The following is a 248,279-nucleotide window of genomic DNA, read 5'->3' on the forward strand; positions in this document are numbered from 1 at the left end:
GCCTGATGTCATGGTCCTCTTCGAGAATGAAGGACAAACAACAATAATAATTCACTCAACTTTCACCTGTGAATCCAAGCAACTCTATTTTGGCAGATGAGCTATACTAGGTGGAAGGTAACTGAAGGGTCTCAAACCCATCAGTGAGTTTGCGAGATGTCTACCCCAAGCATATGAAGTCTTCCCTGGTGGGATAGGTAGATGAGAATAATTTGTTCCAACAGTCATAAAGGAGGCTGACGCAGGTGTGGTGAAGCACTTCAAGTTTGGTTAGAATTTGAAGGTGACAAAGTCATTCACTGTATCCTAAACCATCACTTTTTGTCTTGCCATCAAATTTTGATTCTTTAGAAGAAAGAGTGAGATCAATGATTTTGCCTAAGTCTATCTCACTTTAATCCAATTTATGTGCTAACCAAAAGACATTATTCATGCCATTTTAGCATTTTTACTTGCATCAAAGTTTTGTGAAACAGTTAAGTGATGAAGCAGCAAAAGCAGATAGATACACAGGGAGTGTACTTGTAGTTGTAGCCCACACACAGGCAGCCTCCGTTACAGGGTTATCTTCTCACTGGACTGAAGCACCACTAGGATTCAGCAGCCCCCTGGGATTCTGAGCAACCTTTTTGAATGTTGTCAGTGCTCACCTTCTGATGTGAGGAAGGGACTAAAAAATGTGATCTTAAAATTGTCTGCTCACCCAACCTTGGTCTGCTTAGAATGGCAAGTGATGATCCTACCCTGTAATTGAAACACACAGGGAAAAAATGTACAAAAACCTCTGCAAAGATGATTCCAGTCACCATCACATAAAATGTGCACACACTTCGGGACAACATGAAATCCAGTAGACCTGAAAGACAAACAGTTCTTGTTGCATGAGAACTTAGCAAATATTCATATACAAATAGCAGTCCATACATAAATTACATAAATTAGCAGAGTAATAGCATAAAATACATAAATTAGCAGAGTAAATCAAGGCTGGCAAATGAAGTTCAGCTTACTTGGAGCTGTATACACATTGTTCTGGAATGGCTGCAGTGAAGGAGAGCACCATGAAACTGCCAAACCCTTGCCAGTCAAAATTAATCTAGTCAACAAGCTTATATGCTTAGCAAAAGGGGTAAACACCAGACTTATTGCAATGTGAGTGCCATTTGAGGAAAGATGCTGCGTTTCAGGCACCATCATCAGTGCTTATGCTCCCATCATGATGAACCCTGATGAGGTCAAAGAAAATTTTTATGAAGACCTGGATACTCTCATCATCAGCTTACTGAAAAAGGACAAGCTTATAATTCTAGGTGACTTTAATGCAAGAGATATAGACTACCAGACATGGCGAGATAGACTACAACATTGTAAGAAGAGACATACAGGATGTGAGAGTGACAAAGGCAATGTGTAATGCAGTGTGCTGGATTGATAATAGACTTGTCCTCTCCAACCAATTTGCATTCATCAAAAGTGACAGCCCCAAGTCAAAATAACTACAAGAAAAATTAATGTCAACAGATTAATGGGAATAGTTTGTTGCTAACTTGGGGAAAAAAAGCTGAACCAACACATGACAACAGTAGAGCAGAAAAGGAGTGAGCATCTTTCAGAATTTTGGTAAACAACATTACTTTTATTTAGATGAGTCAGAATATATCAACAATGCTTACCAAAAATCATAGGGAAATTCAGAAGTGCTAAAGGAAAAACGAGAACTCTATAGGGTTTATCAGCAGGATAGTTTATCCATTTCTAAGAAAGCACTGTTTAATTTCATCAAAAGTAAAGTTCAAGTGAAATTTGGAGAGATGCAAGATTCTTGACTCAGTGATAAGGTAAATGAAATTTAATTTATTATCATAGTAACAAACCAAAGTGTTTTTATGATGTTCTGAAGGCTATTTTGGGGTCAAAAACCTATGGTGCCCATCAACCACTCAGTGCTGGTAGAGCCACATTGATTAGTAAATAAGGACATGATCCTGGAGAAATGTACTGAACACTTCTATAGTGTTCTCAACAGATTGTCATCAATCAATGCTGAAGGTATTGATCATTTACCTCAAATTGAAGTCAGTTCCTCTCTAGCCAAACTTCCAACTGTAGAAAAGGCTTTGAATGCTATTTGGCTCCTCTTATGTGGCAAAGAGCTGTGATTTTCAAGGTATGGGGTCTACATCTCATACAAAAGCTGACTGAAACTTTCTGGGGTTTATGGCAAAGGGAGATTATCCCCCATGAATTCAAGGATGCCTCCATTGACCATCTTCATAAAGGTAAAGAGAATAGATGGCCCTATAACAATCACAGGATAGGGGGAAGAAGTGTTTTGCCTCTCTTCATCATTGTTGGCAATATTCTTGTCAGAGCTCTTTTTTAATATGCTGGAAGATGGCATCTACCTGAGAGCCAATATGACTTCAGAAAGGGTATAGAAATGGTCTATATAAATAAAAGGCTATTAAATTAAAAAAAAAAAAAAGAAATGGTCTATATAGTATTTGCTACCTGACAACTCCAGCAGAAATGCCAGAAGCAGAACAGAGATCTCACACAACATTCATTGACCTGACCAAGATCTTTGACACTGTCAGTGTAAGGTTTGTAGAAAATTATGACAGAACTCGAGTATCCAGAATTCATCATCGTTGTGCTTTGGTTTCAGGATGAGAGACTTGCAAAGGTTCTGGATAATGGACAATGCTCTTATACTTTTCCAGTCCCCAGTGGAATGAAGGAGGGGCCCTGTGCTTTCTCCCATGCTTTTTAACATGATGTTCTCAGCAATGTTCTCAGGCACCTTCAATGTAAATGGCCTCAAGATCAGCTAACGTATAGACAGACAGCAAATTGCTTAACTTGAAAAGGCTACAAACCAAGCCTAAAGTAGAGGAAATGTTGGTACGTGAATTTTTTTTGTTCACAGATGATTATGCACTCAATGTAGTATTTAAAGTCAAGATGCAACAAAGTATTGTTCAGTCCCCTGCTATTTGGAATAATTTTAGTCTAACAATTAATACCAAGAAAACATAAATTGCCTACCAGTCAGCACCACACCACCCACCTAACTCCTTCCTCTCCCCTGCTTTTTTTAACTTCCTTTTGTTTGTATGTTGTCTTCCCCTTTTAAAACGTTAGTTTCTTAAGGACTGAGACTATCTTTCTTTTTGCTTATATTTCAATTGTCAACCCTTAGCACAGTGCCAGCATATAGTAAGTGCTTAATAAATCTTGCTGACTGGCTTGTAAGAGGAATGGTTCAGTGGAGATAAGATAATAGCTACCATTCAAATATCTCCTTAAAGTTTAAACAGTAATTTAAATCTAATTCTTCCTATGATCCTCATAACAAGCCTGAGAGAAAAATAACGCAGTTATTATCTCCATTTTACATAAGAGGGAAACTCAGGCCCTCAGGCTAATCATGCTCATACAGCTAATAAGTATTAGTGGTTCATCAAAAATGGCAGTAATATAAAATATTTATACATATACATATGTATATTAAAACACAGCTAGTAAGTGCTAGTGGTTCATCAAAAAATGACAGTAATATATACATATATGTATTTTTTTAAGTTTATCCCTAATGCCAATTTAGCAATTTTCATAGAGGCTCTGAAGGAATGGATAAAGTGTGGTTGTTTTTGTTTCTTTTCCAGGGGACAGTGAGCTCTCTTGAGGTCATATGGAAGAAAAACCCCAAGAGAACTTTGGAATAAATTTTGCCTGACTTCTACTTAAACTAATTCTGGCTCTGCAGATTATAGGCTGCAATCAGAACTTAGAGGATGTGGTATTGTCAGGAAACCCAGCCTGAATTCTTTATAAATATAGATCTAAGAGCTAGCTTTGGGAAAGAGCCTTTCTGCAAGATAGACTGGATCCTGCTCTGTATGGAAAGAAATGGTAGGGGAGGCAGCCGATGAAGGCTCATAGGACACCAATTCAGGCAATGATGGGGTAAGAGCACTAGTGACCTGGGAGTGACAGGTTGTGATCAGAACTAGGGAGGAGTGAATATGGTACCTAGCAAGGGATGCAGTCATACTCCTTTAAATGTAGATACAGGCAAGAGTGACTAGCTCTTCAGTTCTAATCAATTCACAGCATCATACATAGAAAGAAAAACCCTGACCCATCCTACCAGAGATAAACTAATCCAAAGATTGGACACCCCACTTAATAAGTGGAAGGATTCCTATCAAACCACTTCCTGTAGCCCCAGCATATTCAAGAATCTCTTCTATAACACTAATGATAGTCATTCATTCTCTTCTTGACCACAGTGATGAGAAAATCGCTACCTCTCAAGCCAGTTACATTTTAGACAGTTCTAATTGTTAAGAACTTCTTTCTTATGTCAAAATAAAATCTACCTCCTTGTAACTTGTACCCATAGGTCCTAGATTCTGTCACACATGCACAAACACACAGTGTTGCCTTTTTTCTAAGCTAAATATCACAAGTTCTTTTAATTATTCCTTTATATGGTATTGAGTTCCCTCATCATCCTTATGGCTCTCATAGTGAGAGGGTTGTCATTTCAAATTTCCAAATCTTTTTTCATTTGAAGTAGTTTCTAGCCATGTCCTTCCCATAGTGATATCATACAATTGATTTTTAATCCAAGTACAAAACTTTCCATCTATCCCAAAGGATTAGATTTTGTTGGATTTGACTCATCGTCCCAGTCTGGTTAAGCTGGATCCTGATTCTGTTGATCTTTGTATTTGCTAGACCTCTTAGCATCATCAGCTAACTTGAGAAGTGCCTTCTTCAAAAGCATTTATTGAAGATGGTTTGTTTCACTGCAAGATAGAATCATGGAATCAATACTGTTTAAAAGACCTTAAAAATGGACCTGTATGTGCCAAAATGTTTGTGGCAGCCCTGTTTGTAGTGGCTAGAAACTGGAAGATGAATGGATGCCCATCAATTGGAGAATGGTTGGGTAAATTATGGCATATGAATGTTATGGAATATTATTGTTCTGTAAGAAATGGCCAGCAGGATGAATACAGAGAGGCTTGGAGAGACTTATATGAACTGATGCTAAGTGAAATGAGCAGAACCAGGGCATCATTATATACCTCAACAAAGATACTGTATGAAGATGTACTCTGATGGAAGTGGATTTCTTTGACAAAGAGAAGATCTAACTCAGTTTCAATTGATCAATGATGGACAGAAGCAGCTACACCCAAAGAAAGAACACTGGGAAATGAATGTAAACTGTTTGCATTTTTGTTTTTCTTCCTGGGTTATTTTTACCTTCTGAATCCAATTCTTCCTGTGCAACAAGAGAACTGTTCGGTTCTGCACACATATATTGTATCTAGTATATACTGTGACATATTTAACATATATAGGACTGCTTGCCATCTAGGGGAACGGCTGGAGGGAGAGAGGGGAAAAGTCGGAATAAAAGTGAGTGCAAGGGATAATGTTGTAAAAAATTACCCTGGCATATGTTCTGTCAATAAAAAGTTATAATTTTAAAAAATTAAATTAAATTAAATTAAATGAAGAAAAAAAGACCTTAAAAATTATTTAGTAGTCCAACCTACTCTTCTAGTCAAAAAAAGAAAATGAGGCTATCAGAGGGAGAGTAACTTTCCAAAGTCACATGGTTCATTCATAGAAAGATTTTCTATGAATTTTCTTTTGGTGACTTCCTTTTTTCCCAAATTTATTTTATTTGAAGAAGCAGGATAAGCAAAAAGAAAAATAGAACAGCAAAACAAAACAAAAATGAAAGAAAACAAAAGAAAATATTATCATGTGTCCAGCAGAACATCAGAGAGGATTCAAAATATATGATAACTATCAATTTAAGAAAGGATATATATATGTAGAACAAATTACATTCGTATCTGTCTTTTCTTTACTTCCTTGTAAAATGTTCTTTTGTTCTCTGCTTTGCACCTTATTTACTTTATTGTTTTTCCCTCTTTCAACACCCCCCTACTCTTGAGCAGGCTATAGTTAAGAAAGGATATATTTATGTATAGATACTTAGATATATTCATACATACATCACTCACATACACACATAGTCCACATACACAGGTCTTTCCTACCCATGCTGACTTTCATTAAATTCTGCTCCATATAGCCCTCTTTGTAGGGGCCAGAAACTAGAAGCTGAGTGAATGCTCATCAATTGGAGAATGGCTAAATAAATTGTAGTTTATGAATATTATGAAATATTATTGTTCCATAAGAAATGACCAGCAGGATGATTTCAGAAAGGCCTGGAGAGACTTACATGAACTGATGCTGAGTGAAACGATCAGGACTAGGAGATCATTATATACTTCAACAACAATATGATATAGTGATCAATTCTGATGGATGTAGCTCTCTTCAACAATGAGATGAACCAAATCAGTTCCAATAGAGCAGTAATGAACTGAACCAGCTACACCCAGAGAAAGACCTCTGGGAGATGACTATGAACCACTACATAGAATTCCCAATCCCTCTATTTTTGTCCACCTGCATTTTTGATTTCCTTCACAGGCTAATTGTACACTATTTCAAAGTCCAACTCTTTTTATACAGCAAAATAACTGTTTGTACATGTATACTTATATTGTATTTAACTTATACTTCAACATATTTAACATGTATTGGTCAACCTGCCATCTGGGGGAAGGGATGGGGGGAAGGAAGGGAAAAGTTGGAACAAAAGGTTTTGCAGTTGTCAGTGCTGACAAAATACCCATGCATATAGCTTATAAATAAAAAGCCATGATATAATTTTTTTAAAATTCTGCACCATAACTTGGCTTATTACATAATCTCTCCCCCCCACCCCAGGGATCTCTTCCTTGTCTTCTTCCCTCACCCTTTGCTTCCCCATACACCTATCCCTTCCCCTTTATTTCTTCATACATTTTAGAGAGTGCCATAATAGTATATATGTAGTGTTGCTTATTGAATCCATTCCTACTGTGAATAGGTTTTTAGAACTCCTCCCCCTTTGAATATCTCTGTTTCTATTCTTCCTCTTCACCTCATTTGTATAACATGATTACTATTTTTACCTTTACTCTGCCAATCTTTCTTTTGAGCTACCCTATTGTTGATGTAAATCTTAAACATCAAATGTACATTTCCCATGTAGAAAAAACATAAACAATTTGTCCATGTTTAAAAAGTTTGTCCATGTTGAACTCCTTTGATATTGGCTCTTATATGTTAAATTCTGTTAAATCTGGGTTTGGTTGATAGAAAATCTTGAAAATCTGTAAATTTATTAAATGTCCTTTTTTTTCTTATTGAAAATCATAGATAATTTTTGCTGGATATGCTAATTTTAGCCTCAGGCTAGTACTTTGTTACTGTGACTTCTTTAAATATCTTCACCCAAGGCCACAGCAACCTTGATGCTACCCTATTTTTTTTCCCCTCTCTAAGATCCAAGGCTGATTTTTCCTGAAAGTCTTAAGCTTTCTCTTTGCCATGGAAGAGGCTGACAAAGACCCCACTTTCCTGTCAAATGAAACAGTGGGGGCTCTGACTTCTGTGTCACTGGAGGCAGGACTTTGGGTGGCTCTCTTGTACTCCTATCTAGTCAGTTCCTTCTTATACCCAATTTTGATTGCACCCGCAGGCCCAGCTCTGCCAAATCACAGAGGATATAGCTTCATCTGAGTCAGAAACCATACCTGAGTTATTCTCTGCCTACACAATCCCTCTGCTGAATAATTTGCCTACAAAAGAAATAGCAGAAATTCAGAGTCCCAGTCCCTCACAACCGTGGCAAACCATACTGATAAATAGAGCAGTCATGGAGCCAAATAATGTGAATTGAGGAATATCAGGAAGATTCAAAACAGCAAAGCCCAGCTCACTCTTCTAATCAAAGAAAACACGGCATAAAGAATAACACAGTAAAAGCATTGAAAGAACTGGATTCACATCTTGAGCATGTCATTACATATGTGGCCAGCATTTAATCTCTTCTTCTGAGAGATATAAAAGAAAAGAGCTAACTTGGATGACACATGTCCCTGGATTTCCCTGCTGGCTTATCAGTAATGGCTGAAATTCTACCATCAGAGATTCATTTCTTTGAATTAAAAAATCATTATAATTCAAATATTCCCAAAGGAAAAAAATATAGCCTGCCATGAGAAATAATAGCTAACATTTCTTGGTCACTTTATGGTGTTTAAAATGCTTTCCTCTCAATCACTCTGTGAAGCAGATAGTACCTGTATTACTTTCCTAATATTACAGATGAAAAAACTGAGGCCCAGAGAAGTTAATTGGTTGGTTTAAGGCAATACAGAGTATAAGTCCTATGGATGAGATTTGAACCCAGGTTTCCTGCCAAAGTTGGGGTTTCACTCCTTCCCTGGCTCCACAATATACTTCTTTTTCCATCATTAAATCCTTGTAGTAAATGAGTTTGTCACATTCTTTCCTCTGTACCATTTGGCTGAGCACTCAGCATTGAGAAAATGATGGGGGAAGGAGAAATGATAGGAAGAAGGGAATGAGAATTAAAAACACTGTACGGATGGGCAGGCCTGTTTGGATCACTGCACCCATGCCTCTAAAGAGCTAGAAGCACAGAGAGGTACATGATGTCACTAGGATGGTAGGTAGGGCCTTTTGGGGCTTTACATTGCCCCCATCATTGGATTTTACTACAATCTAAGATCATAGAAGTTTAGTTAGAAAGAATCTTAAGCTGTTAGAGACCTTATCAGCAATCAATCAACAAGCATTCATTAAATATGTATTATAGTGTGCTTTCTAGAGTCCCCAAGTTGGGGTGCCAAAATATACTGTGCTTTGTGAGCCCCCACACTGGGGAGCCAAAACATGCTGACCAGACTAGCTTTCTCTCAAGGATCTTGGGACCAGCCCAAATCCTTGGTCTTAGTGGAGGAGTGATGAGGCAGGGACCCACGAAAATGGTCAGTGATGGAGTCCATTTATTTCAAGTTCTCTCAGCCCTAAATACCTTAGTACATTACTACAACACATTGAGCATGTGCTAACTATAGTACCCTGCTATTAATATGTAAATGCCTCTTTTACTGTAAGTATCTCTGCTTCAAGTAGAACACAGGTTGTTACATACTCCCTGACTTCTCAGGAAAGCTGAGACACCCCAAAGGGAGAGGAAAGCCAAACCAGACATGGTCAGCAGGTTCTCTCTGGGCTGAAGGGTCTTACACCTCACTGAGAGTTCCCCCATTATCTGTGGCTCTCTATAATGGATGATATTCTAAGTAATAGGGTCATAAATACAAAGAATGAAACATATCAGGAAAGAAACTCAGAACAGAAAATGGCAAAGATGTCAAAGTTATTAAAATATAAAATCTCATAAGTGAAAAAGATCTTAAAAGATAGAATGTAAGAGCTGGGAGAGACAGACCATACACATAGACTGCTAGAACTAAAAAGAATCTTGAAATTCAATTCAACAAATATTTGTTAAGCAATAGTGATAAAGCATGCAAAGCACTACACTAGGCTCTGGAGACAAAAAGGCAATGATTTGTATCCTAAAGAAACATACTTTTAATGAGGTTCTGGGTAACAAAGAGCAGTTGGCAGAGAAAGCCTGAAGTGCTGATAAGACTATAATAATCCCTGATGCAAACAGGGAAGGACAGTAATGGGATTCAGTTCAACTTTACAGTCCCATCTCCTGTGGATGTCTTGGGTAACCCCACCTTAGTATTTCCAATCAGAAAGCCAACTTAAAAGTTCAACAGTTAAATTTCCCTTATAAATCTCTCCATGTCATCTCCGATGAATCCCTTTGAGGAGAGAATATTGTTCACAGCAACAAGAAGATTATGTAATGATCTTGGCTAACTGATTCTAACACTCGTGAGTACTCCTCTGAATGCTCCCCTCCTCAGTCTGGATCCCACTAGGCATGGAAAGCATGAAGTAGCTCTAGAAGACGAGATCTCCCTCTCTTTGTCCCAAATGAATGTGGGGTACAACTACTTGAGAGGGGAAATGATGTAATATAGTTTCTAGGAGAGATAGCAATAATTTTAAGGTCCCCTAACCTTAAGGGGCTTCTATTGTAACAATCTGTCAGTGATTCTAAAGTGATTCCTATATGACCCAGACCTAAGAATACTATTGTTCTAACAATCTATCTGATTCTAAAGTCTTCTGGCCTCAGGATAGTCCCACAAATCAAACTCCTATGACAATAGTGAGTCAACCATTCCTCAGTTCTCTGCTGACTGTCAGATGGATAATCTGTTGAACCAAATTCCAGAGACTACTCCTTGGTTCTACCTCTGGGCCATAAAATTAGCATATCTATAAACATGAAGTACTAGATAAATGTGTCTCCTTGCTTCTGTTTCTTTGCTAAATTCTGTTGGAATTTAGGCCACTCCAATTGGTGTTACAATTACAATAAACTTTGCCCCTTGACTATGAAAAACAAAAGACTGTGTGATGATCAACTCTGATGGACATGACTGTTTTCAACAATGAAGTGATTCAAGCCAATTCCAATAGATTTGTGATGGAGAGAGCCATCTGCATCCAGAGAGAGGACAAAGGGGACTGAATGTGGATTACAACAGAGTATTTTCACCTTTGTTAATATTGTTGTTTGCTTGCTTGCTTGTTTTTTTTTCTTTCTCATTTTTCCCCCTTTTTATTTGATTTTTCTTGTGCAGCATGATAAATGTAGAAATATGATTAGAAGAACTGCATGTGATTGACCTCTATTAGATTATTTGCTATTTAGGGGAAGAAGAGTGAAGGAAGGAGAAAAATTTGGAACACAAGATTTTGCAAGGGTGAATGTTGAAAACTATCTTTGCACATATTTGGACAACTAAAAGGCTATTATTATTTAAAAAAGAAGAAGTGAATGCCTTAATCAAAGTTTATTAGAATAGGTCCAGGTCCTCATTATAATCTTCATTCTCTTTCACTACTTGTTAACCAACAAATGTTAACCAATTGCCACCCTCTAGAGTGCTCATTTTTCCAAGACTGTATATAAACCCCAACTTACCCCATGAAATTTTTTGGCATTCAAGAATGCCAGTGACCTTTTTCCTTAAAATACTAGCTTCTTTAATAAAGTGACTAATTACCAGAAATTATGTCTTTCAACCTTTTTAAATGTCACGAGGACAAAACTAGGATCAATAGGCAGGAAATCCAGAGAGGCAAATTTCAGGTCAGTATAAGGAAAAACTTCTTAATAGCAAGAGCTAACCAATTAATTTTTTTTTTAAATAAAATGGGCTGTTTTAGAAGGTAATGAATTCTCTGTCATTGCAGATGTCCAAGGAAAGATGAATTAAGCATTTATTGGCATATTGTACATGGGATTCATGTACAATTCATTCCATCAAGGGATGGAACTAGATCTCCCCTAAGGTTGTTTCCAAATAAGTTCTATAAAAAAGAGGAACAGCATTTGGCCTTCTTTGGAAATTTATACCTGATTCAGTCAAGTACTTTTTCATTGTGCATGTGTTGTGGAGCAGAACTCTGAACTTGAAACAAAGGATTCTTACAAGGTACTAAGTGGATTTGATGAGACAATGGTTATCTAGTTTAGCATGGTGCTTAATAGTTCTCTAAATTCAGTATGATTGATTTAATCTCACAACAAATAATGGTTTCCTAATGATAAAAAATGATTGGTTTATATTCAGTGAAAAGCATATAAGCTAGGAGCCTCAGCTAGATTCATTCAGAGGCAGAGAAGACAAAGGACTGGGGGTGGGAGCTCAAGCTCTCAGAACCAAGGAGAGAGATTCATTCAATCTTCAGTCAGGCTCCTGGTGGCAAGCTCTCCTCTGCATTTCTCCACTGAGACCAAGATTTCAGAAGGCCTCTAAGGAAGCTGCCCAGCCCCAGGCAAGGAGACATTAAAGGATTTGGACTTTAAGCACTAGCTACTCTTATGGTGATTGCTGAACTGAAAAGAAGGCTGCCCCCAGAGACCCCAAGAAAACTGAACCAAAGAACAATACATGCATGCTTACATTTCTATAGCACCAAAAGGATCAGGAACCTCTTCTCCCAACTCTGTAAGTCTAGTAGAATTTAGATAACAGAGGGAGTGAGGGATTTTTCAAGGGTCACATAGCTGTAAGTATCTGAAGGATTTGAATCTAGGACTTCCTGACTCTAAATCCAGTGCTCTATTTATTATAAGTTGCCACTAGGCAATCACTTGACATCTAAGTGGCTACAGGCCATTCTCAAAGGCCTGAGGGAGCTTAGAAAATACTTGGCAGTCCATAGGAAACACAGGTGATACACTGGAACTTCTTCCAACCGATGAAATGACTGATCCAAACAAAAAATAAATTATTCATAATAACAAAAGCCTTGACAAACTATTATAAGCTCTTTAAATGATAATTTATGATCAATTCAAAAAGCATTTATAAAATATCCTTTATATACCAAACACTATGCTAGGTATACAAAAACAAAAATGAAACAGCCCTGACCTTAAATTTACAATCTTCTCAGAGGAAACAGCGCACAATTGGATGAAGACCAAAAAGAAAAAAAAAAAAAGACTAAAAGTAACTGGGGAGAGAAAATGGCTAAGAGTGCTGACATCTAGAATCAGGGGAGTTCTCCCATAGGAACTGGTACTTGAGATGAATCTTGAAGGAACCTACAGATTCCAAGAGACAGAGGGGAGGAGACAGAGCATTTTACACAAACCAAACAATGTGGTCTAAAAATATAACAGTATGGGAAATGGAATATCACATAAAGGGAACAAGTAAGCCAGCTTTTCTGGACTATAAAGTGTGTGAAAGAGCATAATATGAATCTAGCCTACAAATACAAGTTGAAGGCAGATTGGGGGGGTTGTCTATAAATGATGAGCAGAAGAGTTAGTATTTTATCCTAGAGACAATAAGGAACCAAAGAAACTTCTTGAGCAGAAGAGTATCATAATCAAATATATTCTTCTCTTTCCTTTAGATCCTCCCAAGCCTATAAAGTAGGAAGTTCTAATATCATTATCCCCATTTCACAAATAGAAATACTAAGGATCAACTTTGAGTGAAGTGATATGCCAAGGTCAGCTAAAGCAGAAGAGCTAGGACTCTCAGAACAAGGTTAGTGACTCCAATCCCAGAGAGCATTCAAATACCAGATTAGCTTCCTCATTTAATACCTTAATGCAGGGGTCCTCAAACTTTTTAAGTAGGGGGCCAGTTCACTGTCCCTCAGACTGTTGGAGGGCCGGACTATAGTAAAAACAAAAACTTTGTTTTGTGGGCCTTTAAATAAAGAAACTTCCTGGGTGGGCCCTGGGTGAGGGCCCACAGGCCATAGTTTGAGGACCCCTGCCTTAATGTGTCACTCTCCCCTTGAGGATTATAATTTTAAAAGAAGAAATGTCTCCCTTCCCATCCCTACTTACACACACATATACACTTAAGACAGAGAGAAATTTCAGTTGATAGAAATCAGATCAGTAGACTGGGGGAGCACCTCATTCATTTCATCAATCATCATTGATGTCCCAGTCTGGGTCAGAGCAGGCTAGTTACTTGGTAATTTAGGCCTGCAACTGAAATGAAATGAGACACTCAAAATCCATCTCAGAGTAAATAGAAGGAAGTTTATGTGGTCATAGCAGGAAAAGGACAGGGAAGCAGGGAATATCTGATCATCCAAGATTAAGCATTGCTTAAATGATTACAGCTTCGAAGGGTTATTGGTCTGTGGCCACAAAGCTGAGAAAAGACATCTAGCACTTTTTTGTAGACAAGCAACCAGGAAGCTACATTAATGTAGCTTGGGACTAAGCTTTAGTCCCATGAGCCACTTAAATCTCAAAGGACCATTTAAATGTTTTTTGAGGAAAAAACAAATCTGATTTTAATTGGAATTGGAAAGGGGGGGGGGGGAATGGAGAAAATGAGGACATTGTTACCACCTTGGCTGACCATCGCGCCCTTTTCCGTCATCACTAACATAAACCTCAGAGACAAAGATCATTCTCATTGATTGCCATAAACCCAAATGCAATGACAACCTTCCTCTTCCAGGAACTTTATTAATCCATGACAATGGCATAATTCAATATGAGTTGGAAATATCTTTGTCAATGAAAAATGCTCAGGATATCTCGTCACAAAAGAAAACATCCGGGGTGGAAAGATCACCCCAACCCTTAATGGGCAGAGTTCATCTGTCACTATATGACCTTGTGCAAACAAATTACCATTGTTGCTCTCCAAGAGAGAAATTACCAAAATAGTATATAAAAAAGACAGGAAAATGGTGGTTTTAGAGTGAATAAGTGAGTTGGTAGTGAGAATGAAGGAATAAACTAAATGAGTGAATATAATGAAAAGCTTATGTGGAGTGCTTATAATTGGCCAACTTATTGGAAGTACCAATAAGCAAAAAGCAGGAAGACAGAAAAAAGCAAGAAAGTGCTTGTAATTTTTCTCTCATATGAAGGTTACATATTAAAAGAGATACACTGATACATAGTTAGTGGATTTATAAAGGGATATAATCATTCTGGAAAGCAATTTGGAAACATCTACCGAAGCAGGGTATATAAAACAGGAAGGTCACTGAATCACAAAATGGCATGATCTCATTTAACCATTCTTCCAATAACATTGTGAGAGGAAGGGAAGAGAATAAGGGTTTATAAAGAGCCCATTTTGTGTCAGGCATTGAGTTAAGCACTTTTTGCATATATTTTCTTGTTTGATTTTTGATATTTTGCACATATTATCTCTTTTGATCCTCATAGCAACCTTGTGCTTTTTTCATCCCCATTTTACAATTGAGACTGAGGCAAATAGGGGTTATGTGATTTGTACAAGGTCTCATTGCTAGTAAGTATCTAAAGGGACTTGAACTCAAATCTTATACTCACAAGGTCCAGTACTTTATCTAATGCACCATCTCTGGGCAGTTCTGGGTGAATTAAGTGATTTCTCCCTTGTGGCTTCCCTAGCTTCCTTTAAGTCCCAGCTAAAATCCCATTTTTTTGTGGAGCCTTTCCTAATAAACCTCCTTAATGCTAGCGTTCTATCTCACTCAATTAATTCTGATAGTCTGTATTTCTCTTGCTTGTACCCAGTTGTTTGGATGTTATTTCCACATTAGTCCATGAGTTTGAGAGCAGAGACTATCTTTTATTTTTCTTTTTATATCCAGAGATTAGCACAGTGCCGGGCACATATTAGACACCTAATACATGTTTATTAGCTGTCTGTGGAAAGGTTGATGATGACAGCAAGGGGAGAAAGAAAAGAAAAGGGGGAAAAAAAAAAAAAAAGTCAGACATGATATTCAAATACTTGTACTGACACCTCGTGGCATAAGTAGAGACTACACTTCACAGAGTTATTCCAAATAATGCTCTTAGGAGGCATCTGCTTTTGGTATTATTCCCCCATGAGTCTTTTTTCCTCCAGAGCCTACATCAGGAACAGGTGCATCTATATAGAGGATGCCATCAGTGACAACACCTGTTTCTTCTCCTTTTTCAAATATCTTGAGAATCATCAATGTCTTCAATATTATATCCTCTCTAGTACAAACTTCTATTATGCATAGTTATAAATCAATTGTTTTTCCTATCATGCCTTTCTTTAATGCCAATCCTACAGACGTGTGCATGTGTGAGAGCCCAAATATGTCGGCTCTACTAATGAAACTGGCCAAGAAAGTCTTAGAAATCTTTATAGATCTTTTCTGTTTTTCACTTGTTGCCTCTTTCTGGTTACATCCTTAGGTTTAATTGGGACTTTCAGCAACATTTCTATAAATTTTGTATTTTCCACTTCTTATCCCTGTTTTACAAAAACAATTCTACTGATAACTTTTCACCACTTTCCTCCGGAAGATTTCTTAAATGAAATCTTTTGCTGCCATATCTCTTTGATCATGAAGGACAGCTAAGGTGATTGAAAACTTCAATGCTTTTCTAATCAATTCATTGGAGTTACCTGAAAACAGCTGTTTCTTCTGCATTTTCCATATAATCTCTCATCTATTTTGTTTAAATGTCTCTTACCCTTGTTCAGTTTTGAACCTGTGAGTAAATTCAAACCTTTTGGTAGAAGGCAAAGAAAATGCAATTTTTAATAAATTAATTTGATACAAAAATTATTGACTAGTTCTTACACACTCCATCAGGAAATAAAAATTCTTTTGGGCAAGACAATGATAATGAGTATCATTGGGATGTGTTCTGATTCTCAGCTAATAACCTACCTTTGCCCCATCCTGCAGTTCAAAAGTGATTTTTGAGGTTTCCTCATCTATAAAATGGAAGCATTAATAGCACCTACCTCACCAGATTTTTTGAAGAAAGTGTTTTATAAGCTTAATGCATCTTAGAACCATTATACTGTAGACTATTGCAGTGTATTTAGTTCCTCTTTAAAAGCAGGCTCCTGTAGTAGAGAGACCTGAATTCAAATCCAACTTCTGATACTTACTAACCATGACTATGGGCATATCACTTGGGCATATCCCTAGGCTCTATCTACTAAATCATATAGAGGTTGCCATTTGTATTGATGGAGAGAGTTCCCACACTAGAAAGCTCCCACACTGACTTTATTATTATTATTATTAACCTTTACACATTGATCTGAGAGGAGCAAAATTTAAATCATTGCCAATTCACAACTTATCAAAAATGTAACAAGGAGTTTAAAAGATGCTTAATTTTCTAAAAGTCATGATCTCACATAGTTTGGGGATAGAAAAGAGAAAGGAGCCATCAAGTTGCCCAAAGAAGTTGAAACAACTCAAATTGGAAATTTAAAATTTCTCATATCAATAGGGAGAGCAGGCCCATGAGGAGTTGCTGTACTTCCAGCCTGGATAAAATGAGAGGAAAGAAGAAGAAGAAAGAAGGGGGGAGACGGGCAAGAAGGGAGAGAAGGGGAAGAAGTAGAAGAAGGGGGGAAAGGGAGGTAAATGGGGGAGGAGAAAAAGGAGAAGGAGAAAAAGAAGAAGAAGAAGAAGAAGAAAAAGATGAAGAAGACAAAGACAAAAGAAGACAAAGAAGAAGAAGAAGAAAGAGGAAGAAAGAGGAAGAAGAAGAAGAAGAAGAAGAAGAAGAAGAAGAAGAAGAAGAAGAAGAAGAAGAAGAAGAAGAAGAAGAAGAAGAAGAAGAAGAAGAAGAAGAAGAAGAAGAAGAAGAAGAAGAAGAAAATGAAGAAAATGAAGAAGAAGATTGTCTGGCCATTTGTTGGATTTGTTGTTGATTTGAAATCAGGAAAAAAAACTTTAAATTGGCCTCAGGCTTTTATTAGTTGAGTGATCCTGGACAAGTCAAGACCTCTCTCATTCTCAGTTTACTCATCTGTCCAAATATATCACTGTTTCTCAGGGTAAAGTACTATGAAAACTATATAAATATTAGCTGTTATTATTATTAGGAATTACTGCTTTAGGGGGAATTCTTATTCTATTATAAATTGTATTACATGGTTTCTAAGATCCTCTGAAGTACTATAAGTCTTTCCTAAAATCTCATAGTATCTTAGCTTTAACCCAGGAGACCTAACCTTTCAAGTCAATGGTCCATTAGATCTCATGGTAAGCTGAAAAAAAGCAGCAAGTTTGAAATCAGAGGAGAACCATGTTCAAATCACACTACCTGTGTAACTTTGGGCAAATTAATCACTTTCTCTAGATCTGTTTCTAAATCTGTAAGGGAGGTAGAAAGAGGGAATTGGCTTTAATGACCACTTTGGTCTCTTCCAGCTCTAAATGTACAATCCTTTTCTTCAAAGATCTAAACCATTTGTCTATTCATGACCCTTTAAACAATTTGAATGACAAGGCTCGGCCCAGGGCCCCCTTTACCTCCTTGTTTCGGAGGCTATAGATGAGGGGGTTGAGCATGGGTGTGACAATGGAGTAGAACACTGACACCACCTTGCTGAAGTTCATAGAGGAGGGCATCTTGGTTCGGACATACATGAAGAAAAGCGTCCCATAAAAAAGGCTCACAACAGTCAGGTGGGCAGCACAGGTGGAGAAAGCCTTCCGGCGTTCTGCTGCCGAGTGAATGTGCAGTAGAGTCCACACAATGTTACCATAGGACACAGCGATGACTGTGGAAGAAGCCAGAAGCACAGCCAGTGAGATCAGAAAGTCAGCTCTCTCCTTCAGCGTGACATCAGAGCAGGAGAGCGCCAGCAAGGGAGACGCATCACAGAAGAAGTGATCGATGACATTTGAGCTACAGAATGTGAGCTGGGACATCAGGTAGATGGGCACAATTGGGGTGAGGAAACCCAGAAGCCAGGAGGCAGCAGCCAGGCGGATACAGGTACCCCAGGAGACTACGGCCGCATACCGGAGAGGTTCACAGATGGCCACGTACCGGTCGTAGGCCATGGCAGCAAGCAGAAAACACTCTGTGGCACCAAGGAAGGTGAAGATGAAAAGCTGGGACAGACATCCAGAGTAGGAGATTCTCTTGCCTTCAGCTGTCCCAGTGAATCCTGACAGCATCTTGGGCACAGTGACTGAAGTATACCATATTTCTAGGCAAGAAAGGTGGGTTAGAAAGAAGTACATGGGCCTCTGGAGTCTATGGTCTAAGCTCACCACAAAGATAATGGCCAAGTTCTCTGCCATGGTGAACAGGTACATGGCGAGGAAAAGTATGAAGAAGAGATGGCGGGCTTCTTGGACACCAGAAAAGCCCACCATGACAAATTCAGTCACCAGGGTCCAGTTCCCCTTGTAAGGTTGCATCTGGGGGTGGAGATAATGTTGATGAGGCCAAAGCAGAGCTTTCTGTAAGCCTTCATAGTTCTCTATCCCTATGTTTATCTTAGAAGCAGCGAGGCAGGTAGGTGGAATCAAGATAACCTGAGTTTAAATCCAGCCTCAGACCTTCACTATCTATTTCATCCAAGTTACTTATCCTCTGTCCACCTTGGTTTCCTCAGCTATAAAATGAAGGTGCTAATTGCACTTACTTCACAAAGTTATTTTGTGAATTAAATGAGATAATAGTTGTAAGGCATTTAATACAATGCTTAGCATATATTAGGTGCTTAATAAGTGCTTATCCTACCTTCCCTTCCTGTTCTATCTAAGAGGCTCAAATTAGGGAAATTCTATGCTTTTCAAGATGCTGTCCAACAAGCACTAGCCCATCCAATCAGGAAATACATTTCTGATGAGTTCCCTAACCCCAAGGGGATGGTCTGATGACAAGGAGCCAAATTAAAAATGCTCACATGATAGAGATCATATGCAAGTATAGAATATATAGCATTATAAACCAATTGTACACCCAAAAAAAAAAAAAAAAGAAATATATGTGATATAAAAATAAAGCAAGCCATACCATATTTTAGCATTCTAGACAAAATGTATAGATTCTACCTCCAATCAGCTTCTGGTTATACATAGAGCCTCTTTTCCCTTGTCCAAGGAACCACCATATGTCAGCATGATTACTGCTCGGGTTATGCTGATATTTATGAAAGGACCCCTATCACTTTGATATCCTCAGTCTCTCTTTTGAGGTCCAGAGTTGAATCTACAATTACCTCCCTGGATAAACTCAGCATGTCCCAAAGCAAGTTGATTTTCTTTCCTTGTTAATTTACATCTCCTTTTTTCTTCAGAATTTTTTTCTGTGAGTGACCCCACTATTCACTTACTCTTTTATATTTGTAGTGTTGTAGTTGTGTTTGCCTATTTCTAGTCCATTTGTCTTATTTCCAACAAATGATCAGGTTGGATCCTTCTCTGGCACCACTCTTAATCATAGGGTCAAAGATTTAGAGCTCATCCATTCTAACACCATCATTTAAAAGTGTATTGTAAATGAAGTTTACATGCATACATACATACATATATGTATTGTAAATATTAATAAACACAAAATCAAAAAACACTTACTTATATAAAGCAGAACAGAAAATGACATTTGTAAGTAAAGCACAAATTTTTATCATATACAACTTTTTAAAGTATATAATAAATTCAGAATGCTATTTTCAAAGCTGGCCTATTGTTGCCCGTTGAATTACCTTCTATTCTTTTTTATATTATTAAAAAAATTCTTCAATGACTCCTTTTTCTTTTTCTTGTTTTGGGCAACACTATAGCTATTTTCCTTCTTCCCTCTTCAGACCTTACTCCTAATAAAAACAAAACAAAATCCTTGTAACCAATAAGTATAATTAAGCAAAACAAATCCATTCATTGGTCATGTGCAAAGATGTCTGTCTCCTTCTGCATGTTTCTGTTAAAAACTGGGTGATGTGCATACATTATCACTGGACATCTAGAATCTAGGTGAATCTTTGCATTGATCAAAATTTTGAAATCTTTCAAAGTTTCCAACCCCCCTCATTATGTGGATGAAGAATTAAAAGGAAAGGCATGTGCAACTATTGCATACAATCTCTCCATGGAGAGTCTGCTTCCTACTGCCTACAACCCTTCCCATATCTCTCTCACTCTTCAAACTCCAACCATCACTAGCTTTTGTCCTGTGGTTCTCCTCCCTTTCGTGGCTAAACTTATTAATGAGGATATAATTAGGTGCCTCCATGCTTTTTCTTCTCATTCCCTTTTATACTCTGTGCAGTCTGAGTTGCAGTCTCATCATTTAACTAAAACAGCTTTCTCCAAAATTATAAGGACCCCTTAATTGCCACATCTTGTGGCCTTTTTGACCCCATTGATCATGGTCTTCTGCTTTATACTCTTCTCTCAAGGTTTTCATGATAGTGCTCTCTCCTGGTTCTCCTCTGACCTAAGGTGAGCGCCTTCTCAGTCTCCTTTGCTGGATCTTTCCCCAAGTCATGCCCATTAACTCTGGGTATTCCCCAGTGCTCTGTCCTGGGCCCTCCTTTCTTCTCCCTTTATACTATTTCATTTGGTGATCTCATCATTTCCCATGGATTAAATTATCATCTCTATGTAGATGATTCTCAAGTTTATTTATCTAACCCTATTTTCTCTCTTGGCCTTCGGTATCAAATAACCCTAAACCTAAACCTTATGGCTACCTCAAATTCAATATGTCCAAAATAACTCTCAAGGAAAAGGTTGGATTAAATCTGGTTTTATGATCTTGGGATAATGTATCTAGTCCAACTCTCATTTTTGAGGTGAGGTCCAAAGAGGTAGCTTGCCCAAGATTATATGACCAATCTCTGTGAAGTAGGTAGGAATTACTAGTCCCATTTTATAGATGAAGAAATGGAGGCTCAGAAATACAAAATGGTAGATCACACACACACACACATATATATATATCTTTGCAAAGGCTAGACTGTGCTTTCTATGCATTATCTCATTTGAGTCTCACAATCCTAGGAGGTAAGTGCTCCAATATCCTTATTCCCATTTGACAGATGAGCAGACTGAGAGAGGAACTTACCCATAGTCACATACTATAAGTATGGGCTCATCTTCTTACTTTACAAGTATATTATTATTGTGTCCATCTCTGGAACTACATAAAACCCTAGATTTAGAATTGGGAGGAATTTCAAAGATCATCACATTTCTGAAATTACACTCCAAGTCTTCCTGTCTGACAGCCTATCTTTCTGAAATGACCTACCCAATGTCACACAGCTAGTCAATGGTAGGCCTTGGACCTTGGCTTTTGGAGTCTAAATCCTGTAACCTCTCCACTATCCCATGCTTCTTGGTAGGATCAACTCAGTGAATCTCTCTTTCTCCATTTCTATTGAATGATCCACCTTTTTCTACTCCTCTAATAATCAGAATTTCCTTATAATACCTGCAGATATGGAGGGTTTTTTTTCTGGTTCTTTCTCTCTACCACCACCCCATCTGCTGCGCCATGACCTCAATAATCTCCCAAACCTTCTAAACCCTGCAGGGAGGTTCAAAGCTCTAAGGCCAGCTGAAATGTTCAGGTACATTTTCCAAGGAAGGCAGTGAGTTATTTTTATCTCTTTTACCCCTTGCTATGAAAACTAATGGAAACAAAGGGAAGAGACCTACTTTACAGACCATATCCATAAGGGAGTTGAATGATGGAAAGGGTCCCCATTAGAAGAAGACAATAAAATCAATAACGATGCTAAAATGGAGTGTTTGAGGTAGAAAAGCAGATTTTAATTAGGAGGAATTATATTGGAGGAAGAAGGAAAGAACTCATTAGCAGAGCTATTGATGAGAAAGCAGGGGAGGGAATATTTGGGATGAACAAAGTAAAGAGAATCTTGCCTCCAGGCTCTGTGAGAGACTGAATCCAAGGTTAAATGAATTGGATAATGAACTGACTGAGCTCTGCTATTTAGCTCAGAAAATCAGCCCATGCTAAATTCAGGAAGAAGAGAAAAAGGTTGGGGAGCGAGTATGGGAGCAGTGAAGGGGGACAGAGCCTGCTCTTTGAGGTGGCACCCCCTCGGCTTCAGTGTGCCCTGACTCCAACAGGGCAGCTAAAAAATACCTTTTAAGCCCAGACCTTGATCTTCCAAGGGAGATTCTAGGCTAGGAGGAGAAAGAGGGGGTGAATGGAAACTAGTTCAGAGAAGGGGAAGAATAGTCACAGTTACCTGGCAGGTCATTTCTTCCAACCCTCTCATTTTACAGAGGAAGAAACTGAGGTTTAAAGAGATTAAATAATTTACCAAGTTCACCCATGGGCAGTCAGTGACAGAGGTGGAATTTGAACTCAGATCTTCATATTTCAAATCTAGCAATCCCTCAGACATATAACACTGATCTCCTTGGAGAATAAGATTTAGAGCTGGAAGGAAATCTCAGCCTTCTTGTTCAAGCCCTGCACTTTCACAGAGGAAGAAAGAGAGACCCAGAGAGGTTCAAAAGCTTATCAGTTGTCACACAGTAAGTCAGTAGAGATCAGAATTTGAATCTGTCATCATCTGAATCCAAATTCAGCATTCTTTGCACTTGCCTTTCCCACTTCTAGTCCAAACCCTTTATTCTTACAGAAAAATACCTGAGACTAGAAAGGGGAAAGTATTTAAGATGTACTAGCATGGCCACCAAACATCTTTGAAACTGACCATAGTCCAAACCAGGGCAAAGAATTCCGGACCCGAAGTCAAAGAAATTAGACTTAAATCCCAGCAACATACTCCCTGAGTGATCTTGAAAGTGCCATTTAATTCTTCTGAGTCTCAGTTTCCTTATCTGTAAAATGAAGAGGCTGGTGACCTCTGAGGTCCCTTGTAGTTTTAGAATGAGGCTTCTATAACCATCCTCCATTAGAATATAAACAATCCCCACTAGCTCTAAATCTATGCACTTCTAGCCAAGAAAGAGAAATCGGCTAAGCCATTTGGACAGAGCCTGTGGAGTAACTCAACTTTGGAAGGATCATGAATCTCCTTCCTGAATCTGGCCCTTGAGCTTTCTAGGCTCCAGAACACATTTTTCTCTCTACCTAACCTAATGTAATGAGACTCGAGGAACCAACCACACTAACAAGCTGTGCTGTTGGCAAGACAACAGGCGACCTAATAGCTCCTGGGGTCAGGAAGACTTGAATTCAAATCCACCCTCAAATACTTATTAACTGGGTGACTCTGGAAAAATCATTTAATCTCTACCTCAACTGCAAAATAGGTAACAATAGCACTTACCTCCTAAGGTTATTGTGAGGATCAAATGAGATATTTGTGAAGTGTTTTACAAACCCTAAAATGCTACAGGAATGCTAGATAGTATTATTAAGGAGCAGGATGAGTGAACTTCAACATACTAGGAATCAAAGGAGCAAGGTTCAAATCCTAGCTCGGTCAAAAGAAAATATATAGATTCCACAGTGGCATTTTCTGGAAGAAGGACATTACAGGCTCTGTCAAGGTCAACAACTTTATGGTTGCTGTGCTCTTGTTACATGAGATCTGGATTGAGTCCTGGATTTGGAGACAAATGACCTGAATTCAAATCTCAAGTCAGCCACTTAGATACCTGCTTGATTCTGGGCAAATTCCCTTCCCATCATAGAACTTCAGTTTTTTGTCTATAAAATGAGGAGCTTGATTTAAGTTGTTCCAAGCTCTAAAATCTATGACTCTATAATATCCTGTAGTAATAATATCATCCCTGCACACAATAGGAGCTTAATAAATTCTTGTTGAGAAAAGATTTTATTTATTTCTCAAAAGAAGGTAAATTGCCTGAAATAGCTTTTTTTTAATCTTGATAACTCTCGCATTTAACATGTCTTCTATACATTAGACAACTGATAATTGTCTATTGCATTAAAATAAAGCAAACCCTTTATCTGCCTGCTACTTCTCTTGGTTCCCATCCTAGAAATGGAAAAGAACTCACCATGTATAGATATTTCGAGCATGAAGATGTTGATACTTCAGGGTCATATTGTAGAACAGAGGCACCTCTACCCTGAAACCTCAGAATGGGTTTCTCAACCAAAAAGAGAAAGGGCAGGGAATGCCTTCCACACACAAAGTATTGGGGAGACAAGGGGTCTCGGAACTCCAAGTGACTTCCTATTATTTATCACCCTGCCCATGACTCCTGGGATGGAGCCTCCGAGGGGTACTAAGCAAGAAGATAATAAAGGAAAATGGGTCATGGAAAAAATAGGCCTCAGAGGGCAGGTGGAGAGGTGAGAAATTTTCCCAGGTGTGTCTAATTTTAAAGTAACTCTTAAAATTAAAGAAACTTTTACAAGACACTTTGTCAACCAAGTAGTCAATCAGCAAATATCACTAAGTATCTCTCATGTACCAGATATGATGCTAAGCTCTGAAGATAACCAAAATGTCTTCCCTCAAGAAGCTTAGGAAACAATGTGGATATGTACAAACAAAGAATAGAAACGGGTATGTAGGACAATGATTTCTTTACTTCCAGCTCCATTTCCAGTGGCTTCCTTCAAGACTCAGTCCAAATCCAACTTTCTGCAAAAGACTCCCCTAGTCCCATCAGCACCTCCCCTCTCCAGGTTGCTTGTGCTTTCCCTTCTGAGATCATCTCCCGTTTGCTGGATATATCTAGTATCCACCTAGTTTTTGCCCCACCTATTAGAATGTAAGCTCCTTGAGGACAGGGACTATTTTTTGCTTTTCTTTTTATCTGAAGCACTCACTACAAAGTAAGTGCTTAATAATTTCTCCTTGAAGTCTTCAAGCCTTAATCGGTTCTCTCAGTTATCAGTGTCCTATTTCCTAACCATCATTGTATATTTATTTTGAAAATTTCTGTGAACGTGTTGCCATTTCCCTAGTAGAACATGTGTTCCTCAGAGGTAAAGACTAACTCATTGTGTCCTTAACATTTCACAGTGAATTGTCAATGGATCATTTGATTATGAAAGAACATAGAGTAGAATCGCACCAAACAAGAAGATAAGCTGTATCTGTGAAAGACACCTTGGTGTGAATAAATCTTGGATTTATTAATTAATAAAATATTTATAATACTTAAACCAAGCAGGTTGGAGCAGAGATTTATTATGCAAACATATATATGTGTATATATCTATAAATATATACATATATACACATTTATACTTTTGTGATTGCACAGTTTATTGGATATTGTGAAAATGGAGGGAAAAATATTAAGACTCTGGAGTATTCTGGAGGTCCCAGAGATTCCAAGGGCCAAGGAAAGAATCTCATTATTCCCCCCTTTCACTCTACTCCTCATCTTCAGTCACTGGTCGTTCCATTTCCCAATGTTTATATCATCTGTACCCCTTTTCTCTATTTTCATTGCCCCACTTATCTAGACTATTGATGTAGCTTCTAAAGAATCTCCTCAACTCTATTATTTTCTTTTTCCAATTTCTTTTTCATTCATACTGATGTTTGTGTAATCTTTCTTGTGACTAGATCTGATTTTGCCCCTCCTAGATGAAAAACAAAAACCAAAACAACACTTTGATAATTCCCTGTGATACATTGAGTAATGATCAGTTCTCTTGAAGTCTTGAGTCCATCCTTAAGAGAGCCAGAAGTTCTAAGAGACAGGATTAAGGAAAAAGTCCTTGGAGTTATAGAGCAGGGCAATGGCATAGCCAGACCTTTACAATAGGAAAATCATTTTGACAACAGTTTAGAGAATGGACTGGAGGGACTTAAAAGATAGACTTGAAGTATGGCTCATTTCATAGGCCAGTTGAGAGAATATTAGATGGATGGATGGATGGGTGGAAGGAAGGAAGGAAGGAAGGAAGGAAGGAAGGAAGCAAAATGATCATGATACTCATGGGAACTGATGAGATCAGCAACAGAGATAGTATAGAAAGAAAAAAAAGACTCGGTAAACCAAGAGATCATTATATATACATCAACAACGATACTGTATGAAGATGTATTCTGATGGAAGTGGATTTCTTTGACAAAGAGACCTAATTCAGTTTCAATTGATCAAGGATGGACAGAAGCAGCTACACCCAAAGAAAGAACACTGGGAAATGAATGTAAACTGTTTGCATTTTTGTTTTTCTTCCTGGGTTATTTTTACCTTCTGAATCCAATTCTCCCTGTGGGACAAGAAAATTGTTTGGTTCTGCACACATACATTGTATCTAGGATATACTACGACATATTCAACATATATAGGACTGCCTGCCATCTAGGGGAGGGGGTGGAGGGTGGGAGGGAAAAATCGGAACAGAAGTGAGTGCAAGGGATAATGTTGTAAAAAAATTACCCTGGCATGGGTTCTGTCAATAAAAAGTTATTATAATTTTAAAAAATAAAAATAAAAGGGAAAAAAAAAAGACGCAGCTTGGGGAGGCACATAAATGGGAACAAGATGACAAAGCAATTTGCCACGAAAGGCAATTCCTGGGATCTTTTGCAGTAGGAGGTTGTAGTAATAATAATATTGGAAAATACTCATAGAGCACTTTAAGGTTTGCAGGTTATGTTTCTAGGTATTATCTAGGATCTTCGCAGCAACCTTGTGAAGCAAATATTATTATTATAATTATTACAACTTTTCAGGTCACCCAGCAAGTGAGTGAATAGATAAAATTCACACTCAGGTTTTCTTAACTCCAAATCCAGCACAGCCAACACAACACACAGATTTATTAGGAGATCATTGGCTACAGAAGCAGTGACCAAAAGAAGAAAGGTAGTATTTCTCTGTTCCTGAGGCATTGGAGTCCAGTGGCAGGACAAGTCAAGACAGGTGGCAATGGTGGATCTAGTAAATTCTGGATGTCTGACCTAGCTCTAAGCACTCCCCAGTGTTTGCTTTCTAGCCATTGGAGCAAAATGCTCTCATCCACCCATTCTGCTGAGAGAAGTCTTCACATACTTGAGATGGATGGAAAACCATGACCTTAGATCACTCAGATAAAAAATGCTAATTGCCACTGCTTAGGACCTGACCTTTACATATCGATTCATGTTTGTTTACTACTTACTTTCTTTCTCTTGGGACAGGTGTGAGACCTGAGAGAAAGTAAGGAATAAATAAATGTTGAATGGACATGTAAAAGTCATGCCCCAGGCAGCGGCAATTAGCATTTTTTTATCTGAGTAATCTAAAGTCATGTTTTCTTTTTTGATCCTCCTTCCAGTTACATCTTTCAATCTCCTCAGAATAACTTTTCTTAGTCAGGCCTAATTTAGTTCCCTCAAACTGATTTTGAAATGGAAAAAAATCTACATAGTTTCTCATAACAAACTCTTTGAACATCAAGGATAGGGGAGGTGACACATTTGGATTTTATCATCAAATCCTCAATTTGTCCTGTGAGGAAATGGAAAATTGGCATTGACAAAAAACATGAATGAAAAAAAGCTGGGGGAGGATTCTGGGAAGATGGCAGTTAGTTGGAAAATCTCAAGCTCTTTCAATTTCTCCCTCAAATAGAACAAATTTGCGCCTCAGGGAGAACATTGACTCTTGAAAAATTAAGAAGACTTGGGGCAGAACTGGGGTCCTTCTAATATAAGCCAAGAAGATTTGAAGAAAGAGATGGGCTAAGGATTAATCCATCTGAAGTGCAAACACCTCTGGGCTAGCTCTGGAAAAACACCAAATGGGGACTCCTTGGGCTAGCTGGGTGTGGCTGGAACCTCTGCAGGAACCACAGAGACTTTCACCTCTGGGACTGTTTGTCAAGTGGGGTTTGAGTCTGGAAAGACAAAGTGAACCTCAGCACTGATTGGAAATGCCAGGCCCAGCTTGCTGCCTAGAAGTGGCCTTGGCCAAGAAGAAATCAGCACATCAGAAGTAGAGAGGCAGGAGGGCAGGGATGCTGCTGGCTGTGGGCCCTTGTAGTAGGGTGGAGCTCTTGTTTTGGGGTTCCAGGGCAGAGGAGAGAGCTGAATGGAAGTTTGAGGCACTATGCCCCCACTCCACAATTTAAGGTCCTTACACTAATATTTCTTATTAAAAAAAACAAAAAAAAAAAAGAACCGGCAAAGAAGAAAGAACCCCACCATTGAAATAATATGAGAAAAGGGAAGAGCAGGGTTTATTTTCAGATGAAGGGGGAGGACACTGAAGTAAAAAAAGCTTCTACCCCAAAAAGTAAGGTGAAATGACTCCCTGCCCAGAGAGAATTTGTAGAAGAACTCAAAAAAGAATTCAAAAATCAACTGAGACATTGAAGAAAAACTAAAGAAAAAAAAATTTAAGCCATCTAAGAAAAAGAAGATTATGAAAAAAAAAAAAAAAGTTATGTAGAGGGCCAGTACTGAATAAGTCCAGGTACAGGAAAGAGTCTGGTCCAGGTATTACTTGAGACCTGCTTTCTGTAAGATGAACAATTCAAAGCATTGGGTCAACTCCCCCCTTAAAAAATGAATGAAAGACATATTTGAAATAAATTTAGAATAATGTTAATAGAGAATGCATGTGAAAGGAACAAGGCAGCTCAACTGTGCTATTTATGACTCTGTCTTGGTAAATACATTGTTATGATAATTTCTGCTATTTACAACTATTTTGACAAATACTTTGGTATTGATGACTTTTGATATTGATAAACATCACAACTATTTACAATTCTGTTGGTATCAATGAGCATTAAGGGGGATACTGAAATGTCAAAGTATGGTTTATGCATTAACTGTGAAATGTATATGGTGTCACCTGGAAGTAGCTGGTGTTAATGTAACACTAATTAAAGAGTATATAAACCCTGGCTCTCAGATTAATAAACAGAGATTACAAAGGGTACCTTCAACCCAGCCTTGGATATTCATTTCAGATTCAACCCCTTGGTTTTCACTGGAGCTGGATTCTGGCAAAGTTAACCAATTAGAAAAGGAAATACAGAATCTCAAAGATGAAAATAACTCTTTGAAAATTAGAATCGGGAGAAGCTATGAGAGACCAAGAAATGACAAAACATTATAAAGAATGAGAAAATAGAACAGAATGTGAAAAATCTCATTAACGTGTGGGGCAAAGACTCAAATATATCAAGATTTCTCAACATAAAAGCAGAAAATCATTTTATTACACCCTCATGAGAAAGAGCTTCTCACTTCCAAGAAGTAGTCAAGACAAGGAGAGGCAAGGTACAGTAAGCAAAAAATGATTATACACGGGCCTGGGGTAAATACTTCCTATAGGCTAGACTTTTGCCCTGATTAATCAGGCCAAATGACCTCACATTCTAAGTCATAAATAAGGAAAAACTTCTAACCCAACTACATCTTTAGGATTACTAAATCACTTATATGGGAGTTTTAATACTAAGGTGAGACTAAAGTCTCGCAAAGAAAAGTGATACATGATCCCATTCTTTGTAAACCACATGATTTCTGGAGAAAGAAACTTAGGCCTGGGGCATAGAGGACCTTCACTCAATTTTTAGAAGACTGTTTCCATCTTGTGAGATAGCTACAGTTCACTTTGTTGACATGTGAGAAATGAGGGTTGAGAGATCCCTTAGTTGGTGCTGTGGATTCTTTGCAAAAGAATTCACAATTCCAAAAGCAGGCAAAATTTGTGGCAAAAACGGGTTTATTACACTGAGAAAATAACTCAGTAGGCTCTTCCGAAAAGAAATTTAGTGGAGGTGTGCGGTTCAGACTTTGATTATATTGGGTTTTTGTGGCTCAGAGCTAAGGACCAATCTCCAGATGAATTTAAGGGACTAATTTTCAACTCAATAAAGAATAGTGATAATGTCCTAGGCCAAGATCTCCAATTGAATTGTAGGAGGAGATTACCAACTGGGAGTTTCCCCCATGAACAGGACGGTGGGGGCCCCTCCCAGAGGTCAGGAGGGGTTGAGTTTTTTAGGGTTTCTCCACCCCTCCCCAAAGATCAAGAGGACACAGTTTACATCAACTTCATTCATAAGAAAAATGCAGATCTAGAGAACAAATCAAGAAGAATCAGAAAATTGTGACCAAAAAGAGAACCTTGACACAATAATGCAGGAAATAATCCTAGAAAATTATCCTGGAATATGGTTCTTTTCAACAGTGAGGTGATTCAGGCCTTGTGAGGAGAGGGTCTTGTGAGAGAGAGAGCCATCTGACTGAGTGTGAATCACAACATAGCATTTTCATTTTTTTTTATTCCTGTTTACTTTTGTTTTCTTTCTCATTTTTTTCTTGTTTGATCTGATTCTTCTTGAATGGAACTGATTGAATGAAATTTTCTCAGTCTGAGATGGAGTCACATGATCCCTATGTGAGCTGGGAGATCAGGCCTTGGACTCTGGGTCCAAGAAGGACCCTGGGAAATCACATGATCTCTAAAGGTCAGAACCACAAGAAGTGACATGACCCACAGGAAGCAGACAACATTGGTCAAGAATGGTTATGTCCTTTTAGTCTATCCAATGAAAAGGCTCTGGTCTTTTGCTTTTTAAATCCCAGACAAGCTAGAAGCTGGTCAGGTTCCAGGAGGTAAGAGTTGTGTTTGGGCCTCTCCCTCCAGGGATTAAATAAATGCTTTCTCTTTGTACCTGAAGATGTCTCTGCTTAGTTAATTTGGGAAAGGGGTCTTGCACCCATCCCATACATTCTTGTATAGCATGATATGTGGAAATATGTATAGAAGAACTGCACATGTTTCACATATATTGGATTACTTGCCATCTAGGGGAAGGGGTGGAGGGAAGGGAGGGGAAAAAATTTGGAACACAAGGTTTGGCAAGGGTGAATGTTGAAAATTATCTGTGCATATATTTTGAAAATAAAAAGATTTAATTTAAAAAAAGAAAGAAAGAAAATTGTCCTGGACTGATAGAACATGAGGGGAAAGCAGAAATAGAAAAATCCCCCAATCACTACCTAAACAAGATCCTTTGTAGAAAATACATTGGAATAGTATTGCCAAATTTCAGAACCTCCAGATCAAAGAGTAAAGCTGAACAAGATCAAGTATATACAATGGAGATCATATTGGAAGCAGCATGATTTAGGGGACACTGGGGCAATAGATTCCCAAGAGAAAAAGAAATTAAATATTTGGAGCTTATTATATTGTTTTTAATTTAATAGCCTTTTATTTACAGGTTATATGCATGAGTAACTTTATAGCATTAACAATTGCCAAACCTCTTGTTCCAATTTTTCACCTCTTACCCCCCACCCCCAGATGGCAGGATGACCAGTAGATGTTAAATATATTAAAATATAAATTAGATACACAATAAGTATACATGACCAAAACGTTATTTTGCTGTACAAAAAGAATCAGACTCTGAAATATTGTACAATTAGCTTGTGAAGGAAATCAAAAATGCAGGTGTGCATAAATATAGGGATTGGGAATTCAATGTAATGGTTTTTAGTCATCTCCCAGAGTTCTTTTTCTGGGCATAGCTGGTTCAGTTCATTACTGCTCCATTGGAAATGATTTGGTTGATCTCGTTGCTGAGGATGGCCTGGTCCATCAGAACTGGTCATCATATAGTATTGTTGTTGAAGTATATAATGATCTCCTGGTCCTGCTCATTTCACTCAGCATCAGTTCGTGTAAGTCTCTCCAGGCCTTTCTGAAATCATCCTGTTGGTCATTTCTTACAGAACAGTAATATTCCATAATATTCATATACCACAATTTATTCAGCCATTCTCCAACTGATGGACATCCATTCAGTTTCCAGTTTTTAGCCACTACAAAAAGGGCTGCCACAAACATTCGTGCACATACAGGTCCCTTTCCCTTCTTTATAATCTCTTTGGGATATAATCCCAGTAGTAACACTGCTGGATCAAAGGGTATGCACAGTTTGATAACTTTTTGAGGATAGTTCCAAACTACTCTCCAAAATGGTTGGATTCGTTCACAACTCCAGCAACAATGCATCAATGTCCCAGTTTTCCCGCATCCCCTCCAACAATCATCATTATTTTTTCCTGTCATCTTAGCCAATCTGACAGGTGTGTAGTGGTATCTTAGAGTTGTCTTAATTTGCATTTCTCTGATTAATAATGACTTGGAGCATCTTTTCATATGACTAGAAATAGTTTCAATTTCTTCATCTGAGAATTGTCTGTTCATATCCTTTGACCATTTTTCAATTGGAGAATGGCTTGATTTTTTATAAATTAGAGTTAATTCTCTATATATTTTGGAAATGAGGCCTTTATCAGAACCTTTGACTGTAAAAATATTTTCCCAGTTTATTGCTTCCCTTCTAATCTTGTCTGCATTAGTTTTGTTTGTACAAAAACTTTTCAGTTTGGTATAATCGAAATTTTCTATTTTGTGATCAGTAATGATCTCTAGTTCTGCTTTGGTCATAAAGACCTTCCCCTTCCACAGGTCTGAGAGGTAAACTATCCTTGTTCCTCTAATTTATTAATAATTTCATTCTTTATGCCTAGGTCATGAACCCATTTTGACCTTATCTTGGTGTACGGCATTAAGTATGGATCAATGCCTAGTTTCTGCCATATTAGTTATTTGGAGCTTATTATAATCACATACATATACCTACAAGCACGTGCACATGCACATATGTACACACACAAAGGACCAAAAGAATATCTATTGTTATGAATTTACCTGGTCTATTCCCATCTAATAACCTATATAGATACTTTCCCAGTGCTCCAAAGTCTTTGAAAACAGCCAGGATTAAGAAGGGACTACATGAACTTTCAAAAATGAAATTCTATAGCAGACCGTAACTTTGCAGTCATGCAATTAACTGAACATATAAAGAATATAAGATCTCACTAAGTTGTTTTTGTTTGGGGGACTATAAAATCAGCATTTGATTCTGGAGACCAAAATGGTTCCTTAAAGGGTCTCTGTGAACAATGAGTCTGCTAAAATCATATAAGATTCTTTGAAAAATGTAATGACAAAGATTGCCTTGTTTAAAAGTTCTTTGATTTTAATTTCAAACAAGACATAAACAGGAAGATGATAAATGCTTGCCCAAGGCTTCAGTCAGTTAAAACTAAAGAATTACTTAGAGATGGTATAAAGAAGGCATGATTAGAAATAGTGCTATGCTGACTACATTGAGCCCTACTATATCTCAGAGCTTTTTAACTGACACATATAATCATTCAAAAGAATTTTATTGAACCATCCACCTTGGAAAAACCAAGTGGATGAAGAATGTCTTTTATCAAGACTATAAGATGCAATTATGTAGATAGCTCAGAAAGTTAATCCATATGTACCTATATCTTTAATAGATACTCTGCAGAGACAAGGACTTGGAACTGAATAAGGAGCAAAGTTGAATTATCTTTGGGAAACGTCATGGTTCTTAGAAACACGTTGGATACATATTGACTGAGAAATGATTGAACAGATAGTGGCATATGAACCTAATATAATATTATTGTGACTTAACATGCATTGGACTATCTGCCATCTAGGGGAAAGGGAAAAAGAGGGGGAAAGTGGGAACAGAAGGTTTTGCAAGGGTCAGCGTTAAAAAATTACCCGTGCGTATGTTTTGTAAATAAAAAGCTATAATATATAAAATTATTGTGCTACCAGAAATAATTATTAGAGAGTGCAGAGAAATGTGGAAAGACCTGTATAAAGTGAGAGCAAACAATGATGTAAAAGAACAGTTTACAGAGCAACAATAGTAATGGAATTCAAAATTGATCAATCCAATCCCAATCATGACTTCAAAAAACTAATGGTGGAGCATGCCTTTCCCCTCTTAGCAAAGAGATAATAGACTAGAAGTTCAGAAGAAGGGGGAAATAAGTATTTATTAAGCACCTGCTATGTGCCAAGCACTGTGCTGCACATTATCTCATTTGATTCTAGCAGTAACTCTGAGAGATAGGTGCCATTATTTGTCCTTTTAACAATTAAGGAAACTGTTGCAAACAGAGACTAACCAACTTATCCAGAATCACACATCTAGGAAATATTTGAGATCATATTTGAACTCAGTTCTTTTTGACTGAATCCAGTATTGTACCCTCTGTACCACCTAGCTGCCTTGAAGGAGGCAGACATTTCCAGACAGTCAATGATGTCAATTAATCAATAATGCTATTTATTTAGCATCTACTATTTGCCATATACTGTGCCATGCAAAGGGGATAAAAAGAAGCAAAAAAAAATTTTTTTTCTCTCTTCAAGAAGCTTACAATCTAATGAACTTGATTTGTTTTGTTCAATTATGCTTATTTGTCATTATGCTCCCTTGTCATAAGAGAAAGTTTCTTTTGGGAAGTAGAGAGGGAGAGTTAATATTAATAGAAGGAAAAGAAACCAATAAGGAAGGAAGAGAAAGAAAGGAGGAAGGAAGGAAAGAAGGAAGGAAGGAAGGAGATAAATAAAATGCATATATATATATATATATATAGACACATACATACACACAAAAAAAAAGGAAGTTCAGAAAAGGACACATAAGTAGGGCAAGTTTTTACTACTTTGTTAAATTTAATGTTTTAAAGATAATAAAAAATATTTATTTTTAACATACTTATTTATCAGTAAACAATTTCCTTAGATCACATCAAGTAGCAAAACTGAGATTTGAATCCAGACCTTCTGATGCCAGGTCTTTCCTAAGATTATGAGGCCATTCATTACCAACATATAGAGCTGAGTGGAATCCTAAAACCACAATCTGATATTTATGTTTTTATTCACCAATTTTGGTCTCTTTTCACTAGCACTGGAGAACTGAAAATTAAAAACAAATCCAAATAATTTCCATCGACCCTCCTTTTCCCTTCTACCAAGTCCCATCCCTACTAACAACAGTGGAGAATAGTGATTAGAGGATAGCTCTACAGTGAGAACAATCCAAGCTCAAAACCTGCCTACCTATGTCCTGCTAAACAATTGACTTGGTTTCTTCATCTGTAAAATTGTATTTTATTTTATATTATTTATATTATTTTATAATAAATATTATTATATATTTATCTTTTATTTTATTTAAATATTATATATGTTATTTGCATATGGTCTCTCCTATTAGATTGTGAACTCCTTGAAAGCAGAAACCATGTTTTTGCCTTTCTCTATATCCTTAGTACTTAATAAATGCTTATCGGCCTGACAATTTTTAAACATTTATATAATAGAAGTTTACATTTTTCATAATCCTCTTTTTGTTGCTGTTGTTTTTTAGACATTGAAACATTTGTGTTTATTGATGATGGCTAATTTTATAATTTAAAAAAATTTAAGAAATGGCATCATTTTTTTTCTTTTTTTTAGGCAATTGGGCTTAAGTGACAGAGGAATTACAAAAAAGAAATATCAGAGAAGAATATAAAAGATACTATTAAGAAAAGTATGACCTCTCAGATTGGCTAAGATGACAGAAGAAGATAGTGATAAATATTGAAGGGGATGTGGAAAAACTGGGACACTAATACATTGTTGGTAGAGTTATGAACTGATTCAACCATTCAGGGAAGCAATATGGAACTATGCCCAAAGAGTTATCAAACTGTGCATAGTCTTTGATCCAGCAGTTTTCTACTGAGTCTGTATCCCAAAGAGATAAAAAAAATGAAAAAGGACCCATATGTGTAAAAATATTTGTAACAACCCTTTTTGTAGTGGCAAAGAACTGGAAACTGAGTAACTGCCCATCAGTTGGGGAATGGCTAAATAATGTTATGGAATATTATTGTTTTATAAGAAATGATCAGGGGCAGTTAAGATGGCACGATGGATAGAACAACAGCCCTGAAGTCAGGAGAACCTGAGTTCAAATCTATTCTCAGACACTTAACATGTCCTAACTGTGTGACCCTTAAGTCACTTAACCCCAATTGCCAGAGTAAAAGAAAGAGAGAAAAAGAGAAAGAAAGAAAGAGAGAAAAAGAGAGAGACAAAATGATCAACAGAAAGACAAGAAACAATCAGCAGGATGATTTCCAACAGGCCTGGAGAGACTTACACGAACTGGTGCTAAGTGAAATGAATAGAACCAAAAGAACATTGTACACAGCAACAGCAAGATTGTATGATGATCAAATTTGATGGACATGGCTCTTTTCAACAATGAGATGATTTAGGCCAATTCCAAAAGACCTATGATAGAGAGATACATCTGCATCCAGAGAGAGGACTGTGGGAATTGAGTGTGGATCACAACATAGTATTTTCACTTTTTTTATTATTGTTTGCTTGCGTTTTGTTTTCTTTCTCATTTTCTTTTCTTTTTGATCTGATTTTTCTTGCATAATATAATTGTGGAAATATGTGTAGAAAATTTTCACATGTTTAATATTTATTGGATTACTTACTGTCTAAGGGAGGGAGTGAGGAGAAAAGAGGAAGAAAAAATTTAGCATACAAGGTTTTGCAAGGGTGAATGTTGAAAACTATCTATGCATATGTTTTGAAAATAAAAAGCTAAAAAGAAAAGAAAAGTATGACTAGGGAAAGAAAAAAAATGGGTCAATTGCATAGAAAATTCATTGGACAATCAATGGTTAATCCATGCTCCTCTACTATCCATTTAATGTCAAGAAACTAAAGGAAGATCCCTAGCATTTCAACTGGATTTCTTATAGAAATGGGTGGAAAGAAGTGGATGAGAGTCCCTTAGGAAAGACAGACAAACATTGGGTCTAATCTGGAATAGGTACCCACATTAGTGAAATGAGATCCATTGATATACGTCAAAGACTTGAATCATAAGATCATATAGACAGAACTGAAAAGGAACTTAGGACCCATCAGATCCAGTCCCCTCACTTTAAAGATGAGGTAAATTCATCTCAGAGAGGTCAACCAATATCACACAGATAGTCAATAGCCAAACCAGGATTTGAACCCATGCCCTTGATTCCAAAGACTTCATTTCTTACACTGCACTAAACTGCCAAGATCCATGACAGAGGGTTTCTCCAGTGGTGGAAGTGGGATGTAATGGGAAAAATTCCACTGAACACTCCATCTTCCACTAGCTCTTTGTGTCTCCTTAGACCTTCTTTGGTCTCGGTTTCCCCAAAACAAAGGAACAGGTAGATATTGAGCTAGATTTTCAAGGTCCCTTTTGGATCCAACCATCTATATTATAAAGTTCCATCCACAACTGACATTCTCCGTTTTAAGTTCTTAGATCTCTTTTAACTCTGACATTCTAACACTTTCCCTTACAGTTCTAACATTATATATCCTGAAGTGTCATGGGCTCTATGAGGTTCTGGTATTCTATGTTCTGTATTCTAAGCTTTCTAGTTCTGATAGTCTATATTTCTGACACTGTATACATTCTGGATTCTAAATCCTTCCAACATTTGATACCATTTAATACCAAACAACATTTGATACCATTGCTCTTTCGGCACGGAGTAGCAATATCAGCTGGTTATTTGGGAACTCACAGAAGATTGACTCTGAGCAGAGGAGATTATCATTCTGCTTTTATTGCCAATTATCATTATTAGTGAAACAAAGATGATTCAAGGAGGAAGTAACATACCCACACGGGAACCCGAGGCAAAGAACAGCCCTGCAGAAAGCTGTCTTTCTGGATCAGCAGGGAAAACCTCCTATGGATTGTTGCCATGGAAACAGAACCCCCAAACTCCCATGGATGCCATCATCACTGGGATGGAGCACATCCCCACTGCAAAAGCCAGAGAGGAATCAGTTGGGAATATCAGCATGCACTCACATTGCCACAGCTGAGCTATCCCACAACCAAGCAACTGTCATCTCCAGGGGCACCTGAACTGCCGCTTTAAATCTGTTAATCAGAGAGAAGAAGTTAGGAGAGACTATCAGAGCATAAAGTCCAGTTCCCCAGAGGTCCCCAAGAAAACTACTGCTCTTTGAATCAGAGGTCTTGAAACTTCCACTTCAAGGACCCTATGGGCTGAATAACACAGATACTTGTGGGCGCCCCCACACATATAATAACATATAGATTAATAGTATAAACATACAGACAGGGCCAGTATGTGGTAAGTGTATAATAAATGCTTGAATGATTGAGTGACACTTTCACAGATAGAAACACATACTTATACAAGCATCACCCCACTTGCCACTGTAAAAACACCACCCCCCCTCATTTTGGAAAAAGTGATGGCACTGAGACCCCCAAAAAGGATGTCATATGACAAGCATTTATTAAACAAAAACACAGGGCTAGTCTTGTTAAAAACAATGAAAAAGACATTATTGCCATAAGAGACTCACCTTCAAACTAGGTTTCTGGGATCCCTGATCTGACTTAAGTTGGAGTTTTAGACCTTTTTGGCCTTGGCTGATTGGGCAATTAGAGCAGAAGCTTTTCTGTGTCCTGGCCCCCTTGCACAGTGAGTCTAGTGAAGTCTCTGACCCCATCTCAGCATCATGTTTTTGTAGGCATGAATCTGAAATATATAGAATTACAAGGAAACCAGTTAGACAGAAAGGCAGTTATCAAAATATTTGTCAAATCTAGTTTCAAGCACCCTGGGTCAAGAATCACCAAATAAGAGAAATCATTGGAAATCATGGATTCAGTAGAACTGGAAGGGAATAAAGTACTAACTCTAGTTAGTCTGACAGCATTTTTTGACAGAGAAGAGAGGTCATATTTTTGGCTTGAACTCTACTCTAGAACCTATTGCTACTCTCAGACCCACTACATCACAGCCCATCATTTATCAGGGAAGTTCTCCACTTACCCAGCCCAAATAAACACCCACTTAATCTCTGTTTCCTTCTTGCTGTGCAGTCATTTCAGTTATGTCCAACTCTCCATGACATTTGGGGTTTTCTGAGCAAAGATACTGGAGTGGTTTGCCATTTCCTTCCCCAGTTTCATTTCTTTTTTGGAGGCAATTGGAATTGTGACATGCCAGGGTGACACAGATAGTAAGAGTCAAGTATCTGAGGTCAGATTTGACTAACTCTGAGGCCAGTGCTCCACCCACTGCACTGTCTAACTGCCCCTTCCAGTTTAGATCTTCATATCTTCTATATACTTTTTTATTGATAAATGATATAACAACTTGACTGGCCCAGTATGTATCTGGCTCCATGGTTCTCATTTGCCTCTCCATACTACCTATCTATGTTAGATAGAACACAGTTCTCTAAACTCAATTGGATTCTCACTATAGCAAGGTTACAGTGGCTACTTCTATCCCACTCACGACAGAAACTGTTGCAAACCTTTTTCTTCTTTCCTCAAACCTCCCACACTATGCTCTTCTCCCACCAACTCAACCTGCCTCAGCTTTGCTGAGGAAATGAAGATATCCTTAAATTCCCTTTTCTGTCCTTCTGTGCAACCCAATGACAATTCCCCATTCTCTTCTCCTTTATTGCAATTCCTCATAAACAGCCCAAGGCCAAACTCTCTTTATATACACTTTCCTTTCTTCTCCAGCACACTGCCCCCATTGTCATCCTGTCTCTCTCTAGTGTTCATTGAAAGAAATAAAGATTTTTTTTTGGTTAAACCTATTAATGTCATACATTTATTTGGGACCATTCCTCCAAATTCAATCCATTAAAAAACATTTATTAAACTCTTAGTGGGTACTAAGCACTGGGCTAAGGGATGGACATAAAAAGAAAAGGTGAAATATAGTCTCCGCCCTCAAGGAGCTTACATTCTAATGAGGACAGCATGCAAACAAATTTGTACTTACAAAATGGAATATAATCTCAAAGGGAAGAATTGGGAAAGGTCATATAAGACATAATTTGTCTTTATTAGAATTAGAAAATAAGAAATGTTAGCTCTTTTGTTCTTTTGTTAATCAACCTGATCATGGAAAAGTCTGACCCGAATATTATAGTATAATAGTTAGGTTCATTTCATAGGAACTCACAGAATGAAAGGAACTCCTCTTTGGGGTTATCCTTTGGATCTACTCAGTGACTTTGGAATCAGTTGCCCTTCTGTAAAATGAAGGGTGGGTCAACTACATTGTCAAGGCGTCCTCCAGCTCTGACATATATACAGAGGTCTATATGGGTTCTATGTAGGTTCCATTATATATTCTTTGTTCTTACTAACCCAGCTCTTACACCTCATGTTAAATAATCTAAGTGCCCCCCATTCCTGACATTGCATATTCTATGCTCTAGAGTCTTTCCCAGTGATGATATTGTCCTTTTATCATAACAGTGATGTTGTCTGGCTATCTGGGAACTCAAGAAAGGATTGACTGAACAGAGAATATTATCATTCTGCCACTATGGCCAGTTATCATTATTAGAGGAAATATATCACATTAAACTTGACTTAGACTGATCCTCAGATTTCCCTACCCGTGTATTTCCTTTTGAAAGTCTTCTTCCTTGCCTGATATTCACTGTTCCTCTTGGTTCTCTGCAAAGCTGCTGGTCAGCTTCATCAGAAGAGACAGATTCAAGAGGCAACTCAATGTAGGGGAAGGAGCACTGAACTTGCAGTTAACAGAACCTAAGGACAATCCAGACTCTACCTATCTGTGTGACCTTAGGCACATGACAACATCTCTGGGTTTCAGCTTCCTCCCTTGTAAAATGACCTGCTGGGACTAAATTCTCTCTCAGTTCCCTCTAACTCAAAATGCATGCTCCTCTGAGCCTCTTGATCTATTATGACCCTACTGACTAATGAAATCTTCATGACCGGAAAGAACGTCTTCTCTTCATCATTATAGCCTAGGAGTGGTCAATTCATGTTCATCTGCCACTCTCACTTCTAACACTCCATCAGATCCAAACACTAGGGTGTGTAGCCAGAGGCAGGGACCAAGGCCATCAGTGCAGCTAATTCAGCCATGCAGACAGATTGCATTAACATGGTCCCAACGAAAACAATAATTTCAACAACACACATACACATCAGCACATTAACTTACCTGCACTGACATTATCATGGAAAAAGTCCTTCTGGATTCTTTTATTATCTCAGTCACTCTTCCCACCATCTCCATCATACAAAGTATACTCCTTACACCTATATTCTGGTCACCATCTGCAGGATGACATTCCCAGAAGCCTCCTCTGCCTGTGTCTTCCACTTTATTTTATTCTTCTATACTTCAACATGTTCTCTGTATACATACAAGATAACTCGGTGTCCTCGCCTACCAAATGTCCTTTTGGTGTCTTCCACTACTTTAGCCTACAGCCTGATCAGCCAACTAACCAACAAGCACTTAGTTAAGTGCCAACTGTGTATCAAGTACTGTGACAGTTCTTGGAATAAAGTACAAAAAATAAAATAGTTGAAGGAGATTAATGGGGGAGACAACAAGTATATATATATATATATATATGTATATATGTATGTCAACATATATGTGTGTTGTTTAATCCACACATAGATGCATATGGAAGAGAGAAAGACAGAGAAAGAGAGAGATTTTGCATACATATAAAGTAAAAATAAAGAAACTACAAATTTATACTAGTTAAATACAAGCTAATTGGGAGAGAGAAAACACCAATTTCAGGGGATGAGAAGGGGATGAAGAAAGGCTCTATTTTGAAGATGATGTCTGCAGTGTGTCTTAAAGCAACAACTGAGTCAGGAAGACCTGAGAGTAAATTCAGCTTTCCATCTATGTGACCCTGGACAAGTTATTTATCTGACTCAGATTATTTTCCTTATCTGTAAGATGGAGCACTTTCCTCCCAAGGTTGTTATGAGGATCAAATGAAATCATATTTATAAAGAACATATAAAATATTATTATTAAAATAAAAAGGGAATATTGTGAGAGGGAAGTAAGGAGGGAAGGCTTTCCAGACATGGAGGATAGCTAGCACAAAGGCAGATTGATGTAGTGTTGTATAAGGACCAGAGAAGAGCAATTTGGCCGGATCACAAGAGGAAGAGGCACAAAGTGGCTGATGCATTTAGAAACATTGGAACATTCTCTTTCTCTGATGCAGTGGAAACAAAAGTAATTCTGTATTATTGCTTTTGAGTGCAAGAAGGAGTGTTATTAGCTAGGAGCTATGGAAAGAATAGGGCAGTTACGTGGCACCATAAATAGAATGCAAGGCCTGCAATCAAGAATATCTGAATTCAAATCTCATCTCAGATGCTTACTAGGAGTTTGATCTGAGCAAGTCACAATCCTATTTGTCTTAGTTTCCTCTTTTGTAATATGAACTGAAGAAGGAAATGACAAAGCACTTCAATATCTTTGTCAAGAAAACCCCAAAAGGGATCACAAAGAGTTGGACACGACTACAAACAACTAGACAGTCTAGCTTAATCCCTTTTCTATATACAATTTCTCATTTCCTAATTCCATGCACATACAGCCTTTCCCCTCTTCCAGGAATTCTCTTTCTCTTCAGCTCTACCTCTTGGAATTCCAAGTTCCCTTCAAGATTCAGCAAATATGCTTCACTTAACCCTGGTTCTCATCTGGGTTTCTACCATAAAAGGAAAAAACTTTTAGTTATCATGAACCATAAAGGTTAACAGATATTAAACTCAAGACAGTCTTTATTTAACCCAACAAAAGAAAGTGCAAAATTACCCACCAAAGCCCATAATCAAGAAATCCTCTCTAGTGGGCTTCTACTTCCTTAGGGACCTTTGTAATCCCCCAGATTTATGCTCTGGTTAGAATAATGGTTTTCTATTCTCTCCCCCATTTCCAGCCCCCTAAAAAGGGAAAGCAACTTGTGTTGCAAGAGAATCAAGCAACCTTTCCTTCAAGTGACTTCCATCCTCCCCAGGGATCTATACACTCCTTCAGACTTAAAATCCTTAACGTCTTTTACTATGGAAAAATAAAAGGAAAGCAATCAAGATTGAGAAAGAACTACCATCCCAATACTCAGTGATTCTCATCTTATACTGACCTATACAGTCACCTAGGCTTATACTTGAGTGCTTCATCTCAAGATGAGAGTATTCAGGGTCAATAAAGAATTGATTCCCCCTACCCTGGACCTGAGCAGTCCAAACAACTAACAATGTCAGTGAAAGGTAATGTTTGAGGTGATTCTGTAATATGTGGCTTTCTTTCTTACTATTCCTCCTTTTTGGCATCCCTCCTTCCTAATTCTTTTTACCCCTTCCTTTCTTCTACGTACTCTTAGATGCAATTATACTATTTCTTGACTGACTGTTCCTTGAATAAGCTTCCCATTCCACACATTTTCACCCACTGTCTCTCATTCCTTGAACACTCTTGCTTCTCATCTCATCCTCCTGGCTTTCTTCAAATCTCAGATAAAGGTACATTCTCAACATTCATTTTTTAAAAGACTTTGTGTCCCAATTTTTTTTCTTCCTCACTCACTTCCCCATTCCCCAAGATAGCAAACAATCTGATACAGGTTAAAGATATGCAATCCTTTAAAAAATATTTCCATATTTGCCACATTGTACAAGAAAAATCAGACCTGAGGGGAAAAAAAACATGAGAAAGAAAAAGCAAACAAAAAAGGTGAAAATAATATCTCCATAGTTCTCTCTCTCTGAATGCCGATGGCATTTTCCATCCTAAGTCTATTGGAATTGTCTCAAATAACTGCATTACTAAGAAGAGCCAAGTCTATCACAGTTGACCGTTGTTACAATGCTGCCATTACTGTGTATAGTGTTCTCCTGATACTGTTCATTTCACTCAGCATCAGTTCTTGTAAGTTTTTTTAGGCTTTTCTGAAATCAGCCTGTTCATCATTTGAAAGGTATACTCTCTACAAGAAACCTTTCCCCATTCTCCTTAATAACTTCTCTCTGAGAATATATCCAATGCATCCTGTCTATAGTTTATTTGTACATAGTTGTTTACATGTTGCTCCCCCACTGGACCTTGAACTCCTTGAGGATAGGAGTTTTCATCCCCAGAGCTTTGCATAATGCCTTGGTATATAGTAGGTGCTTAATAAATGTTAGTTGACTGACTAGATCCCAAATTATCTAGACTCTCCTTTTTTTGGTCCAAAAGGCTTGGTCAGGACCTCCTCAACTGCATTCAGATCTCTTTCATAGTTTCTCCATTGGCCCACCCTACTTTTAGCATGTTTCTACAGCTCCTGGTGTGACCCAGGCACTCCCTAATCTTCTATAAAATGAAGGGCTCAGATTAGATGAGCTCTAAGGTCCCTTCCAGCTCTGCCATTCAGTGAACCCAAACCTAAATGCTCATACGTCCAACTAGTCCAACAAGCTTTGCTACTGGCACAATCACCAAATATGTAGAGAAGGAAACATCATTCCCTGTTTTGTGACTTCCTCTCCTGGCAGGGTTTCATTTCACCCAGAGTACTACTGTTGAAACTAAGCCAATTTCCACTTCCTTTTTTCTTGACCACAGAAATTCATGCCATTATTTCTACCATTCTGGTCTCTAGCAAGTCATGTGCTTAAACCATCTACAAGCCCAGTACTTTCCACTTACGCTTCCTATGCTCCCCCAACTTCCTCTTCACAGCATCCCCCTTTTCATGTACACTTAACCAAGCTCCAATAATTTTACATGCCAGAATGAACTTGTATCTATGTTCTATACTAAATCCTGAGGGGGCAAAAGGGTGATGGAAATGATGCTGAAAGAGACTGAAATTTGGGGCCACTCAAAGGGCTGTAAATTCATGCATATCCTTTTACCTAAAAATACCAATATTAGGTATGAATAGCAAAAGAAATTCTAAAAATGGCAGGGGGAAGGAAAAGGACCTAGATGTACAAAATATGTAGTGTCTTCTAGCAAAGATTGAAATTGAGGATGCATCTATTGAATGACTAAATAAATGTGAGGGTCATATTCAGGAAATAATTTGTGAGAATAGGATGAGCACATCTATTGGAAGGAAAACTGAAACTCTAAAAAAAGTGAAATGTATATGTATACAAATAATAAAATGTTCTGGATGCAGAGTGAGCAGAATGCTCTTTCTAGGAAGGTAAAATGACCTGAAACTCTCTGATTTAAAGAAGTAAAATTATTATATACCAAAGTAAAACAATGTTGTGTTTGATCAGATGGAATCATTCTCTATTTTCTCTCTTCTCTCTCTCTGTGTGTATGTCTGTTTAACTCTCTGATGTGTAGGTGAAATCTCTTCTAAATTTTATTTCTGAGGTTTAGATAGGTAGAAATCATTTGTTTTCACAAGATGGACCTTTATGAAATGTTTTGCATAACTTCATTAATTCTCTTAGGGGTGGGTAGGGTAGGAGAATTGAACTAAGTTTTTTAAATGTAAAATTGTTTCTAGCTTGCAAATCTAGTTTTCTTAGGGTTCTTAAATAGAGATGGTCTATAGTTTTCCATGACCTTAAATCTGAAATTGTTATCTAGACTTCAGATTATTTTAAATAATTGGTAGAAAGGAGATCATCTGAATCAAAATGTAATCTTTCAAGAATAGTAACTATGAATGGAAAATTGTATTAATTTAGGTCAAATATTCACTCCTTTGTAAAAATAAGATGGTGACTATAAGGATTCACTAAATCTCAATATTAGGCATTGAGAAGGTTGAAATATTTGAAAATAAGAATGGAAGGAAGTCCAATTTGACATAAAAGGCAAGATTTTTCCAGTAATAGTAACTATGGAATGGAAAAGCGTATATAATTTTAGCAATTCAATATCACCTCCCTTTGTAAAAAAGTGAAGTGGTGATAACAATCAAGGATGAACATCTCATGTTAGGATGAGAGAAGGGTTGAAATATTGCTGAAATATACAGAGACAGAAGGAAGTCCTAATTTGAATAAAAGGCAAGATTTGTTGGAAGTCAGAATCTAGACTCTCTGTGCATGGCCCACTGAGGAAGATGAGCAGCTGAGAAAGTTGAAAGACTTGTTTTCCATCTGGTGTAAATGGACTATAACTATTCTGAGCACTGGCCCGAGCTTGTTTTTGTTGATTTGAGCAATAAAAGCTCATGTTCTAAAGCTTGTCTATTCTGAACCATAAACAACAAACAGAAACTAAAAAAATCATTTTAAATGTAACTATGGAAAACATTGAATAAATAAAAAGAGGAGAGGCAACTATACCTTTGAGTAAATACTAGAAAGTCCCTCCCAGATCACAGTGTTAGGTGCAGTCATATAGAATAGATGGATGGAGTTCATTTCTCATCAATCATCAGTCAGTAAGTATTGAGCACTGAATGACATACTGAAAAAATAGAAACTGTGGTTTCTGCCTTCATAGAGATTAAACTTAACAGAAACCATAGTTAATATAATATATAATTATAATATAAGTTAAGGCTGACATATCTGGAACAATTAATCTTTGCCAATGGTGACTGAGAGATTTTGAGAGCCATGGGAGTTCAGGGAAGGTACCAGATCATCATAGGTTAGAAAGGAAATGGGATTTGACACATTAAGCACAAAGGTTTCTGAGCAGGGGAGTGATGTGAAAAAAGCTGAGAATTAAGAAGAATTAGAGGATCTCAACACTGAAGGGCCTATCTAATCCACACTCATTCTTTCTACACTACTCCAAATAAATATTTGTAGCCATTGACTAAAGACTTAGAATAGGGCACAGGTAACCCAAAGTGGGTTGTTCATTTGGAAGAAGTTTTCCTTAGCTGAAGCTGTCTCTGCTGAACAGCAGAGTAACAGACAGAGATTCCATAGGATATAGCTTCTATTAGAATCCACTCTAGCAGAGGGTTCAGATATGTTCATTCTGAATTAATTATCTCCAAGTTCCCAACAGGTATTGCAAGGAAGCTGTCCCAAGGGAAGACACTGTGTAGATACAGAACTGAATTTCTTTCAACAAACAAATAAGTCATTTTCCTAACAAGGCTTTTGCTTCTCCTAATCATCTCCCCAAGGGGCCTCTCAGTGTTCAGAGTTGCTACAAAAGCCAAGGGACCATTTCCTTTTTCTTGCCCACAGAGAGACTTTCAGTCTGCCCTCAAGAGCTCTTATCAGATCCTTGACAGACCTTTGTCTCCCTGTTACCCGTCTATGGGACAAGAAGTACTGAGAAGACGTGAACAAACTAACTGGGATCCAGGAACCATTCAAGTAAAATAACACCAGCAAGCAAAGTTACATTAATCTAGCCCATCAGGAAGTCTACAGAAATTTAGGAACATTTATTTTAAGCACTTTGGGGTCTCCTTTCTGTAACTTTTTCTCAGCTATCTCTCCGTTCCTTTCTTTTTCCCTTTTCCCCTAGTGCCTGCTCTACATTCAGGAAAGATTCTCCTAGCAGTAATTTAAATTTTCCTATGAAGTCATAGCATTACAAATTTAGAGATGAAAAGGATTCTAGAAGCCACTTAGTTTAATTTGAGAAGTTCACAAATGTGATTTTCCATAAACTTTGTGTGGAAGTCTTGGAAATCATCTTCTAGTACGAACCTCACAATTTATAGAGAAGACTGAAGTCCCGGTATTGGAAGTGACTTACCCAAGATCATGAAGATAGCATAGGTATATAAGTATATGATAGTTATAAAAGTAAATGAAGAGCTGAAATTTGAACCAGCTGCAAATCAAAACCCCTGTACTATGCAGGTGATTTTTCTTAATCCATGTGAAAGACTTTATATTTAAGTCTATTAAATTTCATTTGCTAATTTGATCCATACAACCTATCATGCTATTTTGGATCTTCACTGTTGCCAAGAGGGACTCTATCTTCCAGCCTCATGTTAACCAGAAATTTATTAATTATACCAGTTATGCAGTCATCTATGTCACTGATTTTTAAAAAATATTGGTAGAAAAAAACCATGTGGTTCTCAGAGACCCACCAATGGCTGACATCATCCCATTGATTTAGAATTAAGTAGTCTAACTTCCAATCAGGTCTGAATCCATTCAAATGCATTATCTTTCATCCATCTCTCTATCTTGTCCACAAGAATCTGAGATCTTATCAAATGCCTGGCTGAATTCTAAGTATTTCTGTTTTCCACTAGCCTAACAGTCTAGTAGCTCAAAAAAGGAAATTAGGTTCATCTGACCTAGTGAACCCATAGTTGATTCTAGTGATCACTACTTTCTTTTTAAGTGTTCAAAAATGATCCCCTTAATAATGTATTGTAGAATCTTGCTAGGAATTGAAGTTCATTAGTCTTCATAACTACCTTCTTTTCCTTTTTCAAAACAAGTTTTACCCAACTCTCCAAATTTTTCAAAGCTCATTAGCATCAGTTAAAGAATCACATAAGTCTGGTCATTGTTGCCCCTCCCAGGGGTCTTGTCTCTTCATCCCAATCTTGTTCCTTCACTATGGTATGAAAGAGTTTAAGGGATTTCTGACATTGGCAAGTGGGTGGCAAGTAGAAGAGTGAAGAATTTAGGAGTTCAGATGAAAGAGATTTCCCCATGATCTGTGAAATTCTACCTCATAGATGACTTCTTAGTTCACTTTGCTAACAGGCTTACCTTGTTTAACAACAAGAAATGTAGGGAAAAGCCAACCATTCAATTTAGCAACCTCACCAAATTTCCTGAACTGATCTGAAGATGTGTCTGGTCCTAGACATGGACTAGCCAAAATATGCACTGTGTCAAAGAGACAATAGTTCAAGTCCTGGCTATATCAAGGATTTGCTGCAAGACTTGGGGAAAATTAATTAATCTTTCTAGGCCTAATTCTTCTCTTATAAGAATGGTTCACATCTGCATGCAGAGAGGACTATAGGGACTGAATGTGGATCACAACATAGTATTTTCACCCTTTTTGTTGTTGTTATTTGCTTGCTTGTTTTTTTCTTTCTCATTTCCCCTCTTTTTGATCTGATTTTTATCTTGCAGCATGATAAATATGGAAATATTTTTAGAATAACTGCCCATGTTTAACTAATATTAGATTACTTGCTGTTTAGGGGAAGAGGGAGGGGAAGAGAGAGGGAGAAAAATTGGGAAAACAAGGTTTCATAAGAGTAAATGTTGAAAACTATCTCTGCATATATTTTGAAAAATAATAAGTTATTATTATTATTTTTAAAAATTAGCTCACAGCAATAGAATGCCCTAAACATAATTAAGTGAGGGGCTAATAATTTTTTGTGTTGTAGACCCCTTTAATAATCTAGTGAAGCCTATAGATTCATTCTCAAAATAATATTTTAAATGTGGGAAATAAAATGCATAGGACTATAAAGGAAACCAATTAAATTAAAATAGTTATAAAAATGAATTAAAAAAAAAGTTCATGGGAGTCAGATTAAGAACTCTATTACAATTCCTGTTATGTTACAAAGTTCCATAGAGTTGATCACTAGCAACTTCATGATGATAAATAGTAATAGTTAGTTATAGTAATAAATGGAAAGTGCTCTGACATCCATGAAACAAGAATATTCTACAAATGCTCCGTTCTATGCTATTACATAAATTTCATTCTAAAACTCCTAAAGCTCATTAACTCAAAAGCAGTGGTACCCTAGAAAATGACATGCTAAGGAAAAAAGGACCCACTAGGGGATTAGAACCCTTAAACCCAGGATTTCCAAGATGTTACTCACCAAACAGGATATCTTCTCAGATGGGTTAGTCTCGAGGTACAAAGTGTCATCTCCCAGTTCCTCTAGAGGCAATCAGAGCTAAGCCAATCTTTCCTCCCCTACAGTAAATCCCAGAGATATAAAAAACAATCTGATAAATAGTAGGAGAAGGATTATCTCAGGGAGAAGGAATTCTCAAACTTTACAAAATTGGTCTCAAGTCATCTCCAGATGGAACTAGACAGACAGTGATAGAGATGGCCAGGGGCCCAGAAAGAGAAGGTCTTCTATAGAAGCCTCAATGAGTCACACTCAAGGAGAGATGGTCTCTTATCTTCCAGGTCAGTCTAAAGAGGCTTCATATGGACACTCAACTGTCCTTTGCTTACTCTTCCTTCTCCATGTCCCTGCTACCAGAGGGAAAGTGATAAGTCACTTGTGAGAGATGTAGGTAGAAAGAAAAAAGCAATCATTTTTTAAGCACCTCCCATGTTCCAGGCACTGTGCTAAATGCTTTACAGATATTTATCTCATTTAAGTCTCACACCAATGCTGAGAGGTAGATGACGTTGCTGTTGTTGTTTAGTCATTTTTAGTCATATCCCCTTTGGGGTTTTCTCGGCAAAGATACCGGAGGGCTTTGCCATTTCCTTCTCCAGCTCATTTTACAGAAGAGGAAACTGAGGCAAACAAAATTAAGTGACTTGTTCAGTGTTACTGAGCTAAGTGTCTGAGTCCAGATTTGAACTTAGATCTTCCTGACTCCATGTCCTGTATTCTAATCACTGAATTGTCATAAAACTGCTGTAAATAGTATTATCAGCTTTACAGTTGAAGAAACAAAAGTAAGCAAAGATTGCAGATAATAACTGCTTCAGGGGTCCTCAAACTATGGCCCTTCGGGCCAGATGCAGCAGCTGAGGACGTTTATCCCCCTCACCCAGGGCTATGAAGTTTCTTTATTTAAAGGCCCACAAAACAAAAGTTTTTGTTTTTACTATAGTCCGGCCCTCCAACACTCTGAGGGACAGTGAACTGGCGCCTATTTAAAAAGTTTGAGGACACCCGGTCCATAAAGAAACAGCTAAAAAAAAAGAAAGGATTTCATTTTATAATTGAGAGACTTAGAAATTCTTTAAAAAGCAATGCTAAATTCATTTAATAATTTTTTTGTTAAACTGAATTGAGTTGGATGTTTTTGGGACTGGAATAAAGTAGACTGGACTGGGCTGAATGGAAGAGAATGAGCATAATGTGCTCTGTTACTTATGAAGCTAAATATTTAAAGGCATCTTCTGCGGAGACTACTTCCTCCTAGGCACAATGTTTGTGGTTCAGAGAAGTTGCCTTATGGAGTTTTCTAGTGGCTATAAGCCAATAATAATAGAAAGAGTAGGGCTTTCCACTCCCAAAGAGTAGGTTACTGAGTTAAAACTCAAAACATTCTCTTCCCCTCAATTCTGCTTTTTCTATAAAAACTAGAACTCATCAAAATGGCCAAGAGGAGCACCTGAGCATGAAATCCATGCACAAAATATAAACAAGGACAGAATACATGAAAGATTGAGGAATGGACAGTTTCTTCTAGAGCTAGAAAACAACTAGCCAGCATTTATCTAATACTATTGTAAGTTGCAATTTGGGGTAACGAGGTGGCCCAGTGGATAGAGTGCTAAATCTGAGTTCAAATCTATCCCACATTTTCATACTAGCTATGTGACTGAGTAAATCACTTAGTCCTGTTTGCCTCAGTTTCCTCATCTGTGAGATAGGCTGGAAAAGGAAATAACAAACCACTCTGGTATCTCTGCCAAGAAAATCCCATATGGGATCACCAAGAGTTAGACACGACTGAACAACAACATGAATTTTGAGAAATGCAACGATACATATGTTATCTAATTTGATTCTTCACAAAAACTCTGGGAGATTTCAAAAATATTTTTAGATATTTTTTCAATATATTCTTTAACATCCTTTAAAATAGCCTATAAAAATATTCTCATTTTAAAGATGAGAAAATCAAGGTTGAGAGATTTGCCCAGGATTAAGTTAGTAGGATTTGAACTCGGTTCTACCCATTTCAAGTCCAATGCACCACTTGACATCTAACTGTCCCCTCTACCTCCCATAATTAAAGAGAAGAGAAGAATTTTTCTAAACCTCAGACATTCAAAAGTCTATTCTAAAAAATACCCTTCAAACATTCTCAGAGGTTTTTAATTTTTCACATTTCTTCTGTTTTCATGGCTCTCCCTTCCCTGGGTCTCTATCACCTGATAATATTCAACTCATACAAGCAACTACTGTCTAACGTCTCCCCTTAAGGGCTTGGGAGTCTAAGGCAGGAGGCAGCAAGATAGAAGTTACAAAAGTCCCTGCTTCAGGGATTTGCTTCAGCAAGGGATATTCAGCAAGGTGGATGTTGGGTTTTGCTTTTTTAAGCTGGGTGGGGTATGAGACCCTCAAGCTCCATTTAACACTGCATTGATATCTTATACCCATTTTAATACCTGAAACCCTTTCAGTTTTCTCAAGGTGAATGATGAGGTTGAACTCCTTGTTCAGGTCTGGAGGAAATTGAAGGCTAGATCAGAAATCTGGTCCTATGGTGTATGTAAGGAAAGTCCAAAAGGCAATGAGGAGTAAGCAACAGTAAGAGCTAGAGAGAGCATACCTACCAGGTGCCTGCCACCTACCAGGTGCCTGCCATGAAGGTGCTAAAGACCTGTGTTGCTTTTTTTAGTTTTGTTTTCTTCATGTGATTTAGTTTTGTTAACTTCTTCCCGAGTATCCTCTCCTTCCTCGATTTCTCCTCTTCTACAACAAATACCCTGAGGTTGCTGGCCACCTTCCTCACCATAATGGGTCCATGTTCTTTGCCGCTTGTGTGACCCAGATGGCGGTGATGACTCTCCACGGAACGGCAGAATGTCTGCTCCTGCCATCATAGCTAATGACCAGTTTGTGGCCTTCTGACGCTCTCTGCTCCACCATGCCATCATGTCCCTTCCGTGTGTGTGGAGCTCGTGGCCATCACCTGTGCCACAGGCACAGCCACACAGACAGGGAACGTCCTCAGGCTGCCCTACTGCGGCCCCAACATCCTAGACCACTGCTTCTGCCGCTCTGGGACTCCAGTTCTATCCTCTTCCTATCTTCTGCTGGGATTGCCCTCACTGCCATCTTGTCTCCTACACCTACATCCTGGTCACCATCTGCAGGACATGCTCCCTGAAGCCCGGGTGCAAGGCCTTCTCCTGTGCTTCCCACCTCGCCACTATCATAGTACCATCATCTTCATGTACGCTGGGCCAAGCCTCTGACTGGAACAAGGTTGTGTCTGTGTTCTACACCACTGTGATCCCCACGCTCAAGCCTCTCATCTACAGCCTGAGAAATAAGGTGGGGAAGAAGCTGCAGGGAAAGGCTCAAGAGGAAAGCTAGCTTTCTCCTTTGCAGAGAAATGTCCCTTCCCGCTCTGTGACTGTGTCATGGGGGAAATCAAAGGACCTAAATTTGAGGCTTGGTTAATCTACCTCCCACCAGCATGATCTTGGACAAATCAGTGTCCCTTTTAAAGTCTTAGTTCTTCTGTAAAGTGAAGGAATAGAACTAAATTTCTCCCAATTCCAAGACTCTATAATTCTAAGATTCTGTTTTTCAATAGGCCAATCCCAGATGTCAGAGTAATAAGAATGACAAAACAGGAAGCCTTCTGATTTCTCAGCAGCTACAGATAGAGTACCAAGACCTGGATCAAACTCAACTGCAGACATTTACTAGCTGTGTGATCCTGAGCAAATCATATCACCCCATTTGCCTCAGTTTCCTCATCTGTCAAATGAGTGGAAAAGGAATTGGCAAAAATCACTCCAGTACTTTTTTGCCAAGAAAACTCCAAAGGGGTCATAGAAATTTGGGTATGACCGAACAACAGCAACAAAAGTTATTAACAACTACAAGATCTGGAGCAAGATAATATGCTTCTCTGTATATCATCTTGCCAATTGCCATGCCCTTTTTATTTTCCAGAGAGAGTCCAGAGATAGATTTGTCCAGGATCACACATAATTGGACCATAAGTGGACCCCCAGTATAAAACAACACACCACCTCAATGGTACCAAGCCTTCCTTCTTTACTGTAGCCTGACTGCCAGGCAAGGCCAATCGTAGACACCACATAGTTCTCAACCATTGCCCTTCCCTCAGTCTTAGCTACAAGTAAAGTTCACTTTGCTATGAGCATCAAGGAAAGTCTTGAAGAGAACAAAAAGAAAAGGAAGTTCCCAAAAGGGCAAGTACAACTAGGCAGGGGAAACAATGCAATAATAAGGTAATATCTGGAGGCTTAAGGATGAATATCTGTTTATGAACCACCTTTCTTTGTTTTTTTTTAAGCACCACTGGACAGATTGCTGTTACCTCTGGCATTTCTTCCTGAGTTATTCCAGCTTCTTGGCCCAGCTAAGCAGGTCCAGGAACCAAAATATCATTGCCCTAATTTTCCACAAACTGGGATCCATAACCTACTTTCATATATTCAAGTAGTACGCTTGGAATCAGGAAAGACCTGGCTTGGAATCCCTCTTCTGACAATTATAAACTGTAGAATCATGGCCAAGTCACTTAAATTCTAAGAAAGTTATTTTTCTTGCCTGTCATATGAAATTTTAAGGTATTAACTTTTGCCTTTACTTGTCTCCTTCATAAATGAGGATCAAAGAAATGGATCTGTAGGAAAATATTTCAAAAATTGACACACCGAGAAGCTGCAATGGATACATGAACAGACAGAGTCCAAAAGGCCTTGGGTTTAAATACTACCTTTGACACATTAGCTGTGTGACTGCTGTCATTCAATCATGATCCCTCTTGTTTTTAGCAGAGATACTGGAGTGGTTTGCCATTGCCTTCTCCACTTTGTTTTACAGATGAGAAAACTGATGCAAACAGGATTAAGCGACTTGTTCAGAACCACATAGCTAGTGTCTGAATCCTTCTGACTTCAAGACCCACACTCTATCCACCAAGAGGCCCATTAGCTGTGAAATTAAGGACAAATAAATTATTTAACTTCTAAGTTCTCTCGGGTATTTCTAAAAGACTAAATGTTTTAGACAGCTGCAAACCTGAAGGGCTGAAGTTGTCACAAGAACATTTCTCCACTCTGACATAAGTAGAGATTCAGATCAGCTTCCACTCCCTCCTCCAAATCATACTGTCATGTCATGGTCATACTGGACCTCTTCCTCTTCCTTCTTAGTGTTTTGGATTAGACAATCTCTCAGGACCTTTATAGCTCTGAATCCTATGAACAGCTTGAATTATAGATTTATACCATGCCTTACGTACTATTGTTGTTCATTCAGTTGTATCCCATGCTTCATGATTCTGTGACTATAACACATCATTCCAATGTAATATCTTTTTTAGCATTTTAATATGGTCCATAGAGTTTTCTTGGCAAAGATACTGGAGAGGGTCGCCATTTCCTTCTCCAGTAGATCACTGTTTATCAGAACTGTCCACTATGATTTGTCCATCTTGGGTAACCCTGTATGACATAGTTCATCCTGTCATGAAGCTTTGCACTCTTCCACCACAAAGGTAGTGATTCAGGAGGGACCCTTACATATAATAGGTTTTAACCTTACATATAATAGTTTTTTTTTTAATCTTACTAATCAATCTATAATTCAGTTCTCTTGTTATAAGAGGAAAAAAGCATTAAAAAATAGGTTTCTCCTTTGCCTGTGCAATCCATTATTAATAATTATTAATTAATAATAATAATAATTAATCCATTATACCTCTAAGAAAATAAAAGTGAATACAAATAAAAGACAAAAACTAATAAAGAATAAAGGTCCAAGAGGTATCAAAATACTGAGTAACCCACTGATAGAAAAGAACTCAAAACAAAGTAAGCTTCCATCAATTAGGCGATGGTTAGAAAAATTTGTTTTCCTGAATTTAATGGAATACTGTTGTGCTGTCAGAAAATATATGTCAAAAGAATTCAGAAACCATGGGAAGATTTGTGTGAAGTGATGCAGGGTGAAATCAGCAGAATCAAGATACATATGAAAAGTTTATTCAAAAAAAAGCTAAAAGCTGAACAATTGGAAAGTCAGCAAAAACCCAGAGAGCCAATAATAAAACATCCCTGACCCTCTCATAGATGAGAAACAGAAAACTACTAGAATTAAATGTTGGATACATTGTGAAATTATTTTGCTTTATTGTTTTGCTTTTATCAAAAAAGAGAAATCAATCTGGCCAGAGGGCATTGCCATGACTTATAAAAAGATAAGGAACATTAAAAAATTATATTACTTTTTTAAAAAGGTCTCTGATACCAACACTGATTTCCCTGGGTATCTATATATCTATATCTACATATATATATGCATCCCCATGGGTATTACAAATGGTTGGATTTATTAGCCACCTACCATTTCTGATTACCATAAGTAAGAAGCTTCATCCTACCTTTCAAGAGCTTCCATTTTAAAGGACACAATTTGAGGACTTAATCTTCATTCTTGACTTTAGAAGATGGAAAGTGATACAGACCTCCTCCTCCTCTTGCCAGATTGAGGCAGATGATAAGAGAACAATGAGATGTTACTTGCTTAATTGTCCCACAGGAGGATTCCATGGGGGTTGAGCTATCACTCGAGAGTGAATGCAATATTTTTTAAAGCATTAATAACATTTCTTTTAAAAAGAATTGTTCTCTCTCAAGTTCATATTTCAGTTCTATATACACGCATCTCCTGCCTCTTGGATGATCTAGGCCAGTGGCGTGGGTGGGTGTGAAAGAAGAGCGACTAGGGAAATCAAGAAATGACAAACAAGGGTGACAATAATACCATCTTAACTTGAAAAATGCTTGAGAAGAAATGGCTTGAACAGATGTAGGCATGTGCAAATGACATGTAAATGTTGCCCATATGTTGGTCCAAATTCTGTGTTCTTGTTTTCTCCATTCCAATCTTAGCCATGGAGAAAATTATCCTCTAACCATGGAACTGAAGAGTCAATTACTCTGATGTCATTGCCCTTGAAGAGACCCCAGTAATTTCTTTAGCCCAGAGAATTGCTAGGGGGCCTCAGAATTTATGTAAATGAAAAAGTATTGGATTTGGAGTAAGAAGAACAGGACTCAAATCCTGGGTCAGCTATGCAAGCCTTTGTGTTTTAGTTCCTATAACTGTAAAATGAGAAGAAAGAGAAAAGGAATAAAATGATTGGGGGGTAGATACTGAAGGGGAAAAGGAGAAAGGAGAGAGTGGAAAGAAGAGGAGGAAGAATTAAGAAAATGGAGGCCTTCATAGTTTGCTAATCATCAGTTCTTGAAAAGATCAAACCTAGATTTGTTATCAGGGAGATCCATTCAAAACTAGAGTAAGGTGGTGAACAGAAAAGAAATATAGTTTTAAAAAATTTTTAAGCCTAAGACTAGCCAGCAGTATCTGTTATCTAAGGAGCTTGGTGACGGCAATAAAGAAACTTCCACTGAAAATGAAAATCTATTCTAGCAAGCATCAAAAAAGCCAAGATGGAAAATTTGGGGGAGGGGGTTATTTATTTTTTCTCATAAGATACTTCTGTTAGCTCATATCTGAACACTGTTTCTTTTCCAAGGGATCTACAAAAACCTTTGAAGCTCTAAATTAAGATCACAGTAGAGCCCATTCTTATGATGTGGATGACCCTACACTATAGCCAAGGGCTCTCTCCTCAAGCTAGAAGCAGAGAGAATCTTCATAATTGTGCCCAATGAGACTGTGCCTGAGAGTAGGGAACAGGGACTACATATCCCACAGAGCATCATATAACAGAAATCATATGACTCTCAACAGAGACCAAACCTGATAGAGACAGCATGTCCAACAGAGCGGCCTCCAGGGGAAAATAAAAAGATGCATCAGGCAGAGACAATGTCGTCCCCAGAAGATTTCAGCAGACCTACAGCAATCAGAAATGTCCCTCTATGCATGCTCTGGCCACACTTGTTTTCTGTTTGCTTGCCCTCCAAATCCTATGTAAATTCGCTCTTCTCACTGATACCAAAATATGTGTGGGAGAGTGGGCCCCCAAGTTTGTGGGGAAAATGTTTTACCACGATTTTTCTCATTATGCTATTTTGTTGGTTGATCTTGCTGGATTGTTTTTGTTTTCTTTTTTTAATCTTTGTTACAAGGAAAGATTAAATGGAGAGGCAAGAGTAATCTATGTGATATAAAAGTAAAAGACATCAATTTAAAAATTTTCAATTTAGGCTTGAAATGGAGTTTAGACCACAAGATTTTGGTCCCAGAAGGGAATCTTAAAGAATATGTACCCCGATTTTTCCATTATTGCAAATGAGGGAAGTACCAGATTTAAAAAAAAAAAAATTACTTGCCTAAAATCAAGAGATACAAGAGAACTTGGAGATCATGGAATCTAATTTCTCATTTTTCAGAGCAGGAAATGGAGGCCACACTACTACTGATACCAGTAGAAAGAGGAAGACAAAGCCTGAGAAAAAAGGAACAAACCAAGACAGAAAGAACAGAAGATGTGTTATGGGCCAAAACTCTGAAAGCAGGATTTTTCCAAGGTGTTAAGTCAGTGGAATTGATGAGACAATGGTTCTCTAGTTTAGCATGGTGATTAATAGGTCTTTAAATTCAGTATGATTGATTTAATCTTACAACAAATAATGGTTTCCTAGTGATATAATGATTGGTTTATACTCAGTGTAGAGCATATAAGCTGGGACTCAGAGCCAGACACAGACTTAGAAGGGCTCGAAGAGAGACTCAGAAGGGCCAGACACAGACTCAGAAAGGACCCAGAGACACATTCCTTCCATTGTTCACCTTTGTGGTGGCTGGAGGCTAAAGCACAAGCCCTCAGACTCACAGAGACAGATTCATTCCATCTTCATCAGCCATCAGTGGCTGGCCTATCCTCCTGCTCCCCACACTGAGACCAACACCAGTCTGAAAGGCTCTCAAGAAAGCTAGCTAGGCCCCAGGCAAGGAAACTAGACTGTGAAGGAGGCAATAAAGGATTTAGACTTTTAACACCTGGCTATTCTTGTGGTCTGCTGAAAGGAAGGCTGCTCCAAGACCTCCAGAAAAACAAATAAGAACATTACAGTCATGGATATAGAAAGAGAAACAACCAGACTGAAAGTAAGACCACATAGCCCACAAAAGAAGGACTCATTGGTCTCACTAAAGAAAAGACTCATTTATTTGGACCTAATATTAAAAATAAAGGAATTCCTTTTCAAAATGAAGAAAGAAGAGTTGATCTCAAAGTCATTTCACAAATACTGATTTTCAATTAAAAAAAAAAAAAGGTAGTTGGAAATTTCCCCCAAAATAAAAATTATTGGGTGAAAGAATCTCATTCAAATGTAATGGGAAAGAAAAACATTCAATATTTTTTCTTTCTTAGTGAATGAATACATAAAGCAAAAGTTAATAAAGGAGAAAAAAAATCGACCCATTTATTTCATATTCCCAGACTGGTTTGGTAACAAAAATGCTAATAACAGTGATCACCTTTGCCCCTTCTTCTCCTGCCTTTTTGAAGCTTCTTCTGAGCCTCAAAATAGTTCAAAGGACTTAGAAAAGTGGAGATAGGGAAACAGAATCAGAGGTGATGGCATTCAGAAAGATAATACACACAAAAATAATAATAATAATAAGATTGAGAATGTTGCCCCTGCCAAAAAGACTCAGGATAAGATGTATATGAAGGTAGCACACTGCCTGAACCCTATGGGAAATGAGAGGTGAATTAGATATAATCACTCAAACTAAATGACTGAAAGAACTGGAAATTTCTGATTGAGAAGGACTATAGGCACACAGCTTTAGAGCTAGAAGACAACAACCTCCTCATTTTACAAATAAAGGACCTGAGGCTCAGAATTATTCAGTTAGTAAGTATATGATTCAGGGTTTGAACCCAAAGCTATCTGGCTCTTCATTTATTACTGCAAGTTACAACCTCTTGACAAGTCCCTAGTTTGTCTTTTCTACATCAGCAGGCAGGGCCATAGGCTTGACTGAAAATGTCTAGTGTAGCCCTGAAGCATGTTTGCTCAGTTTATCTCCTCCTAAAAATACTTGTAACACTTCCCCAAGGATCACAGACAAGCAAGACAGCTTTGAAAGTTACATATGTAAAATAAGGAGGGAGAAATTTGAAGAAGTACTTAGCTAACTTAGTTTAAGTAAAAATATGTAGATATAGAATATTTTGATTGCTTGCTTGTTGCCAATTTTCAAGTTCTGTAAGTAGGGCAATGATTTTCCTACTCCATTTCATTAAGTTAATTTTGCCTAAATTAACTTTGCCTAAAGTAAATTAATTTGCTAATGTTTAACAATGTGTTTATGGCGAGATGAAGGCATATTTTTTATTTTTTTTAAAAAAGGCAAGCTTTTTTCAATAAATGTTTTTTCATAACCGAAAAAAAGAAAAAGTTGCATATGAAATTGATTATGTGTTTTAAAAGAAAAACAAACTGTACTTACCAGTGATCCACAGATTCATGCACAATCTTCTTTGTTCTATTCTACTTATGGAAATGCTAATTTTAATTGATGTTTATTCAAATAAGAATTTTTTTTAATTCCCCAGAGGATGTGGATGATGTAGACCACAGGGACAAAGATGGGAGTGCAGAGGAGAAGGGGGAAAGACAAAGAAGAACAGAAGGAGAGGAAAGGAAAGCAGGTGGATGACAAGATGGAGCAAAAGCAAACATTTAAGTCTTAATAGGATCAGGTTCTAGGACGAGATGCAAGAGAATTCCTGGACCATACCACAGAGCTGTAGTCCCCAGAGGCAAAAAGCTCCAATGCACATGAGCAGAATGTTAAGGAGATGGAGGAGGAGTTCTGGCAGCTCCAGGTTCTTTCCTTTTGGAGGGCAGAGTGGAAGGAAATGGGGCTTAGACTTAAACTGGTGCTATAGGTCCAAAGAGATACAACAGTCTATAATGTAAAGAAGAATGGGCTCAGAGTTGAAAGAAATCTGAGTTTGAGTCTCCTTTTAGTTTTTACTGGTTACCTAAATAGGAACAAACCTCTAATCTTTTGTTTTCTCATCTCTAAAATCAGGGGATTAGAATACAGATCCTCTGGGTCTCCTTCTAGCTCTATGAAATTATGAAACAAGCATAAAAGTAATAGAGCTCTTTAAGGTTGGTAAAAGGTTTTGAAGACTATCTCATTGATCCTTCACTTTTGAGATAGATGGAATTATCCCCATTTTACAGATAAAGAAACTGAAGATGTGACATATTTACTAACTTGCCATGGGGCAGTATCTGAATCACAATCCAAATCCTAGTTTTCCTGATTCCAAGGCCAATCCTCATTCCAAGGCTAATCCTCATAGCATTTTTCTCTTAACTATGAAAACCAAGAATGCTGGGCTTGCCAAAGGGGAAGTCCTAGATTATCCATGAGCTCAGTTTCCAGTGCTTTTCACATTCTTCTTGTGTAATGACCTCATCCTGTGTTCCATGACTCAGTAGCTGAGTGTTAGGATGGGAACTGAAGACAACCAAATGAATATAAGAGATAAACCAAAATTGGTATTCTTAGGTTTCTAAGGGCATGAACCATAGAAAGATTTAATTTCATTTTTGATTTCCTTCACAGGCTAATTATACACAATTTTAAAATCCAATTCTTTTTGTACAGCAAAATAACTGTTTGGACATGTATACTTGTATTTAATTTATACTTTTAACATATTTAACATGTATTGGTCAACCTGCCATCTGGGGAAGGGGGTAGGGGGAAGGAGGGGAAAAATTGGAACAAAAGGTTTGGCAATTGTCAATGCTGAAAATTTACCCATGCATATAACTTGTAAATAAAAGGCTATAATTTAAAAAAAGAAGAAGAAAGAAAGAATTAATTTCTTTAAATCTCCAAAGTTCAAATCTGAACCACATGAGCCTAGAGATGAAATATTACATAAACAATACAGATAGAAAATACTGAGGAAAAGAAACCCTAACAATTTCCTTTCTAGTTTCAGCTTCTGCCATTTCCCTGTATTATATACTGTATTGGTTCTCTTCCTTAATTTCTCTGTGCTTCATCTTTATCATGCTATATCAAGTCAATAAGCATTTACTAAGTACTTAAAATGGGGCTACAAAGAAAGGTTAAAAATAATACCTGGTTTCAAGGAGTTCATATTCTAATGGGGGAGTCAAGCAAACAATTGTGAACAAGATATTGACATAGACATGATAGGAAGTCATGATTTGGAATCAGGAAGAACTGAGTTAAATTTTTATCTCAAATACTTCCTAGCTATGTGACTTTAACTCCATCTACCTCAGTTTCTTCATCTGTAAGATGACCTGGAAAAGGAAATTAATCCTTGCCAAGAAAACCCTAACTGGGGCCACAAAGAAACATGATTGAAAAAATGACTCAACAAGTAGAAGCAAAAGAACATTGTCCAAGCAACAAGATTATGTGATAATCAATTCTGATGGACTTGGCTCTTTTCAACAATGAGGTGATTCAGGCCAATTCCAATAGACTATTGATAGAAAGAGCCATCTATATCCAGAAAGAGGAATATAGGAAGTGAATTGGATCACAACATAGTATTTTAACCTTTTTATTATTGTTTGCTTGTTTTTGTTTTCTTTCTCATTTTTTTCCTTTTTGATCTCATATTCTTTGTGCAGTATGATAAATGTGGAATTATGTATAGAAGAATTGTGCATATTTAACTTATATTGGATTACTTGCTGTCTAGAAGAGGGTTGTGGAGGAAGGGAGGGAGAAAAATTTGAAATACAAGGTTTTGTAAGGATAAATGTTGAAAACTATCTGCATATATTTTGAAAATCAAAAGTCATTATTTTAAAAAGAGAGAAACAAGACTCTGAAACAGAAAAAAAAAAAGTTATAAGAAAACTGGAAAAGTGAAAGGGAGTTAAGATATGGAAGGTTTCAAAAGCCAAACAGGATTTTATGGTTTACTGAATGGGGATGACTTGGTCAGATCTGAGCTACAGAGAGATCAGTTTAATAGCTGAATAGAAAATGGATTATAATGGAAAGAGATTTGAAGCAAGGAGATCAACCAGCAGGCTAGAGCAATAGCCCAAAAATGAGATGATACATTGATCTCAATGATCTCAATATTGATGGATTGATACACCAAAAATGGCAGCAGAGTCAGAGGAAGGAAGGGGGTATGCACCAGAGAAGTTTTGAAGGTAAAAACAACAGCATTTGGCAATTGATTTGGATATGGGGAGATGAGAGATAGTAAGGAATTGAGGACAACACCGAGGTTTTGAATTTGGATGTCTTGGAGGATGATGGTACTCTTGATAACAGAAGTTAGAAAAAGATGAGGAAAGATAATGTCAGTTTTGGACATGATGAGTTTAAGGTATCTATGAGATCCATTTCTAGATGTCCAATGAGTAATTGGAGATGGGACACTGAAGGTCAGGAGAGAGATTAGGACTGTTATGATAAATCTGAGAATCACTGGAATAGAGATGATAAATGAATCCATGGGAGCTGATGAGATCACCAAGAGAAATAGTGGAGAGGAGAAGAGCAAGAATCCCTTTGTGAATGAACATACATGTCTCGAGACTAGCTGGGGATAAGAGCTCAAGACTAATGCTCTCCACTAAAGCTGTGAACAAATTCTGGAGCCAATAAAGCATTATGGTAGAGAGGAAAGCCCCAGGATCTAATCCTGGCTTGATCTGACTTAGCTGTGTGGTCTTGGACAAGTCACTTATCTTACTCCCTCATCCTTAGGTTCATCCTAGATAGAATTGACTTTGATTTCCAAGGTTCCTACTAAATCTAGAATCCAGTGGCAATCATGTAGATCTTGAATTGAGAATCTAGAGCTAGGAATTACATCTGAGGGGGCATGAAATGGCATGGTCACCTGGCAGAAGAATGGACAGAAGCTTTGATTGTCACAACTAGTACTCCCTAGCTGAAGGGAGTATGTACCAGGATGAAAACCAGGGGAGGTTAACAAGCAGATCATCAACTATTCATTGAATGCTAACAAACCCCTAAACTCTTCCTTATGCCCATTGGCATTTCCCAAGCTCTGGAAGTCAGCATCACTGCTGAGGGAAAAAAAACCCAACAACAAGGCAATGTGCTGACATAAATAAGAGGCCCACCTGCTTAACAAGGTCCCAAGTGCCTCATAATCAAATTGGCGTCCCCAGAGTTCTCTGTTTCTTGAGAACTTGGAGGACTCGACCCAAGTCTTCCTTCTCTCTGCTACACCCTTTGAAAGCTCTCTACACCATTGCTGATGGGTCTGCCAATGAGAAGGAATTCCTCTCTAGCTCTAAGCTCCCAACTGCCCTAGCTCAGTAGGGGAGGACAGAGGGTGCAAATAAATGACCCAGGGCTAATTTTCAGCAAGGATTCCATGTGAACAATGGGGACAAGCCTGATGGTAGAGAAAGATATTCTCCTCATCTTCATTCCATGGCCCTCAGAGGATCACCTGCCATTGCAGGGGCAGTAGAATCTGGACTCGAATAGAAAGAGCTTCCTCAGTGAACAAGCTCAGGCCATGTGGACCTGCTCCCTCTGAGGTTCCCTGCTGATAAGACTTCTGGCCACCTGCAGTCCAGCCAAGGACCAATCCATCAAGGGAAAGCTGGACCCCATCTTCCCTAAACAAATGACTAAGAGCCATTGAGTCAAGCTGTCCCAATCCCTCTGAAAGCCCCTACACAATCTAGACCCCAAAAGACAAGGTGTGTGATGGGCCTAATCCCTCTAGGATCTGGAGCCTCTGAAGTCATGGTAGTTCCTATAAGAATGAAAATGGAGTAATAAAGTCTGGGCAGGATGACAATGGAGCCTACAGCTTGCATGCGACATTTCCAAACACCTCTGACAGAGCTCTCTATTATTCCTCAGTCAAAGCTTTTGTTGGAAGTGGGACTGGAGATTAGCTGCAGAGAAGTGAATGGCACAGCACGGGACACCTGGAAGCCTCCCGACATAAGGATGATGAGGTGGATAAGCTTTACCATTGGTAAAGCACCAGGCTGAAGAATTTTGTCTGTCACAGTAAGTGATTACCTCTAAGTTTCTAAGTAGAGAGAGGCAGAGACAGAGACAGAGAGAGACAGAGAAAGAATTTAGGGGAAGGGAGGAGGAAAGGGAACATGAATTTTTTAAAACACTTACTATGTGCTAGACATGGGTTGGAAGTTATATGAATTTTATCTTATTTGTACTACATAACTTTGGGAAATAGGTGCTATTATTATTCCTGTGTTACAGTTGAGCAAACTACAGCAGACACAAGTTAAGTTGACTTGCCCATAAATCCATGGCTAGTAAATCTCTGAAGATGAATTTGAACTTATACCTTCCTGACCCAAGCCCAGCACTCTATCCAATGGGACAACCTGTCTGCCTTTTCCTCCTGGAGAACACAACAGAAACCCCATCAGGGTCGTTGCCTAAGAACCTACTGGATGCTGGGAGTGAGTTAAAGGATTCCCCCTCCACTCCATCAGAGTCAGACTCTCTATCACCTGCCTGTTTATTCCCTAGCACACAGTCAGCACCCAATGGTGATGATGATAACGGTCAGATTAAGCCTTAGAATATGGACTAGTGGAAAGAACGCTGAGTTTGGAGACAGAGGAGCTAGGTTCAAATCCGTTTGTGACTTTCACAGTCATTTCTTCCACTGAGACAGTTTTTCCTTCTGTCTGAGAGGGTGTAAGACAAGATGGTCTTTAAGATTCAGTGGAAAGAATTCTGGATTTGGAGTGAGAGGACTCGTGCTAGAATCTTCACGCTTTCACTGTCTGACCTTGGGCATCCCCAGACCTCAGCTTCCTCCTTTATAAAAGAAGGGACTCTATGAATCTGATCCCTTAGACAAGAACTTAATTTGGATCATGCTGTTCCTTCCACTTGAAATGCCCCCTCACACCCATCCAAGGGCCATATCAACATGACTGCCCAGGCTAGACCATATCTGCAATCCTGTGTTCCAGTCTGTTGCCATCCTTAGGAAGGACACTGACAAACTGATTGGGCTGGACCTGAGGTCCTGTTCCTACTCAATCACCGAGCTTCTAGAAGGCTGTATTCTACTTTTGGAGCAATGAATCTGGACACACACCTCTTTGTAAATGTCTCTAACATTTTTAAAGTAACTTAAGTGTGTATATTTTAAACCAAGATGCAATTTAAAAGAGAGAGAGATCATTTTGTCAGGGTTAAATAAGGAAATCTTCCCAGAGTAGACCTGAAGATAGATGTGAATGATAGAAGTGTGACCATTGATGGTACTTTACAGTCTGAAGAATTCAGGATTTCGCAGTTGAATTCAAACATTTAACTGCCTATTCCTTGTGAGGCACCGTGCTAACACTGTGTGTTCAAAAACAATCTGAAGCAATCTCTACCCTCAGAAAGTTTCTGTCCTCATCTATAGATTCATGTACACAAGTACAAATAGGATCGTAATTTTACAAGAGGGAAAACCTAACAACTGGGGGAGATGAGGAAGGGACTTGTGTAGAAAATAGACCTGACAGTACCTTATAAAAACTTAAGGATTCCAAGAGGGAGAGATGAGCAAGGAGAAAGTTCTAGATGTGGATTAACATATGTGAAGAGAATCACAAAGACTGAAAACATGAAGTCATTTATTTTTATAAATAAATATTTATAAATATATTTATATATATAAATATATATATAATTATAAATAAATATTCTTATAAATAAAAATTTATAAAAATAACTAGCAGGTCAATTTAACTAAAATGAAGAATGTTTAAAGGGAAGTAACAGGAAATGAGTCTGGAAAGGTTGGTGGAAACAAGACTGGAGAAAACTTCAAATGGTAGGCTGAGGATTTTGTATTTATCCTAATATTTTTGTTTTTAGTTATGTACAACTCCTTATGACTCCACTTGGGGTTTTCTTGGATTATTTCTCCAGGTCAGTTTACAGATGAGGAGCTAAAGGAAATGGGGACTAACTGACTTGCCTAGGGTTACACAGATAGTAATTATCTAATTTGAATTTAGGAAGACAAAGCTTCTTGTCTTCATATCTAGAACTCAATTCACTGTGTTAACAACTGCCATATTCTAAAGGTATGAGAGATGATGTTTGAGTATGAGGGCAAGATGGTGAGATCTCTGTATTAGGAAAATCAGTTTGGCAACTGTGGTGAGGAAGGATTTGAGAAGGGAAAAACTGTAAACAGCAGTTTGGAAAAGAATTAGAAAGCATTTGCAATAGATTAGGAAAGTGGTAATGAAAATAAAGTAATGAACTAAGCTACTGAAAGGTGAAAAGAAAGGAATAGATATGATAGAGGATTAGCAAGATTTAGCATCTGACAGGAAGTGGATGATAAAGAAGAAAGAATTGAAGAAGACTACAAGATTGCAAACTGGAACTTGGAAAGATGGTGATAACCTCAACAGAAATAATGAAGTTCTGAGAAGAACTCACCTGGGGTGACAAAGACAATATTTCCATTTTGAACCCATAGTATATTTAAAAGGAGATATAGAGCAGGCAGTTGACTTTTCAGGACTAGAATCCAGAGGTAAAGGAGTAGATAGATATAGGGGTGTGTGTGTGTGTGTGTGCACCCACACATTTATATACACATACATATAAACACACACACAGGGACAGAGCCAGATATATAGAGGTCAGGTGTTTGTATTTAGATAAAATTTGATGATAATAGAAGCTGATGAGTCACCAAATGAAAGAGAACAAATACAGAAAAGGAGCCTGGGATAGATTCTGAGGATGCCCACATTTGGTAGGCCAGAAAAAGATGGTGATCAAGGAATGGTCGAACTGTTAGGAGGAGAACTGAGAAAACACAGGGAGGGAGTTTGTAGGAGGTGGAGTGCCCAACCATGTCAAAAATTGCACAGAAGTCAAGGTGAGTGAGGATTGAGAAAAGTTCACTGGATTGAGTCACCGACAGATTATTGGTAACCTTGGACAAAGCATCCTCACTTGAGTGGGGTAGGATGGTGGAGAGGCAGATTGCAAAGGGTTGAAGAGTGGGAGGTGAGGAAACAGAAATGAGTTTAGACCCTTTTGAAGAGTTCAGCTGTGAAAGAAAAAAGATGTTTAGAATGCTAACTAGAGCAGATGGCAGCACCAAGTGAAGGATTTTTAAGGATGAGACACTTGGGCATGTTTGTTGGTAGCAAGGAAGAAGCCAGTGGAAAAGAGATTAGAGACAAAATAGAGTAAGTGATTAAAGAGATAAATTGTCAAAAAAGAGTCAGAAAGGTATGAGATCAAGAACACAAGTAGAGGGAATGACTTTGACTGAGAAAATGGCCATCTCTTTGTCTGACAAAATACAGAGGAAGAATGAATGGGAATAATGTAGAGCTAGGGTTCTAATGTTTTTGTTTGTTTCATGGAATCCTTTGGCAGTCTGAAGCCTATGGATCTATACTTCCCCTCTCAGAATAAAGTTTTTAAATACATAAAATAAAATAAATAAGATTGTGAAGGAAAGGAATTATAATGAAATACCAAAGTAGTTTTTAAAAGTTCAAGGACTCGTAATGTAGAGAATTTTTGAAATATGAAATAAAGCAGGAGGTACACTTCACAAAGGCTGGCCCCTATTTTATCAGTAAAGGAGAAAGTGAGGCTCTTCCCTAAAAAGAAGAGGGGTGAGATAAAGAAGACAATGCAAGATTTAGAAAAGTAACACTGCAGAATGAAATAACCAATTAGAGAAAAATGAAGTATTGAAGATCCAATTGAGATTAGATTACATAAATTTGTAACAGACAGTATGTATAAACATGTAACTTCCTCCAGGGACATCCAACAATGCATAGCAGCAGAGGAGACAGATGGTGACGGTAAGACAGGATTGAACAAAGCATGAACAGTATAGGAGAACGCCATAATAATAGCATGAACAGAATGAAATAAGGGGGCAAGTAGAGGAATAAATAAATGAATGAATGTTTATAATATTAAGCCCTTACTATGTGTTCAGAGACAGAGATACAAATACGTAAGACAGTCTCTGCCCTCAAGGAGCTTACATTCTAACAGAGGGACAGCACATTTAGGTAAATGGTAGCCAGGAAAGGGAATTATGGCCTAAGAGTTAACAAGATGGAGTGGAACAAAAGCATAGCTATGACCTTTCCAGAAGCAATGGTGATGTGCATTTGATTATGATTTTTTAGAACAAGAAATAGAAAGTAAGATGAGAGTGAGAAATGGTATGGATGGGTAGAAAGTGGCCAAAATGAAGAAAAAATACCATAGTCCTAGAGAACATAGAGCTGAATGTCTTTGCTCATCAGGCATAGTCTCTGGTGGTCTAGTTTAGAGTATGAAGTGGCAGCTTCAGAGGTTGAAGAGAAAATAGTGCAGAGCTGAACAAATTAACTAAATAATTAGGAATGGAAAAGAAGGAAAGGGAAGCCAGATGGGGTGATGATTCAAAAAAGCACTAAGAAACAAAGGGACTGGTGCAGAGAAAGAATAGATGAAAATTGCAATGGAAGGATAGGAGGTTATGGTCAAATAGAAGAATTTCAGAGTCTTTGTTAGTGGATGGTGAAATCAAAGGTATGACCATCACTGTCTGTCACTGAGATGGAATGGAGGAACTCCCAGGTCATGGGAGTTGAGGAAGCTGATAAGCTGGAAGTCAAAGATTTTTGAAAAAACATCAATATATGTACTCAAGCTTCCAAGTAAGAAGACAAATGTCGGGAGTGGGATAAAGAAGAAAATCTTGAGGCAGAAACCTTGAGAAAGGAGGTGGAACAGGACAGGGTGCTAGAAATGGATGGGCCATACTACAGAAGAGAGATTGTTTAGCAATGGCTGGTGAAAGATCTGGAAATATAAGAGAAGAGCAAGGAATATTCCTACTCTTCCTTCTGGACTGAGTGAGGAAGTATGCAAAAAAGTAGCACCTAGAGAGAAGTAGCACCTGGAGAAGAAAGACAGAAATACAATATATTATGGTGGGGAGCCAGTTTTCTAGTTCAAGAAGATGGAGCCATGAATTGGATAGATCTAATACAAAGGAAATTTGTAAAGAAAATAAGACCTTCTAGTAAATTTTCAGATTGTTTTTCAGAGGCATAGCATAAGCATGAAATCATGGTGACCTCAGCCAACAAACAATTAAATTGTATTAGTTGTTTCCAACTCTTCATGACTTTTGGGGGTTTTGTTGGCAGAGATACTGAAGTGATTTGCCATTTCCTTCTCCAATTCATTTTACAGATGAAGAAACTGAGGCAAATAGGATTAAGTGACTTGCCCAAGGTCATGCAGCTATCTGAGGTCACATTTAAACCCAAGTCTTCCTTCTTCCAGACCTGTACTCTATCCATTCTCCACCTAGCTGCCCCCAAATTAAATATTACCATTAAATACTAATTAAATAATTGGGAAATTGAGATTGTAAGGGTGAACACAACTAAGGATCATAGAAATAATCCAAAACTTCTCTCTTTAATCCTCATGACACATGTATACTCATAGTGATTAAAATTGTGCCTGATATTAAGGAAAACTGATGAATTGGTAATATATATTGAGGAGTCAACAAAACAAGAGAAAAACTATAAAAATTTTGTAAGTAGTAGCTCTTTTATAAAACCTAACCACTCACAGTTTGCTGAGGACTAGCAAATATCAGAGCAATAATTGAATAGATCTGATGATAGTTATAATTATTAACTTTACTACTATGTTAAATAAAAATGAAACAGCAAAAGGTTGGTTTGTTAGCCAGAATTTATATAGGTTTTAAGGGTTTGTAAAGAAGCATTTTGTTATTTCATTTAGTCCTCAAAATAACTTCATTGGATGGTTGCTATTATTGTACCCAGTTTGCAAATGGAGAAAGTGAGGCTGAAAGAGACTCAGTGACTGTCCCAGAATCACCTAGTAATTTCCTGAGGCAGATTTTTTGAAGTGAGGTCTTTCTGACTTCAGGTCCAGCACTCCCTCCACTGTGCCATCTAGCTGCCTCCTAAGTGACATTGTCTACACTCCCCCATAATTATTTATTTTGTGAGCAGATGGCCGTTTTATTTCTCTTCCCAAGTAAATGAAATTAAAGCTTCCCTAGCAGTGGGGAAGACAAAAAGGCTGACTGCTCTAGCTAGTCCTCCTTTGACAATTCTCAGGATAGTGAAGAAGGAATAATTAACTCCACTCCAAAGATCCATTTGAAGCACCAGATTACAGCAGTGTCAGAACCTGAATATCCCTCTCCCCAGCCTAGGGCTCCATCCACCCAACACAGCACTTTTGGATATCTGATCTTCATCTCTTTATGAGTCCTATGGAGTCCGAAGGACCATGGTCTGGTCTAGAATGACAGTAAAGCAGCCAAAGATAGTAGTAGTTTGTCATAAATAGTGTGGTGGGACAGAAAGAATACTGACTCTGGAGCCAAGGATCCTGGATTATGATGCTTACTATCTGTGATACTAGGACAACTTATTCAACAATCATTTTTTTTTAATTGTTCATCTGTAAAGTGGAGAGTTTGAATTGCACAATCTCTAAGGTCCTTTCTATCTCTCCATGAGGGATTCTTAGCCTAAAACCCCTTCTCAGAATGCTTTTAAATGCATAATACAAAATCCACAATATTACAAAGACAGTCAATTATATTCAAATATAGTCTTCAAAAAGTTTTTTAAAACAAGTTCACAGAACCCAAGTTAAGGACACCTGCTCTAAATCTATGATCCTAGATGAAGATTCCTGACTGGGGACTCTAGGAAAACAAGCTCCACAGCTGGAGTAGAGATTTGAATGTTAGCTATAACATTCTATGAAAGACTCTGAAAAGCTTAAAAACAAAGATGACAAGGGTAATGAGAAGACACAAGACCATTTTCGCAAGGATTGATTGAAGATGGTGATGTTTATTTTAGAAAAGCTAAGTATCTTCAAGTGTCTGAAGGGCTATTACCTTTAAGAGGACTTAGACTTCTACTTGGTTCCAAAGGACAGAGAAGGTGATGGAAACAGTAGATGGAAGTGGCAAAGGACACATTATGAATATAAAAAAAATTTTCCAACACTTCACAAAGCAGTTTTGAATATTTGTTTCAAAATAAGAAGTATGTGAGCTGTTTCCTCTTTAGAATATCCTCCTTGAGGTTAGAGGGTATGTTCCCTTTTGGACTTGTATACCCAATGTTTAGCACATAGTCCAGGCTTCATAAATGCTTTTTCATTCACTCATTTCATTTAGAATCTCTACTTGAGAAATGTCAGCTAATCTGCTCAAGATTATGGAGTCTGATCACAAGGGAATGGGAGGAAAGAAATCCAGATAAAAACATCCAACAAGACTAGAGTCAGAAAGTAAAACAAAGAGGCTGAAGCTAAGACAGATCTGGAAATAGATCATATTACCCTAACCTTATTTCTTTTTGACAGGGTTATTAGACTGGTCAATTAGGGAAATGCTTCAGATACAATTTACCTAGATGTTAACAAAACATTTGATAATGTCTATCACGTTATTTTGTGGAAAAGCTGGAGAGCTGGAGAGTAGATGAAATTTGAGCTGTTTGAATGTCCATACGTAGAGAGTAGTTGTCATTAATGGGTAGACGTTGATTCAGAAGGCGGTCTCCAGGGATGTGCTCCAAAGATCTGCGCAGAGCCCCATAAGGTTTAACATTTTCATCAATAACTTAGATAAAGGCATCGATTCCATGTTAATGACACAAGACTGAACTTTCTTTTAAATGACCTCAAGCATCTTAATGAATTAGGAGGCCAGAACATCAGCTGTATGTGCAGGCAAGTGAGGAGGAGAAAGAGTGTGTGGTTGGCTGAGAGTTTGCAAGTTACCAGGAAGATGAGATAAGGAATCAATAAAGATGGAGCAACAGGATTGTTGAGCGACACTGAGGATTAAGTAGAGATTATGCACTATGAATGTGTGGTGAGTGAAAACGTAATGTCATGTTTTACTCTGGAACTCCTCATCAGCCCTGGAACAGGAATAGAGAATTTGAATTGAAAAGAGGGATTTACTCAGGAATGAGCAAATAGAAGTTGGGAATCCAGTAGGGTGATCAATAAACCAGGAATTGCCAAATGAAGGGTAGAGACCTATAGCATCTCAGAGTGGAGACAGAAGTCAAGTAGACTGGTAGGGTCAAGAAAGGCTTCCTAAACAATGCAAATATGTAACTGGGTCTGGAGGAAATGAAACACTGGAGTAATGGAGGAGAAAAGGGATATATCAGGTTATGGGACCAGTATTAGCAGCCAAAAATGAGTACAGTGGGTTTGGGGGACAATTGGGAAAAGGTCTTCCAGATTATGAAACCATTCTTCTGAATTCTTCTTTCTAGTACCCACTAAAAAGGAGCCTCTGAGCCCCTCGACAATTGAGGTAATTTCTGATGGTATTTATAAAAGAACTATCAGGGTCAGAAAGAAAACTCTCTTATGTGCAATAGCCAAAGAACCTGGGTTCAAATCATACCTTTTCATCTGTGCATTCAATTTTTTAAAGATTTGTAATTTCACTGAAATTATACATCGTAACCATTGGGTTCTAAGACTTGGGAGATGATCTTCAAGAGAGACTATGATGGATATAATTCCCACTGAACAAGCAACCTGACCATTAAGTTCTCTGAGTATACCAAAACTGGTTCTTAAACCACAGACCCAAAACTAGCTTGTACGTAAAGTTTTTTTAGTCAGATTCCATCAGAACTTCTGCTTCATGAACAGGGCCTAAAAGAGGTTAGGGTCAACTCCATAGTTTTTTCAATGAGAGACTTTAGTACCGTGATGCTATCCTATAGATTTCTGACCATATCACAACCCAGATCTACTCTTCTTGAAGGTGGTCTATAAATCCTAAATTCACTGAATCAAAATCACTAGCCTTTAGGAGATATGATCTGAGTATATATTTATTTAATCAGATCCATCTCTTCCTATCAACCAGTGTGAGGAACTCAGAGGTTTACCTGGATATGTGTGTGGAAGAAAGGAACAAAGAATTTGCATTTTTATATCTTCAGAGGAGCATACAGTAGGGAGGAACTTTACATGTTATCCAGTAAAAGTTCATACTAGCTCTTTGTAGTCACCCCAAACTAAATCCATTGACTGGCTTTTTTCAAAAAACCTTCCCCTCTTCCTAACTTCCCTATTTCTATCAAGAGCCCCACCACCCTCCCAATAATACAAGTTCAAAACACAGGTGTTATTTTCAATTCCTCACTGTTTCTCACCTCCCCATAATCAAACAGTGGCTAATTCCTCTTGATTCCACCATCAAAATATCTCTTGTACACACTCCCTTCTCTACCTTGACACTACCTGCACCCTGGGTCGGGACCTCATCACATCACCTCACACTAGGACTATTGCTGCTTGATCTTCCCGGCACAAGGAATCCATCCATCCAGTCCATTCTCCATTCAGCTGATAATTGAGCTTCATAAAACAAGCACACACCTGACCACAACATCCCTAAATTTTTTTTTCCCCAATAAACTCAGTGGCTCTCTATTACCTTCAGGATCAAATATGACTTTTATAGTTTTTACACTGGCCCCTCTCTATCTTTTTAGTCTTTTACACTTGGTTCTTCCCCACATAGTCAATGGTCCAATGATTTGGGCTTCCTTAGTCTTCCTCAAATAAGATATTTTATCTCTCAGTTTCCAGCATTTTCATTGGTTATCTCCCATGTCAGTGAATACTCTCCTTTCTTGTTTCCACCTCCTTATTTCTCTGGCTTCCCACAAGTCTCAGTTCAAGTCCAATATTCAATTTATCTGTATATAGCTCATTCATACATAGCTGCATGTATATTTCCCCAATAGACTGAGAGTATCTTGACAGCAGGGACTGGGTTGTTGGATTTTGGGGGGTGGGGGGTTAATTTGTTTTTGCCTTTTTTTGTATCCCCAGTTCTTAAAGCAGTGCTGAACACAGAGTGGGTGCTTAATCAATACTGGCCGAGACTCAGAAAAAAGAGATGGCAGATTCTAGGATAAGAACTCAGGTTTCCTATCTTCAAATTGGGTTTTGCTCTCTCTATACTCTGTGATGTTAGTTTCGTTTTTAGGGAAAACACTGAATCATAACTCAGATTAAAAAAGGATTACACAAAGTTTCTAGCCTACCCTTCCTCTATGTCATAGATCAGGAAACTGAGGCCCAGAGAAATGAAGAAGAAACTTGGCCACACTCCTATACAATATCCTTCGCACAATGAGCTGAGTTTAATGTCATCTCCCCACTGTTCCATATCTGGAATAGAACTCTGAACCTGATCTTCAGAAATCATGGCCCCAATTCATGAGGGGGATAATCTATTCTTTGGAATGACCACTCTGGGCTGAGCTGTCTTAATTAGCCACTAAGCCACTGTATTTATGTGATCCTATCACAGACCATGATTCACATCCTTTCTAGTTCTCTATTACCTTAGTCCCGGCCCTGAGTTCCTTTTTTGCTCTAGCAATCAAATTCACACTACCTTTGATCCTAAAGTGGGCATGTAAATCAACTAACCTATGGTTCCATGTACCATCCCAGTGATTTCCCCAACCAAAATTCCTTACCCACCACTCCCCTATAGGTGTTGTCTCTTTCATTAAAATGTAAACTTCTCGAAGGCAATGACTTCTCATTTTTGTATTTATATTTAGTGTCCATCACAGTAGCTGCCACATGTGCTTAGTACAGGCTTTTGCATTCACTCATTCATTCATTTGCATAATTATCAGTCTGAGGTAAGAGAAGAAAGAGGAAGGCTTTATATGGTGTGGAGTCCAAGCTAACGCTGGCCATACGTGGGGGTTTTTTGGTCACTACTAATGAGAATACTGAGTCATGTGGTTAACAATTAAAAAAAATGGAGTGGAGGGGCCCCAAACCTTAAGAGAGCTCCCTCTATTTGTGTGTAGATTTGCATCTATGCTATATAGATGCTCTTGTACTTATTGTCAGAGAGAATCCTGATACATCAAGAGCTGATTGGCCCAGCATCCCAACAATTATGTATCAGAGGCAGAGCTCAAATCTAGGTCATCCAAAGCTGGTTTTCAATTCACTATACAGCCCTCATCATCATCATCATCATCACCATCATTATCATTATAGATGCTTAGAGAATCCTTTCTAAGGTCTGTCAATCAGATGACATTTATCATTTTCATCTCCAAACAATTCTGTGGGACAGGTACCATCGGCTTCATGATTTCCAATTTTAAGATGAGGAAGATGAGGCTTAAAGATCACAGAACTAGGGCGGCTGGGTGGCACAGCTGGTAGAACACCAGTCCTGAAGTCAGGAGGTCTGAGTTCAAATTTGACCTCAGACACTTAACACTTCCTGGTTGTGCAACCCAGGGCAAGTCATAACCCCAATTGCCTCAGCAAAAAAATAACAATAAAAACAAATCACACAACTAGCATATAGCTACTTCTCCTGACTCCAGGCCAGTGCTCTTTCTACTACTAGATTACTTCTCAGCACAGTAGAAGTTGTGTTGTAATGATTGATTCAGTGGCTGTCAATTATCCTTCTGCAGATGACTCCTGGAGAGATAGCTCTTGCCAGTGGCAACTTTACACCAGTAACTCAGTTTATCTTGTTGGGCTTCTCTGAGTATACAGACCTGCAGACGCTGTTTTTCTTCATCTTCCTGCTGATCTATGCCATGACTGTGTTGGGCAACATGGGCATGATGACCCTGATCTACATCGACTCCCGTCTTCATAGTCCCATGTACTTCTTCCTCAGCATCCTCTCTTTCCTTGACATTTGCTACTCGTCTGTGGTCACACCCAAACTTTTGGTCAACTTTTTAGCCACTGACAAATCCATCTCATTTGCCGGTTGTGTGATCCAGCTGACCTTCTTTGTGATCCACGTGACGACCGAGAGCTTCCTCCTGGCTGCCATGGCCTATGACCGCTTCATGGCTATCTGCCAGCCCCTCCATTATTCTTCTGTCATGACCAAAGCCACCTGCCTGCAGCTGGTGGCTGCCTCCTATGGGTTCGGTGGGGCTAATTCCATCATCCAGACAGGAAACGTTTTTGTCTTGCCTTTTTGTGGACCCAATGAAGTCACCCATTACTTCTGCGACATCCCACCATTACTCCGCCTGGCATGCGCCGACACTGCCACAGCAGGCAACATCCTCTATATTTTCTCTGCCTTGGTTACTCTTCTGCCTGCCTCAATCATTCTCATTTCCTATAGCCTGGTCCTGGTGGCCATTGGGCGCATGCGCTCAGCAGCTGGAAGGGAAAAGGCACTTTCTACATGTGCCTCCCATTTCCTGGCCATTGCCATTTTCTACGGCACTGTGGTTTTCACATATGTCCAGCCCCATGGGAATGAAAGTGGCAGAAGTGGTCAGATAGTCTCAGTCTTCTATACCATCATCATCCCTATGCTTAACCCTTTCATTTACAGCCTTCGCAATAAGGAGGTAAAGGATGCCCTTCGCAGGAGGTTCCAGGCCAATGTCTTCCCACGCTAAGGCTTGTTGGGCTGTGGAAGGAATAGTGGAAGTGTGGTACCTTCCAAAGTCCATCACTTTTTCACCCCCAGTTTACACAACTTAGTGGGGTGGATGATAGAATAGTGTACAAATGGGGAAGGATGTTGAAGGGAAACTCTCAGGAAGAATTGTAAAGAGATGCCAGCTGAAGACAGACTGGACAAATGCCCCACTTCTCTCCTTTTAATACTTCTTAGACTGGATGACAGAATCCCACCTAATGGAATGAATGGCAGAAAAGGGTATGTATGGAAACGAACATAGGATGGAAACACTATCTGCTCAGAAGTACTGCAAACAGTGAACAGTATTGATGGAGGTCAGGCTGACAAATGTCCCACTTCTCACCTTTCAACCCTCCAGACCCATATGTAACCAGAATAAAAAAGATCATTGTGTCTACTTCAATATAATTGGTTTCCTTTAGATCCTATATATTTGGCATTATGCATTTAAAAATATTATTCTGAGAAAGGGTTCTCCAGACTGACTGCCAAAGGAATCCATAATACAAAAATAGTAAGCACCTTTGTCCTTGAACTTAGTACAATGGTTAGTACCTATTATATAAACAATAAATTTTTGTTGAATGAATAGAAGCCATTCAAACTCACAAAGTATCAGTTGTGGGTAGCAGCAAAAACTAGAGATTAAGCATTTCTCTCACCCATCACTCACTAGGAAATGAGGTGATAGTATAGATTTGAAGTGGAAGAAATCACAGAATTGATATAGGCTAACCTTTGTAGTTTATAGATATGTAAGACACATAAATTGAGACACAGAGTGAAGCAACAATGGGAGGAAAAAAGCAGAGCTCAGACTGTAATCCAAGTCTTCAGTCTCTACATTCCTCTGTTTCCTGTATTTTTCAGCCTTTGTTTGAATTGCTTTGAATATCTATGATTATAAAGTTTCAACATGAAGCTCCAACTCAAGAAGGTTAAAAATAAACAAAAACTACTCTGTGCGAGGGCTACATAGCACAGTCTTGAGCTGCCCTTCTTGGCTCAAGGACAGAAAGGGAATAGAGACTTTTCTCTTTAAAAGCCTTATCTCGTTAGTTAAAATGATGAAAAATATCTTCCTCCTCCCTAGAGAGAGATGGGTGACAATGAGTATAAAGTACTACATGCATTATTAGACATTCTCTGTGTGACTTGGTCTTCTTCGTACGATTTGCTGTGTTGTCGTTGTTGAATCATTTCAATCAAGATGGACACTCTTTGTGCCCCATTTGGGGTTTTCTTGGCAAAGACTCAGGAGTGGTTTGCTATTTTCTTCTTTAGCTCATTTTACAGATGAGGAAATTGAGGCAAGAAGGATTTAGTAACTTGGCCAGGATCACACAGCTAGGAAGTATCTGAGACTAGATTTTTAACTCAGGATCTTCCTGATTCCAAGTTGCAGCTTCCTACCTATTACACCGCCTATAAAGAAATATATGTAGTATAAAAACGAAAGGTATCTCTATACATCTTTAAAATGAAATGTAATAAAAGTACTTCCTTGTAGATGGTCTGAGTAGGAAAAGAAAGCTTCCAGGTATCTTCCAGTGCTTAGCATAGTGTCTGACACATAAGTACTTAATTAATGACTCATTAACATATTTGCTGAATTGTAGCTTGAACTTTTATGAAAAGTCAACTCAATCAACCTTAGATGGTTTAAGACATAAATGAATGCATATTGTGTCCCTCTTTCCCCTTCTCCTTCAATATTTTATATGCAGATGAGAACAGATCTTGAAAGAAAACTCAGAGAAGTGGAAAGGGCATTGAACTTAAAGTCAGGAAACTTAGATGGGACTTCTGCTTTTTCCTACCTATGGCAGGGCTGACCTTCAGTCAATGAGTCAAATCTTTAGATTTCAATTTCCTTATCTATAGGAGGGGAGAAGGGGGAGGGAAAGTCCATTTGGAAGAAGGGAACTAGGAGGGTGAAAAGACAGGAGATTTTGACATGATGGGTTTTCTTCAAGCAGGGGCTGGAAAAACCCTGGTAAGCAATATTGTTTCTTGATTGAAGAATTAAGGAGGGCTGAACTTTGTAGATATAGTGTGTATTATACATAAATGCAGCCCTTCCTGCTTATATGACCTCATAGCTAGCAAATTAGTTATACATACATGTAGCTTTGAAGTGAGAAGTCAGAAGAGGTTCACAGTTCAGAAATGGGATAGGCAAGCAAAAGTATGTGTGTTTGGGGGTGGGGGAGGGCGTGTGGGTGTGAGAAAGACATCAGAGACAGTAAAATATAAGAAATGAGAGATTAAGAGAGAGTGGATAGAGAACTAGCACTTGTTGGTCTGTTGACTAGTTTTGCTAAATGTTTTTTCATTATTTTATTGTCCCATCTTTTTTTTAAATTACAAGGTATAGCTTGCTGTGTAGAGAAGGAGTTGGGAAATAGGAGAAACTCAAAAATAAAAGTGATGTCAAATAAAGGACAACAATAAAAATTAAACTTTAAAAGTACATGACACCCTGGCCTACTTGTCTGCCTGTATGTCTGTGTACAAGTTTATTACTTTGTAAATCCAGGTTGATCAGCTGCTCTGTACCAGTTAAATCCTGTCCGTCTCAACCCCTTCCCATTGGGACACACCCAAGAAAGTCACCAAAAGTCAAATACAAGTCAACAAAAGCCAGACAGTGCTTTCTTGAACAGGAATTGTGTTTGAGGGTGTTTTACAGCCACGATGAGGAGTTATTCTGACTCATCCACTCCACAGTCTGAAGGAAAAGTTACTTGGCATTCAGGTTAGAGGTGAGCTTCAGCTGACATTGACCCAGACCTAGACCCAGGCTGACAGCTCACTGACCCATCAGAGAGATGCCCTAGATGACCAGGTCAAAGACCCTTTCCTCTGAGTCACAAAAGTTGAAAGAGGCCATTCGAATGTTCCAAGCCCCAGTCCTCTCTTTAAGATTTTCAGCTTCTCAATAAACTGGGAAAATATTTTTACAGTCAAAGGTTCTGATAAAGGCCTCATTTCCAAAATATATAGAGAATTAACTCTAATTTATAAAAAATCAAGCCATTCTCCAATTGAAAAATGGTCAAAGGATATGAACAGACAATTCTCAGATGAAGAAATTGAAACTATTTCTAGTCATATGAAAAGATGCTCCAAGTCATTATTAATCAGAGAAATGCAAATTAAGACAACTCTAATATACCACTACACACCTGTCAGATTGGCTAAGATGACAGGAAAAAATAATGATGATTGTTGGAGGGGATGCGGGAAAACTGGGACATTGATGCATTGTTGGTGGAGTTGTGAACGAATCCAACCATTTTGGAGAGTACTTTGGAATTATGCTCAAAAAGTTATCAAACTGTGCATACCCTTTGATCCAGCAGTGTTACTACTGGGATTATATCCCAAAGAGATCATAAAGAAGGGAAAGGGACCTGTATGTGCACGAATGTTTGTGGCAGCCCTTTTTGTAGTGGCTAAAAACTGGAAACTGAATGGATGTCCATCAGTTGGAGAATGGTTGAATAAATTGTGGTATATGAAAATTATGGAATATTACTGTTCTGTAAGAAATGACCAACAGGATAATTTCAGAAAGGCCTGGAGAGACTTACATGAACTGATGCTGAGTGAAATGAGCAGGACCAGGAGATCATTATATACTTCAACAACAATACTATATGATGACCAGTTCTGATGGACCAGGCCATCCTCAGCAACGAGATCAACCAAATCATTTCTAATGGAGCAGTAATGAACTGAACTAGCTATGCCCAGAAAAAGAACTCTGGGAGATGACTAGAAACCATTACATTGAATTCCCAATCCCTATATTTATGCCCACCTGCATTTTGGATTTCCTTCACAAGCTAATTGTACAATATTTCAGAGTCTGATTCTTTTTCTACAGCAAAATAACGTTTTGGTCAGGTATACTTATTGTGTATCTAATTTATATTTTAATATATTTAACATCTACTGGTCATCCTGCCATCTAGGGGAGGGGGTGGGGGGGGGGGTAAGAGGTGAAAAATTGGAACAAGAGGTTTGGCAATTGTTAATGCTGTAAAGTTACCCATGTATATATCCTGTAAATAAAAGGCTATTAAATAAATAAAAAAAAATTGCTTTTTAAGGAAAAAAAAAAAAAAAAAGATTTTCAGCTTCCATCAAAGGGAGTTTCCCCCAGCCAGAGCAGGACCTGACCCATGACCCAAAGCTTCCTTTATGGTATTTTATATTTACTATGTTGGCACATTGCCCCTTAGCATTCTCTAAGAGGTGGATAAATCTCCTTTGAAATTGTTTGGGAGTGGCTGCAATTCCCCTAGGTTGCATGTACCAGAAGAAAAAGGGATATCTGATCATTACAGTAAGCAGTGATAAGAGACATTTGAGGCACAAGTGGTCTCACAGAATGGGGAGGTAAAGTGATGGGTTCAGACTCTACCCCTGACACATTGGCTGAGAGCCAGGATAAGTCAACTATTCAATATCCAAAGCAGTTAATTCTTTAAGACTGAATTCCAATTATTGTTATATCAGAAATAATGAGCAGGCTGATCTCAGAAAACCCTAGAAAGACTTCCATGAACTGATGCTGAGTGAAGCAGGCAGAACCAGGAAAACATTGTATACAGTAACAGCAACATTATAACAATGATCAAGTAAGTACACTTAGCTCTTCTCCTTAATTCAGTGATCCAAGACAATTCCAATAGACTTGGGATAGAAAATGTCATCCACAGAGAATTATGAAGAGTGAATACATATCAAAGCATACTATGTTCACCTTTTTTCTAATTTGCTCTTTCTTTCTCGTGGTTTTTCCCTTTTGTTCCGATTTTTCTTTCACAATTTGACTAATATGGAAATATGTATAAAATGATTATCTATATATAATAGATTGCTTGCTGGCTTGGGGGAGGGAAGGTAAAGAAGAGAGGGAAAAAAAATTAGAACTCAAAATCTTACAAAAATGAATGTTGAAAACTTTTTTTTACATATAATTGTAAAAATAAAATACTTTTGAAATTTTAAAAAATAATTAAACACAAAAGACTGTAAATTCCAGAGAAGGTTAGAACTTACATTGGTAAAAAGGAGTCTCCTCATCCCTGATATCAATGAAAACACAAGTCCAGCCTCTATCTCTAATGGATGTTCATATCAGTGACCACCCTTGAGTTTATTTCAAGCTCAGGTCTCTTCATAGCCAGTTGATCCTTAGCCCCGTAAGGGTTTGGGAGCATTTATATGAATGGCTTCTGATTGAAGTAGAAAAGGAATGAAACTAGAGGCCCTAAGTAGGAGATCACTCTGAATGAAACAGCCTCTCTTTAGAAGCCTTCTTTATTTCCAAACTAGGATGTCCTTTAAATGGTTGGCAAGGAGTGAGATAATGTTGTTGTGTGGAAGAAAAGATACATGTCTATATGCCCTAAGACTAAGCCTCATGTTCTCAAGTTAGTTCTATGGGAAATAATACTATAGCCACCCAAATCACACTTGGAAGAAAACTGCACTAACATCTCCTTCTCAAATGTGAATCAAGATTTATAAAGCACTTTATATACATTTTCTCATTTAACAACAAACTTGTAAGAGATTAAATGATTCACCCAGGATCATATAGCTAGAAAATATCTGAGGCTGAATTTGAATGAAGGCCTTTTTCACTCCAAATCCAGTTCTCTGTTCACTAGTTGACACCCACTGGAATATAAACTTCTTTCTTATACCACAATAAGAACAGATCTATATGAAATGATGCAGAGCAAAAGTAGAGACAAGAAAAAAATACATAGTAACTACAATAATAAAAACGGAGAGAGCTCCAGCATCTTCTGTATCTCAATTGAAAAGAAAAATCATAGATTACTGGCTGAAAAAAATAGTGCAATCAACTTCATATAAAATGCCAGTCCTAACAAAATTTCTGATTGTGGTTCCTGAGAATTTGGTCCCCACCTATCTCATTCCTCCTTTGTAGTGAGTATCTAAAATTTTAAAGACGCATTAGAAGAACATAGAGTGAGGGAGAGGGTCATTGGCAAGAGAAATAAATGCACTAAATCTAGTAGACATCACTGCCAAAGTTGAACAGCTTAAGGAATATCACAAAAGAAAGGGAGCCGGTTATGGTGGAAGCAGGGCTAAATTGAAAATCAAAAGAGTTGAGCTTGGACCCAGGTTCAATCATATACTAACTATTCTATCCAATTATACATTAATTAAGGCATCTCTGCTTTCTCAGTTTCTTCATCTGTAAAAAAAAAAAAAAAAGGGGGGGGGGTTCAAACTATGTTTTAAAACTTATTACCCCTCAGGCACTGGGGTTACAAAGAAAAAAAAATAAAAATAAAAACAATTTTTCCCTCAAGGAGTTTACATTTCAACTAGGGAAACAACATGTACATATATAAGTATGTATAGAATAAATACAAAATCAAAACTAGTTAGGGAAAGAGCATAGGACAGTTAAGTGGATCAATGAACAGGATTGCCAGGCTGTGGGAGTCTGGGAAAGTCATTTTCCTTGTCTGGCTCAGTTTCTTCATCTGTCAAATGAGTTGGAGAAGGAAATGACAAACCTCTCCAATATTTTTAGCAAGAAAATCCCAAATGGTATTACAAAGAGTCAGACATGACTGAAGACAACTGAACAACAACAAGGGAGGAAGGGCACAAGCAGCTCAGAAAAACAGCAAAAACCTCATGTAGAAGGTAGTGCTTGGGTTGTGTCTTGAAAGGAAAAAAAGTTTTCAGTGAGGTAGAGGAATGTTGTGTGTAAATAATAGAGGGAAGGCTAGTTTGGCTGGATCAGAAAGTGAAGGGAATAATATATAATAAACCTTAAAAAGACAGCTTAGGGTCAAGGGTGGAGGATCTTAAAAGTCAAACAGAGGAGTGTGTATTTCATCTTCTAAACAAGAGGTAATCCTTGAAGTTTATCCAATAAGTGAAGAATATGGCTGATCTACACTTGAGGAAAATCCATTGGCAGCTGTGTGAAGAAGGTCTATAGATAGTTGAGAAAAAGAAAGTTTCTATAATCTCAAGGATTCAAGTAGCAATTGACTCAATTAAAAAATAAGCATTGTCACTAGATAACTGCTTGATCTCAGGCTGCCTGTGCCACCATCTTTGTTTGATTACTTGAGGTTTCTGCTTTATAGATGAATGGTATGCTCAATTAAAATTGCTATTTTTTTTTCATTTCAGTAATTCTTCATTTTCAGAATGCAGAATTATCACTCTAAGGACAACTGGAATCAATGAAAAAGGAAAAGATCAACAAGCATTCACATGAGAAAAACACAAAAGTTGACAATTAAACAAACAAGTGAGCAATTTCTAAATCAAACATTCAACTGCTACTTATGAAGTATCTGGCTTTCTTTATCACCTACCTACCATTGACAGATGACTTGGCCACTTTTTTAACTTAGGAGAAGCAGTATGACTTTGTGTTCTACCTCAATATTTTTCCCCATCTACCCAAGTGAAATATAGCCAGTAGAATATTTTATGTGCACCTTTAAGATAGGGGCTGTTTATATATCTTTAAAACTCCAGGCTTAGCCTGTGCCTGGCACATACTAAGCCCTTAATAAATGCTGGCTATTTGAATGAAGGTCAGATTCAATAGGTCAAGATGATACTACTTGATTACTGAAGAACCTATACTTCTCTTTTTGTCAAGGAAGGATCAATTATAGAAGTTTAAAGTTGCCTATAGCATCAGTAGCTATGACTTTTACATTTTTAATTAATTGTTCTCAGAAAATATACCTGGCTGATGGTTTAAAATTTTACAGTTTAATTAAAGTGTGAAAATAATATAGAATTCCAAGAGAAACATGGATGCTAACAATCTCTCCATCCCTTATTATTTGCCTTCCTCCACAATCAATCACTAAACACTTATTAATCACTTACTATATATCAAGGAAGCGCTTGCCAGGTTCTGGGGATACAAAAACCAAGAATAAAACAATTTTAACTCTCATGCTCCTAGTCTATAGGATGAGATGCATGTATAAAGAATTATAGAGCAGAAAAATAGAAGCAGAATATACAGTGTAATTAGGGAGGGAGGACATTAGCAATTGGGGGTGCAGTTTCATGGAAAGGCTTTCCAAAGAGTGAGATTTTTGAAAGCAGAGGTGAAGAAGGGGTGCACGCCTACCATGGAAGAAAACTAGAAGGAAATGAAGAAATGAGGTTAAGTGCTATATGGGAGAAACAGTAAGGCGGCCACTTTTATTAGATTGTAGAGTACAGAAAAGGGAGTGTATATAAGGAAGGAAAGATAAGCTAGAACCAAGTTGTAAAGGTATTAAAAGCTAGAGGAGCTAATATTTAATCTTGGAGCAATAAGGAGCCACTAGAATTCGTGATGGGTAGGTAACTAACATGGTCTTTTCTTATGTAAGAACAATTAGGAGGATAATCAGCCAATCAACAAACATTTACTAAAGGCCTATGATGCCAGGTACTGTGCTTAGCAAGGATGAAGAGAGAACTACAAGCATGAGTGACAGTGAGTGAAAGAGAAAGGGAATGGAGGCTCTTGGGGTTCCTTGTTCTTGTATGCATTTAAGCTACCCCTCGGTCTCCTCTGCCAGCTCTTTGTCCATATCCAGCTAACTGTAGGTGGCTATCTATCTATATCTATATCCAGCTCATCTCTCCCCAGAGCTTCAGTCTTTATTAGCAACTGCCTTTTGTTTATTTAAAACTGGATGCCCCTGGGTATCTCAAACTTAACATGTCCCAATTTTTTTTTCTTCAAGCTTTCCCTCTAAACCAAATGTTCTTCCCAAATCCTCCACTTTTGTTGAAGGTACCATCACTGTCCCAGTTATCCCTGAGCTTTTTGTTCTTCAAGGGATTAATGCTGGCTAGCATTTACTGCTCCCCTCTATCTTGCATTTTCTAGTCCTCCCTTTTTTGTTAAAGAGGCCTGCTCTGGGTTCCCTCTCTCTCCCCTTATTTGTCACTACAGGTGAAAGTCCCTTGCCATATTTATTTATATTGTAAATAATTATATGTGTACATATGTTCTCCTCTGATGGGATGTAAGCTTAAGAACAGGCCTATTTCATGTATGTCTTTGTTTGCCCAGTGCCTGGTATATTTCCTGACTTACTAGATATTGAACTGCCTTTTGGTTGATTGAAGTCATCGGAGACGATTAGCCAAAGAAAAAAAAACAACTTAACATGAAGGACTGGGGCAGAAGGAGTGGATAGGATAAGCCATGAGAACCATCTTCAAGTGTCTGAAGTACTAGACACATTCTGCTCAGTCTTAGAGCACAGAGCTGGAAATAATGGGTAGCAGTTATAAAGAGGCATATTTAGATTTGGTTACAGAAAACTTCCTAACAAAGTTAACCAAAAATAGAATGAGTTGTCTAATGAGTTGTCCAAGTCAAAATTAGATGGATTGGACATGGTGAGCCCCGAGGTCCCTTCCAATTCAGGTTCTGTAATTAGGTTAGCTCCAAAGAGGATGAGGGGAGGAGTGAACCTTTAACAACTTTTATGAAGGAGATGACATTGGAGCTGGATCTTGAAGGACTGACAAAAAGATATATCTTCAAAAGATAGAGATGAATTTGCCATGTGCATATTTGGGGCATTTTTAGGCATGGGGAATAGTGTAAGCAGAGGCAGGAAAGAATTGATCATGTGTTATATGAGAAGGCAAGGCTTCTAATGAGTCTAAAGTTTAGCATGTAAGATGCATTATTGAAATAGACTGACAAGATCAGCAAGAACCAGCCCATAGAGGCTGATAACAATCCCACTTGTCTAGTTCCAAGCCTAGAAATTTGATTTTTAGATTATGCAAATCAAAAGGGAACAAAGAAAGAAAATAAATGTTCCCTTAATTAGGTTAATGTACTTCAAAGGGATGGGAAGAAGGGGAAGAAGAAAGAAGTCGACACAGACATTTTAAATATGCCTCTGACAGGACATAGAATCTGAGTCTGAGAGGGTTTCAAAGATCATCAGATTCAAGCTATGTATACAAGCTATACATTCAAGAATCTTTTTTACAGTATCCTAGACAAAGGACCATCTAGCATTTGCTTGAAGATCACAAGCATACGCACAATGAGGAGGAGGAATAAATTCTCTCTAAGATCACCTTTACGTTTGCCATGCTGTTACTATTCCAAAGTCATAGACTAATCCCCTTAGATTCAGGCAATTGCCCTGTATAGGCTTGGTAACAGGTTGAATACAGGAGATGAGAACTTATATCACTATGGATGACTCTTCTCAGGGGGATAACAATTGGATAATAATTAGGTTATGGTTGCAAACCAGCAAGAATATGACCTATAAATCTCTGAATGAGATTAGTTCCAAGTATTAGGAGAGATTCTACTGTGGAAAGGACGTGTCAGACCTACATAATCTGATTTCTAAGCTTGTCTATTTGTCTGGGATATTGTAGAAAAAATTGTTGTATGTATACCTTGTATACATAACTTGAATCTGATGATCTTTGAAACCCTCTCAGACTCAGATTCTATGTCCTGTCAGAAGCATATTTAAAATTTCTGTGTCAACTTCTTTCTCTTTCCCCTCTGCCCCTCTGTCCCACTCCTTCGAAATTTATTAACTTCATTAAAGGAACATTTATTTTCTTTTTGGCTCCCTTTTGATTAAATAGTCTAAAAATCTGATTTCTAGTGTTGGAACTAGACAAGTGGGACAATCTGACTTCTAAGCTTATCACATATTATATTTCTCAAACTCTAATTCTAGCTAAATTGGTCTATTTCTGTTCTTTGTACATGACCTTACATCCTTCGTGTAGTCTATACCCCATACCTAGAATACATTTGCTTTCCTTTATCGGGAAGAATCCCTAAAAAAGCATTTTTTCAGTCTTGTCCAAATCATTTAGGGTTTTCTTAACAAAGGTATAGGAGTGATTTGCCATTTCCTTCTACAGATGAGAAAACTGAGGCAAACAGGGGTAAGTGACTTGCCCAAATAAGATCTGTAGTGTCTGAGACCAGATCTGAAATGAGGAAGCTGAAATCTTCCTGACTTCACTCTGTACTCTAATCATTTTACCCCCTACCTGACCTAAGTAGAATCCCTAATTTCCTTCAAATCACACTTCTTACAGCATAGGAAACCAATAGCATAGCAACCCCCAACACACACTCACCTCCTCCCTCCCCCACTACTTGGAAATTTCATAGAAATATATGTATGTCCACTTAATCTACAAGTCCAGAGGGATGGCACATCCTCTCTCACTAAGGGGACCCTCGTTCTGGATTCATACACTAACTTTAGCACTCAGGGATCCTACCCCAAATCAAGAAGTCAGGTTTTTCTTGAAACTCTGGGATTCATTTATATCCCTATTTTAAAGTAGAATTTTGGAAAAAATTTTGAAAATAAAATGTGTGTAGTTCTCATCAAAAGGAAGACATTTTGTACAAAGTAGAAAGACATAGAAATATTTTTTTCATCATAAAAGAAATGCTCAAAACACAAGAGTCAAACACACACCTTGATCTATAATTATAGCATGTTATGATCATTCCTATTGCATTACCCGAGAAGTTGAAAGTGAAATTGAAATGTAAAGCTTGAAATACTTTGTGGAGCTCTTAAAAGGCATTTTTCTTTTCACCTCAGCTCTGAAGCTTTTTATCAGTTCCTCTTAATGGTAGTACTTTCCTTCTGAAATTATCTAATTTATCTTGCTTTTACACAATTGTTTATAATGTCTCCTCCATTAGACTGTAATCTCCTTAAGGGCAGGTTTTGTTTTTTTCTTGTATTCCTAGCAATTAACAGTGCCTAGACCCTTAATGATTGCTAGTTGACTTAATTCTGCATTAAGTAACTATCCTTTTCCAGCCATGGTTTTCTCCTATTCAGTGCCAGGAGCTCCTTCCCTTTTGAACTCAAAAGGTTGCTGTCAAGGCTAGGAAGATCCCTCACAAAATTACTATTTGTATCCAAGGAAAGAAACACAAAACAGAAGATTTGAAGCCAGAAACTTGAAGCCTCACCTAGAAAATCACAGAGATTCATTGTCATGTATTTATAACCATCATAGCTGGTAGATGCCTGGCCCAAGCCCTTCCCCCCTTTTCTCCATCTCCCTAAAATCCAAGACAATATTTAAAAGAGTAAAAGTAGCATTTGTTTCTCCATTTAACATTTATGGAATAATTCTAATAGACTTGTGATGGAGAGCTATGTGCATCCAGAGAGGTCTGTGGGGAATATGGATCATAACATCTTTTTTGTTGTTTGTTTACTTTTCGTTTTCTCTTTTCTTCCTTTTTGATCTGATTTTTCTTGTGCAGCACTGTAATTGTGGAAATACGTATAGAAGAATTGTACATGTTCAACATTTATTGGATTACTTGCCATCTGGGAAGGGGGTAGGAGGAAGAAAAATTTGGAACATAGGGTTTTGTAAGGATGAATGCTGAAAAACTATCTTTGCATGTATTTTGGAAATAAAAAGCTATTATTCTAAAAAAAATTATGGAGCGAACATGTCTTCTTGATCATTAATCAAGCATCTTCCTACCTCAGAGAGAGGAGAATGGGAGAGGGCAGCATACAAATTGATGAGTCAGAACTGTATGATTATCTAATATTCTTTAGCAAGAGGTTAAAGTATATCTCATCAAAAGCAGCCAGGCCCAAGCTCATCCAACGTGGAAAATGTCACCTATAGCAGTCAGAATACAGACCTATGTTATCCCATTCATACTCTATGAAATTGCTATTATTACACATCCACCCAAATATGTGAGCTCCTGGGTTTTAGATATGATTTTGATTTTTTCTTAGCATAGGAGCAGTTAGTGCTGGGCCTGGAATCAGAAAGATTTTAATTCAAGTACAACCTCAGACATTTACTATGTATATGATCTTGAGCAACTCATTTACTGTTTGTCTCAGTTTCCTCATCTGTAAAATGAAAAATAGCGCCTACCTCCTAAAACTGTTGAGGATCAAATAAGAGAACAATTGTGAAGAACTTAGTGGACAGTGCTTAGTACATAGTAATTACTGTATAAATGATAGCCATTGCTATCCCTAGCTCTAGCACAGTGCCTGGTCCCTTGTAAATATTTAATTTCTTATGAATGAATGTTAAGGGGGAAAAGGATCAAGAAATTATTTTTCAAATATCAGTTCTTCTCCCTCCTACAGTGAGAAAACAATATAACAATAATTATTTTGTTCATGGATATCTGACTATATAATCTACTAATATTCAACCCCAAAGAATACGGGCCCTGGAAAAATCTGAAAAAAGCAAAAGAGGAAGGGTCCAAGTGTGATGGTGATGGTAGAGGAGACTTTCATGGCTGTAGCCAAATGGGTTGTCTCCCCAAAGGGCCAATTCAATTCAACAAATATTAAGTGCCTATAATGGGTAAGACACAGAGATAGATCTTGAAGATACAAAGCAAAATCAAAACGCTCCCTTTCCTTAAAGTACTTATGAGAGGTGAGGCAGAGAAAGAACCACACACACACACACACACACACACATTCACATTGCCATACACCTGTGTTTATACTCTGAATATGCTCAGGGCCATCAGTATATCACCTATAGTAATGATCTTGAACATATACAGTCAATCATTCAAAAATTATCTAGTTCAGTGTGCTGGAATCCTGCTTATAAGAAACTTGTGAAATTAGAATATTAGAATAAAATTAGAATAGGTGATTTTCTATTACTATATTATTTCTATTATTCTATTATATAATTATTATAGAATCTATATTCTTTTATTACAAGGAAAATCAAGGTAGAATAAAGCACTAATAAGAGGACCTAATGGAAGGCAGTCATGAGGGAATCACAGCTTGGAGCTTTGAAGACGAGTGTTTTGTGGACTGGAGATGAAAACGGAAGAGAAGTAAAGCATTTATGTAGAAGGTATGGTACCCATAATTCTCTGTTGCTCTGCCCAATCTTCCTTTGTTGAAACTTAACACTCAAACTGACAGGTATAGGGGATTCCCAGAAAGGAGGGAAGCAACACACTGCTACAATTACTTCTTATGAATATCCTTTTAATATTCATTCTCATCTTAAGCCAAATTAAATTTGTCACTGTTAACTTTGTAGAGTGCAGTTTGCTGGGAATGGAAGATAAGAAGCAGATTGCAGAGTTAAGACAAAAATGAGACGAGAGTGGTGGAGGCAGCTATTATAGATGACCTTCTCAATTTAACTACAAAGCAGGCTAAGAGAAATTGGACAAGTTAGCAGAGATGGGAGGATCAGGCGGGCATTCCCTGAGGACAGGGTGACCTGGGCATATTTGTAGGCAGTATGGAAGCAGCTTGTAGTGAGAGAAAATCTGAAGGTGAGAGAATAAGCATAAGGAGATACAATGAGATCATTGTGCAAGTAGAGCCACCTCTTTGTGTGAAATGGGTAAAGGAGATGGTGGCAGAAGGCATCCAAGTAATATTAGATGTGGAAAGAAACTGAGAATGGCTTCAATTTTTCCAGTCATAAATGAAGCAATCTTCTCATCTGGGGGAGGGGGTACAGATTTGGTCTTTTTTGAAGAAAGATGAAAAGTTTTGGAAGAACTATTCTTATAATAGGATAAAGAGCTAAAGTGAGTTCAATGAGGGGATGTAAGATTACTTAGCAGGAAGGAGGGTACTGTAGCATCAGTTTATAATGGACCCAGTTAGAACGGTGTAGTTCATCTCCAATCAGAAACGTGTGTAGGAGTAATGGCTGCAGATGGTGGGAGTGATCCAAGGCTGAAATTGGCAGGGAAAATTTTTAAAGGAAGAGAGAACAGTTAAAAAACGGGATAATAGCCTGGGAGAGAACTGGAGACTTCAGAGGTTGAAGATCTTAGTGTGGATGAAGAGTAGTTTGGTAAGGTAAAAGGAGACAGAGAGGTGAAAAGCCAAAAGATTATGGGGATTTCAAGGGTTTTCATCACAGAGGTGGTATATTTATGGGTGATGGGGTGATTAAGAGTATGCCCAATTTGCATGTGGCTGAGATGGGGTAAGGAAGTAGGCCATGAGAAATAGGTAGATAAGGAACTAGAAGAGTTTGGGGGGGGATTATCTGTGTGTGTGTGTGTGTGTGTGTGTGTGTGTGCGTGTGTGTTCAAGATCCCTAGTATAAGGACAGGAGTTGGGAAGAGAAAGATTGTAAGCCAAGTACTGGACTCATTGAGAAAGAGAGCATCCTTGAGAACAGCTGACAGGATACTGATTGGGTAGATAGGAGTTGTACAGACCTCAAACTAGGACAGGTTTATTAGTAATGATGGTAGGGGAGAACCTGAAAATGACAATGGGGAACAAGGAGTATTCCAATTTTCCCCTCTCAACTAATGAGCCAAGAGGAATGAGTGAAAGTGCAACCAGTGTTGGAAAGGATGGCCAGGAAAGGTAATGTTAGGAGGAACTAAGTCTAAACTAGAATCAGAAGATGGAAGGAGTGGAAAACTAAAAGATTTCATGGGAAAGCAAATTTGTTGCCTATTAAACAGGCACCCCAGAAGGCACAGTAGAAGGGGTAGATATCATTTGGTTGACATTTTCAGGTACATAGGTTGAGGGGAAATGGAAATGAGGAATTGGGCAGTTGCAGGTGTGGAGTTTACATGTTTATCTACTGGGATTCAGAAACACTGCAATATGTAAGGTATGTTGAGGTGGGGAGTTTGTTAATGATTAAGTGAAAGATACCTTTTTTGGTTCCCTGCAGAAATTGGAAATCAAGCAGGAGAGGGAAGGCATGTATTCAGATGGTAGATTTCTGTGCTCAACTCCTTTTCCTCCTAGAGAGTCCTCCCATCTTATATTCCTATCCAAAGCTGGAAATAGGCAGGAGGTGAGCTCTGAAAGCAAACCAAACAATCCCTTCTCTTCTTGCAGGATCCTTACTCAGCAAGACATGGAAGGCCCATGGAGAGATGAAGGTCTTGTCTTCCTTTTCTCTTTCTAAATAAACCCGTCAGGTCCTGTCAACTCCTCTCACTGGCTTCCTCCCCCTGATCTTTTCAGTTCCCGATTCTGGACTATGTGATTTCAGTGACTTGCCAATTTTTTGGGCCATCCCAATTTATTGAGAAAAGCAAAATGCACATTCCTGCCAGAGATGATAAATGAGACATATCATAGGTCCCAAGCAATTCTTTGGTGAATTCCCTGACAATAAACTCCAAAGAACTGAACTGAGTCATATTCAGGCTTGCTGCTGGGAAGCCAAGACAGCAGCCATCTTTACATCAGATCTTTTGCTTTTGAAAGGCAGAGTTTACTTCAGTCCTCTTGAAAGCATCTCTTCAAGTGCTTTATCTGAAGGGTTGCTGTCTCTCAGGAGCTTATCTGTCTTGAAGCTGCTTTTTCCCCCCACACAAAGGCTCCCTTTTTCTGCCACTTTCAGCAAATAAGATGTCCATGTTAGAGCTGTCTTGATAATACTAGTATTGATAAAATGCTTCAAGTTCTAGTGGCTTTATATGGTATCCTGATCTGATCTTTAACACAACCCTATATTTATTGCTATCAATATTTCCATCTTATAGATGAGGAAAGTAAGACTGAATTTAACTGCTCAAGGCCACACAATCAGAAGTCTAAGTCAAAATCTGAAACCTCTTAAATCCAGGATTTCATCTACTTCATAATTAAAGGAAAATGCACTATCTTGTAAGAATATAGGAGAGCAGGAGACAGAATATCAAGTTTGGATAGTAGACTCTAGTAGCCCAAAGCCAAACTGGAGTAGTATTAAGTAAGGCTGAAAAAGTAGATGGGAGCCATATTAAAGAGGGTTTTAAAGGGTGAGCTATCCAAGTTTTATTTTAGAATGATGAGGGAGTTGGAGTAGGGAGTTTGTGAGTAGGGAAATGACAGACACATCTTTAGACTTTTTGCCTAGGTTAGACCTATCATTGGACATCTTAAACTTGACAAAACTTAACTCATAATTTTTTTCCTCCCCAAACCCTCTCTTCTAATTTCTCCTAATTGGTTGAAGGCTCCACCCCAGACTCACAACTGCAGAGGTCATCTTCAATTTCCAATAACAACTCTTGTATATGCCCCCATCTTTCTTCTGGCACTGCCACCAGCCGGTGAGGGCTGGTCCTCATAACCTCATACCTAGACTATTGTAAATAGGCTTCTGTTGACTTTCCAGCCGCAAATCTTTCTACTCTATCCTCCATTTGGCTCTGAAGTTATTCTTTCTAAACTGAGGATCTGACCAACACTCTAATAGCTATCACTCTGTATTTTGTTTTTAAAGCTTTTAAAAATCTTATCTCTATTTTTCCAATATTCTTATTTCATTCGTTCCTAAATATGCAGTAATCTCATGACACTTGCCTCCTTGCTGTTTTTAGCATCACGCTTTCCATCTCCTGGCTTATTTTCACCAACTGAATGCTCTCCCTTATCTGGCATCTGCATTCTTTAAAGTCTCTGCTTAAATTCCCTTTCCCAAGAGGCTTTTCTCTAGAACCCAACCATTTCCCCTTCTAAGACTGCCTCCAATTTGCCCTATATATATCCCGCATGTACATAGTAGTAACTTGACAGGTACTTACTGGCTTATTGGTATATGTGTATATACACACATACATATACATGCTACTCCCACAGATATATGCAGTTATTTCAAAGATAGCTAAGTTAAGAAAAGGCAATAGGCATTCTCAAATGCTTCGCCTTACTTATATATATGCTTCAATGCCTTTAGCTTTCCTTATAAGTCTCCTTTATAATACCTCTTCATACTGCAGGATTTGTATCCATGTTGTCATATTTTGGCTATTGTATCCCACTGTAATTATGAAAAGACAAACAGAACTTCTTAAGATATCAAAGATAAAAAGTTTTAAACAAAAAGAATGAAGTATGAATAAGAAAAAACATTTAGGAAGTATATAAAGAATTAAATTAACCCCAACAGTGTTTATCTCTACAAACTGAGTTATACACTTGGTTTTACTGGAAAATCTTTCATCACACTCAGTTTTCCAATCTGTGTACTTTCACTCTCAATTACCACCACTTCCCTTGAGTAATTTCCTCAATAGTGGGAAACTTTGGCTTTTGCATAAGGGTTTCAGTTAGTACACATATGCAGATGAAGTTCAAACCCATTTATCTGATCCCAATACCATCTTACTGCCTACAGCACATTTCCACTGCAAAGTCTGGCCAACCTCTTAAACGTCCAAAACTGATCACCCTCCATCTGGCCCTTAAAAAATTCTGTTCTCCCATCCAAAGTTATTTCAACTGAGCACCACCAACTTCCCAGTCACCCAAGTACAAAGTTTTGAAATACTTTTGTCCTTTCTCCTTCATGCTTGTATCAAACTGCTGTCTCACAGGTCTTTAAGTAGCATCTGGATAACACCTTGTACATGTTGGACTAGATGACTTCTAAAAATGATCCCCACAGAGATCCACTGGAGCCCCTTAGAAGTGGAAAATAAAGTCTTAGGAAAAGGGTTAGCAGAGAAGGGATAGAAGATCAAGGACATCAGCTTAATCTGATCATTTTTCCTCCTATATTGACCCATTTACAAGGCCAACCAATCTCTGGCCAAATGAGTTGAATTCTGTATTCATTTGGTTCCTGTTCCTTTTCTTTCCTGTATGACCAGAAAGATCCTTCAATCTATGGAAAGAAAGTAATGAGAATTCCTAAAGTAGTTGTTACTGGAAGGTGCAAGTGAAGAAAAGGAAGTCACTAAACTATAAAGGTGGAATTTCTGCAAATGTTCTACTGCAGTCAGATGCAATGCCATACCGAGTTCAAAACAGACACTTTGGTAGACTTTGGTAGTCATTATCCACCAAAACCTTAATTTTAGTTTCCTTATGTACAAAATAGTAACACTTACCTGCATGATGCAAAGATTCAGCGAGCTAACAAAAGCACTTTGCGAACCTAAGTTGACCTATAAATGCTAGGCTTATTTTATTAGGGCACCGTGGTTCTTTAGGCCTAGGGAAACACAGCAATCTTTTAGCTCATGCTGTTGGGCAGTTAGGTGATACAGTGGATAGAATGTTGGGAAGACAGCATCCCGAGTTCAATTATGATTTCAGACAGAGTGACACTGGCCAAGTAACTTAACCCTGTTTGCTCGTTTTCTCATCTGTCAAAAAAGATGAAGAATACTGCAAACTCCACCATCTTTGCAAAAAAACTAAACAAAACAAAAACCCATATGGGATCATGAAGAATTAAACATGAATGGAAATGCTTTATCAACAGAGCAATATAGAATCATTATTATAATCATAATCAGGTCACAGAATGAAAAATATCCATTTTGGGGAGTAAAGTTCTGTTACAATTTTAACTTGAATCAAGTTCAGCTATGATACTTGTTCTGATAATGTGAGTTTGTTTCAATATAACTGAACATTTATTTTGAGCATGAGCTCTGAAACATCGAAAACAGAAAACACAACCATTTCTTACAAACTGCAGTCTTTCTGATTCAATTCCATAAGCAGACTTCAGGTCTTTGTCAGGGTTAAGTGCTGTATTACCACACATAAAGTGCCATTATTGTATATACTACACTACCAGATTGCATTTACACATACAAGGCATGGGGCAAAGCTTGTAGAAATACATGAAAGTAGAACATGGAGTACCAAGTTTGGAGGAACCCAAGAAACTCAAAGTTTAGTTGTGAATAGAGGAGGGCTGGGGATTTTACCCCAATCTTCAACCATCTGGTGGAACCAGATGAGCAGCAGCACAAAGCTTTACATATCACCCACTATTTATAATATTCTTAGTCACTGAACATGTACAAAAACTAATTTTTTTGGCTATCATTTTAAAAAATTATCACTGGTGAAGTTTTTTTTTTTTTTAACTATTTATTAGGATTAACTTTTTCCCAGAAGCTGTGTGGTTATGTGATTTTGCAGATCTCATTGTTTTTGGGAAAGCACGTGTGTAGAAGTTACATTATAACCAATTGTAGAGTTCAAATGACACCTATGTTTATCACTGGTGTGACCTTGGACCACTTAACCCAAGGTCTCAAAATTCTCATCTATGAAGATGAAAGCATTGGCTAGATGGCCTGAAGTTCCTTCCAACTTTATAGTTTTGATCCTACAGCTCTTATTTTTATTAAGGTGCAAAAGAAGTGACACTTGTGGAAGTTCTCTGAAGACCTTTGCAGTAAAGTAAAACCCATTCAAACAGTACTTGCTAAGGACCTCAAAAGGGCAGTTCATATGAGAATCAATTCATTTTTCAACTCTTTCAGCTGCTGGAGATATCATAGAAGTTTCTATTTCTTTATCCAAATGTTAGCTCAAATACACACACAGTACTGAGTTTTGCTAGATTTGGAATTTTTATCCTCAATCTAGAAAACATAATTTACCCAACAATATCATGTCATATTTGCAAGTGACTTTTAGAGGCCCCAGCAAAGCTGGGTTACTGGCTATCTCACCTCCTCATCTTTCCAAAAGTACAAATTTAACTAAGGAACTAATACCTTAGTTTCTCTGGAAACCCTTAACTTTAGACCTGAGAACTCAATCTGGCTATTTCCTCATTTCTACTCTGACTTCTAGCCTTTTGTCTCCTTCAAGTATCTTTTCTATCTCAAACTAGAGAAAATGATCTGCATTAGGTACTGTCATTCTCCTTTTTCCTACTGAGACAAGTGAAAACTGGAATCCTATTCATAGCTTTAAGGAGGAAAGACTTCCTATTGCTCAGTCATGACCAAAGGTCAATAATTATAATAAACTCTGAATAGATATCATTCCCTTAACTTGGTCTAATCAAAGAGATCCAGCCAGACTTCTGTATTGTTACTTTACATTTCCTGATGCCTCACCCTTTTATTTGAACACTTGCAAAGAGAAGAACAGAATTCTTCTGACAAGAGTTTCAAGGAATTCATTTGCATTATGTAAGCAAGACTGCCCAGATGAATTAAATCCAGACATGGTAGATTGTGATGGTCTAAGAATGGAGCTTTGTCGGTAGTTCTGTTACAACCTAGAGCTGCAATAAAAATAATGTGAAGCGCCGAGAAATACCTGAGGCACAAGGGAAATATGGAGACATGACTCAAAATCACTGACTCTGAATTCTTTGACATACACACTTTAAAAATTTTATTTATATAAAAAACTCATTTTTAAAAGCGTTAACAAGAAAGAGAAAAGGGCATGGAGCAGAAGACATGTCCCATGATAGTGTTCAGTGGGGAGGTGGGATTTTTGGTTCTTCTGGAATTGAGTGTTTAGTGTTTTATAGTCACACAAATTTAAAAGATCCCCAAAGCCCATATCTGTACTGATACCCACAACCCCACCGAGAAAACAACAGAGCACCAGAGGAAGAGAGACAAAGGTGGAGGAGGGAGAGGGGGGCCAAAAGGAGACCCAATTCAGGCCAGGACCCACTCCCCTCTGTGCAGTGTGCGCGCTCCTGGGGTCACCGAGAGAGCAAGAGGCTCCCCTCTACCAGCAAGGGGTGGGAAGGAAATAGTAAGCACCCAAGCTTTAGGGCAAGGCAGCTGGGTTCTTCTACCCCAGCCCAACAATCAACACTTGGGAGGTCTTCCAGTTGCATTGAATGTGGCTTTAATTTTAGTGAGGGAGGGATAGGGTTAAAAACAAAACAAAACAAAACCTAAATCACATAGCAGCTGACTCTTTTCACTACCATGCTCAGACATATTGAGCTAGAGGGGTGGAAGAGCCCAGACTTTCCAGAAACCCTTCAGAGATGATGCTGAAATTTGGGGATCATGTCTCATAACTTTCCCTTGGCCTCCCCCCTCCCCCCAACATTTTAAGATTTATCCAAGTAGGATTATTGCTGGAAATCCCAACTTTCACTGCTGGGTATAAGTATGTTAAGGCTGAAATAAAGAGTCATCCTCCCCCAGACCAAAAGGATAATTTGGGTTCCTCTAGGCCCTAAGATCCAATCACTTGATCTCCCCTTAGTTTCAATGGGGAAGCAACAAAATAATATTTTGCAAAATCACTGGAAATGAGGCTGCTTCGGCAAAGAAAGGCACATGGGGGGAGGGGACCACCCCAGGCCAAAGGCACGTGGGAGAGGCAAAGCCAGGGCAGCCCCCCTGCACAGAACAAGGAAGGGCAGGAGCTATGTACATCAAATCCTTCTCTTGGCCAACCAACCCCAGGGTAAAGCAAAAAGAAAGGGGGAAGATAAAAGGTCAAAAAAAAAAAACAAAACAAAACAAAAAAAAAAAAAAAACAAAAAACCGAAAAGAAAAGAAAGGAAAGGAAAGGAAAAGGAAGAGAAGGGAAGAAAAGAAATGAATAGCTTTAAAGCTTCCCACCTCAACTTCAGACCAACCACCTTATATACATTCCTCCCTGCTTGATAGGTAGGGAGCTGATTGTTCTTTTTTTTTAATGACCTCATTCCCTTTCCACACTCTTCCAACTTACTTCCCCAAAACATTCCCTTACCCGCACAACCTGATTCCCTTTCCTAAGACTTCTGAAGCAGATTTGGCCATTACATCTGTGGTAGGATGAGGAATGAAGGGGAGAGACAGACTCAACAAGGGGCAGCACATCCTCACTAACAGTGAGTTAGAGTCCAAAGTCCTTAGATGGTCCCTGCCCTGAAGATGCAGGAAGAAAAGTCTGCTCTGAAGGATCCCTTGCTGAGATGGCTCGTTCCCCAAATGGAATGTGCCAATGTTACCAACATTCTTTGCTTCAAAACCAAAGTATCCATTAGGAATAAAAGGAGAGAACAAACAAGAATTCACTCCTCGCCCACTAAAAAAAATTTTCTTTGCCCACTGAAAAATTTTTTAAAAAGTAAGTCAGTCAAAACATTGATAGACACCATATGCACTGAAACCAACTTCTAATTCTTCCCATGGCTTTCGATGAAGAATCTCAAACTTTCTCCCAACCTCCATATAGGACCAGCAGCTCAAGGGAGAGCCGGCAAAAGAAATAATCTGCAGCAGTTTCTCAAGGCAGGAGAAATTGAGGCATCCTATGCAAGTGACTGAATCAGACTCCTTAGGAGAAACCAAGGTTCAGGGAGGGAAGGGCAGACATCATTGGAAGAGGTTGGGATTGAGGAAAGGAAGGCAGCCCATACTGGGCTAATAGGGCAGGAGGCAGCCTGGCAGTTGGCACAATAGTCCAGCGAGGGAGAGGGGAGAATCATCAGTCCATTTCACCACCAAAAAATAAAAGTACATATATTATAAACCCAGATGAAGCTTGAAACAGTGGTGCTAAATCTTCTGCTGTAAGAAAAAAAAAAAAAAGAAAGAAAGAAATTAAAAAGATTGGTAGTGAATACAGAGAAGGTAAAAATTTGGAGAAAAGCAAACAGCACACAATGGAGGGTCAGATCACCAGCTGAATGTCCCAACCTCCCAGGCATATGATCACTGCAGAATCCCCAAAGCCCCATTATGGTCGAAGACATTCTTTGTTCAAATCTGATCAGTTTGATTGGCCCGCTGCTGGCACACCCAGGCCTGATTTGAGAAGGACCCCCACATGGGGCTGAAGACATACCATGGGGGGATAAGACAACTGGTCCCCCTCATCATCCACAACCAAAACATCCAACTCTTCCTCCAGTGATCCCTGCCCTTCCTCCTGCTGTAAACACATGCAATTTGTTAGTATGGAGAGTGATGGGACAGAAAAGCATGTTAGTGGGTGCCAAACCTGAAGAGGTTTCAGAAAGTGGTAGTGGCAGAAAAAGGGAAACATAGGGTTCACATAGATCAACAGATGAGGTATGATATTTGATATTAGTCATATCAAAACCTCTTTTCCTGAAGAGCTGACTAAATCAAACAACCCAAAACAACAACTCTCCTTAGAGGGATAAAAAGCAGACTCCGACTAGAAGGATACAAGATTAAAGAAATAGTTACCATTAAGGGTGCTCCTTTCAAGGGTTCCATTTCACCCAGGTCCCCAGATCGGTCCAGTGTCCTATTGTGGTCTCCCCTCTCATTCAATGTGGCATAATTATCTAACAGAAAAAAAGCATACACAGATGTAATATCTTCTGCTAGTACCTAATCAAAAATACTCATACCTTTTTGTGTTCTGTGCAAAACAAATATAGACTGCCCTCATTTACCTCAAAATACAGTTGTAAAACTATTTTTCATTTGACACAATATTTAATATTTAGAAAATAATACAAGACAGTATATAATATTTTTATAGAATATAAATGTGATAGCATTTAGTAGTAGTCTTAGAAGCAAGTCAGATTACTTCATGGAAAAATAACTTGAAGAGTGTCTTATTAAGATAATTTAGTGAAAGCAATTTGGAATTATGCCCAAAAGGCTATCAAACTACGTATAATCTTTGATTCAGCAGTGTCTCTTCTGGTTATCCCAAAGACATAATAAAAAAGGGGAAAGGACCCACATGTGCAAAAATGTTTGTAACAGCTCTTTTTTGTAGTGACAAGAAACTGGAAACCTACTGGATGGCCATTAGTTGGGGAATAACTGAATAAATTATAAATGAATGAATGTTATGGAATATTATTGTTCTACAAGAAATGATCAGCAGGATGATTTCAGAAAGTCCTGAAGAGACTTAGATGAACAGATGCTAAGTGAATTGAGTAAAACCAACAGAACATTGTATAAAGCAACAACAAGATTATACAATAGTCAATTCTGATGTACTCTTTTCATAGATTTGTGATGGAGCCAGCCATCTGCATCCAGAGAAAGGACTGTGGGAACTGAGTGTGAATCACAACACAGTATTTTCATTCTTTTTGTTGTTTGCTTGTATTGTTTTCTTTCTAATATTTTTCCTTGTGCAGCATTATAAATGTGAAAATACATTTAGAAGAATTGCGCGCGCAATTTTTTTCTTTGTGCAGCATTATAAATGTGAAAATACATTTAGAAGAATTGTGCGCGTGCGCACACACACACAGACACACACAAACACACACTTTGGCTAAGCAAAGAGAAGGTACAGCAAGAATAGGGGTACTGAAGAAAAGATAACTTGATGTATACAGCAATAAAGAAATCAGCCTAACTAGAGAAGAGAATGAGAATAAAAATGGGAAAAGTCAGAGAACATGAAGTACGTCATGGGCTTAAAAACTGAGCAAATGAAATTACAATTTGTACTAACAAATTGGGGATAAAGTTCCCCACAGTCCACAATTGGAAGGGAAAGGGGCGAAATGAAAAGGAGTCTAGACCTAGATAACCTCCCCTAACCCTGATGAGAACTTTTCCCTTATTTGGGAAAGTTAAAAAGAAGAATTTTACCTGATGATTTGATATTTGGACCCATGCTGCTCATCTGAATTTCCTCCCGATCAGGTTTTTTATCTAAATTAAGTCAAAATATATTTTATTAAAAGTCAAATATTGAGTATCCTTATTTTTGGCTATCATTTTCTTCTATATTAAATGTAAAAACTTAACATTATATTTTGATACAAGCATCTAAATGTTCTTAGTGACTATCAAATTTCTGTTAAGAGGTTGATATAGTCAAAGGATATAAACAGTACGCAAAATAACTATTACAAATTATTTACATTTGAAATAATACTAATAATCCAAATCACTAATAAATGCAACCCTGAGGTTTTACCTCATTCTACAAATTAGCACAAATCACAAAAAATGTTGGAGAAGTTGTAAGAAGATAGTCACATTGGTACACTGCAAGTGCACCTTTGAATCAGTACTACCACTCTGTAAAACAATTTGGAATTACTCAAGTAAAATGATGTCTACTCTTTCTAGGTTTATGCCCCAAGGAGGTCACTTATAAGAAATTCCTATATACACCAAACCATTTTAAAAATACTTTTTAAGACAACAAAGAATTTGAAAAAACTATGTAACTAAATAGGGGAATACTACACATACTGTGGTACGTGAATATGATAGAATGGTATTATGCGATAAAAGTAACTGATATGATAAATACAGGGAAACATGGAAAAATCTATATAAATTACTATAGTGTGAAGTAAGCAGCTAAAAATAAAAAACACTCCCATACTCCATCCCTTTGCAGAAGTAGGAGTTCAATAAGTGTAGCACATATTTCCAGACTTTTTTGATGTACTGATCAGCTACACCGATTTTTTTCTTCTTTGCTTTCTTTTTTGTTCTTTAAAAAAAATAATATTTGTTATATGAAATGACTATCTGGAAGGATTAGGAAAAGGATAAAGAAAACTAGAGGGAAAATATTTAAAAGACCAATAAAAAACTTATTTTAAAACAGAAGTCACTTAGATCCAATACTTTAAGGATATATTCCAAGAATGGATTTTGTTAGTCAAAATCTGACTAATTTTATTTTTATTTTTTTAAGTATTCCCAGATTCCTTGCAAAAAAAGTTTCTGCAAGTTAGAAATTCCACCAATAATAAATGAATATATATGTTTCTTTAAATTCTTACAAGCTTAAAAGATTTTGGGTTTTACTTTCATCAATTTGATGAAGTGAGATTGTATATCAATAGTGTTTTAATTGCTGTCCAACCTACAGCTTAAGCTCTAGTTTTTAAGCAACCAACAAAATAGACAGTCTAGATCAGGGTTTTTTTTTTAAACTTTTCCCACTTTTAGCCCAAGAAATTTTTACTTAACCCTAGGTAGATAAGTATATAAAATAGGCATACAAATCAAACACTTACTGATAAATACATTATAATTTCATGACCCCCCACATTCAGTTACATGACCCCTTATGGGTCACAACCCACAATTTAAGAAGCTTTAATCTAGAAAAACTGTGGTACCTTTTTCTAATGAAAAAGCAATTTGCAAATAGATAGGGGGTGTTTTATCTTACCCAATTTTTGGTTCCTGTCAATAAGAGGGAGGGTGCTATCATCATAAGAGTGACTGCTTTGGCTCCTAGAAGCATTATTTAGATTGACCTGGAAACAAATGTACAATACATCCATAAACCTCTGAGTTTATAGAAGTTATGTTACATCATGTCATTTAGAGCATTATTCCCAAATTTGACTCATCTTCATCAAAATTCCAAATAAGTAGGGAAATTAGCAGACCAAATAGCAAAAACATCCACTAAATAAGATTTCTGGATAAGAGTGGCAGAGATATAGTGGCATCCATAAATAATTTGATCAGTTTCAATGACCTAAATGGAACTCTTATCTGCAGAGAAATAAACAGCTTTGGATAATTGTAAGTTAAATAGGATTAAACCAACTTTTTCATTTCCCTTACACTAACGGAGACATTGTTTAATAGAAAAAGTGCTACATTGGGGTTTACTTACTTTCAAGGATACCACATTATCAAAAATTTGAGAAAGATATTCTCGCTCAAGGAAGAAACTGATGAAAGAAACTTCTACAGTGAGTTATAGAAAATAATTACTTTTAAAACTAGTGATGAAGTCTTAACAAAGAATTACTGTGCTAGGAAAAGAGGGCATTATAGTGAAAGAAGAGTGTATATATAAACAACTGTCAATTCCTTCAGTACCTGAAAGTCTGATTTTTTCCATCCTTCCTTCTCCAGCGGCTTCCGAAGTTCCTTGTAGCCCCAGACTGTCTGTAAGACAAGTGCTGCTGCCCGAACCTCCTTTTCTGATCGATTACTATAAAAAGAAAATATCAAAACAAGGCTTTGGCATGGGAAATACAATCCTTCTTCCCTTTTCAAAATAGAGAGAAAGAGAATATGTAAATATATGCACAATGGGTCAGGCTTGTTTTGTTGATTTAATACAATATTGGTCCCTGACAATGGTATTAAAGAATGTGGAAGATGATGGTAATTGTCCTCCATGATATCTACATCTACCTTAAAAGGAACTTTTCCCTTTAACTAGGTTTTGGGAAATGGAATGGCTCAATTTAGTGTGAATGTATGGGGGGCAAGGGGGGTAGGGAGGAAAAAGGGGAGAAGGTGGGACTTGAAGGTGGCACAGAGAAAGGCCAAAGAACAAAAGGAAAAGATCATAATGGAGATCAAAACAAACCCTGATTTGTTGATAAGCACCAGCTTCTCAATGCCCTGTGTCTCTCTGAGTTTCTTGGCAGCCTCCAAGTTGTCTGCGATAACTTCGTTAATAGTATTCAGAACTGAGACCACAGTATCCTCTGAAAAGTTGCGGGAAGAGCCCTGTTGGCCGCTTGGCAGGTTCTTCACAAGATTGGGGATAGCATGCTTCCCTGGAACAATCAAAGAGAAAACAGGTGATGAAAGATGTACCTTAAAAGGCCACAGACAACTGCATTCAGCCACATTAACCACTGTAAGCTGTAAAATACTGTTTCAATTAGATGATCTTTGTTGAGTCTTCTTTCAAAAGGGCAAGGGAAGAGTCAGCAGTAAGGTGGCTTTATTTTGTTTTCCTGAAGCTGGGGTGCTCCTCATCTTTTCCAGCCTGCCTGAGGCAGGGGAAGGACTAGGCTGACATTCTAGGTAGACATTTTTGAAGTTCTATCTTTGAAAAGAGCCAATTATCATTCCATAGCCCACTTTAGTGATTATCATTCCATAACCCACTTTAGTTAGTGACACATTTTCACAAGCTTTGCTAATCAAGATTCTCCCTGCCCAGCTCACCAATCAGTTCTTTATTTCGGGCATCCACAGCCAGATTACGTAGTGCCCCAGATGCAGCTTTCACCACTCGTTCATGCTCATTGGTCAAAAGGTCCGCGATGGCAGAGAGTGCCTTCTCTTGGCGCAGAGCTGAACGGATATACCGACCATACTAGAAGGGATCACATCAACAAGTATTTTATAAGCATCCAACTATGTACCAGGATCTTGGAGTACAATGTACTCTCAGGATCTGAGAACAATAGTGAAATAGTTCTTATTCTTGAAGGGCTAACATTCAAATGGGAGAAAACAAGGAGATGTAAAACACAATTTATATATGATATATACAAAACCAATGGAGGGAGTTTTGGGACAAATGGCCCAGTTACTACTGGATGCCATCAGGAAAGGCTTTTTGTAGAAGGTGACACTGAGTTCAGTCTTTTAGAAAAATTATTTCTAGTAGGCTATATGAACCATTGTATTAGAATAGGGGAAGAGGCTTGAGGAAGGGAGCCCAAATGAGGTTATAACAGTCAAAGTGAAAGTTAATGGGGAGCTGAATTAAAATGAAGCAGACAGATAAAAGAGACAGAAACAAGCTGATATTGTGAATCTGGATAACTGGAAGGATGTTGATACCCTGAGGTACAGGGGAGAGGGGAGAGTCAGCAACATAGGAGCAAGAAGCAAATGGTGAAAATATATAAGGTCAAGATTTGGAGAGTCATGATTGGCCACAGAACAGAAAAACCCAGAGTGAAGAATACCCAGGAATAACAAGGAATAAGATTGAAGACTCCTGAGAAATCGAGGAAAAGGCTAAAATGAAGGCCAATACAAGGAACTGGAAACTGAGTGGATGTCCATCAGTTGGAGAATAGCTGAATGAGTTATGGTATATTAATGTAATGGAATATTATTGTTCTATGAGAAATAATGAGCAGGCTGATTTCAGAAAAGCCTGGAGAGACTTATATGAACTGATGCTGAGTGAGGTGAGCAGAAGTGTACAAAGCAACAAGACTATGTCTTATTGATGGATTTGGCTCTTTTCAACAATGAGGTGATTCAAAGCAATTCCAATAGACTTGTAATAAAAAGAGCCATCTACATCCAGAAAGAGGACTATGGTGATTGAGTGTGGATCAAAGCATAGCATTTCCACCTTTTTTTTTTTTTGATGGTGGTATTATTTGTTTACTTTTTTTTTCTTTTGATCTGATTTTTCTTGCACAGCAAAATGAATATGGAAATATGTTTAGAAGAATGGTACATATTTAATCTACAGTAGATTGTTTACTGTTTAGGGGAGAGAGGAAGCGGAAGAAAAATTTGGAACAAAAGATTTTGCAAGGATAAATGTTGAAAATTCTCTTTGCATGTATTTGGAAAAATTTCTTTTAAAAAAGGTCCTCAAAGCTGACAGCTGGAATAAATGAAAAGACAAGAAAAGGAGTTTGGCTAACAGAGGATAGATAATGAACAATAGCTAGAAAGGATGGTAGACTTTAGTGCTAATTCCTAGGGAAGGAAAAAGGTGTGTACGTGTGTGACTATAGTCTGTAAGGCTATGAAGGAACAAGGTGTAAAAGTGGAGAATCATGTTATATACATTATAACCTCCTTTTTATTTTTTTCTTTTCTAAATCCATTCCACGAATACTCACCGTCCAGCGGCCAGCACACAAATTCTGGATAGCTCCAGCAGAAGCCTCCAAAATGGCAGGAGTCCTGCTCTCCTTAAGAAGAGAGATATATATACGGACCACCTCAGGCTGAAATAAAAGCTCATAGCCTGCATGGGAGAGGGAGAAGAGATAAGATATTAGAATTCCCTCCCTTAAAGAGTTCTCATATTGATGGGATATGATTGTGAATACAACAAACCACACTAAACTTCTCTAGTTCATGAGGCAGGAAACTCATGTAACTACTTCCATTGCCTCCTGGAAGTTAAGACTTCTAAATTAGAATTGGGCAGGCTAGAACAATGGTGCCATAGGGAATCATCACACACTTTTCTTTTCCTCCTCCTTCTAACACTTTCTCTTTTGTTTTTTATCCCCAGGAATATATGCCTTAGTCCTATGGCAACATTTTAAAGAATTGTTTATCTTCATTTTACTAGTGGCATTCAAAGTGACACTATTGATCTTTGGGTTCTAATTCATTTATTTTTAAAAATCAACCTACTACTGTCTTTCTACCCATTCTTTTGCTTCTTTCTCTAATCCAATAAACAAATCTCAACATCTAATGAACAAGTTTTGTGTTTCAAGGGCTTCACACTTCCAAATCAACTTTAACAACTTAACTAGAAGCCATGTGGCGTTTTTAAGGATCAATACTAATGTTGTTGTCCGTTAGTGGATATAACCATGGCAAAGTAAAAGAATAATAGCCTTAAAATTAGGAGATGTTGTTTATAATGACCCAGATAAAACTTACTAAGCTATGTGTCTCTGGGCAATTCACGCTTCAGTGACTTAAATGTTTTTTCAACTTCAATTTCCTGAACTGTAAAGTGGGGCTAACAATTACACTGATTATTTCAAAGGTACATTATGAAAAAAGCCTCTTAACAAACCTCAAAAAAAAAAAAAAAAAAAAAAAAAAACTTCAAATCATAAAACACTGAATAACCTCATTTAAAAATTCAGAGATCTGGAAGGGAGAAAGAGTCCAAATTCTACATGAAATATATCCCTCTATCCACCAACATAACATTTCAATATAGATAAAAAAAATTCCTATTCTCAAGGGACTACGCAGACACATTAATGCCTAAAATACATACAAAGGAAATTTTAGCAGCTGTGGAGAGGCACTAGCACTTGGGGGTATAAATCAAAAGGCCTATATAGGAGGAGCTGGCACTACACACAGATTTTAAGAAAGCTTAGGGATTCTACATGTTAGAGGTAAAGAAAGTATACATTCCAGGTGTGGGGCACAGATTATACAAAGATATGAAAAACAGGAGCTGGAATGTTATATAGGATAAACAGCAAATAGATCAGTTCGGCTGAACCAAAGTATGTGAAGGAGTGTAATGTGTAATAAGACTGGAAAGGTAGACAAATATCAGATAGTGAAAGGTTCAAGATTTGCATTTTATCCTATTGGTAAGGAGTTACAAAAGCAACCTCCTGGTCAGGCCTGTGCTTTGGCATGGGAACTTTTGCAACATGAATTTGGCAAGCTGTTTAGAAGACATAAAGGAGAGGACAGACTGGGAGCATAATTGAGATGTGGCTCCAAAATACAGGATTCAAAGAAGATGAAGATTAAAATTTTATAACAGAATACAAACACTTACCTCGGGCAGGACTGGTTCTTTTGGGAAAATCTACTGTGTCGGTAGTTGGATCCTCCATGGGTTTTTTCCCTTTATGAAAGTAAGAAAAGACAAGGGGAAATAAGAAACCAAGTACCTAAACCGCAGCCTTTCTTACTCCTCCCTTCCTTCAGTGTGGATGAATCAGAGACGTTCCTTCCAAACACAGCACTTCTTTCAGTTTTCTTTTTTTCTCATCAGTCTCTTTGGAGAATAAGCCAAAAGGCAAAAGAAAGCCAAAAATGATCGTTTCTCCTAGCAGAATCATGCAGAGATGAGGACAGTGGTGTGGGCCATAGGTGGAGACAACCTATAACTATCGTCACAGTCTTAGGTGCTGCCAGGAAATAGCATGCCAAGAGCCATTAGTTCAACCTGTTTCATTGGGCTCTCCATACTATATTTCCCCTGCATGCAACCAAAGAAAAGGATTAAGAGGGAGGTGCTAGAAAAGCTAAAACCAAAACATGCATATTAGATATAGGCAAGCCCCTCAAAAGAATCCACTCACCTCTGGAGAACCATTCATCTTCCAGTGCAGCACCCGAAGTGGAGAGAGGAGGGAGAGACAGAAAGGGAAGAAAATGCAGGAGAAGGATGACAATAGGACCGCAAATAGGCAGGAAGGCACAGATAGGAAAAAGAACATAGGTGAAAAGGGAAGAGTTGGGGATGGGGAAATCCCCAAATTAGTAAGATACTCTTCCCATCACTATCCCAACCAGTCATCACCACTCCCAGGACAGCAGGGACACATAAGTAACATAAGGGAAATGGCAGAATAGGGATGCTATTGCAACATTCCAGTCATCCAGATCCTGAGCTGCTTGGCTTATGGTTTGCCTCAGGGGATGAGAGGACTCTTTTCCTAATCATCCCCCCAGCAGAAGGCAGGACTTGAAGCCAAATCTCACCTTTGCCCTTCTTAGACCCAAAGCAGCTGGCTGCATGAGGCCCTGTGTTGTTGGCAATGTTAGGAGAAGCTTCCTGGTATCGCTCTGCCTGGGGAATCTCTCGATGGACTTGGTACGACAGGTTCCGCAAAAGGCAGACACAATTCTCCACCAGCTGAGGAAATAGGGTGAAACATTCAGTGAGAGGACAGAGGACAGCCAGATCCAAAGTAAAGGGAATCTTCATATCCAGAAGAGGAGGTTAATAGTGATCTATGACCTTCAGCTCTCAAAAGAACTGCCCAAGCTAATCTGCAAGTTGTGGCATGAACAACAGCAGAACTTGGCCTGATAGTCTGAATGCTCCCCCCTTCCCTCCTAAAACAGAATGCTCCATTTCTTAATAATGACAAAGAACAACTATACATGAGGGATAGATCGAAGAAAAGAAGGTGATCTCCTTTCAAAGGGACTATTATATTTCTCCTAAGTTATCAAACCAATAACAAAGAATGAAGACTGTTGTATATGAGGCTTGACATGTTGTTGAAAAACCAAGGTCTGCCCCTCTAGGTCCCAAATGCTTTTCTGAGGAAAGCCCCCACACCATCCTCTTCCCCAGCCCCATCCTGGTCTTCTTTTTACCTTGCTGTCTGAGTCTTTCTGTCCAATCTCTGCCTGAACAATGAAGATTAGGGCATCCACCAACCCATCACACTCCCGAAGTTTTCGACGGGCTTCACTTCTTTCTGAACTGACATTCCTGGGGGGAAAAGGAAGAGTCTAAAAGAACTCTACTTACCAAATTCAAAAATTCTCCCCTCTACTTTTTTGAGCTCTGTAGAAGATTATCTAATAACAAACAACTCTTCCTCCTTTCTAAGCAATAAGTTAAAATAGCTAAATTTGTATTCCTTTCTATGATAATATTTTAACTAATCCATGCTCAATCTGCAACAGTACAGATCACAAACCAACACTTCATCATATATGATTCTTGTCAATGTCTTTGAATAGCCAATTAGTTAGCCAATGTGCTGGAGTCAGTCCTCTCATTCTTTGATGTTTAGCAGAGTTCAGCACCATTCAGCTTGCCTATCTTACAATGTCTTATTCGCCATTTCTTGACATAAATATCCACTATTGCCTGCTCTTTCTTTAACTTTGATTCTTTGAGACCACAGTATTCCATGTAATGTAGCGTAATCAGAAAGACACAAGTATTAAGATAAGTCATTTGTAGTAGGAAACAGCTTGTGATCAACTAGAGTGCCGTACAATTTTCCAAATGCAATTGCATTTCATCTCTTTTGCTAATCATTTTGTACTGATGTCCATTTGTAGCACTTGCCCAAGATATTGACAAGATCAACGAGTAACCATGTCAATATAGGCAATCTGGATTTTCATTCAGTTTATTTTCCTATGTAAGCAGCTAGGATGATCTCTTTTCTGATTGGATCTTAAAGAAAAGATACTGTAATCTAGCCTTATGGACTTTGATATAACCAACAATGTCATGTGCGCACAAGGAACATCAACAGAATCTTTTCAACAACTTGGAGTCCTTCCTCTATGCGGACTTGGGCCAACATCTTCTATAGTGATAAAATACACCCCTTGGTTGAGTAAATGTCTCCCCGTTTTGCATGTCACTTGAAGCTGAAACTTAGATCACTGAACTTCAAAGTCACATCTATCATAGAATCTTGTATGATCTTAATGTACACTTTGAACTTTTTAAGGAGTTGTATTTTGCACTAAAAAGTCAAAAATACTTTTCTATAAATCAATAAACAAGCAATGGACTCTTCTATTCTCAATACTGTCAATTATGATTGTTAAAGTCTGCTGTTTATAGTCTGCTAGAGAAAACTGTGGAAGCCTGTTTTCTTCTCAGATTGTTCAACAATGACAACTGATATAGGCACACACTAGTCTTTGTTTAAAAAAAAAAAAAAAGAAAATAGACATAATAAGCAACTGTGTCTGGGGTCATCTTTGTTGGCTTTTGTTATCTTCTGATTTTTCTTTAAGAATCAGTCAGTCAATAAACATTTATTAAGTGCCAAGTACATGCCAAAGCTCTGTGCTAAGTGGGAATATTAAAGATAGAAGACAATTCCTGCTCTCAATAAATTCAGTCTAAAGTGGGGACAACACATAAGTAACTATGTACAAACAAGCCACAGATAATAAGTATACACTGGAAATAATCAACAAAGGATTGGGAAATCAACTTGGATAAGGAAAGGCTTTCTGTAGAAAGTGGGATTTTAGATGGGATTTAAAAGAAAGCAGGAAGACTTTCCAGGCATGGGAGAATAGTCATTGAAAATTCAATTAGGAGAAGGGAGGGGGGGGGGGGGAGAAAAAAGGGGGGGAGAAGAGAAGGAGAGACAGAAAGGGACAAAGAAAGGGAGAGTGAGCATACCACTGGAGCTTATCAAATAGAGGGCAACATGATCAGATCTATCTTCAGAAAGATTAATTTGACAGCTGAGTGGAAAACGGACTAGGGTGTAAAAAGACATATTAAGAAGATCAACCAACCAGCAGGCTAACGCAATAGTCCAAGAATGAAAAGTGTTGAGAGCGAGGAGTTCAAGATATCAGGACAGTGATGATTTCCTTTATATCAACAAGTAATCCTTAACTACCTCTAACATTGTGTTTGCTCGAAGATTTTTCACTATGTATTTTCAACTCTTCTTCAATGTCATCTCCTTAACCAACACTACCACATCACACTCGCATCAGGTAATAAGAGTCCAAATGTGGCTATTTTACTAGTGCCACTAATTTGAATAGACCACTACAGCAATATTACCAGATCTGTTCCTCTTTTTATATCTTTATTATTGAACTTAAACTACGAATACTTTGTGGATGATCTGCTGAGGAAGTATTGCTCAACCTTGTTTTACAAATTATCTACTACACTAAGTGGACAATCTAATCTCTTCACCTGACAAGAAGATTCAGATTCTGCTGGGGAGTTGTTTCTAGGATCTTTCCGTTTCTGCTTGACTTCCAGTAACATTGAATTTCTCTAGAATATGGTGGTGTCTGTGCCTTCATTTTTATTTCTCATTTTTTCAAGGAATTAACAGCTGGTTTATACACATCTGCTATATACAGAACTGCTGTAAGTTGCATATGATTTCTCTTTACTTGTATCCTTTCTTCAAATCTGTTTCCAATTTAAACTTTTATTGGTCAATCTGAACTTAAACAGCTGAATTTGAAATGAGTCCCACATCTATAATTAGTCATTTCTGGCCAATATATATTTGTTTATATATTTTTTAACCTTGGGGCTCATTTTTGTAACTTTGAATAACATTTCCCAAAATGTTTTTGCCATCATCTCTTACGCTCACCAATTTACGTCACCATACAAAGACACATATTCCGGTTATCCCCAAAGTCTTAATACAACTCTAAGTTTAAGTTTAAGATAGTATTTAAGACTTCTGGGACACCTTGTATATTATTACCAATAAGTTTTTTCTAAGAGTAATCATTATGAATCTTTATTTTATTTATAGTTCAATTCTTTGGATTTTACTGATAATAAGAATGTAAATAAGGATTTGGCACAGTTCTTTCAGTACTGTTTCTACTTGCTGGTCACTAGATAAAGATTCAGCATGTGCTTCTTCTTTCAAAGATTTTTCCTGCCTCCAAAACTCAATAAATATAATGGACCACTTATATTTTTGTCTCTTTCAGAGGGTGCCATGGTGCCTCACCATAGTAGTAAGTAAGGTAAGGACTGTGGCTCAAAGGCTTTCTAACTTTTATACTTCACTTACAAAGCCTTGTACCACCAGAGCAAGAGTTTTGTGAAGGCTTACACAAAATAATTCACATATGCATAGTTCTTATAGTATCTGCTGTTACCTAAGACAGCCAGCTGTGTTGGTGAGCACCGATTCCCATTCAATATGGCGAGGCTTGGAATCTTCATTGGGCTCCCGCTCCCAACCAGAATGTGGGATGATCACTTCATCTGTCAAAGCATGCAATGCATGGTCCACAATCTCCATCTTGATAGAATCATGAGATGAGAGGTTCCAAAGTGTTCCTGAGAAATAAAAATTATAAAAACCTAGTAAGTATTGCTCTTTGCATGTCCCTAGGCACCTTATGGGACAAATGTAGGATTTCTTGTGCCCAAGAGCCTGTTATCATTCATGTTCCCCAAAAGTAATGCAACTTGGAAAGAGGGAAAGAAAGCAAAAGCTTTTCCCAATTGAACCTAAGCTCAGTGCTTACCCGTGATGACTTCCGTGAGGTCCATGTCACGGGCCTTGCGCAGAAGACGAACAAGGGCAGGAACGCCATCACAATTCTTTATGGCAATCTTGTTGTCCTGGTCACGACCAAAGGAGATATTCTTGAGAGCCCCACAGGCCCCATGGTGCACCTCCTTTTTGGGGTGGTCCAACAGGCCCACCAACACTGGGATACCCTTAAGTTTCCGCACATCGGTCTTCACTTTATCGTTACGATAACAGAGGTGCTGCAAATAGGCAGCTGCATTGGACTTGACAGCATCCAGGCGGAAGCCCAGCATGGCAATCACCTCTGGCAATTCTGGCTGCCTCCAGTTGGGAGGTGGAGGGCCTCCCTTTCTCAGGCTGTCCAGACTTGCTAAACTTCCCCTTTCATGTTGAGCCAGAGGAGCCCAGTAGTATTGGTCTGGGGGCACTTCCTCACCAATTATATCTTCATAGCTCCTGAATGATTTTAGAGAAAGCAAAGAAAATGTAAATTAATTTAATATATTTCCTATATGACCATCTTTTAAGTATGAGTAAGAAGTATTGGTAGCTCTTGGCATTTCCATATCAAACAGACAAACCAAGGATCTGACTCAATTAACTATCACTGACCAACCTTTCTTAGCATATACAGCATATAGAGCAAGGGCATTTACCTTTTTTATCATTTTCAATGATAAAACCAGAAAACCCATCCTTCAAGATTTCCATGAAGAGAAATGAAGCTAAACCTTAAATTCACATATATTTGGGGAAACAGAGCAGGCAAATAAAGCAATGATTGAAGGGTGCAAAGAAATGCCCAGGAATGAAACTTACAAATCAACTAACTAAAACAAGATGTAAAGTACTTCCACAAGAATCAGCTGCAGAGAGGATAAGAGCCTTTAGTATACTTTATATTCCATCTCCGCCCTATTCTAGAAAATGTGAGGGGCCTAGAGAATGGCACAATCAAGAACCTCTTGCTATATCATATTAAGATTTGGCCTCAGTGAGTGTCATATATACCAGCATATTTGTCTTTTTTTTTTTTTTTTGGGGGGGGGGGGGCGTCACACATAACACCATATTTGTACTTCATGTAGGCAATCACCTCAGTATGGTTCAAATCTACTTCTTTTAAGATTGCTTCCTTTTCTATAAACTCTTGCAGTGGAGTACTCAGCAACAACAAAACCGGGATATCTGCCCACTAGTAATAGCAATAGGCATTTTCCCCTTACACTGGGCTCCAAGGCTAAAGCAATGGAAAGTAAATTCTTGGGTTTCAGTACCCAAAACCAACCACTAGAGGGTGAAGCTGTCTCACTATTACTTGATCATCACCATCAGGAAGAGATCTATTCATTATCTGTGAGGTCATCTCATTCCAAGACTTCCTCCTTTAGGAGAAAGGAAAAAACCTATTGTTTGGATCTCTTAGAAGAGGACTACCATTTTAATTAGCTACAATGTTAATACCTATTGATACTTTATGGTAAATTCTGAGCTACTTCCTAGAAGAAAATACCAACTGCTCTATCCCAGCACAGCTTCTGAAAAAAATCCCCTAGACTTCCTAATCTCCCTCCAAACATATTCCTTTTTCTTAGAAGAGAGGTTCATTATCTACTAAAGGTCAATAATGCTGAATCATTCTGGTAACCCTTATGTGACAAGAAAATACTACTATGAGCCATGATTTGGCTCCCAGACTATAACAGTCATTTACCAAAATAAAGGCCTGAACCAAAAACAGCATTTCTAATTCAATATATAAAATAGAGTCTCTCTGCAAAGCTACTGAGAATCAACAAGTATTATCTTTCATTCATAAGAGGTTATGATTAAAACAATTATCACAGGTTAAAGTACTCACAAGCAAAACTTCAAAAATGTGAATTCAGATTTATTGTGAGCTTATCATAAATAAAGTATTGAGGAAAATGTACACAGGAAATAGCTTCAAACTATTATGAAATAGAAGTAGGTTCAAATATTTGGAATGTTCATTGTTTCTCTTCACTGCACATGTAAAAAAAAAAAAAAAAAAAAAAAAGGTTCTGAAGTTCAATGATTCAGTGTATAGGTCACTCAGTTATTTTGTGCACAGAGGTCTCCTGACAGCCCAGAGCAATGCTTTTTTTCATATGCTACATTGACACACTGTTTAGACTTTGACCTTGTATTACTCTTCTAGGACCGGAACAGGAAGCAGCAGAATGTTCTTGCTAGACAAGCAGGTTTTCAATCCAAAACTATTCTGACAAATATCCAAAGACAGGGCACAGAAATCTCTCTCTAAATAAACTTTTCAATTCACTATAGCACAGAGAAAACCCTATTGTCCACACCTTCTTAAGGTCAATCATATCTCACTAATGAGAAATTCAGGAAATAGTCTGGTACCTGGGGCCAACACCCTCGGGAGGATACTTCCTAGATGACCACTACTCAGTACTATGATTCTGGGTGGAGGTTTCTAAACCTGGTAACCTTCTATGAAGGATCGATGAGTCAGAGAGGAGGGGAAAAGACAGTCCAGAAGATAACTCAAAAGACGGGTGACTAAGGTTTAGGTAAGGAGGCCTCTCTTTGTTAAGTGAAGTCATTTAGCAGTCAGGAGCAAATGCCTGCCTTAAAAGGCCATGACCTTATGGCAAGATTTAACACAAATTGACACTGATCAATTTTGATCTTAAACTTATTATGTTGTTGCTAAATATAAAGCACCCCTGTTAAGCATGGGGGACAGAAAAATAAAAGTAAAAAAGGACCACTTCTCAAGCTTATATGGGAGTACAGAGGACAGAGATAGGTCAAAGTGGATTTAGACGCCATATTCCAGAAGATTTGAGGAAGAGAACACTTCGTGGAAGAGAACGCTTAGTGATGGGTTTCTCAGAAGGCTACCCAAGGTGAAGCTTGAAGATGAGGATTGTAAAAGACAGCCATGGGGAAGCATAGTGAATACACACTTTAGAGGTATGTGGAGTCTGGGACCTGCCCAACCTAACTTGACTTAATTCAGAGCATAATAGGAGGGATCTGGAGCTGAATCAGGGAGGCTGAGTAATTTGCCTTGCTAGCAAAGAAAGTCAGACTCTATTCTGCCACATTGCCAGGAGCATATGAAGATCATTTAGAATGAAAAAATGGGGGCAGGTATAGATACTATCCTTGGAAAAATAAGAGGATCTAAGAAAGGAAATGATAGAGATGATGAAAATGGAGAGCTTGTTTGTTTGGCTTGTTTATTTTTCCAGTTCAGAAAGTCTCTGAACTGGGAAGGACAGAACAAAAATGGTAGTAAGGAGTTGAAATATCAGATAAAGCGAAAGATAGCAAGAAAGCACTTAGCTGTCTGGATGACTTTAAGCCACAGGGCCTAGATAAGCACCATCACATGATTGAAGAACAGTCAGACAGGATTAAGATGAGCCATGATCAAGGAAAAGGGAACACCAATGGGAAAAGCAATTTGAAGTATACTTTTAAAGAGACCAAAACACCAGTCACTTTTTACCTAACTACCACTGACTAAGCACAGAGGTGACATTATGTGTGTTTCTAGATAAGACCCCCATAAGGATTTGTTTTCCTATTACAAAGGAGAGCTTCCTATCGGAGAAGAAGAATAGGGCACTTTGGGAGAAGAATTAGTGAATTGTAACTGAAAAAGATTTTGAGAAAGACAGAATGATCAGCTCTCAGATCTCAGATAGATGCATGTCCCAATGCCCATTTGGTTAACTTGCACTGCTCTGTACCAAAGCATAAGCATCAACCATAAGCTAAGAATCAAGGCAACTAGTTTGAAAAGGGTTTCTAGCTGAATGTTGTCAGTGTCCACAGGATGTCACCTTTTCCTGCCCCTGTATACAAAGAATTCCTTTTCAGATCCCAGCCTACCTGAGACGTCGGCGGGGATCAGACGGTGTCCCAGTACGGCGGGCAGTGCCATAATCAGGCATGATGCCATAGTCCAGATCGTCATAGCCCATGCTACGCTGGTCATCCTCCAATCCATAAGGTTCTGGATGGAAACGATGCAGATCCACACTACTTCCACCTACTCGGACTTGAGGCTGAGGCCCATAGACGTCTTGCCGACTTGGAGCTCGGTATCCCTCCATACTGGGACGGTACCGCTCATCGATTCGAGTCACCCGGGACAGACTACCGTAGTTGTCACTGCCGCTAGGGTAGCCATCTTCATAGTGGCGGCTATAGCCATCTGGTGGATAATGAAAGTTCCTGGGAAGAGTGGCAGTGCCTGCCTGCCCCACATAAGGACCGGGTCCCCCATTGCCATTCTTGCGGAAGTCACGGCCCAGGGTTTGAATATAATTGTTGGAAACTGAGGAGCCATCCATAGGAAGCCCATCTGGTCCCACTGGGACTGGCTGTATCGTTCGTGTTGTCACGGTCTTGACTACTTTCTTGACCTTGAAGGGCAGAGGAGACGGGCAATGGAACCAATTAAATGCAGAATCCTATCACATACTGACCCTCCTATCTTACAAGGACCCCCAAGAAATAAACTACTCAGGTAACAGCTACAGCTAGGAGAAGAGGTATTCTGGACCAATTATTTTCTGCCTTTTTCTCTTCACTATCTACAAAAATTTCCCAATGTCCCACCCAATAGCTTTCATATCCACTTTGACAAGTTCCCAAAAACCTAGTAGTAAACACTCCCCCATCTGTCCCAGCTCACTGTAGTCTCTGTTCGGCGAGTGGTCCCATCATCAGAAGTCTCCACAGAAACAACAGACATTGCTCCCTCTGGATCCTCTTCTGTGTAGGTCTCCACAATCGGCCCTGGTTCTTGCATCCTGGGGATGGTGCTATACAGAAGGTGACTATGGTCCTGTTGGAAATAATGGGTGGGGGAGGAGAGGGAAGAGTTACAATGATATGTCTCAAATAAATATTGACATTAGAAAATCCAGTAAGAATAGACAACATTTCAGCAACTCCAAAATATTTAGGATGGTGGTACTTCTCCATATTTGGAATTTACACAAAGGGCACAGATGTGGTTTCGTAAAATCTCCTCACCTTTGATTGATCTCTGACTGATAAAGAGCTCTTTCATGAGGAACCAACCCACATATTAGATCTAGCTCAAGTGACTGATTTCCAAGTTGAGTGTCAGAGGAAAGCAATTTATTTTCTAGAACAGAAGTCTACAGAAAAGTAATATTTTAAATGGAAGAGACTGATTACAGGCAGTGGGAAATACTGCTCACTAAAGTTCATTCTCAAGTATTTAGATTCTTTCAGGGTTTCGCTTAGTATCATTGCACCCCATGTCTAAACCAAATTACCAAGATGTTCTAACTAAAATGAGAAAGGAAAAAGAATGATGCAACCTCCCTAAACTGTAAACTGTACCTGGGGTCCGTTGAGTTTCAAATCTGAAAATTTTTGCCTTTCAAGGTCAGCATCGCCCACAAACCGGCCGTTCTGAAATATATGCCACAGGAACAGTTTATGTATTATATAGTCTTCCCATCATCTCTGAAATACTAACATCTTCTTTATTAAAGGAAAGGGCCTTAAGAGGATACTGTCTACATAGTAGTGGCAGATGTGAGATTTGCATTTCTAGCTCTTGAACTGAATCTAGACTGTCATTATTTACCTATGTGACTTTGGACAAGGCCATTCCACACTCTGGGCCTCTTTTTCCTCATTTGTAAAATGAAGGGAATTAGAGTAAATGATTTATAAGGTCCCTTCCAGCTCTAAAACTATAATCATTTTAAGTATTTTTTTTTTTTTTAAAGTAACCTGAGATATAAGCAGGCCTGGATCTCCAGGACAATGGTGCCTGGCAGGCAAGAGCCAGGAACGGAGAAAATGAACACTAATTCTTGATTTTGGTTGGAAGCTTTGAGTTTCCCCCAAAAAAATCTTCATCTACTTCTCCTACACTATCTTTACTCCCCAGTCCTGTGGTAAACACTCATAATGCCCCTTGGAGGCAGTTCTTTGAAGAAGCAGAAATAGTACACTTGCCTATCAGGTATGAAGGAGAACTCAAATTGGTCTTAAAATGTGCACCAGCCAAAATAAATAAATAAATAAAGCAAAACAAGGGGAAAAAAAATTGTACCATTCCCCCCACAACTCCATCTGTTTTCTACAGCTATTGAATAGCTATGACCCTTTTTATCTAGACTGTCTTAAGAAACATTAAAACACACACACAGACACACACATACACGACTACTGTCTAAAAATATATTTGAAATTCAAGGAACTTCATTCTTTTTTAGCTACAGAACAGAATTTTAAGGATGCTAAAATTGATTAAGCTGGGACAAAAGACCTAACTGCCTTGGAATAAGCCTTTATTCCATTCTAAACATGCTTCAGAGAGAGGAAGTATAACCAAGGTTTCTTTCCGTGGAGAGGAAGGGTGTGGTTTTTTAGCCAAGTAAAACTCAAAGAAAAGACTATACTTATGATCCTGGAATTCCCCACCATCACATTCGTTCTTAGTTCTACTCTCCCCTCTCCACAGGCATCTTAACAGGCATGTTGAAGAACAGTCAGACAGGATTAAGATGAGCCATGGTCAAGGAAAAGGGAAAAGGAGAAAAATCTCCTTTTTTGTTGCTTAAATAAGTCTCAAACAAAGAAAAGAAAGTAAGGACATCTGAGGATGGTTTCCTTGGGAAATCACCTAACTGGACCCCCATCTTGCCTTACTTTCTCAACTCATCATTACCAAGAATTTTCTCTTCCATCTGCCTTCAAACTCAAATAGGTTGTTAGTGGGGAAAAGAAAGTCCAATTGCTCCTTTCTAGAAAGCTCTCAAGAGCTTCATCCTATCCCATCAAGCAACAACCCCTCCACCAAAAGTAAATCGGACAAAATCCCAGACAGGTCATTTCACATCAGGACCACACAAAGAAAAGAGAAGACCCTTCTCATTCTGAATACTCTGAGCTGTTTAGTCACACCATAGACTAGTAGAACCTCCAAAGGCTGCTGGCTCCTGTAGTTAGCAAGGTTAAAGAGCAACATGGTATGGGTATTTGCTTTCTTCCATTTTCCCTTGACTACAACAGAAGTAGCCATAACTTCCATACACATATGAATTACAGTTAACAAGGAAAGCAACGCAGGGCCAGCATGAGGTGGGAGGACACAGTTGATGGATATAGACTTAGCCCTGAGCACAGCATGATCCCTGAGGACAGAAATTAAGCTAAGATCACAAGCTGCCCAATTTCCCCAATCACTAAAACAGTTGCTTGTCCTCTCCCCTATACTGTCTCCCAAGAAAGCTCCAGAAGTTAACACCAGAGGAGTCAGAGAAAAAAGATGGTTTCGCTGCACCGCTCCAAATCACAAATTCTACCACTGGTGGCTCTGCAACCCAAGCCAGAAATACCAATGCAGCAGAACAGGTCCGAAGAAGGGTGCTCACCAAGGACGAGCTCATAGAGCTCAAAGCCGCCGCCAGCTGCCCCACCTATCCAGTAGGTAACAATCCAGAAGGTGCCTATTGACTACAGAAGTTTACCATGAAGCACGGACACCAGGGACAGTCCATCACCATCAGAGCAGCTCCCTGGAAGTCTCAGCTGCTCTGGGGAGCATCTCAAAGTTCTAGCTGCCCAGCAGAGGGCAGGAGGGGTTACCTGGTGCCGGCGGGTGAGGGTGCCGTTGGCCATGATGGAGTTGGCATCCTGCGGCGAGACGCGCACACGCTCCAGTTGCGCTGAGACGTGGCGCCGCTCCTCCTCTAAAGCCCGGGTCAGCTTCTCAAACTGGGCCTCTTGTTCCTTCACAGAGGCCAAGATGCTGGCGGTCGACTCCACCTCGGAGTCGTCCATGACCCTGAGGGACGGAGCCGCCGCAGGGCAAAGTAAAGGGGAGGTGGATCACAGAGGAAGGAGGGAGATAACCTCCCTCCGCACTTCAGACCACTGGGGGGAGGGAGGGAGAGAAGGGGAAGAGAAAGAAAAGGTCAAAGGTAAGAAAAGAAAGAGAATCATCAATCCCAGAGGCAAAGATGTGCACATCAGGTTGGTGCCACAGTGGAGCAGGGAGACTATCACCAAGCTTAGAGTCCATCACCAGTGTCTGGTCAAGCAGGGTTACACTCCCACTAATTCCCCTCAAGATAAAAACAAGAACTGGGTAGATAAATGGGATAAATATAATTTATACAGGTAAGTGGGAACCAGGACATAGCTAAACGCTTATCACTGTTGACATAAAACATAAAACTTTCTAATTAGAAATTCTGATCTTCCCAGCAGCAAAAAAAAGTTGCCATCCATATATATATATACACACACCACACCATCATCTACTACAGGGTAGTAGATGTGTGTTGGACAGAGCCTCTTTCAGGAAGGGATAGGTATCCTCTCTGTGGGAACTAGCCCATCCTAGATTTTATGACAATTAGAATTGCAAACAAAATTAAGAGTTCTCTTGAATATTTCAATTTCCCAGTAATCAACATCTCAGTAATCAAGAAACAAAATGCAAATTTAGGGTCCTAATTCTTAAATGTTCCTGGATTTCACAGCTTCATGTTAAGGGCAACAGGCCCTAGATATGACGACTGTTGAGATAAACCAGGAAAACACTAACAAAGAAGGAATGAAAAGTATCCATAAAAAGTTTGCATAAAAATAGGCAAGTTCTGGGAAATTTAGGTAGTAGGTAGGGAATGAATGAGCATTAGAATTCTCAAAACACTGATTTGTGACCCTGAAACATTTCAGGTAATTGTCTTTGAAAAGCCAAGTGAGAGATGTTCTTTAAATCCTGATCACCTAGACAACATTAGTAAATTTTGGGAAGATTATTTATAGATCATTATGATTCCTTCGCTATTGGTTCATATCTTGGATAAATATCAATGGATCCTGTAAGGTTATCAAAGGGTTATTATTGCTACATTATTAAGACCAATTTTCTGTTGGACCTGGAGGGGAGGGGGTGGGAAGGGAGAGGGAAGAGTGCCTATACCTTTCTTCTCCGTGCTCAGAGAAACATGCCAAAGAAATCACTAAAGAAATCATCCCCAGCCATTACCCTCAACCCACCAATAACAAACTGTTTCTTTGGATAGCAAATCAAGCAAAGGGCATTAACATTGAGGATCCTAAAGGATCGGTTTAAAAAAAAAAAAAAAAAAAAAAAATCTGTCCCCCCCAAACATTTATCACTGGGAAATTCAGACTTTAAACAAACCCATGCCACCTCCACATCCCATCTCCTTTTCCCTCCTTGTCCCCACAATTGAAAAATAAAAATTTTAACAAAATACATCTTTTTTAAGTTTCCATACACACCTGTTAAGAAGGGAAGGTCGGATTTGATTGGCTTAACAGAGAACAGGCCAGTCTAGATGCAAAGAATCATGGAAGAAACATCTCAGCCACCACCAGGGAGGAAGCAGGAAGGAGAAAGCTGCAGAAATAGTGGGGAGCAAGGGAATGGGAAAGAAAATAAATACACCCAATAAATAAACAGTAGAAACAGAAGAAGTATCAGGAAAAAGAAACTCTGGGTATGGGGAGGGAAAGGGAGGACTTCACACCAACAGTCCTCAGCCTGCAGTTTTCATCTACTTTCTGGCTCTTTAAGGGACAGACACAGTTTCTTTCTTCTGGGAAAACCTGGATTCCAGCCCCATATTGGAGTCTCCCACTTTAAACTGAGAATATAGATAGAGTTATAGTCTAGGCAGGAAACTACCTCCTTTTCTTTGCTACAAGCAAATGAAAAGGGAGCTGCCATCAACAGGTCTTTTCTCTCCTTTCTTTCCTCCCCCTTCCACTCCCAGGTGGAAACCAGAGGACCCAGTCATGGCTTGCCTACAAAGGCGTTTGAGAAACCAGAGCAATCATGGGGGGTGGGGAGGTGGGGGAAAAGGGAGAGGGAAGGAGAGGCTTGTGGGGACTAGTCTTGCCTAGCCTGGGCCTCTTGCCTCAGCTCCTTTTCCCACGCTCTCCAGAGCAAAGCCAGCCCTTTAGGACCAGTCCGTGATAGGTCCCATTTGTTCAGCTTTACCCGTTTAGGGCGTGTAGTCTTCAGCAATCAACCATGCCCAGAGGAAGCTAGAGAACAGGTGCCCCATCAGTTCTTCCTATGCCAAACACACCTGCTCCTTCTATGACTGCCACTTCCTACTTTGAATGCAGTTCCCAAACCCAACAGCATTGCCCATGAACACCATGTTCTCCTTTCTGGTTCCACTTCCTGTCCAAACTGAAATCTCACAAATGTCTTTCAACTAGGCTACAGCCTCCTGAAATTTCCTTCATAGCTCTGCTGTGTTTGTCCCTTATTTGTGTTCAAAAAAAAGTGTCTTTAGTTAAGTAACCTGTCCAAGTTATATTGGACCCCTTATACTTGAGCATACACATAAAAGTCCTTTTGAAGCTTTGATGTGGCAAAAACATGGATAAAGGCAAGCGGATTAAGTCTAACAAAAATTCTTCTTGTCACTTAGTTTCAGCGGGCCCTCAGTTACATTTCCTACCAATAGCCTCCACCCTGTAATCTTTCTTTGCTAAGAAAGGCCCAAACCATAACTACCATAAGTCACAATGACAATCCTCCTAGCCACAACAGTTTCCTCCTTTCCCTCGGCTAAATCTACTCCAACACATAAGCCACAGCAAAAGCTACACATGAGACAAACCGTATCCAGTTCTAAAAACATTACATTTCTATGGGTGCACAGGATCAAGAATTGGCATAGAAACAACAACTAGGAGTTAAAAGTCCTGGATTCTAATTCTGTCACTGCTGTCTCTGCATATTCAACTCGGGCCCAAGTCTGGCAAAGTGTGCAAAGTGTTATATACAAAAGCCTGGTTGCAAAGCCAAACAATCCCTAACCTAAAGAAGCTTACATTCTGTGGTAAGAGTGGGGAGAAAAAATAAAAGCAGAGGCAATATGGTACTGTAGAGAGACATCCAAATCTGCCTTTGATGCAAGTCATAACCTCTCAACACCCATACGCAACCCAGTTGTTGCATAGTTGTCTATCAGCACTGATAAAGCTTCTTTAGAGACTTCCTTAAATAAAACCACAGGTCTATATGTCAATCACAAAATACAATTTAAAAAAAAAATTGATTTTAAGAGGAAAAAGTTTGAGATGAGGATCTGACAGAGAAATGCCTAATCCGTGCTTTGAAGGAAGAAACTTGGAGATAAGAAAACAATATCAGATAAGGGGAACAAATTAGATGGAATATCTATAGAGGATCTACAGACCAATTTTGACTGAAATGGAAAGCAGGTGACAGGGAATGATAGGGGTTTAGTGTGGAAAGGAATGTGAGAGCTAGCCCGAGGAGGGTTTTAAATGACAGAGGACTCTATTTAATCCTAGAAGCAATAGTGAGCTAGTGGAGATTTCTATGAATTAGGTTTATCTAAAAGACATAGGACAAATTAATTCTACTTTCAATCCTGTTAATAGCTGGTATCTGCTTATGATAGAAAGGAGTTTCCTACTTTATTTTATCTACAGGAGTGATCAACAATTCAGTCTCATTTACAAATAGTCACACTTCTAATTCTTCCAAGATTACCATATAAGAGCTTAATGATGTCTTTAACTTTTTGAGAATTTCAGATCTAAGGTAGTCCTTAAATAAGCACATTATATTAAAGCAGGTTCTCTAGAGCAAAATGATCTTCAAAAGCACAAGTTGAGAGAGGCATGGCTAGGCACTAGTTAGATTTAATGAGAACTGGGGGAGAAGAGGAAAGTGTTAGTGGACTACAGTTTCAGTAGGCATCAGGGTGACATGGCAGCCAAAAAAGTGACTAAATCTTCAGCTGCATTAACAGTGGCTTAGTGTTTGGAGCGAAGAAGCCAAGGACCAGCTCTGCCCTGATCAGACCACATGTCAAGTTTTGTGTTCAGTTCTGGGCACATTTCAGGAAGGAAATTGGTATAATGGAAAAGTGCCAAATGAGGATCAATAAGAGGCAAGAACTGAGGCATTTAGTTTGGTGAAGAGAAGACATAGGGATATAATAGTCATTTTCAATCTAGAGACATATTCAAGCACAGTGTTAAACTTGGAGTCAGCGAGACTAGTTTCAAATCCTGACTCTGACATTAGTTGTATTAAATATGAAGAAATCATTTAATCTCTCAGTCTTTATCTTTAAAAAAAAATAACTTATTTTAGGGATTATGAATGTAAGACCTTTGAAAAACCTTTAAAGTGGCATATCAGTGTCGGCTCTTCCTATTCTACTTCACCTCAGAGGACTGACCTGGAAATAATAGATTGTAATTGCAAAGAAGAAAATTTAGGCTTGAGGTAGCGGGAAAAAAACCCCAATAATTAAAGCTATCCAGAAGTGGAATGGGAAGAAGGCAGAGTGTATGTCATAGGGGAATTCTTATTAAGATACAGATAGATCTCACTGGATTTTGAAGTGCCTTCTGAGTTAGTGAATAAAAAAGGCCTAGGATACTTTTTAAAAAAAAATTTTTTGCTGAGGCAATTGGGGTTAATTGACTTGCCCAGGGTCACCCAGCTAGGAAGTGTTGATTGTTTGAGGCTAAATTTGAACTCAGGTCCTCCTGACTTCAGAGCAGGTGCTCTAACCACTGCACACTAACTAGCTGCCCCCTAAAACCGTACTTCTAAAAAGCATAAGTCAAAGAATCAGAACATGAAGAAACATCTCGCAATTTACCTAGTCTAACCAGTCCCTGATCCAGGATCTCTTCTGCAACATCTAACTAGCAACCATTTAGACTTCCCTTGAAGGCCTTCCTTCAGTGAGGGAGAACCCATTTCCCTTTCCAGAGGTAACCTCTGTCCTTTTGGACAGAAATCAGATTTGGAAGGGGTCTCAATGGCCAACTAGTTCAATCCTTATCTGAAAAAGAAACCCTAATTTAAAGAAATGTTTCTTTATATCGAATATGAAGTTGAGCCTACACTTCTCTCCACCACTCCTAGTTCCGATCACTGGGACCAAACAAACACATGTAACTACTCTCAAACTTGATTTTTAAATGCTTAAAACACACAAATTCAGTCACTCTTCTTCAAATAAAGTAGTACTACTTCATAAAAATAAAACTCTCTACTTAAATGTTTATGAGTGGATGTGTACAGCAAACCAGAGAGTGAATTCCCAGTGTTTTGACCTCCCATGTTGTGACTTGTAAGGAATTTTAGAAGCATTTAATTACTTAGTGTTTGCCTCAAAGGTCATGGATGCCATTTTTTATTCTTGGGGAACCCTTAACATACCCAAAAGGACAGTCATTTCTTTGCTGCTGCAAAGGCCCATAAATCAATACCTTTCCATAATCTCAGCTAGAAAGCAATGCTTCCTACTGGAGGTAATGTTTCAAATTCTGCCACTCGAGTTTTGCTAGTTGTATAGGGGGAGCACACTATGAATTCCAGTATCTCTCTTCCTGTTTTTTCACTTCATAAGTCAACCCATTCCTACTACCTCTACCCCCTAAACTGGTATCTGCTTACGATAGAAAGGAGTTTCCTACTTTCCTCCCTAAAGAGATACGTTCTGTACCATGATGGCAACAGGGGAAAAAAAAAAATCATGTTCTTTCACTCTAAAACCCCATTACTATATGGCACATTTATAACATTTCCCAAAAGATTTCCTCTTTTTCCCTTATTCCCCCTTAAGGGGGGAGAGTGGGGGATGGGGGTGGGGTGCTGTATTTGAGAATTAGCCTTTCCCTGAGTTTGGGTAGTTTCAATGTTTCCCTGTGGCTCTTCTTTATTCCAAACCTGGTGCCCTTATAGCATTAACAAGAAGAAAATGAAAAGATCTTAGTTAGGAAGCACAGAGAGGGAAATCTTAATAATAATAATCCTCATGGTTAAATGAAATTGTGTGAGCAATCACTCTTAAGAAAGAAAAACATTCTGAATGGATTGGTGTTGACAACTGGAGGTAAGTCTGAAATAAGGAGGCAACTGTAAGAATCAAAGAGCAGAATACCAGATTCCTGGATTGTTCACTAGTTGTTTGATCATAGGCAACCAAGTCACTTAATGTCTTTCAATTAAGAAACTGGAGTGTTGTCCATGCCGCTTTTAGCTATGTCTATGTACCCAAGGACACGTCTATTGAGACCTAGACCTCAAAAGGAGAGTGGGATAATAGCTGTGGGCCAACATAGTACTTAAATCTGTTCGGTTTATTATTCTGACCTCTGTACTCTTATCAGTCCTTCTGGTTTCAACTATGACTTACCTGAAATAAACAAAACAAAACAAAACAAAAAAAAAAAAACTGCTACTTTAGAAGATGAAGGCCAGATGGGAATTCCATTTGCTTCCTCTAAGTATTCTGTGGGGCCTTTACAGTCAAAACCATATATAATGAAATGGCTGAGAAGTGCTCTAAGAGCAATGTGGCAAATCAAGGGTGTGGTTCTCAACTAGAGAGCTGGGGCCAGTTCTGAAAGGCTTTTGAAAGAAACAAAACCTGCTTCTCCCCAGAGCATGTATGACACACACAGGACTGGTCTAACAAGTCCTTCGGATCGCTAAGGCCTAGCCAACTCGCCCCTTTTCCTCCCCCACTCTCTGTAGGCCTCTCCAGGGCCCTCCACTTGGGACTGATAACACTGAATTCTCCAAGTCCAGAAAGTCTGAGACACTGTTACCTGTGTCCCAGCCAAAGGCACTTCACCTAGCCTTATAAGGAATGGCACTGGAGAGGCGGATTTAAAAGAAAAAAAAAAAAAAAAAAAAAACAACTAAGATAAGGAAAGGCTAGAAGGAGTGGGATGTCAGTGTGTAAGGCCAGAGGCAGGGGAGAGGCTAAATGCCTTTTCCTTTTCCCTATCTTGGAATTTAAAGGAGAAAGCAAGTCAGGTATACAATGGGGCACAAGAAAGCATAGGAGAAATGAAAAAGGAAACTTTTTTTTCCAGACTCAGATGTTGATATATCTTTTCAATTATTATAGAGGTCTGGGAAAGTACAAATGCAAGCTCTTATTCTAAATCTTTCAGGGATTTATGCATTCCAATACTAGAAACAAAGTATATAGACACCCCGTTAACATCTAAGGCCTAACACTACTGGGATAAACAAAAAAATAACCTTTTGAAGCCCACTTTCTCTTGGGGAGGGCAGGCTAATTACCAAGAACCCTCCCTTTCCTGTCATCTGAAGTTTCCCACAATTTAAAGCTAACCTAAAAAGGACAAGGAAGATTTAGTTTGTCATTTTACTCATCCCAAAGCCACTGGGAGTTCTAATCTGCCTTCAGCCTCGAAGGAAGCTCCTTCCCCTTTGGACATGCAACAGAGAAAATCAAGAACTTCAGAAAGGGACTGATAAGAAGGCTGAGAGAAAAGATGTACTTCTGTATCTGTACTTCCTGAAGTAATGAGAAGGGAGAAGGGAAACCTGGCTCACAACCTTGAATCATAGCAAATATGGGATGAATAGCAGTGACTATATAAGGGGGCAGGGAAGGAAAAGTATTCAGAGAGATGGTAACTACCGTGAGCTCTTTTTTTCCTGAGAAGGTTGAAAGGGAAATAGATGAGAACATAGGGAAGAGGCAACAAACCTCAGATTCTGATTACGATCTCAAACACTCAGTTCCTATTTAGTCATAGGATTAAAGCTTGCTTTACACCTAGATTCCCAGTGTCCCCTCTCCTCCCCCCCCCTCCGACTTTAAGCTGTGACAACATAAAGGAACTTCACGAAGGACAGGCTGTTGAGGGCAGGAAAGTGAACTGAAAAATATGTGCAAGGAGAAAAAAGTGTTACTAACAATGCCATACAAACCACTTCCACCATTGTTAAGCCAGACCCTGAAACAGCATACAAGACAAGTGACTCACTGGTCACTACCATTTCAAGAAGCCAAACCCCCCAAGTAAAGCTCTTTTCTGATCAGGTCAAAAGTAGGAAACTCTGGAGAGTTGGGATAGAAAGTTATGCAAAGAAAGAAACAGTGCTGATAGACGGAAGGACAGAGGGAAGGGATTGTTCCAGAGGTATGTTAACAATCTGCCTCCAGGGCAGCTGTCCTCCTGGCCAGTCAAAGGGGGGCTTGTGTGTGAGAGCTCACAAAACAGCCAGCTTGGCAAGAGGTTGAAGGCTCAGTCACCCAATCTACAATGTGAGAAGGGATAGAGCCGAGATAGAAAGTAGGCTGGAACAACAATGAAATGAGGGAGTTGGGAAGAGAAGAAAGCCAAATAGTACACCACAGATGTTGTTTCAGTCTAGACAAAAAAGGTAAAAATTATTTCAAGAAAACTGCAGAGACAGAGCTTCCACGCTGAAACAAAAAGCTCTGATCCCTGCCATTTCTCATTAAGTGTCATCAGTGGGGGTCTTTCTTGGGAGGAGGCCTGGAATAAGGGCCCCAGAATTTCACTCCTCTCTGTCTTTGGCAAAGGATATATCTGACAGTTAATAATCTGAATAAAGACCTTGGCCACTTCTTTTGAGAATTTATATTCTTTGCTCCTAAGCCCCCAAGAAAGTTTAAGCAATGACTGTTAATAAATGGTACACAAAAATATCCACTGGGATGTTTTTATAAGAGTCCCATCCTTTTTTACTCCCTTCTCCCACACGAAATCTTCCAAAAATCCACACATTCTGAGACATAACTAGAGTCTTATACACTATTAAAAATCACAGTATCAAACCTTAAACCCTAAATGTACTGGGATTTAAAAAAAAAAAAAAAAAAAAAAAGATAATGACCAGAATTCACATTCTGGAATCCCGAAGAGGCGCTAGATCCCTATGTCTGAGACCCATCAGGCACACAAAGGCGGCTCTCTTCTCAGTAGGACTCTTAGCAGAGCTGCTCTCTCGAGGGACAAAGGGATTTCACAGGAGAACCACAAAGACATTGCCCCTCTCCCGTCCCCCCACTCCCAGCTTTCTCACTTCCTGTCACAGTAGCACCAGACCACAGTCTCCCAGAAACAAACAAATACAGAGTGCTGGATTCTGGGCTGCCGGCCAAACACATTCCACGGCATCCTGTCTACCAATCACCAGCCAGAGCTCCCACTTTGCCCAGTTCAGTTCCTTATCATGTTCGGGAAAACAACCCTCCTCTCCCAGCCCCAAACCAAAGCTACAGATGAAGTAAAAGCCTTTTCCAAAGCAGCAGGACCATTTAGTAGCAGAAAAGGGGGAAAGGGAGAGGAAGATTTTAAAGATTCCTACTCGACTATCCTAGTACTTTCTCAATTTGTAAAAAGGCTGGGGTGGAGGAGGGAATGCTGCTTCAAAACCTCCCTGAGATCCACCCAATTGGACGATCATCTTCCACCCCCCCCAACCTCTTCCAGTCATTTACATCAAGCCACCCCAAATCTGGCTTAGACTGCAAGACCAAGGTTTCCTCACCACAGCCTTTCCTCTTTTTCCAAACTGCCCACAGAGTAGAGCAGCTGATACTTTATACAGGGCTATATATGGATAACAGCTTATCACCACTGGGGAGCAAAGTCCATCCCAGTTCGGAGAAAAGGAAAGAAAGCCAACAAAGGATCTCCCAGTCACAGTACAAATGGAAATGCTCTCAGGTGACAAAAAGGTCAAGATGATTACCTCCAACTATTATCTGATGTGCTCACTTGCCTGCTTCCCTCTCAACTACCACCTCTTCCTCCTTCCCTCCAAAGACAATAGGGGCCTATCCCAGAAGGGTGCTTCTTGTACTGTGACTTTAGAGCAGCAGAAATGGGATCAGGCTACTTCTAGTTCATAATCAGAAAAACAATGCCCTTTCCTTTTGCTGCAAATGCACAGGCCACTGGGAATATATCCTAAATTTCCGAAAGTCGGGGTGAGATTTAATACTAATTCTCATCTCTCCAGAAGGGAAAGGAAAATCAAGCTTTTGAATGTGAGCTTTTTGAAATTCCAAAAGGCTTTGTGTTGCTTTAAGAAAGGCTCTGCCAGGGTTTCATTCTTAGCTTCATAATTCCTTAGGTTATCCCCAGTTCCATGTGTATGGCCTCCTCCTATACTAATGGTCAGCACCTTTCCTCCTCCCTTCTGGGTGTCTCTCCCAGGAGCCTGTCAGATGACCGACCCTAATCAAAACAAGGAGTAATATACAAGTGGTGCAACATCTGACAGGAGAAACTGGAAGATTCAGGCTACACCTATGGCACTGCTATATGTGCAAAGAGAGGGTTTGTGGAAAATAAGCCACTTAAAGTCTGAAAACCTAGATAAAAAGATGAAAGTTATTTTTATATATTAAAAAATTATGAAAGCAATTATATATGACTTGGTCATGCCTTCTTAAACCACTGTCCCTTATTACTGATAGAAACACAGTAGCATCAATAAAATGCAAGACTCTCATCTAAAATTGTAACTTACTCTTTCATGGTTAACTGCAAAATTAAGAACATTTCAACTGTATACTAATTCAAAAGAACTGAAGCTAAATGGCAGAGCCAATTCAAAATTACTTTGTGGGATGGCAGCGCTAGGACAAATGGCAATGATAGGAATGTGTATCTTGAGATTGGAATTGCCTACAAATCTGGGATTGTAGAGGACAAAGTCCTGAAATCAGACACACCCAAATCATACTACTCTCCTCCCAGAACGTTCAGCAGGTTCCCTGCTTCGGAAGGAATGGGTGAAACAGAACTAATGACTGCTGACTCAGAGCCCCATTCAGGCACTAAGAGGCAAGGTCAGAGGGGGAGGAGACCAATACAGCAAACGTGGTGTAATTCAGAATGACCTCATCAAATGCCCTAAATTCTAATTGTTTCTGTTTGCAGACAGATTCAGAGACCACCCCAAGAAATAATGGATGTGCAAGGAAAAAGCCAATGGAAAAGCTTATGAGCACAAGACATAATCAGAGTATTCTTTCTTTGCCATCTGACCTCTGCACCTCGTTTCCAAAGCGGCTAGGAAAGTTTTTTGGAAAGGGTCAAAAATATAATAAGAAGCATGACATTTGGCTATACTCTAGACTGCTAACATTCCTATGTGCAGTTTAAAATGCCTGAGTCCATTCTCAGAATTACTAGGTTCCTGCTAGTAACTACACATCCTTCTGCAAGAGAATAGCTGGGCTGGGTTGATGAATGCCCCAGCTGTTTCCACTCCCTCCAATCTCCTCTCCCTCCTCCCTCCCTCTTATCCCGAGGGACACTAGTTCAAACTCACATCAAAAATTTAATACAATTGACTGGTCAGGAAGAAGCCGCTTGGACTAGAATAGCAGCAAACCCGCCAACTGGTCCTCCTTAGGATGGACACTCCCCCCACCTTAAGCTCGTTCTAAAAATAAAAATCTTCCAACACCCTCTTCCCAGGAGGATACTCTGCTACTGCATCTTTACAGACAATAATTTGAAAGCAGCTTCCAATCCTTCATTTCACAGTTAAGGAAAAAACACGACACGAGGCAACTTGTAAGAGGTCACAGAGCAGGTCAGGGACAGAGGCCAGAGTTCCGGCCTCCAACCTAAACGTGGTGCTCTCCTCCCAGGGGGTTGGCCCTGTTTGGTCTTCTAGGATCAGTGAGTAAAGGGAGGCTCGGCCCGGGGGAAAGCTTTGCTCCTTAGTCCTTGGTGTGTTTGTTTTGGAACACCAGAAAGACCCCTCCACCTCAGCCTGCCAGAGCTTCCAGCAGAGCAAGGGCAGTCATCCCCAAGATGGCACCTTTCAGAAAGCATGGCAACCCCTGCCAGACTCCTCAAGGCCAGGAACTGGCTCTCAGCAGCCCCTTGATGGGAATTCCCTCCCCCCATCAGCAACCCGGGAAGGAAGTCAGGACTTCCTCTTCAGACAGGAAGTGACCTCACGCTTTCCCCTTTCCCATCAAGTTCTAAACAAATGGTCTTTCGAAGCTGGGCTGCAGACATCCTCCGGAGCTGTGCCCCTCTCCCACCAGGGTGGGGGAGACCCGGGATGTTCCCTGCTCCAATGCCCGCTCTGGGAGGAGGGTAGGCTAGGGGGAGGGACTGCAGACAGGACAAGTCCTCGAACCTGCTGCATGAGGGAGTCGCCCAAACCCCAGACTCCCCCAACAGTCCTTTGGTGCAGGGCAGAACCTGCCACATCCAGACAACCCTGCAAGGAGGGCACCATGGTCCTAGGCTTAAGGGGCACAGTAGGAAAGGAAAAACACAGGTCACTACAAAAAACATCTTACAACCTAGTACAAAAGCCTAGTGTTTTGTGAGGCCTCAAGAGGAAGCTTGCTGGGGAGAGGGTATAAAGGGGAGAAGACTGGGGCCGCAGGAAAGCTGGCTTACAAGAGGGAACCCCTCTAGAAAAGGGGCTGGGAGGGTAGCCCCATGCAGCCCCAGTAGGCCAGGGCACATTACAGAGACCAAGAAGTCCCTCACTCCAAAGCCACCCTTTAACTGGCAAGCAGAAAGCTGGTCCCCAGGTGAGGAAGGCCACACAACAGGCCCAGTGTCTGACTCAGATGGGGCACCAAGGTTCTCAATGGCCTGGGCCACCGTGACCAGCTGCTGAAGAGCTGCCAACAAGCAGGAGGCCCTCCGTGCACAGAACTGCAGACCCGAACCAAAGCCGATACGGCATGACTGAGGTTTATGAAGAATCTGACAGACATCATCTCATCCCAATACCTGAGTACTAAGGAAACAAGCACAGAAGGCTTCTATGATCTTCCCAGCTCACACAGCTAGGTCTTAAAAGCATGATTCCACCCTAGGTCTCTTCTAACTCCAAAGGCCACTGTTTATTCACTCTATCCGCCGCAAGACTATTTTCCAGGAGCTGAACCAACAGAATTTGGTATCACTGGATATTGCCTGAAGGAGAAAAGAATTTTAAATTCTCAAAGTTCTGAACTTGGGAGACTGAATGAATGATGTCTCAAGAGGCAAACATAAGTGAGGTCAGAAAGCAAGCGAGATAAGAAGGAAAGATGCTAACCTTAGCTAAATAATAGCTAGCATTAGTTTCAGATATTGAGTTTTATCTGTCATCCAGATAGAAATGTGCTGTAGGCATTGGAATTGTAGAAGTGCTTCACAGAAAACCAGCAAGTACTACAAACATCAAAACAAGAAATATAGAACTGTTGATATACTCAACATACAAGTTTCCATCAAGTAGATTTACTAACCTAACTCACCTTCCCCAAAAGGAAGTATAGAGGTAATAAAATAAATCATTCTTATGTAACCCATTCTCAACTGACAGAAATTTTTCATTTGGGAAGAGAGTGTGAACTCAACCGCAGAGGCCACAGGCCATGGAGAATCTTGTTGGCTACACCAAAACCTAGACAGAAGCTCTATCAGAAAAGGAAAGCATATACCATCTCTCAGCACCAGATGGTGAACTCAAGGGTCTTTAACTACTGCTCCAGGACACCCCCCCACCTAGCCTCTCAATTCACCAGACTTGCTATATCATCAGCTTGATAATAAACATATTTTTTTAAACCCAGAACACTTTTTCAAGGTGTTCCTCAGGGAAGAAAAGAAGGACCAGATGATGACTCCAATAGTGTTATGGATCCCTTGCTGTTCAGTCATTTAAATTGTGTTCAGACTCAGTGAGAGTCTGAGAAGTTTTAGAGGCTTTTTTTTTTTTTTTTTTTAGTAAAGATACTGGAATGATTTGCCAATTCCTTCTCCAGGCCATTTCATGGATGAAGAAACTGAGGCAAATAGGATTAAGTAATCTGCCCAGGATCATATAGCTAGCAGGTGCCGGCAGCCAAATTTCAATTCAGATCTTCCTGACTCTAAGCCCTGAACTCTATCCACTGTATCACTTAGCTGCCCTAAAATACTACTTCTGTTCCAATCACTCCCCAAACTCAAGACTTGCACTATGTTCCCACTGCCTACCACATATAAGTTCTTAAACTCATTAGAATAGTACCCAAGACTTTCTACGATTCCAATTGTTATCTGGTGGAAAAAGCCCTGAACTACAAATCAAGATGGAATTCTCATCCTGGTTTTGCCAAACTAACTATGTTGAAGAAGTTATTTCTTTTCTGAGACTACTTTTTCATCTGAAAAATGAATGGATTAGAGAAAATATCCAAATCAATTGCTTTCTTTTAATCAATTGAAACTGTACAATCCCAGCTCATCTAGGCCATTTCCCCCAAGAGTAACGAGAGCTTCCCACTGACTAGAATGTCCTCATCTTTCTGTCACATCTTTTATCATCAAAATCCTGTCTACCTTTCATGCCCACCTTGCATGTTACTTCCTCCTTTACAAACGATCCCTCATAGGTACCTAATCTTCCCTACTAGAACATAAACTCTTGAAGGATAAAGACTAAGTCTTATTATACAACTGTATTTCTCCATATTGTGCTTTACATACTGTAATGTACCAAAAATTATTGAAAGCTAGTCAGGTGGGAGAATAGTAAGCTGAACTCTTGGAATAACCCAATTTGACTATCAAAATAATTTTATCTGAATAGTAAAAAATAAAAAAGCAAAAAAAAGTCTTAAGAAATTGTACATCACTTAGGCTATATGGAAAAGGAAAGGAAAATATACACAAGGTAAAAAGAGACAATTCTATTAGGAGACAGCACCAGGCAATAGAAAAGAAAACTAAAGATGGAGCCAGAGGATACAGGTTCAAGAAATTCTTGCTCTGCCATTTATATATATCTGATCTAGCACAAGCCCTATTACTTTGAGATTCAGTGTCCTCTATCTACTGTAAAAACTTCCCAAGTTCGAAACCTCAGCGTCATCCTCAACTCATTTTTTCTCACTCTACCTATCGATTCAGTTGCCAAATGCTGACATATGGATCTCTCCCAACATTTCTGCCCCTTCTCTATGGACATGACTAGCACCCTAGTTCAGGCCCTCAGCACCACTCAGGGGGATTATGAGTAAGTGCCTCCACATTCTCCTGCCTCAAGAACCTCCTCTTCAAACTATCCTCCCCACAAATGGCTATTTATGAAACACAGGTGTGGCCATGTTACTCCTTACCCAAACTACAATGGCTCCTTATTGCTTCCAGGATCAAATATAAACTCCACTATTTGGCTTTGAAATTCCTTGTGAACTGGTCCCGACTTTTTTAGCCTCATTAGACCTCACTTGCCTTCCCACACTATCAATTAATAGTCATGCCGGCTTTCTTAAAATTCCTCAGACAAACCCTAACATCTATCTCCAGGCCTCTAAACTGAGCTGCTCCCCTACCCCATGCTTACCATACATTCCCTCTTCCCCTTACCTGGGCCTCTGAGCTCCCTAGATTCCGGCAAAACTCAGCTTAAGCATTCCCTTTTAAATGAAACTTTTCCGGATAACTCCAGTTGCCATTATAGCACTTTCCTTCTGAAAAAGTGACCCAGTATTTATTTTGCATATAAATAAACAAGCTTGATCCTAAAGAGACAAGATGGCAACTCCCCCAGTTCTTTTAGGGGTGGAGTACTAAAGATAAAGACAACATACCATTGTTCTCTGATGTGTCGTTTAGTTTTACCAAACTTTCCCCCACTTCAATAAAAATATATATATATATGCATGTGTACCACCTCCCCTAATAGAAGATAAACTCTTCAAGGGCAGGGACTTTTCATTTTTGTCTTTGAATCCCTAGTACAGTGATTGCCACAAAGAAGTACTTAAGTGCTGAATGAATGTGGTACCTTTTAGCTCTAAATCTGTGATCCTATAGCTACTCCTGTAACGCCTCCCCATTTATTACAGAATGAAATAAGCCACCCACTTAATTTAACTTGCTGTCTTTGGGAAATCTGGAGGACTGTCTAGATTATTTCCTACATCTAACAATCGTTATTTGACAAAGGGAGAAGTGAAGGGGGGAAAAACTGTTTCCTGCTTGAGGTCATCTCCCAAGAATGATATGAAGTTAACAAAATGAAAATTAGACAGGTATAATTAAAGGGCAAGGAGAGTTTAATCAGGTCAAGTTCTAGGGCTACATTCCAAATCAAGAAAGAAACAGAGAGACTCTTTCACAAAGTAGTTAAGTGACTATCTGTGCCATGAAAGGGAAAGTACAAGTCTGGTTGATTCAGGACAGGGAGAAAAAAGAGGGAGGTGTTTATATCCTTTAACTTTCTCCTAAGGGATTAGCAAAATAAGCAATCATTAATATCGATCTCTCTTTCTCTATTCCTAAGCCATCCAGGCAACATCTGTTTCTGATACATGAAAGAAAACATAAAATCACTGATTATTTTTCCTGATGCTTGGGAAACTATGGATGCAGTTCATCAGCAAATCTGTCTTCCAGTGGGCAAGAAGATATTTCAAAGGATTAAAGGATTTAAAAAAGGGGGGTAAAAGACTAAAAAGCTGGTGTTTCACATTAAATATTTGGCCAAGATGTTGGCAAGTAATTTGGAACAACAAACCGTAAGTCACTAGTTACCCTTTGACCCAACCACACCACTTTAGGTTTATACCCCCACCTCCAAATCAAATAAAAAGGGAAAGAATCCATATGTACAAAATTATTTTAAAGCAATTCTTTTGTAATAGCCAAGAACTAGAGGAAAAAGGGATGTCATTTATTGAAGAATGCCAGAGCAAATTATGTCAATGTGAATATAATCAAGTATTATTCCATAGATCATAGTGAAATAAGATTATTTCAGAAACCTAGGAAGACTTATATGAACTGATTCAGAGTCAAGTGAGCAGAACCAGTAAACAAAAACAATATGGCAAAACCATAAAAGATTTGAAGATGCCAATCAATGCAAAGGTCAACTTTAATTCTAGAGAGCTGATGGTGAAGCTTGTTACTCATATTTTGGTAGAAATGCAGAAAGACAGCAAAAGGAAATTCAGAAAGAAGCATAGATAAGCAGGAAAGCTTTGTAAGCTACAAGCTGAACTTATTATAGAATAAGAAAAACAAGCTGTACAAAACAGACCGGTTGTTTCCATAAAGCCCTCATTACCTATATTAGGTAAAGTGAAATGTTTGTTTATTAAGTTCAAAATAAAATAAATATCTGACCAAGGGCACAGAACACACCAGGACTGAAAAAAATGGTCAAGAAGAAATAGAACTAAATCTAGTTCTGTCTTCTTGCACTAAAGGGAATTGCTCAGGAATAAATACTGGATGGAGGCTATCTCCAAAGACAAGGGTAGAACCTTCAATTTCACCACCACCCCAAATTTTCCACAGCCAACTGTTACTATTATTAAAGCATAACCTAAACAAAATTGATACTCCAAAAAAATACTAACAATGGCAAATTGGGAGACAGTACAGAATTGTAGGAATACAATACTAGGTACCATGAAACATCCATGTTACTCTGAAACTCTTCTAATTCTTCTGAACTTCATTTGTTTTTAGGGTGGGAGGGGCCTTCCTACAGTATTTCCTGATGAGCCGACTTTCAGCAGGTTAGACATTCACCATTGACGTGGCAAATTCTGGCTTGCTTCACAAAATTCTAAAGGTAGTCAATGGAGAAAAATTTCAACAAAGGAGCAGTGAAAAGGAATCAGATTGGCACCAATTTCCCTTTTAAAATAGGTCTTCTCTATTTTAAAAGTTTGCTGGATATGTAGTCTCTACTTCAGTTCAATGAGGATCATTTCACCTGCCCTGAAATGGGAACTGCAGGTGCTTTGATAACTGTATTGAAAGGTTGGCCTAGTTTCTCTAACAATGTCTTATGTCTTCCACTGTCAGTGTGATAGTTTAGCTTATTAAAATTCCCTACCAACAAAATCCTTTTCCCTCTACAACCTAAAGTACCACAGCTATTCCTTATTGCATTTAAGTCAAACCTTCCAGATTGCCAATAGGAAGTAAAAACCTCCCATTGGTATTTTCAGGGGGGGGGGGGGGGGGGGGGGGGGGGGGGGGAAGGGAGGCATAAAAAACAACAAATCTCTTGGAGATAGAATTTATATCTTTGGCCTTACTATTTATGAATGAGTTACTTCTTAGCAAATATCACTATTTGACTTTTAACTGCGCCTCAACTTCCTTATCTATCAAAATAAGTGCAGTGGACTAAATGATGGCCAAAGCACACCCTGACTCTAAAATCCTGTAACTTAATACAATAACATTTTGCATTCTTAAGGATAGTGGTAACTTTCCTTACATCATCTTCCTTTCAAGGCTCTACTTGAGGTGCCTCCTCCATAAAGTCTCTTTCCATTCCTATTCGTTCCCCCCCCACCACCACCAAAATAAGGACACTCTTGCTTTGTTTTTCTTATACTCTTATGTATTTACATATATGAAGTATCCTTGTAGTGGATGGTAAACAGTCCCTGCCTTCAGGGGGCTTATTTTGTGACTTTGAATCCCTCCCATGCATTTGATGTTAGTTGAACTGAATCACCAGTTTTCCTTTTTAAATACAGATACAGACTAAATAACTTTGAAGCAGCTAATCATAATAGAAGCTCATGTTAGTATACTGCTTAATAGTCTACCATGGGCTGTGGTTAATTTCTTCCCCTTTGAGGAAAAAACTGTTGCTTATTCTAGAACAAAAATCAAAAGGTACTTTAGCTACTTAAAATTACCATTGGGGTCAAGCAATGCACATGAATGATACTGACCTAAGAAATAAAATGAGGGCAAGTGAAAAAACAGATTCAGTCCTCAGAGAAGAGGAGACAAGAATACAAAGTGAAAGGAGAAAAAAACCAGGGAAAAGGCCATCAGTAACTGAATTACCTCCCTGTTCAAAGTCAAATGTTACCTACTTCGGCCCAAGAATCAAAAATACAAATGTTTGATGTTAAAAACATAGATATTAAAATAAATAGGAATCAAAGGAACTTCTCTAAATTTTCTCATCGGGGACTGTCTTTTTGTCTTATATCTATATTCCCAGTGCTTAGTACAGTGCCTAGCCCATAATACTAGTTGACTTAATTTCCTTCATAGCTTCTATAAAGCATGGAGCAGGCAAACCTTTCACAGTTCTTAACTTCAAGCTACAATTTTTTAAACAATTAACATTTAAATTATGTTTTTATGTTTAAAATGTTTATATTCCACCCCCCCCAACTTCTTTCTAAGATATATAAAACAAAGTTCCTTTTACAGACAAGGAAACTAAAGCACTGGATTGAGTATTTGTCCCATCCTTATAGTTAATGTAGTAGAGCCAGGATTCAAAACTTTCCTGAAGTCTGAAATATGCTCATGGGAATAGAATTTTTTATAGGCTTTCAGAATAGAAACAGTATGGTTCAGGTTGATAAATAGGACATGAAGAAAAGGTCCTTATTTTTATAGGTTCAATTAGCATCATGAATTGGAAGTTCTGTCCTTTTAAGATAAATGAGATCTCAAGCTAAAGATCCTGGTTCAGTAACTAGCTTTAATAACTATTAATAATATCAGCCTGATCAGCTCTTTTCAGGTCAGCCTCTGGTCACTAAAAATATAGATAAGAAACAACTCACTGTCCTTAAAGAAGCAGGAAAAACTCCGAATACTATAGTTAGGTTCTACTCAAGAGACCTAATCAATGGAATTGTATTTGAACTTTGATACCATCATGTATCTCACAAATATTTTATGAAGGGTAGGATTTTTTTCATTTATCTCCAGCCTCATCTACCACTCAAAGAATAGTTCTAAACACAATGAAAGCAGAAACTTTCACTTAAAGGCAGAAGTGCAATAGATATCTGGCAGTTAAAGTCATTTTAAAAAATTTAAGTGCATACTAATGGCTTTCAATACCTGAAGACTGGTTTGAAAGATAAATTTTTCAGATCCACTTTATTTTGAACCTAATGTATACAAATGACTTATTTAAGTAAAAAATGTGACTCATTTGCTAGCAATAAGCATTTTATAAGAGAATAGTATTGAATACTATACATCAGTTTTTAAGACATTTCACAATACTTTTCATTTTTTAACTGATCCTGCATTTTTTCAGTGTGAAATTTTTTTTTTTTAATTTGGTAAAGCAGCCTGCTGATTACTATCATATTTGATTTTTTTTCTGTTTCTAGGACTTATAGATACATGAAAAGAAAGTAAAAATATTAGTAATCAAGAAAAAACAAAATTATTGATTTTACCCAATTATTCTTAACTGGTATTGATAAAAATACCTTATAAAAAGATAAAACTATTACTATTGAAGGAATCTGTTAACTTGATGTATTACCTATTAAGGTAGATAGTGGCTATCAAACACTACTGGATGATTTACAATCAAACATTGAACAAGTTATATTAAATAAGTGTTCATATCCACGAGGAAAAGCATCAAATGTGTCACAATTGAATAGATTAGTCAATGATGTCTAGTGATGTCACAAGTCCATCATCTTAGATCACTTAATAAACTCAATAGAGCAAAAGACAGAGTAAAAGCTGCTAAGTTAAAATCTACTGGAATGCCTATCTGGCATTTCCAAGAGGATGGACAATTATAGGTCATATTTCACAAAACCTAAAGATTCAGCAACCTCACTGGATCCAAGTTTTTTATATCACAAAAAATAGCATTCTCCTGAAAAAAAAAGTTTATTTAGGAAGTCAGTGTTAGAAGGGGTTGGGAAGAACAGAACACAAATGAGTTGTTATTAGACCTCCTAGAGCAGTCTGGAAGTATGCAAGAAAAGTGATTTAACAGCCAACGACTTTAATTCTAGCAATCCCACCATTACGTATACACAACAAGAAAGTCAGATGGTTACAAACACAAGATTCAACATATACCAAAATATTCATAGCATCATTTTTTTAAGAATAGCAAAGAAATAGGGGAAAAAAGTATGTACCCATTCACTGGGAAGTGATTGAATAGACTATTGTGCGAGATATTACAGTATAGCAAGAAAAAGTTGTTTTGAGAAATTCAGGTAGAATAAAATAAGTAGAATCAAATAATATATACAATGACAATAATATAAATGAAAAGACCACATAAAGAAAGCTTAATTATGAGCAACAGAAAAACAGTTTAGATCTCACAGAACAGTAAAGATCAAGACTATAGTAGAAAGAAAAAACTAAATTTTATATACATTATGAGATTTGTTTTGAGTACTGAGTGTATTTGGTGAGTCACAAAGCAGGGTTTTGAAATAAACAACTGATTACAAATACCAATAAAACTTTTCAAAATTCAGACAATAAAAATTAAAAGCCCATTTGCTATTGGTTAACATTCTAAAATCCACTACAATACTTAATGAAACCTAATAAAAATTGTTTTGTAAAAGTGTCCCCAATACTAATCACTGGCTAACAAAATCCAGAAGGTTGGGAGTCTTTTTTTTTTGGGCCCATCTTTCTATATATTAGATCTAATGCATTCTGAGGGAGACTTAAAATTTCATCTAGAATATCTAGCAACTGGGAATTTTACTATGCCAAGATAGCTAAGTTCCATTCTCACTATTTAATATTTAATAACAAGTTATTATAGAAAGCATAAGTTTGAAGAGACAAACTACTTTCAAAATGTCTAATAAGCTACACAACAAAAACACAAATCAATGCATGCCCTCTATTCCCCCCCATTGGTCATTCCAAACCAGAGCAGTTGTTCCTTCCTTCCAAAAATCTCCTTGCCAGGCTACATCAATGCTCTATTGGCAACCTTGTAGGCAGCTGCATTTAAGCAGAGAAATCCCTATTTTCAACTGAGTGCCACATTAACCCTTTTTTGGGGGAGAGGAAAGATTGAACCACATGAACCAAAAACCTCCTACAACAAAGTAACTACAAGGTGGGCATTACTTCAAATGAAGTAGTGTCAGAAAAACTAAGTGCTACCTAGTCACACTTCTAAAAATATTTAGTCAAATGTATTAATTCTAAATGTGGCAAAAAGTATAAAATATTCAATTTCAGCATATGAGAATTTCAGGTAGAAAATTAATGTGACCTGAAACATATCCTTTATAATATGAATCCAACAAAACATTAGGCTCTATTTAGTCAAAAGTATTAATTTCTAAATGTGGCAAAAAGTACAAAATATTCAATTTCAGCATATGAGAAAAAATTTCAGGTAGAAAATTAATGTGACCCGAAACATATCCTTTATAGTATGAATCCAACAAAACATTAGGCTCTTTCCAAAGTGAAAATATAAAAAGCTCTTAGCATGTTTAAATATGCTAATGAAGGGCAACCGGGAATCTTCCAAGACTTGGAGTAAACTGGGTCCAGGCCTAAAAATAAGCAGTTCTCAACATTTTTGCCAGAAGGTATGTAGGGGGGTGGGGCAATGGATGGGAGAAGAAGATATAGTAAGCAATAATGGTTTTACCTCACCTTTTGGTGAAGAATATTGAATACACAGCCTATAAGGTTGGCAGGTTTTTACTAGCATTTAGAATTTGTTCTTGCATCACTAAAACTTCCCTCCAACATTTTGGACTATAGCCTCAGGGATCCAACGTGAAAATGCTAATACAAGTCTATCTGCAACTAGTTCCTACAGCCAGACCAAAGACTAAGAAGCAAAGATTAGCCCAAAAGATATAAAGGTTCTTAAGAGAAAGAATATCATAGGTGAACCCAAGATACTACACAGAAGGCAAGCTTCCTCGTCAAAAGGTTGAAACAGTATTCCTCTCTTGACCAGTTCACCATCATAAAAATAGTAGATAGTTAATAGATTTCCTTTGATGAAATAGCAGAAATATAATGTGTATTAAACCACTATGGAAAAGGGAGGACCTTGAACAAGATAAAACACTGCCATTTAGTAGGGTCTGTTTTTTTTAAACATCTATTATAAAGAGTAACTAATAGTCTTGGTCTGAGAAGTGAAAGTAAAGGCGAACTGGGTATAAAAGTGAGATATAATGATTTCTTCAAGGCAACTCTTTCAAGGCAAGTCTCTTTCTTTCCAGTTATTCTAATTTCTCTTTTGAAAGACTAGTTACATACACAAGCCTGTCACCTACATCTCTTCAGGGAATTGGACAGAGGTTTTAATGATTTAGGGCTTTCTTAAAATGGTAGATGCTCTAAATTCCATGTCAGCTAAAGGCAAATTTTATAGTCCCATTTCTCTTTGCCTAAGAAAATAGTTGTGGAATTCACCCCTAAATTTAGTTCCAACATTCCTACTTTTTAAGTAGGAAAAAATCTCTTTCAGGAACAAAAGTCAACAGAACATCTATCAAATGATCTACTACTATAAAAAACAAACAAACAAAAAAGATCTATTACTACAAAGGTGAAAACAAAACAAAAATATACCCACTAAGTGCGCTTAGCACTAAAATTGGAAGGCATACCGCCTACTTCCTAAAGAGGAATAGGATGGTACTCTTTTCTCTAGTTCCAACCCTTCCACAATTCTTGAATATTAGACAGAAAATGAAAGAATAGATAAATCTCCTTTCTAATCTAAAACCCAGACCATTGAATGTCTGGAGCTGCCTCCACTAATTCTAGACCAGAAGTTTCTTAACCTAGGGTCCACAGACAAAAAGATATATTTCTAAAAAGTCCATTAATTTGGATGGGAAAAATTCTGTTTTTAACTTTATGTCTAACTAAAAATTAGCATTTCCTTCAATTATTAATTTTTAAAATTATTCTGAGGTTCAATAGGCCTCACTAGACTACCAAAGGGGTCCCCACCCCTTCCTCCCTCCCTCTCCCTCTTTCTCACTCTCTCTCTCTCTCTCACACACACACATATTAAAAACCTCTGTTCTCGGCACTTACTTGGATCCTATCACTGTGCCTTTGTAATCTTTCAAAACAGATACCCATTTAAAGGTTTAGATGGATAATGGATCAACCTGCAATTCAAATCATCCAAAAATCTACTTGGAACCTTAGGCTGAAATTAAAGCAGAAAAAAGGACATGGATATTCTCTAAATTTTTTCTACCTATTCAAATAAAAACTACAGCCCAAAGGGCTAAATCGATCATTTCATTGGGTAGTCCCCATAAATGTACCATATTATCTTTTCTTTTTAAATTTGAACTAGAGAGTCAAGGAAGAAAGAAGTATTGATAGAGTTTCTAAGAACCACTTCACTTTGGTCCTTAGCATTACACACACAAAAAAAGAAGACATTCCATTTTATTTTGAAACCCCTAAGCAAGCCAAATCCCTAGATGCTCTAGTTTTGCACGTAAAAAATCAAAGTTTCCTAATTTAAATTAAAAATTAAAACATGTAAGGGACTGTTAAAGGTGTGATAGTTTAGGTACTAAAGGGCACTGAATTCAATTTCATCTCTAATTTTTAGAGTTGCTCTGATTATTAAAAAGGCAAACGGAGAAGTGGAAGTTTCCGGCTATTGCTAATGATATGACTGACCATTTAAAATTGTGTTAAAAGTATATGAAAAAAATACTTCACAAATAAAAATGATTTAAAATAAGGGAGGTGGAGTCAGTAGCCTACAATGCTACAGATTTCTAATCTTTTAGGAAAGCAACTAAAAATCTACTCACCCACACAACTGACTTTCACTTTTTAAAAAATACATTTCCTTTTAAAATTCTGCAAATGAATTGAAAATTCAAGTATGCAAAGAGCTTTCTGCTAACCTTGTAAAACCTATCATCCCTAAATAAATAAAAAACTAAAATCATTTGTTTTCTCTTCCATTCACAAGTAAACTAAATGACCTCTTAATTCCACAACTTGCGAAATAGTTTTTGCAAGATTGGGGGAGTGAGGGGAAGGAGGGGGACGGAAGGGAAGGGGGGAGAGAGAAGTCTTAGTAACCCAAGGTAGTTTTAAGAAAAGGCAAATGCAGCAGTCAATGGGGATCCATTTGTTTTCTTTTAAAAGGCAAAGCAGCAGGGCCAGTACAAGAGAATGAGGCTCCCACCCACTGCACCTGGAAAAGTAAAACGGGATCCACCCAGGACCATGAGGCTGAAACAGACTAGGGGAGTTTAATCACACTCTTGGGGGGATGGGGGGGAGAAAAGGGAGTGGGAAACCACTACCACAGCTTAAGCTGCAAATCTCCTTGCAACTTTCCACGTCCACAAACAGGGGAAAAAAGTAAAATAAGGTTTTGGAACATATGAAAAGCCATCTGTGAAACCAGCTTTCGACCTCAAGACAAATTCCTCTCTCAACCCACACACAATACACCAAAAAACCAACTTTTAAAAATTTTGTTACTAAAGGTTATGTAATTGTGTTCACTTAGACCCAGAAGGAAATATACAATCAGAAAATACACCAAGAGGCAAATTCACAGGACCGCTCTTACCCTCAGGAGCTGCTCAGCCAGCTCCCAGCGCTGGAGACCCAGAAGTTTGTTCCTTCTTGCTGTTTTGCTTTAAAAAATAAAATTAAAAGTAGTAGAAATTGAGAGGGAAACAATTGTTCTAAAATCAGTCAGCCTAGCTGAATTTCTCCCCAAACAGCCAGCACCTTTTAAAAATCCCTCTAGTTAGCAAAAATTAAAAACTAGCTAGTCTATCATGCCCCTTCTGTACACATTATCCACACATACACACACCTCGGTTGCAGACTTCTAAAAAACAATCCTCTACGAAAAGGAATCCAAATCCTTGCCAATATTGCTGAGAAAGACAAATACAATAATGCAATTAATTTTTCTCCACCTCTTCCTCCTTTAGGGCTCTTTCCAATCTTCTTTCTCTCCTTCTCTCTCCTCTTCTTTTTTTTTTTCTTTCCTCCCAGATCCAACACCTAAAATGGAAGTTGCACCCAGCCAAAGGCAAGGGAGCCTGGGTGGTGACAAACTGGTCTGCCAGCCCTACCCCCTCGCTTTCCTAAGTGATGTCAGCCTTTGAGCGCTTCCAATAGAAACCAGGCATAAATCAGGGAGCTGACCTTATCCAATAGGAAACTTTATTATAGGAATTAGGGGAAAAAAAAAAAGAAAAGAGAAAAGAGACAGAAAAAGACACAGAACTTTTAAAAATACATATGCATTTATATAACATGTATATCTAGATATATTGCAAAAGCAAAGGATATACAATCCTAGAGGAAGTATGGCAAGGCCTGAGCCTAAGAAGGAAAAAAAAAAAAGGTGTTTGGTTTGAGGAATTTTTTAGCAATCTTTGCATAGAAACAAGCCTAAGCTATTTCCTGAGTTCTCTTTGATGATGGGACCGTGGGGGGTTGCCTTGTCTCCCCTTCCCCCCTGCTTTCTGAATGTGAGGGGTATCCAGGCAAAAGACATGCTGACGGTTTATAGATCAAATTATTTCATTGTTTTTGGTTACTGGAATTTGGTGAGGGTTTTCTCAACTTCCTATGTCCCTCCCTAAGTAGCAGCCCCCCCCCCCCCCCCGCCTCCCCACGAGGGGGGAGGGATGGAGGGAGAGACATAAAGCACGTATTTAATCCATTTATGGGGGTGGTGGTGAAATAGGCGTCTTTGACCTAAATCACAATTCAATTGCTGAGATTTGATTTTTTTAATTGACTAGTTTCTTTAATATATGTCTTGTTTTTTTTCTTCGAATCAAAAAATATGTGAACCAAATAGGACAAGTGATGTAGATTACAAACTGCCCAGATAATTCAACTGAGGGAATCTCAGGGAGATCATTGTGTGTGTTTTTCTGAACTCTAGGTAGTTGGCCTCATAATTTCAATTTACACTGGACTACACAGAATTATTCTTATTCCTTTTTTAACCAAACATACTGAGATATCTGGTATAAATTATATATATATATATATATATATATATATATATAATTTCGAATGTCAGGTCCTAAAGGACAGGGTGTGTCTATGTATCTTAAGTGTTTAGTATGGAATCCATCATGCAGAATATAATATTCACTAAATATTAAATTATGTGAGTTGAGAACTTCCTTTTCATTTTGAAAAGGAAAAAAAAAATCCCAATTATCTGAGAAGGGGGATTATTTCAGATCAATTTACTCAGAATACCAGTTTTCTCCTCAGATTACTACTCCCCACCCTGCAAAATCCTATAGTGACTCCCGTAGGACAAAGTGCATTACCCTAGGCCCAGCCCTTCACAAAGTCACCCCACCCTACCTGTTCAAGTTTATCTCACATCTCCTAGAAAAGAACACACCCTTCCAATAAGGTTAATCTTGTCACTATTCCTACAATTGCCCTCCATTTTTCAGCTCCTATTGCTGAACTATGGATGTTACCACTCTCTTAATTTTCTTTTCTTTCTTTTCAGTCCATTCAGACCCTATCCACTTGTCAAGACTCAAGCCCCACCTTTCACAAAAGTCTTCCCATCTATACTGCTCTTTGAAGCCCATATATAAAATAATCAGCATATAAACGTTACATCCAGTCTCCTCGTATGAAATACCTGTGCCCAAGGTTTTTTACAGAAATGAAAGAAAAAAACAATGGTTAGGAAGTAATGATGACTTTGGAGAGCTTTAAAAGAACTGTATGAGGATTTAGTCAGCTAAAGGATCATAGAATTGAGAGCCAAAAAGAGACCTTAGATAGAGATCATTTTAGTCCAGTCCTCTGATTTTATGAAAGAGAAAATTGAAGCTAAACTAGCTAAGCGTTCAAGCTAACAAATTCTTTAAGTAGAATAACAGCATTTAAAACCCACACCTTCAGATTCCCAAACTAATGCAGTTCCTACTCTGGGCTGTTCTAAGAAACAGAAAAGTAAAAATTCAAAACATAGTGAAAAAGCGAGCAATAAACATCATGATAATCACAATGCATTGCACATAATAAGCAAAAACATTACTCAAATGATTCACTTGATATCCTACCAGATCAACATGGCTACCTGAGAAAATAGAAAGGAATGTAGGATATGATACTGTATATTACTGTACTTGCAAAATTGCTTCAGATTAGTTCAGATAGGAGCAGTCACATGAACTGAGGGCTAGTTCATGAAAGTGCAGAACAAAGAAGTCAGTGTTTAAAAGTGAAGGACATTATTGAATCTGTAAATAATGTTAAAATAAAGACACATTATCTAATTTATATTTTAATGTATTTAATATCTACTGGTCATCCTGCCATCTAGGGGAGGGGGTGGGGGGTAAGAGGTGAAAATTGGAACAAGGGGTTTGGCAATTGTTAATGCTGTAAAGTTATCCATGCACATAACCTGTAAATAAAAGGCTATTAAATAAAATAAATAAATAAAAATAAAATAAAGACACATAACAAATTACCAAATAAATCTTTTAAAATATGGTAAAAAAAAAAAAAAAAAAAGTTTCTTAAATTAAATTGATCCAACCTGCACCTCTTCTAAACATTGAATGGAAATCGTCTCTAGGGGGAGAGAGGTGACTGCTTCATAATATTTTCGATTTTGGAATCTCTATATATGCTAAATTCACCCAGAAGAATGTAAATTCTTTCCTTTCTGTTTGTTTGGCTGTCTTTTATACCCAGTACTTATCAAAGTCCATTACATATAGTAGATGCCTAATATTCATTGAACTGCATTAAATATAAAAAGAAAAAAAGTTATATCATGATCCCTAAGAAAATTCTGTTTTTTTTTAAAAACACAATATATTTTTCATTCAATTTCAAAACTCTCAAATACTGACAAAACCAGCAGCAGCCGCCGCAAACACAAACACGCAGATTGATCATTGAAAAATTGAAGTAAAAATTTGGAAGAAATTTAAAAAGCATAGGCCTGAACTTTAAAAAAATAAAATAAAATCACCATAGATCTGTCTGTAGAAGACAACTATACTATGTTGGTCAATTTTACAAGTATAAAGGATGACTTTATATTCCATAGTACTTAGCTTTGCCCTGATATCAACATGTTCCCAAGAAGATAAAGTATAATCTTAATCTCTTTGCTCAGACTTCAACCCCATCTCAGTGGAATGCCAGTGCCATCATCTAGGGATAATACAATGAGACATTATAAACATTGAGGATTCTGTCTTCTGTCTTTGTTTTTTCCTGCTGGCTCCATCTAAATCTAAATCTATCCCCCTTCTGTTCTATTTCCTCTCAATTCTTGCTTCCTCTTAAAATATACACACACAGAAGACGATTTTTGTGTCATTCCTTATTCACCTTTCTCCTCTTTTCTTTCATTGGTGTCCTCAATTTGTAGAAATTTTAGAAAATATAGGTTGAATCATACACAATTCAGAGCTGGAAGAAACTTGAGGGACCATCCGGTCCAATGGTATTAAAGTGGAATAGGATCCCTGTGGGATGTGGATTGACTTTGAAAACCATGAAGTAACATTATGTTGCACTGTAATGTTACCTTGTTAAACATTTCCTAACTGCATTTTTAGCTGGTCCAGACCCCACTCGGGAATTTTTGTAATGCTTATGGGCCACTAATCTAATAGAACTCCTTCATTTGACAAATGAGGAAACTGAGACCTAGAGAAAGCAAGTTGCCTGGAGTCCCAAGAATCAAACCTGGATTAAAATAACAGTAATAACAACAACCAGCTCAATATCGCCAGTCCTCCAAGGACCAGTCCATCAGCCCTATCATTACCTACAGCTTCTCCTGAACAGTCTTTTCTGGTCACATTCCCCCGTATGTGTCTATTAGAATAAAACTCTTAGAGGGACCAGGAGCTTGCTTTTATTTATATCCCCAGCCTGGCACATTCACCCACACCCCTAAAAGCCAAATCCAAGCTGCTTCTCTTTTCCACTTCCAATTCCAGGGTCTTCCTATTTTTTTCATGCTTCCAGCCTTTGTTACCTCATATATGTACTTACCCTTCTATCTGTCTTCCTGCTCTCAGACTTGCTTTTTATCTTTGGAAATCTTCCTTTTGCATCCCTGAAACCACACCCCTGGAGATCTTTTTATCTGACCTGTTTCGGTTTCAGTCATGCTGAATTAGACATTATCGCAGAATGTCGCGTTAGAGGGCATCTCGGAGGGGGCCGGGCCACAAAGGGGCGTCGTCGAGAAAGGCTGAGGTCCGTGCCAAGGGAAGCACCGGGGGGCCCTTGCCAGGGGGCTCCGAGGACCCGCCACCCCCGTCACAGCCCAGGCAAGAGAGGATCCAGAGGCACGCCCAACCCTCCTGGCCCGAGCACAACAGGCTCTTCGTGCACTTCCAAAATGAGCAAATCTGTCAGGTCCCTGGCGGATCCAGGGCTGGCCCTGCCCAGGCATCCCGACGGCAGAAGCTCGGGAGAGACGGGAAAGGAGCTCGGGGATCCGGGGTGAGGCCTGCTTCTGCAAGGGGGACCCCCAGGCTGGCTGACATGTGCCCGGTTTCCATGAGGGAGAGACACATGGGCACCATTCATGGTAAATCTGACTCCCAAGACCATCGGTGGTCCCAGGCGAAAAGCACTAGACAAATACCTGCTTCACCTGCTCCTCCCCACCACGGGCTCAGGGGGGAGGCGCTGTTTCCATTTCAGTCTCGCAGCGTCAAACCATGTGGGGGGGGGATGGGAGGACAGAAAACGCTCTGGGGATCCCCGTGCACAAAGATGGATCCTTTGGAGGGATTTAGACCTGGGGGGGTGGATCTTACTAGCTCATCTAGTTCATTTTATAGACGAGAAAACTGAGTCCCCCCCACCCAAAGGTTAGAGGTCATTTGCCCAAGGTCACGAGGGCAAAAAGTAAGAAGCGGATACTCCTAGTCCAAATCCGGTCAGTTTTTTGTTTTTGTTTTTTTCCCCGTTGTCCACCCCTCCTCCCGTTTTCCAAAGAGGGCCACTGAGGTCCCGGAGGAGCCTGAGGAGGTGGTTTTCCGCCTCAGCCCGAGGCTTCGAGGCTCGAGGACGGGATCGCGCACGAGAGGCCTGTAGCCAGGAACTCTCCCGGCGGCGCCGCAGGCCGAGCGACCCTGGGGGCGGGCGGGCGGGCGGGGACGGAGGGTCCCTCCTTTACCCCAACACTCTCCGCCTCCGCGCCTGAGTTCCCCCCGCGGCTTGGGCCGTGGAAGCGCCCCCCTCCCGCCGAGGCCGCCTCCCCAGCCCCGGCCTCCCACTCCCGCCGCCTCCGCCTCCGCCGCTCCCGCCGCCGCCGTCTCAGCCTCGAAGGCCCGAGAAACGGAGCCTCATTCCTCCCGCCCAAACCGATTCTCCTCTCGCGATTGGGCCCCAGCAGTGCCGCCGAGCCAATGGAAACGGCGTTGCCGGGCAGACTCGAAGGGGGAGGGTCTCGACGGGGAGGACCAGCGAAGGCCATTGGGTGGGGCCGCCCGGGGCCCCGTTCCAATCGAGTGGCGAGGCGGCGGCGGCGGCGGCGGCGGCGGGGGGAGGGGGGCACGTGGCCTCTCGGCGCCGGCGCCGCGCGCTCGGAGTCGCGTGTCCCGCGCTGCCCCCTGCCCCCCGCCTCTGCTGCCCGGGGCCGCGCGGCGCTGCCCGGCACCGCGTCCCGCGGTCGTCGCCTGCACCCGCAAGATGGGCGCCGCGGGCCCCCCGCGTGGCACGACGACGGTGAGAGCGCGCCTCCGCCCGGCCTCCCAGGCCCCCCTGCAGCGGGGGTTCGCCTTTCCTTCCACGCCCACCTTGGCTCCGCGGTTCCCGCTGCGCCCTCGGGGCGGTCAGGCGGGAAGCAGCCCCTGGCTGGCCTGGGAGCGCGCGCGGAGCCTGGAGAAGCCCTGCTTGGGAGGGAAGCCTGCCCGGCGGACGCCCTGGAGGTGAAGCGCCCGCTGGGCCCCTCAGGGTGGAACCCTGGGGCATGGAAGGCGGCTGGGCCCTTGGGCCGGCCCCGCATCTGTCAGCCTGTGGGAGGGCTGGGCCCGAAGGAGGGCGGGGCCCGGCGGGCCAGTCCGGGAACCCTGAGGGGGAGGGGGACCTTCCCCAGGGGCTGTGGGTGCCCAGCGCCCCCGGGCCCCTTCAGGCCTCCCCTGTGGTGGGCCTCGTCTGTGCGGGGATGACCGGGCCGAGCTCCCCTGCCCCTGCCAGCCTCGAGGCCGAAGCCCCCCGTGGAGGGAGCTGCACGGCGCACGGCCGGGCAGGTGCTGCTTTTGCAGTGGGGGGGGATCGGGGGAAGGCCCGGCTCCCGCGCTCCCCAGCCTGAGACCCGACAGCCTTCCGGGCGTGCCCCCAGCCGCCCAGCGGGTGCCTGGCTCCCATGCGCCTGGCCTGGCCGTTCCCGAGGCTCCTCCTCTCCCCCGCTGAGCCGGGCAGCTGGGTGGGGGTGGGGGACACCTCGTCCGCCAACCAACCTGGGAACGCTTGCTTCCCCTGTTCCTTCGAACGCGTTTATGAAGCTCGTGTTGCGAGTCAAATGGCGAGCTGGGGTGCAGACAGAAAAGGGGCCCGTGTGCCCGTGGGCGGGCGTGAGTGCGGCACTGGACCCCTGGGCGTCCCGGGCCCGGTGCAGGGCGAGGGCCCAGGCAGTGCCCAGCCCACGGTGAGTGCCGGGGCCGTGTCCGGCGCAGGGCGGGGGCTAGCGTTTGAGGGGCACGGAAAGCTAAATGCCAGCCGGCGAGCCTCCTTCCGAGCGCTCCGGGGGCAGTTCCATTCAGAGGGGTTTCTTTAGTGGGGCATTAGCCATAGGCCTTTCCCCGTGCCCAGCACGGATCCAGTGAGTTCCTTCTAGTACAGGGGGCGCCCCTCCCAGCCCGGGGGGCCTATGGATGGACTTCTTCCCGGAATAACGTTTTAAATGCATAAAATGAACATACAGGAAACCGGCTATTATTGAAATGGAGTTATCAAAATATTTAAAAAGCGTTTCAGGGACCCCAGGTGAGGAGCTTGTTCTCCTGGTAAGGATCGGGCCCCGCAGGCAGAGGCGTTCCAGCTGCTTCTGGCTCACGCTGGCCTGGCTTCTCCCAAGCACCCTGCACCCCCTGCTGGCTAATGGGGGCACGCCAGGCCGAGCCCTTCCTTCTGGCACTCGGGAAAACTCGAGGGCCTTTGCCAGGCTTCTCTTCCGGTCAGTGTGTTGGGAAAGGCTTGGCCGCCCCCTGGGGCCTCCTTGAAGAAGGCGAGTCTTCCCTACCAGGTGGCTGGGCGAGGGGCGTGGCTTTTTCTGGGATCTGCAACCCTGCCGCCCCGGTCATGCCCCTTATCTGTAGAGACAGCTGGAATTGGAGGCCAGAGCTCGAATTCGGGAAAGACCTGGCTTCGGTTCCCACTGAGGCAATTAGTTGTGTGAGTGAGAACAAATCCGTTAACTTCTTGGAGCCTCAATTTGCTCACCTGCAGAATGGGGGAACAGTGCTGGCCCTATCTCACTAGACTGTTTTTAGGGGGAAGGCTGCGCAGTTGTGAGTTGTTTTCACCTTCCAGTGCAACCCAGTACTAAAAGAAATCAGTAAAGCAAAACTGAGTCTCTGAAGCACCATGTCTTACTCACCAGGTACTTGATTTGTGAACAGACAGAAGTGTGTTTGGGGCTATCACCATGTGCTCTTCTGAGAGCCCCAAAATCCTCTACAGGAATCCCAGGCTCCTTCGCTTAGCTTTTCTACAACTCCATCACCAGCAACAGAGTGGTGTGTTCTGTGATGTTCTTCTGCAGGCAGAAGGTAAAGAGGCTGCTTGGGGGAGGGGGAAACCCTGTGGGGGGTGAGCTCTGGGAAGGGGAGGAGTTTCTGAGCAAGATCACAGAGTTGCAAAGTGGGAAGGGTCCTCAGTGGCCATCTGGTCCGGCCTCTGCCCGAAAGGGATGGCCCTGATTCAGGGCACTAAAGACTTTCTGGGAGCGGGTACTCTAATTCCCAAAGCAGGCGATAGTTAAGTTTTCTTAACTTATAGTTAAGATAGCTTAAGTTTTCCCAGCTTCTACCTAATGTTTCTAATTTTGCCCTATGGGGCCAAGCAGAATAAGTATTGACAGCCCTCAAATCCTTGAAGATAGCCATTATGTCTGCCTCTTCCTCTTAAATCACCCTTCTCCAATCCCCCCCCCCCTTCTCTTAGGTAAACATCCTGGTTCCTTCTGCTAATCTTCAATGGATGAAAAAATATTAAGTCCTAGCTATGTCCAGCTTTGAGTTGAGAAATGAGGATTCAGATATAAAAGCAAAGATAGTCCTTGTCCTCAAATCACAATTTATATCCTAAAGGAACATAGGTCCCTTTGTCCCTAGAATTACTGGGATGGGGGATGGGGAGCAAATCCAGAGGAGAATAAGTTGATACATCCCGTCCAAGAACAATTTTGATTGTGGATCTAGAACAAATGAGGAGTAAAGAAAAGAAGTCTAGGGATATGGGGAGAAGGCGTTGTTTGGGAAAGAATGAGTACATGGAAAGATCGATTCAGCCTTTTCCTGGAAATAACAGGCCGGTCCCAGATAGCGGAGGAGCCCTAGTAGGAGTTTTTTTAGGCCTACCCATAGTTCATGTTAAACTTTTAGATTTTTTGTTTATGCAGCTTCTACCAGTATTCACCCTATACAAAATTAAAACAGATAAAAGTTTAAAATATTCATGTATTAATTTATTAATACATTAAAAGTAATAAAGCTATTATGTTTTAATGTAATTTTATGAAAAACTTTTCTGAAACAAAAAAATTTGAGTGAGAAGAATGGTATTGTTTTAGTTTGCAAATGTCTTTAATGGTTTCATCAAAGCCAGCTGGATTTTCTTATCTGTTTCTACATTCATTTTATTTCAATATATTGTTTTGATTGAAGTTCAGGAAGAAATTCTGGCCTTATACAGATATGTGGTTTGAAAAGGGAGTATTTTAATAGATCATATCTAAGTATTAATTATGAAAGCACATTTGAAAACATTTCCCATTCCCTCCCTCCCTAAAAAAAAAAAGGTTTTTATGGACCTTCAAAAAGAGGTCCACAAATCGTGCTGCTCTAGGGGATGGTATAACTTAGGGACTGCAAGATGAGGTCTGACCAGAGTTGAATCCAGTGGGACTAACACCTTTCCTAGAAGTATTAACATCATCATCCTACTGATTCAGATTGAGCTTGTGGCTCACTAAAATCCTCAGATCTTCAGACTAATTGCTATTTAATCACACACACACACACACACCCACCTTTGTACTTGGGAAATTGTTTAGTAAACCCAAGTATGAGAGTTTCCATTGAATTTTATCTTATTAGAACCATGTGAAAGCTCTAGCCTATTGATTTTAGATGTTGGCTTTTATCCGATGTGTTAGCTAGGCTTTGTTGTTATCTGCCGCAGTTTTGATAAAGCATACCATCTATGCCTTTATCTACATTGCTGATAAAAACGTTTGCCATCCTAAGCTATACCACAGAGGAACAGCCTGAGAAATCTCAGCTCTGCTACTTCATGCCTTTCAACTCTCTTTAATTGCTTAAAGGTAAACTAAGATTTTTGGGACACCCTGTATGTGAAACTAGGGATCCAACATAGACACCTGTGGCACTCCACTGGAGACCTTTTGCCACAGGACATCAAACCATCTGTTATTGTGATTCAACAATTCCAGATCTTCCATAGGAATTGTGTGAGATCCTTTATCACAGTGGACAAACTGGCAATGACAGTTTAGATTGGAGGATTGGTTGCTGGTGCAGATACATGGAAATCTGAGGATTGATACTTAATTCTGGAGCGTATGAGAAAGGAGAAGGATGTCAGAGAAGAACTCAGAAAGTGGATCTGTGGTAGGACACCCCCCCTCCCCCAATATGTCACAAATGCTATTGCCTGTGTTTTTGCCTAGGGTGGTTCTGCCCTTTCCAACCCAGAACAGTCTCGTCTTCTGTTGTATTCATCATCCCACCCCTCTCAAGCAGCCTACCTGCTATCCTTGTCACAGCAGTGGAAACCCTTTTTGTTTCTATGGGTGCCTACACTGGCTACCCCAACTCATTCTGAACTTTAGCACCCTGGGGGCTGGTGTTGATTCTCTGGGATTCTTCCTTACTATTTACAGCCCTTTTCAAAAGTTAACTTTTAAATTATTTTGAGAATTATGAAGTGTTATGTGTGTTCTCTGGGTATCTATCTACATAGGTTGCCTTCATGCAACTCCAGTTTTTCCTCCTTACTGGAATTGTTTCCCTTTCTGTCCTCAGAATTTCCTGTTCCTCCTTCCCAGGCTGACTTTCCCTAGAAGATTTGATCCTTGGGATGCTGCCTTTCCTTCCTCTAAAATCTGCTAGCAAATCCTGCTGGCCGAATATGACCATCTTGCTTCTCCTTTCTCATAAGTTTTTGAAGAAAGTAGTAAGGTCAACCCTAAGGTACTACTAATTTTATATAGGGTGAATACTGGTTGACATATCCACCCCAGCAACACTAGTTGCCTCACGTCTAAACTTCCCTGTCATCGAAAACCAGATCCAGAATGATTTGGTAGGTTTTCCACTTTTGATGGATGAAATGTTGAAGGCAAGTTAAGAAGGCTGTCTGACTTTGGTTGAAAAAGAGGGTTCCAGCAGAATCCTAGAGAAGTGAAGGCTCCAGTTCCTACTAGGCCAGACTAGTGATGTGTTTCTCAGACTCCGCTCTTTCCTGTTCTTATGTCCAGGCTGCTTGTAGCTTACTTTAAAGATAAAATTGCCTTTGTTTCTTCATCTCTTGATCTTTCAGAAATTTTTACTTTTGTTCTATGTATATTGCTAACTTCCTGCTGACTCCCTCTCCACAGTAGTAACGACAACCATGATAATGACATTTATGGAGTACCTTAATATTTACAAAGAACTTCACCTTTTCTCACTTGATATTCTTGATAAGCCTCTGAGAAAAGTCATATTACTTTGCCCTTTTACAGATGAGGAAACTGAGTCACTCATAAGTTAACTGACTTGCCCAGGACCTCACTACTAAGAAATATCTTAAGGCAGTTGACCCTAGGTCTACCTGACTCTAAACCCAGTGCCATTATGTAACAAATGCTATTGCCTGTGTTTTTGCCTACATATATTTATTTTGCAAAGCAATCTGTGTTAAGTGATTTGCCCAGAGTCACACACCTAGTAAGTGTCAAGTTGTCTGAGGCTAGATTTGAACTCGAATCCTCCTGACTCCAAAGCTGGTGCTCTATCCACTGCCCCACTTAGTTTCTCCTCCATTAATTTCGGGAAATATATATATATATATATATAAAACCCAAAAAACATTCCCATATACACAGCAAAACACAAAATATCCCATTTCCTTATACTTTTTTTTAAAGTATTTAATATTACACCTACTTGTAAAATTATCCTGTTTGTCCTGCTTCTTTCTGAGCTTTGTTCTTTTTTATGCATTTTAAAGAACCATTGCAGTGATACTCCTTGTTTTAACACCAGCAAACCCCACAATTGTATGTCTGACGTCTGCTCCTTGAATCCTACTTCTATGTGCCCACCCTCCCTTTGTGTTCTTTGGAACATCTGCTTCATAAGCAAAAAACTTGTTTTTATCATAATGCATTTGCTTTCTCACAGTGTCCATCTTGTATTCACAGACATGCGATCACTGCTCATCCTGCACTGCACTGCTCCTACTTTCACTTGTGGCCCATGATTGGCACTCAGTAACCTTTCCCTCTGAGAAGTTCATTCAATCTGTGTTTATCAAAACACAGATTCAAATTATTTATTTATCCATTACCTTTCCTGATAAAGTTCAGTACTGGATCACCATTTTTTCTCTTCCCTAATTCCTATCTTCCCACTTAGGAACTTGAATATACATATTTATATTATCCCAAACCACCCAAACTGTTGAATCTGATACATTTATATATCATCCTGGTAACATGTATGTTCAACCCTCTGTGCACTTTAAGTAAGACTAAGATTTTACCTAATGTTCACTCTCTTCTTCTACTCCATCCTCCATGCTTTTTAGACTGTTTTTCTTATCCCGTTGGGAGAAAATTGTACCCTCTTCCCCTTCCTTTCTGAAGTAGTGTATTCCTTTTACTGAACTTGTCTTTCTCCTTTTCAGAACAGTCTCAATCATTCATCTCTCCTTTCGAGTTTCTCTGTTTTTTTTTTTTTTTTTTTTTTTATACTCTTAATACTCAACCATTTAAAGACTTAAAATTCTGAAGGACATTTTTCTTTTCCCCATCAGAATGTTATCATTCGGTCAGTGTCCAATTACTTTTCCTTTCTAGATTCCTCTGTACTCTGCTGTTTGCATTTCAAAGTTGCTTCAGATATGCCAGAAAGTCCACTCTATATTCCAAAGGCATGTTTTTGCCCTTGGAGAATTTCACTTTGGAGATTAAGTTAGAAGGCTAGTCTGTAAGTTTATCTCTTGCCTTTTAGAATATTGTTCTCTCAGCATCTCCCTTTTTTAAAGTGGGAGTTGCCAGGTTTCATGTGAGGACCTTTCCTGGTTCTCTGGTACTTGAAATGCTGCCTTCTGGCTGCTTTTGAGCTCTGACTTTTGGCTGGATTTGGGGTGGGGATCTTTTTCAGGGGGCGGTGAGTGGGTTATTTTATCCTGGCTCTGATCGATCTGGGCAGTTTTCAGTTGTGATTTCCTAGATTAGAATATCCAAGTTTTTCTTTTGGAATCTTGTGCTTTTTATGGAATCCTTTCTTCTATTTTTTTTCATTCTTGATTTTGTTCTAATATTTCTTGCTGTCTCATGGAGTTAATTTCTTGTTCTACTCTTTTGGTTTTCAGGAAATTGATCAATTGGCTAAGATTTATCACTTTCCCTTCTAAGCTACTTCACTTTTTATCTTTCATTTCTTTTCTGTTGGGTATTAACTGTCAAAAATCCTTTTTTCCCCCCTTTGAGGCTGAGCTTAAAGTTAGAGCAGAATTCATGTTTTTGTGATTTTTTTAGATTTGTAATCATTTTTGATACTGGTCAGTCAGTCTCTGCTTTATTCATCATTCAGGTTTTGGTTCCTGAGTAAAAGCTTTATCGAAGGCAGGCTCTGCCTTCTATGTATTTTTGGGTAGTGTGGTTGACCCTGTTTGTTCTTGCTTTAGGTCCCCTGGGATCTATTTCTTCTCCATCTTTGAGGTTCAGAATACTGGGTTTTCAGGGCTTCCTATGACTGTATCAGAACAGGGACCTAGGAGCCCTGGAGTGACCTTTTTTGACTTGGAGCCCTGAGACATGCTGCTTTCTAGGACTTAATAATGTTCTTGCTGGGAGGTTTCTTGTAACCCTAGAGATTTCTATGTGAGTTTTCTACTTTTGCTGCTTTCAGAGAGAGAGAGAGAGAGCAGTATAGACTATATAGACTATAAAGTAGCTTTACCCCTGCTCTGGAGGGCCACCACTTTGTTTGCCTGGGCTGCCACTGGGTTTGCTGGTTTCCATCATACACACTCCATCCCTATTGCCCAGGGGTTACTAGCTGATTTTTTTTTTTTTTTTTTTTTTTTTTGAAAAGTACTTTGGTGAAAATACTCATTTAAAATGGTCTCTTGGATTTTTTCCCTTTTTTCTTGTGAACTTAACAGTAAACAGTAAACAAATATTTCACTATATAAAGAACAATAAATAGACATGGAAGAAATTGAGCTTCTATTAATATATAGTTTAGAAATTGTGTATTTATTTTTAATAAAGTAGATACTTTTAATGAAAAAAAAAAAAGACACCATTCTTCCAGGGCATATGTTTTATATGTTAGGGTTTCTACCCTAAAACCATATATTTTTTAATGGATGTTAACACGTCTTGCCTCGGGTCTGCCTATACTTTTGCTTTATTTTTTTTTTAAGTGAGTTTTATTTTATTTTTATGAAGATCTGCCTTCTTTCCAACATTTCTCCCTTGTCTTTCTCCCTCTTCATGGAAGTGACACATCTCATTGGCTTTCTTGAGTTCCAAGGTTTTTGAGTTCCAAGGAACAGACAGAAAAATATCCAAAAAGCAGCATGTCTTTTTGGGGTATGTGGGAAGCTGGTATCCATCCAGGCTTCCATCTTAGCTAGAATGGCCTCCTTAATTAATCTCTAGTCAAAAATCTGCACTGTGTATTACCCCCAAACTGTTGAATTTGATGTATTTCTACATCATTCTCTTTACATGTATGTTCATTCTTCCTTATGTATTGATAGAGGAGTCCAGGAGTTTTACTACTGGCTCCTTTCTTAAATTTTGTTTCTTGAAAATGTCTCGGTGTCTGAAATATGATTCTCTTTAGAGTTAAATTTTATGGTGCACATATGTATAAGTATGTGTTGCTTTCTCCCTGACCCATTCTCTTTTCCTTTGGAAACCCCTTTGATTAGATTTGCAGAATACTAAGCAAATATGTTTGTGTCAGATCTTGCTAGGTCACTCTGTCCCCGGACAGAAACCTGTTATGTGTTAAACTGTGATCCAGAAATCTATGGCCCTTATATATTTCTATATATATAGCTATATATTTCTAAATGAGTTTTCTTTTCTTTTCTTTTTTTTTAAATAAATTTTTATTGACAGAACCCATGCCAGGGTAATTGTTTACAACATTATCCCTTGCACTCACTTCTGTTCCGATTTTTCCCCTCCCCCAGATGGCAAGCAGTTTTATACATGTTAAATAGGTTACAGTATATCTTAGATACAATATATGTGTGCAGAACCAAATAGTTCTTTTGTTGCATAGGGAGAATTGGATTCAGAAGGTATAAGTAACCCGGGAAGAAAAACAAAAATGCAAGCAGTTTACATTCATTTCCTAGTGTTCTTTCTTTGGGTGTGGCTGCTTCTGTCCATCCTTGATCAATTGAAATAAATGAGTTTTCTTTATCTCTTGCTTTCAGTGCCAGAAGTGAGGTACACCCCACCTGCCCCATCTGTGAGCCATGGTCTTCAGCTTTTTGGCTAAGACTCTGTAATCTTTCTGATGATTTATGTCTATAAGGACCATCAGAAGAGGAAGAGTCATCTCTTTGGACAAGTTGGAAGGTTCTCAATTAGGTCTTAGATGATTATTCCCAAAAGACAACAGACCTTTCAGTTACTCTTATGTTAAAACATTTCAGTTGCCTCTCAGGAAGGAGTCACCAACAAGGTCTCTTTTTCACCTGACAGCTTTTGGGGCTCTGTTTTCATCATTCTCAGAAACAAAAGTAGCTGCCACTTCCTCGGAGCATCCATCTCCCTTGAGGAAGAGGGATAATTTTTTTTTTCCAAATTATGAATATACAGTTATTTTTTCCACATCATGACTTTACCCACTTCAGTTTCTTTTTTCTTTTTTTTTTAATAGCCTTTTATTTACAGGTTATATGCATGAGTAACTTTATAGCATTAACAATTGCCAAACCTCTTGTTCCAATTTTTCACCTCTTACCCCCCACCCCCAGATGGCAGGATGACCAGTAGATGTTAAATACATTAAAATATAAATTAGATACACAATAAGTATACATGACCAAAACGTTATTTTGCTGTACAAAAAGAATCAGACTCTGAAATATTGTACAATTAGCTTGTGAAGGAAATCAAAAATGCAGGTGGGCATAAATATAGGTAGGGATTTGGAAATTCAATGTAATGGTTTTTAGTCATCTCCCAGAGTTCTTTCTCTGGGCGTAGCTGGTTCAGTTCATTACTGCTCCATTGGAAATGATTTGGTTGATCTCGTTGCTGAGGATGGCCAGGTCCATCAGAACTGGTCATCATATAGTATTGTTGTTGAAGTATATAATGATCTCCTGGTCCTGATCATTTCACTCAGCATCAGTTCGTGTAAGTCTCTCCAGGCCTTTCTGAAATCATCCTGTTGGTCATTTCTTACAGAACAATAATATTCCATAATATTCATATACCACAATTTATTCAGCCATTCTCCAACTGATGGGCATCCATTCAGTTTCCAGTTTCTAGCCACTACAAAAAGGGCTGCTACAAACATTCATGCACATACAGGTCCCTTTCCCTTCTTTATAATCTCTTTGGGATATAAGCCCAGTAGTAACACTGCTGGATCAAAGGGTATGCACAGTTTGATAACTTTTTGAGCATAGTTCCAAACTACTCTCCAAAATGGTTGGATTCGTTCACAACTCCACCAACAATGCATCAATGTCCCAGTTTTCCCGCATCCCCTCCAACAATCATCATTATTTTTTCCTGTCATCTTAGCCAATCTGACAGGTGTGTTCCACTTCAGTTTCAGTATAGCAAGGGTCAGCATGAGAAATTAAGTGAAATTTTTTGGAAATTTTGCAGATGACACAGAGGTTTTAAAATTCAGAAGTGCATAAAATATATGTATAATGTTGTATAATATTAACCCAAATTTTACAGTAAATTATTGTAAACACCCCATTAAAAAAAAAAAAAGGTCATTCTCATGGTATGAAAGGAGAGCTAAAACATTTTTACACAGATTTTCTCAAACATGGGACTATTATGCCCTTAGGCCCTGAGATGTGGAATAACTGTACATTCATTCTTTTCCTTTTCATCAACCTTGACTACCACTTCAGATTTTTCCCCTCCATGAATACCTTGCTTCTATGTGAGGGGAACGCTTTATTGTTGCTGATAGCATTAACTCTGTAGAGCCGTTCCATGAGCTCCTTCATCTTCTTGAGAGAAAGATCAACTTATACTTGGAACAAACAGAAAAACTTTCTTAATACAGAAATTCTCAAGGTGCAGATAATTGCAAAATTTCTTCAGTTTTCTATACTGAGATTCTTGAATCCAGTAACTGCCTTAGATCATTGTCATATGGCATTGTGGGTGACCTATTGAGACTGATAGACTTCTGAAGGCGGCTGAAATATATATATATATTTTTTAATGGCATTTTATTTTTCTAAAAATGCAAAGATAGTTTTCAACACTGACCTTTGCAAATTCTTATGTTCCAGATTTAATAGCAGCAATCTACCAGGGTTCTTGGAGGATCAGTGAATTTGATGTTTGTAAAACTTAATGCTGGGCACATAGTAGGTACTTAATAAGTGGCCTGTTTCCTTTCCTATATTATTTCATCTGCTCTCCTCTGTGTTAATCTTTACAGCCTCCTGTGCTTAAAAAAAAAAAAAAAAAAAAAAAAAGATCCTTTATAAGCTGGATCTCCATCCATTATTAGAGAAATTTATTTTTGAATCCAAATGTAAGACTTAGCACTGATCCCTATTCATTGTCATAATTTAACTCGGGGCAGTTCTCCAGCTTGTTGAGCATCTTTTATTGTTGAGTTTTTTTCAGTCCTTACTCTTAGCAACTGTGGTCTCTGTTCCTACAAGGTGTGACCTATTATCCCCTCTTCCAGAGCACAGGATATGGTGGTCTCTGACCCTTGTACTTGCTTGAGGGCCAAGTGGATTGGTCTTTCAGTATCCTTCTCCTCTCTTTCCCCGTCTTCACTCCCTGACCCCAAGTAAATTGAAACACTGCTAAGTGCTAGGAATAAGTACTAGCCAAGAGGTCTTGCCCTTAAGGAGCTTACTTTCTAAGGGAGGATCACTATTTAGGGAAAAAGGCAAAAGTGTCCAGTGAGAAGTAAGTATACCTGTTAGTAACTAGTAGTTAATATGTATATAATTTGTCCTTAAGAGTTATGTTTTTTTTTTTTTCTTTTTGGTAAATACATCTTTACATTCATTTAAATAATTTAATCCCTTTTATTATCTTGACTTCCAACAAAGGCCTCCTCATAAGCATGCATAGTCCAACAAAACAAATTTCTGTATTAACCTTTTCCAAAAATTATGTCATGTTAAGTTCATCACCTCTCTGGAAGGAGGGGAGTGGTAGGGTCTCCTTCAGATTTTGGGCTTGTCATTTATCATTGCACTAACAAAATCCTTTCCAAACAGTTTTTGATATCATCTATATAAAATGTTCTCCTAGCTTTGCTTATTTTCTTCTGTATCAGTTCAAAGATGTCTTCGAAGCTTTTCAGCACTATTTTGTCATTTTCTATGGTACAATAATATTCCATTAAATTCATATTATAATAATTTAAATTTCCAAGAGAAAACCCAGGGGAATTTCCCATTTGGAGTGATTTATGAAAAGAGAGTTTAAAAACATATTTTTGTGAACATTTCTTTGATATCATTGGGGTAGGGCCATAGGGTTGTAGGCACAGTAGTAGTATTTTCCGTAGGAATTATACCTCTATTTGGCAATTGTTAATGCTGTAAAGTTACCCATGTATATATCCTGTAAATAAAAGGCTATTAAATAAAAAAAAAAAAAAGAAAGAAAAAAAAAAAAAAAAAGGAATTATACCTCTAAACTGCTAGGAAGATGGTCTCCATTCATTGTTACATTTGGCCCAGAGATCTGCTTCTCCTTTGTCCTCTTGGAAGGCAAATGCACAGTTGGGTAGTTTAGGATATTTTAGAGGGGATGCTGGTCCAGGAGTCAGGAAGGCCCCACATCCCATAGGCCTCCCTGCCACTGATTCAAGGTGGAATCTCAGGTAAGTTTCCTCCCTTCTAGCTAAGCCCCATTCTTTCTAAAGTGAAGAACTTGATCCTAATGAAGTCTAGCATCCCTTCCGTTTCTGACAGTGATTCAAGAACTGTTTCCCTTTCAATTTGAGGCTCCATGGAAGAGGGGTGGGGGATGGGGGTGAAGCACCATGCCTACTTGTGACACTGACGTGTTTGGGTGGATTCCCCTCCAGGTGAGGCAGTCCCAGCTCACTGCTGCATCCTCTCAGCCTGCAGCCCCTTCTTCACTGAGCGCCTTCAACGGGAGCGGCCGGCCCAGGGCCGAAAGGTGGTCTTAGAGCTGGGGGGCTTGAAGATTGGGACTCTGCGCAAGCTGGTGGATTTCCTCTACACCTCGGAGATGGAAGTCTCCCGGGAAGAAGCCCAAGATGTGCTTTTAGCAGCCCGCCAGCTTCGAGTCTCAGAGCTGGAGTCACTGCAGCTGGAAGGTGGAAAACTTGTTCGGGCAGCCCAGGGCAGACGCTTAAATCGGGAATGTTTGCAACCACCACCCCCTGCCCCCATCTCCGCCCGAGTGGTGGGCCCCAGCCGGCGCCCCCGCACTCCCCTACCTCCTCCCCAAGCTGCCTGTGCCCCTGGGGGTGGGAAGCTGAAGCTCTTGGGAAAAGAAGAGGATCCCCAGGAGGAAAGCAGAGGGCAGAGCACAGAGCATTTGTCCGAGATGTCAGACCCCTTCCCCATTAAGGGGAAGGCCAGGATCTGCCCTCCCACACAAGCAGAAAGCTCTTCACCTAAAAGCCAGGGGCAAGGCCCCAAGGAGAACCGGAGGGTGCCAGGCCCTGTAGCTGCTGAGCTTTTCCCCCCCAGCCCCATTGTGGATGAACCTCTGTTGCCCAGGAAGATCAGGCTGAGTCGCACAAAACTCTCTCCTGACGTTTGTTCGGTCAAGTCCCTCAGCACCGTAACAGGGCCCAGCTCAGCACCCGCGCCACCCAGCCGCCGTCTTTGGCGGCAGAAGACGTTGAGCAAGGAGATCACCGAGGAAGAGCCGGGGCCCGGAAAGGGCAGCCTTCTAGAGGGGACCTCTAGTCCTTCCCTCACCCCCAAGATGGGCGGAAATAAGAAGCGGAGCCCCGAGGCGAGGGCACCCAGTTCCGACTCGGCCGAGGAAGGCCAGGTTGGACGGGTCAAGCTTCGCAAGATTGTTAACGGCAGCTGTTGGGAGGTGGTCCAGGAATCTCCTTCCAGGGACTCTCAGGAGAGCCAGCTGACCCCCGGGCCTGGGGGGGAGTCTGGAGAGGAGACTCAGGGGCCGGGCATGGGCCTCATGGAAGAAGAGGGCAAGCCCACTGTGGAAATCAGTCTGTGCTCGCTGGATTCTCCCACTTGCACCAGGCTCCAGGAGACACTGCTGGCCGCTGGCCAGTTTCCAGAACAGGCCATGGTGAAGTCGGAATTTCCAGATATACCCGACATGGTGGGCAAAGAAGCTCTGTTGGGTGGAGACTGCAGGGAGCCCTGTGACTTTGTCCCAGCCCTATTGGGCCAGCCCTGTGAGGCAGAGGAGTACCGCATCACCAGTGCTGCCGCCACCAGCGAGCTGGAGGAGATCCTGGACTTCATGCTTTGCGACTCAGACATCGGCCCTTCGGTCGACTCCCTAGAGAGTCCCAGGGCTGGAAACTCAAGGACCCCGACCTACCCTCTCACCGAGCCTGAGAAGAACTGGGTGGAAGGAGAAGAATGGTGTCTGCCAGATGTGGAGCTGTGGCCAAGAGAGTTTGCGGGGCTGGAGAAGGACTCCGTTAAGGTGAGAGAGGATAAGGGATCTGTAGAGCCTCTTAGCCCCCTCGTGGCCTCCCATGGGAGTGAAGGTGAAGGGCTGGCAGTGGCCGCCTCCTGGACTTCGGAGGCGGCAACCCCCGGCCCCCAGCCAGACGTGCAGGGGGAGAAACTGCTCTGCCCCGAGTCTCCTGTCCATTTCCATGCACCTTATGGAGACTTGTCCCCTCCCTGCTCCAGCTGGGTGGACACTAGTTATGGGAAACCCTCAGTCACTGATGATACACTGTACCCGGAAGGAGTAGCCTGCCCAGAGGTCAAGCAGGAGGAGCTTGGTAACTCGGAGAAGCTGGCCCTGTCCCCAGCCAGCCTGGAGGAGGAGGGGGAGATTGATGTGGTGGACTGGACCGCCCAGGTCGGGCAAGTACCCTTCCCCAGCCTCTCTGTGTGGCCTGACCCCTCCTCAGAGTCAGAAACGGAGGTGGACGTCTTGACGTAGGCTGTGTCTGGGTTGGCTGAAAGTTGTTCACTGAGGCAGTGGGAGCTCCAGTGGCAGCAGAGGAATGGCCATCCTGGGGCAGGGCCACCAGGGGCAGGGCCACCAGGGGCTTCCTCCTGGGGAGGGACTCACTCCTTGCCCCTCTGTCTTTGGTTCTGTAGATCAGGCACAGGGTAGGGAGTGGGTCCTGGCTGATTAAGGGGCGCTGCCGTTGATTTTGAAGGGGGTTGGGGAAATTGTAAATTTTGCGGTGAGGGCCCATTCTGCCCGACTTGGGAATAAGTGGGACCCAGAGCCTGTTATGCCAGTAACACCAAGGATTGGAGGGACCCCCCGGGGACAGCTTGGCACAAGCTGCAGGGGGAAGGAGCCTGTGCTCAGTCCGACAGAGAGGGAAGGAGGAACCCAGGCGTTCTCCCCTGCTCTCCGGTTCACTCGGGCCCTTGGGCTGTCCAGAGGCTCCTGAGGGGAGGCACGCACTGCACAATCAATAAACACCTTTCAGTCCCCCGTGCACCTCGCTTGTGTCTCTGGGCCGGTGTCGCATATCGGCCGGATGCACGGGGCGTTGGCGGCTGCCCCGATAAATAGACAAAGCGCAAGGCTATGCGGTACCCCAACTTTTATTAGCCACTGTACAGCACAGGAAGGGGGGGAGGGGGGCCACCTGCAGCTGCCCCTGAGGAAGGAGCTGTAGCTTCAGGAACGGGACTGGTGCTTTGGTCACGTTCCGTCATGGATGCTGCCAATGCCCCAGGGCACAGGGTGCAAGAGTAAAGGGAGGGGGGAGAAAGGGAGGGGGCCGGTCTTCCTGGCCCCGTCCTACCCCGGGAACAACCCCGTCGTGGTCAGCCCTGCTCGGGCCTCGTCTAAGCCAGCTGGGTCTTCAGCTCCTCCACCACCTGCCCGGGCTCAGGAAACTTAAGTTTCCGAGGAGGGCCCTTGTTGATCCCGGTCCAGAGCTCCACCCCTAGGACAAGAACGGAAAAGGGTCACGGTGGGGGTGGGGGAGGGGCAGGGGAGCTAGGCGCCGCGTCCCTCAGCCTCCCAGGCGGGGCCCCGCACTCACGGCTGCCGTCGGGGCGCTGCAGAGTCACTTCGAAGCTGCTCCGCCGGGGCTTGGTGGGGTTCAACAGCACCGGCAGCTCCGGGTGGGCCAGTCGCAGCGCCTGGCCCACGGCCTCGGCGTGGCGCGCGTACACGCGTCAGCTCTGGCTGCGGAGAAAGAAGGGGGCCGTGAGCCGGCGGGCGAGCCCCTTCCCGCCCCGGGAGCCCTCCTCCCGCACCCCCGTCCCGCGCCGCACCAGTGCTCAATGACCACGCGGGCCTCTCCCGAGCCCGCGCCATCACCCTGGGCCAGCTTCTCCGGCTTCCCGGCTCCCTCCTCGGCTGCCTTGCGCTTCCTCCCGCGAGGAGCCATGGCACGCGTGGGGACAAGGCACGTGTAGATCAGCCAGCCAGAATGCCCGCGCTGCTGCGCGCCGCGAGATTGAGCGATGTGCGCAGTCTCTGGTGCCGCCCTGCCCCCACGTAGGAGGTGGGACGTCCGGATGCAACCACCGGCGCCAGAGCGCGGGGGGGGGGGGGGGGGGGGGGGAGGGGGTAAGAGCTGGAGAAAGACGCCAGGTGTCTGGCCGCTTTCTGCGCTCTGGAGAAGACGTGGGAGGGTCAAGCTCTGCCCGTCTACCAGCCCGGGGAGCCTATGCCTTCCTCTTCTCTAAGTGGTATGACCCTGTTTACATCTTTCCACTCCCGCAGATGTCCCCTTCCGCCGTCGGTCAGGCCTCTCCCTCCCTGCCTCCCTCCCTGCCACTCTTCAGCCGCCCCAGTGGGAGTGCCCGCCCCACTTCGCGCTCCCCGGAGGAGGAGCCGATAGGAGGGGGAGGGTTGGGCGTCCAGAGCGGCCTCCTGCGCAATTGGCCATTTCCTTCTTGGGCTCATTGCTAGCGGTGAGCCCCGCCCCGGGCGCGGTGCCTAACCCCCCAGGGTCACGGTCTGCTGCGCCGCCCTCTTCATCAGTCTGAAAAGATGGGAGGGTACTGAGCCTGGGTTTCCCCACAAGGTGGGGCGCCTCAGGTTCTGTCCCGGAGCCAGGAGAGGAGGATGGTCTGCCGGACCAGAGGGCAGCGGCAGAGCCGGCTGCACTTCTGAGGGCGTAAAATCAAACACAAGTGGAGGGAAGCGAGTGAAAAATACTTCCGGGGGCGAGTCTTCGGCACCAGCTCCCCGAAGCTGGTACCGAAAACCATGCCCCCACCGAACACGGGTCAAAATGCGGGATGTTCCAAGCCCCGAGTCAGCCACGACGGAGCCAAAGGCTCCAAATTAAATCTTTAATGAAACAAATGCAAAGCAGACGCTCAGCCCATCAGACAGGCGCGGGCGGGAGGGTGGCTGACCAAACCGTGGCCTTCCAAGGTAATGGGGATGCTGTTGGGTCCCCAGAAGTGGTGAGACAGGACAGGAGGGGGCAAAGTCCCCTGCGCAAGGGGACTTTGAAACGATCCATGCAACGAGATTTGGGAGAAAAAGCTTTGAGAGCCCTTTGAACTCTGATCAACCCAATGTCGCACCATGAGGTATGGGAAGATGGAATCTCACCCACCCCTTCAGACCCAGGCAAAATAGGAATCTCCCCCGCAGGACCAGTCACTCCATATTTGAAGTCTTTTTTATTTGCTCAATTTTGGAGTGCAGGGCACAAAGAAAACAGAGTTGCTAAAACTGAAGCTGTAATACTCGTCCCCCCCTCCCCCTTTCTCTTCCAGCCTCCAACACACAGAGGCATTTCAAAGGTTTTCTTTGATTCAGATGAAAGGAGTGTTGAAATTAACTACTGCTCTTTAAAGAAACTTGCACTCCCACCTTTCCACACTCCTCTAGAGCAGACCTGTTGTAAATGAATTTTATTAGTAGTCAAATCAGAGTTAAAGTTTAAACTCTTTACCCAATGTTAAATAAAGTCAGAAGGGAAATGAAGTCAACGATCCTGAAGATGTTAGGGAGGCCTCTAAGCTGAAACCTGAAGAGGCTCCTTCCCTCTAGAAGGAACACTGAGACCACAGGATAGTAAAGACACACGACTTCTGGATTAGCCCATTCTCTGTTTTTCCAGGCCTCCAGTCAGTATAAAAATGTTCACATTCAGAAGTAAATTTCCTCCTTCCAAGATAAGGAATTGATTTTTTTTCCCCTTTGGTGAAATGGGAGGAGAAGCTTGGCCACAAAAGACATTCTTTTGTCTGCCTTGTTAATTCCTCCCCTGACAGCCTTGGGCCTGGTTCCAGGTCTATTCCAAATAAGGAATAAATATAAATACTAAAAGGCAGCAGGTTATGAAGTCCCTTATTACTAAGGACAGGACCTGTAAAGGCAAACCAGGAAAAAGGAAGAGGGCCCCCTGGAAAAGGAAGAGCAGAGCTCCTATTTCTCCTTCTTGCTTTCCTCAGCCGGCTGGCTGTGAGGAGCTGTACCCTCGGGTGGCTCCTCAGGGATCACATCTCGGGTCTTGGTCTGTTTCTTGGCACGTTGGTACAGCTCATTCAGGCTGAATTCCCGGATCACATTCTCCTATGGAAAGCAGGAAGACACAAACCGATTCAGATTAAATGAGAAAAGATCATTAAATAACCAATTATTGGGGAGATCCAGGGTTTTTTCCATTTCTCTCATCCCCCAGTGGTCAGGAAAGAATCTGAAGGAGACTGCAAATCTCTAGATTTCCAATTTAGTTCAGACCATCTGGAGGCAAAGCCCACAGGGTTCTGCTTAGGCTAGGATGGGAGGTAGACCCTGTCTAGATGACCCCACTTCTACTCATTATTCTCACCGTTTACCAATCAGAGCCGATTGCCACCTTCTGGAACCACCCACTCTTTTCTAAGGGCATATAAAGTCTAGAGTGGGTTCCATGAAGTCTTTGGCATTTGAAAGTGCCACTGACCCCTACTGTTAATTATCTGCATCATTAATAAAATAATTTCCCAGAAAACAATGTCACTCAGACTTTTTATAGTTCACATAAATGAAGTCAAGAACAGAGGTTCTGGGTAACTTGGTATTCCTTGTATTTGGATCCTGTTTAAGGAGACAAGCTTCCAAAGCTGTTCGAGATTGTGATAAGTTGTGAGAAATGAGAGAAGCTTTAACCTCTCCCTCCCCCCCCCCCCCCCCCCCCCCCCCTTGTGTTCTTAGGCATTAAAAGAGAGGATATACTCCTTCCTTGCATTTCTCATGCATGGGCCTTTTTAAGTACCTCAGAGAAAGTCCAAGAGACAGCTCGACCTTTCTTGTCAATCTGGGGTCTCCGCATTACCTCTTTCCCCCCCTGGAACAGGATCAGGGTGGGAAGCTGTTTGGTGAGAGGTGACGTGCTCACTTTGTACCTGAAAGGGAAATAAAGGACCATTTATTTAAGCTCAATCTCCAAGCATGTGCCTGTTCATTCCGTTGCTTAGGAAACCACATACCGTGTACTGACATCAGGATAGCGTCCAACGTCCACTTTCCCAAAATTCAGCCCTGTACAATTGTACCTAGCAAGGAGATATGAACATTAAAACATAATGAACAGGCCATAAAGAAACAGACTCCAGAGAAGGAAGATTGGTGACAAATAGCAGGAAGAGCCTATTCAGGGGTTCTGGATGGAACAGACCATGCATCAGTCAAAAATGAAAAACAATGAGGGGGCAACTGTTTCCACTGTTTCTTGTGGTGTGCTACTCACTTGAGAGAGAGGTCAGCATAGATAGGAGCAAATGACTGGCACTCATTAGACCAATTGGCAAAGAACTCCACGATCCATGTGACCCGTCTGTCCCGTTCCAGCTCTTCCTGCCAAATACAAGATAAGTTAGATCTGTCAGGAGGACACAGGTCCCTGAGGAAATCTCAGACCCTAGAATCTAGTTCTTCACCTTTTCTGCATACAAACACACAACCACATGACATTCCTGATGCAATGATACAAATTCCTAAGCACAGTCGTTCCTCCTAGCAAAAACTTGCCCTCCTCCATCTTAACAATATCTCCTATCCCTCCTTCACCACACACATACACACCTTCCCTAGGACTTCAGGGTACAGAAAGAATAACCACTCACATCAATTGTCTTGTCATTAAAGTACTTGATGTACTCAGGACCCATGTAGAGGGGAGGTTTGCAAGTCATCAGGAACACTAAAAACCAGAAATAAAGCATTAAAAAAACAGACCTTTCTTGGGCATTTGTGCCCTCTGCCCAAACCATGTGCATTTTTCTTTACTGCTGAGTTTTGAGTCAAATGAGAGCAACAAAGAGTTGGAATCTGGTGTTGGATGAGGACTAGGTCCCAGAGTCTAGTCAATGCCTGACCTAAAGCCAATCAACCCATTTCCCCCGAGACCCTCACCTATGCAGAGTGTGATGTACAGCAGGCCCATGCGAATGTCCAGGCGGAAAAAGAGGATGGCATTGGCAACTTTACTGAACATGAAGATGTTCCCTATATGCTGCTCCACGGTAACTGAAACACAGACAGCATGGGTCAGGGCCAGGCTAGAGCTGAAAGATGCTGGACAACCTTCCCAGTCCCTACCCGGGAGCCACGTTAGCCCAGGTATGGAAAACTTCCCTAAGGCCTCAAGTCCACTAGTCTGGTTCCACCCCACAAAACAATATTCTTTCTTTGAAGAAAAGGAAATCGCATAAGACCACCAGCTAAAACCAATATGGATCCTGGTCAGAAAAGCTCTTTACCCACAATGAAAACACTGGATCTTCCCAAATGTCTCAGGAGGCAGACCAGCTAACAATATCCCCAACTGCAAGATGGGGAAAGAGGTTCCAAGAAGTACGTGTGCACTCCTCACAGCTGGGCTTTGCAGAGAGGATGAGGAGCAAGGGGGCACACTCACTTGATCTCCGGTTCTTCATCATTACAATGGCACTGAGGAACATTAAGATCTCCACTTCCCTCTGCAAGAGAATCACAGTGACTGTACATGAAAAACCTAGGCAGAGACACGCACACGGCAGCAAGCCAGGAGATCCAGTGAAGATGGCAGCACCAGGCAGCTGCATGGGATACATGGAGAACTGGGAAATGGTCGCCAAGTGGCAGGAAAGCCAACACAATGAAGTGCTGGGATTTTCCATTGAATTCCCATACACATTTAAACCAAAATACCTTTCTCCCTCATGCAGAGTAACACTATTTAAGTCTGCAAAGACAAGGTGCACCTTTTCCTCTAACAGTGACACGGGGTTTGCCAGTTTCATCCTATATCCCCCTTGGGTTACTTCTGGTAAGGGGGTGGTGGTGGTGGTGATGGTGAGGGATCATTTTGTTTACAGACTAATGTGTCAAAGCATCAGGAGATCATGAAACTATTCATGCTTAAGAAGCCCAAGTCAATCCCATCTCAACAAAAAAGTGCTTAACAATTTTCTGTACAGAGGGAGGCCTTTAGCCCAGCAAAAAGTCACCAATTTGGAAACAAAAGTTCCCTGAATGGGGTGAACATCAGTCATCATAAGCAGGATGAATTCTGGAAAAGATGCTTTTGTCCTAAAACATGATTATATTTCATTACAGGTAACCCAATCATTCTCTCTTTAGGAATAAGAATTTACATGGCAGCTTCCTCAGCCTGTCTCTTTTAGGAATACCACTGTCAGCAGCAGCCCAGTCATTTTCCCCGATTCCATCCTTATGTAGCACAGAGGGAAGCAAATGACCCCAACCAACATGAAGAACATAAAGAAAGCATAACTTCGGGATGCATCTGAAATCTGGCTTTTCTACCTCAATTTTCCATAATCAATGAAAAGCAAACTGAATAAACTCTGGTGAGTCTTGTGCAGAAATTAGAGGTGATATCCATCTCAGTCAATCATTTGTTATGTGCCTACCATGTGCTATTATAATACAGCCTGAGGTTGGAGAAACCAAGAATGGGGCCTGGGTGAAGTAGGAGATGACAGAAGAAGAAAGTGGAAAATCACTCACACTCAGAATTTTACTGTAGGTAGGGAGGACCTCACCCATTAGATACAGATAGAGCAGACTCCTCTTATTTTATAGAGACATTTTACCTCTGCATGTTGGCCTGTTGAAGGCCACAAAAAAAACAAACACTTATTAAGTGGCTGTGAGCCCTGGAGGAGTGGAGGAGCTAAAAAAAGTTTACCTAATGACCTTCCAAACCTGCAAATGCTTTGTGGGGCAGGGGAATAAAGTTTGGGGAAGGAAAAGAAGCTCTCCTCAGCTGAGGAAACAGTCCAGGAGGGGCAAAATTACCCGAGTGCCTGCGGTCACACTGATCTTATGTGCCTGCATACAAAACAGAATTCTATCTGAATTAAAGGACAGAAGTGGGGGTGGAGTAAAGAATAGGGGGTGAATCTTCTGGGATGGGTTCCCGGAGGAGAGAGCATCAAAGTTGATCTTTAAACAAATAGGAATTCAGGAAGCAGAGGGAAGAGGGAGAACACTCTAGTTATAAGAACAGAGCAATGTGTGCCACAGGAAGAACAGCAAGTTTGGTTGGAGTAATAGCAGACAGCAGAAGGCTGATAAAGGTCTCATTTGTAAGGCATGGAGAAAACAGATTCCTCATACAACAAATGGTGCTATCACTCAGCTATCAATAGTTATATGAAAAAAAATATTCCAAACTACTAATAATTAGAGAAATGTTAATTAAAATAATTAAGAGGTTCTACCTTACATTCATCAGATTGGCAAAAATGACCAGAAAAGGGAAACAATAAATGCTCTAGGCTTATGAATTAACAGGCAAAACACACTGTTGAGGAAACTGAACTGACTGGTCCAGTCACTCTGGAAAGCTATTCAGAACTTGGCCCATAGAGCTGTTCTTATATACATTCTAACTTAGCAATACCACTATTTCTTGCTGGGAGATAAGAGGAAAAGGACGCATGTACGCCAAACCTCTATAGCAACGTTTTTTGCCACAGCAAAGAACTGTCAAGTGAATGGGTGAAGAGCTGAGGAATGGCTCAACAACCAATGCCACATCAATGTGAGAGTATGCTAGTGTGCTGCAATAAGATGACAATAATTATGACAGTTTCAGAGAAAATTAGGAGGCACTTGTATGGATTGATGCAGAGAAAAGTGAACAGAACCAATAAAAAGATTTATGTAATAAAAGCGTTATTAGAAAGATAAATAACTGAAAGACCTAGGAATTATGATCAATGCACTGACTAAGCACAATTCCAAATTCTCCTGATGAAACATGGTATCAACATCCTGACAGATATTAGACTCAATGAAGAATGAGATAAAATTTAATTTTAAAAAATTTAAAGATTTTCCAGTATGGCATTACATAACTCGATTTCTAGGCAAATATAAAGGCACAAGGGCTCTACGGAAAGAAGAATAGAAGCAGAAAAACTTTTCAGAAAATTCAGGTTGACAAAAACGCTAGAACTGGGGTGCTGGCCTATGCCAGCAAAGACAAGAGGTGGAGAGGAGAAATGTCACGTATTCGCTTCTGTGAGACTTGAGGTCCCAGAAAAGCAAGAATCATCTTATTCACCTTTGAGTCTTATATGAAGGTTGTTTGGAAAGAACTTTGTAATTACAGTAGAAATGGGAGGAAGGTGTTATAATTTATTGTTATTCTATCCTCCTAGATAGGTCTCCCAGAAGGTCTTATGTTATGATCTTCTTTAAAATATAAGTAGTTCTCTCTGGGAGAAGGCAGGTTTCTCGGGGAGGTTTTCTTGAGGCAGCCTTAGTTTCAGTTGAAATAAATAATTACTCCAAAATGCAGCCAGCTGGTAAAAATGCAAACGTTTATTTTCTCCTTCCAAAATAGCCCGGTTAGTTGAGGCCTATCTCTCTGCTTGGTTTTAAGAGCTCTTGCAGCTTTGTTCTTGGCCTCTGCCTCTGCTTTCTTCAGCCTCCAGCCAACACCAAGGTGGAAGATGCAATGAATCTCTCTTGCCTCTAAGAGAGGGCTTGTGCGCTTCCCGGCAGAGTGCTCCTCTCTGACCCCAGTCAATGTTCGGGAGTAGGTCTTTTAAGCTCTAAGAGCTTCCTCTATATATATGATCTCTCAAAGGTTAACTCCTCCTTCTGGAGGCAGGGCTTAAGGGAGGTGTAAATTTGAATATCTCATACTAAACTGTGTGAACTCCAATGAGTACTTTAATATTTCTTGCTTCTATGAGCTCTCTAAAGGTATGAACACAAGCATTATTGTCTATCAGTATTAGCAACCCATCACCCTGCAAGGATTCGCTCTAAGGTGTGAACCAACAAGCACTGTATCAATTCTATTGAGTTAAACACCAGGACCCTGACGTCACCCTTGAGTTTTCACCTTGTTTCCAGTTGAGTTGACACTGGGATTCCGACAGTCTTATTATTCTCTATTTCCTTTAGAATGGGATGGCGCTATACCCACAAAAGACATTTGGTGTAACATGATACGCAAGAAAGAACCCTGGACTTCTAAAGGCACATGTTCCATCCGTGACATCTGTCACGTTCCTTACCCTTTGTATGCCTCAATTTTGCTATCTGTAAATGAAAGAATGAGACCTGACAAATCCTTAGCCACCCTTCCAATTTTTGTTCAGGGTGGGTCTGGGAGAGGAGGATGGGGAAAATAACTGAGGAGCATAATAGCTGAAGAGGGAAGGAGGAGGGTTTGAGTACATAATAGGCTGATCTATGCAAAGCAAAACAACTCTTAAGAGATTAAAAACAGTGACTGAATGGCCAGCCAAGAGTCCCGGGACTGAAAAGCAGGCTGCTTGCCCACGCTCTCCGTGGCGGGGAGATCTTTTAGACAAAGCTAAAACTGAAACTAACTTTGGATGAGAAAGGGTGGGAGAGACAACCGATTTCTGCTCATTAAAAACTGACATAATGAGCAAAAGGAGGTGCATCTTCCGTGCGGATCCCCGCTCTCCCACCCTCCTATCCCCAGGCTACCCCCTAGGCCTCCGAGGGACTGCCAGGACGCCACTCCCCGGAAAGCAAGGGCTACGGACCTGCAGGACGGCAAATACTCAGGCCTCAAAGAGGAAAAACTGGGGGAAGCGGTTGCCTTTCGACCATTTCCACAAGGGCCTTCTTTACAGCACAGGAGGCTCGAAGCCGGGGCCATCGAGGCCCAGTGGGACGAATCGAGGAGCCCAAGGTCACGCTGGGAGAAGCAGGCCGAGCGGGGCTCCATTCGGCAGCTGCCTCCGCACCCTCTAACTCCGGGCGGCCTGGGGTCACCGCTCCTGCCACCCGGCCCTCGTTACGCCCTCGAGCTCCGGCCCGCCGTTCCCACCCTGCCCTTCGGTGACCCGGAGCCACCTCTTCCGCTCACCCAGTCAAAGTCGCAGGGGTTGCCGTCCTCGCGCTGCGTGGGGAGACCGAGGCAGACCGGCGGCAGCTTCCTCACCAGCAGGAAGGAGACCGACAGTAAGGCCGACAGCAGGTAGTACGGCTTGGCCAGCCACCGCGAGAGCCGCGGCACGGAGTACAGCAGCGCCAGCAGCGGAGCCAACACCGCCATCTTCCCGGCCCTGAAGCCGCGGATTCCGCCGCAGTCTCGGCCGTCGGAGCTGCTCCGCCAAAGTACCTGCCGGACACCGAACGTGTCCCTCAACCCTCTGCCATCCGGGCTTCCCAATTGGACAGCGCCTTTGTCGCTCCGGAGCCTGCGCCGGGAGCTGAATCGTGATTGGACACGACGGAAAGAACGGCTTTTCTGAAAGGCTGGCCTCTCACGGCTTTCCTCTCTGATTGGATGCAGTGAAAGGGGTGGGCGGGAGATAGACGGTCTCTGGTCACCGACCTACATTTCCTCTGTGTCATCTTAGAGCGACGGAAGTTCTGCGGTCGGTGGAGCCAGACTCATCCAATAAATAGAAGCTCCAGGAAGAGGAGGGCGGTGCTGCGAGAGAAAGTTACCCAATGAGAGGCCGCGGCGGTGCTAGACTCCGAGTGGGCGGAGGCGGCAGCGGTGGCGGTGGCGGCAGCAGCGGCGGTGGCGGCAGCGGCAGAGGCAGAGCGGTCGGTGCGATGGAGAACTTCACAGCACTTTTCGGTGCCCAGACTGAGCCGCCGCCGCCGCCGCCAGCCACGCTGGGCTTTGGGCCGGGGAAGCCGCCCCCTCCGCCTCCTCCTCCTCCCGGTGGGGGCCCCGGAACGGTCCCCCCGGCCGCTGCGGCCCCAGCTCCTCCTGGCGCTGACAAGGCCGCAGCTGGGTGCGGTCCCTTCTACCTGATGCGGGAGCTCCCAGGTGAGTACGGATGCTTTTGGAAACCAGCCAATCAGCTCCCAGGGAGGGCGTGAAGATTGGGGCTTTAGGCCAATGAGCGGAAGCGACAAATAATGGGCAAAGGGGGTGGGGCCACGTAGAGATTTCCGTAAGTCGGGGAGCCCAGGGGGCGGGACCGAATGAGCGGGCTAGCCAATGAACTGGCTCCGAGTCCGTCAGACTCATGGAGTCTGGAAGACTCGGGTTCTAAACTTCTTGTTTCCTGCTGTGCCATTTCGGCGTAGTAACCGATTAATAAAAGCTTAACTTTTTAAAGGTCACATAAATTGTCTGTTGAGGTCCAGTGGGTCTCGCTCTGGACCAGAGTGAGTTCAAATGTTGCTTGTCATTCCGCCTTTGCCTGCCTCCTCTGTGCTGTGACAGCCCCCTCCTTCAGGGCTGCTTGTGAGGCTGCCACGAGGTGCTCTCCGAGGCAGCCGGGGACAGTCCGTTTTTGCAGACCTCCCTCCTCTCTCTCCTCTCGAGGCTGCTGGTGCCGTTAGCCAAGGGGGCAACCACGGTGGTTTCCCTTCCCAGCTGACAGCAAGCTGGGGTCCATCCGCGCGAGTCCCCGCAGCGGCTCGAGTGAGTTAGGAATGATCCCCACTGCTGGGGCATTCGTCACGGGCAGCCCACCTAACTGGGCCAAGATGTGCAGAGCCCAGGGGGGGAGGAGGTGACAAAGCAGCCAGATGGCTGGCTGCCCGCTGAGCTCAACATTGACGTTATTCATAACCTTGAAGAAAAAGAAGAGTAGATTACCCTGGGCGGGCTGAAGGAGAGAGGACTGGCTGCAGAAAGAAGAGGCTACCCGAGTGTTAAGAGGAGGGCTGGACAGACAGGAGTTAGTAGCAAAGTAGCCAGAGAACTTTGACTGTTTGGCCACAGGAGTCAGGGAGAAGGAAGAGTCAACGGTGCTTAAACCTGGTTAACAAAAAAAGGGTAGTACTTGGTGCAGTAAAAAGTTGAATTCACTTCAAAAATCAAAATTTAGAGTTTAAATCCTGGCTGTGTGACCGTGGACAAACCATTTAACCTGTTTGGCTTTTTAACCTTTCACTTCCTCATCCGTAAAATGACAGAAATTGATAAGAAGATGGTAATATGTTCCACTATGTCAGGGGAGGGTGATGATTTCTGTTTTAGAAATGCCGTATTTGTCCAAGTATTGGGTTTGATAGAGAAACAATTAACAGATAAAATATAATACCAAAAGCCATTTTCCAATAGATAAATGGTTAAAGAATATGAAAAATTCCCCAAAAGAATCGTAAACTGTTAATAACCACATAATACAATGCTCCAGGTCAGTAAATAATAAAAGAAATGCACCTTAAAACAACCTCCAGGAATCTCTCTGCAAATTGGCAGAAATGGCAATAGGTAGAAATTCAGCTTGAGAGCAGTTGTGAGTAGATCAAAGCGCTAGCATACTGTAGAGGTAGCTGCAAATTAGTACAAACATTTTAGAAAGCAATATGAAATCATTCAAATAAAGTGATTAAAATGTCCATACTTTCTGATCTAGAGATATTACAACATTGATATTTCATACGTACATAAATGTACCACAATTACTAGAATATTACTATGTTATAAGAAATGAATATGATGAAACTAGAAAAGCATGGAAAGATCTACTTGACTTTTTTTTTAACTTTTTATTTTTCCAAATACATGGAAAGATGGTTTTCAATGTTCACCTTTGCAAAACTTTGTGTTCCACATTTTTCCTTCTCCCTTCCCAAGACAACAAGCAATCCAATATAGATTAAACATGTGAAGTTCTTCTAAATATATTTCAATATTCATAAGGCTGGGCAAGAAAAGTCAGATAAAAAGGGAGAAAAAAAACATAAGAAAGGGAAAAAAAAAGTAAAAAGGTGAAAATACTATGCTTTGACATTCAGTCTTTGTTGTTTTCTCTCTCTGAATGGCAATGGCTTTCTCCATTATGAATCTATTGGAATTGTCTTGAATATAATCTTGTTATTGCTGTATACAATGTTCCCTTGATTCTGCTCATTTCACTCAGCATCAGTTCATGTACGTGAAAGATCTGCTTGCATTGTTGCAGAATGAAATAAGCAGAACCATGGAAACAATATATATACACTGACTACAACAATGTAAATAGAAATATCTGTCAGTGAGTAGAGGGTTGTGATGACTGTGTTGACACCTAATAGAATGAATGAGAAGCTAGATCAGGAGAATGTAGTTATAATTACTATAAGCTCTCTTAAAAGGTTAGTGGAGGGAAGCAGGGCTAGATTAGCCCCAAAAAATTAAAAGTGAATATGACAAAACTATAAAGAACAAGCATGTCATGAAAGAAAAGATAAAAGAAAACACCTCCACTCCATCTCTTTGTAGAGATCCACAAATGTACAATGTGCATATATTCAGAGTTTTTCAACTTACTGATCACTTGTATTGATTTCTCCCTCTTTTTCTTATTAATTTTTTCTTTTCCTTTAAAAATTACTGTTTGTGATATGGGGTGGGTTTCATGGAGGAAGAGGAGAAATCCTGGAGGAAATTACAGTGATGTAAAAAAGGAAAGGGAAGGGAATGGAATATAGGGTCTACTATGTGCCAGATACTGCTCTAAGTACTTTTGTGTTTTTGCACATTGTTCTTATTTAATCCTCACAATAATCCTTGAGGTAGATGTTGTTTTTATCCTCCTATTACAGTTGAGGAAATCAAAGCAAACAGGTTAAGTGACTTGTTGAGGGTCACAGCTAATAAGTGTCTGAGGTTGGCTTTGAAACGATTGACTTCAGGCTAGCATGCTATCCGTTGTACCACAGCTGTGATCAATGAAAATTTATTTTTAAAAATTAGAGAAAAACAAAAAAAATGAAATGTTGAGTTTGAGTTGACTGAAGGGATTAAGTAAAATTCTCTAATTGGAAGATGGAAACAGAATTGGATTTTTAAAAAGAAATAAGGGTTGGAGTAGAGGTGTGCCTCTGAGAGATAGTAATATCTGGGAGATAGAGATATCTCCTCTGGGAGATAGTAAAAAACAAGAGTGTGGATGGATGAGGTCTCTGAGGGCCCAAGAGAAGAAAAGACTAAGAGTAAGATCCCGGGCTGTGAGTCTCATGAGTCCCATGACCATAAAAAAAATTCTGAGAGAGAAAGAGAGGAGGAGCTAGTACCATTGTGGCATTGAAGGTTGGCAAGGACCATCTCGGAGAAGGGCCTCAGGTGCCATGCTGATCAGCTCTGAGCTCCCAGATGAGCCTCCTTCAAGTGTCCCTTGATGTGGTTGTTGAATTTTCTTTTCAGTCACATGCTGCCACTTTAGAGTGCTCTTGGTAGAGATACAATTTCCTTCTCCAGGAAATTTTATTTTTTAATAAAAATTTAAGATTTTGCAGCTCATTTTACAGAGGAGGAAATTGAAGAAAACAGGATGAAATGACTGCCCAGGATCTCATAGCTATTAAGTGTCTGAGGGTAAATTTGAACTCAGAAAGAGGAGTCTTCCTGATTCTAAGCCTGGTACTCAATCCCTTTTGCCACCTAGCTATCCCCAGGTATCCCTAAGAAGAGTATGCAGTGAGGGTGAGGTGGAGTAGAATGTTCCATTATGAAGTGATTCAGAGCTCAAGCTCACCAGTGAGCTGAACAAAAACTTGAGTCAATATGGAGTATTGACAGCTGAGGGTTGTTGTGTGGATTGTAGGAGATGGAGTCAACCGGTGTGGACTATGTCTTTTTTTTTTTTTTTTAACCTTAAAAGGAAGAGAAAACTACTTAGAGGGATTTGGAATAAATAATACCTGTAAATTGTTTTTAAAATGTCTAATGAAAGTCCTTTATGGTGGGTGTACATTTTATTTATCTGTACTATTCTTGTTTCCAATGTCAGTTATATGACTACACATAATTGGTATTATAGGTAATAATTCAGAGTTTTTCCATAGTGTAATTTTATCAGAGATCTAACAAGTTACCCCCGTTTCAGGAAGAGCTCAGAGACAGTAGAGTAGACAGAGCACTTTGGACATCTTGAAGTGGATGTCCTCTTAAACTTAACATGAACAGAATAGAACTCATTATCTTTCCCCAAAAAAACCCCAAAAACTTCCCTTCTAACTTCTTTCTTGCTGTCAGTCTCACCGTCCTTCTAGTCACTCTGGCTCTCACTCCTTGTATCCAGTCAGTTGCCAGTCCTGTGAAAACTACCTTCCCAATAGCTCGATTGTACATCTTTTTCCTCCTCCGAGTCTGCCATTATCCTGATGCGGCCTTTATCATCCCAGCCTTCATGGGGCTGCCTTCCTGCTTCAGTGTCAAAAAGTGAACTTCCTGAAGCACAGACCTCACCATGTCAAACCCCACTCAGCAAACTCCAGTAGCCCTCTGCGGACCTCCAGGATCAAATGTAAATATATATATACACACAAATATAAAAACCTCTGTTTGACTCTCAACTTTCTAACTTGCTAACTCCCTTGCTAACACCCTTTCCACCTGATAAGACTTGCACAAGGTCAGATAGTGCATTAGCAAGGACTCCAAAATCACACCCCAAGGGATCTTTTTACAGTCCAAAAGCATTAGGCACTATATATAGAAAGCATTCCCACCCCTCACCCCCACATTAATTGAGAATTAACTAGGTCAAGGTGTTTGTTGTTTCTTGATCAGTGAATAAGAAGCTGAAAGATATTCAGGAAGTAAACCAAGAGTTAGAGAAGCTTTATCTCAGCCCTTAGGTGGCTCATGGGCCATTCAGAACAGAGCCTTATGCTAGAACTTTCTCAGAGAAGGTGAAGAACTTCACAAAATGGTTAGGAAGGGACTGGTTAGCCCAGTGTTGCTGGTAACACGGAAGTCCGCAGCCCGAGGGAACTACAGGCCCAGCCCAAACTTTGGGGGACTCCCTCTGCCTTCCTTCCGGTCTTTCCCATTCTCTCGGATTTCCCCATGGATCTCCTCTCTCACCTGTTTCATTCTCTCTTGTCCTTCCTTCTGCCCCCTCCACCCACCTCCTCCTCTCTTCTACCTCCAGTGTAACCAGGCAGACCATGGAGTAGTTTGAAGGTCCGTGAACATGCAGGCATTTTTATGATTTCTTAGGAACGTGCCATCCTTAGAAAGAGTATCATTTGAGAGTTAGGACAGAGAAGTTTGCCTACTCTTAATGCTTAGCGCAGAGAGGGACAAATGGCCATCCGGTGACGCTTGGCGTTCTCTCCTCGTTTATAAACGGGGAGTCCAACGTGGATGGCTCTCTCGGGGAGCAGAGTCGGCATGCTCGCGCTTCTGGTCTCCCTCGGCAGCGGAGCCCGGTCCTGACTCCCTCTCCCCCACCCTCTCTCCGCAGGCAGCACCGAGCTGACGGGGAGCACCAATCTGATCACGCACTACAACCTGGAGCATGCCTACAATAAGTTCTGTGGGAAGAAAGTGAAGGAGAAGCTGAGCAATTTCTTGCCTGACCTGCCCGGGATGATCGACCTGCCGGGCTCCCACGACAACAGTGGCCTCCGGTCCCTCATCGAGAAACCGCCTATTCTGGGAGGCTCTTTCAACCCCATCACCGGCACCATGCTGGCGGGCTTCCGTCTGCACGCCGGCCCGGTGAGTCCTGTGGCTCGGGCGGAGGGGCTGGGGGGCTGGACACGGAGAGCGTGGCCTCGGCTTCTACTCACGGTGCCTCTGGGCCCTTCTTCCAGCTACCAGAACAGTGTCGGCTGATGCACATCCAGCCACCCAAGAAGAAGAACAAGCATAAGCACAAACAGAGCCGGACGCAGGACCCTGTCCCCCCAGGTAAGAGGCTGCTCCCGAAGGCCAGAAAGCGATCACATCTTCCGCATCTGATTCTTGCTGCCCTCAAGCAGGCCGAAAACAGTAGGCACTCACACTTCTTGAGCACTGTCCTCACAGAGTCCCTGCAAGGTAGCTAGTGTGAGGATATAATCCCCATTTTATAGCTGAGGAAACCAAGGCCCCAAAAAAGGAAATGCTTACCCAAGGCCACACAGCTAGGAAGTCTCTGAGCTGGGATTCGAACCCAGGTCTCCTGATTCCAGGTCATTCTCTTAACACAGAGCTCCTGCTGAGCCCCACCTTTATACTCCAGGAAGAACCCTGGGGGGGCCTTGGCACTGAGTCCCTGGGAGAGCCTGAGGCCCCTTTCAAGCCACTTGGAAAATAACATTGTCCTTGACTCAGTTTTCATGTTGGCTTTTGAGTTCATAAGCAGTAGGAACTCTACAGGTGATACTGTCTCCTATAGAAACTCCATCCGATTCGGATCACAAGAAAAAGAAAAAGAAAAAGGAAGAAGATCCTGAGCGGAAAAGGAAGAAGAAAGAAAAGAAGAAGAAGAAGGTAGGATAGTGGTCTCTTCCTGTAACCCAGTGAGGTCCTGTGTATCTTGTTTTTATCTTAAGGCGAATCCGAATCCTTTCCCTCAGGTTGGACCTGTGGCTGGAAGCCCGTGGGACCGTAGGCCTCTCAGGCTTGTGTAGGGCTCTAAGGGTTGCCAAAGGCCTTGCTCACAACCACCCTAGGACCCAAGTAGGACAAGTATTACTGATTATACCTATTTTACAGTTGAGGAAGCTCCCTGCAGCGACCGGTGCAGACCTCGTCTTGGAAATCTCCTGTACCTCCTGCTTCCCCCCTTGCTCTCAGCAGGGGACTTTGCATCCTCCTTCGCTGAGGAAACCGCTCTCTGTACCGCCTCGGGCCCCTGCCACATCACGCTGCCTCCTCTTCCCTCGCTTGGGGCCCTTCTCTTTGCCTTCTCCTTGTGTCCTGAGCCCGTCTCGAGGTCCCCTCTCGGGGAGGAGCTTTGTTCCTTCAATTTCCTCCTCTCTCTCTCTCTCTCTTGCTCACCTTCTGCTTGTCACCCTGAGGTAGGTCTAGGTCCCCCAGCCACAGAAAACCTTCACGTGATTGGCTTGTCCTGTGTTCCTCTTCCCATTCGCAGCCATGGCCCTCAGAAAGGCCGCCTTCCTTGCCTTGCTCCCCATTACTTCCCTCCCTCTGCAGTCTGCCTTCTGACCATGTTGCTCGACACCCGGCAGCTCTTGCCGGCCAGACCCGGCGGCCTCTCCGTGGCTCATCACTTCCTCTGACTTGGTATTCTCTCTCCCCCACGGGTTTTCCTGCCCCACTCTCTCCCGGTTCTCCTCCTAGCTGCTTAGCTAGTCCTCAGCCTCTCTTGCTGGACCTTGCACACCTCACCCTCTGCTGTCTCTCTTCCCCCGTCTCAGTGAACTCCTCTGTGAGCACCCCCAGGGAGACAGCTGCCGGACCTCCAGACCTGTCTCCTGAGCTCCAGGCTGCCTCAGCACCTGCCTGTCGGACCTCTCTACCTGCATGTCCCTTGGCCTCTCAGACTCTGTGTCTCTAAAGGACTCATCGTCTTCCTCTGTCTGTTTTCTGTTGCTGGCGCTGCTTCGGGCTGTCCTTCTTCTTGGCTCTTCCTTCTCTGCCCCTCACTTGGAGTCACTTATCAAGTCTTGTCAGTTCTGCCCCCACAGCTCTCTCGGCCATCCCGTCTTTCCACTCACACTCGTGACCCCAGTCTAAGCCTCCCGGCGCCTCTCATCTGGACAACCGGCCTCCTGTCTTCCCGCTTTTCTCCTCGCTTCACCACGATAGGTTGAGGGCACGGGGAGGTCCATGTCACATCAGACTTTGGCCAGAAATACGGATGGTTCCCTCTTGGTGGAGATGAGCCAAACTTCTCAGCTTGGCCTTAACAGTCTGGTTTCAGCCTTCCTTGACTTATTTCCCATTTCTCCTTCACACACAGTCTACTCTTTGGCCTAAGGGCCTGTTGTCTGTTTCCCCAGACTCAGCTGGGCCTTTACACAGTCTGGCCATGCTTCAAATCCGCTCCTTCCCACCTCTGACTTTGAGAGTCTTTAGCTTCCTTCAAGGCTCACCTTAGGTGCCACCTTCTAGAAAGACTTTCTCACTGTAGCTGTGAGTGCTCTTCTTCTTCCAAGGACATTGCATTTATTTTCAGTAGAATGGAAGCTCCTCGAGGGCAAGGACTTTTCTTGTATTTCCAGCCCCTGGCAGAGTGCCTGGTGTAAGCCCATCAGGCTGTGCTGGTGAGGTAAAGTGAGGCTCAGAAGTCAAGGGAGGCCACAGGATTACACGAACTAGCCAGTGGCCAGGCTGAGTGAGACACGAGCCCCACTTTCCCGATTCCCAGAACAGGCCTTTCCTCCCCCACCCACGCTACCTCCGTGTAGCCTCTTGCCTCCTCGTCCTTTAAGGCGGGACGAGATGGGTCGTGGAGTTTACCACCTGAGGTGAGCTTCCTGAAATCGAGATGGTTTCCCTACTTCTGCTTCTTGTTTTTTCCCCAGAACCGCCACAGTCCAGAGCATCCCAGTATGGGCAGCTCCCAGGCCAGCAGCAGCAGTAGCCTCCGTTAACGACATCACTGGACGACAGGCCGGGGCGCTCTTTTCTCCTACACGGAACTTGCCGACGGAAGCAGCCTTGGAGGCTGGAGGACACAGAGCTCTGGGAGCATCCCCCCCATGATGGGAAGGATGCCGGCCAGGCCGGCTCTGGCTGGAGGCAAATGAGGCGGATTCATTAGGGGTGGGAAGGGCAGTGCCTGGAGCAGGCACGGCTCGGTTGGCTCTCCGGGGAGCCGCTCTTCCCTTCCCAAGGAGCCTTCTCTCCATGTCTTTTTGTACAGTTTGTCTGTTTTTCGGATTTGGATTGGTTTATTAGGGGTTGGTTTCTTTTTTAAAAATTTATATTGTACCAAACTGACTGAGTTGTGACGCTTGGGTGTTGGGAACCAGTGCTGCTCTCCTCCAGGGGCAGGGTTGAGGATGCTGCGTTTATGCTAAGTGGCCCTTGTCCTACTGGTTTTCAGCAGGGGAGCGGCCATAGTGGGCTCCATTGAGAACAACTACCGGGTCGGCTTTCTGGAGGACAGGTAGCCAAGTGTTGGAATGCCACCCCAAATGGAGTAGGGGGCCCAGTATCCACATTGCTAAGCCTGCCACGGTGCCGCTGTCACATGGAAAATCGAGGGCAAGGGTCAATCGGGCCTTTGTTAATAAGGACAGGAAGAAGTCCTATGACTTGAGGGTTTCTTAGCACCTTAAGGTGTGGAGAATTTCCAGCCTCCCCATTTTTATAGTTGAGAAAATGGAGAAGTCGTCTGACGGCTCCACAATTCCTGTTAGACAGCCGCAGCCGGGTCTCTTTCCACCTTTCCAAAGGTGAAACCACTAGTCTAATCTGCGTTGGCTGCCGCGGGTTTGAGTAAAAACTGGGCAACGGGTCAGGCTTTAATCAGGATGGGTCCTAAACCAGTGCGCTCAAGGCAAAGCTCTGGCAAAGGTAGGTGCTTCCCTCCTTCCCATAAATCTGCTAGGACCCGTTTCTCCCCTTAAACCTGGCAGAGGGGTAAGCTCCCCACTTTTTGCAGTGGAGGTCATGCCAGAGGGTAACTGTAGTTCTCCCCCAGTGCCAGCAGGTGGCCCTCGACCCCACCTGACATTTGACTGGATAAGGTCCGTGGTGAGGGCCCCTAGTTGGCAGCCACCGCGGGTGCTACACCTTTCCAAAGGTGAAACCAAGATTAAGCACCCTGAAAACCTGGACTGACCTCCCTGATTCGTTATGACTTGCCCTAGCTTGGGCTCTCTTCCAAAAGAGACGGAAGTCGAGCAGGTACCACTTAGGAGCAGCTTTGCCCCGAGCCCGGGCCTCCAGAGCCTGATGGCCCCAGTGGCCGCCTCCCACCAGGAAAAGGGTGGAACTGGCAAGACCAGAAAGAACACAGATCCAGGGCAGCAGATTTAGATCAGGATTTCTTTTTATTCCTTGTTGGTTTAAAATGGCTAATCAGAATAAAAAATAAAAGGGCCTCTGCCAAGAGGGAGGCAGGTCCCCCTTCCTGAAGCCAGGACCCAGCATCCCCTGCCACCCAGGAGAGTTGGGCTAAAGGTAATCCCCAAGGAAGCCAGAGAGGCTCAGACTGGGCCTGCCCCCCTCTCTCTGTTCCCAGTTTTTGGCATGTGATGAGAAATATTGCTTTTTGGACTCTTCTCTCCCGGCCTTGAATTTGCAAACTCAACTGTGAGAGGTGGGGGGAGGCTGCCCGCCTCTACAGCCCCCTTGGGGATTGGTTGGGATCCAATGATACAGGAGCTGGGCTAGGCCAACTCCTTCCTACTTTGCCAGGGGGCAGGTGGCAGAGCCTTGCCCGCTGAGGAAATCAAGTGCCAATGAGACTAGAAAACTAACTGCATCGTCCCCAAGTCCCCTCTACCCCCCATGGCGGGGAGTCTCCTCACTTGCTCTCCTCTTCCCAAGCTCCTCAGTGGTGATGACTGGGGGGAGGGAGGGGAAAGAGAGGGGCCACAGGGAAGGGAAGGGCTGGGTTGGAAGGTCCCACACCCCAACCCTTTTCCTGATGGTCTGAGGGACAGGTGGGGGTGGGGGGGAGCTCCCCTTTCTCTCCTGATGCTCACCCCTCTCCTCCCCTTTCCTCATCCCAGGGTATATATAGAATTTCTTTGATATTTATAATATATATATAATATATATATATATATATATATGTACACACACACCTGGTAACGCAGAAGAGGAAAAAAATAGAATCCGTAACAATAATAAAAAAAATTATTTCTGGTTTAAAAACGATCCGGTTCCCTCCAGGGCAAGCAATTGCACAAATGTCCACTGAGTCTGGCCCAGGGGTGGGGAGGGCTAGGGGGAGGAGGCTGATTCTCAGACAGGAGTCACCGCCCTGGGCAGTGGGTGCCAACTCTCCCCCACGTCCCCTGCCTCCAGCGTTGTGGTCTGTAAAAGCTCCTCATCCTCGTGGGATCTGTGGTTTGAAAAGTGTCCATGCAGGAGAGGGGAGCCCCTTTGGGGGGAGCAGGGTAGCCACTCAGGGCCCTTTGGTGTAGGCACGGAGGCGCCAAGGGCTCACACCGAAATCTCATAGGTGGTGCCGCCCACCCCCGACACCTTCTTGACTCCTCCTCGGGTGGGGCTGCTGAGGGAGGCCTGGCCCGAGCCAGGGGAGGCTGAGCCCAAGGTCTTGGGCTGCCCGTTGGATTTGCTGTAGGCAGTCTTCAGTTGCACCTCGTCTCTGGGGAAGGAAGGACAGATAGGGATCAGGCAGTGAGAAGGCCAGACGCCCCTCTAGGCCACCCCCTCAAAACGGCGTCTCCCCAAAGAGCCTCGGACACAAAAAAGGCCACTCGACCTTAGCCTCCCCTAGCATTCACTTCCCCCTCCTTTGTCTGGAGGGGTTTTGCACATTCACTTTGCCTGGCACCCAGGGCACAGCCCCATACTTCCTGACGCCCGGCTAGATAAGGAGAAGAGGACGCTTCAGAAGAAATCGTCCGATCCCTGGGTTTGCTGGAGCTCAAACGGGCCCTGAGGGCACTGCCCCTCACACGGGACACAAAGGGCAAAGGAAGCCTACGGGCGGCGCCGATACTTACTTGGGTGCCAGTAATGGCTGCAAGGCAACTTCCTCTGTCTCAGGGACACCAGATGGGGCTTTTTGGCTGCTGTAAGACATGGATCGGCCTAGGTAAGGGGCGGTTGGGGCTGGCTCAGGGGACCCCAGTCCCCGGCCCCGAAGCCCTTCTGGCTTGCCAAAACGGGGGACAGCTGGCCGGCCCAGCGGGGTCTTGCCCAAAGGCGAGCGCTTCGAATCGTCCGAAGATGAGCTGGTACGGGGGGCGTGGCCAGAACCTGGCGTCGACTGAATGCCAGAGTCTCCCAGTCCAGGCTCCTCTTCCCGGCCAGGAGGCGACTGGCGCAGCAGCTTCTCCCGCTCCTGAAGGGAGGCCACGATGTGGCGCGACAGATTGTCGTACCGCACAGGTGAGGGCTCGCGTGGCGGAGGGCCGGTGGGCACCAGGCGGGGGTGCCTCTCAGCTTCCCGCTGCTGGGCCAACCGGGCCGACAAGAAGGGAGAGGTATAACCCAAAGGGGGGTCTGGCTCTGGCCCTGCCTGCACCGATTCAAAATCAGGGCTGTCAGAAGGGGTGAGCAGGCTGTCGTAAGAGAGGCTCCCGTTGCGCGTCTGGTTGGCCAGACTCTTGTAGGAGGTGGAAGTTGTGCCCTCGGAACGAATCGACTGCAGTTGGCCCATTTCGAAGCCCGTGCCTTGGGCCGACTTGAGGCTGGAGGAACGTGAGCCGCTCGACAGTGGGTCAAAGTGAAAGCTTTTGCCAAAGGTGGGAGAGCGGAAGCTTTCGGGTTCCAGGCTGGGCTCTGACCGGTAGCTGGGGTGGCGGCTGCTCTCAGCGATCGAGGCTGGCTCCTTCAGGCTGTCTCCTCGACTCAGCTGAGGAAGGAGGCACATCAAGATCTGGCCCGTGAGCCGCCTGAACTCCCACCTCCCAAAGGAAGCCAGCATCCCCACCACCCCCCGGGCCGGGTCTCGTACCTTAGCGCTTGAGGAGTGAGGTATGGCCGCGGACGTGCTGCTGCTGCTGTAGCCAGGCCTGTACTTGTACATGGTGGGTGTGGGGGGGTTGTCCTTGCTCAGAAGACTATCTGTGGGAGAAATCCACAAGCACAACAACCACACATCACTTTTAGGGTGGCGGGGCCCGGCACAGAATTCTCTCCTTGGAGTCTCACAAGAGGAAAGGACTTATGGGACTTGGGCTTTTTGGACAGGATTGTCCTGTACCCTGCCCTTCTCCCTCTTCTTGAGAGCCCTGGGCCAAAGGAGAATCTGAAGCTCCTGCAGAGGTCTGACCCACATGCTGCTGAACTCAGTCCTGGGAACCAATGACACGCAGCGGGGAACTGAGCCTCGTTCCCATGGGATGGCAGGAGGACAGAGGGATCACGACCTCTTTACCCCACCTCCCCTATCCCGCTTATCCTCCCCCTTCCCCCTCCCCCCCCAGCCTCAGGAGCCCTCACAGGGTCCAGCCAACTCTTACCCTCCGTGGTGGCGAGGCTGAGGTGAGTCCGGAGGCCCGTGTAGCGACTGAGATCTGGCTTCGGAGGTGGCGGGGGCTCAGCATCTGCAGACTGGCTCTCTGTTACCTCCAGGCTTCCCTTGGACTAAGATTTGCAAAAAGGAAGAGGTTAGACATGGAAGAACAGTCTTGGTGAAACTGAAGGTTTCCTGGGATGAGGGAGAAGCAGAGGTCACAACTGATGTCTTTTTCTGAACAGGTAGGACAGCTGGGATACAGAAAGGCCCTTTTGTCCCACAAGGCAACGATTCAGTATGAACGATTCAGTCTTTCATTCATTTGTTCCCCTTTTTTCTCCCATTGCCATCCCCTTGACTCTGACACATGAGCTCTCAGCTCCCTCCCCCCTTCCTGGACATCAGCTCCATCTATGGCTCCCCACCTGCCAGTTACCCTTTCTGTAAGGAGTCTTTGGGAGTTCCTATTAGAAAGAAGTGGACCATATACCTCATAGGCACCAGGAGGGCGCAGAGGCAGTTACAAAAGTCCACTGTGATTACATGGAATCGAAGAGCTTCCACACAAACAAAACAAATGCATCGAATATAAAAAGGGAAGAATAAACCTGGGAAAAAATTGTTTTGTGGGGCAGCTGGGCAGCACAGTGGATAGAGCACCAGCCCTGAAGTCGGGAGGACCCGAGTTCAAATTTGACCTCAGACACTCAACACTTCTGGGCTGTGTGAGCCTGGCCAAGTCACTTAACCCCAATTGCCTCAGCAAAAAGAAAAAGAAATTGTTTTTTCAAATATCTCTGGTAGAATCTGATATCCAAGATGTGCAGACAACAGAAATGTGAGGTTACACTCCATTCCTCAATAGGAGTGCAACGATGTAAATGGGGCAGCTACATGGAAGCACTGAATAGTGTACTGGGGCAGGAGACAAAGATCAGAGTTCAAATCCGGCCTCAGATGCTTCCTAGCTGTGTGACCCTCCGCTTCACCCTGTTTGCCTCAGTTTGCTTATCTGCCAAATGAACCAAAGAAGGAAATGGCCAATCCCTCCAAACCCAAATGGAATCAAAAATAATTCGGCATGACTGAAAATGACTGAACGAGAAGATGTGGACAATTGTTAAAAGAACTGAATTATTAACCTTCCAGAAAGAACACTACAAATCACTTAAGAATGAAAGAATACAAATCGAAACACTCCACTTCTCTCTCTTAGCCCGCAAACTGCTAAAGATGTCAAAAGATCCCAAAAGTCTCTGTTAGAGGAGTTAGGGAGATGGCACATTAGTGCAATGCTGGTAGACTTAGAAATTAGAACCATCATTCTGAAAAACAATTAGGAATTGCACAAATAAAGTGCTAAAAATAAATGTCCACATCCTTACATCCACAGAGTCTACTGCTAAGCATAAACCCCAAGAAGGTCACCATCAGAAAGAAATGCTGAGACAGCAGCACTTTGGAGTTACCAGAAGATCACCCGGTTTGAAGAAAGCACAAGTTTAGCCCCAAGTAAAAGAGAAGGAACCCCTCCTCCCAACTCCACCTCATTTACAGAATTTGGGGGGAGGAGTTCAGAGGATTTTATTGAGCTATTATTGGCCCTGAAGTCAGGAGGACCCAAGTTTAAATCTAGCCTTAAACACCCAATACTTCCTATCTGTGTGATCCTTCTCGATTTTTTTCTCTTTTCCTTTTTTTAAAAAATTATTTGTTACACAGTTCTCTAGAAGGAGTAAGAGGGAAGGATAGAGAGAAATGTACATTAAAAACAAGATCATTTAAAAAATTACGTGTATTATATGTACACACATACACACGCAGTTTTTCCCCCAAAAGAGGGCAAGATGCTAGAGCAGGGGTCCTCAAACTATGGCCCACGGGCCGGGTGTGGCAGCCAAGGAAGTTTATCCCTCTCACCCTGGGCTATGAAGTTTCTTTATTTAAAGGCCCACAAAAGAAAAGTTTTTGTTTTTACTATAGTCCAGCCCTCCAACAGTCTGAGGGACAGTGAACTGGCCCCCTATTTAAAAAGTTTGAGGACCCCTGCGCTAGAGAGTAGGGGCTGTCTTGATGGCCCCTGTGCTGGTCCCTGGCACTTCGTGTGATAAGTGCTCACAAGAGCTTTCTCTGCCACCACCTTCTTCCCACTCTCATTCACTCCTCACAAAACTGCTCATTCTCCTGGGCTCATCATCGAATGGCCTGCTGACTCAAGTTCAAAAACTGCTGCCTGACATTCACTGGGTGCCCCCATTGGGCACCGTTTGCCAACCTTGCTTAATGCTATCCACTCTCCAGCCAAACTAAACCATATCCCATCGCAACAACACATTTTGAACTTTTTTCTTTGGCTTCCAGAACTTGACTTAAGCAATTACATTCAAAATATTACTATTAAAACAAATATTTCTAGTCATCCTTTTAAAATCTTGTTCTTTTTTTTTCAATGAATTTAAATATAAAAAAAGAATTGTCTATCTTCATTCCCTGTGCCAATGAGCTTCATGAGCTAAGAAAGAGTTCTGTAAATTTCACCAGAACGAATCCATGACACACTCCAGCATTAGAAGTCAAGGAAGGATGTAGAGGTAATTTTAAGACTGGCAGAATGTCACAAACTTTTCCTCATCACTGGGGGAAACCGATTCCCTCCTGACCTTACTTCCCCATCCCACAGATGGGGGCTGGGGAAATGTTTCTGCCAAAAGTCATTTGGATATTTGTAACATCATTCTCAGGCCATGCACAATTATCAACTCTGAAACAGGTACCCAGCTTTCAGCTCATCACCTGTGGTTGATTATGCAAATGATATGTGAGGGTTTCCCAGCCTGCCCCAGACCCTCACCTTGGTTCTCTTGAGTTCCCCTTGAATACCGTTGTCCATAATTTTCACAGCAATTTGTCCATCTGTTATTTCTGGTCGAAGGAAAGGAGGCCGGATCACGATTGTTTGCTCTCGCTTTGGTCTCCCCAAGTACCTGGTAGTCAAAGGAAGGATAACGATTGGTCAACAGATCCTTTTCTGAGCCCTCATCAGGTGCCAGGCATTGTGAGGGCCACCAATAACATAGGCCGAGGGCCTGCACTGAGCCAACCCTCTTCATTATCTGAAAAAGGCTAAGATGAGGCAGCTGAAGACTAATCCCTAATTCAGATCATTGAATGTAAGTCTGATCCCTCAATAGAAAAGAAAAAAAAAAAAAATCCAGCTAATCAACCATTTACTTATTAGGCACCAACTATGTGCCAGGTACTGTGATGGGTGCGAGGGTTCCAAAGATGAAAATCAAACTATCCTGGCCCCCAAGAACTTATGTTCTACCAGGGAGACACTAAGCACATACAAAACAGACTTAAAAACTGAGGAAAGGTTTCCTGCAGAGAATACAGCTTGAGTTTTACAGAAACAAGTTCTGAGAAACAGAAACAAATACAGAACAAGGGAGTCCAAGCAGAGGGGAGGGAGGAGGAACTTGAAAGTCTAGGGGACAGCCAGAGAAAGGCCCCAGATCCAGTACAGCGAGCCAAGCTCACTGCACAGAGGCTTGGGAAGGATGTTGTGAAGGTGGGTGGGCTTGGGCTGTGAAGGGCTTACAAAGCCCAACAGAAGAGCTTCTATTGTCCTGAATACAGGTGATGGAGAACCACAGGCCTATATGGAGTAAGGCTGGGATGTGGTCAGACCAACCTTCACATTAGCAAGGTCACTTTGGGATCTGTAGGATTTAAGAGAGAGGAGACTTGACGTAGGGCTCAATTAGTAGGATACGGCCATAGTCAAAATGAGCGCAAGAGGCAGAAGTCTTGGGTGACCTTCTAGGGCACCCATCTCTCCCCCTGACAGCCACCCGGCTCTCAAAAAGGAGACGCCACTACTGAATTCAGTCTCTACCTACCATACCCTGCCCTAGAGTAGAAACCCCTCTGGCTTGAGCTGGAGAGGAAGGCTTTACCTAGGGGCCGAAGAGCTGCAGAGCACACGACTGACATTGTTGCAACAGCCATTGGTGAAAGGGTTTACGCCTCCCCGGAATTTACCTGTAACCTGTGGAGAGAAAATCAGTGTGAGCCAAGTCAGATGACAGAGCATCCGAAAGGAGGTTTAAAAATCAGATATGGCTCTAATATATTTAACACGTATTGGTCATCCTGCCATCTAGGGGAGGGAGTGGGGGGAAGGAGGGGAAAAATTAGAACAAAAGGTTTAGCAATTGTCAATGCTGTAAAATCACCCATGCATATAACCTTTAAATAAAAAGCTATTAAAATTAAAAAATAAAATAAAATAAAAATCAGGCATGGGGCTGAGCAGGCTACCACCCAAAGGAAAAGGTCCACTATCAATATAACTCTTTATCAACAATATTATGTTAGGACAAAAAACTCAGTGTAATGACAGATACGGAAATATGTTTAGAAGAATTGAACATGTTTAACTTATATCAGATTGCTGCTATCTTGGAGAGTGGGGGGGAGACAGGGAGAAAAATTTAGAAGACAAGATTTTGCAAAGGTGAATGTCGAAACCTATCTTTGTATGTATTTGGAAAAATAAAATACTACTTTAAAAAAAAACCCCAAATATAACAAAGTCTGAAAAACCTTGTCCCAAGTCTCTCAGCAACCCCTCCCCATAATCCTTCATACCTGTTCATTAGTTGTGCGACCCCTGGCCACCAACACCACATGAAACCCCGTCAAGCCGGCTACAGGAATGAAGAACAAGCCAGCCACACACATCACTGCCATGCTGAGGCCTGAGAGTCAAGGGAACCATTCAAGTGACACGAACTGAAGTGAGCCGCTCTCAGGACTTTCCTTGTGCCATCACCCCCACCCCACCTCTGGGCCGCTTCTTCCCCACCCTGAGCATCTGGAAGGATACGTGACGGCCGTGCAGACCCCTGAGAGCTCCTCCATGTGGTAGAGGATGTAGAGCAGGCCGAAGCCAAACACACCCATGATGTGGGCCGTGAGGGAGAGCAAGAAGAGGAAGAAGTAGCGGTAGTTGCGTCTCCCGATGCAGTTGTTCACCCAGGGACAGTGGTGGTCAAATTCCTAGGGACAAAGATAGAAAGGTCAAAATATCTGGCTGTGAGCCCATCAGCCTTCTCCCGTCCCAAAGGGAGGGGGCACAGCCTCGAGTTGAGCTTGCGTTGCCAGGACTTCAGGGCTCTGAACGAGGCGGCCCTCCTTCCCCGAGCTTGACGAGTCGCCTCGAGGCCACAGTGGCTCAATCTCAAGGAGCCAGTGTGGCTTTCTCCCTTACAATGGCCATGTCAGCTGACCCGCTATGGGGTCAGCTATGGGACTCGGCCAAGGGATCAGCCTACACCCTTCTGCCAAAAGGAAAGGAGGCTTGGATGAAAGCAGGTACAGAAAGGAGCTGGCAGCAACTTGCAGCTTAAGGAAAATGGGAAGGGCTAGGAGGCAAGAGTCAAGGGGAAGAAGATGACAAGTGGGAAGCATCTTGTAATGGGGATCAGAGAAGTCAGGCAGGAGGGAACAAGAGGGAATTTAGCCACGGGCAGAAAGCAAGAAGAGGTTTTCAAAGATCCAAGGAGAGCGGAGGGTGGAGCTTGGAATCTCCACAGGAGGAGGGGAAGGGAGGGAGGGGGTGGGCTCCAGGGAGCATGTTCCTTTCTGAGACATCACTGTCCCCTGCCTCTTCTACAGAGAACACCCCAATTATGGCAGTGTACCACAGAGACAGGGGGAGAGGAGAAGAAACAATGATGGGAGGGGAGAGAGGCCTGGGTTTGAATCTACTAGTTCAACGATTATGGGCAAGTCACAATCTTTTTGAGCCCATCTATAAAATGGGGATAATAACTTCTATAGCCTTTGCCTTACGGGATGGCTGTGAGGGCAAATTTAATCCTGTCTAAGAGATGATTTGCAAACCTTTAAACATTTTACATTTACTATCATGGCCTCTGATGCCGAGCTGGAACATCAAGCTGGTGTCCTCAGGCTCTGGGACAGAGCCAGGAGAGTCCAAAGACTAATGGACATTATTTGGTCTCAGTCTCTCTCCCGAGGCTAAAAGGACTTGGCTTTGCCAGCTGAGGGGAAGACAGCCGCCATGGAAAAGGGCGTTCTGCTGCACCCCTTTCCTCAGCAAGGCCCTTACTCACCTCAACACAGTTGTCACAGACACTGCAGTGTGAGCAGCGAGGGGGGCGGTAGAAGCGGCAGGTGGCGCACCATTTCATTCGAACCTGGATCCCTTTAATCTCCACCGTTTTGTAAAGTGGGGCTCGAAAATCATCCTCCTTATCCTCGTCCTCTTCAGCTGAGGCAGGAGAAAGATAGCTGAACCCCCACAAATACGGGCCCAGTGGAGGAGACCCGCCGCACGCCTCCCTTCCCCAGCACGCTCCTCCACGTGGCCACACTGAGAGGCTCCCATCCTCCAAGCAGACTTTGTTCTTTCCCTTTCCAACTCAGCTCCCCTGGTCCTTCTAGGTGGAACCACCGCCCTATCCCATGAATGAAAAGTCGGCCCATCTTTCCAGTCTTGGCTCCCAAGCCGCGTCTTTCCAGGTTTCCCTAGTCCCCAGAGAAAGAAGTGATCATTCCCTCTGCTGAATCCCTCGGACACTTTATCCTTGTCCTGCTGGTGAGACAAATGAGCCCAGCACAAGCGAGAAAGCAGCGTGGGCCTCATCTGCCCTAGCAGCCTACAAGCTCCATGAGGAACAACTATTTTACAAAATCTGCGTCTAATACATCGCTGACCCTCAACCAAGGATGAAGGCATTAGGGAACAATGATCACTACCTCAGCCCAAGGACTCGTTCTTTCTACCACTTATTACGAAATCAGGAGGGAGAAAGGGGTGGGGGAGGGTGTGGCAGCAGGAAGTCACCTTTGCCAACATAAAGGAGCTCCAGATTTATAGTGCCTTATGCCACACACAAAGGTCACCAATACAAACTGGGAATACCTGTCCCTCAAAACCCTATTCCTGTCACTGCTTCTAGTGTATAAATAAATTCCCTAATCGCCAAACCCCTAAGACCTAGGGATAACTAAATTTGCTCCTTCTCAGAGAACTGCCCAAAGGGAAGAGGGAGGTCTTACCTCGGGGAAAAATGCCTGGGTCCATGAAGGTGGCCATGCTGAAGTTGGCCAGCACAAAGAGGAAGATGACAGCATTATAGATGGGCACTGCAGGTGACACATTCAGGCTCAACCCTGGGCACCTGGGCAGAGGAAAGAGAAGGAGCCCCTGTGAGTGCCAGATCTCCCTTAGCAGCCTGATCCACAGCCCACCTTCTGAGTATGACAAAGCTTTCCCTGGGAGAAAGCCATCCCTTTGCCAACCATCTCCAATGCAGAGTGAATGAGGTTGAGGGCTCTTCTTGCCATTACTCCAGGAGGGGAACCAACAGAGAGGGAACTGTCTTTGGCTCAGCTCCCATAACCACGCTAAGTCTGGTTGGAGACTTCCCTTTCCTTTCTCGAATCCCCATTGCTATTTCCCAACCTCTAGACCAGCGGGTCCGATTCCCCAGAGTGTCCGAGAAGCCTCCATGGTGACCCCCTTTCCCACGTGGGCTTGCTTGTTCTCTGCCCACTAAGGAAAGTGACCACACAGAAACACCAGAAGATGATTCCTTTGGGGGACGCCTGCCTCCCTCCTATCTAAGCAGGAGAAACTGTGGCACCGACACCGACCACATCCCTTTCCAGCCTCTGGATCCTAGGCACGTCCTCCTGCCTCGCACACGGGCTCAAAGCAAGTGATGCTGGCTGCACCTGCTTCTCCTGCCTTGCCCCCACTCCCAGGTGACTCTGGGCCCCGATGGCTAACGCTTCCCACTCAACTCTCAGGGGTGCAGAGTTTCTTCAAGGACTGAACCGAGTTTTATTCAAGAAAAGGTTGACAAAACAGCAAGGAGTTGTCTCCTCTCCCCCAAGACTCTTCAGGCCTAAAAATGAATCAGAGCAAATGAGGCTCAGATTAAAGGAGCCCTAATTGAATAATGACAGGCATAGGGAAACTAGAAAAGCCTAGCCAGCCGACTCACAAGAGCATGAAAACAATTTGCCGAAAGGGAACGGCCTCCCTTGTGCCCGAGATGGGGAACACGGCTCAGCTCTTTCCCTGAGGAAGTCCTCCCCAAGTCTTGCCTTTGTCTAGAGTCTTCAGGCAGCTGAGAGCTTGGGAAGGCTGCTTTCTATGCCCGAACCACCAGGAACCGAGACCAAGAACTAGGGGTTCTGAGACAGCTGGGGATGCAGCGGCTGGAGGGCTGGGCCTGGACTCAGGAACACGGCAGGTCAAATTCAGCCTCAGACACTGAACAAGTCCCTCAACTGCTCTTTGTCTTAGTTTGTTCAACTGTAAAATGGGGATAATCAAAAAACCCACTGCACAGGGGTATTGTGAGGATCAAATGAGATCCCTGCAAAAGCATTAGCAGGATGGGTAAAGATAAAGCACTAGAAATGCTCACTCCCTTCCTCCACCTTCCATTTGGCCATCTCACTTCACAGAGAACCTCAGTGACCTGCCCTTGGTTACAAAGGCATAAGCATCACAGAGGGATCTGAACCCGGCTCCGACTTCTACGCTGGACGGGATGTCCCTCCTGAAAGAAGGAGCTCTCTGCTGCCGAGCTCAAGAGGCCATGGAAGACGGCAGCATAATACACTAATCTACTTTGTGGCAAGAAGCTTAATCCCCCAACTAGGGCAGCACGTGTCCTTGTCCCCTTTTCCTAGCCTGGTCTGAAGTAAGGAACGAAGGCACTGAGAGAACAAGGTGCCAGATGGTCCCGGTGGCTTAATCCAGAGGGGCCGAGGATTCCATCAACCAACAGAAGGGAAAGCCTCTCAGAGGGCAAGAGACCCCCAAAGAAGTCATCCCACCCCCCCCACCCCCCCCCAGAAAAGCTTTCAGGGAAGACCTGAGCAAACGAAGCCCTGATGACAGCTAAGAACTGGGCTGGCCGGGGCCCTGGAAGTATGGGAGGACATACTCTGACTTGCCCTCAGAAAGCCCCAAGGCTCTCCCCTGCTGCTCTCCTCAGGGGTCAAGCAGGCTCAAGTCCAGTCCTCTCTGCTCCCACTAGAAAAGCACCTCACACTAAATTAAGGACAAAAGGGATCCTCTGCCCTGAGGGTCTGGGCCAACAGAAGCAAAAATTCAGACGAGATGGGAAGGGATGGGAAACTTGTGGAGGAGGGTCCCCTACCCAACTCCACCCTAAGGATTGTTGTCCTTCATCTTTCAGAGGAAAGGATGAGGGAAATCAGTTCCCCAAGATTAGAACCTCCCCTCAAAAGTCCCCCCTAGTCTGTTTCTGGAGGAAAAGAAGGTGACATACTTGACCCTCGTGCTGCCTATTCCTGTAATCTCTTCCTAAGGAAGAAAACTGAAAGGGGAAGGAGGGTAACATTAATCAATCAATCCTTGTGGATACCACAGGAGATAACTATGTTCTTTGTTTTTTTGGGGGGAAAAGGAGGATTAAATCATTTCTCAGGAGGGAACAGAGACCATTCTGCTTTTCGTAAATTTTTTATAAAAGAAACAAGGGTTTCCCTCATCCCTCAGGAGGCCTGAGGTTCCTGGGGAGTTATTAAATAAGAGGATATGCCTATTTTTCTGATCCCTTTTATCACTGGGTTTCCTTATTTTTAAACCAAATTCTCTCATCCAGTTCACAGACCTTTTAAGTACCCTCCTCCAGCTAACAGACTTTATTCCCCTCAAAATATCTTCAAATATAAACCTATCCCAGCCAAGGTGTATGGGATTAAATCCTAATCTGGCACCAAGAGAAACTATTCTTCTACAGAAAGCAGCTCTCCAGAGCACCAATGCCAGTAAGCCCACTGGCAAAGCTGGGATTCCTGCTCCCAGACTGCCAAGGCACCTTCTACTTCCAGCCTCAGAGTCCCTGCTGTCACAATACCCTACCAAGAAGGGGCATGCATGAGCCAGGTTTCCTCCTTCCTGGCCTGGGGAGGGGCCCTGTTGCTATGGTACCCAGCAGGCCCAGGGTGACCACCCCAAGCAGCCTGTCTGAATTTGCTCCCTTTGAGAGGGGAGATGAGACGGGCTGAGAACAGGCGTTGTTAGGGCTCGTCCTCTGCCCATGGCAATAATCACAGAGCTCCTGAGGTTTGGGGAGCGGCCTTAGCCCAGAAGGCTGGCTGACTCACGACAGGAGTCCTCGACCTACACCAGCCCAGGAAAAACAGGTTTCTCTGCCCACTCTGTCAAGCAAGACCAAATGGAATGAGGAGAGGACGGGTTCTACTGCCCGGTTGGCCAAAGCCTTCTCTCTCTAGGAGAGCTAAAACAAGGAGTGGACAGCAAAGAACTGGCATTCTGGCGGATGGGGAGGAGTGGGCTGCTCACAGCCTCACTATGTGGCCATGGAGAATTCAGGCACCGATCTCTCCCAAGCTTCTGTGTTCCCTCGGCTGTCCAATCAAATGTAAGAATGCACAAGGGCACGTGTCCAATGATCTTGGAAAGCTTCTTAAAAAGCACCTGGCCCCACACTGAACACCCATTGATTAAAAGGAACAAGGAAACGTTGTTATCCACCATCATCATCATCAATTATCATTCCAGTCCCTCTATATGCCATTCCACTTTTCCTGTCTGAGGTTCAAAGGAAGAAAAGCTGCTCCAGGCAGGAAACAGGCGGGTACTGAGGCACATGCCACCAATGCCTGGCATAGTGGAAGCATCTGACTGACGGTGTCATGACGGATGCAGCTCTGGGGCGCTGGGGCTCTAAGCAGAGAGCCTCCCCTCTTCTGTAGGGTGCCTCTGCTGTTCCAAAACTCCAGAAGAAAAGCGCTTTCTTATCTTTGAGGAAGTTGCCTTCTTGTCCTCAAACTTGATTGATTCCCGATTCCTAGCCAGGAGTAACTATGAAGAAGCCAGGTATTTTTGGTGAGGAATGGAAACCAACTATTATTCATGGGAAGTGGGGAGAGGGCTGTCTAACCACTGTGGAGATGAGAGAGCCAAAGAGCAGCAGCCGAACCCTGACTTCCCAAGTATCTCCCAGCTGCCAGAGCTGGGCAGTGACCAGAGGAAGAAGTGTGCCAAAGGACCAGCCGGCCTGCACTTCCAGGCCACAGAGTCCCCGACTATCCCCTTGAGGGACGATGACTGCAAACACACCTTTGTCCCCCACTCAACTTTACAAATGAAGGTAGTAAAGAGCCGAGTGACTTAGAAATAGGCTTTTCAGACCTGGAAGGGAGCATGGAGGCTGGCCAGCCTCACTCTTTCCCTTTAAGATGACGGAGGTCCAGAGAGGGCAAGTGACTTGCCCAGAATTGGAGCAGAACTGAACCAGGAAGCTCCCCAGAGGCCCAGACTTCTGACCCTAGACTCTTTCTACTACTACACTGTCTCTTTGTTCAGAAACATTCGAATTATTAATTCCAATTTATTAGAATGGCCTGGGGGCAACCCTGGCACAGTGGTAAGAGTCAGGAGGACCTGAGTTCAAATCCAGCTTCTGACACTTACTAAGCTGTGACCCTGGATAGGAAGGAGAGAAGGGAGGGAGGAAAGGAAAGAGGAAAGAGGAAGGAAGAAGCCAAAAGAAATCAGGCCTCTTGTCATAAGAAATCATTAAGAGAAGTCTATTCTTCCACCAGGCAGGTTGGGTCCTTTTGGTAAAATGTCAAAAACACACAAGCACAAATTCCTAATACAACCATTTAGCTTCAGAATGTGGGAAAACAAGGCCCAGACTGAAGAACACCTCCAAGTTCCCAGTGGGATGAAGGGGCTTCTGCACATCCCCCAGCCAACACCCCATCTTTTTACTCGTGGGACAGACTGAGGCTTCATGAATACAGCCTCTCCTTGCCTGATGAAACAAATGAGAGGGAAAATTATTTCTAATTAGTTGAAATCCACAGGTTTCTGTAGGGCACTCCCAGCCCCCTAGATCCCACAAGTGGGTCTTACACAGCTGCATATTAAGACTGGGGATTGGGGGAGAAGTGAAAAGCAAGGATGACTAAGGCTAAGATAAAACTAAGGAAAGAGCTGGTTTACTTTCAGCTGTGACCTCCTTCCTGCTTTTCAAACCATGAAATGTTCGATTTTGGTCTTATAAAGAACTTGAGAGGAGTTTGGGGGGGGAGGGATAGGAACTTGTGGGGAGCAGTTGTTCTAGAATGCTGATGGCTCAGTCCATTATCTAGTATCTGTGGGAGAAATGACAAGAGGACCAAAAGATGAGAGCTCCTAATGAAGGACATAGCTAACAAAGGGCAGAAAACCAGGAGGGCTGCCTCTCTTAAAATGTGGAGAGAGGAGGCCCAAATAGTTTAGAAACTAGCCCTAGGAAGGGAGCCTTTCATTTCGAATTAAGGCAATCTCACCTCTCAAAACTCTTCCCAAGACTAATAGAGTCTCCAGAGCTAAATATATTATTTTCCAAAGCTCATCCTTTCCTGGCCTGAGGCTGAAGGGACCATGGCCCACTAAGAATCCCTATAGCACTGGCACTAAAGAGAAAGTTTTAAAGCATGTAGGAAAGTAGGTTACACAGTTTCAGCCATCAGTTGAGGAAACACCTATCTGAGAACATTTCTGTTCTGGGTAAACTGGTGTAACCAGGCAAACATTTCACTGGTCCCTAATGAGCAAGTCAGGAAATGGGAGAGACGGTGCCTCCTGCTCAGTCTAGCTCAGCAACTGTCTAAATCAAAAGAATCCCCATTAACCTACCCTAAATGGTCTAGATTTTTTTTTTATATGGGTTTATGTATAAACCCACACACATCTTGCCCTTTGTTTAGCTTTTAGGTATATTCAAGGATACCATGAGAGATCTAAGAATATACTCCTAGTCCAAGACCAACTGTTACTGCTACTGCTAGAATTCAAGAGTTCCATATTAAGATCCTTTGGGTCAACTGCTGGCTCTACCTGCCGGATGAAGCAGCAGAAACAAAAACTCAAATCTTTCACCATGGTCCCAGCCCTCTTTCCTGATGCCCAATGCACGAAGGACAATTTATGCAGGAAAAAAGTTCCTAGGGAAAGTAAAGGATAAGCAGAATACAGGACCCACTATTCTTCAGAAAATAGCGGCTCCTCCCTAGGATCCATGGAGTTCTCCTCTCCCCTGTGGTGGGGCTTAAATGGCCTGGCCATCATTCGATTCTCCCACTTTTCAGACAGACCCGTTACAAGAGAATAGGACTTCTGCTGGCCAGCTCCACAAGACAGATGCTGATCATCAATCACTTCATTGATTTTGTTCAAGCAGATTTCAAATTTCTCATCAAAGTTATACTCAGTAATACCACAATAGCATTTCAAGGTTTATGAGAAGAAGAGAAGAGAAGAGAAGAGAAGAGAAGAGAAGAGAAGAGAAGAGAAGAGAAGAGAAGAGAAGAGAAGAGAAGAGAAGAGAAGAGAAGAGAAGAGAAGAGAAGAGAAGAGAGAAGAGAAGAGAGAAGAGAAGAGAGAAGAGAAGAGAAGAGAAGAGAAAAGCATGGAGTAGTGAAGAAGACTCCAGATTAGAATTCTCTCAGAGCCTCAGGCGGCGGAGGCTTATCTTAGTTGAGTTTCATCTGCCTGGGTGGAGCTCATTCTCACACCCACAAAATCTCAGATCTTTGACACCGACTAAGGCTCAGGTCCACCCTCAGAGAGAGGGAGGCCCTAGCTCAGCAGGGCAAGGAAGGGCCTCACCTCCTGGTCTGAGACCCAGTGAGGACTGGAGGTGGGAGCTGAACTCAGATCACCCGGAAGTCCAGACCTCTCTAGCCACTAGAGAAAGGCTTCTCTTTTCCACTTTTAGGGCTTTCTCCCTTTCCTAACTCAGAGACAGTTTCTTTACTGGTATCTTTTACCCTACAAAACAAAAACTAGTCCCTCCCATTTTCTAGCTCTTTATCTAATCCACGATATTGCTTATTTTTTTTCCCCAGGAGCAACTTAATGTAGATAACAGAGTTCTGATGTTGTGTTCATCTGCTTTCAGTCACAAATAAATTATCATGGCAAAAACGTTCTCAAGAGATTTGGGTATTCTAAAAAAAAAATCATCATTAGGAGCCATCAAACAGACCCAAATGGCTTCAGCCTCTGATGCCTGGCCCAGTTAGCCTTTATGACAAAATCCCCCACAAAAAACTTTCAGTGAGTGCCGGGTGCTGGTCGTGTAGCATACAAGAGACAAGGAAGGGAATCAATGGACGAAGGGAAATTTCCTGTTATCTCCGGGATTTCTGTCCAGTAACAAAAGAGAGGACCCCAACTCTGACTTTCAGAAGCAAGGGAGACAAGACATTCAAGTGCCCAGCTTCCCATCATTTCTTCTCACTCCAATACGAACTTGGAAAGCTTCCTATTTAATCACTATATGCCCCTGTACCAGAGATGTTCTATCTAATGGAGGCTTCTTCTTCAAGACAGAACACTTGGTTGTTGGGCTCCGGCCCGCTCTCGGACTTCTCCAGCCTAAGGACTTAACCATCAGTGGCAGGTGAAGACATTTAGCAAAAGCCACGATTGTTGCTGCAGCACAACATCAATCAATTCAAAAACTCCTGACCTCTCCCAGTCTACCAGTCTGAGGACTCCCGCGGGACACCTGGTCAGAATCCTTCCAGCTATAGCGTCGGGAGAACCTCAAGCTTCCTGGTTCCCTCACACAGCACTATTCAAAACTGATTGCTTAAGTCTCTTCAGATCTCTCTGACAGCTTCTTCCCACGCCCTTGCCCTTCCTGGATTATCTAATGATGGGGCTCCGTGGCATAATGGGAAGCCATCTAGGATTCCATGGAATGGGAAACTGGTTTATAAAGCACCAGAGAGTCCGACGAAAGGAAAGATGCCAATTCTGATCCCATTTACTCATCCTTTTGTGGCCATCTCCCTGGGTACCCAAATGCCCCCCTCACTGCCAGCCCACCGCGCCCCTGCCCAGTCACACCCACAGGGAACGCCTATCCCTTGCTTCCCCAGGAGGACACCCTAGGGTCAAACTCACGTAAAGGCAAAGAAGAGTGTGGTGGCTCCCACTAGGAAGATGGCGGCTGCCGAGACGGGCACATACTTGCTGGGTTTGAATCTCTTTGCGGACTCTGCGGGCATGGTGGAGCTCTGCTGGAAGATCTGCCTTGCCGCATAGCCCAGGCCCACACAGTGGCAGAACGGGCAAGAAAATGGGAGGCGGGTCAGTGGGGATGGGGGGAAGGAGAGCCCAGAAGGAAATCTAGGGCTGGAGTGTAAAACCGTGGCCCTTCCCCCTCCCAAAGAAAAGCAAAGGTCAGAGGATTGCAAATGAAACAAAAAGGCTGGGAGGGGGAAAGGAGAACTGAGCGGCTGAATAGCCCCCTCCCCTAGATGAGGCAGGAGAGGGGATTAAGCAGCACTGCGTGGACAGTTTAAAAGGGGAAAAGGAGCCGTGGACTGTATGCATGCAAATGGCTGCTGGCCGAGAACTTGGGCAGGCGGCAGGACCCGGCCCCAGCTCATGGGGGGATACGGGTCTTTGAGGAGAAAGGGCAGGGAAGAATGGCACCCAGGGCAATGGAGGAGAGCTGCTGACGGGACTCCTCTAAGAGGCACCAATGCCCCTCCAACTGACACCGAGTTTGCCTTGCTTCCAAAAGTATGGGATGGGCCTACACACTAGGTCTTGCTCAAATTTAATCCAAATCAGAAACTTCAGGTGGGTCCCCCTTCTGGCTTCAAATAGAGTCTGTTTCCATGGCAATCTCTGCCCCTTTCCAGTAGTCTTCTCGGTGCCACATCCCCCACACCTCAATTTCACCAGGACCGGCTGCCTGGCAATGGTGGTTTAATTTTATTTATTTCCCTCTTGGCGGCTAAAGCTGAGCAACAGCTGCTGCAAGGTTGAGCTGTAAATCCTTCCTTTGAAGGGGGTGGGGAGAAGGGAACGGGAAGGAGAGCCTGTCTATCCTGGGTCTCTTTCTTTTATTCCAAAGCCCGTCAAGGGCCACCGTTTCTGTAGACTTCATGTAAATCAAAGAGGAAATCTGAAATCCCAGAAGCCATACTCTCTACTTGGTCAAAGGCAGATAAAGGCGTCGGGTCCACTTGACTATGTTTTGGCAGATAATGGCCGATGAAATAGCTTCAGAGGTGGTTCTCCTGTGTCAGGGTCTCCTAAACTCTGCTGGGTTCTCTCCTCTTCACCCTCTGGCTCTTGGGGAAGCTCAGCTGGGTCACTGGGAGTCACCTAGAGAAAACAAATAGCCATGTCAGAGAGATTCAGCCACAAAGCTTTCCAAAAACACGATGACAACACTAACCTAACAGGCTGCCTTCTCAGGGACTATTTCTTCTAAGAAGACCCCTCTTCCACTTCACTCAGATCTAAACAGAGAAATCAGAGACTTTGCCGTTTCAAATCCATAACCTCAATCCAAATGAGAGGGTAAAGGGCTTGGGCCCCAGCTCACTGAGCAGAATCGCTGAACCCTAGAGCAGGACTGACAAGTCCAACCAGACACAAATGGGTAGTCACAGACTTCATGTAGGTAAAACCTAAATCCATACAAGAGCCATTAGACCCTTTAAGCCAAAAGTGTATTGCTATTATTATTACTGCTACAACGAAGGAAGAAAATGATATCCAAATCAAAATAAGATACTAACTCCCACTCCTATCATATAAAATTTTTTTGCCTTTTTTTAAAATCCCTCTCTAAAGGGATAGTGGCTGGGTAATTATCTTAGATAAATCTGAGAATTCTTATGAAGGAAACCAGTGCTTTGCATTGAAAAATAACTGGTAAAGAACTGAACGTATTTTGAACTCTATTTTAATGTAAACTAAAAACAAATTTCAACAGTTCTTTCTTAAAACGGCCCATTAAGAAGTAAACTCAGCTCCACCTACTTAATTGTGATTAACAGTAAGAATTATTACTGTTTATGACAGCAGCAATGTAACACTAGCCCTCTGGATTTTATAGAATGTTTTTCATCTGGTGATCTCAAAGCACTTTACTCTTAAGATTATGTGATGACACACTGCCTGCCTCCTTACTAAGTCAAAGCCTAGAGATGTGCTTAAGGCCATTTCATGAGTCACTGGATCAGAACTTGGGAATACTCGCAGCTCCCCTTACCTCCCACAAATACATATTCTTCTACAACCAACACTAGGCCAGATAGGGGAAAACAATTCTGGAATAACCATTGCTCACCACAGGAATCACCAATTGACCACAAGTCAAGGCTCTGATTTTTTTCCAAATCCTCGATGGATATGAAGGTTCTGATTTCCCTCCCAACTGCTGAGCTCCTCCTCTGAGATCCAGAGATAACGGCAATAATTGGGACACCAGGACAAAAAACTAGAAACACACTCCTACCTCTGCAGATGGAAGCCCTCAGGGGTCAGCTCCCCCCTTCTTGATTTACTCCTTAAACTAGTAGTTTGTTTGTTTTTAAACTAAAAGAAAAGGTTTCTTTGTTTTGCTTTCCATTCAAGCAGGCTTTTTAAAAAGTAAGCCACAATCAAAACATACCAAAGTTCAAGGAGACAGTCTAGAAAACGGGATTTCCAAGTGAACGAATTGAACTGAATGAATTGAAAATCTTCAGCTTACTCAGACGTAGGGACATAGAACAGAGAATAGGGACAGAATTTAGGATTTTACTGATATAGGGGATTAGGAGAAAACCCGGGCTACCAATTCCGGTTGGGACCTTCTTGGCAATTCAGGGTCTTCAAGGCTTGCCTCCACCACCAAGAGGTTAAGTGCCATGCCCAGAGTCAAAATGAGTATGTGTCAGGCAGGATTTGAATCCAGGTCTCTCAGACTCCCAGGCCAGCTTTCATTCTACTCTCACAAGCAATCGCTCAGGCTGGGTCTAACTGTCCATATTCATCTATTTATCTCTCAGCTTAAGGGAAAACGGCAGAAAGATCCACTGGCTCGGGACTGAGAATTAAAGGCCTCAATTTTGGAAGGGAATCGGTGAACACCAATCATCCAGCTCTTTTCCCAACAGTGAATTCACACTACCTGGGATTTAGGAATGGTGACCAAGGGAGTCAGCCACTAGATAAAGAACTGCAATTCTTCATCACAGAGGAAACTGCACAGAAATAGTTTTCTTCCCTGAACTCCAGAGATTAGAGTAGATGAAATCCAAGCATAACTAACTGTGTGTCAGCTAGTCTAGAATACGATATTATTTCACACTGTGCTTTAGAAAATGACTGTGACTGTGGGCTCAATACCATAGACAGATAGCGTTGGAAAAGGAGCTGAGATACTGGGAGCACTGTGCAGACAGACAAACCCAGCATTACAGGAGACGCTTGAGGGATTTACCCAAAAGGAAGCAGAATAAAACCCAGGAAGGAGCAAAGGTGGAGAGGCTGCTGCTGGTCCCATCAGAAAGAAGTGTGGTTTTTGACGGGGCTGAATGAAAGGGTCTTTCCACAGCAAGAGCCCGATCCTGGGCAACCTGGGAGGTTCTGGCAAGAACCTCCGGGTCCGACACCAAGATACCAGCACAAACACAAATGCAATTTCTAAGAAAGAGGCGACAGCGCTATGGGGGAGGGGAGGTTTAAAAGCTGTCCCCGAGATGCCGGTGTGGCAGGAACGGCAAATGACCAGCACCCAGGGACGGGCCGAGGCTCCGAGGAACACTCCTACAAGACGCGGGCTAACAGGAGAGGCGGCGCGGCCGGAGTGCCCGGCCCGCGCTTACTCGCCGGGTGATCGGGGTCACTCTCCGAGACAGACGACAGCTGGAGGAGAAAGCACTCACCAGCCTGGGCAAGAGCCGTGTCCACCCACCCCTAGACCCAGAAGCCCCCAGGCCTCCCTGAGGCGGCCGGTTCCTCTCCCTGAATTCAAGCCCGGCCTCAGACCCCGGCCGGCCGAGTGACCTTGGCCCAGTCCCTTCGCCCTGCCTCAGTTTCCTCATCTGCCCAAAAGGCTGGAAGAAGTCTGCCGAGGGTCCCGCGACGGAGCAGGCGGCCGGGGCGCGGAGCAGGGGAGCGACCCCGGCTAAGGGCACACGGAGTGCTCGCTAAGCCCAAGGGAGCCCGGGCGGCCCGGGGCAGGAGAAGGCGGTCCCACACTCGGACGGGACGACTCGGGAACATCGGGGGGCTCCGGGAGGAGACCCCTCGGGGGAGGCCAAGCTGCCCGGGGCACGGGACCTCGAACCGGGGGGCAGAGGGTACCTTTGCCCGGGAGACACCCGGATGAGAGGGTGCCCCTCGTCCCGGGGCGCAGGGTCCTTCCGAGGGGGGGGGGGGGGTCGCCCGGCTAGAATTAGTTTCGGGGCCAGGTCGTGTAACCTCAGCGACTCAGTTTCCCCATCGGCAAAATGGGGGCATCGCACCGGGCGCTGCGGGGGCCCCCGGCCTGGGGAGTCGCTGGGCGGTGGGAGTACTGGGGGGCCGAGCCCCGGATCCGCCGTGCTCCCGAAGGCCCGGGGGGAAGGGAGATAAGGCGCCGGACGGCAGCCACGGGGCCCCAACCCTCGGGGGCCGGGCCCGGCGCGGCGGCCGCACGTCCATCGCTCGCCAGCCTCCTCGGGCCGGGGTGAGGTCCCCGGGCAATCCCGGCCCCGGCTCCCCCTTCCCTGGAGGTCACCCACCCTCCCTCCCGGCACTTCCGGTTCCGCAGGGGCCGGTGTCCCCGGTACTCACCCCGTGCGCCGTGCCCGCCGCCGCCGCCGCCCCTCGGCTGTGCCGCCTGCCAGCCGTGAGCCAGCCCGTCCCTACGTCCGTCCGTCCGTCCGTCCGCCTGGGTTGTGAGAGGCAGCGCGCGGCCCCCGCACGCTCCACGCCCGCCCCGCTCCGCGCGGCCCCCGCTCCCCGCGCGCTCCCGAGCCCGGCGACGCTCCTTCTCGGCAGCAGGCGCGCGGCCGTTGGCCCTCAGAGGCCGGTCTCGAGCTACCTCGCGTTCCCATTGGCCGCCCGAGCCCCGGCGCGCGCCGGGTCTCGCGCGGGGCACGTTTCGCCCATTCATGCGGCTCGCACCGCCCGCCTGCCCGCCCACTTTCCCATTCACTGACCGCCCTCCTCTCGCCCCCGCCCACCTCCTTCTCAGGCGCGCGCGCGTACGCAAGATCCTCTCCGCTTCCTCCCACCCCACTCCCAGTGGCCGCGGATCGCTCGTTCCTGATTGGCTGTCAGGGATCAGCGCCGTACGCGCACGAGACGCCGAAGCGACGCGCGCATGACCGTGGGGTTTAGCAGACGATTGGGTAGAAGCTGAGCCTACTGCGCAGGTGTACGGAAAAAAGGAAGTAGCGAGGGGAGTATCTCCATCTTTTCTTAGCCGTTCTTTTACTACTCCAGTATCCAGTCGCTAAAGTTTATAAATCTGAAAACATAGCGCTCTTAAACGCTAGTGTTTAAGCCAAACAAGCAGGAAGTCTGGCTCCCGTCGGAGCCAAGTCTCTTGGAGATGCATGGTACGGGCCAGATGAGCGTCTCATTTGGCCACTCACGGGGAGGACCCGCCCTCTTCCTGCTTCAGCTCCTTCCTTCATTGGCCAGCCTCAGGGAAACTGATTACTCCCTTTTGTTGGAGGAACTTTAAAACCACCAGAACCCCAGTTCATAGGCCAACCGGGGTTCCTGGAAGAGCCCTCGGCAGACTCCACCTTCTGCTAGTCTGGGGGCGGGGGAGCTCTCTGGGAGAGGATCCAAAGGGGAGGAAACTTGGGGTTCAGACGACCTGGGAGGGTGGGGCAACGGGTGCGGCAGACTTCCCGACTGTCTCAGAGGAAGGGGGCCGGGGGGCAGGGTGTAGAACTCCCGGGAAGCTTGGAAGACTGCCCAGGTGGGTGGTGGCTGGGGTGCTTCCAAAGTAAGGGCTTCTCAGAAAAGTAGACTAGCCTGGGCAGGATGCTGGCCTTGGAGTTGGGCGCTCTCATCTCACTCTATCCATCTGTAAAATGGTACTAATGGGAGCCATAGCAGGACCCGACGGTGCTCTGGCGAGGATGCAGCAAAACGGGCAAAGAGCGGTGGAGACCCTCTGTGTCCAGCTCTGCCTGAGAGCAGGGGCCCGAGGGGCAGCCTGAGACCCCGAACATCCTCTCTCCACCTCTGCCCCTGCGGGAGGCCCTGCAAAGCCCTGGGGCGAGACTCCTCCCCTTCCACTACAAATCTGCCCTTTGGATCGGTTTGGGGCTTTTACTAATGTTTCAGCACTAGGTAATGTGGCCAAGGGAGTACCAGAGTAGGTTAAAGGCTCCAGGACCGAGTTTCCTTCTGGAATTTAATTCGAGCCGGCTCAAGAGCTCTAAGAGCCTGTTTTATCCTTCTTCCAAGTGATTCAAAAAAACTCTCTGCTTTCATCAATATCGTGTGAGAAAATACCAAGGCCGCTAAACTCCACCGAAAAGAAATAGGAAGTATCTAAGTCACACAGCACAGGGTTATTGCTATTGACAAAGCAAAGAGCTTTGGAGTGTTTTGAAACGTTTCCTTAGGAGCCCTGTCAAAGTTCAGTTCTCAGATTTCTTTTTTGATTTGATTTTCTGTGGCTTTAAAGATTTCGCCGTGGCACCTGCTATGTCCCCGTTAAAGAATTCTTTGTTTAACGAGTATAAATAGGAAGGGATGGAAAGGAGAAATGCATTCAAAATGGAAGTGATATAAAACAAAAAGGATGAGTAATTGTTTTTCCCTTAACTCCTAACAACTTTTCACCGTTTCAGACAAGGTGTCCCAAGTCTGCCGTACTGATTGATACCTCCTGGCCAAATGAAAAAGACCACTTTATCAACTCCCCCTATCTGGAGGGAAGCATCTCCGAGGACACCAGGCTGCTCAAGTGCCAGGTCCTCCACGAGTCAGAAAGGGAATAGTGGCTTAATGATGGAAATTGCTTTGGGAAAAAGAATCTTCATTAGCCAAAATTTATTGAGCACCTGTTATGTAGTTAGCACTGGATAGGTTACTCACAATATTCAACGTATAACCCCTAAACTTTCAGCAGCCTCTATGGGGGTACATTCCACAAACACCATGACACATCTAGAGGTAAATCTAGTTTTCAGCTTTACATTTTAACATAAGTAGCAAAGCAATCCACTGATCCTTGAACTAAGTACCGACTCTGTTAGGAGGGCATCAAAGAATAATAGAACACACTTTGTGTATTTTTTCCAAGTGCATTATCTCCTAGCCACATACGGCAAGGTATTGGGTCCCTCTGAGATGGAAGGGGTAGGGAACTGTACAGAGATGACCAAGGTGTGCCTACACATACCATGGGTTTGAAGGAATAGCATCATTTGACAATCTGTCTATTGAATGATGTTGTCCTACCTAGAAACGAAGCTGTCTCTCCAAGAGGAATGGGCTGTCTGGCTCTTTGCCACGTTAAGGCTTAAATTACCTTGAAGTTTGAAGCAAGGATTGGCTCCAAGTATCAAGATAGGCAACAGGGGAGATAGTTTGTTTTACTCTCCTCTGCAGCTCTCTCTTGAAGATGATGGGCACATCTGACACTTTGCCCCCACATTTATTGCCTGCCTCTTGAATTGTCCTCGGTAAGGCTGGTGTCGACAGCAGATTCAGCGCCTGGCCAAGTGCAAAGGAAAAGAGAACCAATACAATAAACTCACCAACCAGACTCCTAGGGGATCTACAGGTCCAAAGCTAAGAGCATCTGTGCCCAGAAGGCAGAGAATCGGGTGTCTCTTGCAGGACCTTCCCAAATGTCTCTTGGTATTAGTTCTGAGCTGTTACAATCTTAACCAAATAGACACATACCCTCTTATTTTGCCCCTCTCGAGAACTTAAGAATCAATCACACACTCTTGGGTGAAGGGCTGCAAAAATATTTATTAAAACTAGAAAAATCTTTTTTAAAAGTTTATACTCTCCTGAAAGATGTCCTTCAATTTGTATTCCCACCATGGACAAAGACAAAAAGATAGTGTGTGAAATATAAGTTAAGGATATAAAGCCAAAAGGAAGAACATAATTAGACCACCTAATAACATAGTGAAATAGGGTCAGTGTTTCCCCAGGTCTTTTGAACCTTAAATCCCAGCTGGCATCCCAGATCTACTCTGGGGCCAAGTTACCTGTCTTGAACCAAGAGGAAAATACAATTTCAAAGGGTCAGGTTACCATTAGTTCTCTCAAAGGTGGCCTATCTGTTTCCCACTAAACCAGTTTTACCCAGGAGTTTCTGGCCACAAGAGCCTCCAACTACCTGAGCCCTCCCCCCCCGTGGATGTATGTGGAGGGTCCCTCTGACGCATGCAGAAATCCCTACTTGAGATCCATGAAGCGGATGTCCATGATGAGGAGGAAGTTCTTAGGCAGTGGGCGAGGGGCCGGAGAGAGCACAGTAAAAACCTGGTGCTCCAGGTCCACACTAGTCACCACAATGAAGCCAGCCACACTGGTCTCAGAGATGTTCTCCTCAGTGCCCTCAGCTGTGCTGACACTCAAGAGGTGATGTACCATGTCTCGCCCTGGGGTAACTGGTACCAGTTTCAGTTGATTGTCCTCCTGTGACATTCCCAAAGGGAGACATGAGTCTGGGATGGTGGGGGCCCCCACCTTGTAGATTTTCACATCGGAGAATTTGACATTGAAGGCATGGGGATAAAAACAGCCCCGGAAACCATAAAAATATTCTCGGATGCGCTCATCCCTATACTCCCGGCGGAAGTCCTTTGATCGTTCAACCACGCCTCCTGACTTGGGGAGTAGAACAGTACGCACAAAGTGGGGCAAGTCCCGTTTCAACTCATTGTACAGTCGCTCCTGGTCCAGCACTACCACCACGTCCACCTCAAAAGCAGAAGCAGCATGCACCAAGGCCTGGTAACCAGAGCCCTTGACCCACCCACAGGTGTTAATGACACAGCCACTGACAGAGGCTCGACGGTTCACCTCACAGCGTTGATTGAAGACATCTGCCAGTCGGGATGTAATCTACAAAAAGAAGGATCAGCATGAGAGGTGGATCTACTTCAAACTTATATAACTGTTTTGTCCCAATTTTGTTCTAATTTTCCACCTGATTTTCAGCATTGCTTGCTTATTTTCAGTCAGTCTCCTAAGTAGATAATCAGATTTAAAGATGTAAAGGACCTCCAGGGCCATTTCACCTGAAACTAAAGCCTAATAAATCCAGCGACTTGCCCAAATATCTTAATACTTTGAACAAGTATTCCATGGCTAAGCTGGGATTCAAACCCAATTTCTCTTATTTAATATCCAATGTCCAGACCACTTTTCATTAACTCCTAGAACCCATGGTTTTATTAGCGTGGGAATGTTGCCTTCACACAAGTTCTGAACCCCTCTAGACCAATCTAAACATGCCTTTTAGAATCTGGCTTAGGCTGGTGCTCCAAGAGACAAGAGAACACTTGAAGACTTTCAAGTTTGGTAAAAATACACAAGAGCAGGGGCAACTAGGTGGCACAGTAAACAGAGCACCAGCCTGAAGTCAGGAAGACCTAAGTTGAAATCTGACCTCAGACCCTTAACACTTCCTAGCTGTGTGACCCGGGCAAGTCACCTAACCCCAATTGCCTATGCAAAAAAAACAAACCATTACTTTCTTTTCAGTAATAGTTTGGGCTAAATATTAAATCAATCTGGTTGGAAATTAAGATTTTAAAGTTATTGTCTCGTTTCCCCACTCCAAAGCATTGTGTACTTACCTGTGAGATAAACTTCATCATCCAACAAAAACATGATTTTCAAAACTTTCAGCAAAACTCAAATGTATATGTGTGCATGCATGCACATGCACACACACACATCCATATACAAGTGTGGTAAGTATGGGTGAATTAATATAAGCCATATATCAAATGGAATGATAGCAGGTTTTAACCCGCCTAAAGCATCCCCAGAGTTTTCATCCCAACAAAAGCCCCTTTCTCCATCCCAATGTAGATCTTACCTTATTGTAAAGCTTGATGTTGGTACCAGGTGTAGTGGAGCCAAAATGATAGACCAGAGGAGCCTGGATAGAGAAGCCCTCCTCTACATCAGCGGGTCGCTCAATGTAAAGAGCTCCCATGGTTCCAGGAATGGACACAGAGCCTTGACCTACATCCAGCTCCACATAGGTGGGCCGCCGGCCTAGTCGCACAGCATAATTGAGTAAAAGGCGGCATACTGTGGACTTGCCCACGTCCGTGGGGCCGACTACCATCACTCGAGGACCTCGCTCTTCCTCACGCTCTGCTTGCCGTCTCATCTGCTCCAGGGCCGTGTGAGTGTTAAGATAAAGGAGCATGGGTGTGTCCTTGGAGACATAAGCCACCTCGGTGCGCCCACTCAGCTGGAGAGAACACCCATGCCAAGTGAAGACAGCAACTTTGGCACCTGCATCAAAAGTGAACTTTTTGTTTCGGGTCAGTTCTGTGCCAAAGATCTCGGCCATGCCGGCCAGGAGCTCCAGCTGGGCTGACTGCGAAGCCTCCACCTCAAAACGCAGTTCTGTCTCCCGTTCTAATTCGAATTTAGTCAGTGGCTTCTTTTCATCATTGGATTCTTCTGCCATCTTCTCTTCTGTGTGGGCACTGTCTCTGAAGCACACAGGTCAAAGATTAGAGGACAAAGGAAAAACCAAGCCATTTATTTTTACAAAAAATATTTATTAGACAGCTACTCCTGCAAACCACTGTGCTAGATCCTGTGGGAGATAGAAATTTTACTTAAGGCACAGTCCCTACTCTCATAAAACTTAGTCTAGGTACAAGACACAAGCACAGGAAAACTAATATATAATTTTTCCAATATTCATCATAGAGTTGCCAAACGAGATTTTATGAGTTGCTAAACTGAATGCCAAATCAGCAATTAGGGAAGGTTTGTTTGTTTTTAGAGAAGATAGCATTTAAAGATTGAATTTTAAAGGTGAGCAGCAATTCAACAGGCCAGAAAAGGAAGGAGATTCTAAGCAAATGAAAGAAGGTGGGTAAAGACACAGCAGCAAAAAAAAATAAATAAATAAACACACTGAAGGTAAGACTCTCAGTGTACCAATTTAGCTAGAGCAGGGCCAAACACACTGAGTGGTAGGATTTGAACTAGATTAAAATGTAATTGGGAGATATTTATCAAAAACAAAAACACCTATACACAGCTAATATTAATTTGGTTTACTAAGTCAGAATACAAAAGCACATAAGCCACAGAACTGAGCAAGATGAAATAAAGCAGGAAAGACAATGAGGCCAGACAATGGAAGACCTTCTGATCTGGCAAAAGAGTTTGAGCTGGACTCAAATTAAAGAACATTTAAGAGGCTCCTACATGCAGAGCACAAGATAACAAAGGGCTTAGAAAGCCTGGTGTCAGAGAAGACTTGAATCCAAATTCTGACTTGGACACTGTGTGACACATCACTTAACTTCTCTGGACTCAGTTTCTTCCATTAGTAAAATGGGGATAATATCATCATCTACTTAACAGAGTGGTCAAATCAAATATGCAAAATACTTTGTAAATTTTAAAATGCCATATAAATGCTAGCTATTTTTTATTAAAGTAGGGGAGAAGGAAACAAAAATCAGGAATAGTAAGATACTGGGCAAAGGAGAGGTACATAAAGTGTTTACTCCTAGCCTATGTCAGAAATGACAGCGCTAGATATGGAATTGGCAAGACCTGGGTTTAAATCTGTGTCTCTGACACTTATTAGCTTTGGGAACTTGTGCAAGCACAGAAATTTTCTCTGGACCCGAGTTTCCTCATCTAAAAACGGGATACATAAAAACCTTATATGTCTGTTTCAAAGATTAAGTTAGAGCAAAGAAGGTTTTGTTAGCCCTAAGTCACCATACAAATTTTCATGGTGGTGATGCCGGTTGTTATTTCTTTCATTCATATCTTACTTTATACTTCCTTACGAACTTGTTTTACTTCCTGTAACAGAATGTTAAGTTCAAAGATAAGAGCTACACAATTCTCTTTGTCAAAACTAAACAGACCCGTTTCAAAGGAAAAGTCACAGAACTGCAAACTCTGAGAATAAAAAGAAATCTAGGGGGAAAAAAACCCTCTTATTTTACACATAAAAGTGACTTATGAAGATGAAGTGACTTCCCCAAAATAATAGAGAAAGTTATCTAGACCCTCACACTTAAGTTCATTTTTTTTTCTACTACAGAACATTTCTTCCCCATTACACCAGTAACATCATACGATTCAGTTACAAGGGACCTTAAGATAACTTGGCCCAACTTTTCCATTGTACAAGTAAGTCAACTGAGGCTTGAAAAGATGAGGTGATACTACTTAGATCTTCTGACTCCAAGTCAAATAGTCAATTCAGATTCAAAACAAAGATCTCCGATTCCAAATACCATTTTTTCCTTTTCTTTTTTTTTTTTTTTTTTTGCTGAGGCAATTGGGGGTAAGTGACTTGCCCAGGGTCACACAGCTAAGAGGTGTTAAGTGTCTCAAGCTACATTTGAACTCGGGTCCTCCCGACTTCAGGGCTGGTGCTCTCTCCACTGCGCCACCCAGCTGCCTCTAAATGCCATTTTTTCAACCACGTATATATGCATGTGCAAATGACATTCATGAATGTCTCTCCAATTCTCGAAGTTAAAGTCACTTAAATCTTCAAAGATTAACCCTTCATTTCCTCACTAATAAGAAAGAAACAACGGTCAATTTTCTAGCACAGGCTTCCAGGTAGGGGAACCTTGGGGATACAAAGCAAAAAAAAGTCACGATCCTGAGAATCGACACAACAATAAACAAGAGTACGAGCCAACAAGGAAGGGCAGAATACTCCCCTCCCCCAACCTTAAACCGAGTCAGAAGTGGGTCCAACGGATCCACAGCTCGCCCAGAGGAGTGGGAGCACCTCTAGCCATTCCCGCCTCGTCCCTCTCATTACCTGGGGGGCTTTAGCAAAGTCTCCTAAACGTCCCAGGACCTTGGTTTCTCGTCTTCCCTACGACAGACCTCATAAGATGACTTCTTCTAAGGCCCTTTCCAGCTCTAACCCTCTAAGTCGGTGCCCGTTTTCCGGCCGGTTTCTTCTAGCTAGATAAGGGGCTGGGCGAGAACGGCTCCAAGCCGGTCCGGATTTGAATTTATCGTCCGCGCCGCCGCAGATTCCCCGCTTAAGACGGGGGCTGTGGTCACGTGACAACCTCGGTGGTCACGTGAGGACGCAGCCTTGAGGAGAACCCCCTCCTCTCAGGAGTTGTCCTTTTCCTTCGTTTCCAACGCTAGTGAGCGAGCGTCCTGACCCCCCCCTAGTTGCCACCCGAGGCGAAGGAAAGCAAACACCGCTTCCCCCAGGGAGAACCACTATACCCCGTGAAAAAGCCACTCACCGGGAGCCTCGCCGGAAACCAGAGCCCTCGCGGCTCTTCCGCGGGGAAGAGGAAGTCAACGAGGTCGAGAATCCCGAGCTTCCGGCTACGCGCGCGGGGCCTCCTGGGAAATGGAGTTCCGGCTCGTCGCTCCTCTGATTCACCCGGCGTCGCGCGGTGCTTCCTGGGTATTGGAGTCCGGCGATTGTTTGGATGCGACGACGCCTGGGAGGGCGGAGCGCTTGGGGAGGGGCGGGACCGAATCCTCTTTTCCCGATTGGCCGTGGGACACATCAACAGTCGGCTGTTGCTGGGGCTCGTGCCTTTCCATCTACGTCCGCGCTCTCCCCCCAGTTTCCGCAACGTGCCCAGTGTTTCGTAGGAAGACTGCGCTTTTTTGCCTTCGGTGCCCGAAGGGAATGAGCCCCCTCCGACGGTGGAAAACATTGAGGAGATAACGTCTCTGGGCCTCAGTTTTCCCCCTCCGGTTTTATAGAGGAATATTTGGACTAGATAGCTACAAAAGCTTATATTAGGAGGGTTTTGCAAACTTAAAGCCCTGCATCAATCTCAACTTCTTACTATTACTAAGGAATCTTTCAGCTATAAATGAAATAACGGGCACTTATTAAATGCCTACGTGATCAAATTGACAAGCATTGATTAAGCGCTTACTGTATGCTGGGGTCACAAAGAAAAGCAGAAACAACAGTTCTTGCCCTCGAGGAGCTTACAATCTAACTGAAGAGACCACAGGGCAATTCAGAATAAAGAACATAGAAACAATCATATAATGCAGAATAATTTGGAGATTATCTCAAAGGATCTTGGATCTTAGTTCAAATCCCACTTTTGCAATTTACATTGGATAATTAGGCAAATCATCTTCCCTCTTTAGGTCTCAATTCTTCCTCTGTAAAATGTTAATAATTAATATTTATATAATCTTTATGATGTAGAAAGAACTGTGCTAAACTCTGTACACTGTTATCTAATTTATCCTTATAATAAGGGAGATAGAGGCTACTATTATCTTCAAGAAAACTGAAGTCACACAGTATCTTGGGTTGGAATTAAAGTCCAATCTTCTTGACTCCAAGTCTGTTCCTTTATCCACTATTCCACCTCTGCCCGATGACGTAGGTAGACTGGATGACTTCCAGGACCTGGCAATCCAGATCTCTCTTTGAAATTCCTTTGTGTATATACTTACATGTTTTACGTGTATCCCTCCTGGCCCTGACCACCCTCCTCCCCACTCCCACCACTCCCACCAGAAATGTCAGGTCCCGCCAAGCTAAACTCTCTTTTTTTAGTTTTTTGGTTTTGGTATCATCAGTATCTCCTTTGATGCCTCCCATATATTAAGGGCTTAATGAATGCTTTTGGATTAAATTTTGCTGTTTTTGAGTCAATCCGTTATGTTGGATTAAATGGAACCTCCCATTTGGAAGGGGTTGAGAGGTGGGGAGGAATCAAGGAACTATTCTGCTAGTGCTAGTCTGGGAAGGACAGGATCCTGAGTGAATGGACCAAAGTCCAAGAAATCTAGGAAACTTCTAAATTTCTCAAGTCACTGATAACCTTAAACAATACAGAACCTTCAGAAGAGGTATTATTTATATAGATATATATATATGTATATATATATACATATATATGATAATATACATATGTATATATACATATTATATACATATATACATATATATGTGTGTATATATGTATATATACATATATATGATAATATACATGTGTATATATACATATTATATACATATATACATATATGTGTGTATATATGTATATATACATATATATGATGTTATACATATATGTATATATATACATATATATGTGTGTATATATATATATATATATAAAATTAGAAAATAAATTGAAACATCTCCAAGAAGATTAAAGAAAGGAGAAAAGAAAAACAAAACAAAAAGAGAAAAGAATCCATAAGTACAGAAATATTTATATCATCTCATCCCTGTCTATCCCCCCATTACCATCAATCCAGTGACACCAGACTCATTTGCTATTCCTGCACTGGCATTCTATCTCAGGATTCCACTTTGCCTCACTGACTGTCCCCCACACCTAAAGCCTTTTCCTTATTTCCACCTCCTGACTATCCTGGCTTCTTTCAAATCCTAACGAAAAACCCCTTTCTGGGATTCTCCCTAATTCTTGTGTCTTCACTCTGTTGATTATTTCCTATTTATCCTCCATTTATATAATCTGCCTCTAAATGCCATTTTTTCAACCTCCATCAGTACTCTGGAGATTATATAAAATTGTCTGTATATTGTCTCCCCCATTAGATTGAAGCCTTGAGAGCAGAGATTGGCTTTTAGCTTTTTGGACCCCCATTTAGCATAGTGACTGCCACATAGTAGGTGACTGATAAAATTGTGCTGACTGACTAGAAACTGAGATGTCCATCAACTAGCAAATGACTCATCATATCATCACTTATGATTATAATGGAATATTGTTGTGCTTTGACAAATGACAAAAGGGATTATATCAGAGTGAAGACCGGAAAGAGCCTCTGCCAAGAGAAGTGGGAAGAACCAGGAGAATAACTTAAATATAACAACATTAGAAAGAAAAACAACTTTGAAAAATTTTCGAGCAATGCAAAAACTAATTAAGATTCCAGAATTAATCAAAGATGAAGCAGGCTGCTTATCTCCTAAATGCTTCCAGAGCTTACTTTGCATAGTCCCTGGTACTTAGTAGGTGCTTGATAAATGTTTATTGACTGACTGATGGACTCAAGGTAAAAAATGAGAATTTTTTTTTACATTACCAAATGGGAATTTTCCAACCACAAGTGTTTGTTACAGTGGTTTTGGTTTTGGTTTTCTTTTCTCTGTGTGGGGGTGCAGAGAAGTAAGGAGAGAAGCTAGATTTTTGTTCATTTCTATCAACTAACTATATTTTTAATAGTATTTTATGGTTTCCAATTATATGTAAAGAAATTTATTTTTGCAAGATTTAGAGTTCCAATTTTTCTTCTTCCCTTGACCCACTCATTCCTTCTTCCTTAAAAAGATGCCATTGCTATATATTGGTAGGTGATTTAACACCTGCTTAAGGCTTTGAAGGCCTTTGGTCTAGTTTGAACCTAAGCCTTTAAATGGGCTCTGAAGTATATATTATGTCGAATTGCAAATTCGAAGAAGTTAAAGAATTTGGAGACTGCCTAACACAGGAATCCTTAACCCTTTTTATTTCACAGATCCTTTTGGCTGTCTGGGGAATCCAGTGGATCCCATCTGAGAAGACTTTTAAATTGTATAAAATAAAAGATACAAGATTGCAAAGGAAACCAAATATATTGAAATAAAATTATCAATATAATTTTTTTAAAAGCTAATGCGCCCTAGATTAAGAACCCCCACTCTAAGGTCCTCAGAAATCATTTTGCAGAGAAGGAAACTGAGGCCTACCGAAGGAAAAGTTCTTTGTCCAAAGTCATCTTTTCTTTGGTATCTTAACTCAGTGAAAAACTCTATTATCTCTGATGATTTCACCTCTGTAGTCAAATTCAGTCCAAGAGTTTGTTTAGTGGCTAGAATGTACAAAGTACCATGGGAGACCTTATGTAGAAAAAGGCAAAGATGAAACCATCTTTGCTCAGCAGAAGCTTCCATTTTACTGTGGGAATAGAAAGTGTACAAGAGGACAGAAATCCAAAGTAAATTAAAATGTTCAAGAAGGAGAGGATGTCATGACTGGGGAAATTAGAGAAAGCACTGGATCTGGGTTTGAAGGAAGCTAGGGAGTCAGAAGGGCTGGGAAGATGCAATTTGTTAGATAAAAAAAGGATGAAATAACATTATATGCAGAAAATTGCCATCAGCCCCTTTAATACAGAGAGCCAATTAGGTCGAGTTTTTAAAGGAAAACTAGAAAGGTAGATGAATGTCTCCTTGGGAAGTTTTCCTTTTGTGCTGGAGGCAATACAGAACCACTGCTCATTGAGTAGGAGGGTGATATGGGCAGGGCTGTATTTAATGAATATGAATTTTATAGCTTTGTGGAGGATGGATCCTTGAGCAATCCATTGATCTGGATGAAGAGAGATTTGGAGATGATTGTAATAGGCCGGGCAAAAAGTTTCTTCTGTATGGGGCAGGATAGAGAGTAATACAGCTGATGTTCAATATCTGATATTAATAATGCTTCTCTAATATCTCCTGGCTTTCAATATCACTTCTTCACAAATTACTAGTTATCTAACCTTGTCCCTCAGGGTCAGTTTTCTCACCTATCAAACAAAGACAAAACATTTAATACTAGTTACTTTATGGAGTGGTTGGGATATTTGTGAGAATTCTCATGATCCAAAAATCAGTGTGACTTTGGGCAAATAAATTCACATCTTTGAATTTCAATTTCCTCATCAGCAAATGAGTGAGTTGGACAACAATGATCTCTAATGTCTCTTCCAGCTGTGATCCTTTTATTTAATATCTCTTCTCTTGTCCCGTTGGACCAGAGAAGTAGAAACCGACACACTAATCTATAGGATAACTTGGTCGGCAAATAGAATGTCAAGACTGAAATCAGGAAAACTCTTCTTTCTGAATTCAAATCTGGTTTAAAACACTAGCTGTGTGACCCTGAGCAAGTCACTTAACCCTATTTGCCTCAGTTTCCTCCTCTATCAGCTAAAGAAAGAAATGACAAACTACTCCAGTATCTTTGCTAAGAAAATCCCAAATGGGGTCACCAAGAGTAGAACAAGGCTCAATAACAAACTAATCTATCCTGACGTTCTATTAAAATTACCTCAGACACTTCTCTCTTTAGGAAGTCTTTCTGGATTCTTCAGTTATTAATGGCTTCTGTCTTCAGATTAGCTTGAATTTCCTTATTTGTGTAAATGTATTCTCTTCTGTAGAATGAAAGCTTTTTTTTTTCAGGGTCTACTGAGAGACCTTGCAAAAATTAATTAATTAATTAAAACATTAACTGATAGTACTATAAATTTTGCAAAACACTTGACTGATCTTATCACTACCCCATTTTTTAGTCTAGCAAGGAAGTAAGCCAGCACTAGAGAGACTAATTTGCCTATCGTATGAGAAACGATAAGACTGCAATTTAGTGAAACTCAATGACTTTCCAGTGGGTCTGTGATGTCATCAGTTCAAAAAGTTCCCTTAAATGAAGCAGATCTAATCCCATCCATGCTTGCCTCTGTTCTCCCTAAAGCTTGCTTCCTTAAAGGAAGTTCAGAACAGTTTAGTTTGCTGTTGAGTCTTGATCTAACCTTGGTGATCCTGGGTTTTCTTGGCAAAGATACTGCAGTGCTTTGCCATTTTCTTCTTCAACTTATTTTGCAGATGAAGAAACTGAGGGATACACTAGAGGACTTTCTCAATTTCTCCTGCCATTTCCAGAGTACTGACGAAGTACTCATTCTGGCTATTTAGTTTCACCCTTATTCTTTACACATGAACCACTCTTTCTTCATGGCTTCCTTGATATCCTTTCCTCCTATTGGCAGAGTTTGGGGTTGCAGCCAGCCCGCACCTGTCATGTTCCTTTTTGTTGATCTTTGACCTAAAGATAATAATCATCTTTAATTCTTCATGGACAGTAGTATTACTTATCCATTTTTTTTGTGGCCACAATATTAGTTTTGAAAAGATGTGCCTTTACTTTGGGGAAGCTTGGAATCAGTAAAAGAGGTATATAATTCCTGAAATTCAGCCCATCTTCATTCTTTTAACTCTGACACTAATTCATTGTCCATCTGTACTCTGTCCCAGACAGATACGTGCAGTCGGCCAACACTAGAGGGTGTCCAACCAAATGCATGTTGAAATCTAGATGAAAAAAGTCATTGTTTTTAGTTTTTTACAAAACTAATAATGATCCAATTGCTTCAGAAGAAGTGTCTTCTTCTAACTCTCTACCCATTATACCACTGAACTGAATTAAGCCTTGGTAATCAAAAATTCATCTGGCTGTTGTTAATTGGAAGGGTGTTCCACAATTGTGTTCCACAATCCCATTCTTTTAACAAACCACCATTTGTTTTTTTGTCTTTATTTTATTTTAAATCTTATTCCTTATTTGTAAAAGAAACTATTTAAACAAAGAAAACAAAACCACTCAATTATACACATGATGTAACCAAATCATCTTGTTATGCAATTGTCAGTTATGGAAAATAAAATAAAGAAAATATGAATACTAATACTGTCTTTAGGCTCAATTCTGACAGAAGCAATTTTATTTAATATTAAGTTAGTATTCAAGTCATTTCTAGCTTGGAAAAAGATGTCCAAAATGGCACTGTTTCTCATGCTTTCCAACGTGACCCTGCCACAGGATGATTTCAGGTAACATTTTAAAGAATCTTGAACATCTGGGTTAATATTCAAATAGGGAAGAAAATAAGCACTTCCATAGCACTTATGAAGTGCTTCAGCTTAAGGATTTTACAAATGCTATCTCATTTTATTCTCACAACAATCCTGCGAGGTTGATGCTATTATTATTCCACATTTTACATTTGGGGAAACTGAGGCAAATAGAGATTTTTTTTTCTTTTTTTTTAATGATATGTCCAGGGTCCTACAGCTAGTATGTATCTTAAGCTGGGTTTGAAGTTAATTCTTTCTGACTGCAGGCCCAGAACTTTATTTGCTACTTAGATGCCTCTAAAGAACATACACTATGTGAAGGATGTGGATATATGTATATATATGTATATATATATATATATATATATGTCATATATTATATCATATTTAAGATATATAGTATATAGATACATATAGGTATGTGTATTTATTTATGTATGTATATTTATGTATTTGAGTAATCTGAACAATGGTAATTTCAACTCTAATCTTCTTGAACTATTCCTTTCAAAGAATCAATGGAGGTCTTCCTGGAGAATCTAAACTAAATGAGAGAGGGTGTCTCCCTTTTCATGGAGGAAAACTTTTCCCTTGGATGGAGAAGATAGTTATCTTACGCAGAACAAGAGTTATATTTCATTGCTTAGCTTGGTCATCTTTAATCCATTTTCTCAAGAAAGACCATTAGACTTTTTACTATTCAGTTTAGAAAGAGTTTTAGAAATTGTATTTCTTAGAATTTCTAGAGAAATTAAAAATGGGGTGTTTAGTATGTCCTTACATTTGTTGTTTTACACCCTTCTCTTCATTCTGCTGCTTGAACACAGAAAGATACCTTAATAAACATTTTTGCTTTCTTCTCCTCACTTCTAATCTCTTGACAAGCTTTGTTGCCATTCCTTTCTCTGAAACTCCGCCCTGCTCCTTTTTTGTGTGTGTTGCAGACTCCTTTGGAAGTCTGTGGAAGTCTAGGGAATAAAGTTTTTAAAGGCATAAAATGCATAGAATTATAAAGGAAACTATTGAAATTGTTGTTCAGTCACTTTTTTTTTTTCAGTCCTGCCCAACTCTTCATGACCGGTCTAGAGTTTTCTTGGCAAAAATACTGGAATAGTTTGCCATTTTCTTCCAGCCCATTTGTTGGATGAGTAAACTGAGTCAAACAGGGTTAAGTGACTTGCCCAGGGTCACACAATTAGTAAGTGTCTGAGGCTGAATTTGAACTCGGGAAGATGAGTCTTCCTGACTTCTGGCTCAGTATTCAAACCACTACACCATCTACTAGTCCTAGATTGGACCACAGTTATCAAACTATTTAAAAACAAACTCACTGACCCCAAATTAAGAATTCTTGTTTTAAAAAAGTACTTAAAAGAGTCATGTAGTTAATACAAGTTAAAGGGACATCTTGAATCCAAGTCTTCTTAATTCTAAGGACAGCTCTTAATCTACTTAACTACAGGCTCCTCCTCTTCCTTGTTATGGTTGTCAGCATTTAGCTTAAATTCTTCCTCTTCCGGGAATACTTTCCCAGTAAAATGATCAGAACCTTTCTTTTGGTTTTATTACTACTAGCAAGTCATTCTTCCTGTTATTTTTACCTTCCCCCACCTGAAAATTCTTTTTACATGTGGGAGGAGAAAAAATGAAACCACCTACATACAATTTTCTCTGTGCATTTATATCAGTGTTTCATTTCATTTTCAGAATGTAATCTCCTCTTCAAGGGGAGGGTCTGTCTTTGGTGCTGACTTCTGAATAACACTATATTTAGGGAAATGCATTGGAGGGCACTTAGTGAGAAATCTTCCCATCCCAGGATTCCGGGGCTGGCTGAGGTAGGTTCCATGATGAGCCAGGTGTCATCGTGCCCCACTAAGCACTGATCCATCGAGCTTTATTAAGCTCATCCTGTGTTCCAGACATGGTGAATTCAAAGACAAAAGTGAAAATGATCTGCCCTCCAAGAGCTTGCATTTTATTTGGGGGAGGGAAGGATTTAGAATGTAAACAGGTAAAGAAATTTAGCAATTTGAGAAGGAGAAATGAGCATGAATAATGAGAGGATGACAAATAGTTTCCATGAAGAAGGTGCCCCCTGAGCTGAGCCCGAAGAGAGCTGGGAAATCCAGGAAGGGAAATGAGGAAGAAGCAGATCCCAGGGCTGGGGAGCAGTTTGTGCAAAGGCCTGGTTGCAAAGAGATGAAATGCTGTTTTGAGAATAGCAAATTAGATTAATTTGACTTGAAAATACAACATGTGAAGAGAAGTAAAATATCTTTGTATTAAGATCTATAGGTATATATATCTGAGCTCAGTGTCGTCCATACATACATACATACATATAGAGAGTTGTGTGTGTATAGAGACAGAAAGACAGATATAGACACAAAGAGAGAGAGAGAGACAGACAGACACACAGAGAGAGACAGACAGAGAGACAGAAAAAGAGAGAGACAGACAGAGTTATCAGGCTGGTTTGAGATTACATCATATAAATCAGTTGTGTTAACAATCTTTATTTTTATAAATAGAACCCTCAGGTTTGCAAAGTGCTTTCAATACATTATCCCGTATGATTCACATCAAAAACTTGACCAAGGTTAAATCTGGGGGTTCACAAGGCAGGTGAGTGATCAGTCAGTGGGCTGACAAGGGTCCAAGTGGTTAAGACCTTCCTCCTTCCAGCGGATCACAAGCGAAGAGTCGGCGCGTTTATGTGGGTTTGGGGTTTTGCTTTTGCTGGGACTCCTTGGGGAAGGGGCTAGGGGACGAGCAGCGTCAGGCGGCAGCCCTCGAGGGGCTCCATTCGCCGCCCCTGACCCGGGAGTCCGCCCTTCTTTGGCCTGCGTCAGGACTGTTGTCAGGGCCGAAATGTGGGAATCGATCCCGGGAGCGCGCGGGCACCGCTCTCTGGCTTCTCTCTCCCTCCCTTGGTCCCACCTTTCCTCGCTTGTCCTCCCCGGTCCCCGCGTCCCCGGGCCCGTCTCGGTCTCGGGCGCGCGTCGGGTCCTCGGCCCCCCTCGCTCTCCGGCGGCTCCGTCCTCGCCATGATGCTCCCAGCCCGTCCTCCCGCTCCCTTGCCGCCCTGCCGCCCGCCCCGCATCGGTCCCACGGTTTCTGCCCCCTCCCTGCCTCCCTCCCGGCCCGCCCCCTGTGTCTCCCAGCCCCGCTCTGACGTGGGAGGGGGGGGGCTGGGGGCTGGATGACTCACAGTGTTATGAGGCAGCTCCACAACATACAGCCACATTCACCCACAGACCGAGCCCGAGCGGGAGAGACCCCCCCGCTCCCCACCCCCGGGTCCCGGCGCTCCATCGGGCCCCCCGCCGGCGTGCCCGGGCCCAGGCCCTTTGGGACCCCCATCCCCTTCCCGATCGAAGGCGGAAAAAAATAAAGGAAGAGAGAAGAGGGAGAGACACATACATACGGAGATCTCTGGAGCAGACCTCAAGGTGAGGGGGCAGCTCCGGTCCGATTTTTCCCTTTTCCGATTTCCTCGCTCTGCGGCGCTTTGATCTTCCTTTGCAAATGCATTATTCATCCGGCCGTCCTTTGTCCTCTCTCCGCTCCCCGCCTGCCTCCCTCCCGCGCCCCCTTCCTCCTCCTCCGCTGCTCCCCTCGCCTGTCTTTGGGGCATCTCGCAAGCCGCGTCCAGCTCCGCAGCTTCCCCAGGCTGGCCCGTCCCTGACGCCCCCCGCCCCCCAACTTTGGCTGCGGGGGCGATCGGGGATGCTTATTGTTTGGCGGAGGAGATCGCGGGCCAGCTGGGGGGGCGGGGGGGACCCTCCGGATCCCGGCCTCCCCAACCGGCGGACAACACTCCAAGTTATTGGGGTGGGGGGGGAGCGAGCGGTTTCAAGCTCCAGAATCCGCCCGGGGGGGGTGCTGAGATCTCGGGGCTGACGAGAAGCTCCATGATGCGCTCTCCTCCCACCCCCCACCCCCAGCTTTTTTTTTTTTTCCCCTATGAGGCACGGGATTAGCATCTGGTCCTAGAGCGCTCCTGTAAGGCTATCGGGGCGGTTGGATTCCTTCCCTGCTCCCCTCCCTCCCCTTCTCCCCACCTCCTCCGGTCCAGCCCCATCTCATATTAGGGCAGAAAATCCTTGGCTCGCTCCCTCGCTGTTGTTGTTTCCAACCTGCTTTCTGGCTGTTATTTGAGAGGGGGAATAATAGATGCAGGCTCCCCATCCCTATTCTTGTCACTTTTTCCATTATCCTCTGATGTTTGGTGCTGTCTCCACCTTCCTGGGGGCGGGGGCGATGATGGAACTGGCGAGAGGAGAAGGTCTGGGGCGCTCCGAAGTGCTTGCAGGTGGGGGACCTCTTGGAGCAGAGCAGTCGGTAATCGAGCCGAAGTTAAGGAGCTGACGGAGAAAAGGAAAAGCCGCCCAATAACAGGGGCCGGAGTCTAAGGCTAATGGAACTCTTCTGGAGTACAATGTCACCCTGAACACAACAGCAGCTTTGCCTACCTGGATCCTACGTCGTGAGAGCAGAGTCCCTGATGGAACGGAGCCGAGAGCCAGGAGGGAAGTCTGGCTCCTGGAGAGGAAAAGAGAAGGAGGCTGTTTAAAGGCAGAGGCTAGAAGTGGGAGGCACTATCCCGAGATAAGGGGGAATTCTGTCCGAATCTTGGAGTCTCAGAGATCTACCTGTATTCCTCCAAGCTGTTTGTACCTGCAGGCTGGCCCTCCATCAGGCCGTTTGAAATGAGCCCAGAAGATCACCAGCAAGGATCCAAGGCCAAAATCTGCTACTGATGAGAACAGCCAAAGAGAAGCTGATTTCCTGCTATTCACCAATGTCCAGTCGGAGTTTCACTGGAAACCAGTGCGCACCTTCAAAACCCCTCACTAGAAGCCTTCTTTATGTCAGTGATGTAGCTCTTCCCTTGCCTATAATCTCATTTTGGTTTGTTCCTGTTTCAGTCCTTCAGGGAGCTGTCATGTTGTTGGCACTCCATCCACCCATGGGGGTTGAGACCCCTCTGCGCTGTGACCCGTCTTTAAGCCAAAAAAGCTACATCCTGTCGTTCACTAGGTCATGTGCTTCTTGAGCATTAGCATAACCAAGAGCCACAAGTCTCTCACCTGGGCCATTGTGATCTGGTAGAACTTGCCAAAGCTTGTGCTCAGCCTGCCTCGGGGATCCCTCCAGACCAAGATGGGCCATGGGATAGGGAAGGAAGCTCTTGGATAGAAGTGGTCTAACTACAAACTTAAAAAAAAAAAAAAATGAGACCCTCTCCTTTGTATGAGACTTCAATGAGCCTTCCTAGAACAAGAGTCTTGTATCCATCAATTGGTTATGAAGGCTTTATTTACTCTTCCCAGTTGTCTGTGCACATGCTCCCACGAGTGAGGGATGGGTGTGGGGAGGGGAAGGAGATTGTGGGGGCAGAGCAGGGAGGAGAGACTCCAGGTTCTGAGTGCATGACGAACATTAGTCATTCAAGACAGAAAGAAGGATGGTTTTTGAACCAGATGCTCCTGAAACAAATCACAGGCCATAGTGTCCTAAGAGTGATGTGCTAGGCTGCAATGGGCGGCCATCAAGGGGACGGCTTGCTGTGCTGCATCCCCAGAGGTGAGCCTTGCCACCGAGGAGCCGGGAAGCTGCGAAGTTCTCCCTCCTAGTGGTGAAAGGAGGGCTCCACAATCAGGAACAGTGGGAAAGAAGGAAAGCTCTGAGTGTGTTTGCAGTCCGTGCCGCCTCCCTCCTCCCTCCCCCCCAGAACACAGCCTAGCTTCTCCAAGTCTTGGCACACCTTCCCAGCCTCACATGGAAATGGTGTGTTTGTGGGGAACGTTGTGAATTAAAAATGGGAGGAGGGGGTGCCAAGGAAAGAAACTGAAGAACTTCCAAAGGCTCAAGTCTGCAACTGGATGCAGCAGTAAGTGCGAGCTGCACAAATGAATGGACAGCCAAGAAAGCACCGGCAGATGACGGGGCTCCTGAGCATCCTTCATCTTATTAGAGAGCTTTCAGGGAAAGATGATGGAGGCTGCTGCTACCCTCCCCATCCCCGCCCCAAATACTGCCTCCCTGACTCATGCCAGAAGGCTGGAAGTGCTGCCGAGCTCACCAGAGCAGAATTAGAATCAAGGGGACGGGGAAAAACCAAAACAAAACAAACTCTCCTAGGAAAGGGCTAGTCTTTGGTATCGGAAGGAGACAGCAGGAGAGGCTGAATGGGAACCAGGATCTTCCCAGGAGAGGCTCTTAACTGCCTCAGTGCTCTCCTCATGCACCCTTCCCCTCTTCCCAGGTGACCTTCATTTCTACCTGGTTCTCGTCTGGGGGGGCCTTGGTTGGGCAGCCCCCCCACATTTCTCCTGCCCTGAAACACGGCTCTAGCCAACCTGCTTCGCTGCTTCACCTGCGATCGCCTGTGTGGGGGCTGCACTGCGCCAGCCCCCCCAGCCCGGCAGGGCATCGCCCTCCAGCCCGTCATGCCCAGCTGCGAGCCTGGCCCGGGCCCTGCCTGCCTCCCCACCAAGACCTTCCGCAGTTACCTGCCCCGGTGTCATCGCACATACAGCTGCGTTCACTGCCGGGCACACCTGGCCAAGCACGATGAGCTCATCTCCAAGGTACGCCCAGAAGGACCCACATTTCTCCCCTCTCTTCCAAATGGTGAGGGACTTTTTCCCCAGCCAGGACTCCCCCTATGCGAACATCACCAGGAGTGAGCCCGCCAGTCCTGATCAAAAAGTTCTCCCTCATTTGTGGCATTGAGGGGCAACAGATGGTGGGACCAAGGGGTCCCTGGTGGTCACTCTCTATCCTGTGTCTCCACAGTCCTTCCAGGGGAGCCATGGCCGGGCCTACCTGTTTAACTCTGTGTGAGTCTCCCTCTTTCCTTTTTTTTTTCCCCCTGTGGAACAAGGGGCTTCAGGGTCAAGTCCCCCCTAGCAATCAGAGGGAAGCAAACAGGTATTGCCACTCCCTTACCCAGCCGGTGGGACAAAGGTCCCTCTTCGTGCCCTGCTAGCTGAGGAGCCTGGCCCGTGATCCTCCCAGGAATAAGCCCCTGGGGAGGGCTAAGATGCTGATAGCACATCACTGGAGAAAGCAATTCCCAGGGGTCAACCAAAAAGGGGGGTGGCTCTTAAATGATGGGTTTCTCTGGATTTCTGGGGTTAGATCCTTCTAGGGAGGATCCCTTTGGGTTGGTCAGGGGGCTGACCTGAGTAACAAACCCCTCCCCTGCCTGGCTGTGCTGGCTGTTTCCTGAGACAGGGTCAACGTGGGTTGTGGGCCAGCTGAACAGCGCCTCCTGCTCACTGGCCTCCACTCTGTGGCCGACATCTTCTGTGAGAGCTGCAAAACCACCTTGGGCTGGAAATATGTGAGTATTCTGGGGCACCTGCTCCCCGAGGTGAGCCATCCATCCCGCGTCCACTTCTAAGCCCCCCCTGCCCTCCAAGCCACGGGCCGTTCTCTGAGGCTCCCATCCGCCCTAGGCCCAAAGGTGCTGGGAAGGGGTGATGTGGCATTAGTGGGACGTGGAAGGGACGCAGACCGCCTTCCATGCGCTGCTTCCCACCCCACCAGGAGCAAGCCTTTGAGACGAGCCAGAAGTACAAGGAGGGAAAATACATCATCGAAATGTCGCACATGGTGAAGGACAACGGCTGGGACTGAGGGGCTCAGGCAGGACGCCCCATCCGCATGCCCCACTCCCTGCCCCCACACCTTGCCCCCGGCCTCGCCATGCTGTCCACCCTAGCACCGGTACTGTCCCACCCCGGCCCCCCTGGGGAAAACCCAGCTCTGTCTAGCCCCTCCACCCCGCCACATCCCTATGGAGGCCCCCTTTGGAAAAGGGGTCTGGGCTGGTCTGGGCCATCCTGGGGGGATGCTTAAGGGACAGGGATAACGGATGGCAACGGGGGTAGAAAAGCCGGGGCCGTGGCTCTGGCTCCAGAGCCCCAGAATTCAGCTCCTTCTGCCACTGGGCTGTTTAGAAGCTGGGAACCGGCAGGGCAGAACCCCCCCTTCCAGTAGGAGGGGGTTCAGAGAGGGCTTGGGCAAAGAGCGGCTGCTGAGGCAGGCAGGGCCAGGCCTGGGATAGGCCCTAGGCCACAGGGAGTAGCCAGAGACGGCCTCCGGCTCTGGGAAAGCGGCTCGGAACGTGCCTGAAAGGCCCCCCCCGCCGGGGGCGGAGGAGACCTCAGTCCCAAGGAAGAGACAGAAGGATCACGGGATGTCCATTTCCCTCGGCACCTGTCAGAGGCACTTTTGCATATATAACCTTTGCCATGGGGATGGGGGGGGGGGCTGCCCCCGTGACTTCCCTCCCCAGCTGCCTCGGGCGCCAGGGGGCACTGGGCCGGGGGCCACGCGGGCTCCAGCCAGTGCTCCCTGGGACTCGGACAACTGGGGCCGAGGTGGGGATCAGCGCCGCAGGCGGGACTTTCCTGTGGCGGCCACCAGCGCACGAAACTTTTGTATGAAAAAGTGTTTGAGTTTATTTTTAATAAAAATGGGGAAAAAACCAGCAAAGTGCAAAGATTTGCCCCGTCTTTCCCCGAAGCCCCTGCGTCAGAGCCAGCTCCTCATCTGAGGGGTTCTTGTCAACATGGCTTTTCCTGGACACCCACCAGGAGGCAGCAGAGCTCCTTTGCTAGTAGGAGACCCAGCTTCAGCCTTTCTCTGGCCCAGAAGTTTTAGGGGGGATTTTGCCCACAAGGTGTGATGACAGGTTTGAGTCCTGGAATTCTGGGCCGGAGGTGACTTCCCGAATCCAGGTAAGCCTCCAAGTCTAGAACATGTGATCCCAGCTCTGAGATCCTTCTTGATATTCCGGTAGATTCTCAGGAGATTCATTTTGTTTTGTGCTTTAAGTTTTGTAAAAAGCACCTCATTTTATATCCTCAGGGCAACCTCCGGAGGTAAGTGCTATTATTTGATTTTGAGAGCTAGTGAAATCCTGTTTGAACTCAGGTCTTCCTTACAGAGAGTCCTCTCTATCCACTTTCACCACCTGGCTGCCTCTGACGACCTCACACACACTATTTTAGGTTTTTAAAAATAATTATTCAGTAAAGATTCTACCCACAACCAGCAGAAATTGGGAGTGGCTCAAAATTGTAGCATCATTGGGACTGGGGGAGAGAGAGAGAGATGAAGGAAGGAAGGAAAGAAAGAAAAAGAAAGAAGAAAGGAAAGAAAAAAAAGAAATATGAAAGAAAAAAGGAAGGAAAGAAAAAAAAAATCCAGGACCACTTGGCTTCTTTTCTTCAGCCAATAAGCAATAATAAATGCCTCCTATGTGCCAGTCACTGTGCTCTAAGTGCTGGAGATTCCAAGAAAGGCAAAAAATAGTTCCCGGCTCTCATAGCTCAAAAGTCTTCATCAGGTTACATTCTCCTAGAAATCAAATGAACCCAAACCCAATCTTTTTTATTCAGTGCTTAAGGCTGAAGAACAGAAAGGAGGCCAGTGAGGGATGGCAAAGTGATATCAGACATAAGTCACATGAAGACAATGTCTCGCAGCCACATTGCTCCTGATAGACCACCCAGTGGATGAGTAGGATGCCCGAGAGGGCTTTGAAAGACAATGGATATATGGAGGATGGAATGGAAGTTCTTGGGAAGGAAGGGGATAAGCAACATTCAGAGCCTCCAGATCTACATGAAATCTTTAGTATCCTGGATTCTGTCTGCCCAAGTGTAAGAAGGGCCTTCCCTTAGCTTCTTCAACTGTGTAAAGCAAGATGGAGATGCTCTCAGAGGTTCATTTGAACTATATTGCATTAAGTGAATTTCATCCCTGGCCACTAAGGTCCATGTGACCAGAGATGGTACCTCTCTGTATCTGATCTAAAGCTCTCTTTGCAAACCGTGTCCAAACTGCTGACTTTCTTACACTGCTTAGAAATCATGTCTGGTTCAGTGAATGAATTTTAATTCAAGTAATTTATACAGCACCTGCTACATACCATAGCCCATGGGCTTCTTCTGCCTTGTCCTGTTTTCATCATGGGAGATTTGATCAGGGCCTGGGCATTTCTGTGAACATCTAAGAGACCAGAACACTGTTGGGAGAGGGGAGAGTGTCCTCCCCACCCCTTACTACAACTAATCTATGCCTCAAAGGTTTCTGAATTGAAGGAATTATCCTTAATGTTTTCAAGGGCATTGATTGTGGGGTTAGAGAATCTGGGTTTAAATCTTGACTCTCATATTTTTCTGTTTGATGGCCTTGGTTTTCTCATCTATAAAGGAGCGGGGCAAGTGTTTCCTACCTCCGAAGGCCTTCATTTGCAAAGGCCGAATGACCATTAGTTGGGTATGCTGGGAAGCAAAGGGACTCGTCCAAATACAAGTAGGCAACATGACTCTCAGGTGCCTTCCAATTCTGAACCCCTAAGAACAGATGATCTTTAAGGTCTCTTTATAATCTGAGATCCTATGATTGGGGACAAGACTGCTTCCTTCTCTCTCCTCTTAAAATCTCTGAGCACCCATTTAAAGAACAACTGGGGTGGGCTGATAGGGGTGAACAGCTACACTTCCTTCTGTGTTCTCCCTGTCCCAAACAAGGGGCTCCTTTTGATCTATTGTTCTCCTCTTTCTCTACCATCCAATCCTATTCTGAAATTGCCAGAAAAGAAAACAGGCAGTTCATTTTTCCCCCTCTTGATTTAAAAGTTCGGGGACAATTAGGGACCCTTATATGGGAAGTGCCTTTACCACTAAAGATTTTGACTCTCATTTAACCATACAAGGTATAGATACTTCTCTCACTCTCCCCATCCCCAACAATAAAGCCATAGGCCTGTTGTTTTTGGCAGCTACATCACTTCTCCACACAGAGTAACAGTGGGTGACTTAGGAACTGAGGTCAGTCTCAGGATGACGCTTGGATCCATGCTAAATGGATGCAGATCCCAACTGCTGCAGGTACACGTCGAAGAAGGCCGGTGCAGGTGGGTACTGCCCGGCCAATGCCCTTTTTACATTGCACTGCTAGTGACAGGTGCAGACAGTAGCACAATGTGAAAAGAGCCCCGGCCAGGAGTGGAAAGCTGGCTTGCTTCTGGTGGATTTCTCCTCTCTTATTCTATATCTTCATTTCTTCCACCTCATTTAATTTTCCTTCCTCTTTTCGTCTTCTCTGTTCCTTTCTTCAGTTTCACTTACCATCTTTTATCTCTATTTTCAAACTCATCACATCAATATTTTTCCTTTTTCTGCCTCTCTTCAATCTCCATTCCCAGTAGAGAAGGCAGGCCTATTTTTTCCCAAAGCTAAGCTGTTGAGTCTTTTGAACATGTGGTGCTTTCAGCGTCTGAGTAAGGGATGCAGGTACAACTGAAGAAAGGCCCAGACACGGATGCTTCCCTTCAGTTTGATCCCAAGTATTTGTTTCAGGGGGAAGGACGGATCATCCCAAAGCCCACGTGAGTGAGTCTGTGTGAAGGGCGCTGGTGGTGTGTTAATCAACTTTTCCTCTTTCCTAAATCTTAAAGTTCAGCCCTCTCTCCCAACTCGGGATGACCTTTCTCATCTCTGAACGCCACCCACTCCATCCCCAGACAGAAGAGCTCTCTCATGTCTAGACTTCAGTGGTACCTGGGTGTGTGTGGGGGGGGGGGGGGGGGGGGGGGGGGGGGGGGGGGGGGGGTAACAGGGAGAGAAAGGGAGAGGGAAGAATGACCACGGGCCCACAGGAAACAGACACTTAGGTAGACTGGCTCCCAGTTGCTGCCGTTGACCCCTGGGGCTTCTATTTAAGAATTGCAAAACACCGTATGGGTACATGGTTGAGCAATGTGTGGAAGGTACTTCTTTACTTACAGCAGGACCATGGGCAAACAACAGCAGGGAACAAAACTTAGGAGCTTTGACTCTTGTCTGTGGGGATCTGTCCCCGGGCCCGTGAATAAGCACCATCCTTCCAAAAGGAACGGGGTACAAAGACTCCCTTCTCTGGGCTTTCTTTCCTGAGCTTGGAAGACTTCATCTTCTCACCAACAAATGCCCTCAAGACTGGTGAAAGGTCAAAGGTAAAAGAGAGCTGCGGGAATCCCAGGAGAACATCCAGTTGTTCCAGAACCTCCAGGGACAGCCTGTTCCCAGTGTGGGGCCAGAATCCTGGGAAATCCCCCCCTCCAGCTGTAAAGGGGTTTAAGTCTCCAGGATAAGACCCTCTGAAGGCTGGTACTGAGAGGAAAGGGCAAGGCAGGAGTTGATCCCTGAGGGTTGGGGACCCCTCCACCATCTGGGAGGAGGAATGGGGCCTCCCACGGAAGCCCAAAGGGCTCCCTCCCTTCTCCTATTTGCACACCAGTTCCACCCCCCAGCTTCAGGGCAGTTTGTTCCCTTGATCTTTAAACACAGGGGCCCCGTTTGCAGATAGTCCCGAGGGAAGGAAGTGGACACCAGAGGCCTGGCTGGGGGTCAGTCGCAGGGGGGGGTCCTGACCTCTGCCCCCGGAGCTGGGCAAGCCAGTCAGAGCTAGCAAATGGGTCCCACCGACAAGGGACAAAGGGGCAACGAGAGGGCTGACCGCTCCTCACTGAGGGCTGGTCCCTCCCTCCGGCGCCTACCCAGGCAGGGTGCAGAGAGGGACCCGGGCTGGGGGGGAGCTGTGGGCAAAGGGAAGGGGGAGGGAGGTCTAGCTTGTCCCCCTCCCCACCCCCCCAGCCCTGGGACTCACCCAGCCTGGAGTGGCCCCTCCCCCCGCTCGGGCCCAGGAGCCAGTCGTTCCTCGAAGTTCTTCCCCAGACCCTGGCGGAGAGATCTCGAAGGAAGTGGGGGGAGGGGAGGCATCTGAAGCCGTCCCATTCACAGTGGGAAAGGGCTGCTCTGGGTCCGGCGGCCCCCACCCCAATCCCGGCCCCGGAGCTGCGGGAGGTGGGACCAGGGATCTGAGAGAAAAGGGCAGGTGGAGGGTTAGCCGGAGCAGCGGGGGCCGGGGGCGCGGGTTCCCCCTCCCACCCCCTCCCTGCAGCCATGGAGACCAGAGGAGGAGACCAGGAGGGACCTGAAAAGCCAAGTTCTGTGAATGGGATAAGAGAGAAGGGGGCAGCTGGGAGGGGGGAGGGGGAGAAGTTTCTCCGGCCCCCGCCGCCAGCACCCAACCGTGCCTCCCACACACCTCCCGGCCCCGGACCACACACACAGTCTCCCCTCAGTCCCATCTCCGGCACCCTCCGGGCCCTCACCTCGGCCCGGGGCCACACCTCGGGGGCGGGCGCCGGCCGAGCCCCCCCCCCCCCGCCCGCGCCCCTCCCCCACCCGACCGCCCCCGCCGCTGCCCCCGGCCCTGCGCCCCCTCCCCACCGACCAGCCGGAAAATGACAGTTAAACAAGCCCGGCACCATCCCCGGCGCTTCGGGATTGTGAATTGTTGTTTGGGTTGTTGGTGGAGAGACAGGGAAGATGCCCCCCAAGTGAAGTAGGAAAAGGAGGGAGACAAAAAGGAGGGAAAGGGAGAGAGGGGGAGAGGGGAGAGACCCGAAGACCCCGAGCCTTTCGCGGAGAGAAAAGAAAAGGAGAAAATCTTTGGCTTTACCCTTCTAGGAGTTGAGGATATCTAGAGTTCTCTTCTTTATGGCCAATTTCCTGCCACTTCTCTCCGCTGCTGCTCTGCCTTCTCTTTTCTCCCCTTTCCCTCCCTTCTCCTCCTTTCCCTTTCCCTTCCCTTTTCTCCCCTTTCCTTCCCTTCTTCCCCTTTTCCTCCCTTCTTCCCTTTTCCTCCCTTCTTCCCCTTTCCCTTCCCTTCCTCGGCTTCCCTTCCCTCCCTCTCTCTCTCCCGTGCCTCTCCTCAGCTCCCCCTTTCCCACTCCCTCTCTCTCCTGCCTTTTCCTCTCCTCCTCCCCCTGCCTAAGTCCCGGCTGAGACGAGATTGTGCAGCCTCCTCAGGAGGGCCGGCTGGAGGGAGCTGCGGGCGGCCGGTGCCCTCTCTCCTCTCCTTGCTCTTCTCATCCCCCTCTTCCCCCTTTTTCTCTTTCCACACTCCCTGCCGTCCATCTTGAATACTTGGGATTCTTGAATGGAGTGAGCAGGATCGCTCCCCCCGGTTCCCATTGGCTGAAGGTTAACCCTTTTGAAACGAGATCCTCTTTCTCATTGGCCGTCAGGCCCCCTCTTTCTCCCCTCCCCTCCCACCCCCTCCCCTTCTCGATAGACCATGATGTCATGGCGCTCCCCGGGCACCCCCTCCCCTGGCCTCTCGCCCCTCCGCCCCCTCCCTCCAGAATTCCCCACTCCCTGCGCTTCCTGTTACACTTCCCAGGAGGATTCTGGAGGCTGGTTGGAGCCGGAGGCAGACTGCATCCCACCCCCGCCCCCACCTCTGCATGTGGCCCCAGGGCTGGGATGGGAGAAGCTTCGGTTCTCTCACGTCCAACCTTCCGCCTTTTCTCTGGCAAATACACGCCCGGGATGTTCCCGGGATTCGTCTCCGGGGCTACCCCTTTGCTTGGAGGTATAGGTCAGAGGAGATGATCAGAGTTCAAGCCAAACCCCCTAAGCCAAAGTTTGGCCCCCCTGGAGAGCCCCTGGAGCCCAGAATCCCTGGCCCCCAAGTCCCCTGAGGAGCAGAAGCAGCAGGCCGGCCCTCGGCTCCTGAAGCTCTGGGGCCTTCCTGTTCATTGACTTCAGGCTCATTCTCCAGGTCCCCAAAGGGTAGGCTTGGAGCCAGCCAGGCCTGGACCTGTGAAGAAAGGAAGGAGGATCAGGATGGTTTCCTTACCTGGGATTCCGCCCCCTTCCCTCTCTCCAGTCAGAGCTTTCCTTCTGGGACCCAGAAGCTTGCTCTCAAAGGAGTGGAATCTCACCCAGCAAACAGAGCGGCTTGGAAGGGAATGGAAGCGGGAAGAAAGCCTTCCTCTTCACTTCCAGAAATAAGGTGCCAACTTACTAAACTTGCACCCAGACACCGAATGTCTCCACAAAAAGAGCGAGGAAAGTCTTTGCCAGGAGAGGCAAAAGTGATCTCTTTGTCCCTCACAAAAGCGCGTGGACAAAAAGTAAGAAAATGGAACTCGCATCTCTCTCTGGGTCTCTTTCTTTCCGGCTCAGCCTCTCTGCCCCTCCCTCGTTCAACTAGGATTTTAAAACTAATTAAAAATGAGAGAAGAGTCTTTTCCTTTCACCAGTGAGTGGGTGGGTGGGTGGGTGGGGGATCCAGAAGCACAGCAAGGTGAAGTGGTTTATATGAGACAACCCAGTATGTGTCTGCACGTGAATGTACTTTCATCTGGTCCCATCACTGGGTACCTACGGTTCCACGAACAACCCCCAGCTGGCGATTGGCTGCTTGATGCCCTCCTTCAGTCCTTCCATGGGCCCAGATCACTGACTGATAATAAAAGCTTTGGTTTGCCCAAAGGAGGAACACAAGGGTGATGGGGATATTGGGAACAAAGTCCCAGAAGGCTGGGTTGGAAGAACTGGGAGTGTTTGGGCTCTGGAAGAGTAGGCTTGGGGAGGGGTGGATCATTCACGCCGGCTGCCCTCGAGCATACGAATTACTGTGATCTGGAGGAAGGGTTTTGTCAAGAAGGCTTGGAATGAGGAAAGGTGAGTAATAGCCACCTTCAAGAGTCCCAAGAGCTGCCACATGAGGGACCAGACTTGTTCTACTTGACCAGAGATGGCAGCAAGAAGCGGAAACTGCCCAGACCTGGTTCTTACTTTCCTACTTAGCAGAGCTGTCCCAGGCTCAAGTGGGCTGCCCTGGAGTAATGAGTTTCCTCTTACTCAAAGGCTTTCAGTGGAAAGAGTTTCCTGTTCGGGTCCAGGTTGGACCAGATGGCTTCTGGGATCCCTTATTCATCTCCACTAGAGATGTTGCTAAGGAGTGTTTGGAAGACCCAGAAAGGGGACCAGAATAGAGAATTCACACTGGGGGAGATCGGAGCCCAGTAAGTTTCCAGCAAGGTGGGATCACTATAGCTCATGATCTGCCTCTGCTAGCCTAAGATTTCAAACATGGGTGGATCAGGCATCGAGCAATCATAGGAGCTATAGTAGAAACACCAACAAACTAAAGGGATAGGCTAGCACTGTCCAGCTACGGGGGCAAAGAGGGAAGCATTGGGAAAGGAGAGAAAGCCCAGAACCCGTATGTTGCCTGACCAAAAAGCAGAAGCAAGCATTGGCCGGGGCAGCTCCGGACCAGCTGGGCAGGGGCATTGGCCAGCACTCTTGAGTTTGCCAGGCTGGAACCCTCTTTCAGGTCCATATGGTAGGCAAGATATGGGACAGGAGCCCGGCCAAGCAATAGGAAAAAGCTCCCTGCAGTAACAGAGGATAGGGGAGAATGGGGAAGCCCCGGCTAGAGTGCCTACAACACCCTGAACGTCAAAGCTCTACATTGGGAGGAAGCTCTTTTGCTCTGAAGTCCTGTCTTCCTTCCTCCTCCCAAGTACCCCTGTGGCATCCAATTCTCCAAGCTCCTTAGTGTTCCTGGTTCTCTTTTCCCACCTTCCACTTTTTATAAATGTCCCTCTTCCCTTCCCTCCACCCAGGCAGAGCTGCCCCTGCATTTCCTGTGAAAGAATGAGATGTATCTAAATGAAAGACATGCTTCCCTGCAGCCTTAGCTTGGGAAACTGGCCTCTTGAAGATATGGAGTGTTGAGGGGTAAAGGGGACAGGGTAGGATGAGGATCCTGGTGCTGAGCCGGCCATGACTCCCACAGGTTCTCAGAAACTTGCAATCAGGCACAGAATTCAGGCTGGAAGGAACCTTGGATTGCAGAAGGTCATATCTGGGAGGGACCATGGGAGTTAGAAAATAACGATAGCTCACATTTATGTAGGTCTTTCAAGTCCTGGCAACTACTCTGTGGCACAAATAGTGCAAGCATTTTTGACTCTCATTTTAGAGAGACAGAAACTGAGGGTCAGTGAGATTATTGTCAAATAACCACCAAGTTTCAGAGCCATAAATTGGCTGAGAGAATCTTCAATCTAGAAGAAACCTTAGAACCAAAGCTGGAGTGGACTTTCTGGTGAGTGATTCAGAAATGAAAGGACCTAAAAACAGAGAATATTAGACAGAGAAGAGAACTTTGATATGATCCTGTCTGGACTAATCTTAGTTTGACTATCCCTTTCCCCCCAGACCTTGTTCTTTTGGGGGGAACATCCAGGAACAATTAGACATCATATAATTCATTATGGATTTTTTTATTATGGCTTTTTATTTACAAGTGATATGCATGGGTAATTTTACAGCATTGACAATTGCCAAACCTTCTGTTCCAATTTTTCCCCTCCTTCTCCCTATCCCCTTCCCCCCAATGGCAGGTTGACCAATACATGTTAAATATGTTAAAGTATAAATTAAATGCAATATAAGCATACATGTCCAAACAGTTATTTTGCTGTACAAAAAGAATCAGACTTTGAAACAGTGTACAATTAGCCTGTGAAGGAAACCAAAAATGCAGGCGGACAAAAATAGAGGGATTGGGAATTCTATGTAATGGTTCATAGTCATCTCCCAGAGTTCTTTCGCTGGGCGTAGCTGGTTCAGTTCATTCCTGCTCCATTGGAACTGATTTGGTTCATCTCCTCATTGCTAGAGATGGTATGGATTTTTTTTTTTAAACCACATGCACAAGTCAATCAAGGTTTCTTTTGGGAAATGTATCTGGGAATAGTTGGGATGCACTTGTAATTTCTGTTCTTTGTCTCTGAAGCATATTTCATCTTGTATTGGAGAGGTTCCCCTTTTCCTAAAGTGACCTACACACATTTCTGAACTCCTGCTCAAAGACCAAAGTAAAAATAAAAAACAAAACAAAACAAACAAAAAAACAAAAGTCAAGATAAAGATTGGGAATCATCTACAAGTTATGAAGATGGGTGAGATCTCATAGAACTGAGACTGGAATAGATCTGGAAATCCTCTCTGATTGAGAGTTCCCTCTAAAATGTATCCACATGTATTCATCCAGAATTAGGTTGAAGAACTCTCTCTGTCTCTCTCTCTCTCTCTCTCTCTCTCTCTCTCTCTCTTTCTCTCTCTCTCTCTCTCTCTGTATAAACACTTTCCCTTCTGAGGCATCCAACGCTACATTTGGATAACTCCAAGCAACTAGGAAGTGTTACTTTGTGTCACAATTAAAATGCCTTTTTGTTACTCTTATCCAATGGTATGTTTGTTTTTTGGAACCTAAATCTGATCCCATTCCAATTCTATCTCCTAGAATATTTTTCCCCCTCTAGACTGAATCCTCATTTCCTTCATCTGATCTTCATATGACAACATGTGGAGGTCTCCTCCTTCAGAACACTCTCTGGCTTCATAAGCCCCGAACTGGAGTAAGGGGATGCTTCATGGATGAGGGTTGGGATACTGAGCCTCCAGCCTCCCAGGGTCTGACTCATTGCATTCTAACGGGAATGGGGAGTAAGGTAACAGAGCTGGGACTGAGTTACTTTCAATGCATCTGGGAGCTATATACCTAGTGAGAAGGTCTAGGAAGAAGGGTTTGAGAAACTGAGATCTCAAAATAGGAGTCTAAGAATTTGTCTAAACATATTGCAAAGCAAACATTCGCCTATTCAAAGCACTAGGCAGGTTTTAGTAAGAGGAGAGGATCTTTGCCTGCCCCAGAGCAAAAGTCCTTTAGGATTATGTGTGTCACTTGAGAGTTACTCACATTTTCCTTCAAGGACAAAGGACCCAGATCTCACCAGCAGAGCTCTAACTAGGATTTGTCCTTTTCTGAGAACAAAGATAGCTGGGGGAGAATAGTACAGTTTTACATTCATAGATAGTGTTGGGCCATGTTTCTCCTCTCTTATCAATTATGTCAGTGAAGAACTTTTCCAGTCTATGTCTTTTCCTTCCTCATCCCCTTTGAGATGCAGAACCATATAAGACCATGATATTTAAGGATGGTAGAATCTGAACCATAAAGAAATAAAATGCCTCTCCTCCGTATCAAGTGGGGACAAATCCTTGACCACCTTATCCTTTTTCAGGGTCTATTTCCCTTCCTTCTCCATCCCTTTTGAAGGTGCAGAACCAAATAAGATCGTGAGATTTAAGGATGGTGGACTAATAAAGATATAAAATATTCTCTTCTCTAACCAAGTTGTCATTCTGGAACAAATCCCTGACTACCTTACCCTAGTTACAGCTCTGATTACCAGGTATTAAGCTGTTTGTTTGTTTGTTTTCTCTTCCCTAGAATGGTGACAATATGTTGGGAGTTTCTGTGTGTGCTCCATGTTAAGGGAAGATGACAGAGTTCTTGTGGAGAAGCCTGTGTATATATCCAAGGGCATCAAGTCTCACACTATGATCGTCAGTTTGCTTAGAACCTCAACCAGAGACAGCAAGATGGTACAGTGGATAGAGTACCAGCTCTGAAGTCAGAAGGACCTGAGTTCAAATCAGATTTCAGACACTTAACAATTCCTAGCTATATTGAGCCTAGGCAAGTCTCTTTATCCCAATTGTTTCAGAAAAAAAAAAAAAAAAAAAAAAAAGCCCTCAGCCAGAAGAGCTGCTTTCTGTTTGGAGTGCTGCTTTTGTGTTCTTCAGGCAAACCTTCTATGATGTTTCCTTCAGAGAAGGACACTCCCTGAGCCTTCTGCTGACTGAATGGACAGAGAATTTCCTACTACCAGGTAAGATAACCCAACTCATTTTCTCTGAATGTCTGATCTTCTTTTTTTCCTAGTTTAGCCTGGTGATCAATAACTGCTGCTGTATCGCCTTTCCTGAACTCAGAGAATACATTTGGAGCTCTAAGACCTCCTGGAGGCAGGATTTGAATCCTGCCTGTGTGAACTGGATGGGACCATCTTAAGCAATTTACTTGTTTCTCTCTAGTCCTCAGTTTCCCCACTCATAAAAATGGGGGAGCTAGACTAGATGATTCCTTTCTTCCCATAGAGCTTTGTAAAGCTTCCCAACTTGGGCTCTTGGGGCTCTGAACTTTTCCCTCAATGCTAGTTATTGAAATTGGATATTTTATTTCCAGCTTCTTCTGTTCTCCAGTCTGGGAAGATTTGATCTAAGTTCCTGATGGAATGAACGTTCCTTAACACCACTGATAATCTGATGTTGTATAGGCTTGACCATTTCATTTCTTTTTGGAAAAGGATTTTCATTTACATCAGCCCTAGTTTCTTTACTTCAAGGAATAAGATGTGCTCAAGGTCTCAACTTTATTCTTGGCACTTTTGTGCCAACCCACCCACATCGACCTGGCACTGGGGAATTCTTGAGGCTTCTTACCTTTCCAACCTGGCTTGTGCCCTGGACTCACCCTCCCCTCCACTTTTTTGTCAGGCACGTTTGTTGATGCAACACAGATGGATGTTTATAAGGCAAAGATTTTCCTCTGTGGATCTTCTAATGCAATGGAAATGTCATCTTCAAGGCACACACCTCATTCTATCTCAT

At 42.2% G+C, this 248,279-nt stretch overlaps 10 protein-coding genes, 1 long non-coding RNA gene and 1 other non-coding gene across 30 annotated transcripts; 4 read left to right on the forward strand and 8 right to left on the reverse strand.

Annotated features, from left to right (window-relative positions):
- Nucleotides 1–17,582: 17,582 nt before the first annotated feature.
- On the reverse strand, nucleotides 17,583–18,822 carry LOC100932554 (olfactory receptor 6Q1). Its single transcript, XM_003773957.2, has one exon. The coding sequence runs from the start codon at nucleotides 18,757–18,759 to the stop codon at nucleotides 17,806–17,808; it is 954 nt and encodes a 317-aa protein (XP_003774005.1). The 5' UTR covers nucleotides 18,760–18,822; the 3' UTR covers nucleotides 17,583–17,805.
- A 17,963-nt stretch (nucleotides 18,823–36,785) lies between these two features.
- Nucleotides 36,786–39,110, reverse strand: LOC111721465. Its single transcript, XR_002770650.2, has 3 exons — nucleotides 39,027–39,110; nucleotides 38,554–38,729; nucleotides 36,786–38,098 (listed from the first exon to the last, which is right to left on the reverse strand). It is a non-coding gene; the product is annotated as an uncharacterized LOC111721465 (long non-coding RNA).
- A 37,305-nt stretch (nucleotides 39,111–76,415) lies between these two features.
- On the forward strand, nucleotides 76,416–77,375 carry LOC100925205 (olfactory receptor 1052-like). The gene has a single exon (XM_031941653.1). It carries the CDS (start codon nucleotides 76,416–76,418, stop codon nucleotides 77,373–77,375), a length of 960 nt encoding a protein of 319 aa, XP_031797513.1.
- Nucleotides 77,376–98,550: 21,175 nt separating this feature from the next.
- On the reverse strand, nucleotides 98,551–148,261 carry CTNND1 (catenin delta 1). 14 transcript variants are annotated; one of them, XM_031942820.1, is made up of 22 exons: nucleotides 148,105–148,261; nucleotides 147,747–147,813; nucleotides 123,866–123,983; nucleotides 122,195–122,482; nucleotides 119,933–120,004; nucleotides 119,253–119,405; nucleotides 118,445–118,980; nucleotides 114,543–115,006; nucleotides 114,168–114,351; nucleotides 110,907–111,024; nucleotides 110,283–110,436; nucleotides 109,880–109,897; nucleotides 109,351–109,419; nucleotides 107,699–107,826; nucleotides 106,047–106,197; nucleotides 105,457–105,649; nucleotides 104,958–105,072; nucleotides 104,293–104,380; nucleotides 102,744–102,806; nucleotides 101,361–101,461; nucleotides 100,993–101,079; nucleotides 98,551–100,712 (listed from the first exon to the last, which is right to left on the reverse strand). In XM_031942820.1, the coding sequence occupies exons 4-22, from the start codon at nucleotides 122,387–122,389 to the stop codon at nucleotides 100,704–100,706; spliced, it is 2,898 nt and encodes a 965-aa protein (XP_031798680.1). In that variant the 5' UTR covers nucleotides 122,390–122,482; nucleotides 123,866–123,983; nucleotides 147,747–147,813; nucleotides 148,105–148,261; the 3' UTR covers nucleotides 98,551–100,703. The 14 variants fall into 14 exon arrangements, with proteins under 14 accessions (XP_031798680.1, XP_023362185.1, XP_031798679.1 ...); XM_023506417.2 differs by having other exon boundaries at nucleotides 147,999–148,261; XM_031942819.1 differs by lacking the exon at nucleotides 147,747–147,813.
- A 5,459-nt stretch (nucleotides 148,262–153,720) lies between these two features.
- Nucleotides 153,721–169,582, forward strand: BTBD18 (BTB domain containing 18). The gene is made up of 3 exons (XM_031942681.1): nucleotides 153,721–153,892; nucleotides 155,769–155,937; nucleotides 166,915–169,582. Exons 2-3 carry the CDS (start codon nucleotides 155,814–155,816, stop codon nucleotides 168,960–168,962), a joined length of 2,172 nt encoding a protein of 723 aa, XP_031798541.1. The 5' UTR covers nucleotides 153,721–153,892; nucleotides 155,769–155,813; the 3' UTR covers nucleotides 168,963–169,582.
- SELENOH (selenoprotein H) lies at nucleotides 169,568–170,746 on the reverse strand. The gene is made up of 3 exons (XM_031942684.1): nucleotides 170,267–170,746; nucleotides 170,032–170,177; nucleotides 169,568–169,932 (listed from the first exon to the last, which is right to left on the reverse strand). The coding sequence occupies exons 1-3, from the start codon at nucleotides 170,380–170,382 to the stop codon at nucleotides 169,832–169,834; spliced, it is 363 nt and encodes a 120-aa protein (XP_031798544.1). The 5' UTR covers nucleotides 170,383–170,746; the 3' UTR covers nucleotides 169,568–169,831.
- Nucleotides 170,747–171,615: 869 nt separating this feature from the next.
- On the reverse strand, nucleotides 171,616–179,657 carry TMX2 (thioredoxin related transmembrane protein 2). Of its 2 annotated transcripts, XM_003773876.4 has the most exons (8): nucleotides 179,311–179,656; nucleotides 174,862–174,922; nucleotides 174,357–174,470; nucleotides 174,068–174,144; nucleotides 173,692–173,798; nucleotides 173,432–173,497; nucleotides 173,218–173,347; nucleotides 171,616–172,532 (listed from the first exon to the last, which is right to left on the reverse strand). In XM_003773876.4, exons 1-8 carry the CDS (start codon nucleotides 179,497–179,499, stop codon nucleotides 172,386–172,388), a joined length of 891 nt encoding a protein of 296 aa, XP_003773924.1. In that variant the 5' UTR covers nucleotides 179,500–179,656; the 3' UTR covers nucleotides 171,616–172,385. The 2 variants fall into 2 exon arrangements, with proteins under 2 accessions (XP_003773924.1, XP_031798542.1); XM_031942682.1 differs by lacking the exon at nucleotides 171,616–172,532 and having other exon boundaries at nucleotides 173,255–173,347; nucleotides 173,443–173,497; nucleotides 179,311–179,657.
- A 94-nt stretch (nucleotides 179,658–179,751) lies between these two features.
- MED19 (mediator complex subunit 19) lies at nucleotides 179,752–189,024 on the forward strand. The gene is made up of 5 exons (XM_031942683.1): nucleotides 179,752–180,228; nucleotides 185,594–185,850; nucleotides 185,946–186,042; nucleotides 186,512–186,606; nucleotides 188,607–189,024. The coding sequence occupies exons 1-5, from the start codon at nucleotides 179,901–179,903 to the stop codon at nucleotides 188,673–188,675; spliced, it is 846 nt and encodes a 281-aa protein (XP_031798543.1). The 5' UTR covers nucleotides 179,752–179,900; the 3' UTR covers nucleotides 188,676–189,024.
- A 1,797-nt stretch (nucleotides 189,025–190,821) lies between these two features.
- ZDHHC5 (zinc finger DHHC-type palmitoyltransferase 5) lies at nucleotides 190,822–213,010 on the reverse strand. 2 transcript variants are annotated; one of them, XM_031942685.1, is made up of 12 exons: nucleotides 212,862–213,010; nucleotides 208,200–209,414; nucleotides 200,282–200,403; nucleotides 199,333–199,490; nucleotides 198,081–198,253; nucleotides 197,843–197,945; nucleotides 197,149–197,240; nucleotides 196,041–196,173; nucleotides 193,194–193,317; nucleotides 192,686–192,795; nucleotides 191,730–192,583; nucleotides 190,822–191,368 (listed from the first exon to the last, which is right to left on the reverse strand). In XM_031942685.1, the coding sequence occupies exons 2-12, from the start codon at nucleotides 208,301–208,303 to the stop codon at nucleotides 191,203–191,205; spliced, it is 2,139 nt and encodes a 712-aa protein (XP_031798545.1). In that variant the 5' UTR covers nucleotides 208,304–209,414; nucleotides 212,862–213,010; the 3' UTR covers nucleotides 190,822–191,202. The 2 variants fall into 2 exon arrangements, with proteins under 2 accessions (XP_031798545.1, XP_003773923.1); XM_003773875.4 differs by lacking the exon at nucleotides 212,862–213,010 and adding an exon at nucleotides 212,391–212,799.
- Nucleotides 213,011–215,056: 2,046 nt separating this feature from the next.
- CLP1 (cleavage factor polyribonucleotide kinase subunit 1) lies at nucleotides 215,057–231,718 on the reverse strand. 4 transcript variants are annotated; one of them, XM_031942687.1, is made up of 4 exons: nucleotides 231,307–231,718; nucleotides 218,107–218,737; nucleotides 216,457–217,124; nucleotides 215,057–215,753 (listed from the first exon to the last, which is right to left on the reverse strand). In XM_031942687.1, exons 2-4 carry the CDS (start codon nucleotides 218,710–218,712, stop codon nucleotides 215,747–215,749), a joined length of 1,281 nt encoding a protein of 426 aa, XP_031798547.1. In that variant the 5' UTR covers nucleotides 218,713–218,737; nucleotides 231,307–231,718; the 3' UTR covers nucleotides 215,057–215,746. The 4 variants fall into 4 exon arrangements, with proteins under 4 accessions (XP_031798547.1, XP_012408143.1, XP_012408144.1 ...); XM_012552689.3 differs by lacking the exon at nucleotides 231,307–231,718 and adding an exon at nucleotides 221,507–221,695; XM_012552690.3 differs by lacking the exon at nucleotides 231,307–231,718 and adding an exon at nucleotides 221,062–221,488.
- On the forward strand, nucleotides 231,052–236,773 carry YPEL4 (yippee like 4). Its single transcript, XM_003773874.4, has 5 exons — nucleotides 231,052–231,335; nucleotides 234,155–234,479; nucleotides 234,688–234,731; nucleotides 235,129–235,237; nucleotides 235,444–236,773. The coding sequence occupies exons 2-5, from the start codon at nucleotides 234,339–234,341 to the stop codon at nucleotides 235,531–235,533; spliced, it is 384 nt and encodes a 127-aa protein (XP_003773922.1). The 5' UTR covers nucleotides 231,052–231,335; nucleotides 234,155–234,338; the 3' UTR covers nucleotides 235,534–236,773.
- A 2,042-nt stretch (nucleotides 236,774–238,815) lies between these two features.
- On the reverse strand, nucleotides 238,816–238,965 carry MIR130A (microRNA mir-130a). Its single transcript, NR_105739.1, has one exon. It is a non-coding gene; the product is annotated as a microRNA mir-130a (primary transcript).
- Between the last annotated feature and the right edge of the window lie 9,314 nt (nucleotides 238,966–248,279).

The sequence above is a fragment of the Sarcophilus harrisii genome, chromosome 6 (genome assembly GCF_902635505.1).
Source record: "Sarcophilus harrisii chromosome 6, mSarHar1.11, whole genome shotgun sequence".
NCBI lineage: Eukaryota > Metazoa > Chordata > Mammalia > Dasyuromorphia > Dasyuridae > Sarcophilus > Sarcophilus harrisii.

What these genes read in the sequence shown, in the direction of transcription:
- CTNND1 (XM_031942819.1), bottom strand. Translation starts at nt 122,389, where the DNA reads ATGGACGACTCCGAGGTGGAGTCGACCGCCAGCATCTTGGCCTCTGTG. An exon ending in TGAAACTCAACGGACCCCAG is followed by an intron (nt 119,406 to 119,932) that starts GTACAGTTTACA and finishes TATTTCCAACAG; the next exon opens with GACCATAGTCACCTTCTGTA. An exon ending in TGACAGGAACCAAAAATTGG is followed by an intron (nt 102,807 to 104,292) that starts GTAAGATAAAAC and finishes GACTTAATTTAG; the next exon opens with ATAAAAAACCTGATCGGGAG.
- ZDHHC5 (XM_031942685.1), bottom strand. Translation starts at nt 208,303, where the DNA reads ATGCCCGCAGAGTCCGCAAAGAGATTCAAACCCAGCAAGTATGTGCCC. An exon ending in GGGGTCTGCACGGCCGTCAC is followed by an intron (nt 197,946 to 198,080) that starts GTATCCTTCCAG and finishes CTCAGGCCTCAG; the next exon opens with CATGGCAGTGATGTGTGTGG. An exon ending in CAGCCATTACTGGCACCCAA is followed by an intron (nt 191,369 to 191,729) that starts GTAAGTATCGGC and finishes TTCCTTCCCCAG; the next exon opens with AGACGAGGTGCAACTGAAGA.
- LOC100932554 (XM_003773957.2), bottom strand. Translation starts at nt 18,759, where the DNA reads ATGCAACCTTACAAGGGGAACTGGACCCTGGTGACTGAATTTGTCATG.
- CLP1 (XM_031942687.1), bottom strand. Translation starts at nt 218,712, where the DNA reads ATGGCAGAAGAATCCAATGATGAAAAGAAGCCACTGACTAAATTCGAA. An exon ending in ACATCAAGCTTTACAATAAG is followed by an intron (nt 217,125 to 218,106) that starts GTAAGATCTACA and finishes TTCTTTTTGTAG; the next exon opens with ATTACATCCCGACTGGCAGA.
- MED19 (XM_031942683.1), top strand. Translation starts at nt 179,901, where the DNA reads ATGAGAGGCCGCGGCGGTGCTAGACTCCGAGTGGGCGGAGGCGGCAGC. An exon ending in TCCGTCTGCACGCCGGCCCG is followed by an intron (nt 185,851 to 185,945) that starts GTGAGTCCTGTG and finishes CCCTTCTTCCAG; the next exon opens with CTACCAGAACAGTGTCGGCT. An exon ending in AAGAAAAGAAGAAGAAGAAG is followed by an intron (nt 186,607 to 188,606) that starts GTAGGATAGTGG and finishes TTTTTTCCCCAG; the next exon opens with AACCGCCACAGTCCAGAGCA.
- BTBD18 (XM_031942681.1), top strand. Translation starts at nt 155,814, where the DNA reads ATGTGCTCTTCTGAGAGCCCCAAAATCCTCTACAGGAATCCCAGGCTC. An exon ending in TGTTCTTCTGCAGGCAGAAG is followed by an intron (nt 155,938 to 166,914) that starts GTAAAGAGGCTG and finishes ATTCCCCTCCAG; the next exon opens with GTGAGGCAGTCCCAGCTCAC.
- LOC100925205 (XM_031941653.1), top strand. Translation starts at nt 76,416, where the DNA reads ATGACTCCTGGAGAGATAGCTCTTGCCAGTGGCAACTTTACACCAGTA.
- YPEL4 (XM_003773874.4), top strand. Translation starts at nt 234,339, where the DNA reads ATGCCCAGCTGCGAGCCTGGCCCGGGCCCTGCCTGCCTCCCCACCAAG. An exon ending in ACGATGAGCTCATCTCCAAG is followed by an intron (nt 234,480 to 234,687) that starts GTACGCCCAGAA and finishes GTGTCTCCACAG; the next exon opens with TCCTTCCAGGGGAGCCATGG. An exon ending in CCACCTTGGGCTGGAAATAT is followed by an intron (nt 235,238 to 235,443) that starts GTGAGTATTCTG and finishes CCACCCCACCAG; the next exon opens with GAGCAAGCCTTTGAGACGAG.
- TMX2 (XM_003773876.4), bottom strand. Translation starts at nt 179,499, where the DNA reads ATGGCGGTGTTGGCTCCGCTGCTGGCGCTGCTGTACTCCGTGCCGCGG. An exon ending in ACCCCTGCGACTTTGACTGG is followed by an intron (nt 174,923 to 179,310) that starts GTGAGCGGAAGA and finishes ATTCTCTTGCAG; the next exon opens with AGGGAAGTGGAGATCTTAAT. An exon ending in TTAATGACAAGACAATTGAT is followed by an intron (nt 173,799 to 174,067) that starts GTGAGTGGTTAT and finishes TGTATTTGGCAG; the next exon opens with GAAGAGCTGGAACGGGACAG.